Source organism: Mercenaria mercenaria, chromosome 16 (genome assembly GCF_021730395.1).
Source record: "Mercenaria mercenaria strain notata chromosome 16, MADL_Memer_1, whole genome shotgun sequence".
Classification (NCBI taxonomy): Eukaryota; Metazoa; Mollusca; class Bivalvia; order Venerida; family Veneridae; genus Mercenaria; species Mercenaria mercenaria.
Window position 1 is genome coordinate 22,509,290 of NC_069376.1, and position 269,386 is coordinate 22,778,675.

At 36.6% G+C, this 269,386-nt stretch overlaps 2 protein-coding genes and 1 long non-coding RNA gene across 15 annotated transcripts; all 3 read left to right on the top strand.

Annotated features, from left to right (window-relative positions):
• The first annotated feature begins 3,215 nt into the window (after positions 1-3,215).
• Positions 3,216-224,120, top strand: LOC123541365 (protein scribble homolog). 13 transcript variants are annotated; one of them, XM_053526353.1, is made up of 37 exons: positions 3,216-3,524; positions 3,612-3,729; positions 36,199-36,280; positions 41,253-41,342; positions 45,955-46,075; positions 48,768-48,842; positions 52,146-52,290; positions 59,771-59,843; positions 62,471-62,516; positions 62,915-62,998; positions 65,316-65,431; positions 72,917-73,089; positions 81,715-81,866; positions 82,285-82,401; positions 91,202-91,331; positions 93,686-93,975; positions 99,272-99,484; positions 100,595-100,711; positions 100,949-101,026; positions 109,689-109,850; positions 115,831-116,070; positions 116,580-116,600; positions 128,794-128,874; positions 133,517-134,470; positions 141,780-141,956; positions 143,300-143,410; positions 146,877-147,167; positions 157,452-157,508; positions 170,309-170,416; positions 172,662-172,748; positions 185,676-185,784; positions 186,119-186,175; positions 186,835-186,931; positions 197,867-198,022; positions 207,243-207,363; positions 213,876-213,952; positions 216,190-224,120. In XM_053526353.1, exons 1-37 carry the CDS (start codon positions 3,363-3,365, stop codon positions 216,191-216,193), a joined length of 5,292 nt encoding a protein of 1,763 aa, XP_053382328.1. In that variant the 5' UTR covers positions 3,216-3,362; the 3' UTR covers positions 216,194-224,120. The 13 variants fall into 13 exon arrangements, with proteins under 13 accessions (XP_053382328.1, XP_053382327.1, XP_053382337.1 ...); XM_053526352.1 differs by lacking the exon at positions 116,580-116,600 and adding an exon at positions 125,480-125,512; XM_053526362.1 differs by lacking the exons at positions 116,580-116,600; positions 197,867-198,022 and adding an exon at positions 125,480-125,512.
• Positions 224,121-228,279: 4,159 nt separating this feature from the next.
• On the top strand, positions 228,280-266,838 carry LOC123540394 (proteasome inhibitor PI31 subunit-like). The gene is made up of 7 exons (XM_045325389.2): positions 228,280-228,457; positions 244,567-244,719; positions 245,511-245,593; positions 256,864-257,046; positions 263,018-263,173; positions 264,060-264,131; positions 265,165-266,838. Exons 1-7 carry the CDS (start codon positions 228,323-228,325, stop codon positions 265,214-265,216), a joined length of 834 nt encoding a protein of 277 aa, XP_045181324.2. The 5' UTR covers positions 228,280-228,322; the 3' UTR covers positions 265,217-266,838.
• Positions 245,600-251,325, top strand: LOC128549529 (uncharacterized). Its single transcript, XR_008367779.1, has 2 exons — positions 245,600-246,454; positions 246,618-251,325. It is a non-coding gene; the product is annotated as an uncharacterized LOC128549529 (long non-coding RNA).
• Positions 266,839-269,386: the final 2,548 nt, after the last annotated feature.

Here is a 269,386-nt window from a genome sequence, read left to right on the forward strand (position 1 = left end):
CTTGCCGTCTATGTGAGCAAACATACACACATGGCAATAAGCAAGGTCATTAGTTTCATCGTAATGCAACCACGATCTATTAGTGAACCACAAAGGCTGAAAACTTCTGTTCACCGGATTTTTCCGACCAAAGGTGTGTTTCGGAAACTTAAATGTCTTAGGTTGTTTTGGAATTTCAGGTATGTCCATTTTGCAGCAATACGTTTAGCAACGAGTTAAGCATACGGTTTCAGAATTTAGAGATAGAAACGAAGTTTATATTATTTTATATAGTTGAGATGTACGTAAGCATTTTATTTGATTTAAAGCAATTATTTAAGATTATTCAAAATAATTAGAAGAAATTAGCTTTCGGTTAGTTTTGTTTTATTATACCACGAAAAACACATCTTTTCTAATTTTTTTAAACATACGACTATTTTTTTTTTTCGTCAAAACAATTATTATAGATTATAAAAAAAATGCCCTTTAGATCATACCGGATTAAAGATATATCAGATAAGCGTTTAATTATGATTAATCTAATCAAGCAGGGTCGATACTTTTGACACGAAGTGTGCCGAAGTTTTCACACCCCGCGGGCAATTATGACAGATACCGCTCGTTGCGGATAATTAGCAAGGCAATATTTCGGCACTTTCAATCTAAGCAAAAGCTGAAATTTTATGCGAAAAAACAACTGGTCATGCTCGGCCAAAAAAGTGGTCCGGCCATGGCCGGACCGGCCGGACCGCCCGCGACGGCCTTGAATATAAACATGTAGCCTATTGATTCGTTTGTTTAAACTAAACAAAAGTCACCAGAGACTTGTCAAATTGAATCAGTTCACTGTGATTTTGTAAGTGTATTTATTTTCAATAATTTTCTGATCGGACTTGTTGTATTTGTTGATTTGTTTGGTATTTATATTTTTCGGATTGTTTCATTAAATGTAATTTGTTTAACATTTTTTCATAGATGTCAGTTGATACCTTTGAAAATATGACAATGACTCAAGCGAAGCAGAACCTATTAGAATTCTAAAATTGAATGTAATACGTCGTAACATAACCCATACATTAAAATTTCACCTTGTCGGTGCTCCGTCGATGCATTTATAAATACTTATCTCCGAGATGGCTGACCAATACATGCAAAAAAAACAACAGCAACAACTTGAAGTACTTAAATTTTCGCTGTTATTGATAAAATGATACTATTTCCTTTCGTATTATGATACGTATTCTTTATCTACGTTTATTAAATATATAATACATATCGAACTTGAATTTGCATTTTAAAATAAATAAATAAATAAATAAATAAATAAATAAAGCCAGTTATGTGGTACACACCTTTCTCCACCACTTACCCACTTTTGTATTTAAAAGTACTTATCGTTGGATATTTGTACCCAGCCAACATTCTATATCGGGCTGATATCAAACCGACGTCGTTGTCTATAACGGCCCGATATCGGCTTCTATATCGGCTGCAAATATGAATGATGTCGGCCCGACGTCTGCAGACGATATCGGGCCAACATCATAATGACATCGGTTCGACATTGGCAAACGATATTTGGCCAACATCAAAATGATATCGACCCGATATTGGCAGATCATTTCGTTGTCGCTAAATAGTGTGACACGCATTGCTTCTTCAGTTTTCTTCAAATATACACTTTATAAATTCTCACAGTAATTTACTTGAGAACAGATGTGTATCGCATCATGTGTATGATGGTTATTTGATTTTATTGGTATAATATTTTTCACTATATACTACATGTTTTATACAGGTACGTAAGTTTTCTGTATATTCTTAACACTATTAAAATCGTTCGATTAGAATTTTAAACATATTTATATTTTCATTTTTTGTAAATATAAATATTTCTACGGCGGCATTATACATAAAATAAAAATGCATCTTAATTATAACCTCCCTTTATTACATATAAAATTTTGATATTTACCGTCTACAAATTTTGTTTGGAACCTAGTTTGATTGATTCTGGCATACATCATATTTGCTTAATAAATAAGCACACATAAACAATTAGATTACTTTTTCCCGTTTATCAATAATGTTTTGAAAAATATAGCTATATCAGAGAATCAAATATCGGCCCGATGTCAATCCGACTTACGAAATAGTTACACTGATTGATGTGGATCTACCAATTTCAATATTTTGCGGCAGTTCAAGGGTTCGATCCCGGCGATATATGATCATTTTGTGTCGATTCGCCGTAAAAACTAACTCCCTCACTCACGACGGCCCGACGTCGGCCCTACATCGGCACATTTTGCCGACATTCCGACATTATACCTATATCGGGCCGATATAGTCATGCTGGCTGGGTAGCAAACCGTCTGATACATCTTTCCGTGACCAGTTTCTTTTTTTTTTGTTGCGGGCCTGCTTTGCAATGCAATGCACGACTCTATGGCTGTGTCTTGGGAGTTCTGTGCTTCCAAGACATCTTCCCTAACCTTTTTATTTTCTTTTTATAAATACTTTACTGAAATCTAATTACAAAAGATGTAGTAAAAGTGGAGTAAAAACGCACCATTTCTAGTCCGATAAGATGCATGTACGGAGTTAACCGTAGTGCCAGAAGACTCAATAAAACGAACTGACCCATATAAAGCAAGTTCCATAACTCTGACTTCCATATTTCACAAAGTAATCAAGGGCGGTTACAGGATTTGGTGCTGGGGTGGGGGGGGGGGGGCGCGCCACAAGGGGGTCCGGGGGCATGCCCCCCCCCGGAAAAATTTGAAAACAATGGATCTATCTGATGCATTCTGGGGGTTCTGAGGTACTTTATTTTTGTATTGAAAAAGGACAGATTTTGTGACAAAATCAAGGGCTGTTAACATAGAAATGGTAAAGAGCGTTATAAGAGCTCATGCAAATTCTGTTGGAGTTTCATTGTGCGAGCGTAGCGAACGAGAAAAAAATACATAATTATGTTATTTTTTTTACCTAAAACAAACGACAAAATACCTATGCGAGCGTAGCGAGCGAGAAAAATGCATATCTTGCACTTTTTTCACCCGGCGATTTTAGGGGTGGGGGCGCCGGGTGCACCCCCCTCTCCCCCCTTGATCCGCCCTTGGTAATGACACCTATTGACCCTGTAACTCTAAGGGAGAAAATTAGTGAGAGCTTAATTGAAATCTGCCTGTTGATCTCCCTGTACGGAAGAATACCGCCTTCTGGGATATTTTGTGACGTCACATGCTATATACAGTATTCGAAATTTAGATATGTAGGCCCGGAAAATTGCTCCTGTTTTAGCATTTTATTCAATTTAGTGATTAAAATAGATAGTGCACATGTTGCCTGAAGTGACCTAGTGGATTTAGAGTGTCATGTTTAAGTGTATTCCAATTTTCAAGGCGTGTAATCGCCAAGTAGAGTGGATAGACCGGAGACACTGCAACCTACAATCGGTCCCCGACGATGTTATGCGGTATACCCGATCGCTGGAGGAAGTATTTCTAGATGCAAACAGCATCAGAGAGTTACCAAAGGTAGGTTGTATTTAAAACAGATATAATGTACCATGATCATTTGGTTACTCATATTTATTTTTATTATTCTGGCTTTCTTATTTTCAGAACTTCTTTCGGCTGGTTCAGCTGCGTAAAGTTACGCTGAGTGATAATGAAATCGGTAAATTACCGCATGATGTAGCTCAGCTGGTCAACATGGTCGAATTGGACATCAGCAGAAATGGTTTGTAATCTCTCTTTTAATATTTTTTGATATTCCTTACACCGATTCTTTAATGACCTAATTTCATGGAGACCGCCATCTTGGATTTCCCATTTTGTTACAAACAACATCAATTTGACCATACCATGCATACATGCGTGTGTGACACCGTGTGATATCCTGTATCAGAACTTCTAGATTTTTTCATTCTCTTACTTTCTGTTAATTTTGATATCAGTACAACGCAGATGGAAAGGTTTTTAAAAATTTAGTATAGGTAGACCCACCCACTTACTTAGGTTTACTCACCTGTTGAATCACACCATGAAATGGGCTATTTTATGTTTTAAGGTACTAATTGGAGGGCCAATGTAGAAAAGTTACTTCCATTTGATTTGAGAATGATGCTTTTTTGTTTTACATAAAATGATTCAGTTTCAGATGTTTACTCTGAGTTGGCATGTGAGTCTCGTATCACTGTAAATATTAGCCATAAATTTAAAGATTTTTCAGTCTATAAATTTACAGAGTGGGTACATGAAATCTGTGAAAATTACAGTTTAAATCAAAATCAAAACTGCAGGTTACTTATTTCATAGTCCAAATAATTGTACTCAGAGTTGAAAATCGTTATATTTTTTGACTGGTCAATATCCGCCTCTGAGACCAGAAAAGGTTAAAATTGTGGGGGAAAAGTTTTCTTCTTTGCATATGTAATGCCCAACGAAATCTGTTGGGCGGGAATCACGTTAAAATACAGCAATGGATAAAAAAAATACATACATCGAAAGCGTTTATTTTTCCTTTCCAATGATGAGTATATTATTTAGATTTCTTAAAAAAGCTTGCAAACTATGGCAGTTATGAAAATTCAGAGGTTTAACACGCATGTACTTTATATTGAAAAATAGCCGACCACAGGTCAACACATGAGCACGCATACATGCCATATCTCCCGCCGGGAGCCTTTTTCTCCCGTATTTTCAGTATATCTCCCGGTCTCCCTCCGGGACATGATAACCTCCCATAAAAAAATATAAATAAAAAAAAGCTCTGTCGAAAAATCGTATCTCAGACCCAATGTAGACCTTTAGAAAATACTTAAAATGCAATATCGAGTAGCCCGGAAATACTCTTCAAACATAATTTTGATAGTTATCTTTAATCCCTATATAAAACCGAGGGAACACGCCTGAGGCATTAATTATCTTGCCACCTATTGTCACCATCTCCAAACAGTTAACCATTTAATCTTACCCGTAGGCCATTGTAAACATGTGCATGGGAGATTTTAGACTGATTCAATACAATCAGAGTCGCTTATGTAGTTTTCAAAACAATATGTAAACCAGTCTTAAAATTACGTCATTTTACCGCCACCTGCCAAAGTGTACTTTCTTTTTCGCTGACCTCGATATTTATCGAGCCATCAGAGGCTGAGACAGGTTAGTGCTAACACCGAGTTTATGCTTCTCAATTTAAATACTTGCACAACATGCAAAAAATCAATTACAATTTAACAAAAATTGGCGAGTTAATGCCGGACTACACAGAATTTCGGACAGACATGAATTCGGATAAGTGAATTTTATGAAATAAATTGCAGTCTATACTACCCAAAGAATTGACTGCCATTCTTTTGTGATATAATTGTCGTGTTGTAATAATTAACAGGAGAAGAATTCCCAGTTTAAATACATGTAGTTTTAATCTAAACTTGGACAATCGAGCAAAAGAAGGACTTTCATTTTTTTTAACAACTTCATTTCTGAAAAGAAATGACTACCCTTAAAAGACTGTTTTGACATGATATCTCCGCAATCTTTTGAGTATTGTATGTTTAAACATGTCAAAAAGATCACTCTCCCTAGATGCAGAAGCATCAACACATAAAGCAAAAACAAAATTCCTGGTTCAATCTTTGATGGAATTCTGAATTTTCTTGGATTAAGTAAAGTGCTGTAAGTAATAATCATGCATTCTGTACACAACTGTTGGCCCCACTCATCAATTCAATATAGAATACTTGATGATTTTTTTCGTGAAAACGGCTATTTAGCGCATAAAAAAATGAGCAAATAAAAGTCTCCCTTATTTTTACCCAAATCTGCCTTAAAAAATGCCCTGTTGAGACAAATCTCCCTTATTGACCGTCTGAAAATATGGCATGTATGAGCACAGTGTAGAATCATTGCACTGTAATGGCTTTAAATCACTTAGCAGCATAACTCGTGGGAAGTGGAGGCCAGTACTAAATTTTTACACCCAGCTTTTCTGCCTTTTTTATGTGGGGTCATAAACTAGGCCAGATCAAAGGAAAATCTTGTTAACACTCAAGAGACAACAATTTAAGTTTGAAACTCATCAGAATTAGTCAGAATGTTTGTCTTGATGATCATTAGGTCAAGTTTTAATCTGTTTTATGTGGGGTCAAAAACTAGGTCACCCTGTCAGATCAAAGGAAAAGCTTGTGAACACTGTAGAGGCCACAGTTGTGACCTTATCTTTATGAAACTTGGTCAGAATGTTTGTCTTGATGATCTCTAGGTCAAGTTTGAAACTGTGTAATGTGGGATCAAAAACTAGGTCAGTAGGCCAGATCAGAGGAAAAGCTTCAATCTTTATGAAACTTGGGCAGAATGTTTGCCTTGATGATCTCTAGGACAAGTTTGAGGGTCATGTGGGGTCAAAAACTAGGTCACCTGGTCAGTCAAAGGTAAAGCTTGTGAACACTGTAGAGGCAACAGTTGTGACCCAATCTTTATGAAACTTAGAATGTTTGTCTTGTTGATCTCTAGGTCAAGTTCGAAAATGGGTTATGTGGGGTCAAAAACACGGGTCAGTAGGCAAGATCAAAGGAAATTCTTGTTAACACTCAAGAAACCACATTTTAAGTTTGAAACTCATGAGAAATGGTCAGACTCAGAATGTTTGTCTTGATGATCTCTAGGTCAACTTCGAATCTAGGTCATGTTGGGTCAGAAACTAGGTCACCTGGTCAAATCAACGGAAAAACTTTTTAATACTCTAGAAGCCACAGTTGTGACCATATCTTTTAGTTTTATATCTTTATATAACTTTGTCAGAATGTTTGTCTTGATGATCTCTAGGTCAAGTTTGAAACTGGGTCATGTGGGATCAAATAACCATAATTTCTTAGCCCGCCCGCTTAGCTCAGTAGGGAGAGCGTTGGTCTACGGATCGCGGGGTCGTGAGTTCGATCCCCGGGCGGGGCTAATGTTCTCCGTTACGATTTGATAAAAGACATTGTGTCTGCAATCATTCGTTCTCCACCTCTGATTCATGTGGGGAAGTTGGCAGTTACTTGCGGAGAACAGGTTTGTACTGGTACAGAACCCAGGAACACTGGTTAGGTTAACTGCCCGTCGTTACATGACTGAAATACTGTTGAAAAACGGCATTATTAATTAAGGGGTTCCATTTGACCCGGGACCCCGGGTCCGGACCCGGGAGATTTTCAAAAGACGCTCAAAGGACCCGGCATGATACTTGCCTGTGCGTCCTTCGGGACCCGGAGGCATTTTCCTTTGATAATCCTTTCTCTTATCATTCATTCCTTCAGTAAAACTATTTCCACGATAGACACGTGTATTCCAAAATAAACACTCGCGGTCATGCCCTCCTGCCTTTGATCGTCTGCTAAATCCCGCCCTTTCTCCTGTAGACATGCCTCGCTGATTTTTTTTTATCAGCAAATTACGTCACGGCGAGTGCACATAGGTAACAAGAATCAACGAAGTGTTGAAATTAATTGATAAAGCGTATTGATCCTGTGTACTGTCAAAAAAGGCGCCAATTATTAAATTATCGTAAGCAGCTGATTACCGAGCATGTGAAAAGTACCCTGCAAGATTTTTTCATGCAAACTTTAAATTAGACCATTGCTTGGTAATCATACCGTAATTTAGGGCTGTCATCGATAGAAACGATATCGATGTATCAACGATATTTTTTTGTCGATCGATTATCGATTCCCATTTTCAAAAATCGATATTTTACAGAGAGAAAAAACTACCCAAATAAACACTCAGACCCTAAAAAACAACTAAAGTTCACAAAATTGTAAATTTGGATAAATGCAAAAAAAGGAGTGAAGGCAAAATAAAAATGAAAGATGTTATTGATTTTTATGTATTTCTTTTATTTTATAAATACAAATACAACACAATCAAACAGAAATATGGAAAGTAGGCAATAAAACTACAAAAAAGCATTTACAGGAAGGTATATAGTATGCATATGAACAAATAGGTCCTTAATCTAACTTAATAATCAATATATCGATGTATCGTCGATATTTGTCTTCTGATATATCGGTATCGCCGATACGCCTAAGACCCAATCAATGACAGCGCTACCGTAATTTCAACAAGAAACAAATTTTGATGAATTTTGAAAGCAAAAATAAGTTTAGAATGTCCGTTCACGAGTCTAATTACATCCGATGTCATATGCATATTTCCAAAATTCCTTAAAAAAACTGACTTTCAATGCAGTTTTTAATGATAAGTAGCATCATTATTTGAGGATCTATCTCTGATTTAGCTTAGTTGGCCAAGTAAACTGAGCAAAAACTACTTTCTGATGACATTCCGAAAGTGTACCAGTATCCGGATAGTACATTTTGGATACATTTTTATGGAGTGTTATAGCACTGTTCTGTTATTAAAAATTAAATGAAACATAGAGGAGCAAAACCTAATCAAAATAACATGAATTTTGATAAATATTAGTTTACAATATATGACCTGAAACTGACATTTTTATTATGCTGTAACATGAGCTTGGGTTTACTGTTTTCTTAGTATAAAGATCTAACTAAATAAAAAATATAGTCAATTGTATGGACATGTTTGGACAGGACTCCTGTATTTCGGAAAAGGACCCTTCAAAATTTGGGCCCAAGGGTCCTGGGACTCTTGGGTTTTCAGGTCTAGTGGAACCCCTGCATTAAACCCAAAACAAACAAACATAATTAATTTTATTATACGCCCGTTTGAACCAGGTCCCTTGGTCTAAGGTCAAGGTCACACTTAGAGATCAAAGGTCAAATTCAAGAATGACTTTGTCCGGAGCATATCTTCTTCATGCATGGAGGGATTTTGATTTAACTTGGCACAATTGTTCACCATCATGACGGAGTGTCATGCGCAAGAACCAGGTCCCTAGGTCTAAGGTCACACTTAGAGGTCAAAGGATACAAGAATGAAAACTTTGTCCGGAGCATTCCTTCTTCATGCATGGAGGGATTTTGATATAACTTGGCACAAATGTTCACCACCACGAGATGGAGTGTCTTGCGAAAGAACCAGGTCCCTAGGTCTAAGGTCAAGGTCACACTTAGAGGGCAAAGGTCAGATACAAGAAAGACTGTCCGAAGCATTTCTTTTCATGCATGGAGGGATTTTGATGTAACTTGGCACAATTGTACACCATCATGAGAAGAAGTGTCATGCGCAGGTCCCTTCTTTAGAATTACTTCCCTTTGTTGTTACTATAAACAGCTTGATTTGTAACTTTTTCATTACTATTATTACTAATCGTAGGGAAAAATCGAGACCACTTTTCTGTAGTACAACATGCATGTTGCATCCAATTCTGAGGTGTATTTTGACCTATCACTACCTGGTAAGGATTTTTGTGTGGACTTACAATTTTTTGGGGGGATTTTTTTTTTTTTTTTTTTTTTTTTTTTTTTTTAAGATTAATTTCCCTTAGTTGGTACTATAAATAACTTATATTTTCATTTTTTTAGTGATATTGAGAATATCTGTTTCTATACGGGTAGACCAGCGACCACTGGTATTTTGCATGCAAGTACATAAGCTATAATTTAAAGCATTAGCTTTTGAAATTTTATGTCTTTTTCTAGGTCAATTACAACCTCACTGGTATCAGTTCTATCTAATGTATTTGAGCAAATTATCTTTGGACTGAAAATGGTTAAAGTTACATGCAAGTTACTACCAAACTAAGTAGATATGATTGAAATTACTTGTTTGCGGTATAAATAGTTGATACAGAGTCTATTGACTTCATTTGGCAAATTATGCCCTTTTGACTTGAAAATTCTGGTAAGTTGCGTGCAGTAATAAGTTTCAAGATCTATTTGGAACTATTTTTTCTTTTTTAGATCATTACACTCATAGTCAAGCCAATAATTGATGATTGCCAATTATCCTTGACTAAAATTGTTAAGTTGCGTGCATACATAGCTTTACTAAGTATGATTTAAACTTATTTTCTTTTTCTAGATCATTACTCTCACGGTCAGTCATTTAAGTATTGGCAATTGCCCTTTGACTTAGAATTTGGTTAGGTTATGCAGTTTACTATCCAAACTAATGCAGATTGATTGAATTAAGTGTCTTCGGGTTAAACTTTGACAGAATAATCCCTACTGATGTATTTGGCAATTATGCCTTTTGGACTAGAAATTTGGTTAAAGTTATGCAGTACTTCTCCAAACTAATCGTATTGATTGAATCCAGGTCTCGGTTGAACTATTGACAATCAAGTCAAATGACAGTGATTTTGGGCAAATATGCCCTTGGATGAAAATTGGTTAGTTTACATTAGTTATATCTCAAATATGCGATATGGAATTGATCTTACCATTTTCTCCGGTTATAATAGTGATAGCATCAGTCCCAAACTCGATATGCTTTGGCAAATTATGTCCTTTCGACTTTAAATCTTTGATATTAACATTTTGGGTAATTCCTGCTCTTGACATTTCGAAGCGAGCTTGGTTTTCGAGTGTTATTGACGTAGGGAAACGGGACACTTTTTTGTACAACTAGGTCTTTAATTTTGTGTTTAAGTATCTCTACTGTAATGGTTTTTTGTGGATTAGAAAAACAAAGAATTACATTTTACCCAAGATTAAATTCGTTTGCAGAATTAAGGGCGTATTGTAAGAATTTGTGTGAGGGCGTATATTTATTTGCACTCTGTTCTTATCATAACAATAGCTAATTCTTTTCTAAATCTTATGTCTTATATTGCAATGGTCATTCATCTAATAGATAATTATATCACTAAAACCATAGATGTTTCATTAACGGTATTACAAAATCGAGTTTATCATGCCCTAAAAACGGTGATTTATCTCAAAAAAGTTTATCATTCAGCTCAACCCAGAGTTGCTGTCCGAAGGGAATACATAAAAAATACGTGTCACATATATCGATCATGAAGGGTTTTATGTAACGTAACCTTGGCATTCTGGATAAACAAGTATTTAGACAATAGGTGAATTAAGAGTATCTGAATTTGGGTGAAATTTTTTCATAAAAATTTTTTAGATGGTATTGAGAGAATGCATCTAGAAAGTATCACAAACATAGTCCGTATTGAAAGGTTATTGCCTTACTACGTCATTTCTCAAAGTTTATAGCAGTCCAGTTTGTGTAAGGAAGTAAAAAATAGATAAGCACATAGAGTTTGGTGCTGATCTTAGAAAGTTTTGCTGTTAGCAGTGAATAGTTTTAAAAACTTTTGTGTTATATAGCAATGCACAGGATTCTGGATTTCTCGTAGAAAGTTAAGGTCTTTCCTTAGGTGAAAAATAATCAGTGTTAAAGTTTGTGCATATATAATATATATGGTATGAGCTTAAGAATATTTCGCTGAATTGTGCTGTTTGTTATGGATTTCAATGTGCAGTGACTGGGAAACCGATATATGCCATGCGCCATAGTCACATAAAAATAAGAAATGTCACGTAAGTTTTAAGCTCTGGTGCGCCTTGCGTGCCGTCACATGTCTAAATCGTATTGAACATGAAAGAACGAAACCGCGAATATTTTTGAGTACGGATCTGTTGTAAAGGAACATAACCATTAACCAGTGTGAGGGGTCAAAGCGCTTGGGTATTAATATTAGGAATGTGTGTTACCATCGTATTTTTCTCTCTACACTTTGATTTTCATATCAATTTTGATTTTGAGTACATGCCCCAAGAGACAGAAAACTGTGCAAAACTATGATTTTTATCTGTTTCACGAACCAAAAGGTGTGAAAAATTGAAGATCTGTGTATATAGACAACATTCGTTATTGAAAGGAGGGGAGCCAATTTGCAACAGTTCTATTTAATCTGGCAGTCAAATGGGGATAATTAGATTACTGAATAACAAATTGGATAATTATGTCTCCCCCCACTGGGGAGACATATTGTTTTTGCCCTGTCCGTTGTCACACTTTATTTCCGATCAATAACTGGAGAACCATTTGACCTAGAACTTTCAAACTTCATAGGCTGGCAGGGCTTATGGAGTTAAAGACCCCTATTGTTTTTGGGGTCACTCCATCAGAGCCTTTGAGGTCTTGGTCACAGGGGCCTGAACATGGAAAACCATTTCTGGTCAATAACTTGAGAACCACTTGACCCAGAATGTCAAACTTCATAGGATGATTGGTTATGCAGAGTAGATGACCCCTATTGAATTTAGGGTTACTCTGTTAAAGGTCAAGGTCACAGGGGCCTGAACATGGAAAGCCATTTCCGGTCAATAACTTGAGAATCACTTGACCCAGAATGTCAAACTTCATAGGATGATTGGTTATGCAGAGTAGATGACCCCTATTGATTTTTGGGTTACTCTGTTAAAGGTCAAGGTCACAGGGCCTGAACATGGAAAACCACTTCCGATCAATAACTTGAGAACCACTTGACCCAGAATGTCAAATTTCATAGGATGATTGGTTATACAGAGTAGATGACCCCTATTGATTTTGGGGTCACTCAGTTCAAGATCAAGGTCACAGGGGCCTGAACATGGGAAACCATTTCAGATCAGTAACTTGAGAACCACTTGACCCAAAATGTTGAAACTAAATAGAATGATTTGACATGCCAAGTAGATGACCCCTATTGATTTTGGGATCAAAGGTCAAGGTCACAGGGGCCTGAACATTGAAAACCATTTCCAGTTCATAAGTTGAGAACCACTAGGCCCGGAATGTTGAAACTTAGTGGGATGATTGGACATACCAAGTAGATGATCCCTATTGCAACCAAACATCAGTGTCTCTTTGACTTCCGCTCCTGACCCCTATTGACTTCCTGCCTATACAACTATGCATTGGGTGAGACTCTCTCTGGAATTTCACAGACAAGCTGTAATTCAGTTGACATTGCTTTATTTGTCTTTTCTGACAAAATAGCTTAATGACATAGGGTTTCAAGACTTGTAAAGAGATAACTGGCTCTGGAGGAAGGCTAATATTGATTTTCAAGATGTTGACATTCTACATTTAGGCCAGAATTTTTTAATTTTTCGTTTTACCAACCCGCCGACCCTAGATTTTGCCCTATGGAAAAAAAAATAAAATACAAAAATCAAAAAAAAAAAATTTTTGGCGACATACTTTTAATGTATTTAACCGTTAAGTTTATAGCCGTAGTTTATCACTAGCATGTCGGTACCGTATCCGGCGCCCGGTTTTTAGCTCACCTGAGCAATGCTCAGGTGAGTTTTTCTGATCGCTCGATGTCAGGCGTCCGTCGTCCGTCGTCTGTCGTCTGTCGTCTGTCAACATTTAGCTTGTGTATGCGATAGAGGCTGTATTTTTAGCCCACCATCATCAGATGGTGGGCTATTAAAATCACTCTGCGTCCGTGGTCCGTCCGTCCGTCCGTCCGTCCGTCCGTTAACAATTTCTCGTTATCGCATCTCCTCAGAAACTACTGGGGGGATTTTGACCAAACTTTGTCAGAATGATGTATTGGTACCCTAGTTGTGTCCCCCTGAAAATCAGACTGGTTCAGCAATTTATGAGTGAGTTATGGCCCTTTGTTTATTTCTATAATTTACATAGATTTATATAGGGAAAAACTTTGAAAACCTTCTTGTCCAAAACCACAGAGCCTAGGGCTTTGATATTTGGTATGAAGCATTATCTAGTGGTCCTCTACCAAGATGATTCAAATTATTTCTCTGGGGTCAAATATGGCCCCGCCCTGGGGGTCACATGGTTTATATAGACTTGTATAGGGAAAAACTTTGAAAAACCTCTTGTCCAAAACTACAGGGCCTAGGGCTTTGATATTTTGTATGTGACATCATCTAGTGGTCTTCAACGAAGATTGTTCAAATTATACCCCTAGGGTCAAATATGGCCCCACCCTGGGGGTCATATGGTTTACATAGACTTATATAGGGAAAAACTTTGAAAATCTTCTTGTCCAAACCACAAAGCCTAGGGCTTTGATACTTGTAATGTAGCATCATCTAGTGGTTCTCTACCAAGTTTGTTCAAATTATCCCCCTAGGGTCAAATATGGCCCCGCCCCGGGGGTCACATGGTTCATATAGACTTATATAGGGAAAAGCTTTTAAAATCTTCTTGTCAATAACTACAACATTCAAATTTGGACATGTATATTTTTGAGTGGCAAGATGAACCTTGACATGAGTTGACCTTGATTTTGACCTAGTGACCTACTTTCACATTTCTGTAGCTACAGCCTTCAAATTTGGACCACATGCATAGTTTTGTGCACTTGAAAAAACTTTGACCTTGATTTTGACCTAGTGACCTACTTTCACATTTTTGAAGGTACAGGTATCAAATTTGGACCATATGCATAGTTCCGTGTTTCATAATGAAATTTGACATTGATATAGGGAAAAACTTTGAAAACCTTCTTGTCCAAAACCACAGAGCCTAGGGCTTCGATATTTGGTATGAAGCATCATCTAGTGGTCCTCTACCAAGATGATTCAAATTATTTCTCTGGGGTCAAATATGGCCCCGCCCTGGGGGTCACATGGTTTATATAGACTTATATAGGGAAAAACTTTGAATAACCTCTTGTCCAAAACCACAGGGCCTAGGGCTTTGATATTTTGTATGTGACATCATCTAGTGGTCTTCAACTAAGACTGTTCAAATTATACCCCTAGGGTCAAATATGGCCCCACCCTGGGGGTCATATGGTTTACATAGACTTATATAGGGAAAAACTTTGAAAATCTTCTTGTCCAAACCACAAAGCCTAGGGCTTGATACTTGTAATGTAGCATCATCTAGTGGTTCTCTACCAAGTTTGTTCAAATTATCCCCCTAGGGTTAAATATGGCCCCGCCCCGGGGGTCACATGGTTCATATAGACTTATATAGGGAAAAAGCTTTTAAAATGTTCTTGTCAGTAACTACAACATTCAAACTTGGACCACATGTATATTTTTGAGTGGCAAGATGAACCTTGACATGAGTTGACCTTGATTTTGACCTAGTGACCTACTTTCACATTTCTGTAGCTACAGCCTTCAAATTTGGACCACATGCATAATGTTGTGCACTGGAAAAAACTTTGACCTTTATTTTGACCTAGTGACCTACTTTCACATTTTTGAAGGTACAGGCATCAAATTTGGACCATATGCATACTTTCGTGTTTCAAAATGAAATTTGACATTGATTTTGACCTAGTGACCTACTTTCACATTTCTCAAGCTACAGCCTTCAAATTTGGACTACATGCATAGTTTTGTGTACCGAAAAAAACTTTGACCTTGACATTGACCTATTGACCTACTTTCACATTTTTGAAGGTACAGGCTTCAAATTTGGACCACATGCATAGTTTTGTATTCTGAAATAAAATTTGACCTTGATTTTGACCTAGTGACCTACTTTTACATTTCTTAAGCTACAAGCCTACAAATTTGAACCACTTGCATAGTTTTGTGTACTGAAATGACTTTTGACCTTTACATTGACCTAGTGACATACTTCCACATTTTTAAGGTACAGGCTTCAAATTTGGACCACATGCATAGTTTTGTATTTCGAAATAAAATTTGACCTTGATTTTGACCTAGTGACCTACTTTTACATTTCTCAAGCTACAGCCTTCAAATTTGGACCACATGCATAGTTTTGTACCGAAACAAACTTTGACCTTTACATTGACCTAGTGACCTACTTTCACATTTTTGAAGGTACAGGCTTCAAATTTGGAACACATGCATAGTTTTGTATTCCGAAATAAAATTTGACCTGGATTTGGACCTAGTGACCTACTTTTACATTTCTCAAGCTAACCTTCAAATTTGGACACTTGCATAGTTTTGTGTACGAAATGAACTTTGACCTAAGAATGACTAGTGACCTACTTTCACATTTCTGTAGCTACAGGCTTCAAATTTAGGACCACATGCATAGTTTTGTCTAACGAAACAAACTTTGACCTTGACATTGACCTAGTGACCTACTTTCACATTTTTGAAGGTACAGGCTTCAAATTTGGACCACATGCATAGATTTGTGTTGTGTACGGAAATGAAATTTGACCTTGAGCTAGTCAATAAGTCTTGAAATTTGGAACACTCAAAAATGGCACATTGGTGGGCGCCAAGATCACTCTGTGATCTCTTGTTCAATTAATCTTCATGAATATTGGTCAGAATGATAACCTTGATGAAATCTAGGCCGAGTTCGAAAATGGGTCATCTCGGGTCAAAAAGTAGGTCACTAGGTCAAATCAAAGAAAACCCTTGTGTATGCAATAGAGGCTGTACTTTTCAATCAATCTTCATGAATATTGGTCAGAATGTTAACCTTGATGAAATCTAGGTCGAGTTCGAAAATGGGTCATCTCGGGTCAAAAAGTAGGTCACTAGGTCAAATCAAAGAAAAACCTTGTGTATGCGATAGAGGCTGTATTTTTAGCTCATCTGATTTTTTGAAAAAAAAATGATGAGTTATTGTCATCACTTGAGCGGTTGTCGGCGTCGGCGTCGCCTGGTTAAGTTTTATGTTTAGGTCAGCTTTTCTCCTAAACTATCAAAGCTATTGCTTTGAAACTTGGAAGACTTGTTCACCATCATAAGCTGACCCTGTATAGCAAGAAACATAACTCCATCTTGCTTTTTGCAAGATTTATGGCCCCTTTTGTACTTAGAAAATATCAGATTTCTTGGTTAAGTTTTATGTTTAGGTCAACTTTTCTCCTAAACTATCAAAGCTATTGCTTTGAAACTTGGAATACTTGTTCACCATCATAAGCAGACCCTGTACATCAAGAAACATAACTTCATCTTGCTTTTTGCAAGAATTATTGCCCCTTTTGGACTTAGAAAATCAGTTTTCTTGGTTAAGTTTTATGTTTAGGTCAGCTTTTATCCTAAACTATCAAAGCTATTGCTTTGAAACTTGCAACACTTGTTCACCATCATAAGCTGACCCTGTACAGCAAGAAACATAACTCCATCCTGCTTTTTGCAAGAGTGATGGCCCCTTTTGGACTTAGAAAATATCAGATTTCTTGGTTAAGTTTTATGTTTAGGTCAACTTTTTCTCTTAAACTATCAAAGCTATTGCTTTGAAACTTGCAACACTTGTTCACCATCATAAGCTGACCCTGTACAGCAAGCAACATAACTCCATCCTGCTTTTTGCAATAATTATTGCCCCTTTTGGACTTAGAAAATCATTTTCTTGGTTGAGTATTATGTTTAAGGCAACTTTTCTCATAAACTATCAAAGCTATTGCTTTAAAACTTGCAACAGTTTTTCACAATCATAAGTGGACACTGTACATCAAGAAACATAACTCTATCCTGCTTTTTGCAAGAATGATGGCCCTTTTTAGACTTAGAAAATCATGGGTAGTACAATATTTCTATTATACAAAAAAAAATCAGATGAGCGTCAGCACCCGCAAGGCGGTGCTCTTGTTCAATTGATCTTCATGAATATTGGTCAGAATGATTGCCTTGATGAAGTCTAGGCCGAGTTCGTAAATGGGTCATCTCGGGTCAAAAACTAGGTCACTAGGTCAAATCAAAGAAAAATCTTATGTATGTGATTGAGGCTGTATTTTTCAATTATTCTTCATGAATATTGGTCAGAATGATTACCTTGATGAAATCTAGGCCGAGTTCGAAAATGGGTCATCTCGGGTCAAAAACTAGGTCACTAGGTCAAATCAAAGAAAAACCTTGTGTATGCGATAGAGGCTGTATTTTTCAATTGATCTTCATGAATATTGGTCAGAATGATTGCCTTGATGAAATCTAGGCGGAGTTCGTAAATGGGTCATCTTGGGTCAAAAACTAGGTCACTAGGTCAAATCAAAGAAAAACCTTGTGTATGCGATAGAGGCTGTATTTTTCAATTGATCTTCATGAATTTTGGTCAGAATGATTACCTTCATGAAATCTAGGCCGAGTTCGAAAATGGGTCATCTCGGGTCAAAAACTAGGTCATTAGGTCAAATCAAGGAAAAACCTTGTGTATGCGATAGAGGCTGTATTTTTCAACTGATCTTCATGAAATTTAGCCAGAATGATTACCTTGATAAAATCTAGGCCGAGTTCGAAAATGTGTCATCTGGGGTAAAAAACTAGGTCACTAGGTCAAATCGAAGAAAAACATTGTGTATGCAATAGAGGATGTAGTTTCAATTGATCTTCATGAAATTTGGTCTGAGTGATTGCCTTGATGAAATCTAGGTCGAGTTTGAATATGGGTTATCTGAGGTCAAAAACTAGGTCACTAGGTCAAATTAAAGAAAAATCTTGTGTATGCGATAGAGACTGTATTTTTTCAATTGATTTTTATGAAATTTGGTCAGGATGATTGCCTTAATGAAATCTAGGTCGAATTTGAATATTGGTCATCTGAGTTCAAAAACTAGGTCACTTGGTCAAATCAAAGAAAAAACTTGTGTATGTGATAGAGGCTGTATTTTTCAATTGATCTTCATGAATTTTGGTCAGAATGATTGCCTTGATAAAATCTAGGTCGAGTTTGAACATGGGTCATCTAGGGTCAAAAACTATGTCATATCTAAGAAAATGCTTGTTTTATCGCAAGAGACCAATTTTTTGGTCCAGTCTTAATGAAAATTGGTCAGAATATTTGTTTCCATGAAATCACTAGGTCAAACATGTTTTACACTGTTATGGTGTGTTTCTTAGGTGAGCAACCTAGGGCCATCTTGGCCCTCTTGTTATACTATCCATCAAGCGTCTATATACCTGGAGTTAGTTTTAACTTTTCGTAAACATTTTTATATTTTCCAATTTAAATATTACTTTCAACATGGCTGCTTAGTGGAGAGGTTTGGTGTTTATCCTCTATCGGTAGGTTTGATCAAACTTGTACAAAAATTGTATTGGCATGATATCTCAGTTCCTTTCGAAAACTGGCCAGATCCCATAATGGGTTCTTGAGTTATTGCCCCTAAAAGGGCCAGAATTTGCTATTTTTGTGCGTCAACAATTTCTTGTCTGCACGATAGTGGTTTCATTTATGATTTTATTTTAACCAAACTTGCACACAACTTGTATCACCATAAGATCTTGGTTCCTTTCTTGAACTGGCCAGATTCCATTATGGGTTCCAGAGTTATGGTCCCTGAAAGGGTCAGAATTAGCTATTTTGACCTTGTCTTTGTTAAAGATTTGAATTTAATCAAACTTGCACAAAACTTGTGTCACCATAAGATCTTGGTTTCTTTGTTGAACCAACCAGATCCTATAATGGGTTCCAGAGTTATGGCCCCTGAAAGGGCCAAAATTAGCTTTTTTGACCTTGTCTGCACAATAACAGCTTCATTTATGATTTGATTTTAACCAAACTCACCACAAGATCTCGATTCCTTTTTATTAGCTCGAAGGGACATATTATGTTATCGCCTCGGTGTCCGTCTGTGTATATTGTTGGTTAGCAATTTCCCTTCCGCTCTGTAACTCTTACTTCCCTTTTATGTTACTATAAATAGCTTATTTAAGTAAGTTTTTTATTTTTGGCCGTAGGGAAAAACCAAGACCACTTTTCTGTAGTACAACATGGATGGTACAGTACCTCCAATTTTTAGCTCGACTCTTCAAAATAGGCTAGCTATTCTACTCACCCTGGCGTCGGCGTCACACCTTGGTTAAGTTTTTGCATGCAAGTACATACAGCCATCAGTTAAAGGCATATGGCTTTGAAATTTATTGTTTCTTTTTCTAGGTCAATTACCAACCTCTCTGGGTCAAGTCTCATAATTCTGACATGTATTTTGAGCAAATTATGCCCCCTTTTGGACTTAGACAATTTTGGTTAAAGTTTTACATGCAATTTACTCCAAAACTAATGCAGATATTGAATTGAAACTTCACATGTGTCTTCAGGGTTACAAAACTAGTTGATAGCAGCAAGTCCCATAACTCTGACCTTCATTTTGGCCAAATTATGCCCCCTTTTGGACTTACAAAATTCTGGTTAAAGTTTTGCGTGCAAGTACATACAGCTATTTCTAAAAGGCATAGAGATTTGAAACTTATTTTTTCTTTTTCTAGACATGTATTTTGAGAAAATTATGCCCCCTTTTGGACTTAGAAAATTCTGGTTAAAGTTTTACATGCAAGTTACTATCTCCAAAACTAATGCAGATATTGAATTGAAACTTCACATGTGCCAATTCTGGTTAAAGTTTTACATGCAAGTTACTATCTCCAAAACTAATGCAGATATTGAATTGAAACTTCACATGTGCCTTCGGGGTTATAAAACTAGTTGATAGCAGCAAGTTCCATAAATCTGACCTTCATTTTGGCCAAATTATGCCCCCTTTTGGACTAAGAAAATTCTGGTTAAGTTTTGCGTGCAAGTACATACAGCTATTACTAAATAGCATATAGATTTGAAACTTATTTTTTCTTTTTCTAGATCAATTACCAACCTCACTGGATCAAGTCCCATAACTCTGACATGTATTTTGAGAAAATTATGCCCCCTTTTGGACTTAGAAAATTTTGGTTAAAGTTTTACATGCAAGTTACTATCACTAAAACTAATGCAGATATTGAGTTGAAACTTAGCATGTGTCTTCGGGGTTATAAAACAAGTTGATAGCAGCAAGTCCCATAACTCTGACCTTCATTTTGGCCAAATTATGCCCCCTTTTGGACTTATAAAATTCTGGTTAAAGTTTTGCGTGCAAGTACATACAGCTATTACTAAAAGGCATATAGATTTGAAACTTATTTTTGAGTCGGCTAAACGCTTTCAAGCATTTGACGAGTCCTTGCTATCGCCTGATTTCTCATTCATTAAATGGCCTCACAACACAGCGAAGTGATGTAGTTCCATTAGGTTGTCTCTAATTTCAAAGAGTTCATTGATCGAATGAAGTTCAGTTATGTCAATCCTATTTGCTATGACCAATATACGATGTAATCTGTCAAATTTATGACTTGTAATTGTGCAATACTCGAATAAAGCCACATATTTTCTTCCGCGGTAACTCATTAAGCATAATCAACGCAAAGATTTGCCGGATTTGTAATACATTTAGCATGATTTGGACTAATGTGCCCTTTTTCAAAATGTAAATAGATGTTTAAAAATTCAATAAAAATGCATATTAACATTAGCCAAATTATCCATTTGTTAGGTTTTTATTTTTAAAAAAAATTGTGAAGAAAGTTTCAAAAAAATTTAACCTACTGCAAAATTTAAATTTGCCGGGAGAGTAAGAGGCATGAACCCTAGGGAACAGAGAATAAAATTCCACGTGTTAATTTTATCACAAACTGATCGTCAGAAGGCTCGTATCAAGGAATTACCCAGTAAGTGTATTGCAAACTCTCCAGAAAGTAATTTGATTTTTAACAAATAGAATCACAGTCTTTCTACGTTATATTTTTTAGCATATCATAAAATGTTTTAAAGAATAGGGAATACTAATACAGACATACATAAAATAAATTCAATAGCTTACATTTTATTAGCCTTTCACAGCACACTGCTAATTTGGTTTGTTCGATCCAGACTTAAAGTTATTATTCTACATTTATTGCTAGGTATTCAATTATGGACAGCAGCAATGATAATTTAGTTAAATGAATGTTTGATTTGAGTTTCATTGTAATTAGAAAAAGATAAATCAAAGCTAGTCTGACCAATTTTCATAGGATTGATACTGAATGGATCACAAATGATAATAATAGTTTTACCTCAAAACATGCAAACAGTTCAAATTTCTTCTTCAACTGCCCAAATGTTAACATTCCCTGTGTTTCATTAAAGTGAGCTATTTTTAGCTCACAGACAGCCTAGAGTAGCGTTGTTATTTGATAGGCTCCTCCTACAAAACTTACTGCCAGGGTAGTAAAATTTGGGGGTTTAAGAATAATCACGCAAAAACGATTCTGCCGGATTTGTTAATACATTTGCCCCATAGATTATGGTGACTAATTTTGTGCCCTTTTGTCACAAAATAGCAAATATGATGTTTACAAATTCAAATAAAAACTGCATATTAACTTATTAGCCAAATTATCCATTTGTTACCCTGTCCGTTTCAAAAGATAATCTTTAAAGTCATTGCGCAAATAACAAATTTATTGCGCTGTGCATTTTATGAATTGCACAGGCTTACCAAGCTTGCGTAACATCCAGCGAAAGACAAAATATAGTTCCAGAACATACTACTAGTATTTTATTGAGTCGGGTACCTCTGAAAGCATTGTAATGTCTCTTATCAAAGAGTTTACCACATCGATGAAATTAAATTATGACAGCTTCATTTTAAATGACCCGAATAAGATATGTGCGGTACGTTAATTCTTCCGCGAGACTTCGCGGATGAATCCTAACTACATTCTGGACACTTGCCGGCGAACTCGCGTGACCTGTTTATAACAACGCTTCTACGACTTTGCGTGGTTTGAATTTTGCAGTCAGTAAGCGGATAAATTATCGGAAGTAGAAGCTCTTACTGGTTTGTTTAATTACTACTGATATTAAAAATGATTTTATTTCTTATTTTTCGAGAAATAAACAAATCGGCGAAACATTTAATTGTATTTTCTTGTAGTTTTTGAAATCAAAAGAAGATCGTCTATGTTTGGTTGCTTTGACGAAACGAAATAACTTTTTATGAAAAGATTTAAATAAGAGGTAATTTAACCGTAAACTTCAATGTCAGATACTGCCAATTGCTGCTTAATGTCTTCGTATCATCACAATTTGTAAGACATATTGTTGAAACTGGAGATTTAGAAAAGTGTAGTCGTATCCGGATATAATATTTTGGGTAAATATCGAGCTGTGTTATGAAGTTTTAACATTTAAATAGCAGACATGATAGATATTACTAGTATTGTAACAGAAATGATTCTTGAATTTATTTTTATAACACCTAAATAGAATCTATATCAGACTCATATTCTAGTCCTGAGGCATGATCTGAACGTAAAAAGATGAAGTGACAGTCATTCTTCATACTTTGGATGTTGTAATACTAAAAAGAATCTAGGTAATATTAAGAAATTGAAACATAAAATTTTCAGTTAAAACTCTCACCAAAGGCTGTATCAAGGGTCTATATATTCAAACATTCCTTGTGGTGATACCCGAAACCCTTTTTACAGGAGGGGGTATCCTCCCACACCCTTCCCCCATATTGCCACTTTACAGTTTGATACATTTGCCCTTTTACCACCTGTCACAGTGCCTATTTCAAACTCTGACTGCAATTTAAAGCGGGAAGAAACACCCCTCCCCACACCCACCCTGCTACCGACCACGTAAAAATGGCTCAAACATTTTTCAGCCCAGTCTGGGCCTGTCTGTCTACATGAATCAAAATGGATAATTGAAAGTGCATGAACTTCGGGATTACAGACATGATTTTGAAGGGGTTAACAGGTCTGAATTAGAATAAATGATGGTTTTAACTAAAAAAGAACTGGGTTTATTAATATCGGTTACACTATATATTGACACTCGCCAACATTTACATACATGTATCTTTAAACGCATAAGTAAGTATACTTTAAATTGACACCACTTATGACATGATTGAACAAGACCTAATATATGACATCGTTATCGCCAGGCCCATTATCTGTAAAATATCTGAACAGTTCTTTCCTCCATCTGTTACAAATATTATGTGGCAATCCGTGCTGAAAAAATTTAATATATAAATTGTCATATTCAAATTTTATCATGTGCGAATATATACCAGCCGATAATTGCCTCTTTTGGCAATGCCAGAGGCAAATGTTTACTGGAAAAATATATATAGTCATGGGCAGTATCTTAGTGTCTGCTGTCAAATTGTAGTTTGTACTTTCAACATTTTTATTTCTGAGAACCACTCTTCAATTTTAGAGAAATATATTGGCTTTAAATACTTGTATAATGTCAATCAAAGTTTTACTAGGCATCGACTGAATGTTCATTTCATTTATTGTACAAAATCTCTTGTTTGTCTAAAAACAAACTGAAACTGGTAGACTATACTACCATTACATCAATCATTAGCCGACTTTCAGGCCCTTCAGGCCTTTGATTTCTTTTTCTAGATCAATTACCAACCTCACTGGATCAAGTCCCATAACTCTGGCATGTATTTTGGGCAAATTATGCCCCCTTTTGGACTTAGAAAATTTTGGTTAAAGTTTTACATGCAAGTTTCTATCTCCAAAACTAATGCAGATATTGAATTGAAACTTCACATGTGCCTTCGGGGTTATAAAACTAGTTGATAGCTGCAAATCCCATAACTGATATACATTTTGGTCAAATTATGTCCCCTTTTGAACTTAAAACTCTTTTGATATTTAACCTTTTTGGGTAATATTTTCCTGATTCTGGGCCAATATTTTGAATAGTCGAGCTTGGCTGTCTTACGGACAGCTCTTGTTAGGATTATTTTGACATATCTGTACCTTATAAGATTTTTTTTTAAATTTTGGTTAATTTTTTCCCTTTGTTGTTCCTGTCCTTTGGGCTTCATCAGTCAAAATTTTGCTCCTAACCTCCTCTGATGTAATCCTTCAGGCATGAAACTACTGGCCTGATTTGAAAATAATTTTATTTGAAGAAAATTTCAACTATATTTTCTCATAATTCTTTTGATTGATCTTGATTATGATTTTTAGCTCATCTGATTTTTTGAAAAAAAAATGATGAGTTATTGTCATCACTTGAGCGGTTGTCGGCGTCGGCGTCTGCGTTGGCGTTGCCTGGTTAAGTTTTATGTTTAGGTCAGCTTTTCTCCTAAACTATCAAAGCTATTGCTTTGAAACTTGGAATACTTGTTCACAATCATAAGCTGACCCTGTATAGCGAGAAACATAACTCCATCTTGCTTTTTGCAAGATTTATGGCCCCTTTTGTACTTAGAAAATATCAGATTTCTTGGTTAAGTTTTATGTTTAGGTCAACTTTTCTCCTAAACTATCAAAGCTTTTGCTTTGAAACTTGGAATACTTGTTCACCATCATAAGCAGACCCTGTACATCAAGAAACATAACTCCATCTTGCTTTTTGCAAGAATTATTGCCCCATTTGGACTTAGAAAATCAGTTTTCTTGGTTAAGTTTTATGTTTAGGTCAGCTTTTATCCTAAACTATCAAAGCTATTCCTTTAAAACTTGCAACACTTGTTCACCATCATTAGCTGACCCTGTACAGCAAGAAACATAACTCCATCCTGCTTTTTGCAAGAGTGATGGCCCCTTTTGGACTTAAAAAATATCAGATTTCTTGGTTAAGTTTTATGTTTAGGTCAACTTTTTCTCTTAAACTATCAAAGCTATTGCTTTAAAACTTGCAACTCTTGTTCACCATCATAAGCTGACCCTGTACAGCAAGCAACATAACTCCATCCTGCTTTTTGCAATAATTATTGCCCCTTTTGGACTTAGAAAAATCATTTTCTTGGTTGAATATTATGTTTAAGTCAACTTTTCTCATAAACTATCAAAGCTATTGCTTTAAAACTTGCAACAGTTTTTCACCATCATAAGTGGACACTGTACATAAAGAAACATAACTCTATCCTGCTCTTTGCAAGAGTGATGGCCCTTTTTAGACTTAGAAAATCAAGGGTAGGACAATATTTCTATTATACAAAAAAAATCAGATGAGCGTCAGCACCCGCAAGGCGGTGCTCTTGTTTGACCTTCTTGTCCTTAAGTGCAATGATAACAGGTGAGCGATATAGGGCCATTTTGGCCCTCTTGTTATATTAATAGTTATTCCTATCTTTGTTTAAGACTATCGGCAGTCTATTAGATTTATTTATTTTTAGTAAATCCTTGCGTGTATCAGTGCTATACACTGGGCACATTAAAGAACCAGGCTGTCTATTCACAACGAGCTAGGCTAAGTTAGCCGGACAAGCCTGTATCTGATTTCTGATCTCTCTGTCATGGGGGCTTTGTCTCACTCTGTCCCTCTGGTCAGATCGCTCTGTGTCTGTACTAGTAGAGGATGAATTATGCGCCCTGTGTGGCTGCATTTGAACTATGTAAAGCGCCTTTGAACGTGAAATTGATCATGAAAAGGGCGCTTTATAAATCTGGTATGATAATAATAACAATAATAATAATAATAATAATAAATAACTTAATAATAGTACTTCACTGAAAATTAAGTGAATCTTTTTAGCTCACAAGAGCACAAAGTGCTCAAGGTGAGCTGTTGTGACTGGTCATTGTTCGTGCGTTGTCTGTCCTGTGTCAACGTTTATCTTGATGATCTCTAGATCAAATTTGAAATAGGGTCATGTGGGGTCAAAAACAGGACAGTATGCCAGATCAAAGGAAAAATTTTTTAACACTCTTAGAATTCACAATTTAAGTTTAAAAACTCTTGAGAATTGGTCAGAATGTTTGTCTTGATGACCTCTAGGTCACGTTCGAATCTGGGTCATGTGGGTCAAAAACTAGGTCACGGTCAAATCAAAGGAAAAGCTTGATAACACTCCAGAGGCCACAGTTGTGACCCAATCTTTATGAAACTTGGTCAGAGTGTTTGTATAGGTGATCTCTAGGTCAAGGTTGAAACTGGGTCATGTGGGTTCAAAAACTAGGTCAGTAGGCCAGATGAAAGGAAAATCTTGTTAACACTTTAGAGTCCACTGTTTAAGTTTGAAACTCATGAGAATTGGTCAGAATGTTTGTCGTTTGCGTGCTGGGGGGTTCGTTTTGAGGAGGCTGCGCTTTTGGTGCGTGGCATTCCCTGTTTGATATTTCTCTTTGTTTTGATGACCTAGGTCAAGTTCGAATCTGGGTCATGTGGGGTCAAAAACTATGTCACCCGGTCAGATCAAAGGAAAAAGTTGATAACACTCTAGAGGCCACAGTTGTGACCCCAACTTTATGAGAACTAGGTGAAAATGTTTGTGTTGATGATCTCTAGGTCATGTTTGAAACTGGGTCAGTGGGGTCAATACAAAGTCAGTAGCCAGTAGGCCAGATCACATTGTACTTAAAGAATATTTTTAAGTTTACCTTATCATTCCTAAACAAAGAAAATTTTGTAATTATGAATTTTTGAAAGCAATTTTTAGCTCATCAGAACCGAAATCACATGTGAGCTATTCTGATCGATGAATGTCCATCGTCCGTCTGTCTGTCGTCCGTTCACATTTAGTTTGTTTACATTCTAGCATCCACAATTTTGAAGCAATCTTAAAGATAATTAAATTTATCACAATGTTTAGGCCTCGGAAGAGTTTGATTATGGGCTAGATTGGATCAGTTTGCCCAGAGTTATGTGCCCTTGATTGGCAAAATTTGCTATATTTCACCTTGTTTACATTCTAGGATCTTCATTTCTTCATCAATCCTAATCATATTTATATAGAATGTTGTGTATGACTTCAAGATCTTTGACTTGTTAGATTATTAGCAAAATCAGGCCGGTATGAGTTATGTGCCCTTGATTGACAAAATTTGCTATATTTCACCTTGTGTACACTAGCATCTTCATTTATTTTCCTCCCCAATCTTAATCATATTTACGTAGAATGTGTATGACCTCAAGATCTTTGATGTGTTAGAATATTAGCAAAATCAGTCTGGTAGGACCAGAGTTATGTGCCCTTGATTTACAAAAATTACTATATTTTAAATTGTTTACTCTCTAGCACCTTCATTTATTCACCAATCCAAAATCCCTATATTTTTATGCCCCCCTTCAAAAAAGGAGGGGTATATTGTTTTGCAGATGTCGGTTTGTCGGTCGGTATGTAGACCAATCCGTTTCCGGATGATAACTCAAGAACGCTTCAGCCTAGGATCATGAAAGTAGATAGAGAGATTGATCATAACCAGCAGATGACCCCTATTGATTTTGAGGTCAGTAGGTCAAAGTTCAAGGTCACAGTGACCCAGAACAGTTGAACAGTTTCCGGATGATAACTCAAGAACACTTAAGCCTAGGGCCATGAAACTTGACAAGAAAGTTGATCATGACCAGCAGATGACCCCTATTGATTTTGAGATTAATAGGTCAAAGGTCAAGGTCACAGTGACGGAACAGTAAAACAGTTTCCGGATGATAACTCAAGAATGCTTTGGCCTAGGATCATGAAAGTTGACAGGGAAGTTGTTCATGACCAGCAGATGACCCCTATTGATTTTAAGGTCAGTAGGTCAAAGGTCAATATCACAGTGACCCTGAACAGTTCAGCAGTTTCTGAATGATAACTCAAGAACGCTTGGGCCAAGGATCATCGAAATTGATAGGGAGGTTGGTCATGACCAGCAGATAACCCCTATTAATTTGAGGTCAGTAGGTCAAAGGTCAAGGTCACAGTGACCTGGAACAGTTAAGCGGTTTCCTGACAATAACTTGAGAATGCTTACGCCTAGGATAATGAAACTTGATAGTGAGGTTGATCATGATCAGCAGATGACCCCTATTGATGTTGAGGTCAGTAGGTCAAAGGTCAAGATCACAGTGACCCGGAACAGTTAAACTGTTTCTGGATGATAACTCAAGAACGCTTGGGCCTAGGATCATGAAAGTTGATATGGAGGTTGGTCATGACCAGCAGATGACCCTTACTGATTTTACAAGGTCACAGTGACCTGGGACAGTTAAACCATTTCCTGACGATAACTTGAGAACGCTTGGGCGTAGGATCACAAAACTTAACAGGGAGGTTGATCCTGACCAGCAGATGACCTCTGTTTATTTTAATGTCAATAGGTCAAAGGTCAAGGTCACATTTACCCAGAACAGTAGAACTTTTGTTTACGGTGAGCAAATAATTGCTGTTCATTATGCAATAACCAGGGCTTCCACTGGCCCTAAAAAAATTTTCCACCACAAAATATCGAAGTCAGTGACGCACTGGGGTAGGGGAGCGTCCAGGGGTGTATTCTCCAAACACTGTGCATGTTGCAACAATTTGTCATTTTATAGTTTATTTCATTATGTAATTGTTAAAAGTTTTATTTGGGGGTCAGGGGGCTCTCCCCCTGGAAATTTTTGAAATACAAGCATGAAATGATGGCCTTTGGTGCATTTTTAGGTCCAAAATTTTGAGGTAATGGAGGGGTTAGTACCCTCTTGATGATGGGAGAGGGGGGGGGGGTGTCAGGGGGCTTTCTCCCTGGAAATTTTTGAAATACAGGCATGAAATGGTGGCCTCTGGTGCATTTTTAGGTCCAAAATTTTAAGTTAATGGAGGGTTAGTACCCTCTTTATGGGGTTGGGTGTGTGTGTGTGTGTGTGGGGGGGGGGGGTTCAGGGGCTTTCCCCCTGGAAATTTGTGGAATGATGGCCCCTGGTGTGTTTCTTGGTCTAAATTTTGAGAAAATATTTATTATTATTATTCCTTTGCCAAAATAGTAGGGTACTTCTCAGCAAACTTGGGGAGGGGGTAGGGGGGTGCTCGAGCCCCTGAAGTTGGGCCTGGAATTATAAATCAAACAAACAGTCTGATGCAAGATTAGAGTCTAATAGAGATAAACATGTTGTTGTATTTGGCATCTGATTTTAAATTAAAAATACATTTGCATAGGTAGGTATTCTTTGAATGACCAAAATAAATCGGAAATTGGGGTCGCGAAAATGTGTGACAAACGAAAAAAAAGGCAATCAAGACAAGTATTATTTATAAAATGAAAATTTATAACTTATTTTCTATGACCAGAGTTAATTATGTCTCCCACCACACAGTGGTGTGGGAGACATATTGATTTACTCCAGTCTGTCTGTCTGTGTGTGTCTGTGAGTGTGTCTGTCACAAAGCTTGTCCGCACTCTGAGTCGAACATTTCTTATCCGATTTTCACCAAACTTGAACAAAATGTGTTTGACCATAAGACCTCGGCCAAGTTCGATAACTAGCCAAATCGGTCCAGGCGTCTTGGAGTTATGGCCCTTGAATTACCAAAAAAGCGGTCTTTTTACTCTTGTCCACACTCTTAATCAAACATTTCTCATCCGATCTTCACCAAACTTGAACAATATGTGTTTGACCATGAGACCTCGGCCAAGTTTGATAACTAGCCAAATCGGTCCAGGCATTTTGGAGTTACGGCCCTTGAATTATAGAAAAATCGGCCTTTTTACTCTTGTCCGCACTCTAAGTCGAACATTTCTCATCCGATCTTCACCAAACTTAAACAAAATGTGTTTTACCATGAGACCTCGGCCAGGTTCGATAACTAGCCAAATCGGTCCAGGCATTTTGGAGTTACGGCCCTTGAATTATCAAAAAATTGGCTTTTTACTCATGTCCGCACTCTTAATCAAACATTTCTCATCCGATCTTCACCAAACTTGAACAAAATGTGTTTGACCATGAGACCTCGGCCAAGTTCGATAACTAGCCAAATCGGTCCAGGCATTTTGGAGTTACGGCCCTTGAATTATGGAAAAATCGGCCTTTTTTACTCTTATCCGCACTCTAAGTTGAACATTTCTCATCCGATCTTCACCAAACTTGAACAAAATGTGTTTGACCATGAGACCTCGGCCAGGTTCGATAACTAGCCAAATCGGTCCAGGCATTTTAGAGTTACTGCCATTGAATTTCCGAAAAAATTGTCCTTTTTACTCATGTCCGCTCTCTTAAGTCGAACATTTCTCATCCGATCTTCACCAAACTTGAACAAAATGTGTTTGGCCATAAGACCTTACCCAAGTGCGATAACTAGCCAAATCCGCCCAGGCACTTTTGATTTATGGCTCTTGAATTACTGACTGGATCCACTCATCCAGACCATCAAATTGGATCCGCTCGTCTAAAACATCTAGTTTTTAGCTCACCTGTCACAAAGTGACAAGGTGAGCTTTTGTGATCACGCGGCGTCCGTCGTCCGTCCGTCCGTCCGTCCGTCCGTCCGTGCGTGCGTGCGTGTATGCGTGCGTGCGTAAACTTTTGCTTGTGACCACTCTAGAGGTCACATTTTTCATGGGATCTTTATGAAAGTTGGTCAGAATGTTCACCTTGATGATATCTAGGTCAAGTTCGAAACTGGGTCACGTGCCATCAAAAACTAGGTCAGTAGGTCTAAAAATAAAAAAACCTTGTGACCTCTCTAGAGGCCATATTTTTCATGAGATCTTCATGAAAATTGGTCAGAATGTTCACCTTGATGATATCTAGGTCAAGTTCGAAACAGGGTCACGTGGGGTCAAATATTAGGTCAGTAGGTCTAAAAATAGAAAAACCTTGTGACCTCTCTAGAGGCCATATTTTTCATGAGATCTTCATGAATATTGGTCAGAATGTTCACCTTGATGATATCTAGGTCAAGTTCGAAACTGGGTCACGTGGGGTCAAAAACTAGGTCATTAGGTGTAAAAATAGAAAAACCTTTTGACCTCTCTAGAGGCCATATTTCTCAATGGATCTTCATGAAAATTGGTCAGAATGTTCACCTTGATGATATCTAGGTCAAGTTCGAAACTGGGTCACGTGGGGGTAAAAACTAGGTCAGTAGATCTAAAAATAGAAAAACCTTGTGATCTCTCTAGAGGCCATATTTTTCACGAGATCTTCATGAATATTGGTCAGAATGTTCACCTTGATGATATCTAGGTCAAGTTCGATACTGGGTCATGTTGGATGAAAAACTAGGTCAGTAGGTCTAAAAATAGAAAAACCTTGTGACCTCTCTAGAGGCCATATTTCTCAATGGATCTTCATGAAAATTAGTCAGAATGTTCACCTTGATGATATCTAGGTCAGGTTCGAAACTGGGTCACGTGCGGTCAAAAACTAGGTCAGTAGGTCGAAAAATAGAAAAACCTTGTGACCTCTCTAGAGGTCATATTTTTCAATGGATCTTCAGGAAAATTGGTCAGAATGTTAACCTTGATGATATCTAGATCAGGTTCGAAACTGGGTCACGTGGGGTTAAAAACTAGGTCAGTAGATCTAAAAATAGAAAACCCTTGTGACCTCTCTAGAGGCCATATTTTTCATGAGATCTTCATGAATATTGGTCAGAATGTTCACCTTGATGATATCTAGGTCAGGTTCGAAAACTAGGTCAGTAGGTCTAAAAATAGAAAAACCTTGTGACCTCTCTAGAGGCCATATTTCTCAATGGATCTTCATGAAAACTGGTGAGAATGTTCAGCCTGATGATATCTAGGTCAGGTTCGTAACAGGGTCATGTGCGGTCAAAGACTAGGTCAGTAGGTCGAAAAATAGAAAAACCTTGTGACCTCTCTAGAAGCCATATTTTTCACGAGATCTTCATGAAAATTGCTGAGAATGTTCACCTTGATGAAATCTAGGTCAAGTTTAGAAGTGGGTCACGTGCCTTCAGAAACTAGGTCATTAGGTCAAATAATAGAAAAAGCTTGTGACCTCTCTAGAGGCCATATTTTTCAATGGATCTTCATGAAAATTGGTCAGAATTTTTTATCTTGATGATATCTAGGTCACATGTGCTCAAAAACTAGGTCACTATGTCAAATAATAGAAATAACGACGTCATACTCAGTTCAACACTGGGTCATTTTGGGATAGGTGAGCGATTCAGGACCATCATGGTCCTCCTTTTACCATTGATTTCTGCTTGTTTATCACAGTTTTTCATTGGAATTTGCCAAAATCAATCTACGATCATGATTTAAAAATTATTGGAAATTATCGCGGATGTCCCATCAGTCGTTCATTCCGAAGTTTTGCTACAAAATATAACTTTGAAATGGCTAATTTGATACTACTTTCGTGATTCCGCTCGTTAAAACATTGCCCTGAAATTTATAACTGATGAGTGTTTTTCATTTAACACCTGTCATTGCCTTTTACGTCGGTCCGTGACGAAACATGATTTTCATTTCTTTGACTATATCAGTAATTACTTCAATCAACGATGACATAATTATAAAGGCAGAGCTAAATAATTTTGCCGATAATATATGTCACGCGTTCTACATCCAAAGCTGTCATTGCTTTATCGCATGTTTAAATTATAGTCAAAGATTGGGAGACACGTGGCAGCGTTGTGTAATGGATGTTGAATCGGTAATCCCTCGGTCGCTGTGTATTGTGTATTATGAATGGAAACGGCCGCGGGTAATATTGATTTTTAGGCTAGATAGAGAGCACTTTAGACAAAGAAATACACATTAAAAAAAAATACATTTACGACAAAAAAATTCCGCCACTTTTAGTTTTTTCGCCATTGGCGTATTTGGAAACCCTGAATTACTGAATGCATCATGGGGAGCATTTCGTGTTCTACGAGCTCTTGTATAAATCCTGCACGATAACTTAAACGATAACATGTTTGATAATTATTATATTTCTTCATTAAAACGTTTCAATACAGAAAATATTTTTGTATAACATTACAGGTTAAAGGTCAGTAATTCAAATCCTTCTTTGTTTCGTATAAAAACGACAACTTCTGGTCGTCTTTATGTATCTTTAGAGAACATCACTTTTTCATACACCTATTTTTAGCTCACATGTCACAAAGTGACAGTGTGAGCTTTTGTGATCATGCAGCGTCCGTCGTCCGTGCGTCCGTGCGTAAACTTTTGCTTGTGACCTCTCTAGAGGTCACATTTTTCATGGGATCTTTATGAAAGTTGGTCAGAATGTTCATCTTGATGATATCTAGGTCAAGTTCGAAACTGGGTCACGTGTGGTCAAAAACTAGGTCAGTAGGTCTAAAAATAGAAAAAACCTTGTTTACCTCTCTAGAGGCCATATATTTCACAAGATCTTCATGAAAATTGGTCAGAATGTTACCCTTTATGATATCTAGGTCAAGTTCGAAATGGGTCAAGTGCCTTAAAAAACTAGGTCAGTAGGTCAAATAATAGAAAACCTTGTGCCCTCTCTAGGGGCCCTTTTTTTTAGGGTTGTATGAATTTGGGTCTGAATGTTTATTTTGAGATATCAGGTCAAGTTCGAAACGGGGGTCAGTGCCATCAAAAATAGGTCAGTAGGTAAAAATAATAAAAAAACCCTTGTGACCCCCTTAGGGCCATTTTTTTCATGGGATCTGTATGAAGTTGGTCTGAATGTTATCTTATGATATTAGGTCAAGTTCGAAACTGGGGTAAGCTGCGGTCAAAACTAGGTAATGGGTTAAAAATAGAAAAACCTTGTGCCCTCTCTAGAGGTATTTTTGAAGGGTCTTCATGAAAAATTGGTCGAATGTTCCCCTTGATGATTTTTTTAGGTCGGTTCGAAATGGGTCACGTGCCATCAAAAACTGGGGTCGTGGGTCAAATAATAAAAAAAACCTTGTGCCCTCTTAGGGGCCCAATTTTTTTTCTGGGATCTGTATAAAGGTTGGTCTGAATGTTCATTATGATTTTGGGCCCAAAGTTCGAAACGGGTAACTGTGGTTAAAAACTGGTCAGTATTTCTAAAATAAAAAAAACCTTGTGACCTTTTAGGGCCTATTTTTCAAGATCTTCATGAAATTTGGTCGAAGTTCACCTTGATGATATCAGGTAAAAGTTCGAAAGGGTATGTGCTTCAAAAATAGGTCAGTGGGTAAAATAATAAAAAAAACCTTGTGACCCCTTTGGGGCCTTATTTTCTGGGTCTGTATGAAATTTGATCTGAATGTTATCTGATGTTCTAGGTCAAGTTCGAAATGGGTCAGTGCGGTCAAAAACTGGTCATTGGCTAAAATAAAAAAAACCTTGTGCCCTTCTAGGGATATTTTTAAATGGTGTTCATGAAAATGGTCAAAATGTTCCCTTGATGATTCGATAAAGTTTAAAAATGGGGTACGTGCCGTCAAAAAACTGGTCAGTAGGTAAATAATAAAAAAAACCTGTAAACCTCTTAGGGGCCCTATTTTTCATGGGTCTGTATAAAAGTTGGTCTGAATGTTCATCTTCATGATATCTGATAGGTTAAAAAATGGGTCCATGAGTCAAAAACTAGGTCACTTGTCAAATAATAGAAAAAAAACGACGTCTACTCGTTAAAAAAGGGGTCATGTTGGGACAGGTGAGCGATTGGCCCATCTGGCCCTCTTGTTCTGAAAGTTCTATCACAAATTTAAACGAAAAAATGGAAAGAAAATAGGGGGTTTTTGTAGTTTCCTAGTGAAATCCCAGTCGTTGGGGTCTGCTACCCTAAAAATGGTGTATTTGCTCTCGTCCTGCAAAAAAACACTTTTCCCGGTTTTTTTTCTGCAAAATTCCCATGTGTGGTGTATGAACATAAAAAAGTCTCATTTATGCAGAATGTATTCAGTAGTGTAAAAAGGTGATTAAAGCCTCGTTTACAGACTTTGCGCCAAAAAAATGGGAAAATTAGGTTTTTTTATTATGGACTTCTTTGACTAAACCCCGGAGCAATTTCGACCCAATTTTTGCCTTATTCTCAGTAGCACTTTAAATTTATAATTGAAATCCTTTTTGGTTCACAAGCAGGACCCTTCAGTCAAACGATAATATTAAAAGTGTCTTTAAATTATCGTGCGGGGAGTACTTTTTGTTTGTTTGTTTGTTTGTTTGGGTTTTTAAAACGTTTTTTTTAAAAGTATTTCAGTCATATAACGGAGGCAGTTTAATAACCCGTGTTCCCGGGTTCTGTACCAGTACAAAATGTTTCCGCAAGAACTGCCAATTCCCCCACATGAAAAAGAGGTGGGACGAATGATTGCAGAACATGTCTTTTTCAAATGTCTGGGGGGAATACTGCCTCCCCCCCCCCCCCCAATCCAAAGAATTTGAGAAACAGTTTAAAAAGCTTTATGAACTTGAACCGATCTTCACCAAACTGGAGCTGTAGCACCCTTGTTTGAATATATTAAGTTTGTTTAAGTGGTTATGCATATTAAGCATGTCACAGCAATAGGTAGAAAAGTCTTTCAATATATTTTAAAGCATTGCTTAAAAGAAACTTGGTTAGAAGGAAGCTCAAGATGTCATTGTCCTCCTCAGGTGAGCAACTTAGGGATTTGGCTGCTTGTTTGAAAAAAAAATGTTTCGGGGGGCCCGGCTTTGGAGTGGAGGCAACGTCATAATATGCTGACCTATTTTTGTTGTTGGGGGTCCCGGGATCCGCCCCCCCGTTCGTACAACTATGCTTTTGTTTAACGGTTATTATTATATAAAAGTTTCTTGATATAATTTTAACACATATTTCCTTGAATGTTTTAGGTCAGAGGTCCCAGAAAAAACTAAGAAAATCAGAAATCATTTTTCTACTTCATGCTCAAGATCGGTTATCGTTGAACTTTCTATTTAATATATATGTTACTTTCTTTCAGATATAGGAGAAATCCCAGAAAATATAAAGTTTTGCAAAAATTTGCAAGTCCTTGATATCAGCAGTAATCCTCTAGTCACACCGTAAGTTTCTTTCATATCATATTAATTAGGCTGTATATTATGCACATGAAATATAGCATGTTAATTGTTGCTTGGTTGGAAGGTGCTGCAGAGTGCCGATTTAATTTTTGTACCCCAACCAATCAGTGGAGGGGGCATAGATTTGGTCTTGTCTGTCCGTCCGAAAAACGTTTGTGACATGCCTAACTTAAAAAATATTTGATATAAATTGACGAAATCTTGCATGAGTCTTTATCATGATAATTATGAACTTGCGCACCTCCTACTTTTCGTCTGGCTGTGGCCGCTATTTCTAGAGTTACGGCCCCTAAAATAGTAAAAAATGCACATTTTCACCTTAAGACGCGCTTAGCTCAAAAACACGGGTATGAAACGTTGAAATGAAACTGAAATGAAGGCATCGCGCCTCCGGCAGCGCAGGCATTGCGCAGGATGTTTACAAAAATATCGAGCAAGGTGAGTAAAATTGAATGTTTTTGGTTATTGTCTTTTTACAGTAAAAACTTTTTAGAAATCGGGGAATGCAGCGGGATGTAGTTGTGTCTTGCCGACAAATCCATGCCCAATTTGTGAACAAACATGTAATATTGTTATTTTGCGCGTGTTTTTCATCAGATACAGTAACGTGAAAATTACAAAAGCAGTGAATATTCAGAGTCATTTCACCTCCTGCTGGAAAAGAAATGATGTATTTCTGCAGTATGTCATATAAAGACATGATATCTGATCGATTGAGATAAAATACATGCCTAGGAAAAGGCATATCCCCATGTTCTGCCGACTTTTCAGTCCAGTGCCGCAGGCAACTCGATGGTGCCGCAGACATCGTGAGAGGCGCAGTCATCTTGCATATTACTCGCACTAAAGCTGTGAGTAAATCAATTATTCTCTAATCTCAATTATCAGAACAAAAAACAGATTCAGTATAGGTGTAGACTATGTATTTTGACAGCAAATATCTTTACATTTTTCGCGGAGTAAATGCAACATTTCTATAGCGTGGATTTCTCTTGTTGTACCCATCAGGCTTTGGCATGGAACGAACTAACACATACATTTAATAATCGTACAAACGTGTTATTCAAAACTAAAATACTCAGCTTTCAGAAACTATTATTTAAAATTATGATTCTAAATGTATATTATTCATGTTTTTGAATCCAAATGAATAGTGTAATTAATTATTCTAAAGTCGGATCACAATAATTCTTATTTTAAAAAACGATAAAGCTATAACTCAAATATACCCATGGTCCATTAAATAGTTTAGTTCAGCTTCAAATAAGGGAGGGTGGGTGGGTCCTGATGTGTATTGCTGTCAAAATTCTAGCTACACCTGTGTAACACTTAAATACCCCCGAATTACCACGAAAACCCCGTTCTAAATTCCCGCCAAACAAGATCTATAAATTACCGTACAGCCTGATAATTTCGAAACGAGAATAATTTCACCTATTGTACGTCAGTAGTACGTGTAATTTCGACCTTCTAACATGTATTGAAGTACAAAAATATCAATAACAATGTTGTTCCTCCAGTTATTATAGTAGTAAGACAAATCTTCTCAATCTGAACTTTGTAATATAAATAGCTATTTTAAGAAGTTTGCAGTATTTTTTCTTTCTGTGTTTGGGAATGGGGCAGGGAAAATCACGTCATTTTGTATAAAGTTGGGATTACATACGAACGAAGAATATTGAAAACGATACTGTTCCAAGTTTTGTGTTAGAAAGAACCAATGAAAAAATGTCCAAAATGGGGCTTAACTTGTTCTAATCATTTCTGAAATTCTACAAAAATATTAACGTATTTTACTCACTTTTTGTCGTTGAACTATGATTTAGGTCTGTGCACTGACTGTACACATAAAGTTTTCGTCTGATCATAAGGTGAAATGATTTTCTTTTTCCTTTTTATATACACTAAATGCATGTACATCCATCTGAAAATATAATATAAACAAGATATTTAACTATAGATAACTTCATTGCTTCTTTTCCACACAAAACTTGGGAACGGTATCGTTTTAAGGGAAGTTTCATGTTTTTACGTTTTTTGTGTCTTTTTTGCGTTCCTTTTCTTCGGAAAGCCCCAAAACAGTGATATTTCGCCATTTTTTTCGGGGGGTTTGGGGTGGGGCGAAATTCAGCTCATCGCTTATCAAAATAGTACGCCCAAACTGAAAAAAAAAAGAAACAAAACTTGATGCTGAAACAAAAACATCAAAATTGGTTGAAAACTGACAAAAGTTATGACTGTTTTTGTGCTCAAATGCTGGTTTTCATACCTTGCTTTGAACTAAGCATCAATAATTGTTACAAATGGGAATGTTTGGTAATTGAATATTGTTTTTCAGGAGAAAATAATCCTGATTCGATACAAAATGACGTGATTTTCTCAACTGGAAGGCACCTGGTCCCATCCCCCAAAAGAGCAAGAAAAATATTGCAAACTTCTTAAAATAGCTATTTATATTACAAAGTTCGGATTGAGAAGATTTGTCTTACACAATAACTGGAAGAACAACAGTGTTATTGAAATTACACGTACTACCGACTAAAATAGTATTCAAGATGACTGCGCCTCTCACGATGTCTGCGGCACCATCGAGATGCCTGCGGCACTGGACTGAAAAGTCGGCAGAACGTGGGGATATGCCTTTTCCTTGACATGTATTTTATCTCAGTCGATCAGATGTCATGTCTTTATATAGTATACTACAGAAATACATCATTCCTTTTACAGCAGGATATGAAATGACTCTGAATATTCACTGCTCTTGTAATTTTCACGTTACTGTATCCAATGAAAAACGCGCAAAATAACAATATTACATATTTGTTCACAAATTGGGCATGGATTTGTTGGCAAGACACAACTACATCCCGCTGCATTCCCCGATTTCTAAAAAGTTTTTACTGTAAAAAGACAATAACCAAAAACATTCAATTTTACTCACCTTGCTCGTTATTTTTGTAAACATCCTGCGCAATGCCTGCGCCGTCGGAGGCGCAATGCCTTCATTTCAGTGTGGCACATTTTGTGCCGCAGGCAACGTTTCATACCCGTGAAAAAGCGTTTGATATAAATTGCTGAAACCTTGAATAAGTCTTTATCATGATGTGAACTTGCACACCTCCTATTTTTCGTCTGGCTCCGCCACCTATTTCCAGAGTAATGGCCCCTGAAATAGTAAAAAATGCATACTTTCACCTTGTGACACGCTTAGCTTAACTATTTCACATAAATTGATGATTGTAAAAAGATCCTTTGGAAGCAAAGAATGCAATCAAGACTCGGTTTGATTGAGTCGTAATGAAATGTGCAACACCTCTCACGCCCCCTGGCACCGACTTAAGCGGAACTCTATTACACATATGTTGAATGGACTCCATGATCCCAAAGGACCAGAAAATACAAAAACACTGAAACCTTGCATTAGTCTTTATCATTATGTGACCTTGCACACTTGGCATTTTTCTTTGTTTGTGATGATGTAATTATTTTTGAAATTGTGTTCCTATTTGCCACATTTTAAATGGTATGCAAAAGCATGGTTCATGTTTGTTATAACACAAAATAAGTATAATCATTTAAAAATCTTGAGTACAGGTTTTTGGTAGTGTTGTTGATTTGTGTGCCCCAGTTATGCCTATTTTAAAGATATGGACCATTTTCTAGAACAACACATTAGTGATTACACATTGTACCAGAATTGTAAATTCATCACCATGAAAATATGTAGCAAGAATAGCTACAGTCAGACTCGGTCACCAGCAATCCTGGGGGCTTCTGTTGTTAATACACAAAAACTTTGTAAATAGTATTACAATTTTTTAGTCGGCTAAAGGCTGAAAGCCTTTTGACGAGTCCTTGCTGTTCAGCGATTCTCTAAATGGACCGAATAACACGTGAAGAGATGTAGTTCCATTAGATTTCTCAAACTTCAAACAGTTCACTGCATGAATGAAGTTAAGTTATGTCAATTCCCTTTGCTATGACCAATATACGATGTAATCTGTCATATTTATGACTTGTAATTATGCAATACTCGAATGTAACTCCTTAAGCATAAATGTGCATTTTAAGAATTGCGCAGGCTTACAAAGCTTGAGTAACATCCAGCGAAAGACAAAAAATAGTTCCACAGGGCTCCAGATAAGATGCGTATTAGCGTAAATTACGTATAGAAATAATGCAAATACGCATGTCTAATAATTTCTAAGCGTATAGAAACGTATATAAAATTACAGAAACGCACACAATGCTTTTTTAAAAACAAAATCTGAATCGTCTGGATGCTTTTAGGAACATAGCCGATCGCCTTAATTCTCCCACATTGAACGTAAACACGCATCGTATGATTTCTATAAACTTTGCGTGGGTTGAATTTTGCAGTCAGTAAACGGATTAAATTATCGGAAGAAGAAGCTCTTACTGGTTTGTTTAGTTACTACTGATATTAAAAATGATTTTAATTCTTATTTTTCGAGAAATAAACAAATCGGCGAAACATTAAATTGTGTTTTCTTGTAGTTTTTGAAATCGCAAGTAGATCGTCTATGTTTGGCTGCTTTCACGAAACGAAACAACTTTTTTATGAAAAGATTTAAATAAGAGGTAATTTAACCATAAACTTCAATGTCAGATACTGTCAATTGCTGCTAAATGTCTTCGTATCATCACAATTTGTAAAATATATTGTTGAAACTGGAGAAAAGTGTAATCGTATCCGGATATAATATTTTGGGTAAATATCGAGCTGTGTTATGAAATTTTAAGAAAAAAACTAAAAACAAACTGAAACTGGTAGACTATACTGTCAGTACATCAATCATTAGCCGACTCAGGCCCTTCAGGCCTTTGATTAACTTATTATATGTCCCTGCCATTTATGTTAAATAAATGTTAACATGCATTCAGTTTTAAGCATGAGAGTACTTATTTGATTTGTTTGTTTTTATGTTTTAAGGTTACCTTCTGGTATAACACAGTTACGAAACTTGACCCACCTTGGTCTGAATGACGTTTCTTTGTCATGGCTTCCAAAGGACATTGGCAGGTACAGTTTGTTTAAATACATTTTCAATATATTTCAGTGCAATTCTGCACAAGTAACTGACCTTCCCACAGGAATCCCTGGATAAAGAATATAAATGACCATATTTTTATCTTGTTAACTCTGTCAAGGTCTTTATAGATTAAACATTCAGCTAGCCCTTTTGACTTTTGGAATGACTGCCTTGTGCAGACGGACGCCGGACATCGAGCGATCAGGAAAACTCACCAGAGCATTGCTCAGGTAAGCTAAAAATAGAAAAACATTGTGACCTCTCTAGAGACCATATTTTTCATGAGATCTTCATGAAAATTGGTGAGAATGTTCACCTTGATGACCCATAGTCTCTATGGCATTCACAATGTTTTCCTTTGATTTGACCTAGTGACCTAATTTTTGATTCCAGATGACCCATATTCAAACTTGACCTAGATTTTATCAGTGCAATGATTCTGACCAAATTCCATGAAGATTAATTGAAAAATACAGCCTCTATTGCATACACAAAGTTTTTCTTTGATTTGACCTAGTGACCTAGTTTTTGACCCCAGATGACCCATTGTCGAACTCGTCCTAGATTTTATCAAGATAATCATTCTGACCAAAATTCGTGAAGATTAATTGAAAAATACAGCCTCTATTGCATCAGGTCACTAGGTCAAATCAAAGAAAAAGTTTGTGTATGCTATAGAGGCTGTATTTTTCAGCTGATCTTCATAAAAGTTTGTCAGAATGATTACCTTGATAAAATCTAGGCCAAGTTCGAAAATGGGTCATCTGGGGTCAAAAACTAGGTCACTAGGTCATGTAGGTCAATTCAAAGAAAAACCTGGTGTATGCGATAGAGGCTGTATTTTTCAATTGATCTTCATGAATTTTGGTCAGAATGATTGCCTTGATGAAATCTAGGTCAAGTTCGAATATGGGTCATCTTGGGTCAAAAACTAGAACACTAGGTCAAATCAAAGAAAAAACTTGTGTATGCAATAGGGGCTGCATTTAAACCGGATCTTCATGAAATTTGATCAGAATGTTTGTTTGGATGAAATCAAGGTTGAGTTTGAATATGGGTCATCTAAGGTCAAAAACTAGGTCACCCGGTCAAATTAAAGAAAAACCTTGTGTACGCAGTAGGGGCTGCATTTTATGCTGGATATTCATAAAATTTAGTCAGAATGATTGCCTTGATGAATTTAGGCCATTTTATGTCGATGTAAATGAGATGTGAAACCAAAATTTGTAGTCCTGTTTGGCACCATATAACCTTTACTGTGTTGGTGCGCTGTAAAACCCAAATAAATAAATAAATTTAGGCCAAGTTCAAATATGTGGGTCATCTGGGAAACATGTTTACACTGTTATGATGTGTTTCTCAGGTGAGTGACCTAGGGCTATCTTGGCCCTCTTGTTGTGTGCTAAACACAGATAATACCATTCACGATTCAATGTGGCGTACATATATACAAGGTCAAATCGTCAAGGTCAGGTGAGCGACTGTATATTTATGTCTTCCCCCACTGGGGGAGACATATTGTTTTTGCCTTGTCAGTCCATCCGTCCTACTGTCCGTCCTTTACACTTCATTTCGGATCAATAACTGTAGAACCATTTGACATAGAAACTTCAAACTTCATAGGGTGGCAGGGCTTATGGAGTAGATGACTCCTATTGTTTTTGGAGTCACTCCATCAAAGGTCAAGGTCACAGGCCTGAACATGGAAAACCATTTCCGATCAATAACTTGAGAACCACTTGACCCAGAATGTTGAAACTTCATAGGATGATTGGACATGCAGAGTAGATGACCTCTTTGGATTTTGGGGTCACTTGATGAAAGGTCAATGTCACAGGGGCCTGAACATGGAAATTGGAAAACCATTTTTGATCAGTAACTTGAGAACGACTTGAACCGGAATGTTGAAACTTCATAGGATGATTGGTCATGCAGAGGAGATGTCCCCTATTGCTTTTGGGGTCAGTCTATTAAATATCAAGGTCACAGGGGCCTGAAGATGGAAAACCATTTATCAATAACTTGCGAACCACTTGACCCAGAATGTTGAAACTTCATAGGATGATTGGACATGCAGAATAGATGACCCCTATTGATTTTGGGATAACTCTATTAAAGGTCAAGGTCGATGTGGATGGAAAATGGAAATCCATTTCTTGTTAACAACTTGAGAACCAATTGACCTAGAATCTTCAAACTTCATAGGGTGATAGGAATTACAGAGTAGATGACCCCTGTTGTTTTTTTGGGTCACTCTATCAAAGGTCAGGTTCACAGGGGGCTGAACATAGAAAACTCTTTCCAATCAATAACTTTTGACCCAGAATGTTGAAACTTGATAGGATGATTGGACATGCAGAATAGATGACCCCTAATGATTTTGGTGTCACTTGATCAAAGGTCAAGGTCACAGGGGCCTGAACATGGAAAACCGTTTCCAATTCATAACTTGAGAACCACTAGGCCCAGAATGTTGAAACTTAGTGAGATGATTGGACATGCCAAGTAGATGGTCCCTGTTGCAGCCAAACATCAGTGTCTGTTTGACTCGCTCCTGTCCCCTAATGAGTTCTTGCATATACGACTATGCATTGGGGGAGACATGTGCTTTTTAGCTCACCTGTCACAAAGTGACAAGGTGAGCTTTTGTGATCGTGCGGTGTCCGTCGTCCGTCGTCCGTCCGTGCGTCAGTGCGTCCGTGCGTGCGTCCGTAAACTTTTGCTTGTGACCACTCTAGAGGTCACATTTTTCATGGGATCTTTATGAAAGTTGGTCAGAATGTTTATCTTGATGATATCTAGGTCAAGTTCGAAACTGGGTCACGTGCCTTCAAAAACTAGGTCAGTAGGTCTAAAAATAGAAAAACCTTGTGACCTCTCTAGAGGCCATATATTACACAAGATATTCATGAAAATTGGTCAGATTGTTCACCTTGATGATATCTAGGTCAAGTTCGAAACTGGGTCACGTGCCTTCAAAAACTAGGTCAGTAGGTCTAAAAATAGAAAAACCTTGTGACCTCTCTAGAGGCCATATATTTCACAAGATCTTCATGAAAATTGGTCAGAACGTTCACCTTGATGATATCTAGGTCAAGTTCGAAACTGGGTCACGTGCCATCAAAAACTAGGTCAGTAGGTCAAATAATAGAAAAACCTTGTGACCTCTCTTAAGGCCATATTTTTCATGGGATCTGTATGAAAGTTGGTCTGAATGTTCGTCTTGATGATATCTAGGTCAAGTTCGAAACTGGGTCACGTGCGGTCAAAAACTAGGTCAGTAGGTTTAAAAATAGAAAAACCTTGTGACCTCTCTAGAGGCCATATATTTCATGAGATCTTCATGAAAATTGGTCAGAATGTTCACCTTGATGATATCTAGGTCAAGTTTGAAGTGGGTCACGTGCCCTCAAAAACTAGGTCAGTAGGTCAAATAATAGAAAAACCTTGTGACCTCTCTAGAGGCCATATTTTTTATGGGATCTGTATGAAAATTGGTCTGAATGTTCATCTTGATGAAATCTAGGTCAAGTTCGAAACTGGGTCACGTGCCTTCAAAAACTAGGTCAGTAGGTCAAATAATGGAAAAACCTTGCTAACTCTCTAAAGGCCATATTTTTCATGGGATCTGTATGAAAATTGGTCTGAATGTTCATCTTGATGATATCTAGGTCAAGTTCGAAACAGGGTCATGTGCGGTCAAAAACTAGGTCAGTAGGTCTAAAAATAGAAAAACCTTGTGACCTCTCTAGAGGCCATACTTGTGAATGGATCTCCATAAAAATTGGTCAGAATGTTCACCTTGATGATATCTAGGTCAAATTTGAAACTGGGTCACGTGCCTTAAAAAAAACTAGGTCAGTAGGTCAAATAATAAAAAAACCTTGTGACCTCTCTAGAGGCCATACTTTTCATGGGATCTGTATGAAAGTTGGTCTAAGTGTTCATCTTGATGATATCTAGGTCATGTTTGAAACTGGGTCAACTGCGGTCAAAAACTAGGTCAGTAGGTCTAAAATTATTAAAATCTTTTGACTTCTCTAGAGGCCATATTTTTCAATGGATCTTCATGAAAATTGATCTGAATTTTCACCTTGATGATATCTAGGTCAGTTTCGAAACTGGGTCACGTGCGGTCAAAATCTAGGCCAGTAGGTATAAAAATTGAAAAACCTTGTGACCTCTCTAGAGGCCATATTTTTCATGAGATCTTCATGAAAATTAGTGAGAATGTTCACCTTGATGATATCTAGGTAAAGTTCAAAACAGGGTCACATACCTTCTAAAACTAGGTCAATAGGTCAAATAATAGAAAAACCTTGTGACCTCTCTAGAGACCATATTTTTCAATGGATCTTCATGAAAATTGGTCAGAATTTTTATCTTGATAATATCTAGGTCAAGTTCAAAAGTGGGTCATATGAGCTCAAAAACTAGGTCACTATGTCAAATAATAGAAAAAACGACGTCATACTCAAAACTGGGTCATGTGGGAAGAGGTGAGCGATTCAGGACCATCATGGTCCTCTTGTTTACAAAAGCATCTTTTAGTTAAGTCTTGGCAATTTGATGTCACTAGAATTTTGTGCTTATTTATTTCAGTCTGAGCAGCTTGGTCTCACTAGAATTAAGGGAGAACATGATACGACAGTTACCAGCCTCCATGTCTTTCCTTGTAAAGTTAGAGAGCTTAGACCTGGGTAGCAATGAACTAGATGAGCTGGTAAGTATACAAGCCAATCAGGAAACCATGTACCAAGTTGCAGGCAATCAGTATTGTTGGCTTGTGGTCCGTTAGATAAACAAAGCTGCTTTTGTCGTTGCCATATCAGGCAGATGTTGAAAAAAGGGCGAGATGATAATGACTGTGACTCAGACAAACCAGAGAAACAATCAATTGAGAGATTTTTCATAGTTACAGATATCTACTTTCTGTAGATATTTGACTATATAGATGGATGTTGTAATTTTTTACCTTGTACTTCCATCATACTCTTTCCATTTGAAAATGCCTTTAATATTGACTAGATGCTTTTGTTGACAATACTACTGAAAAAAAAAAAATCAGGAGACTTTTGTTGAATAATTTTATACTTTATAACCCTCAAGTTTTTGATCAGTGACTTCAGCATTAAATCAACTCAATGTTGTTGTCAAATTTTATTGAGACTTCAGAAATTATTTTTGTGTTTAAAAATGAACACAAATAGGGGAGTTACGCCTTTAGAGCATCAACATGCAGTTTAGTAAATGTGTACTATGGATATTGAACAAGTTGTAATTTATCTTCCATTGTGTGCTGATCACATTTTTTCAATATTTCTTATCTCAGAGAAACAACACATAGTTTATAGTTTCATCAACGTTAAAGAAAAAACTTGGATGAACTTGCCTAATGAAGTTCCGGTCTAGATTACAAAATTATTCTGATTGGCTGATATGAAAATGTATGTCAGTTGTTTAACTACACGTGTGCACTAAAATGTGTGTATGCAGCATAAATGTGCAATGTGAATTGGTGCCAGTGATAATCACAAGGAAATAATCTAAATGTAAAAGATGAAAATGTAGGTTAAGATGATAGAACAGTATCTACATGCCTGGGATTTTTGAGGACTGGTCAGGGCTCCAGATAAGATGCGTATTAGCGTAAATAACGCTTTGAAATAATGCATATACGCATGTCTGATATTTTTTAAGCGTATAAAAACGTATATGAAATTACAGAAACGCAAGCAATTACTTTTTACTAGCGTAAACAAAATCTGATTCGTCTGGATGCTTAAGCACGGTAGGCATTCTCCCACATTGAACGCACACACCATTGAATGGTACTCGATAGACCTAGGTTAAACTTTATTATACACTCAATGCGTGGGTAAATCAAATATTTGGGAAATAATATTATTACATGACTGTATTCTATTGTTTCTCTGATTGGCTTAAAACGGTTCGAAAAGTAATGAGTAAATATCATATCAGCTTGGAAAACCAATATCAACCTGATATGGTCTAAAAATAGATGGCAATATTTCCAATTTCAATTGTCCAATTAAATGACAATACAATTGTAATAACATGTCTGACTAAACATCTTATAATTCATGTAAAAAAACAATTATTGACTTTTTCATAGGTTGATACCAGGATTTATCAACGCTCAAAAAGTTATATTCACCTCGCCTTCGGCTCGATGAGTACCGTATAACCCCGTATTAATGCCCCCCCTCTAATTAACGCCCCCCTACGTTTTTTGGGGAAAATAAAAAAATCTTACCTTCAAAAATTGGTCCTAGGTCCAACACAATAATATCCAGATAATAACAATTCCATAACAATACAAATGAATTTAAAAAAAATCCCACACTTTATTAGCACAAACTTTTAAACACGTCAACAGACATGGCACAAATAAATCTACTGTGTGTAAGTACTGAATATGCTACGTGCAGGTAAATCCACATAAACATCTGGGCTATAAACGCTACAGTATTGATCGAATTTAACTCGGATCACGTCACTCAGCGCGCGACTTTACACAGATTCCCAGTACGATGACGTATCGGGTTAATATGTCAGTGCGTGAATTGGGATGAATAGGGGGCGTTTATACGAGTTACTGACATTGTTTGGATCAAATTTTTCGTAAAATGCATCGCCCCCGGGGGCGTTTAAACGGGGTTATACGGTATAACTTTTTTTGGGTTGATAATTGTATATTGACGTTACGGTAGTGTATTTTAAAGCAGCGTCTATTTAAAATATCAACTTCCACTGCGAAGTAAACAACAAAAATGTCTTTTTTCTAAGAATGGAAAAGTGAACAAACACTATGAATTCTTATAACCAACAAAAATGATCCCAAAAAATATAACTAAAGGTAGATCTATATTGAATATTGAACTTTCATATTTTTTGGTGAATGAAGCCAAAGCAAGCCAAGGGAGGAAAAAAGAAGCAAAAACTTGAATACTGAATTGAAACTGAACTGCAAACAAATTCATGGGTGTTATGTACCCAATAAATATGTTATAAAACTCATTTCTGGTTGGGTTTTTTCACATTCATTATAAATTTTCAGGAGTAAAATCACTCCTAGTCAATTTCAGATTTTACTCTTTAACAAAATGTATGATGAGTAAATACTCATTGGCCAAAAAAATTATCTGGAGCCCTGACTGGTCCTGATTTCAGGCTTTTGATTGCCTGAATTTCCTTATATAATAAAAGGATATTTCTGGGCTTAGGAAAGAAGATTTTCAGGCTTCTCATTTTCAGCTGAATCCCAGGCCAGTAGTATCTAGTGTGAGGTGAAAGGTTCCACCCTGGTTATACTTTCATTACTCTTTCCATGTAACAATTGTTTCCCTTGTAAGTCCTTCATATATTGTTTATTTTGTGTATTTGTATTTCAGCCAGACACGATAGGTTCCCTACCAGCGCTACAGGAGCTGTGGTTAGACTGCAACGACCTTGCTGAACTACCTCCAGTAAGAATGACTCTGAATTACAACACCTAGTTTGCAAAAGTAACTGCTAGGCACAATAATAGCATTATACAGGTCTATAAAATTGTGTGTTTAAGTTCATAGAATAGGTAAAGCAAAAATGTTTTATCATTTTCATGCCTCCGCCTTGCACAATGGGTGGTGAATAAATAGTGCTACTTTTGTGTGTTTACATTAATGTTTGAAAATTGTGTTAGCCTTGAACCTTTTAGGCATGGTAGGATATCACAATAAGTAGGTAAAATTACCAGAGTAACAAGGGACTGTGTCACATGCAAGACATGAACCCCTAACTCAAGGTCACACTTGAGAGGTCAAATATTTTAAGTAATCTTTTTTATCATGTTTAGAACCTTCTTTTACATGATGGATATACAAGTAACTTTGCACAGATTAGAATTTAGTAACTTGTCTTGTGAATTACCTAATGATTTGGTCTATTTTGGTATTGCAGTCAAATACCAGTGACCTTGCTCATCTTGGAAGTCAAAAGATTTTATGAATATTTAGCTTGACTTTTTGAAATACAATGTATTTCATATAGTAAAACTTTTGTAATCGCCTTTTTTAACAGCGTCTGTATCACAATGTAAGTAGGTTTCTCAACAACAAACAGACCAAATCATTAGGTAATTCACAGGACAAGTTACAAATCAAGCTTTCATTTTGTCAAAAATATGCCCCTTTTTAGCCCACCATCACCAGATGGTGGGCTATTCAAATCACTCTGCGTCCGTGGTCCGTCGTCCTTCCGTCCATAAACAATTTCTCGATATCACATCTCCTCAGAAACTACCAGGGGGATTTTGACCAAACTTTGTCAGAATGATGTATTGGTACCCTAGTTGTGTCCCCCTGATATTCAGACTGGTTCAACAATTTTTTTAGTGAGTTATGGCCCTTTGTTTATTTCTATAATTTACATAGATTTATGTAGGGAAAAACTTTGAAAATCTTCTTGTCCAAAACCACAGAGCCTAGGGCTTTGATATTTGGTACGAAGCATCATCTAGCGGTCCTCTACCAAGATGATTCAGATTATTTGCCTGGGGTCTAATTATGGCCCTGCCCCGGGGGTCACATGGTTTATATAGACTTATATAGGGAAAAACTTTGAAAAACCTCTTGTTCAAAACCACAGGGCCTAGGGCTTTGATATTTTGTATGTGACATCATCTAGTGGTCTTCTACTAAGATTATTCAAATTATCCCCCTAGGGTCAAATTTGGCCCTGCCTCGGGGGTCACATGGTTTACATAGACTTATATAGGGAAAATCTTTGAAAATCTTCTTGTCCAAACCACAAATCCTAGGGCTTTGGCATTTGTAATGTAGCATCATCTAGTGGTTCTCTACCAAGTTTGTTCAAATTATTTCCCTGGGGTCAATTATGGCCCTGCCCCGGGGGTCACATGGTTTATATAGACTTATATAGGGAAAAACTTTGAAAAACCACTTGTTCAAAACCACAGGGTCTAGGGCTTTGATATTTTGTATGTGACATCATCTAGTGGTCTTCTACTAAGATTGTTCAAATTATCCCCCTAGGGTCAAATATGGCCCCGCCCCGTGGGTCACATGGTTTACATAGACATGTATAGGGGAAAACTTTGAAAATCTTCTTGTCCAAACCACAAAGCCTAGGGCTTTGGCATTTGTAATGTAGCATCATCTAGTGGTTCTCTACCAAGTTTGTTCAAATTATCCCCCTAGGGTCAAATATGGCCCCGCCCTGCGGGTCACATGGTTCATATAGACTTATATAGGGAAAAGCTTCTAAAATCTTCTTGTCAGTAACATACAACATTCAAATTTGGACCACATGTATAGTTTTGAGTGGATGAACCTTGACATGAGTTGACCTTGATTTTGACCTTGTAACCTGCTTTCACATTTCTGTAGCTACAGCCTTCAAATTTGGACCACATGCATAGTTTTGTGTACCAAAACAAACTTTGACCTTTACATTGACCTAGTGACCTACTTTCACATTTTTGAAGGTACAGGCTTCAAATTTGGACCACATGCATAGTTCTGTGTTTTGAAATAAAATTTGACCTTGATTTTGACCTAGTGACCTACTTTCACATTTCTCGAGCTACAACCTTCAAATTTGGACCACATGCATAGTTTTGTGTACCGAAATGAGCTTTGACCTTAAGATTGACCTAGTGACCTACTTTCACATTTCTGTAGCTACAGGCTTCAAATTTAGACCACATGCATAGGATTGTGTACCGAAACAAACTTTGACCTTGACATTGACCTAGTGACCTACTTTCACATTTTTGAAGGTACAGGCTTTAAATTTGGACCTCATGCATAGATTTGTGTTCTGAAGTGTAATTTGACCTTGATTTTGACTTAGTGACCTACTTTCACATTTCTCGAGCTACAGCCTTCAAATTTGGACCACTTGCATAGTTCTGTGTACCGAAATAAACTTTGACCTTAAGATTGACCTAGTTGACCTACTTCCAGATTTCTCAAACTACAGCATTCAAACTTGATGCACATGCATAGTTTTGTGTACAAAGAACTTTGTCCTTGAAATTGATCTAGTGACCTACTTTCACATTTCTCAAGCTTCAGCTTGCGAATTTGGACCACATGCACAGTGTTGTGTACGGAAATGAAATTTGACTTTGAGCTAGTCAATAAGTCTTGAAATTTGGAACACTTAAAAATGGCACATTGGTGGGCGCCAAGATCACTCTGTGATCTCTTGTTCACTTAGAATTTCAGGTTAAAGTTTTGCTTGTTAGCAGGTAATTGATGCAAATGTCATTTTGAAATTGAAATTTCAAGAGACTTAAAGCAGATGGGACAAGTTCAGATTCCAGGTCCCATAAATCCTATTTCTCTTTTGTCAAAGGAATGGAGTATGTAACTTGTTACAGTGATTTTAAAATGAAAAATGAAATTGAACAGAAAAGGTATTGAGTGGTATGTATAAAGATACAGGGAGTGTTATTTATTACAAATGAAATACATGAACTCTGAATTAGAGCTCTCTTTTTACATATTTCTCATTTGCTGGAACTTGCCAGAAAAAGAAGTTTTTTTATGTGTTTTCCCAATTATGGTTGTTAGTAGACGGATTTGTTCTTACAAAAATGTATTATTTGAAAAATACAGAATTGGTTGTATTCAAACATACTAGGCTGAAAACAAAACCATAATCGTGAAAACTAAATGACTTTTTCAGTTCTGGCTTTGAAAATGCATCAGATGAGAAGAGCATATTGCTTGATGGAAGACACATGACTTACTTGTATTTTTCAGGCGTTGGGCAACTTGAAGAAGTTAACACAGATTGATGTATCAGAAAATGTGTTAGAATTCATTCCAGAGGAGATATCGGGTCTCTCCAACCTTACTGATCTCTGTCTTTCACAAAACAATCTTGAGCGGCTTCCAGAAGGAATTGGTATGGCTTCATATTACTAATAAGTCTTTCTCAATTTTTATGCTTTCAGGGTGAGCTATTAGTATAGGTGGATGGTCTGGTAACCTGCATCAATCGTCCTGCATCAACATTCTTACTTAAATATCTTCTTTCCTGAACTTACTTGCAGAATTCACAACAAGAGTGATCTGTAGCATCCTGGCATGGTCCTCTATCAAGGTTTTAGCCCCCATCCAGTGCAACACAGGAGGGGACTATAGGAATGTCCTCTGTCCGTCCGCAAATCTGGATCCTGCAATTGCTTTAAAAGAATTGAAGCTAGGTTCATGAAAGTATGTGAATAGAGGGCAGTATGTAGACTATGCATGCACATGACTTATGCTTGTAGGTCATAGGTCAAGGTAACTACTGAAGGTCAAGTAAAAATTGCTTGTGCCCCATAACTTTTTAGCTCACCTGTCACATAGTGACAAGGTGAGCTTTTGTGATCACCCTTCGTCCGTCGTCCGTCATGTGTGCGTCCGTCAACAATTTCTTGTCTGCACGATAGTGGTTTCATTTATGATTTTATTTTAACCAAACTTACACACAACTTGTATCACCATAAGATCTCGGTTCCTTTCTTGAACTGGCCAGATCCAATTATGGGTTCCAGAGTTATGGCCCCTGAAAGGGCCAAAATCAGCTATTTTGACCTTGTCTGCACAATAGCAGTTTTATTTATGACTTGATTTTTACCAAACTGGCACACAACTTGTATCACCATAAGATCTTGGTTCCTTTCTTGAACTGGCCAGATTCCATTATGGGTTCCAGAGTTATGGCCCCTGAAAGGGCCAGAATTAGCTATTTTGCCCTCGCCTGCACAATAGCAGCTTCATTTATGATTTGAATTTAATCAAACTTGCACAAAACTTGTGTTGCCATAAGATCTCAGTTCCTATCTTGAACCGGCCAGATCCCCTAATGGGTTACAGAGTTATGGCCCCTGAAAGGGCCAGAAGTAGCTATTTTGACCTTGTCTGCACAATAGCAACTTCATTTATGATTTGATTTTAACCAAACTTGCACACAACTTGTATCACCACAAGATCTTGGTTCCTTTCTTAAACTGGACAGATTCCTTCATGGGTTCCAGAGTTATGGCCCCATAAATGTCAAAAATTGGCTATTTTGGCTTTTGCAGCCATATAGAGACTTCATTTATGGTTTTATTTGATACAAACTTCCAAAATATCTTCAACAACAATAAATCTTGAATTCCATGACAAATCAAATCCATTCGTAGTTTCCAGAGTTATTCTATATCTGATTACCTGCCCTGATTGTAGTAAAAATGGATTTATATCAGTAAGTACTTACAGGACTTATTATGTCTCCCCCAGGAGACATATTGTTTTTGCCCTGTTCGTCCGTCCGTACGTCACACTTCATTTCCGAGCAATAACTGGAGAACCATTTGACCTAGAACCTTCAAACTTCATAGGGTTGTAGGGCTGCTGGAGTAGACGACCCCTATTGTTTTTGGGGTCACTCCATCAAAGGTCAAGGTCACAGGGTCCTGAACATGAAACACCATTTCCTATCAATAACTAGAGAACCACTTGACCCGGCATGTTGAAACTTCATAGGATGATTGTACATGCAAAATAGATGACCCCTATCGATTTTGGGGTCACTCTGTCAGAGGTCAAGGTCACAGGGGCCTGAACATGGAAAACCATTTCCAATCAATAACTTGAGAACCTCTCGACCCAGAATGTTGAAACTTCATAGGATGATTGTTCATGCAGAGTAAATGACCCCTATTGTTTTTGGGGTCACTCTGTTAAAGGTCAGGGTCACAGAGGCCTGAACATTGATAACCAGTTCCGATCAATAACTTGAGAACCACTTGACCCAGAATGTTGAAACTTCATAGGATGATTGAACATGCAGAGTAGATGACCCCTATTGATTTTGGGGTCAGTCTATTAAAGGTCAAGGTCACAGTGGCCTGTTCATGTAAAATCATTTTTTGGAAATAACTTGAGAACCACTTGATCTACAATGTTGAAACTTAATAGGATGATTGGACATGCAGAGTAGATGATCCCTATTTATTTATAGGTCACTTGATCAAAGGTCAAGGTCACAGGAGCCTGAACAGTGACTTGAGAACCACTAGGCCAAGAGTGTTGAAATTTAGCGGGATGACTGGACATGCCAAGTAGATGATCCCTATTGCAGCCAACCATCAGTGTCTCTTTGACTTTCGCTCCTGACCCCTATTGACTTCTTGCCTATAGGACTTTGCATTGGGGGAGACATGCGCTTTTTTACAAAAGCATTTTCTAGTTTTAAATTTCATTATTATCATTAGTTGGACCGAGCCAATCAGGGTAGATAACTATGGACTGATTTTATGTCAAATTACCTCCGTTTATTTTTGAAATTAAAATGGGTATATCTCCGTAACTAATGAAGATACTGATCTGAAATTTCATTTATGTTAACAGATTTATTTGGCAGATCCTTCTTTTGTTAACTTACAATGATTTTCTTTTGAATTACTTCCCTTTTACGTTACTATAAATAGCCTATTTTTAGTAACTTTTTTATTATTGGTCGTAGGGAAAAACCGAGACCACTTTTCTGTGGTACAACATGGATGGTACCTCCAATTTTAGGTGTATTTTGACATATCTGTACCTTTTAAGAATTTTGTTTTTTCTTTTTGGTTAAATTTCTTTCCTTTGTTGTTCCTGTCCTTTGGACTTAGATATTTTTTCTGAGGACCTTCTTGTCCTCAAGTGCAATGATAACAGGTGAGCGATATAGGGCCATCATGGCCCTCTTGTATATGCATTGATATCATAGCGCTGCATATAAACGTTTCACGCGCTGAGACAATGTGTCAACACATGATCTATGCTTGTCAGTTAAAAGTCAAGGTCACTTTTAAGGTCAAGTTAAAATTTTGTTTCCACTCAGTAACTTCTATATGCATTGAAGGGTTTTCTTACCACTACAAGCAAATCGATGTTCCTCATGACAGGACAATATGTATGCTTGGTGGTCAATGGTCAAGGTCACTATTGAAATCAAAGCAAAAATAGTTTTTGTTCCTTAGCTTGTAAATGCCTTGAAGCATTTTTACATACACTCAAACACATGTTCCCTATAACTAGATGATGTGTTGCTTGTGTTACTTGCATGACTCATGCCTATCAATCAGAGGTCAAAGTTACATATGAAGGTCAAATATAAACTTCCTGCTCCATAACTTTTAATTGCATTGAAGAATTTTAGCTCACCATCATCAGATGGTGGGCTTTTCAAATCACTTTGTGTCCGTGGTCCGTTCGTCCGTTAACAATTTCTTGTTATCGCATCTCCTCAGAAACTACTGGGGGGGGGGGGGGGATTTTGACCAAACTTTGTCAGAATGATGTATTGGTACCCTAGTTGTCTCCCTGAAAATCAGACTGGTTCTTCAGAAGTTTTTGAGTGAGTTATGGCCCTTTGTTTATTTTTATAATGTACGTAAGATTTATATAGGCAAAAACTTTGAAAATCTTCTTGTCCAAAAGCACAGAGCCTAGGGCTTTGATATTTGGTATGAAGCATCATCTAGTGGTCCTCTACCAAGATGATTCAAATTATTTGCCTGGGGTCAAATATGGCCTCGCCCCGGGGGTCACATGGTTTATATAGACTTATATAGGGAAAAACTTTGAAAAACCTCTTGTCCAAAACCACAGGGCCTAGGGCTTTGATATTTTGTATGTGACTTCGTCTAGTGGTCTTCTACTAAGATTGTTCAAATTATCCCCCTAGGGTCAAATATTGCCCCGCCCCGGGGGTCACATGGTTTACATAGACTTATATAGGGAAAATCTTTGAAAATCTTCTTGTCCAAACCACAAAGCCTAGGGCTTTGATATTTATAATGTAGCATCATCTAGTGGTTCTCTACCAAGTTTATTCAAATTATCCCCCTAGGGTAAAATATGGCCCCGCCCCGGGGTCACATGGTTCAAATAGACTTATATAGGGAAAAGATTTTAAAAACCTTCTTGTCAATAACATACAACATTCAAATTTGGACCACATGTATAGTTTTGAGTGGCAAGATGAACCTTGACATGAGTTGACCTTGATTTTGACCTAGTGACCTACTTTCACATTTCTGTAGCTACAACCTTCAAATTTGGACCACATGCATAGTTTTGTGTACCGGAAAAAACTTTGACCTTTATATTGACCTAGTGACCTACTTTCACATTTTTGAAGGTACAGGCTTCAAATTTGGATCACATGCATAGTTTTATGTTCCGAAATGAAATTTGAGCTTGATTTTGACCCAGTGACCTACTTTCACATTTCTCAAGCTACAGCCTTCAAATTTGGACCACATGCATAGTTTTGTGTACCGAAAAAAACTTTTACCTTGACATTGACCTATTGACCTACTTACACATTTTTGAAGGTACAGGCTTCACATTTGGACCACATGCATAGTTTGGTGTTCCGAAATGAAATTTGACCTTGATTTTGACCTAGTGACCTACTTTCACATTTCTCAAGCTACAGCCTTCAAATTTGGACCACATGCATAGTTTTGTGTACCGAAAAAAACTTTGACCTTGAAATTGATCTTATGACCTACTTTCAAATTTGGACCACATGCACAGTGTTGTGTACTGAAATTAAATCTGACCTTGATTTTGACCTTGAGCTAATCTTAAAATTTGGAACAATCAAAAATGGCTCAGTGGTGGGCGCCAAGATCACTCTGTGATCTGTGATCTCTTGTTTTCATTACAACACAGAAATGTTCCCTATGATTAGACTGTGTAAAGCCCATGACCCATGGCTAGTGGTCAAAGGTCAAGGTCACTATTGAAGGTCAAGTAAAATCGTTTCCGCATCATAACTTTTATGTGCATTGATGGATTATCTTAGTACTGCACACTAATGTTCCTCATGATGAGACAATGTGTCACGTACATGATCTTACTTGTAGATCAAGGTCACCTTTGAAATTTAGATAAAAATATTTTTTGTTTCTTATCTCCTAAACAGTAATTTTTTTTTTGCTATTTTTAGCTCGTCTGATTTTTGAAAAAAATCTACTAGGTATTGTTGTCTCTTGATCGCAGATGTCGGTTAAAATTTTTGTTTAGGACCACCTTTTCTCAAAAAATATGAGGTACAGCTTTGAATTTTTTTTTTGTGATCATTAGATGGCTTAGTAGGCCAAAAACCTTAATAGCTCTGATATGCATTTAGTCAAAATTATGGCCCTTTTTGTACTTTGAAAATTTGAGTTTCTTTTCTAAAAACTATAGAAGCTACAACTTTAAAACTTGTTTATCATCATTAGGTGACTGTGTAGCCTAAGAACCATAAACCATAACTCTGGTATGGGTTTTGTCAGAATTATGGCCCTTTTTGTACTTTGAAAATTTGTGTTTCTTGGTTTAAATTTTTGTTTTGTTTAGGTCCACCTTTTCTCAAAAACTATAATAGCTACAGCTTTGAAACTTTGCACACTTGTTAATCATCATTGATGTAGGCCAAGAACCATAACTCTAACCTGCATTTTATCAGAATTATGGCTCTTCTTGTATGTATAAATTCTGAACTAAAACATTTTTCCTACATACTGAACAGCGCTTGCAGACAAGTGATTGCACACATAGGCAGCATATTTACAGCTGAATACAGGCTGTTTCCCCTAGCCAAAAGTAACCATATTTTCCCCTAAAATCATATTTATGTCTCCCACCACACAGTGGTGTGGGAGACATATTGATTTACTCCAGTCTGTCTGTCTGTGTGTGTGTCTGTCACAAATCTTGTTCGCACTCTAAGTCGAACATTTCTAATCTGATTTTCACCAAACTTGAACAAAATGTGTTTGACCATAAGACCTCGGCCAGGTTCGATAACGGTCCAAATCGGTCAAGGCGTCTTGGAGTTATGGCCCTTGAATTACCAAAAAATCGGTCTTTTTACTCTTGTCCGCACTCTAATTTGAATATTTCTCATCCAATCTTCACTAAACTTAAACAAAACTTGTTTGACCATGAGACCTCGGCCAAGTTTGATAACTAGCCAAATCGGTCCAGGCATTTTGGAGTTACGGCCCTTGAATTATCGAAAAATTGGCCTTTTTTACTCATGTCCGCACTCTTAATCGAACATTTCTCATCCGATCTTCACCAAACTTGAACAAAACGTGTTTGACCATAAGACCTCGGCCAAGTTCGATAACTAGCCAAATCGGTCTAGGCATTTTGGAGTTACGGCCCTTGAATTATCGAAAAGTCGGCCTTTTTACTCATGCCCGCACTCTAAGTCGAACATTTCTCATCCGATCTTCACCAAACTTGAACAAAATGTGTTTGACCATGAGACCTCGGCCGAGTTCAATAACTACCCGAATCGGTCCAGGCATTTTAGAGTTACTGCCCTTGAATTACCGGAAAAATCCGTCTGTTTACTCCTGTCCGCTCTCTAAGTCGAACATTTCTCATCCGATCTTCACCAAACTTTAACAAAATGTGTTTGGCCATAAGACCTTACCCAAGATCGATAACTAGCCAAATCCGCCCAGGCACTTTTCATTTATGGCCTTTGAATTACTGATTGGATCCACTCATCCAGACCATCTAATTGGATCCACTCGTCTAAAACATCTAGAGAAACTAACATTTTTCATCATCTAAGGGGCAGTTGTGGGAGACATGCGCTTTTCTCAAAAGCATCTCTAGTTTCCTTTTAAGAAGGTTGTATTTTCCCCTTCAAATTAAAGACAGTGTTCTGTAATATGCATAGTGAATGGTTTTATAAAAGTCAGTGTTATATATTTTTCAACCCCAAGTACCCCCCTGTTGCTTCAAATTCACAATTTGTCAAGCTGATATGGACTGATAATTATGTCACACTAACTGTTTACTCCTCATCTGGTGCCAAATTCATGAGGACATTGGTATCAGTTCTTTCAAATAGGTATGTTACAATGAAAATCAAATGATTTGGACTTTCCCCTTTTTGGGGTTTACTGCACCATATTTCATGAATTATGCCTGCTTTTTTACTTATTTAATGTTTTGATACACTTCTCTTTCTCTGTTATTATACGCCCAAAGGGACGTATTATGTTATGACCCCAGTGTCAGTCCGCAAATTTGTGTCCACTCTGTAACTCTTGAACCCCTTGGAGGATTTCGAAGAAACTTTACGCAAATGTCTGCCACATCAAAACTGTGTGCAGAGCGCATGTTTTGGATGGCTCACTTCAAGGTCAAGGTCACTCTTAAAGTCAAAGGTCATATGACTGTTTCTTGTTTGCTTTCAACTCTTGAACTGCTTAAGGATTTAAAAAACTTGGCACAAATGTTCACCACATCAAGACAACGTGCAAAGCGCATGAACTGTTTTGGATGGCTCGCTTCAAGATTAAGGTAAATATTAGGGCTCAATTAGATAACCTACTTTTAATTTCTTTCAGGGCAACTGAAGAAACTTGGTATAATGAAGGTAGATTCCAACCGACTCACAGAATTAACTCCGCAAATTGGATAGTAGGTATCTTTTTATGGACAGACAAATAAGTCCCTGATTATTATATGCCCGTCTCTGAAAGAGCGGGGCACATGTGAACACCCGTGGTGGCGGGCGTTCGGCATCCAAAGTATGTCCAGTCTTCAAGTCGAATAGGTTTCATCCGATTTCACCAAACTTGCTGACAATGTTTGTGGGCATAATATCTCGGCCAAGTTCGATACCCAGCTAAATCGCCCCAGGCACTCCTGGATTATGGCCCATGAAATAGGCCAAGTTCGATGACGGGCATATTTTGTGACAGTCTAGCACTCTTGTTCTGCTTAAGTAGACAAATAAGTGATCTCATCAATATGTAGTTATAGAGTAGTGTAATGGGGACTAGTTACCTTGACTTGACTTATTTCATATACTAGTATTTACACAGACACAGGGTAAGCAATGCAACATCCAATTTTGACAGAAGACAGATGTTTTATGAGGATTTGTCTTCTGTCTGATTTGGTTTTCAACAAAATGACTAGGTCAGTTGTTCTGTCAGTCAGTTGTTATTTCCTCTTGAGGCATTTAATTAGATGAAAATTGTACATGCATTTTCTTAGAACCATACCAGCATTAAAAGAAAACTTGCTAGGAAAAGGTATAATACTTCACTGGTTGTGGATGCAGATTGGAATATCCAGTTTGAAGGTAACTGTTATACTGGTAACAATGCTCTGCTGAGTTACTGCCAGGGAAATAAGTTTGAGAGTCAGATATACCTTCTACCAGTGGCAGATTATTTGTCTTGCATATTAGCAAGCCCAGACCATATTTTTCAAATTACAGCTTCGCCAAATTAAAGAGCTTGATGAGACATTTTCATTTTTCAGAGCAGTAATTGTATAATTTATCAATCTTTTTGAAAACAGTACCAAACTTGTATATAATGCCGATCATTTACAATATTTTGTAAGAGTTCAGACTGTCAGCGAAATTGGTTTTCATCCACAGCACCCAGGCAATTTATTTATTAAAATCAGCTCTAATTGATGTAAATTTATGATAAAATAAAAAAATAACATATGATTGATGCATAAGATCATGTTGAAGGAGGTTTAAGTCTATAGTCGTATATATAACTCTTGTCATTCATCAAGGGATTTTAAAAGTTCTTGGCACAAATGATCCCCATAATAAGACGACGTGTCATGCGCAAGACACAGACCACTAGCTGCCAGGTCAAGGTCACCTTTGGAGATTTTTTAAAAAATTTTTTGGGTCTGGTCTGTACCTTTTATATATGCATTGGATTATATTTAAATAATTTGGCATATATATATATATAAGCATTTCAAGACATTGTGTCATGTGCAAAGGTCAAGGTCACAGGCACCTAAGTTAACTTTCTTTTTTTATGCCCCCGAAGGGAGGCATATAGTTTTTGAACCGTCTGTCAGTCTGTCAGTCTGTCCGCAATTTTCATGTCCGGTCCATATCTTTGTCATCGATGGATGGATTTTCAAAAAACTTGGCATGAGTGTGTACCACAGTAAGACGACGTGTGGCACGCAAGACCCAGGTCCGTAGCTCAAGGGTCAAGGTCACACTTAGACATTAAAGGATAGTGCATTGATGGGCGTGTCCGGTCCATATCTTTGTCATCGATGGATGGATTTTCAAATAACTTGGCATGAATGTGTACCACAGTAAGACGACATGTCGCACGCAAGACCCAGGTCCGTAGCTCAAAGGTCAAGGTCACACTTGGACTTTAAAGGATAGTGCATTGATGGGCGTGTCCGGTCCATATCTTTGTCATCCGTGGAAGGATTTTCAAATAACTTGGTATGAATGTGTACCACAGTAAGACGACATGTCGCGCGCAAGACCCAGGTCCGTAGCTCAAAGGTCAAGGTCACACTTAGACGTTAAAGGATAGTGCATTGATGGGTGTGTCCGGTCCATATCTTTGTCATCCATGGATGGATTTTCAAATAACTTGGCATGAATGTGTACCACAGTAAAACGACGTGTTGTGCGCAAGACCCAGGTCCGTAGCTCAAAGGTCAAGGTTACACTTAGATGTTAAAGGTCATTTTTCATAATAGTGCATTGATGGGCGTGTCCGGTCCATATCTTTGTCATTCATGCATGGATTTTAAAATAACTACGCATGAATGTGTGACACAGTAAGACGACGTGTCGCGTGCAAGACCCAGCTCCGTAGGTCAAAGGTCCTAAACTCTAACATCGGCCATAACTATTCATTCAAAGTGCCATCGGGGGCATGTGTCATCCTATGGAGACAGCTCTTGTTGTACATGAAATTACCTCCCTTTTGTTAACCATGTTGAGAAAGTGTGTCGCGCTTATAACCTGGGTCTCTCAGGTCAAGGTCACAAAATGATGTGTGATTTTTTTTTCGTGTCGGTTTTAGGGGAATTTGTCACTAATAGTGACAGCTCTTGTTTAATGATTGTCTAAGTGGCAACTTGTAATATCTTCTTATCAGAAAACTCTTGCCATTTTTCAAAATAATTTCACAGATATTTTCCTTGTTTGACCATCTACCAAAACTGTTGAAGCAAGCTGTGTAGCTCTAGATGAGTAGTCTAGGGCCATCATGGTAAATACTGATACGTTGTTTTTTTTCTCCTGTTTTCAGCTGTGAAAGTTTAGAAGAATTGATTTTAACAGAAAACTTGTTATCTGTAAGTATTTGTGTACCAGTCTTGAATACAGCTCAGAAATATATCATCTCAGTCAGTCATTCAGAATGTTGTCATGTTTTACCTTTAGCTAAAATTTCCATATATAGATCTACCCCTGAAAGTAAGTTAGCTTTGTAAGCAAGAATTATCCAGAAATAAGGTTTAATTTGTAACAGAAATTTAAAATTCTCAAAAGTTGTAATTTGACATAAACATGACTTACACAGGTACATAAGAGGTGAAAATATTGCAGAAATCTTAGACAGTAAAACGTGTCATTCTTTAGGAAATATTTTATCACCATATTTCATCACTTGTTTATACATGTTTCAGATGTGATGTTGATTCCCTGTGTGGCCATATAATGTGAGAAATAATTTATCTTGATATATTTTCAGGAATTACCTAATACAATAGGAAAGTTGAAAAAGATGACAAACTTCAATGTTGATAGGAATAGACTCACTGAAATTCCAGTAGATGTAAGCAAGTTAAATTATTTTTAGCTCATCTGATTTTTTGAAAAAAAAATGATGAGTTATTGTCATCACTTGAGCGGTTGTCGGCGTCAGCGTCTGCGTCGGCGTTGCCTGGTTAAGTTTTATGTTTAGGTCAGCTTTTCTCCTAAACTATCAAAGCTATTGCTTTGAAACTTGGAATACTTGTTCACCATCATAAGCTGACCCTGTATAGCAAGAAACATAACTCCATCTTGCTTTTTGCAAGATTTATGGCCCCTTTTGTTCTTAGAAAATATCAGATTTCTTGGTTAAGTTTTATGTTTAGGTCAACTTTTCTCCTAAACTATCAAAGCTATTGCTTTTAAACTTGGAATACTTGTTCACCATCATAAGCAGACCCTGTACATCAAGAAACCTAACTCCATCATGCTTTTTGCAAGAATTATTGCCCCTTTTGGACTTAGAAAATCAGTTTTCTTGGTTAACTTTTATGTTTAGGTCAGCTTTTATCCTAAACTATCAAAGCTATTCCTTTAAAACTTGCAACACTTGTTCACCATCATAAGCTGACCCTGTACAGCAAGAAACATAACTCCATCCTGCTTTTTGCAAGATTTATAGCCCCTTTTGGACTTAGAAAATATCAGATTTCTTGGTTAAGTTTTATGTTTAGGTCAACTTTTTCTCTTAAACTATCAAAGCTATTGCTTTAAAACTTGCAGCTCTTGTTCACCATCATAAGCTGACCCTGCACAGCAAGCAACATAACTCCATCCTGCTTTTTGCAATAATTATTGCCCCTTTTGGACTTAGAAAAATCATTTTCTTGGTTGAATATTATGTTTAAGTCAACTTTTCTCATAAACTATCAAAGCTATTGCTTTAAAACTTGCAACAGTTTTTCACCATCATAAGTGGACACTGTACATCAAGAAACATAACTCTATCCTGCTTTTTGCAAGAGTGATGGCCCTTTTTAGACTTAGAAAATCATGGGTAGGACAATATTTCTATTATACAAAAAAAATCAGATGAGCGTCAGCACCCGCAAGGCGGTGCTCTTGTTTGATAATGTCTCTCATCAGCTTAGAGGGAGACATATTGTTTTTGATCTGTTTGTATTCTGTTGTCGTGTATACCTGTTAATCCATCTACCACAAAACTATGTCCGCTTCTGATGTTTCAACCACTAGAAAGGATTTTGAAATAATACTGCTGATTATTATGCAGCACCAATGTTTGCCATAATGAGATGATGTACAGAACAAAAGTCATGTCTGGTTCAAGATCATAGTTGTGAGGTGAGGTCAAAGGTGAAATAAGCAGTATTTTGTGTCTTCTCTTTCTTTTGGAAGGATTTTTAATTAATTCAGTATAAATGTTTGCTGTAACGAGAAGACTTGTAGAACATAACTTTCAGTCATGTCATTTTATGTTCTAGTTTGTATGTTTGATGTAAGCTCCATATGTTTATAACTTAAGGTTAAAGCATTTTCAAATAATTTGGCGCAAATGCTTGCCATAATGAGGTGACATACAGATTGCAATTTTTTATTATCGAGACGAGGTGAAGGTTGTTGAACAAGATCAGATGTCATCTTTGAAGCAAATTCAGGTAACTTGGCACAAATATTTGCGATAATGAGACGATGTTGAGGAGATTCTTCAGTCATGTCAGCTCATCCCATTGTGCTATGGGGAGAGATACTTCAGTCATGTCAGCTCATCCCATTGTGCTATGGGGAGAGATACTTCAGTCATGTCAGCTCATCCCATTGTGCTATGGTGAGAGATACTTCAGTCATGTCAGCTCATCCCATTGTGCTATGGGGAGAGATACTTCAGTCATGTCAGCTCATCCCATTGTGCTATGGGGAGAGATACTTCAGTCATGTCAGCTCATCCCATTGTGCTATGGGGAGACATACTTCAGTAATGTCAGCTCATCCCATTGTGCTATGGGGAGACATACTTCAGTCATGTCAGCTCATCCCATTGTGCTATGGGGAGAGATACTTCAGTCATGTCAGCTCATCCCATTGTGCTATGGGGAGACATACTTCAGTCAGGTCAGCTCATCCCATTGTGCTATGGTGAGACATACTTTACTTGTTTCAGAAGCACTGAATTTATATCAAGTTAAAAAAAGAGACTTGTTTTCTAGGTGACTTGATAAAAAATGTGAACTTTACAAGATATAAATGGACAGAAAAATGTGTACAGTCTTGAATAAATCTATAATTTGATCTGGTCTGGTTGAATTTAAAATGAAGTTTAGGAACAGACTTGGCTACTTCTTATTTGTTATATTTTAATAAATCATAATGTCTTTGTTTAGATTGGTAAATGTCAGCGACTGGATATTTTATCAATGCGAGACAATCGGTTGCTACGGTTACCACAAGAGCTTGGTAACCTCAAAGATTTGCATGTGTTGGATGTTTCTGGAAACAGGTAAATATTTTGCTTATTAAGCTATTGCTGTAGTTATATAGATACTACCATAGATTTCCAGTATTAGGCCAGTTTCCCTTTTTGCTCATCTTTTGTTTAAGAGGCAATAAAATGTGCACAGTATCTAAACATTATTTTGCAACAATGTGTCTAAGACAGTACCTGCTCGTAAAAAATGGTTTGAAAGACATCATTATTTATCTATAGAGTCTATATGTATAAATGTGTGTGAAAAGGCGTAAATTGTGAAATCAGATTGTCTTTACAAACATATATTTTATTCATTTTTATACGCCTGTGTCTGAAAGAGCGGGGCATATTATGCGAACACCCGTGGCAGGCAGCATTCGGCATCCATAGCATGTCCACTCTTTTTAAGTCGAACAGTTTTCATCCGATCTTCACCAAACTTGCTGACACCAAACTTGCTAACAATATTTGTGGGCATAATATCTCGGCCAAGTTCGATAACCAGCCAAATCCCCACAGGAACTCTTGAATTATGGCCCTTGAATTACTTGAAATCTGCGAAATTAGCCTTGTCCATTCGAACAGTTTTGATCCACTTGTCAATTTCATCTCACATGGAACCTCACAAATACCTTGATTCTTCTTAATCTTTTTATACGCCCGTTTGAAAAATGGGACATACTATGGGAACGCCCCGGGTAGGCGGGCAGGAGGCGTCCACAGACTTTGTCCGGAGCATATCTTCTTCATGCATGGAGGGATTTTGATGAAACTTGGTTCCTTTCGAAAACCGGCTAGATTCCATCATGGGTTCTAGAGTTACTGCCCCTGATTTTGGCCATTTCAGCCATATAGAGGTTTCATTTATGCTTTGATTTGATAAAACTTGCACAGAATGATTATCTTGATGATCTCTAGGCCAGGATCGAAACTGGGTCATGTCGGGTCAAAAACTAGGTCATCGGGTCAGGTCAAAGGAAAAGCTTGTTAACAACCTAGAGACCCCATTTATGACCCTATCTTCATGAAACTTTGTTAGAATTATTTTGATGATTTCTAGGCCAAGTTTGAAAGTGGGTCATACGGGGTCAGAAACAAGGTCATCAGGTCAAATCAAAGGAAAAGCTTGTTAACACTCTTTAGGCCACATTTATGACCCTTTCTTCATGAAACTTGGTCAGAATGTTTATCTTGATGATTCCTAGGCCAAGTTTGAAACTGGGTCATATGGGGTCAAAAACTAGGTAACCTAGTCAAATCAAAGGCAAAGCTTGTTAACACTCTTGTTCATTTGATGTGCATGAAACTTGGTCAGAATGTTTGTCTGCATAAAATATCGTATGAATTTTTATCTGGGTCATGTGGGGTCAAAAACTAGGTCACCAGGTCAGATCAAAGAATAAGCTTGTTTACATCTTGGCCCTCTTGTTTTATTTTTTATTTCATTTTTGTCGAGCCCGCTTACTGATGTGAAGACATAGTTGTCCAAATGGCTGTTCGGTGTATTGCGTGCGTCCGTCCGGATTTGTTTGTCTTCTCAAAAACCAGAAGCCCTAGAGCTTAGATATTTGGTGTGAAGCATTGCCTAGTGGACCTCTACCAAATTTGTTCAAATCATGACCCCGCCCCAGGGGTCACTTGATTTTACATAGGAAAATCTTAAAAAATCTTCTTCTCAGAAACCAGAAGCCCTAGAGCTTAGATATTTGGTGTGAAGCATTGCCTAGTGGACCTCTACCAAGTTTGTTCAAATCATGACCCCGGGGTCAAAATTGACCCCGCCCCAGGGGTCACTTGATTTTACATTGGAAAATCTTCAAAAAATTTCTAAAAATAAACCAGAAGGCCTAGAGCTTAGATATGTCACATGTAGCATTGCCTAGTGGACCTCTACAAAATTTGTTCAAATCATGCCGCCCGGGGTCAAACTTGACCCCGCCCCAGGGGTCACTTGATTTTACATAGGAAAATCTTAAAAAATCTTCTTCTCAAAAACCAAAAGACGTAGAGCGTAGATATTTGACATGTAGCATTGCCTAGTGGACCTCTACTAAAATTGTTCAAATCATGACCCCGGGGTCAAAATTGACCCCTCCCTAGGGGTCACTTGATTTTACTTAGGAAAATCTTCAAAAAATTTCTAAAAATAAACCAGAAGGCCTAGAGTTTAGATATTTCACTTGTGGTTTTGCCTAGTGGACCTCTACAAAATTTGTTCAAATCATATCCCCCGGGGTCAAAATTGACCCCGCCCCAGGGGTCACTTGATTTTACTAAGGAAAATCTTAAAAAAATATCTAAAAATAAACCAGAAAGCCTAGATCTTAGATATTTGACATGTAGCATTGCTTAGTAGACTTCTACAAAATTTGTTCAAATCATGACCCCCGGGGTCAAATTGACCCCACCCCATGGGGTTACTTGATTGTACATAGAAAATCTTCAAAATCAAAGAAAAACCTTGTGTATGCAAGCTGTTTTCAGGTGAGCAGCCTAGGACCATTTGGTCCTCTTGTTTAATTATCTCCCATTTTTAGCTCGACAATACAAAGTATGGAGGGCTATCCTACTCGACCCGGTGTCGGCGTCGGCATCCTTCTACGTTCGCACTTTGGTTAAAGTTTTAATGCACTTTCTCTTTATCTCTGTAATTACTTGATGGATTTGTTTCAAACTTAAAATAGTTATTCCTCATCATCACCCACATCAAATGGCACAAGGGCCATGACTCTAGGTGGTCACATTTTTAGCTCACCTGAGCATTGAGTTATTGTGATCGCTCGATGTCCGACGTCTGTCGTCTGTCTGCCTGTCAACATTAAGCTTGTGTATACGATAGAGGCTGTATTTTTCAATTGATCTTCATGAAATGTGGTCAGAGTGATTGCCTTGATGAAATCTAGTTCAAATTCGAATATGGGTCATCTGGGGTCAAAAACTAGGTCTTTAGGTCAAATCAAAGAAAAACCTTGTGTATGCAAGCTGTTTTCAGGTGAGCGACCTAGGACCATTTGGTCCTCTTGTTTAATTATCTCCCATTTTTAGCTCGACAATACAAAGTATGGAGGGCAATCCTACTCGACCCGGTGTCGGTGTCAGCGTCGGCATCCTTCCGCGTCCGCACTTAGGTAAAAGTTTTGATGCACTTTCTCTTTATCTCTGTAATTACTTGATGGATTTGTTTCAGACTTAAAATAGTTATTCCTCATCATCACCCACATCAAATGGCACAAGGGCCATAACTCTTGCACCAACATTTCATGAATTATCCCCCCTTTTGACTTAGAATTTAAGGTTAAAGTTTTGGTGCACTTTCACTCTTATCTCAGTTTTTATACGCCCGTTTGAAAAACGGGACGTATTATGGGAACGCCCCTGGCGGGCGGATGGGCGGGCCGGCGGATTTGGCGTCCACAGACCTTGTCCGGAGCATATCTCCTACATGCATGGAGTGGTTTTGATGAAACTTGGCACAGTTGTTCACCATCAGGAGATGGAGTGTCATGCGCAAGAACCAGGTCCCTAGGTCTAAGGTCAAGGTCACACTTAGAGGTCAAAGGTCAAATTCAAGTATGACTTTGTCCGGAGCATATCTTCTTCATGCATAGAGGGATTTTGATGAAAGTTGGCACAATTGTTTATCATCATGAGACGGAGTGTCATGCGCAAGAACCAGGTCCCTAGGTCTAAGGTCAAGGTCACACTTAGAGGTCAAAGGATACAAGAATGAAAACTTTGTCCGGAGCAGTGTCCGACAAATTTATAATTTTACTGGTAGCCCACTGGGCTACCAGATTTTTTTTCTGGTAGCCCAGCATTTTCTTATAGTTGCCCAGAAAATTAACCATGAAAGTACTAAATTGCTCTATCCGTACCCGACTTACTGAGATGTGAGAATAAGATGGGTCTTTAACAATATTTTGTTAATAACAGAAATCTAAAAACACAAAGATAAACATTTCATTCTCTTTAATCATAATATAGAAGTACAAGTTGAAGTTAATACAACATCTTATTAAAGAAACATTTTTACACAAGTATCTCTTAGTTTACAACTTAAAAGTCTTAAAATATTAAAATTGTAAATTTCTGTCAGCATTGAGATCAGGTTGAGTACTTATACTTTCTGTACTGGTAATCACAAATAATTTGTGTTAGATGTTCACAAAATGTATTCAAATTGCAAGTCACTGTCAATCTTCATAGGTGGCAGTATCATTGATTGGTCACCCCTTCCCCACCCTAAGACCCCTGATACCACCCTGAAAAAAATTCTGACATTCTCAGGTGTTACTTAATATCCCCACCCTACAAGACCCCTGATACAATCCTGAAAAAAATTTCAACTATCAAAACAGTAGTTTGATAGTTGAAAAAAAAATTTCAGGGTTGTATCAGGTTGTTTCGCACATGCTGACAGACATGTTACTAATGACTCATTTTACGCTGGTTCCCAGCCTTTGAACTGTCGAAGCAGTGAAAGCGTGGTACCTATAATAATCAGTCGTCGGTAATGTACGAGAGAATCCGATTGAATTTAGAGATTTTGACTGGTACATTGGTCATAATTAACTATCGTTAAATCGGTCTACTTTGATTACTCGAGCGGAGACCAGTCCACGATAGTTTGCATATTTGATATTCGTAGGCGGAGACTGCTTCTGCGGCCACCGTTGAAATTATCGATAAATGGGCGGGGTTAAACTAATAGCATGGTTTACGACCCGTTAATCAGTACACATGGAAAGTTGTTTATTGCAAGTTACAATCGAGTAAACGACCGGATGTTGATGATTTTGTTGGGGAGTTTTGTAAAATATACAATAACCGGGCTACTGATGCTTCAAATTTATGGTTGCCCGGCGGGCTTCCGCCGGTATTTTTTTGGTAGCCCGACGAAAATTTCTGGTAGCCCGCGGGCTCCGGGCAATTGATTTGTCGGACACTGCCGGAGCATATCTTCTTCATGCATAGAGGGATTTTGATGAAAGTTGGCACAATTGTTCATCATCATGAGACAGAGTGTCATGCGCAAGAACCAGGTCCCTAGGTCTAAGGTCAAGGTCACACTTATAGGTCAAAGGATACAAGAATGAAAACTTTGTCGGAGCATTTCTTCTTCATGCTTGGAGGGATTTTGATATAACTTGGAACAAATGTTCACCACCAGAAGACGCAGTGTCATGTGCAAGAACCAGGTCCCTAGGTCTAAGGTCAAGGTCACACTTAGAGGCCAAAGGTCAGATACAAGAATGACTGTCCGAAGCATTTCTTCTTCATGCATAGAGGGATTTTGATGTAACTTGGCACAATTATACACCATCATGAGACGAAGTGTCATGCGCAGTTCCCTTCTTTAGAATTACATCCCTTTGTTGTTACTATAAATAGTTTATATTGTAACTTTTTCATTACTAGACGTAGGGAAAAATCGAGACCACTTTTCTGTAGTACAACATGCATGTTACATCCAATTTTGAGGTGTATTTTGACCAATCTCTACCTGGTAAGGATTTTTGTGTGGACTTTTTTTTTTTTTTTTTTTTTTTTTTTTTTTTTTTTTAAAGATTAACTTCCCTTAGTTGTTACTATAAATAACTTATATTGAAACTTTTTTATAATTGACTGTAGGGAAAAACCAAGACCACTTTTCTGTGGTACAACATAGTTATTACTTTCTAATTTTAGGTGTATTTTAAGGTATCTCTACCTGGTAAGGAGTTTTTTTGTGGACTTAGAAAAACAAAAGAATTACAATGATTACTAAACCACCACAAAATTAAAATTACATCTGCAAATACAGGTGCTAGAGTAAAGAAATTTGCTGTGACGGGTGTATATTGTGACATTCTGGCACTCTTGTTACTAATTGGATTTGATTCAAACTTAAAATAGTTGTTTCACTTCATCACCCACATCATATGACACAAGGTCCATAACTCTGGAACCAATTTTCCATGAATTATGCCCCCTTTTTACTTAGAATTTCAGGTTAAAGTTTTGGTGCATTTTCACTCTATCTCTGTTATTATTAAATGGATTTTATTCAAACTTCAAATAGTTGTTCCACATCATCACTCACATCATATGACACAAGGGCCATAACTTTTGCACCAATATTTCATGAATTATTCCCCTTTTTACTTGGAATTTCATGTTAAAGTTTTTGTGCAGTTTCACTCTATCTCAGTTATTACTAAATGGATATGATTCAAACTTAAAATATTTGTTCCACCTTATCGCCCACATCATATGACATAAGGTCCATCACCCACATCATATGACACAAGGTCCGTAACTCTGACACCTATTTTTCATGAATAATGCCCCCTTTTACTTAGAATTTAAAGGTCCAATACTAAGGAAAGTGAACATTTTAATTTCTTTTAAAAAGCACAGAAACTATTTCATTTTATTGGAAAATGAAAGTTGGTATGTAGAAATTCGAAAAATAAATCGCAGTATATGTACAATTATTTTTCTATGAAGTATGAAGAAAGTTAAAAAGACCTGGGGTGGGGGGGGGGGGTCATTCTGTTGATTCATTGAAATTTCAACATCATACACATACATTTCTTTGAGTTCCAAAGACCTTCTGTAAATTTTGACCTGCCAATCTTCATTATTTAGTGTCTTGCAGAAGTCTATACACTGGCTATGAAAAAAATTGCCAACTCACTTTCCCTTAGTAATGGACCTTTAAGGTTAATTTTGATGCATTTTCACTATATCTCTGTTGTTACAGAGAGGATTTGATTCAAACTTAAAACAGTTGTTCAGCATCGTCATTCACATCATATAACACAACGACCATAACTCTAGCGTCAGTACTTCATGAAATATCGCCCCTTTTTACTTAGAATTTCAGGTTATTTTCACTCTATCTCAGTTATTACTAAATGGATTTGATTCAAACTAAAAGTAGTTGTTACACATCTTCTCCCACATCATATGACACAAGGTGCATCACTCTTGCACCAATATTTCATGAATTATGCCCCCTTTTTGCTTAGAATTATACTTATTTAATGTTTTGATAACTTTATCTTTATTTCTTTTATTACTTAATTCTTTTGACACAAACATAAGCTATTCTCCAATACCTTCATCCACATTGGAGTCATTAAACACTCCAGTGACTGCTTCAGCTTCCTCAGATGTGCCCATTTTCACTATCCAGCATCGAAATAGTCGAGCGTGCTGTCTCCTGTGACAGCTCATGTTTGAAAACCTTATCCGGGGCATAACTTGAATACTATGTAAGGTATTGACTTGATACTTTACATATTCATAGAGATCAGTGAGAAGGAGTGCAGTGTTAAAGAACCACATTTCTTGTTGACTATATTTCTACTTAACACAACCTCCCAGACTGAAAAGCCCCTTATGCTACAGTAATTTCGGGGAGCATCCATCAGTGTTACCAATCTTCTTGTTATTGTTATGTATTTTTATGTTGGGTTATGTCACAAAAGATCAGACATTTTGTTTTATAAATGCTGTTGTACATTACAGGTTGGAGTATTTACCAATCACAGTAACAAACTTGAACCTCCGTGCACTCTGGCTGTCAGAAAACCAAGCTCAGCCAATGCTCAAATTTCAGACGGACTTTGACGAGCGCACGGGTCAGAAGGTTCTCACATGCTTCTTACTTCCACAACAGGCATTCCACACTGAAAGTATGGGTAGGTGTTGTATATTCCTTAATGTTGTCTTGTGTATCGTATGTTTAAGATGAAGCTGTGAAAAGTTTTAATATTTCTGCAGATATAGTCAAGCATTTTATAGTTTATACAATTTTGATTGACATATAATAGTAGAAGACTTTTGAACTTTGATTCTGCACATTTATTTAGAATAAACTTTTACCATTTTGTATATAAGTTCCCTTGAATTACGGCAATTGAGTTAAAAGAAGCATTAGTCATTGAATTGATTTGTAAATAATGTTTTGAAGGTGTACTCTGCCTTCAGTCTGCAGTGTTAGTTGTCCATCTGTAAGGTGTTCTGTATCACCTTACATATATATGCAACAAATTAAGAGCTTATCAAACCAGATTAGTTTAGACACTACAAATGATATTGCCTGTCTCCACTTTTTGCAAACATCACAAGTTGTTGATCACCTTATGATATACATATGAAGTACAGAGAGTTGTCCTACTTGACCGGGCATCAGTGCCAGCGTACTTCTGCTTTTGTACCTTGATTAAAGTTTTGATGCATTTTCTCTTCTTTTCTATAATTATACCCCCACAAAAGTTTTGGGGAGTACATAGGAATGAACTTGTTGGTCAGTTGGTTTTCATGGTTTCTGGACAATAACTCAAGAAAGGCTTGACATATTTAAATAATTTTTTTGTATACCATAATTTCAACTTTTAGGTCAGTATGTCAAATGACCCGAATCAGTTAAACGGTTTCTGGATGATAACTTGAGAATGCTTGGGCCTAGGATAATATATTTTGGTACACGGATGTAACATCATAAAATACAGGTCAAGATCGACTTTGAAGTAAGTAGGTCAAGGGTCGAGTTCACAATAACCTGGAACAGTTAAATGGTTTCCAGATGGTAACTTGAGAACCCCTGGGCCTAGGGAGGTTGGTCATAACCAGCAGATGACCCCTATTGATTATGAGTCCAGTAGGTCAAAGGTCTAGGTCACAGTGACCCCGAACAGTTAAACCATTTTCGGACGATAACTTGAGAATGCTTGGGCCTAGGATATTTTAAATTGATAGGAAGGTTGGTCTTGACCAGCAGATGACACCTATTGATTTTGAGGTCAGTAGGACTAGGCCAAGGTCAAGGTCACAGTGACCCAGAACAATTTTTACCATTTAGGGACAATAACTAGAGAATGCTTGGGCCTAGGATCAAGAAACTTAATAGGGAGGTTGATCATGACCAGCAGATGACCCCTATTGATTTTGAGGTTCGACATTGACATTGGCTTACTTTTGTGACAAGGCCGTATTGTTTAATAATTCGTCACTCCTGGGACTGTAGTTACTTAATGGATTAGGTTCAAACTTCAAATATTTTTCCTTATCATCACCCACATCATATGGCTTAAAGGTCATAACTGTCATACCAATATTTCGTGAATTATCTCCCCTATTTACTTAGCATTTCAGGCACTTTCACTCTAAAGTTATAACTAAATGGATTTGTTTCAAACTTAAAATAGATCTTTCACATAATCACCAACATCATATTACACAAAGTCCATAATTCTGGCAACAGTATTATTGTTAATGAATTATGCCCCTTGTAAATTTTGATGCATTTTCACTATTACAGAAAGGATTTGATTCAAACTTAAAATAGTTGTTCCACATCACATGTACCTCGTATGACACAAAAGCCATAACTCTTTCACCAATATTTTATGAATTATCGCATCTTTTTATATGCCCATCTGAAAGACAGGATCTATTGGGAGCACCCTTGGCCTATCTGCTGTCATGTTAGATTTGATAAGATTCAAACCTAAAATAGTTAATCCACATTATTAGTCACATGAAATGACACATGGTGCGTTATTCTTGCAGAAATTTTCCATGAATGATGTCCCTTTTATACTCATCAAATGCTTTGATACACTTGATCTCTATCTCTGTTAATTCTTAATACATTTGACACAGACTTAAGCAATTGTCCAATATCTTCATCTGCATCAGAATCATTAAACACTCCAGTGACAGCTCCTGCTTCCTCAGATGTGCCCAGTTTCACTATCCAGCATGGAAATAGTGGAGCATGCTGTCTCCTGTGACAGCTCTTGTTAATGTTTGTTTAGTTCCTTGCACTGATGAGAAGCTTTATGAATTAATAGTTATCATTTAGATATTACATTTAAGGAAGTTTCCTGGCATAACTACTTTAATATTTGAACCTTTGTGAGCTTAACTCGAGTTTGAAATTTACTTTTCTTATTTGAGCATAACTTGATTATTTGAAAATTATTGTTGTTGTCAATAAAAGCAATACTTTTCAGCTAGGAATGTTGTTGTAACAAATGAATCTCCCTCTCTCAGCCTCTCTGTCTCCATCTCTCCCTCTCTCTTTCAAGTAAAAATATGGTTTTATTGTGATTTAGGGTATATCTGATGATAAATTTTGTTTTGTTTTTTTTGCAGTGTTTTTTTTTTTTTTTTGTTTGATCTGTAATCTGCAGATTCTGTGTGCATAAATATTACTGAATTGGTTTTACTTTTTGAGCTTTGTAGAAGTTTAGTGAAGCTTCTGTGTATCTGTTTGCTAGAACAGGATAAGTCATTACACCAACAGATAGCAACACGGTGTTCTTCAGCTCACTTGCCTGACAGATTTTTCTTGTCTATTTTAAAGGATTAACTGTAAAATGGAGTAACAGGGAATTACAGAACATTTTACAAGACCTAAGTAAAAGTGTGTTGAGTCAGTACTTAGGTTAAACCTTGAATTGTTATAAAGAAAATGTTTTTTGAGCTTATCCTGTTTTACATACGTTGTTGGTGCCGCTGCTCAGTTTAGTATTGTAGAAGAATAAGCACTCATTGTATCTGCTACGCCTGTACTTCTGTACAATTACTGACACCAAGATAAATACTTCCAATAGTATGAGAATAATGTCAATATTACTTCATATTGTATTTTCATGCACTGAATTCTCATTATGCCATAGCTTCTTGAATTTCATTTAAATGTCATAAAGTCTCATTATATAGATATAGCACATTTTGAAGAACATGACAGCAAATATATTTGCATGCAGACTGGGAATAAAGATATTATTTTACTGAATTTAAATGATAAAGGCAGTTGCATTGTTTAATATTTTTGGTTAACATTTTAAATGTTTACAGTATTAGCAAATTTATTTTTTGAATGCTGTCATAAATTTTATTCTGTTTTTGAATTATTCCCAGACTTTGTCTTAAGTTAGAACTAATTTAAGTCTATTTTAAAACAGTTTTAGGTCGTACCACTAACCTTGACCCATTAATGCAGATGGAATTGGCTAATCGTGCTCGCTTCCATGGTGGCGGCACCTTAATTATAAGCCAGGGTGGGGCTGGTAGGTTGTTATAGTGTGCACCCAGGAATGATAATTATGCCTACAGATTAATATGTGATACTGTAACCAAACTGCATTCTTCTTATACACCATTTACATGTTTGTCTTGAGTGTTTCTTATTGGCTGTAGTCAACATTAGATCTTAACCAGAGCTACTTTAATTTCTTTAGCCTTAAATAAGTTTTAAATATTTTACTTCCTTACTAACACCAGTGAGGTGTTAAGGTTCTGGCTGTAAGAACACTAGGAGCTAATGTTCTCATGTCTCTCAGTGGTTTATTATGGAAATGTGCAAAGTTCTTTTTGACTGGATAATGAAAGGAGATAACTGCTGGCATTATTTCTCATAAGAAAAATAAGCATATCATACTCAAACCAACAATGCTGAGAAATTGTAGGTTTTTAGCTCACTTGAGCCAAAGGCTCATGTTGAGCTTTTGTGACTGCTCAGTGTCCGTCGTGTGTTGTCCGTCTGTCAACATTTAAAAAAAAAATCTTCTTCTTGAAAACCACTGGGCAGAATTACACCAAACTTCACAGGAATGATCCTTGGGTGGCCCTCTTTCAAAATTATTCAAAGAATTTAATTCCATGCAGAACTCTGGTTGCCATGGCAGCCGAAAGGAAAAACTTTAAAATAAAATCTGTAAAAAGATAAAAATCTTCTTGTTCAAAACCACAATGCATAGAGCCTTGATATTTGGCATGTGACATCATCTTATGGTCCTCCATCAAGATTGTTCAAAATGTGCCCCAGGGGTGAAAAAAGGCCCCACCCCGGGGGTCACAAGTTTTACATAGACTTATATGATAAAAAACTTTAAAAATCTTCTTGTCTAAAACCACAAGACCTAAGCCCTTGATATTTTGTATGTAGCATTGCCTTGTGGTCCTCTACCAAAATTGTTCAAATTATGCCCCTAGGGGTGAAAAGAGGCCCTGCCCCGTGGGGTCTCAAGTTTTACATAAACTTGTATAGGAAAAAAACTTTAAAAAATCATCTTGCCTGAAAATGCAAGGCCTAGGCCTTTGAAATTAAGTATGTTGCCTTTCCTAGTGTTTCTCTACCAAATTTGTTAAAATTATGTTCCTTAGGTGAAAAGAGGCCCTGCCCTGGGGGTACCAACTTTAACATCAACTTACATAGCAAAAAAAAAAAATATCTTCTTGTCTGAAAGTTCAAGGCCAAGGGCTTTAATATTTGGTATGTAGCATCGCCTGGTGGATCTTTAACAAGTTTGTTCAAATTATGTCCCTGGGGTGAAAAAAGGCCCCACCTTGGGGGTCACTTGTTATATAGGAAAAGAATACTTCAAAAATTATCAGATCATATTTCCTAGACTGTTCAATTATAATTATCTGATGACCTCAAGCGATTAGGGATCACTTGACTGTGACCTTGACCTACTGACCTACTTTCTTGTTTTTTAAGATACAGCGTTGAAATTTGGGTGACATGTACAGTTTTGCACACCGATCTTAAAACAGACTCAGTTACCATGAATGTGACCTACTGATCTAACTTCTTAATATTTTAGCATCAGTTTGCCATTTGAAACATGTGGCTCATATTACTCAGGTGAGTGATCCAGGGTCATCATGACCCTCTTGTAGCTTGATAGTGATGAAAAGTTCAAGCTTATTCTGAACCACTCTCCAGTTCACTTCCTGGAAAAAAACCAGTACTGGTGTCATATGAGAAGGCTTTGTCGTGACCCCAGTGTGGCTTGAACCCAGGATCCCCGGGTTGAGCTTCTGGACACCTTAACCACTAGACCAGCACTTACGTGTGCATTCTGACATTGTTGAAATATTGTTTATTCTGAGGCTAGTCTGATGCGTGTTTCAAAGTTTTAGCCAATGTTAGACAGCATGCACACTTGTTGGACACATTTTGGTTGTTTTGTTATGGATCATGAAATTTTATTTTAACACTAAAAGTTTATAGATGTTGTATTTGCATGATTTGATATTAGTTTGGTTCACAGGGATAACCAACTTCAGCATTATTTATAAACCAGTTGAATTTTAGAGAAATTTTAGTTTTTCAGGCAGGTGTCTTTCCATTGATAAAAAAGTACTCCTACTCTCCCCTAGAGAAAGCTGGCATGATACAGTGTATTCTGTTTTGAAATCTTTAATCTTTATATGGGACTAATTTTGGATTTGTTGTATTAATCCAAAAAAGTCCCAACAATAATTAAAATCCCTTTTATATTACTCTTAACCCTTCCACATGCTAACTTTTTTATCTATGGAAATGATCATTCTCAATATTGGCATTTACATTTATCATTGAAGGGGTGATTAACTAAAAATTTACTGATGAGTAGCGAACAGTGCAGACCATGCATAAGACTGACAAGGGATGTGCAGGCTGATCTTGGTCTGCAGTGGTTGCAAAGGCATAATCATCTGCCGCCAGCGGGCTAAGGGTTAAAGATAGAGATTCATGTCCCAACAAACTAACTATTCTGGTCAAAACTGCATTATGAAATAAATGCAGTTGCACAATATTCTATTTTGTTTATAATATCAGTTCAAAGTTAAAGTAAAATTAACATACAAGAAATACTTTTTATTATGACACATGTACAAAAAGACTAATACTAGTCAATAAAGACTGGTTATTTAAAGATGGTTAATCAGATTTTGGTTTAAGTAATGGATTTGTTTGAAACAAAGTGAACACTTTCACTTGTATGTTCACTGAGTGCTTCCCACATGTTAAATTTTGACTATTGAAAGGTATTTTTACAATCTGATTTTTAGCTCAGCTATTCAAAGAATACATAGAGCTATTGGGCTCACCCATGCATCAGCATTGGCATCTTGATACGGTTAAGTTTTTTAATGTAAGCTGGTATCTCAGTAACCACTTGTGTGAATGGATTGAAACTTCACACACTTATTCACTGTGATAAACTGACTTAAGTGGCACAGGTTGAACCGTTACAAAACTCTATTTTGCTTTTTAGCCACCTGGCAATGCTCAGGTGAGTTTTTCTGATCGCCGATGTCAGCGGTCCGTCTGTCCGTAGTTATTTGTCTGTCGTCTTGTCTGTAACATTTAGCTTTGTATGCGATAGAGGCGATTTTTTCATAATTATTCATGAATATTGGTCAGAATGATTATCCTTGTATGAAACTTCTAGGCGAGTTGCAAAATGGGTCATCTACGGGTCAAAAAACTAGGGCAATAGTCATCTAAGAAAAACGGGTTGTGTTGCGATTGAGGGGTATTTTCAATTAATCTTCATAAAAATTGTCAGAATGATACCTGTGAAATCTAGCCGAAGTTCGAAATGGTCATTCGGGTCAAAAACTAGGTCATAGGTCAAATCATATGAATACCTTGTGTAATGCGATAGGAGGTGTAGTTTTTAATTTTATTTTCAGAATATTGTCGAATGATACCATGTTGAAATTCTTAGGCCGAGTTCGAAAATGGGTATGTCGGGGTCAAAAAACTAGGTCACTAGGTCAAATCAAAGAGAAAAAGGTGTATGCGATGAGGTGTATTTTCAATTTCTTCTCATGAATATGGTCAGAATGATAACCTGGATGAAATCTAGGGCCTTGTTCGAAAATGGGTCATCTGGGTCTAAAATACAGGTCACTAGTCAAATTTAAGGAAATCACCTTGTGTTGCGATATGAGGCTGTATTTTTCAATTGGACTTTTATGAATTTGGTCAGAATGATTGCCTTGATGAAATCTATGGCGTGTTCGGAAAATGGGTCATCTCGGTTCAAAAACTGGTCACTAGTTAAATCAAGAAAAACCTTTGTATGGATTAGAGGTGGTAATTTTCAATTGATCTTCATGAATTTTGGTCAGATTGATTACCTTGATGAAATCTAGGCCGAGTTCGAAAATGGGTCATCTGGGGTCAAAAACTAGGTACTAGGTCATATCACGTAAAAACCTTGTGTATGCGATAGAGGCTGTATTTTTCAATTGATCTTCATGAATTTTGGTCAGAATGATTGCCTTGATGAAATTTAGACCAAGTTCGAAATGGGTCATCTGGGGTCAAAAACTAGGTCACTAGGTCAAATCAAAGAAAAACCTTGTGTATGCAATAGAGGCTGTATTTTTCAACTGATCTTCATGAAATTTAGCCAGAATGATTACCTTGATAAAATCTAGGCTGATTTCGAAAATGGGTCATCTGGGGTCAAAAACTAGGTCACTAGGTCAAATCGAAAGAAAAACATTGTGTATGCAATAGAGGATGTATTTTTCAATTGATCTTCATGAAATTTGGTCATAGTGATTGCCTTGATGAAAATAGATCGGTTTTGAATATGGGTTATCTGAGGTCAAAAACTAGGTCACTAGGTCAAATTAAAGAAAAATCTTGTGTATGTGATAGAGGCTGTATTTTTCAGTTGATCTTCATGAATTTTGGTCAGAATGATTGCCTTGATAAAATCTAGGTCGAGTTTGAACATGGGTCATCTAGGGTCAAAAACTAGGTCATATCTAAGAAAATGCTTGTTTTATCGCAAGAGACCAATTTTTTGGTCCAATCTTAATGAAAATTGGTCAGAATATTTGTTTCCATGAAATCACTAGGTCAAACATGTTTTACACTGTTATGGAGTGTTTCTTAGGTGAGCGACCTAGGGCCATCTTGGCCCTCTTGTTTGAAAAATTATGCCCCTTTTTCAACGACAGCTCTTGTTTTTATTCTGGTTGCAGAATCAAAGCAGAGTTATTTCAACATAAGTATAAATTTAATAAACATACTTTGCCTAAGGAATGATATGAATATAAGAAATTTTATATAATAGTTGTCCAGATTTGTCTTTGACAGTGACATTATTCAGATGAAATTCATTAGAAATGCAAGTTTTTAAAACTGTTATTACCTCCGTTGTACACACCATTTAAAACTTTTTCTTAAGGTGCAGATAGTTGAAATATCTCAAAATTTATCAAATGTAAAGCTTGAAATTATACTGAAACTAAAAGAAGTAGTTCTCTTTTTAAATACTTTTATACTGTGGGGGGGGGGGGGGGGGGGGGGGGGGGGGGGTAATAACAAAATTTCATTAAAAAATGATAAAGCATCTCTTTTAAACAAATCTCTAACAGAATTTGCAAAAATTGAAAATGTCATAAAATGTTGCTCAAATCTGATTGACTACCTTTAAATGCAAGTAATGGAGAAATGATAAGTTTTTATGTTTTTAGTTTTCGTAGAGTAATATGCTGAATATTCTCAATGTTTACAGAGAATCTTCTTCAAGGCAGTATAGCAACAGATCGTGATAGTCGTCTCAGCTGGAAGGATGAGAAACCAGAGAAAGTACGTGAAAGTGTGATACGCTTCGCAGAGTCAGACAAAGATGAAGAAGAGGAGAGTGGAGATGAAGACTTCGAAAAGGTAAGCCTCAAGTTGATAGGTAAAGGTCGTCTAACTATGAACATTTCATAATGACAAGATTTTAAGTTGGATGAAAAATAGTGGTTTGTTGTGGCGCAGTCGTTAGCAGGTTGGACTAAATCACCAGCGGTCCGAGTACAATTCCCGGTCGCGGCTGATATCCCGACTAGTATTCAGTGCTGGGTGATTTACTTAAATTGGTACTGTTTCCAGCAGTATCCGCCTAGACTGATTGCTGGGGAGGTAAATATGACACCTGCCATGCGCTGGGCTGGAAATAAGTTGTTCCATCCATTCTAAGTAGGAACTTTTGTTGACTGCCCACGTTAAACAAGAAACTTTACCTTTACCTTTACTTTAAATGTGCAGTAAACTGCATGAAAGTGAAAAAATTGTTATGCTTTTATATTTTTGTCAGCCATTTGTACGTCATGACACACCACACCCGAGAGATTTACGGGGAAAACATCCAAAATTCAAGGCTACAAAGGGTATTGATGGACATGTTATACCACATCATGAACAGAAAAACCAGGTAAATATGCTTCTATGTAGTAAAGTTTATACGTAATATTGCTTAAAGTTGTAAGTCACCTAGACAGTAGGTTTGCCTGCTAGGTGATTTCATCACACAGTCTTATGTCCTTCCACAAAATCTGAAGCCTTCAATAAAAAAGTATGTAAGATATGTAAATATGAATCTTGGTATGTTGTTAAGTTAAGGGATCCAGAGGTTATGCACTTGTTACTGGCATTATTATACTCCTACAAACGAAGTTGGTGAGGGAGGGGTTGTAGGAGTTAGCTTGTTTGTCGGTCCGTTGGTTTTCATGGTTTCTGAACAATAACTAATGAAAGGTTTGACAGATCAGATTTACATAATTTTTGGTACACAAGTGTAACATCACAAAATACAGGTCAAGGTTCACTTTGCGGTCAGTAGGTCAAGAGAATGCTTGGCCCTAGGATCATGAAAGTTGATAGGGATGTTGGTCATGACCAGCAGATGACCCCTATTGATTTTGAGGTCAAAGGTGAAGGTCACAGTGTCCCGAAACAGTAAAACTGTTTCCGGATGATAACTCAAGAATGCTTGGGTCTAGGATCATGAAAGTTACATGGAGGTTGGTCATAAGCAGCAGATGACCTCTATTGATTTTGAGGTCAGTAGGCCAAAGGTCAAGGTCACAGTGACCCCGAACAGTGTAACCATTTCTGGACGGTTACTTGAGAACGCTTGGGCCTAGGATCACAAAACTTGATAGGGAGGTTGATCATGACCACAAGATGACTCTTAAGGTCAAGGTCACAGTGACCTGAAACACTTAAAACAGTTTCCGGACGATAACCTGAGAATCCTGGGGCCTAGGATCATGAAAATTGATATGAAGGTTGGTCATGACTAGCAGATGAGCCCTATTGATTTTGAGGTCAGTAGTCCAAGGTCATGGTCACAGCGTCTTGGAACAGTTAAATCGTTTCTGGACAATAACTTGAGAATTCTTGGGCCTAGGATCATAAAACTTCATAAGATGGTTGATCATGACCAGCAGTTGACCCTTATCGATTTTGAGGCCATTATGTCAGAGGTCAAGGTCACAGTGACACAGAACAGTAAAAAGTTTGAGAATGCTTGGGCCTAGGATCCCGAAACTTGATAGGATGGTTGATGATGATTAGCAGATGACCCTCTTGATTTTGAGGTCAGTAGGTCAAAGTCACAGTGACCCAGAACAATTAAACAGTTTCTGGACAATAACTTAAAAACACTTGGGCCTAGGATCAAGAAACTTAATAGGGAGGTTGATCATGACCAGCTGATGACCTTTATTATACCACCACCAAACATGTTTATGGGGCTATACAGGAGTCAGTTTGTCGCGTCCCGAAATATATATATATGCCTAGAAGGATTTTAATTTAACTTCACATTATTATTCCTCAAGACCAGATGACGTGTTGAACACATCACCTATGCCTGATGGTCAAAGGTCAGGGTCACAATTCAAGGTCAAAGTTTTAGATGTTTGGTTTTTGCTCCATAACTTCTTTGTGCCTGGAAGGGTTTTATTACTAAATGGATTTGATTCAGACTTAAAATAGTTGTTCAACATCATCACCCATATCATATGACACAAAGGCCATAACTCTTGCTCCAATATTTCATGAATTATGCCCCTCTTTTTACTTACAATTTCAGGTTAAAGTTTTGATACACTTTGCCACGAGTGGTAGGGGGTTATAGGAATGGTCTCTGTCCATCCTTCCGTAATATTTTGTGTCCGCTGTGTATCTCCTAAACCCCTTGAAGGATTTTCATGAAATTTGGGTCAAATGATAACCTCATCAAGACGATGTGCAGAACTCATGAATCAACCATGTCGGTTCAAGGTCAAGGTCACAACTGTGTCAAAGGTTTGAGCCTTCCATTTTATGTCTGCTCTGTATCTCCTAATCCCCTTGAAGGATTCATATGAAACCTGGGTCAAATGATCACCTATCCAAGAGGATGTGCAGAACTCATGAGGCAGCCATGCGGGCTCAAGGTCAAGGTCACAACTCGAGGTCAAAGGTTTTAGCCGTCCATTTCGTGTCCGCCCTATATCTCCTAAACCCCATGAAGGAATTTTATAAAACTTTGGTTAATTGATCACCTCATCAAGACGATGTGCAGAACTGATGAGTCAGCCATGCCAGCTCAAGGTCAAGGTCACAACATAAGGTCAAAGGTTTGAGCCTTCCATTTTGTGTCCACTCATCTCTGAAACCCCTTAAAGGATTTTCGTCAAACTTGCGTCAAATGATCACCTCATCAAGAACTCGTGAGTCAGCCATGTCAACTCGAGGTCAGGGTTACAACTCAAGGTCAAAGGTTTAAGCTTTGTATCTCCTAGTACCCTTGAAGGATTTTCATGAAACTTGGGTCAAATGATCACCTCATCAAGACGATGTGCAGAATTCATGGGTCAGCCATGTCAGTTCAAGGTCAAGGTAACAGCTGAAGGTCAAAGGTTTACCCTTTCGCTATCCATAACAGTGGTGGGGGATTTAGCTGTCTTTCAGACTGCCTTGTTATTTGATATTTTAGCTCACCGTGACAAGGTGAGCTTTTGTGATCCCCCTTCTTCTGTTGACCGTTGTCAGTCGTCTGTTCACAATTTCTTGTGAACATGTTAAGAGACCAAGGTTTGCAATCAATTTTAATCAAACTGCACACAACTTGTATTGGCATAATACCTTGGTTCCTTTCAAAAACTGGCGAGATCCCATCATGAGTTCCAGAGTTATGGCCGCTTAAAGGGCCAGAATTTACTATTTTTGGCTTGTGAACATGATGGAGACCACATTTTGCAATCAACTTTAATCAAACTTGCAAACAAATTGTATAAACATAATATCTCGGTTTCTTTCGAAAACTGGCCAGATCCCATCATGGGTTTTAGAGTTATGGCCCCTTAAAGGGCAAAAATTTGGTATTTTTGGCTTCTGAACATGATAGAGACCATATTTTTCAATCAGCTTTTATCAAACTTGCACACAATTTGTATTGGCGTAATATCTCGGTTCCTTTCGAAAACTGGTTAGATCCCGTCATAGGTTCTATAGTTAAGGCTCCTTAAAGGGTCAAAATTTACTATTTTTGGCTTGTGAACACGATAGAAACCACATTTTGCAATCAACTTCAATCCAACTTGCACACAACTTGTATAGGCATAATATCTCGGTTTCTTTTGCAAACTGGCTAGATCCCGTCATGGGTTCAAGAGTTATGGCTCCTTTAAGGGCCAAAATTTGCTATTTTTGGCTTGGGAACACCTAGAGACCACATTTTGCAATCAACTTTTATCAAACTTGCACTTAACTTGTACTGGCATGATATTTGTGTTCCTTTTGAAAACTGGCCAGGTCCCATCATGGGTTCCAGAGTTATGGCCCCTTAAAGGGCCAAGATTTGCTACTTTTGGCTTGTGAACACAATGGAGACCACATTTTGCAATCAACTTTAATCAGTGTTGCACACAACTTGTATTGGTGTAATATCTTGGTTCCTTTCAAAAACTGGCCAAATCCCATTATGGGTTCCAGAGTTATGGCCCCTTATAGGACCAAAATTTTCTATTTTGGCTTTTGCAGCCATATAGAGACTTCATTTATGGTTTGATTTGATACAAACTTTCTAAATATCTTCAACAACAATAAATCTTGGATTCCATGATGAATCAAATTATAGGTTTCTGAGTTACCCCTGATTGACCCCTGAAAGAGCCAAAATTTGTTAATTTTTACCTTTCGAAGACGATAGAAGTGACATTTTATATTTGAATTGAACCATACTTACATACAGCTTTAATCAAAATAAGATCTTGGTTTCTTTCGAAAACCGGCTAGATTCCATCATTTGTGCTAGAGTTACTGCCCTTGAATTAAAGGAAAAGCTTGTTAACAACATAGAGGCCACATTTATGACCCTATTGTCATGAAACTTAGTCAGAATGTTTATCTTCATGATTTCAAGGCCAAGGTTGAAATCGGGTCATATGGGGTCATAATCTAGGTCACCAGGTCAAATCAAAGGAAAAGCTTGCTAACATCTTGAGGCCACATTTATGACCCTAAATTCATGAAATTTGTTCAGAATGTTTATCTTGATGATTCCTTGGCCAAGTTGGAAAATGGGTCAGTTGGGTCAAAGGAAAAGCTTGTTAACCTTGTTCATTTGATGTGCATGAAACTTGGTCAGAATGTTTGTCTGCATGAAATATCGCATGAATTTTTATCTTGGTCTTGTGGGGTCAAAAACTAGGTCACCAGGTGAAATAAAAAAATAAGCTTGTATGTATATAAGTATGTATTTGTGGAAATAGGATTTTATAATAATTAAAAAAAAAAGAATAAGCTTGTTTACACCCTAAGGGTCACATTTTTTATTCTATCTTCATAAAACCTGGTCGGAATGGTTATTATGATGTCTTGGATGAGGTTAAAAAAGCAGGTCATTAGGTCAAATCACATGAAAAACTTGTATGCACTCTAGAGGCCACTTTTTTGCTCCAATGTTCCCAAAACTTTGTCAGAATGTTTGTTTTCATGAAATTTTGGATAAGTTCGAATCTGGGTCATGTGGGGTTAAAAACTACATCACTAGGTCAGATTAAAGAAAATGCTTGTTTATACATAACAGGTCACATTTTTTGGTCCAATCTTAATGAAAATTGGCCAGAATATTTGTCTCCATGAAATCACTAGGTAAAACATGTCTACACTGTTTTGGTTTGTTACTCAGGTGAACGACCTAGGACCATCTTGGCCCTCTTATTTAACACAGACTCAAGCTATAGTGCAATATTCATGCACCATTGGAGTCATTAAACTCTCCAGTGACAGTTCTTGACAGATTTAAATGTAACATCATAAAATACAGGTCAAGTTCGATTTAAATTGCACCTTGTGGCCATGTCTTTCATATGGTTGCCATTCTTAGATGACAAGACCATATTGTGGGGGTATTTGTCACTTCTGTGACAGTTCTAGTTGATTTTGAGGTCAGTAAGTCAAAGTCACATGACCCAGAAAAGTAGAACTTGTTTTGCTAAATAACTAGAGAATGCTTTGGTCTATGGTCACAGTTGATACTGAGTTTCGATTTCGGTATTTCTATAAAAGTGAAAACAAAATTCTTACAAAATCTGCTGGAAAATAAAGCAGAAATTTAAGCAAATATCGTAATAACGCGACCGACATTGTTTCTGTGAGACCGCTCGGAGTAACTTCCCTTGAATTAACATGGAGAGCTAACTGCATGTGCGAATAGTTTCGTATGCTAAATATTACCTGAAATACTTCTTTTCCCGTCGTTATAAAAAACGTAAATCAATACTTAATTTCAAAATATATTTTTCTTTTTAGTATTCTTTTAAAACCAGTGAAAAAAAATGATGTAAATATAAAGTTACGAGACTAAGCTGTAACCTACGTAAACAAATAATCGGTTTTTGCGAACCATTAGAAATATGTTATTGTTGGAATGTTGGTTGTTTCAAGTGTTTTGAAGGTTATTGTTCAATTAAAAAATGTGTTTCAAAAGTGTTGCGCTTTAAAACATTACTAGTCAACCTAGTCGAAGATTATCATGAGTGAAAATGAGTCTGACTTGTTAGAGGGGTAATTTGAAAGCTAATAAGTGTTCAGTTTACCAGTTCTAGACAGTGCTGAGCTTTAAAAGCATTACTACAGTGAGTGTATTCATAGATTTAAATTGCATATTGAGCGAGGTATAATCTACTCAGATTTTTATTTTGGAAAACTAGTCTGTAAGATATGTTTATTTTTTACTCTTTCATAATCTAATACAACATTCCATTAACAGACTTAAAATGTTTATTTATCACAGCAACTTTTTATGTATATCTACTTACATAGGTGTATATAATACTAACCAAATCATTGCTTATGTAAAGTACTATAAAGCATGGTATCGGTATCGTTAAAAATACCGTATCGTTTCGTTGGTATCGGTATCGGACCGCTTCGTCCTTAACGATATCCAACCCTACTTATGACTGGTAAAAGACCCACAATTATTGATTTGAGGACAGTACATCAATAGTCCACTGCACATTGACCAAATGATTTCTGTTCCATGTGCAATTATTGAATGCATCAAGGGGGCATTTTGTGTTAGAAGAGCTATTGTGACCGCTTAATGTCCGTCGTGTGTAGTCCGTCAACAATTTCTAAAAAAATCTTCTTGAAAACCACAGGGCAGAATTACACCAAACTTCACAGGAATGATCCTTGGGTGGCCCTCTTTCAAAATTTTTCAAAGAATTGAATTCCATGCAGAACTCTGGTTGCCATGGCAGCCGAAAGGAAAAACTTAAAAAATCCTCTTGTCCAAAACCACAGGGCCTAGGGCTTTGATATCTGATGTGTAGCATCATCTAGTGGTCCTCTACCAAAATTATTCAAATTATCCCCCTAGGGTCAAATATGGCCCCACCTTGGGGGTCACGTGGTTATATACTTATATAGGGAAAACTTTGAAAATCTTCTTGTACAAAACCACATGGCCTAGGGCTTTGATATTTGGTATGTAGCATCATCTAGTGGTCCTCTACCAAGATTGTTCAAATCTCCGCCTAGGATCAAATATGGCCCCGCCCCGGGGGTCCCAAGTTTTACATAGACTTGTTTAGGGAAAAAAGTTTAAAAATCTTCTTGTCTGAAACCACAACACTTAGACCTTTGATATTTGGTTTGTAGCATTGTCTTATGGTCCTCAACCAAAATTGTTCAAATTGTACCCCTTGGGGTGAAAAGAGGCCCTGCACTGGGGGTCACAAGTTTTATATAGACTTATATAGGAAAAAGCTTTAAAAATCTTCTTGTCTGAAACTATACGACCTAGGCTTTTGATATTTGTTATGATGCATTGTCTAGTAGTCCTCTACCAAAATTATTCAAATTATGCCCCAGGGGTTAAAAGAGGCCCCGATCTGGGGTCACTTAGTTATTATGTGAGTTATATAGGAAAAATACTTAAAAAATCATCTGATCCTATTTTCAAGACTGTTTAATTATAATTACCTTATGACCCCAAGTAGTATGATGTCACCTGACTGTGACCTTGACCTACTGACCTACTTTCTTGTTTTTTAAGATACAGCCTTGAAATTTTGGTGACATACACAGTTTTACACACAAATCATAAAACTGAATTTCATTGACCATGAATGTGACCTACTGACTTTCTTAATATTTTATCATCAGTTTGACATTTGAAACGTAGCTCATATTACTCAGGTGAGTGATCCAGGGTCATGATGACCCTCTTGTTTATATTATTATCGAGGCTTTGTTTGGGCAAAAACAAATAAAAAATGCTTTAAATAAATGAGAAGAAATTCAAATCTGTTATTTAACAAGAATTTTCCATATTTAATTAAACAAGAAATTTCTATATTTATTACTCATTTTGGCGACTGTCTTTTCTTACGAGATTTTCTAGTGCAATCTTAATAAAAAAGTCTAGAAAAAGTCTGCATTTAAGAAAAATGCCTAATCTACCAAACCCTTGCACACAATTTAATGAAACTTCACACAAGTGATCAGTACCAACCCTAGTTGTGCATGGTGCATGTTACATTCTTTTAGATAAATATTCTGCATAGTTATGGGACTTTGTTTTTTGTTACTATACTGTATACATACAGTCTATATACATACAGTCCACATAATTATGCAATCTTGTGTGCGTCAAATTGCAATGTACTGTGTCAGTGCATGCGGGGAGGGGGGGGGGGGGGGGGGTACATTCATCACCTTTAGTGATAGCTCTAGTTGTTTTTGGGAAACATGATTAATAGATAGAATGCAAAATAAAAAATGCATGGCAACACCTGGTATTTAAAATGCTTGCCATAATCTATAGGCAGATTGACTTTATATCACAATCTTCAGGAATATAGTGAAAGTATTTAATGTATCAATATTTTGCAGTATGCAGTTAGTCAAATTCTTTGACTGGACTCGAGATACTGTCAAATAATGTCTTTGTTTGCATTTTTGTCCAGCCCGCTTGCGGTGAGCTCGATATAGTCACCACTCTCTGTGTATGAACGTGTGTGCGTCCATCTCTGTTTCTGTCCAATATTGTCCAGACCATAACTTTGACATGCATGGACCAATCTTGTTTATATTTGGCATGAACGTTTAACCCGATGAGAAGACATGTCATGCAGAAACCCCATGCTGCTATATCAAAGGTCAAGGTCACAGTTGGAGGTCAGAGGTCAAATTGAAGTTTGTCTGGAGCATTTCTTCTTCACGCATGGTGGGATTTTGATGTAACTTGGCATGAATGTTCACCATTATGAGACAGAGTGTCGTGCGCAAGAACCAGGTCCCTAGATCCAAGGTCAAGGTCACACTTTACAGCTGGCGGGCTTGACATTCTGCCCGTGGGCATACTTGTTAGCATGTATGCATCAATAACAGAACAAGAAGAAATTTTTGTATTACTGCATTGTTTTTTAGTTTTTCGCTCATTTTACAAGCAAAATACATAATATTATATACGGAGACAAATTTTGTACAACAAATTAAAAAAGAGACAACTATAACTCGGCTGAAACAGTTTAATCATGATGGCAGTACCTGCTGTACTGATAAGTTGAAGTAACACTGTGATGGAGTTGGTGCAACAGCTGGAAACATCTCCATATGACCTGATACAACTTGTATAGAGTAGTCCAGATAGCATTTGAGTTTCCTTTATGATATATTTGGATGTGTTTATGAAGACAGTTGTTGAAGTCCATCATTTATTTTTTTAGGTGAGCTCATTTGTGCCAATGAGGGACAGCAGTGCAGATATTGAGATAGAAATTCCTCCACCCCCAAAACGTGAGAAGCCTCCTGTACCCGAGAGAAAGTCTTCAGTTCGGGATGAGTCAGTTTTAAGAGGTATATCATCATACAGTCATAGGAAAATTCTCACATTTATCACTGATTTCTTTCCCCCCTCTTAATTGCCCCAAAAGAGGGGTGGGGGGAGGGTAGTTTAGATACTTCTTAAAAATTTTTCACTTGAGTCATGAAATCATGTTGGAATATTATTCAGCACCGGATAGTTCTTTTTTCTGATCACTCGATGTCCGGCGTCTGTCTGTCGTCTGTCTGTCCGTCAACATTTAGCTTGTGTATGCGATAGAGGCTGTAGTTTTCAATTGATCACCATGAAATTTGGTCAGAATGATTGCCTTGATGAAATCTAGGCCGAGTTCGAAAATGGGTCATCTGGGGTCAAAAACTAGGTCAAATCAAAGAAAAACCTTGTGTATGCCATAGAGGCTGTATTTTTCAATTAATCTTCATGAATTTTGGTCAGAATGATTACCTTGATGAAATTTAGGCCGAGTTCGAAAATGGGTCATCTGGGGTCAAAAACTAGGTCACTAGGTCAAATCAAAGAAAAACCTTGTGTATGCGATAGAGGCTGTATTTTTCAATTAATCTTCATGAATTTTGGTCAGAATGATAACCTTGATGAAATCTAGGCCGAGTTCGAAAATGGGTCATCTGGGGTCAAAAACCAGGTCACTAGGTCAAATCAAAGAAAAACCTTGTGTATGCGATAGAGGCTATATTTTTCAATTGATCTTCATGAAATTCAGTCCGAATGATTGCCTTGATAAAATCTTGGTCAAGTTGAATATGGGTCATCTTGGATGAAAAATTAGGTCACTAGGTCAAATCAAAGAAAAACCTTGTGTATGCGATAGAGGCTGTATTTTTCAATTGATCTTTATGAAATTTGGTCAGAATTATTGCCTTGATAAAATCTAGGTTGAGTTTGGTTATTGGTCATCTGTGGTCAAAAACTAGATCACTAGGTCAAATCAAAGAAAAACCTTGTGTAGGCAATGGAGGCTGTATTTTTCAATTGATCTTCATGAAATTTGGTCAGAATGATTGCCTTGATGAAATCTAGGTCAAGTTTGAATATGGGTCATCTGAGGTCAAAAACTAGGTCACTAGGTCAAATCAAAGGAAAACCTTGTGTATGTGATAGAGGCTGTATTTTTCAATTGATCTTCATGAAATTTGGTCAGAATGATTGCCTTGATAAAATCTAGGTCAAGTTAGAATATGGGTCGTCTGGGGTTAAAAACTAGGTCACTAGGTCAAATAAAAAAAATACTTGTGTTTGCTCCAATTTTAATGATACTTAGTCAGAATATTTTTTCCATGCAATCACTAGGTCTATGTTTACACTGTTATGGTGTATTATGGTGTGTTTCTCAGGTGAGCGACCTAGGGCCATCTTGGCCCTCTTGTTTGTATTTCACTCTGGAAGACCAGAGTCAAAAACATATATTAAGGGCATGAAAGTTTTGTCCAATGTATCTCAGTGTGTTCTTGTCCTAGTCATAAATCATTACATAATGTTTCATTTTATTTAGAGTCATACATGTACATTGACAGGAAGTAGGGGCAGAAGTATTCTATGGAGAAACATCTAGTTAATTTTTGTGTGCCCTAAAAGAGGGGATAGATCATCATCACAGTTGGTCTGTTGCATCATTGTAATATCCACTCCAAATTTTATCATGCCCCCCTTCGAAGAAAGAGGGGTGTATTGGACGGTATGTAGACAAATCTGTTTTTGGATGATCAAGAATGCTTGAGCCTAGGATCATGAAAGTTGATGGGGAGGTTGGTCATGACCAGTATTAATTTTGAGGTCAGTAGGACAAAGGCTGAGGTCATAGTGACCGGGAACAGTTAAACCATTTCCGGAGGGTAACTTATGAAGCTTGGGCCTAGAATCATGAAAATACATAATTAGGTTGGCCATGACCAGCAGATGACCCCTGTGGATTTTGAGGTCAAGGTCACATTGACCTGGAACAGTTGAACAATTTCCAGATGATAACTCAAGAATGCTTGGGCCTAGGATCATGAAAATGGAAATGGAGGTTGATCATGACCAGCAGATGACCCATAATGATTTTGATATCAATAGGTCAGAGATCAAGGTCACAGTGATCTAGAGTAGTTTCTGGATGAAAGCTTGAGATTTTTGGGCCTAGGATCACGAAACTTAATAGGGAGGTTGATCATGGCCAGCAGTTAACCCCTATTGAATTTGAGGTCAATAGGACAAAGGTCAAGGTCACATTGACCCAGAACAGTAGAACTTTTCCTTCCATAATTATGTTCCAAAACTGTTGAAGTAAGCAATGTTTCTCAGGTGAGTGACCTAGAGCCATGATGGCCCTCTTTTCATAACAAATTACGGTCTTTATTTTTTTAAGCTCCAGAATTGGAAACAAAGCGACTGGACTCGGAACCTCGTCCATATTTTGGTGGAAAGGAGGAGGAAGAGTATGAAGAAGAACCTCCAAAGGAATCACAACCATTGCTACGTGAGGTTACAATCGTTACTACAACCACTACCATACCCCAGGTAGCTGCAGAGATGGAGCATGATGATGATGCTGATGAGGAGGAGGAGGAGGAGGAGAATGAAGAAGAAGAGGAGGGTGATGAAGGGACCGACGAGGCAGATCAGGAGGGGGAACATGAGGTTGAGGAAAGTCAAGAGGTAACAACCACTTCATTATCTCCAAACAGAGATATCTTATGAAAACTTACTCATTTTCGAGAGAAGTAGAACATGGCGTCTTAAAATTAGAGCATAGCATATTAAAGGGCTTTCTTACATTTGCTTTTTATATGATTCAGATTCTTCTAGCAGCCTCCGGAGCTAAAAATAGAAATGGATAGCCCTCCAATTTGTCCATATGATTCTGCTTTGTCACTTTTAGAGGCCACCAGAGCTAAAAGTTGATAAACCTTTAGATGTATTTTTTTCTCATGAAACTGATTGGATCTTAACCAAACATGGTCTGTATTAATGCTAGTATGGTCCTTTTGTGTTCGAATGGTTCCACTTTGTTCTTATTAGGTGCGCAAGAGCTAAAATTAAAAAAAAAAAAACAATAACAAATAACAAAACTATAAACCACTATTTTTAGCTTGACTATTCAAAGAATAGTCTAGCTATTCTACTCACCCTGGCGTCGGCGTCACACCTTGGTTAAGTTTTTGCATGCAAGTACATACAGCTATCATTTAAAGGCATATAGCTTTGAAACTTATTTTTTCTTTTTCTAGGTCAATTACCAACCTCTCTGGGTCAAGTCCCATAACTCGTGACATGTATTTTGAGCAAATTATGCCCCCTTTTGGACTGAGTAACTAGCATGTAAACCTTTAACCAAAATTTTCTAAGTCCAAAAGGGGGCATAATTTGCTAAAAATACATGTCAGAGTTATGGGAAAACTCCAAAACTAATGCAGATATTAAATTGAAACTTCACATGTGTCTTCAGGGTTATAAAACTAGTTGATAGCACCAAGTCCCATAACTCTGACATGTATTTTGGGCAAATTATGCCCCCTTTTGGACTTAGAAAATCCTGGTTAAAGTTTTGTGTTATAAAACTAGTTGATAGCACCAAGTCCCATAACTCTGACCTTCATTTTGGCCAAATTATGTCCCCTTTTGGCTTTAGAATAATTTTGGTTAAAGTTTTGCGTGCAAGTACATACAGCTATTACTAAAAGGCATATAGATTTGAAACTTATTTTTTCTTTTTCTAGATCAATTACCTACCTCACTGGGTCAAGTCCCATAACTCTGACATGTATTTTGGCCAAATTATGCCCCCTTTTGGACTTAGAAAATTCCGGTTAAAGTTTTGCGTGCAAGTACATACAGCTATTACTAAAAGGCATATAGATTTGAAACTTATTTTTTCTTTTTCTAGATCAATTACCTACCTCACTGGGTCAAGTCCCATAACTCTGACATGTATTTTGGGCAAATTATGCCCCCTTTTGGACTTAGAAAATCCTGATTAAAGTTTTACATGCAAGTAACTATCTCCAAAACTACTACAGATATTAAATTGAAACTTCACATGTATCTTTGGGGTTATAAAACTAGTTGATAGCACCAAGTCCCATAACTCTGACATGTATTTTGGGCAAATTATGCCCCCTTTTGGACTTAGAAAATCCTGGTTAAAGTTTTGCGTGCAAGTACATACAGCTATTACCAAAAGGCATATAGCTTTGAAACTTATTTATTCTTTTTCTAGGTCAATTATCAACCTCACTTGGTCAAGTTCCATAACTCTAACATGTATTTTGAGCAAATTATGCCCTCTTTTGGACTTAGAAAATTCTGGTTAAAGTTTTACATGCAAGTTACTATTCCCAAAACTAATGCAGATATTGAATTGAAACTTAACATGTTTCTTCGGGGTTATAAAACTAGTTGATAGCATCAAGTCCCATAACTTTGATATGTATTTTGGTCAAATTATGTCCCCTTTCGAACTTAAAACTCTTTTGATATTTAACATTTTGGGTAATAATTTCCTGCTTCTGTGACAATATTTCGAATAGTCGAGCTTGGCTGTCTTACGGACAGCTCTTGTTTATGAACAACTTGTAGGATCTTCACCAGACTTGATCCGTTACATCCTTCTATAGTCCTCTTAAAATTAGAATGGTTCTGCTTGGCCCCCTTGGGGTCGCTAGAGCTAACAAATAGAAAGAACTTCAGTCACCCAAGTTTCATGTACCACTTGGTGGATCTTTACCAAACTCAGTAGCATCCTTGAATGGTCTCCTCACAAGTTTGTTGACCCCAAACCCGCCCGCTTAGCTTAGTAGGGAGAGCGTTGGTCTACGGATCGCGGGGTCATGAGTTCGATCCCCGGGCGGGGCGTATGTTCTCCGTGAAAATTTGATAAAAGACATTGTGTCTGAAATCATTCGTCCTCCACCTCTGATAATTCATGTGGGGAAGTTGTCAGTTACTTGCGGAGAACAGGTTTGTACTGGTACAGAATCCAGGAACACTGGTTAGGTTAACTGCCCGCCGTTATATGACTGAAATACTGTTGAAAAACGGCGTTAAACCCAAAACAAACAAACAAATAAACCCACCTTTTTCGAAGAAAAAATAGGGGACTTAGAAATAGGCTGCATCCTTCCATCCATCCATCTGTACGTCAGTCACACTTCATGTCAAGTTCATATCTGTACCATTCATGAAGGGATTTTGGAATAACTTGGCATAAATGTTCCCCATAATAAGACAGTGTGTCATGCACAATACCCAGACCACTACATTTAAGGGAAGGCTACATGGTTGCAATACATTAGCTTGTGCAGTTCTGCTTTGACCAACAGTAGAATTAACTTTTTCTGGTGTGTAATCTAAAAACAGGGTATTTTTAAGTACCATATAAGTGTTATGCATTTCATTTGTTTGTTAATTACTGTCCTTTAATATGATAACATATTTTATTAAAATTTCATGTATATTCCATACAATTTAAAAATGAAATATAGAAAACATTCACCAATTATATATTTCCACACATTTTCAAACTTCATAACGTCTTAGGAATTATATTATATAGTTATGATTTGTGTACATTCCCCACCCCCCCACCCCCCACCCCCTCTACACCAAAAAAAAAAAATATATATATAAACATATCACTTCAATGAACTGCTTAATGATGGATGTTCACCACACTTGGTCATGAGCAGTTTCAGAAAGTTCATAGGCCTTGTCAGGTGAGCAACTTAGGCCCAAATTGGCTCTTGCTTATCTCTAGCTTGTAGGTTTGATGGTTACCATTTGTTGTTAAGATATATATGACAGGATAAGACAGTAGAGATGCAGGAAGTGGATGAAGAGCCTTAAGTGTTATGAAAACACATTGATACTGTAGTATTTAATTAATAGGATATAGCTTCTATAATAAGTGGGCATTTGTAATGTATTCAGTGCTTAATAACTAATTTAAGCTAGAGTGATAAATGGAATAGAAAGTTTTGATGACATGCTTGTTATTTTATGGATAAATGATCTAACAGGGAGTGGACACATGACAGTCAAAGTTTTTCTTGTGATCATGTCTTCATATTAGGCAACTTGGTATTCTTGGCACATAAAGATAGCTCATTGGATACATGACCTTTAGTAAACCCTGAGAATGCTGAGATATGCAAACAGTGTCATAACATGTTTCTCACCTTTGGATATGTAATTTATTAACAAAATGTTAGCCTTGGAGAATAGGAACAAGTTCTTCTGCAGTATGGAATTTTAAGCTGGACTTTTCGAAGAAAAAGTAGAGCTATTGCACTGGCCCTGGTGTCGGCGTCGCCATTGGTTAAAGTTTTTGATAAAGACAAATATCTCTGTTACTATCAAAGCTATTGACTTAAACTTAAAATAGTTATTTACGATCAAAGTCTACACCAGGAGAAACAATCCCCATAACTCTGATTTGAATTTTGACAGAATTATGCCCCTTTTTAACATAGAATTTTTGGTTAAAGTTTTTGATAAAGTCAAATATCTCTGTTACTATCAAAGCTATTGACTTGAAACTTAAAATACTTATTAACCATCTAAGTCTAACCAGGAGAAACAATCCCCATACCTCTGATTGGAATTTTGACAGAATTATGCCCCTTTTTAACTTGGATTTTTTTTTTGTTAAAATTTTTGATAAAGTCAAATATCTCTGTTACTATTAAAGTGTTTGACTTGAAACTCAAAATTGTTATTTACTATGAAAGTCTACACCAAAAGACACAATTGCCATAACTCTGATTTGAGTTTTGACAGAGTTATGTCCCTTTTTAACTTGGAAATTTTTTTACTGGCAAAGCTCTAATTTAGAGACAAGCACTGAGAAAAGTTGAGTGTGCTGTCTTACAGACAGCTCTTGTATTATGCCTCCCTTCAATGAAGCGGGGGGTATATTGCTTTGCACCTGTTTGTTGCGTTGGTCAGTAGTGTGAATGGTTTGAACTTGATAGCATGATCAGGCTTAAGGAGTAGATGACCCCTATAGGTTTTTTTGGGTCAATAGGTCAAAGGTCAATTTCACGTGCAAGAATCTTGAAAATAGTTTCGAGTGAATAACTTGAGTAGCACTTGACCCAGTACCTTCAAACTTGATAGCATGATTGGGCTAATAAAGTAGATGAACCTTATGCTTTTTAGTGTTAATAGGTGAAAAGTCAAACTCTTGGGGGCCCGAACCATGAAAACGATTTCTATCCAAAAACTTGAGAACCACTTGACCTAGGACCTTCAAACTGGGTAGCCTCCAATTTTTTTTGTGTATGTGGGGGGCAGTGTCTGTCTATCCATCTGTCTTTCCAAATTTGTGTTGTGCATATCTCAAAATGCATTTGACCCAGAGGTCATCAAACTTTACAGGATGGTGTAATTGTTGACCTAATTTTAAAACTGGGATTTCACACAGCAAGACCAGAGTTATGACCCTTCACAGTCAAAACATGCTTAAAAAAGAGGCCAAACAGTTTGTCATATGTATGTTAAAAACCTGTTTGATCTAGAATAATAGAAACATAGTTTTATTCAGTATATGAAGTTTTGCATTGAGGGTTTTGTTTGAAATTCTCATCCATACCAGGGTTATGGCCATTGACTTAGCACCAATGTTTCATGCCCCCTTTAACACTTAGGAATTTTAGTTAAGTTTTGGATGAACTTTTCTGTGGTTATATTACTGAGATTTTACTCAGATGGTTTGTTGTCCAACATCACTATCCACAAATGGGGAGTTAAACATTCCAATAGTAACTCTTGTTTCTTCAAATATGCCTCATTTCTTTATCCGGCATCAAAATAGTTAAGCTTGCTTCACCTCTGACATCTCTTGTTCTTCTGTCATTAACAAGCTTGAAAGTCACCATAATTATAATATCTTTCAATGTGACTCCAAACTTGGCAAACAAATTCAGCAATGTTAGTAACATTGTGTTCATTTTAGGAGGATGAAGACATGGAAGACGATGATTACACGTATCAGGAAAGGACTGTAGGTTTTACACAGGATTTCGATTTCGATGAAGATGAACGTAAAACACCACTTCGTAGGCGAGATACACCCCATCACAAAAAAGGCAAAAGGATTGTCATATCAGATGATGCAAAAGATAGAGTCCTGGAAATTCTGGCAAAAACATCACAAAAGGAGCAAGAGGTACTGGTACCATTTCTGTAGTTTTCAAATAAGGGAGTAATGACAGGAGACCTAATCTCTTTTGGTATATGTCTAAAATATTGAATATAAAGACTGCACCAAACATTCATGTTTTACTGTTGTGATGGACCTGTTGGGGCAGCCAGAGGTAAAACAACAATCTTATCAACAACTTCTAGTCAAGAACCACTTAATTGGTCACCCTAGAATGGATTATTCAAATTAAACACACTGTTGGGCTGACCAAGCAAAAATAAGAAAAAAATGTTTGAAGTAACATACTATGAAACTGTTTAATAAATGTTCACCAGACATGGTCAGAAGTAAGGTCAAGGTCCTTTCAGGTGAGCAACTAAGGCCCATTGTGGTAACTTGTTATAAGCCTGGCCTCCTTCCTCATGCCCCAAAGGGGGTTCCTAAATTGCCAATAAAAAGTCTTGTCTTATGTACAGTACCCTTATCAGTCTTTGAGGTAAAATAACCATTTAAGAAGAAATTTTGAAGAAAAAAACATCAGTCTAATTAATGCAGAAACATTTTCTTCATTTGAACTTACAAAAACATAAACATTTGAAGCACTGTTGGTGTCATTGTTGATGACACCATCTCCTCAAACAAAATCTGTTAACAAAGTTAGTGTACAGGAGAGATGAATTTGGTATTCTATTAAATATTAACGCTATTCTCCTGATCACAGAGTGGCAGAAAACACTATAAATAATACAGTTAAAACATTTTAACACTGTTAATAGAATCAGAAATTTTCACTTGGAGAACTGAAAAACAGGCCTGACTAAGATATAGGAAAGAGGAGTGGTAAGAAACTTGCAATCCTCACTTTTTGCTTTAGTTGCTTACTTTAAATGACTTAGCTGTTCCTGCCCCGGGAGACACTGGGATGGTAACATCCCTCAACCTGTTGTATGTATGAAGTAATGGTATGTAGTTGGTATTGAAGATTGACAAGAAAACTTTCTGCAAGATGACAGTAAAACCATTTGGATCAAGTAAAAGTGTGATAATGTTGTATTCTGGATAGTGAAAGCTTCTTACCTTCAAATATCTGTCGCAGTCTGAGAAATCTTGAAGAAGATTATAAATTATTTACAGGAGCAAGAAATTATAGAAGAGGAATACACAATAAATATCCACAGGGAGCCGGGACAGGGTCTAGGGATCAGTATAGCTGGGGGTAAGGGCTCAACCCCATACAAGGGTGAAGATGAGGTAAGTAACTACCTGCTTTTTATTTGGTCGCATATTTTAGGCACTATAGATCTAATGTTGCATTTGATATTGTGGAGAGGATATTAGGGAGATAGGTGTTTTTTCCCCTTGTACCTGAAATCAGATCTTTAATGTAACAAATACAGTAGTAAAGGTTATAGGCAAAACAATTTCAAAATACGTTTTGTGAAGTTTCCTCGGAAATGTGTCTTATTACAAAACTAACTTGTGTTTCAGAGTATATTTATTTCGAGAGTTTCGGATGATGGTCCAGCTGGTTTAGCAGGAATAAAAGTAGGAGACAAACTGATGTCTGTGAGTACCACACAAACTGAAATCTGTGTGTTTGATATCAAAAGTCCATATTTCTGACAAAATTGTTATATTTTAAAAGGCTGTGGCTTATAGTATTTGCAGCACTTATCCATTTGTTTATTCCGATCTTGTGTCAGGTCTGTAACTTTTTATACCCCCACCAAACATGTTTGGGGGGGGGCTATATAGGAGTCGGTTACGTCGCGTCGTGTCCTGTCCTGACGTGTCGCGTCCCGAAATCTATATGCCTGGAAGGATTTTAATTTAACTTCACTAATTATTCCTCAAGACCAGATGACATGTTGAACACATCACCTATGCCTGATGGTCAAAGGTCAAGGTCACAATTCAAGGTCAGAGGTTAGATATTTGCTTTTTTGCTACATAACTTCTATGTGCCTGGAAGTGTTTTATTGCTAAATGGATTTGATTCAAACTTAAATTAGTTGTTCAACATCATCACCCATATCAATATGACACAAGGGCCATAACTCTTGCACCAATATTTCATAAATTATGCCCCTCTTTTTACTTAGAATTTCAGGTTAAAGTTTTGATACACTTTCACTCTATCTCAGTTATTGCTAAACGGATTTGATTCAAACTTAAAATAGGTGTTCCACCTTATCACCCACATCATGTGACATAAGGTGCGTAACTCTGACACCAATCTTTCATGAATTATGCCCCCTTTTACTTAGAATTTAAGGTTAATTTTTATGCATTTTTACTTTATCTCAGTTATTAGGAAATGGATTTGATCCAAACTTGAAGTAGTTGTTCCACATCATCACCCACATCATATGACACAAGGTACATAACTTGCACCAATATTTCCTGAATTATGCCCCCTTTTTGGTTAGAATTATGTTTTGATACACTTTTTCTGTACCTCTCTTATTATTTGATATTATTAACACAGACTCAAGCTATTGTGCAAAATTATCCACCATTGGAGTTATTAAACACTCTAATGACAGTTCTTGACAGATTTAAATGTTTTTGGTACACAGGTGTAACATCATATAATACAGGTAAAGTTCGACTTTGGCTACAAGCCACCAATTTTTAGCTCATCTGATTTTTTGAAAAAAAATTACGAGTTATTGTCATCACTGATCGGTGTTGGTGTGACATTGCCTTGTTAAGTTTTATGTTTAGGTCAGCTTTTCTCCTAAACTATCAAAGGTATTGCTTTGAAACTTGCAACACTTGTTCACCATCAATAGCTGACTCTGTACAGCAAGAAACATAACTCCATCCTGCATTTTGCAAGAATTATGACCCCTTTTGGACTTAGAAAATACCAGATTTCTTTGTTAAGTTTTATGTTTAGGTCAGCTTTTCTCCTAAACTATCAAAGGTATTGCTTTGAAACTTGCAACACTTATTCGTCATCATAAGCTGACCCTGTACAGCAAGAAACATAACACTGTCCAGCTTTTTGCAAGAATTATGACCCCTTTTGGACTTAGAAAATATCAGATTTCTTTGTTAAGTTTTATGTTTAGGTCAGCTTTTCTCCTAAACTATCAAAGGTATTGCTTTGAAACTTGCAACACTTATTCGCCATCATAAGCTGACCCTGTACAGCAAGAAACATAACGCTGTCCAGCTTTTTGCAAGAATTATGGCCCCTTTTGGACTTAGAAAATATCAGATTTCTTGGTTAAGTTTTATGTTGTTTAGGTAAACTTTTCTCCTAAACTATCAAAGCTATTGCTTTGAAACTTGCAACAGTTGTTAACCATCATAAGCTGACTCTGTACAGCAAGAAACATAACTCCATCCTGCTTTTAGAAAGAAATATGGCCTTTTTAGGACTTAGAAAATCATGGGTAGGACAATATTTCTATTATACAGAGACAAAAAAATCAGATGAGCGTCTGCACCCGCAAGGCGGTGCTCTTGTTAGCTCACCTGTCACATAGTGACAAGGTGAGCATTTGTGATCACCCTTTGTCTGTCGTCCATCTTCAGTCTTGGTTCCTTTGTTGAACTGGCCAGATTCCATTATAGGTTCCAGAGTTATGGCCCCTGTAAGGGCCAGAATTAGCTATTTTGACCTTGTCTGCACAATAGCAGCTTCATTTATGATTTTATTTTAACCAAACTTGCACACAACTTGTATCACCATAAGATCTTGGTTTCTTTCTTCAACTGGCGAGATTGCATTATGGATTCCAGAGTTATGGCCCCTGAAAGGGCCAGAATTAGCTATTTTGACCTTGTCTGCACAATAGCAGCTTCATTTATGATTTGAATTTAATCAAACTTGCACAAAACTTGTGTCACCATAACATCTCGGTTCCTTTTTTAAACCGGCCAGATCCCTGAATGGGTTCCAGAGTTATGGCCCCTGAAAGGGCCAAAATTAGCTAATTTGACCTTGTCAGCACAATAGCAGCTTCATTTATGATTTGATTTTAACCAAACTTGCACACAACTTGTATAACCACAAGATCTTGGTTCCTTTCTTGAACTGGTCAGATTCCATCATGGGTTCCAGAGTCATGGCCCCTTAAAGGTCCAAAATTGGCTATTTTGGCTTTTGCAGCCATATAGAGACTTCATTTATGATTTTATTTGATACAAACTTCAAAAATATCTTACACAACAATAAATCTTGGATTCCATGACAAATCAGATCCAATCGTAGGTTCCAGAGTTATTCTATATCTGATTACCTCCCCTGATTGTAATCAAAATGGATTTATATAGGACTTATTTGAAATTTCATTATTGTCATTAGTTTGACTGAGCCAATCAGGGTAGATAACTATGGACTGATTTTATGTCAAATTACCTCCCTTTATTTCAAATTAAAATTATTATTATTATTATTATACCAGATTTAGGTAGCGCCCTTTTCATGATCAATTTCACGTTCAAAGGCGCTTTACATAGTTCAAATGCAGCCACACAGGGCGCATAACTCATCCTCTACTAGTACAGACACAGAGCGATCTGACCAGAGGAACAGAGTGAGACAAAGCCCCCACGACAGAGAGATCAGAAATCAGATACAGGCTTGTCCGGCTAACTTAGCCTAGCTCGTTGCGAATAGACAGCCTGGTTCTTTAACGTGCCCAGTGTATAGCACTGATACATGCAAGGATTGCCTGGGTTCCTGACCAGTACACCTCTAGTTGGGTGGGAAACACTGAAAAGCGTTTCTGAAAATTCCCGAGTAGCTGCCGGGGATCGAACCCCCGACCTCAGGATTGGAAGGCCAGTGTGCAAACCACTGAGTTATCCGTCAAATGGGTATATCTCTGTAACTAATGAAGATACTGATCTGAAATTTCATTTATGTCAACAGATTTATTTGGCAGATCCTTCTTTTGTTCACTTACAATAATTTTTTTTTTTTAATTATTTCCCTTTTACGTTACTATAAATAGCTTATTTTTAGTAACTTTTTTATTATTGGCCATATTGAAAAACCGAGACCACTTTTCTGTGGTACAACATGGATGGTACCTCCAATTTTTAGGTGTTTTTTGACATACCTGTACCTCTTAAGAATTTTTTTCTTTTTGGTTAAATTTCTTCCCTTTGTTGTTCCTGTCCTTTGGTCTTAGATATTTTTTCTGAGGACCTTCTTGTCCTTAAGTGCAATGATAAAAGGTGAGGGATATAGGGCCATAATGGCCCTCTTGTTTTATATAGTTATGGTCCCTTTCCAACTTAAAATCTGCCAAACTCATGGTTGCCGGACGATAACTCACGAAAGGCTTGACAGATTTAGATAAATTTTGGTACACAGTTGTAACATCATAAAATACAGGTCAAGTTCAATTTAAATTGCACCTTCTCGTGGCCATGTCTTTCTTATGGTTGCCATTCTTCTGTGACAAGACCGTATTGTGGGGGTATTCGTCACTCCTGTGACAGTTCTAGTTCATTCATGGATGGGTTTTATAAAATTGGCACAAGTGATCACTATGACATTACAATGTTTAATTCATAAGAACAATACTTCTACCGCTCTCTTTCTTGAATTATCTCCCCGTATTTATGTCCTGGATTTCCTCTCATGTCTGTAACTTTGTCATACATGGATTGATCTCAAAAGAGCTTTTCTATACAAGTTGCATTAATTTTACAAGTTTTGAAGGAAATTACAGTTACAAACTAAATACCTCTATGCATCACACAAAGCCCGCCCGCTTAGCTTAATAGGGAGAGTGCAGATCTATGGATTGCAGGGTCGCGAGTTTGAGCCCAGGGTGAAGTGTATGTTCTCCATGACAATTTGATAAAAGACATTGTGTCTAAAATCATTCATCCTCCACCGCTTATTCATGTGGAGAAGTTGGCAGTTACTTGCAGATAACAGGTTTTTACTGGTACAAAGTTGTAAGTTGGGGGGTGGGTATACTGGTTTCAGGTTGTCTGTCTGTCCATAGACACAGTCTTGTGCGCACCATCTCTCCTCATCCCCTTGACACAGTTTAATGAAACTTCTCACAAGTGATCAGTAACAACAGTAGTTGTGCATGGGGCATGTTAGATTCTTTCAGAAAAAAAATTTGCAGAGTTTAGGGACTTTGTTTTTTGTTACTTTACTATATACATAGACACAATCTTGTGCGCACCATCTCTCCTCATCCCCTTGACACAATTTAATGAAACTTCACACAAGTGATCAGTAACAACAGTAGTTGTGCATGGGGCATGTTAGGTTCTTTCAACAACAAAAATTGCAGAGTTATGGGACTTTGTTTCTTGTTAACATACTATGTACATACAGTCTGCATATGCAATCTTGTGCGCGCCTAATCTTCCGAAGCCTTGCACACAATTTAATGACACTTCACACAAGTGATCAGAACCATGCATGTTACGTTCTTTTAGATAAATATTCTGCATAGTTATGGGACTTTTTTTTTTGTTACTATACTGTATACATACAGTCTATATACATACAGTCCACATAATTATGCAATCTTGTGTGCATCAAATTGCAATGTACTGTGTCAGTGCAAGGGAGGGGGTACATTCATCACCTTTAGTGCTCTAGTTCATTCCAGAGATTCCTAGACATAACGTCCATTGTTAGGGTTTTTACTCGTTACCGGTGCAGGTTTTAGTCCCATGATATTTACAAAAATCAAAGTAAGCAAATAACTTGTACGGTCTCTATATGGCTGGTTCTTCTTCAGACTTGGTCTGTAGCATCGTTGTAAAGTTCTCCCCTCAAGATTGGGCACTTTGCCATTTTTAGGGACCACTGGAGCTAAAAATAGGAAAACTTCTAAGCAACTTCTTCTTCTGAACCACCTGAAGGATCTATAGCATCATTGTTATGGTTCCACTTGGCCTATAAAAGGGGTCACCAGAGCTTAAAATAGAAAAAAAATTGAATATTTTCTTTTCATGAAAACTTACTTGTCATGAAGTTTGTTCTTATGGTTACACATTTTTGGGCTTTCACAGCAAAATGAAGAAAAACTTAACTAACTTTTAATGATACTTGCTGAATATCACTCCTATTGAATTTTTGGCCACCTGGCCTTTATCAAAGCATGATAGTTTTATATATAATCTTAAGACAAAACAAGTAAAGAAACAAGTATTATAAATTGGATGTTACATAGCTGTATTAATGACTTTTCATGTTTTGATAAAGGCAGGTGGCCGAAAATTCAATAAGGCCAAAATAAAAAATATGTGTGATTCAGGGAACCCGACCGACCCTGATTTTACCCGCCGACCGTAATAATTTTTTTCCGAAATGTCGGGTACGAATTTTTTGGGTATGAATATTTTTAGTACAAAACATTTATGATACCAAAGTCATAAAAATCGACCGATGTATTCACTTCCACATCCATTCTCGCATACCCGAGGTCTACCATGGTTCCCTGGATGAACTCGAGATTTTGACGAACTTCCGATGGATGAGAATGTCCCGCATCTTGATTTGTAAATTTATACAAAGCCGTACTTTTTCTGATGAAAAGTCGCCGCCATCATGAAAATTGAAAACATATGTCGGTATGAAAATAACCAATAATTTAGCGATAAAGTTTAAAAAACATATCGAGTTTTCAATGAATCAATATAAATGCAAGACCTTAGTTATTTTGTCATAAATAATTTGTCAAAATGATTTTATAAGGCCGAAATTTAAGTTGAAAGTGCCTGGCCGCAAGCTTCACTATACGCCGAAATTTCGAGTTGAAATTTACACAAAATACGTTCGTTAAATTCAATATGATTTTGTTTATTTTGCATTTTGTAGTTATATTTGTCTAACATTGAATTGAGATAATAAAAAGGAAGAGAATGAAGTTTAAATTTCCAAAATACCGAGTTAAATTGGAAAAACAACGGACAGCGACGCTTGCGGGCACCTGTTATCTCGGAATTCGGATAACATCTTTTCGGATACGAACGTTCAAGCATACTTTCTTTTGATATGTTTAAGGTTTTTCTAGCATTTAATTTTCATTTTGTAGTTAAATGGTGAAATGTTATGCAATTATCGCCTTCTGTAGCACAGTGGAATATCCTGGTGACTTCTGTCAGCAGATAAAACTAAGATGATAAATGTATTGAGTCTGGAAGTATTACTGTACTATCCTAGTCAATGTTAAGAATGGTATTGTTGTTTAACTCTTTCGGGATGCAGCGAAAATTGCTGGGAAAAACTGTTGAAAAAGATTGACTCAACTTCTTCAAGACTTACAGTCATTGAAACATTCAACTCAAATGTTAGGAAGCACTAGGTGGATTGAGTAGCCTAGGAAACCTGACAGTCTTTTACTTTCTCTAACCCCCAATGCATGGCCATAATATATCAGTATTTAACGTTTGCCATTACTATAAATAATGATGATGATGAAGTGCAACATATTTTATTTGTATAAGATGACATTCTCTTCCAATTATTATATTCTTGCTTAATTCTCTGATTGTTAAAAAAAATTCGTTTTAGAACAATCTTATTCATCGTTTACTTTTTAGCCCACCATCATTAGATGGTGGGCTGTTCAAATCACTCCGTCGTGGTCCGTCGTCCTTCCGTTAACAATTTCTCATTATCGCATCTCCTCAGAAACTACTGGGGGGATTTTAACCAAACTTTTTCAGAATGATGTATTGGTACCCTAGTTGTGTCCCCCTGAAAATCAGACTGGTTCAACAATTTTTGAGCGAGTTATGGCCCTTTGTTTATTTTTATGATTTACATAGATTTATATAGGGAAAAACTTTGAAATCTTCTTGTCCAAAGCCATAAGGCCTAGGACTTTGATATTTGGTATGTAGCATCATCTAGTGGCCCTCTACCAAGATTGCCGAAATTATTTCCCTGTGGTCAAATATGGCCCTGCCCCGGGAGTTACATGGTTTATATAGACTTATATAGGGAAAAACTTTAAAAATCTTCTTGACATAACCTGCAAAATTCAAATGGGCCTTATGTATAGTTTTGAGTGGCTAGATGAACCTTGACATGAGTTGAACTTGATCTTGACCTAGTGACCTACTTTCACATTTCTGTAGCTACAGCCTTCAGATTTAGACCACATGCATAGGTTTGTGTCCCGAAATAAACTTTGACCTCGACATTGACCTAGTGACCTACTTTCACATTTAATTTGGACCACATGCATAGTTTTTTGTTCCGAAAAGAAATTTGACCTTGATTTTGACCTAATGACCTACTTCCACATTTCTCAAGCTACAGCCTTCAGATTTGGACCACATGCAAAGTTTTGTGTACTGAAATGAACTTTGACCTTGACATTGACCTAGTGACCTACTTTCACATTTCTGTAGCTACAGCTTTAGACCACATGCGTAGGTTTGTGTCCCGAAATAAACTTTGACCTTGACATTGACCTAGTGACCTACTTTCACATTTAATTTGGACCACATGCATAGTTTTGTGTTCCGAAATGAAATTTGACCTTGATTTTGACCTAATGACCTACTTTCACATTTCTCAAGCTACAGCATTCAAATTTAGGCAACATGCATAGTTTTGTGGACCGAAATGAACTTTGACCTGGAGATTGACCTAGTGACCTACTTTCACATTTCTCAAGCTACAGGCTTCAAATTTGGAACACATGCATAGTTTTGTGTTCTGAATTGAAACTTGACCTTAATTTTTACCTAGTAACTACTTTCACATTTCTCAGGCTACAGCCTTCAAGTTTGAAGCACATGCATAGTTCTGTGTACAGAAATGATCTTCAACCTTGAAATTGATCTAGTGACCTAGCTCTCAAGCTACAGCTTCAAATTTGGACCACATGCACAGTTTTGTGTACCGAAATGAACTTTGACCTTGATTTTTACCTTGATCTAGTCTTGAAATTTGGAACATTCAAAAATGGCTCAATGATGGGCGCGAAGATCACTCTGTGATCTCTTGTTTATTTAATTCAATAAAGCAAGCATAGAAGAAAGGAATATACATGCTACATGGTTTAAAGAGTACAGTCTTTAAGTTAAGCTGCACACATGAAAACGAGATGGTTAAAAAAAAAAAAAAAGCCTACCTACCCTCTTAACTTTTTGGGGCAATGTTCCCTGAACCACACATATTTTTTATTTTGGCCTAAAGAGTGGTATTTTAATGTTAAATAATTGATTCTAAATGATTTCAGTCAGTGTAGATTATGTTTGATTGAATGACTTACAGGTAAATGGTATAGTTCTTCATGACTCAGATCATTATGAGGCAGTCGATGTATTGAAGAGCAGTGGTAATGACATTACAATGGTTGTTGGCCGTGAAACAATTGTCATACGCAAGGCAGAAGATGAAGAGGAGGAAGATGAAGTAACAGAAGAACAAATTCAGGTTTTTCATAAATATCTACATTTCCGGTGTATTTTGATCAGACAGGAAAAAAAAACATATATTTTCATATAAACATAAAGACTTCTTACCAGGAGATGCTAGGATTGACATTGGTCACAAAATCAGGGATCACTTTTGGCAGATACTATTATGAGATTAATTCCCATTTTCCTTGAATCAATGAGATTTTTGACAAAATGAATGGGATTTTTTCTTTTTATAATGGGATTTTACATCGGCGGACAGCTTTTATTACACTGAAAAGCAAACATCTGTTTATTTGTAAGAACAATTATCTTGTAAATAAACAAAACAGTTCCTTTCAGAGACACCTTTTACAACTCTAAAATTCAGTGCCAGGAATTGCTGAATAGGTTGATGAAAGTTGTAACCAAGTCTTGGGTCCACATGTATTTTTCCCCTAATGATTTTACCCCTAATTATTTTACTTCAAAGCTGCTTTGTCAAAGTTGAAGTTCATTTATGTTTTAATCTTTCTGGACTTGATACACTTCCATTAGGGGTCAAAACAATTTTAAAGTCAAACTTATTTATAACCCTACCCTCAACCATTTCGATTGGAAATTCGGGCGTTCAGCGTGTTTTAGGAAGGGACTTCACCGGGGGTTTCTCCACCATCTTGTTATTCTCATCGCTATTCATCCGCGCGAATGGAGGCAGAAAGTTTGGCCTTCCAAATGCTTAAATTTCTGTTTCAGTGGTATTTTGAAACATCGCGAAAACAGATTATTTTTGTCTGGTAGTCATAATCATCAGACGCTCTATGGTGATAAAAGCGAAATTCAAGGGCCTAAATGAACGTCATAATAAAATTAAGTAACGGCAAGACCGCATTGCAGGGAAAAGTTGCAATTTCGGCAAAAGATCTACGGCCGCGCGGATGCGATTTTTAAGCGCATTTGAGCAAAATTTATGCGATTTTCACCAAAATAATGCGAGAATATCTCGAAATCGCGGCCAAAAGTGATCCCTGCAAAATCACACCAACAGAATGGTGTTGTTTGCAAAAGTCTTTCAAAATCTGCTGTCAAAATCTGAAAAATAACATACAGTTATATACTAATTTTTCTGATGTTAGAGATCCAAATTGAATAGGTTTGATTTATGGATTTGCCAGTCCCAATGTGGTTTATATCTATGATTTATGGATTTGCCAGTCCCAGTGTGGTTTATATCTCCAGGATTTATGGATTTGCCAGTCCCAATGTGGTTTATATCTCTAGGATTTATGGATTTGCCAGTCCAAATGTCACTGTCTTGTAAGCTGTACGGCCGTAAATGTTTAGACACTTTCAAGATGGCGGACGCTGAAAGTCAACACAGGTAGGTGTTCCAGTTTTTCATTGATAACATGTTTTCTTCAACACTTTTAACGGCCACACTTATAGCAAATGATAGGGGAATAACATGTTCCTCCTTGGCATTATCTAAAAGTTTGTTGATTTCATTGTTTCTCGAATTATATTGATGCAAAATGTGTCAATTTGATGAAATTAAAATTGAATCAAGGAACGCACATTATTTTCGGTCGTATCTTATTCAATAATCATACCTGTTTGAATATTTCTGTGGTATTTTGAAGCTTTTTACCGGTTCTTTACGATGGTAATGCTTGATTTTACGAAACATATCTGGAAATATCAAAATTTTTACGATTTTTAAATTGTCAATACAGCGGCGTAGACTATACCAACATATTCACGCTGAGCGGTGTAGACACGTTTTTTTGTGAACGGTTTATACATAGAATTAAGCGAAAAAACTGAACGGTGTAGATACAAGTTAATTTCGTCTATGCTAAAAATGCCACTTAAAAATATATAAAAATTAACTACAGTTCCGTAATCCTAGCCTCCGAGTATAGGATAAAGGAAGTTCCGACGGTATACTTAGACAACTCTATCAGAAAAGGATAGGATTACGGCAGTATTTGAGGGTCATCATACATTATATTTGTTCGGATCCGTAATCCTAGCCACTGCCATTAGTTTTTCACTTTTTTGTGAATTGTTTAGCAATTTGTTTTTTACCATCAAATTTTAAATTCAGTTTGTTTTTTTTTATTTGTAGATATAATGTTTATATTGTTAACAGTTTTACCTTAGTTTAAAGTGTTGTCGGGGACACACGTTGTACGTAAGTTAGGTATTTTTGCTGTTCTGGCCATCTTCAGACGCAGTATTTGAAAGGGAGATCATTATTTTGCGCTAATAAAAGATGCACTACGGATTTTAACCCTCTCTTGCGATGTTACTGTAATTTAATACCCTGACAAGAAAAATAAATATTTGATATTTTAGTTATATTTGAATAGCTAATAAAATGATTCAAAAGGCGAGTCTAAAATCTGCTCGAAATTTGATAATACATTTATTTTTATTATCCTGTTTGCGTCTTGAGGTATAAAAAGGGAGATAATAAAAATTAAACAGATGTGGATTTCCTATTAATTTTCAGCTTAAAAATTGCAACTTCAAATTTTTAACAAATATGATACGGTTGTTTTTACATTTATTTCAGATAACGATTTTGTAATAAAAATACTTTTGTTAACAACTTCTTATCTTGGTTGTACAACTAGGCTAAATTGCTAAACAATTCACAAAAAAGTGAAAAACTACTGGCAGTGGCTAGGATTAAGGATCCGAACAAATATAATGTATGATGTCCCTCAAATACTGCCGTAATCCTATCCTTTTCTGATAGAGTTGTCTAAGTATACCGTCGGAACTTCCTTTATCAGTTTTTATCCTATACTCGGAGGCTAGGATTACGGAGCCGTAGTTAATTTACATATATTTTTAAGTGGCATTTTTAGCATAGACGAAATTAACTTGTATCTACACCGTTCAGTTTTTTCGCTTAATTCTATGTATAAACCGTTCACAAAAAAACGTGTCTACACCGCTCAGCATGAATATGTTGGTATAGTCTACGCCGCTGTATTGACAATTTAAAAATCGTAAAAATTTTGATATTTCCAGATATGTTTCGTAAAATCAAGCATTGCCATCATAAAGAACCGGTAAAAAGCTTCAAAATACCACAGAAATATTCAAACAGGTATGATTATTGAATAAGATACGACCGAAAATAATGTGCGTTCCTTGATTCGATTTTAATTTCATCAAATTGACACATTTTGCATCAATATAATTCGAGAAACAATGAAATCAACAAACTTTTAGATAATGCCAAGGAGGAACATGTTATTCCCCTATCATTTGCTATAAGTGTGGCCGTTAAAAGTGTTGAAGAAAACATGTTATCAATGAAAAACTGGAACACCTACCTGTGTTGACTTTCAGCGTCCGCCATCTTGGAAGTGTCTAAACATTTACGGCCGTACAGCTTACAAGACAGTGAATGTGGTTTATATCTCTAGGATTTATGGATTTCAGGTTTTTTTTTATCCCCCCACCAAAGGTGAAGGGGATATTAGAAATGCTCTCCGTCCGTGCGTCCGTCTGTCCGTCCGTGCGTCCGCAACGATCTTTGTCCGGACCATAACTCCAAAAGTACTTGAGGGATTTTCTTCAAACTTCATACACTGATAGAACACATTGGGAGGAAGTGCAGTGTGCAAGAACAATAACTCTACCTTTCCTATTTTTTGAGTTATTCCCCTTTATCTTATTTTCTTAAAAAATTTTGTCCGGAGCATAACTCCAAAAGTACTGGAGGGATTTTCTTCAAACTTCATACACTGATAGAACACATTGGGAGGAAGTGCAGTGTGCAAGAACAATAACTCTACCTTGCCTATTTTTTGAGTTATTCCCCTTTATCATATTTTCTTAAAACATTTTGTCCGGAGCATAACCCCAAAAGTACTGGAGGGATTTTCTTCAAACTTCATACACTGATAGAACACATTGGGAGGAAGTGCAGTGTGCAAGAACAATAACTCTACCTTGCCTATTTTTTGAGTTATTCCCCTTTATCATATTTTCTTAAAAAAATTTGTCCGGAGCATATCTTCTTCATGCATGGAGGGATTTTGATATGTCTTGGCACAAATGTTTACCACCACGAGGCGGAGTGTCATACGCAGGAACCAGGTCCCTAGGTCTAAGGTCAAGGTCACACTTAGAGGTCAAAGGATTCAAGAATAAAAACCTTGTCCGGAGCATTTCTTCTTCATGCTTTGAGGGATTTTGATATAACTTGGCACAAATGTTCACCACCACGAGACGGAGTGTGATGCGCAAGATCCAGGTCACTAGGCCTAAGGTCAAGGTCACACTTGAGGCCAAAGATCAGATACAAGAATGACTTTGTCCGAAGCATTTCTTCTTCATGCATAGAGGGATTTTGATGTAACTTGGCACAATTATACACCATCATGAGACGAAGTGTCATGCGCAGTTCCCTTCTTTAGAATTACTTCCCTTTGTTGTTACTTTAAATAGCTTTTATTGTAACTTTTTCATTACTAGTCGTAGGGAAAAATCGAGACCACTTTTCTGTAGTACAACAAACATGCTAAATCCAATTTTGAGGTGTATTTTGACCAGTCTCTTCCTGATAAAGATTTTTGTGTGGACTTGCAATTTTTTTTTTTTTTTTTTTTTTTTTTTTTTTAAAGATTAACTTCCCTTAGTTGTTACTATAAATAACTTATATTGTAACATTTTTATAATTGACCCTAGGGAAAAAACAAGACCACTTTTCTGTGGTACAGCATAGATGTTACTCTCCAGTTTTAGGTGTATTTTATTAATTTTATTATATATAAGGTATCTCTACCTAGTAAGGAGTTTTTTTGTGGACTTTAAAAAACAAAAGACTTACAATGATTACTAAACAACCACAAAATTAACATTCCATTTGCAAATACAGCTGCCCGGTGGGGGGATTAGCCATGTCTGACATGGCTCTTGTTTTCAGTATTTTTGGAATGGTACCGGTACCCATGCAATTGGGAAAAATCCCGTCGTTCTTTGTCAAATTAGGAAATTTCTATGAAGCATATTTTATAGTAATTAATTCAGTATAACAACTGAAAAGGCTCTGAACTCTGTTTCATCATTAATACAGTCATTCAAATATCATTTGACATAGCAATCTCTCTGTTTTTAGCTGTCTTGAACTTTTCAATAACATCTCATGTGAGGATGAACATGTAGATTCACTCGTCAGAAATGGCAGTTTGCCAGACCAACCATGACAGACCTCTCTTTCCCCTTTATTGCTTGGCAATGCACCCTCTTCTTCTTGAACATTCTAGTTTTGAAAGCATTTCATCGATTTTTTTCTTCTTTTCCGGCTGCCTTTATCTTTTTTGGTAGTAATTTGCTGTTGTTCGACATTTTATCAGTAAAACGGGAATTGATGCAAGTAACAATCGTACCTCCAATAACCTACTAATATTCTGTTTACTCCCCAAACCCGCATTCTTTTACAGAGGTAGTTACGAAATGTCCGAGTGTGAACACAGATGGAGAGTATTTATATTTACGGCGCCTATAAAATTTACGGTCGTAAAAAACACAATACGGCTCATTTTGAGGCTGATTAACTTTCAATTTTAATTTTTTGAAATGGGAATTTTTTTATCGACGACTGGGAAAAATGGAGACTTTTTGGCATTGGGAACGGTACCATTTATCGGTAATGCTCATAAAAGGAAAAAAAATCCCTGGATTTGCTAGTCCCAATGTGGTTTATATTTATGGATTTGCCAGTCCCAGTGTGGTTTATATCTAGGAATTATGGATTTGCCAGTCCAAATGTGGTTTATATCTCTAGGATTTACAGATTTGCCAGTCCAAATGTCGTTTATATCTCTAGGATTTATGGATTTGCCAGTCCCAATGTGGTTTATATCTCTAGGATTTATGGATTTGCCAGTCCAATTGTGGTTTATATCTCTTGGATTTTGTAAAAGTAGAAGTAAGTTTAATAAATATTTGAAATATATGATATACCATGTTTGATTATTTTACTGATATTGTAGGCTCAGGATGATGTGACTACACATTTGGAGGCAGAGAAGGCTACTGAACCTGTCATGGCTGAACCTGTCATGGCTGAGCCTGTCATGGCTGCCAGTTTCGCAACAGTTACTTTCGAACCTGAGCCTGGAACAGATGTTTATGGTGAAAAGTTAGAAACTGTGTTGTATAGAGATGCTGGTGGCCTTGGCTTCAGTATCGCAGGTGGCAGGGGTTCTGTCCCATACAAAGGAAATGATAATGTAAGTATATCAGTTGGTAATGATGTCAAAATACTCAACACAGAAGTCTGTTTTACCCCGTTATTAAAGACTAAGTATTGTTTATGAAATAGATCAATTAAAAAACACTTGAACCAGTTTACTGGGTTTATAAAAACAATTGCAATCGAGATTAGCTGCTGTAACAGTTGGCTAATATCATGCATAGTCACTTAGTATGTGACTTATTGTCCTTTCAAAATTGCTAGGTGGTTAAGGGTAGTATACTTTATTGTACAGCAATTATTGCTCAGATTTTTTTACCTGAATCCAATTTAATGTTGTGTTGTATGTTACATGTAAAGTTGTTTATTATTGTTTGAAGAGGTATTGATTTTAGAGTGTTGGAATCAAAACTTCTATTTATTGAAGGTTGTAATCATATCGTGACAAACACAATTGCATAATGAGGAAAATTTAAGACTGGTTTTATATGTCATCAGATCATAATTGTAAATGTGAACCTTGATTTGAGATTGCATTGTTTTCAGATGTTTTATTCATTTCTAGAGGTTTGTATTAGGAATGCAGAATGATGCGTTACTTTTTTTGTTCATGAAATTATTGTAGCATTTGTAGCATTCCATTTGCATATTTTGCTCGACTATTCAAAGAATATTGGATTGGATTGAAATTTTACACAAGGTTTCCTAGTCATCAAACTCACATAAATAACCCGAGTTATGTAACTCGTGGCCTAGTGGTGGAGCGACCACTTTAAGCGGCTGTGTCATACCATAGACGTGAAAAGAGTGCTAGTAGTTCCCTCACTTGGCGCTCAGTATCAGGAGGATAGGGCTAGGACTGGTCAGTCCTGTGTCAGTATCAGGAGGATAGGGCTAGGACTGGTCAGTCCTGTGTCGGTATCAGGAGGATAGGGCTAGGACTGGTCAGTCCTGTGTCGGTATCAGGAGGATAGGGCTAGGACTGGTCAGTCCTGTGTCGGTATCAGGAGGATAGGGCTAGGACTGATCAGTCCTGTGTCGGTATCAGGAGGATAGGGCTAGGACTGGTCAGTCCTGTGTCGGTATCAGGAGGATAGGGCTAGGACTGGTCAGTCCTGTGTCGGTATCAGGAGGATAGGGCTAGGACTGGTCAGTCCTGTGTCGGTATCAGGAGGATAGGGCTAGGACTGATCAGTCCTGTGTCAGTATCAGGAGGATACGGCTAGGACTGGTCAGTCCTGTGTCAGTATCAAGAGGATAGGGCTAGGACTGATCAGTCCTGTGTCAGTATAATTTGACTGGGTGGAGTATCATGTCACATGTCTGTGGTGCGATATTCCAGTGAGGCAGCAGTATAAGGTTGGGAATTGTGCGCGCTTCTGTAAGGAGGTATAACTGAAAAACTGTTTAAAAGGATGCTAAACCCAAATACATACACCCAGAATTTAATTCAATTTAAGACCGTTTTTGCATGAAACTATCAAGCAGTGTCTCATTGACATCTACATGGATTGAAGCTTCTCACATTGCTTCCCAGTCATCAGACCTACTTAACTAAGTTAGATAACTCTTGGTTGAATTGAATTCAAATTATGGCCCTTTTTGACATAGAAAATTTGGTTGAAGTTTTGCATGGTGGTCATCATTGCTATAATAAAATTTAAATTTCTTTTAAATTGTAATAAAATAAGTTACCTTAGTCTTGCCAAGTTACGGTCCTTGTTGCCCCTCTGCCTTTTTCAAAGAAAAAAGGGGGCATAGAAATGTCATTCTGTCGGTCTGCCCATGAAGGGATTTTGAAATTATTTGGCACAAAATTAATGTATCCCATAATGAGATGTGTGGCGCACAAGATCCGGAGCCCTATTGCCAAGGTCAAGGTACACTTTGAGGTTAAAGGAAACAGGTCCTTTTTAGACCCCAATTCGGAGAAGTGGGAGCATATTGCTTTGCACATGTTGGTCAATATGTCTGTCTGTTGGTAAAGCAAATAGTTTCTGCTCAGTAACTTTAGAACCACTTGACCCAGTTAGAACCACTTGACCCAGAACATTCAAGGTCATACTTGGGTAAATGTTTTATGCTTGGATGTATATCCAGACATTCATAATTATAAAACATAGTGTCATGTGCAATACTCAGACATTTTTCTCAAAGGCCAAGGTCACAGATGCCAAAGTTGACTTTCTTGTTTTGTTGTTACATGAAAGTACTTTCCTTTAATATGATAAAGTACAATACATGTGTTTTTAGCCCGATGGAGCACAAAGTGCTTTGGGGTGAGCTTCTGTGTTCACTCACTGTCCATCCATCCACTCTTTTTAGCTCACCTGTCACATAGTGACAAGGTGAGCTTTTGTGATCACCCTTCGTCCGTCGTCAGTCCGTGCATGCATCCGTCCGTCCGTCTGTCAACAATTTCTTGTCTGCATGATAGTGGTTTCATTTATGATTTTATTTTAACCAAACTTGCACACAACTTGTATCACCACAAGATCTTGATGTCTTTCTTGAACTGGCCAGATTCCTTTATGGGTTCCAGAGTTATAGCCCCTGATAGGGCCGGAATTAGTTATTTTGACCTTGTCTGCACAATAGCAGCTTCATTTAGGCATAAAAAAAAAATATGTTTGTTTCCTGTAACATGCTGAAAAAAATGGGGGTCGGTAGGTAGGGAATTTTTTTTTTTTTTAAATTTTTTTTTTAAGTAGGTGTCAGAACATTTCAGTGTTTAGTAACCTTATTATCGCCAATCAACTGCCTAATCAGTCCTCAACCTTAACTTTCTTCAGCAGTTGCCAGCAGGTTCACCAACTGCTAAAGTGTAGTAGACCTGCTCAGACTTTAGTGGACCTCCAATTCTATCTCATAAATTGTGATGCTGTAGACGTCATAACTTCATATGACTCAAAGAAACAGGACTTATTTCTAAATAATTAAAAATGGAAGACTGTAGCAATCTGTTAACCCGAAAAATAATAATTTTGAAAAGTGTCCCAAAATATGGACACAATCAGCACCAGTGTTGAAAGTGAAAAAAAAAACATCAACAATTATCGGTAATCATTCTGATGATAAACTAAGTAATTGACCTCGTTTTCATCATCAATTAACACCCCCTCAAAGAGCTAAAAGAAGTGTGTCGGTTATTGTGGCATCTGCAGTGGAGATCAAAGCAGTATAGTTTCCACGAGATTGTCATTGCAATACGTCATGTTTTCGCGCCATGTGACACATCACTGTCTGATCGTACTTTCTCGATTCCTTTAATTGTTGAGAAGAAATCAGTAAAAAAGTTTTTTCTTTAATTTTTTAAAAGCGAATGTGCAATATCCCGAATAAACTGACATGTAAATGTGTCAGATCGTGAACGATACTGACCTATTTGCCCTCAAGAAATTTACATTATTGTTTGAGAAGAATATCTAACAAAGTGTTGTGTCAAAAAATATATGTACGAAGACTCATTTAAAACTTATTAAAAATCGCAACGACATCATACTGCCTCATTTTAAAACCACATTTCTATTTACATTCATGAGGTCACGTAACCTATTCTGCCGTGCTAACAGAAATCTGTTTGCCAAAAAATCGTTTTACTCCATGTATTTAAATTGCTGCCGCTTTTTCATTATTTAAGATTTTTTAATTATGTTTTTAGTACTTTCTGGTCAAAAGTCTGAATTTTATTACCATAGACTTAGTATGTACCGTTTATTTACTTCAAAAAGGAAATAAATAATCAAGATCGCGCTGTTTGAAATTTTACAAAACATTATATGAAAATTTGATCGTTTTAAAAGAATTTTGCCTACATTCCTGTCGATATCTTATTAAAATTGTTATAGAATTCAAACTGTATTAGTTCTCAAGCGGTGTTGAATATCTGAAGCGAATATATTAAAAAATGAATGCACTACGCGCATTTTTTGTGTCAAAAGTAACTGCGATGTAAATTAAGTATTACGTAGGGCGCACGTGCTTGTGGAATGGAAAATTACCAGCATGAGTTTTGATATTTTTACGATTCGCGGGTAAATTCCAGTCATCCAGGTAATTTTGCCTGATGTAATTACTCAATTTGGTAAAGTTACCACGTAAAAACCGCTCACCCGATCGGTGGAGTAGTCCATTCGTGCTATCCTGACTTTGGGCCATATTCATAGTCGCCACTCAAACTCACACTTGACTCAAACTTGGGTAAGTATCACTCAAGTAGGCCTCGAGTAGACCTTGCGGGAGTGTGAGTGGAAGTCGAATGTCATATTCATAAATCCCACTCAATCTTAACTTTCGGAAGGGTAACTCAAGTATTGGTTTCATTGTACACAATATATTTATAGGATTATAACGGTATATATGACAATAACATCAAAGGTATGCAAAAGTGTTAATCGTTATTTTTGCAGATCTATTTGCCAAGTCGGAAGTTGTCGTTTTATTGCCTGTCTGAATGTTTGTCAGTCCGTCTATTTGTTTTATATAACGTATTAATATTAGTATTATTAGTCATGTTAGTAGAATAAAATTTATACTTAAAATACATGAGTTTTTTTCCCGCTGTATTGAGATTTTATTACAACTGAATAATACTCGTGCCTTTAACTGTTGGTGTTTCCGAAAGCCATTCCACGTAAATTCCAATCATTACATATATATCATTTGTGAAATAAATGTTTTCGAATGAGATTTGGTGAATATTGTTTTTTTTTAATGACACATTAAGTTGGAGGGAAATATTTATATTTTTCAGTATGAATTTTCAGATATCTAGGCTAGTAAATATTTGTTACTAGGACGTGTGTTTTTTTTTTTTTGATTGACAGATGAATTTGCCACCAGCATGGATCCAGACCAGCCTGCGCATCTGCGCAGTCAGGTCATGATCCATGCGGTTCGCTAATAGTTTCTCTATTCTCAGCATAGATCCTGACCAGACAGCAAACGTACTATGTTGGTTTTCTCATGGCGTGGCTCATATCTTTTATAAAATAAATGTTTCCGTAATGATGGGTTCTTCATGACATTAAATTGTTATATTTTTTCAGTATGAATTATTGAAGAAGAAAAAATAACCGATATCTAGGGTTGTGAAATGTAAATATTAGTTACTAAGACGTGTGTTTCTGAGAGTGACTGATGAGCCCCGTCAGATTATTTTTTTTTTTTTTTTTTTTTGTTTTGGGTTTAACGCCGTTTTTCAACAGTATTTCAGTCATGTAACGGCGGGCAGTTAACCTAACCAGTATTCCTGGATTCTGTACCAGTACAAAGCTGTTCTCCGCAAGTAACTGCCAACTTCCCCACATGAACCAGAGGTGGAGGACTAATGATTTCAGACACAATGTCGTTTATCAAATAGTCACGGAGAACATACGCCCCGCCCGAGGATCGAACTCGCGACCCCGAGATCCGTAGACCAACGCTCTTACCTACTGAGCTAAGCGGGCGGGCTCCCGTCAGATTAGGTTTAGTAGATGTATATTTGATTTCCTGTATCTATCTTTAACCGTTTTTATTAATTCAACAGTCTTTTAATTTGTTGGGTAATTTTACGTTTTCGTCGTCCTCAACAACATGTATTTAAAAAAATAACTAAATATATTTTTTCCAAAATACCTTGCACAAATATGAACTTTCGCTTTTAAATGACACTGTTATCTTACCTTCAAATTAATTAAATATTGTAAATTTATCATCTAAACTTACATTATGAGACCTTGAGAAACACTCAAGGGTCCCCAGGACCTCCCTTAACAGTCACTCACTCTTGGGAGTTGACTCGACTGTCACTCACCTTTATGAATACAAATGGAATCTTTCTTGAGTGAAGACGTGACCGTTCGGCAATTTATTTGAGTATACTCAATGAGTGGTGTTGGAGTTTTGTCTATGAATATAGCCCATAAACTCGCCAATGCTTATAACTGTAGAATGCCGTACTAAGGCAAAATCAACTTTCGTTTTGTGAATTCGCCGATATGGGTACGATCCCCCACCCCCCATCACCCCTATTTTTCCACTTTTAAGGGTTTTATTTTATTTGCAGACCGTGACTGAAAATTGGTTGACAGTCGGTCTACCCAACTTTTGATAGTGGACCTGCCGATTTTGGTGGCGTCGGTCCAACGGTCCACCGCTAAGGTCGAGGCCTGTATAAATTAAATTACTAATCAAATAAAATTGTTGAAAATTTGCTCCCGCCTTTCAATAACAGATGTTGTTCATACAAGTTTTTTTTCTACAGTGATTCCTTATGTTCAGTAAACATTGTGTAACAGGCAAAGTTCATAGTTTTGCAGACAGACATAGCTTCGGGCCGTTTTTGCCAATTAGAGATTTTCGGGGCCACAATTAATCTTTTGTCGCAAATGGCTCAAGTGCAACCGACAACGTGACCCCTGAACAAGTGGTACAAACATGATAATAGACTGCTCTTCTACGAATTGTTTATCAATTAACGTTTACACCTTGATCAATAAACACCTTTCATAATGAAGTACTAAATACAAACCGCGAGATAACCACGTGTCAGTCGGCGCGTGGCGTGATTGACATCTGTCAGTAGCTAATTAGTATATGACGCTCCGCCTACTCTCATACTTCCGCTTGTGGCAGCGAACAGTATTGAAATTCACCGAGATTTTGATTGACTAGGGGCAGAACTTTTGAACTTGATATGCATCAAAGAAATCCTCGATTTTCGCGGGTGAAAACCCGGAACCTCGAGTCTACCGACAAACAGGCTTTTCGCCATGTTGTTTCATGTCGACAGAACCAGGAACGTTCGTGACTATGCGCGACGAGGTCGGGTGCAACTAAATAATCCCTATAATCAATAAAGATATGATCAGAATCTCGAATTTCAGCCCATAAAAAAATTGCGGTCGGCGGTAAAAACTTACGGTCGGTCGGGTTACAGGAAACAAACATATTTTTTTTTTAGGCCTTATGATTTGAATTTAATCAAACTTGCACAAAACTTGTGTCACCATAAGATCTTGGTACCTTTCTTGAACCGGCCAGATCTCTTAATTTGTTCCTGAGTTATGGCCCCTGAAAGGCCCAAAATTAGCTATTTTGACCTTGTCTGCACAATAGCAGCTTCATTTATAATTTGATTTTAACCAAACTTGCACACAACTTGTTTCACCATAAGATCTTGATTCCTTTTTATACGCCGGAAGGGACGTATTATGTGTCACCTCGGTGTCCGTCTGTCTGTTGTTTAGCAATTTCCCTTCCGCTCTGTATCTCTTGAACCCCTTGAAGGATTTCAAAGAAACCTGACACAAATGTTCACCTTATTGAAACGATGCAGAGCGCATGTTTCGGATGGCGCATTTCAAGGTCAATGTCACACTTAGGGGTCAAAGGTCATATGACTTTGTTTTGTGTGTATAATTGCTCTGCATTTAGGTTGCATTGCGGTGCTCTTGTTTTTATTTGGCACATCCTTCTTTTGTTCGCTTGCAATAATTTTTTTTTTAATAACTTCCCTTTTATGTTACTATAAATAGCTTATTTAGTAACATTTTTATTATTGGCTATAGGGAAAAACCAAAACCACTTTTCTGTGGTACAACATGGATGGTACCTCCAATTTTTAGGTGTATTTTGACATATCTATACCTTGTAAGAATTTTTTGTTTTTGTTTTTGGTTAAAGCAATGGTACTCAGGTGAGCGATATAGGGCCATCATGGCTCTCTTGTCTTCAGATGACATCTCTTCTGAAACCGTGTGGTGGTAGTTGATGAAACTTGGCATGACAGTTTGTTTGGTGGTTTTCTTTCAGAATTATTCAAACTGTTCCCCTTGGTTACACTTAGTGGCCAAAAATAGAAAAATCTTAAAACAACATCTCCTCCTAAAACTTTTGTCTTGTAAGACCCTCTACCAGGAATGTTCAAACTATTTTGATTCATCAATAAAACATGGCTGCAAGGGGGCATGGTCATGTTTCCCTATATGTATATAGTGGAAACTTTAAAAATCTTATATGAAACAGCTGGCTAGATTTTAAAATAATTTCACACAGGCCACCAGGGGGATGGCCTTTTTCCCCTGTATGTACATAGTGGAAAAGTCTTCTTGTTTGATATTTCTCTTAGTATCAAATTTCATCATTGCACAAACCTCTTGCCCCACCTCTATCATGATACACACATACACTAACACACGCACACATTACCTGCCCATATGCAAACCTCTTGCCCCACCTCCTCTATCATGATACACACATACATGCACACATTACCTGCCAATATACAAACCTCTTGCCCCACCTCCCCTATCATGATACACACATACACTCACACACGCACACATTACCTGCCCATATACAAACCTCTTGCCCCACCTCCCCTATCATGATACACACATACACTCACACACTACCTGCCCATATTTGCTTAGTAGAAACTTTTAAGATATTCTTATAAAAAAACACTGGCACTATTTCAAAATAATTTCACAAATATTTTCCTTGCATAACCATCTACTAAAACGGTTCAAGCAAGCAGTGTAACTCAGATGAGCGATCTAGGGCCAACACGGCCCTATTATGTATATTTGTATGCAAAAATGAAATTGCAAAATAAGTAATTATATATTGTGCATGAATAGCTGTGTTTTGCTTCCCCCCCCCCCCAAAAAAATGGGATGGGGGGGGTCTCTTAAGAGTTGAACTTGTTCATTATTGAAATGTCTTTTGAGATTAGGTAGTTTTGTGGTCTTTCTATCCCATAACCCTCGTACCAGAATGATAGAAAACTTACATTTTTGTCTAACTAGTTTTGCATTATGTGTTCAATGAATGAAAAATTTTGGCCAAAGTCAGGGTGACAGTAAGGTGTCAACATACTTGATAATCTCCAGAGAGGGGCATATTATGTTTTATAGACAGTAATAATTATTTTTGTTGATTAGTTCTGGTTGCATACAATTTCTTATTCAGTTTTTGTCTTTTCCCTCTCTATTTTCAAAAAAAAAAAGAACTTGTATCATGACACAAAATCTTTACTGAGATATGGTTGGATATTGCATATTAGGTTCAGCTTTCATTTTAAATGAAGTGGTATGGGGAGACATGTATCTGTGGTCCATAAACTGTTACAGATTTTGACAATTTTATACATTGTAAGCTGATTTGTTATGAAAACTGTATTGACAGGACGCATTTAGTGTTTTCAATGATTGTTGACAAACATTTGATACAGAATAGGAGTGTTACTTGAAATCATGTCCAAGCTCTTGTCCCAGATTTCACCGATACTGGTCTAAAATTACAGAGCTTTTCAAGTTTATTTATACATTTGTTCACATTGTTATAAATATTTCCTTAATTGTTTCGACTGTTTAAGTTGTTCCTTTCCTGTGTGAAATAACTCTTATAACTAGTATAATAGATTGTGTGCCTGATGCATGTATTTCACTAATTTTTAGTTACATCAGTCTGATGATCCTTCTAGAAACAGAGTAAGTTAACAGCTATGAGACGAATGTATGTGACTAATATATTTATTCCAGAAGACATGCTATTCAAATTTTACTGTGGGAACTCACAAAAAAAAGGCATGTTTGTAGCTCAACTGAGCACAAAATGCTTGGTTGATCTCTCACAGGCATCATCTATTTTTGCACATTATTTTGAAATAATTTCTCACACTATTACTTGGGTGAGCCCTAAACAATATTATTCAGATTAATTTGCTTTTCAAAAAAAAATGCTGTTACAGGGCATGTTTAATTTCCCCCATGTTTGTAATGGAATTTTTAACATCATGTCAGAAACAGTGTCCTGTTAAAATAATTCCAGTTTTCAAAGAAATCTTCTTATTAACATCTGATCTGATCGTGAAATGAATTTATTAGAAATGTTTCAAGAGTGAACCTCTACCAAGTTATTTCAATTTATCATAACACGTATCCACAGTATCGTCTGTTTTCCCTAAATATATACAGTTTAATCTTAAAGGTCTTCTTGTAAGAAAATGCTGGCATGATTTCAAAATAATTTCACAGAAATGTTCTTGCTGTGACCTACCAAGGTCATTCAAATTATTCCAGTTTGTCAAAAAAGAGATAGCGTTAAACCTCAAAATGGAAAAAAAAAATTAAATGTCATCTCTTAAACTACTGGTCACATTTTGAAAGAATTTCACATAAATGTTCATTTAGTGACCATCACTGAAAGTATTAAAGCAACCTTGATTTGTCAATGGGCTAGTTTTACCTAGATTTCTCTATAGAAAATTTGGAAAACCTCTGAATCTGCTGTCCAGTTTCAAAGTCATTTGGCAGAAATGTTTCTTGGATGAGTCTCCCAAAATTGATATCTTTTGAAGCTTTGAAACTGAGTCAAAACTTCTTAACCCATCATGACACTTATTTTTCTGTGGAATGTATAAAGAAAGATGACAGAAATTGTAAATTTACTTACATTTTGTCTTTTTGGTCAAGTATACTACCATATCCGTTGCTTGCATGTGAACTTTTGTGCAGTGTTTTTTATACAAAGGCTTCATGTGCATATAAATGAAGATTAAAGAACCATAAATACAATGCATGTTGCTTTGTGTGAGAGACAGACATTGAAGTAACAATAGGATAATTATATACATTGTTACCATGGTTATTGAAAGTCTTGAGAATATAGAGAGAAAAATGGATAAAATTAAGATCTAGTTTGTGTAACTCCATACATGGAAACTATGATTTTAACACAATCTACAGCAATTACTATGTAAACATATAGGAAACTCTTTGATTAAATATGCTATTACATGTAACATATGATAGGTTCTACCTCTGTTTCCATTATATGTCATCTATATACTCAGTTTTGCCAGTTTTAAGTAACACAAAAAAACATCACATTTTCTAAGATTAACTGATATTTATTTGCAAACTTGAAGCACTGATAAATTGCCACTTCGGCATCAACATCATCTGTCTGGCCGTGTATTTTACAATTTCTCTGGTGCTGTTCCGTTCATTATAAATTTTAACTACTATAACAGTAAATAACTTCCATGTTCCAATCAGCCACACTCAGATGTTCGTGTAGTTTCTATGCTGAAATGCCCCGTCATGTATTGGTGTATTTCAGTGTTGTCATAGGTCACATGTACTATTTTTAGAAACTGCATAAACTTAGAAAATATATTTTCTAATGATTCTTGTAAATCAAACCTAAGATGTTGTTGAAAACATTTTCACAGTTCAACTGCATTATACCAAAATTCTGTTTTGTAACACTTGGCAACCATGGGTAGTTAATTATAATGGCATATTGCCCGCCAAATGATGTATCGAGCCCGCCCGCTTAGCTCAGTAGGTAAGAGCATTGGTCTACGGATCTCGGGGTCGCGAGTTCGATCCTCGGGCGGAGCGTATGTTCTCCGTGACTATTTGATTAACGACATTGTGTCTGAAATCATTAGTCCTCCACCTCTGATTCATGTGGGGAAGTTGGCAGTTACTTGCGGAGGACAGGTTTGTACTGGTACAGAATCCAGGAATACTGGTTAGGTTAACTGCCTGCCGTTACATGACTGAAATACTGTTGAAAAACGGCGTTAAACCCAAAACAAACAAACAAACAAATGATGTATCGAGCTTAAACATAGTGCTGTAAAATGCATAGTCTGAATTGAAATAATAAATGCATTACTGTAACAATAATTTTATTAGTTAATAAAATATGGGCAGTTGTTGTGATGTGAAAAATGAAAGCACTTGTAATTACTCCTGCCCATATTTTATTAATTGATGAAGTATAGGAGCAGATTTATTTTTCTTAAATATGATGATAGCTGTGCTTCATTATCAAATCATGTAAGGGGCCTATCTGAGCAAATTGTTCTAATCAATAATTTCTCTCTGAGCAAGTTGTTATAATCAATCACTTCAAATTACTTGCCCCATCCACCTGGCTTACAAAAGGTTGGTGGTTCTATCCAGGTGCCCCTGCCAGAAATAATTCTCAGTGGGGCACCTAGCGTCTTTTTCCACCATTGAAAGCAGGAATGTCACCATATATCACGTACTAGTGTCAGTGAGACATAAAACCTGAAAAAAAAAGACAATTCATTTAATCATGACTTGATCACTTTGAGTAACGAAGCCAATTTCAGAGTCAGTATAAAATTTCCTTGTAAAATAGAGACCTTTTTTCTGCATCAGAATGAAGACATTCTGCAAAATCTTCGTATATTTGATATGAATGGCTATTTCCATCTGTGTACATTTTTTGAGAAAGATGGTTGACAAGTTGTAATATACTTATGTGACTGCTGAGAAAAATGAGTGGAATGTATGATATATCCTTGTTTTATCCAAGAAGAGAATGGACTGCTTTATTTACTAACAATAATTGTTTTGTCATTCTAGTTGTCTGTGAGAATCACAACAACTTGTTGTACCTTTATATTTTCAAAATACTACTGATTGTTGTTATAAATTAACTGAATTTCCTTCTTAGTATTCATAACAAAGTATAGGTGGTAATGTTAAAGTACAGTTGATGGTCAGCTTTTTTCAAAGAATTAAGAAACACAAACATACTTTATGCACTTAGTGTTTAGTTCAGATAGTACATAATCTTTTTCTCAGACTTGCTGGTTTTCTACACGAGCGCTTTGATGCTTATGTGAACAAGAAAGCAGACACCTTGATATGTTAAAATGAAAATATCTTTAATCGTGAGTAAGTAATCACTTATGGCTGCATTCACTGATGTGTGTTTATGTTTTCAGGCAATTTACATATCTCGTATAGTGGAAGGGGGACAGGCTGCCCGGGATGGCAAGTTACAAGTTGGTGATAAAATTCTCTCGGTATGTCATACATCTTGTTGCTATATCTGCTGTCTGTGGAAGCTCTAGTTCTTGTTTAAGCTTTAATTTTGTTTGTTTTGGGTTTAATGCCGTTTTTCAACAGTATTTCAGTCATGTAACGGCAGGCAGTTAACCTAACCAGTGTTCCTGGATTCCGTACCAGTACAAACCTGTTCTCCGCAAGTAACTGCCAACTTCCCCACATGAATCAGAGGTGGAGGACTAATGATTTCAGACACAATGTCGTTTATCAAATAGTCATGGAGAACATGCGCCCCGCCCGAGGATCGAACTCACGACCCCGCAATCCGTAGACCAACGCTCTACCTACTGAGCTAAGCGGGCGGGCTCTAAGCTTTAATTAGTAAAAAACATTATAACATACTCATTTAAAAACTCTGTTAGGTTTCAGTGGAACCTGAAACGTCAATATTTTTCCATATTGATGTTAAGAATTTGTATCGGGTGTGTGATGTCATTTTTGGTGCCAATTTCATGTTTAAAAGTTCTTTAATGATGATATTTTCAGTTTTACTTTGGCTTATTAACAACTTTGAATCATTTATATAATGATTTTAAGTGTAGATGCGTATGTATTAAAAAGATTATTAGATTTGCATCAAGAAATATGCACTTGTTCTTTCGCGGAGTAATATTGTGCTCCTAAAGTAGAGCAATATTTCTGCTGCAGAACTGATGCTTATCTCTCGATACAAATCTAATGACCTATAATTATAACACAATGTTATGATACAAAATTAATATGAAATACATAGAGTTTCTAGTGTCTCTAAAAATTGGGGGAACCGGGCACTTGTCTGTCCATCTGGCATTCCGTCAGAATTTGTGTTATGCATACCTAAAAAAGTATTTAACTAGAGTCGTCAGACCTCACAGGATTGTCATTCAGCATGTGAAGTTGTGCACTTGATGTTTTAATTGGGCTTTCACATATCCAGACCCGAGTTATGAGCCTTCACTAAGTCAAAATAAGCATAAAAAGAGCCTAAAAGTTTGTGTTACAGTATTTGACAGTATTTGACCTAGGATTGTGAAATATTCAGCCTGTGAAGTTGTACAACTGGGGTATTGTTTAAGATTTCACTCAGCCCAAACAGAGTAATGGCGATTAAGTTAGTCAAAAATATGCATAACAGTTTTTATGCACCCGAAGGGAGGCATATTAGTTTTCAACTGTCCGTCCGTTTGTTAGTTTGTTTGTTTGTTAGTTTGTTTGTCACAACGTTAACTTTTTGCATGAAAGCACTTTACTGGCGAAACCACTGCACCCAGGACCTTCAAACTTAACATGCTGATAGTACTTATTGAGTACACGACCCCTACTGACTTTGGGGTCACCACGTCAAAGATCAAGGTCACAGGGGCCAATGTTAACTTTTTGCATGAAGGCACTTTACTCGCGAACCACTGCACCCAGGACCTTTAAACTTCACATGCTGATAGTACTTATTGAGTACACGACCCCTACTGACTTTGGGGTCACCATGTCAAAGGTCAAAGGGGCCAATGTTAACTTTTTGCATGAAGGCACTTTACTCGCGAACCACTGCACCAGGGACCTTCAAACTTCACATGCTGATAGTACTTATTGAGTACACGACCCCTACTGACTTTGGGATCACCACGTCAAAGGTCAAGGTCAAGGTCACAGGGGCCAGTGTTAACTTTTTGCATGAAGACACTTTACTCGCGAACCACTGCACCCAGGACCTTCAAACTTCACATACTGATAGTACTTATTGAGTACACAACCCCTACTGACTTTGGGGTTACCACGTCAAAGGTCAAGGTCACAGGGGCCAATGTTAACTTCTTGCATGAAGGCACTTTACTCGCGAACCACTGCACCCAGGACCTTCAAACTTCACATGCTGATAGTACTTATTGAGTACACGACCCCTAATGACTTTGGGGTCACCAGGTCAAAGGTCAAGGCACTGCGGGGAGCATTTGTCACCATTAGTGACAGCTCTTGTTGTCATATACATCACAAAAAGAATTTGACTTAAAGAGTCATAAATCATTCAAGGATTGTTGTATAGCATGTGATGTTATGCACCTGGTGTTCTTTTTGGGATGTCATTCAGCCAGGGTAGAGCTGTGGTCCTGACTTTGTGAGAAGTTCATATAAAGTGCATAAAAGTTTGTATTGCATATATCCTAAAAAAATATTTGACTGTCTTGAAACCATAAAGGAAATTTTTCAGCATTGGATTTTGTGTACCTGAATTTTGTTTTGGATTTCCCTTTCAAAAACCAGAGTAATGGCCCTTGACTTAGTCAAAAATATGCATTTAGGGCATAAATGTTTGAGACCTCTTGCAAAACATTGTTAATTTGAGACCTCTTGTAAAACATTGTTACTTGAGACCTCTTGCAAAACACTGTTTACTTGAGGCCGCTTGCAAAGCACTGTTTACTTGAGACCTCTTACAAAACACTATTTACTTGAGGCCTCTTGCAAAGCACTGTTTACTTGAGACCTCTTACAAAACACTGTTTACTTGAGGCCGCTTGCAAAGCACTGTTTACTTGAGACCTCTTACAAAACACTGTTTACTTGAGGCCGCTTTCAAAGCACTGTTCACTTGAGACCTCTTACAAAACACTGTTTACTTGAGACCTCTTGTAAAACACAGTTATTTTGTATGTTTTGCTTCTATGAAACTAGAAAGCTGTAGAGGAGGGGCCTCCATGGCCGAGTGGTTAAGGTCGCTGACTTCCAATCACTTGCCCCTCACCAATGTGAGTTCGAGCCTCATTCGGGGCGTTGAATTCTTCATGTGAGGAAGCCATCCAGCTGGCTTACGGAAGGTCGGTGGTTCTACCCAGGTTCCCGCTCGTGATGAAATAATGCATGGAGGGGCACCTGATTAATACTGAATATGTATATCGTACGTTATGAGTTATTGTCATCACTTGATCGGCGTCGGCGTCAGCGTTGCCTGGTTAAGTTTTATGTTTAGGTCAGCTTTTCTCCTAAACTATCAAAGCTATTGCTTTGAAACTTGGAACACTTCTTCACCATCATTAGCTGACACTGTACACCAAGAAACATAACTCCATCCTGCTTTTTGCAAGAATTATGGCCCCTTTTGGACTTAGAAAATATCAGATTTCTTGGTTAAGTTCTATGTTTAGGTCAGGGTTTTTTCCTAAACTATCAAAGATATTGCTTTGAAACTTGCAACTGTTGTTTACCATCATAAGCTGACCGTGTGCAGCAAGGAACATAACTCCATTCTGCTTTTTGCAAGAATTATGGCCCCTTTTGGACTTAGAAAATCTGATTTCTTGGTTAAGTTTTATGTTTAGGTCAGCTTTTCTCCTAAACTATCCAACGTACTGTTTTGAAACATGCAACACTTGTTCACCATGAATAGCTGACCCTTTACAGCAAGAAACATAACTCCATCCTGCTTTTTGCAAGATTTATGGCCCCTTTTGGACTTAGAAAATATCAGATTTCTTGGTTAAGTTTTATGTTTAGGTCAACTTTTTCTCTTAAACTATCAAAGCTATGGCTTTGAAACTTGCAACACTTGTTCACCATCATAAGCTGACCCTGTGCAGCAAGAAAAATAACTCCATCCTGCTTTTTGGCAATAATTATTGCCCCTTTTGGACTTAGAGAATCAATTTTCTTGGTTGAGTATTATGTTTAAGTCAGCTTTTCTCATAAACTATCCAACGTATTGCTTTAAAACTTGTAACAGTTTTTCACCATCATAAGCAGACGCTGTACATCAAGAAACATAACTCTGTCCTGCTTTTTGCAAGATTTATGGTCCCTTTTGGACTTAGAAAATATCAGATTTCTTGGTTAAGTTCTATGTTTAGGTCAGGGTTTTTTCCTAAACTATCAAAGATATTGCTTTGAAACTTGCAACTGTTGTTTACCATCATAAGCTGACCCTGTGCAGCAAGGAACATAACTCCATTCTGCTTTTTGCAAGAATTATGGCCCCTTTTGGACTTAGAAAATCTGATTTCTTGGTTAAGTTTTATGTTTAGGTCAGCTTTTCTCCTAAACTATCCAACGTATTGTTTTGAAACATGCAACACTTGTTCACCATGAATAGCTGACCCTTTATAGCAAGAAATATAACTCCATCCTGCTTTTTGCAAGATTTATGGCCCCTTTTGGACTTAGAAAATATCAGATTTCTTGGTTAAGTTTTATGTTTAGGTCAACTTTTTCTCTTAAACTATCAAAGCTATGGCTTTGAAACTTGCAACACTTGTTCACCATCATAAGCTGACCCTGTGCAGCAAGAAAAATAACTCCATCCTGCTTTTTTGCAATAATTATTGCCCCTTTTGGACTTAGAGAATCAGTTTTCTTGGTTGAGTATTATGTTTAAGTCAGCTTTTCTCATAAACTATCAAAGCTATTGCTTTAAAACTTGCAACAGTTTTTTACCATCATAAGCGGACGCTGTACATCAAGAAACAACTCTATCCTGCTTTTTGCAAGAATGATGGCCCTTTTTAGACTTAGAAAATCATGGGTAGGACAATATTTCTATTATACAAAAAAATCAGATGAGCATCAGCACCCACAGGGCAGTGCTCTTGTTTTTACTAAGTGTTACTGTTGTTACTGTTTGATTATTTTCAGATAAATGGTGTGGACCTAACTGATGCAAGACATGATCAGGCAGTCAGCTTGCTAACTGGTGTTGATCGTGAAATCAAACTTGTTGTTTACCGAGAGAAAATTGTTGACAAAGAGGAAGCAGCACGTGAACCTCCAAAGGGTGATAAAGTGGTTAATTTTTCACAACCAAGGATTATTTGGAATAAAACTGTAGCTACAACTATTCCAGCAGAAACAATTACATTTAGTCCAACAGCACCAGTTCATACAGATGAAATTACAGTGGATGTTTCACACCAAAATGAGAGTGCTTCACCACCCAGTGCATCACCTAAGACCCCCGAGTCTCCTCCACCACTTCCACTTGCCCCAGCCCCAGTTATAACGCCACAAGCACACGAGTTACCATCTCCCTATGCATCGGCTATCCCTTCATCCTACAACTATCCATCCCAGAGTTCTCCCCCTGCACAAACTATGAATCAAGTTGCGTCGCCATCACTGAGCCCTCGTACTTTATCGTCAGATTGGAATTCACCCCCAGCTGCAATTCAACCTCCGAAATTCCAATATCCAGGTTTTAATCGCCCTGGATCACGAACTTCTGGTTCGGAACGTAAAGACAGTGCAACAAAAAAGGATAGTTCTAATATGAATAATGTTTCGCCATTATCAAATAGCATACCTTACTCTGTTAATAGTGTAAATATAAACAATAATACATCTAGTGATAAAGAGACAGACTCTGGTCATCGGACAGTGACCTTGGAAAAACAAACTATTCAAATGACTAAACCTCCACCTCCAGTTGAACCAGTGGCCAATCATGTAGACTCTTATGTTGATAGTAAATATCCACTTGAAGACTGTGTTATAGTTAAAGCAGGCGGACCATTAGGTTTAAGTATTGTAGGTGGTAGTGATCATTCAAGTTCTCCATTTGGTGAAGATGAACCAGGAATCTTTGTTTCAAAGGTAGGAAACTTCCTTTGCTTACATTCACATTTGCCTCATCAATGCATGTACTCATTCTCTGTTCAAGCTGAAGATTTTTCTCACGAGTCAGGTGGATATTTTCATTACTACACCAAAATCCGTGAGTACTCTCAACACATTTGTTGATGTCAGCTTTCTTGCTTTGGTAAAAGCTATGCCTACTTTAAGATTGTTTAAATGAACATGGTTTTGCAGATAGATGACTAATGTAATGCATTCTATACAATATGTCTGGGAATGTCGGTATGAAATTAATCCTGACACCATTGCTCATCTTCAGTTACTGACAATAAGGCAACGAGTTTTCACCAACTTCGAAAATTTGATTCTGAAATTTTAAAGTAGTGAAGCTTTTGTAGACGCCTTACATCTGGGGGCATGTCTGTATCACTTAGTTTTGCATTGAAGCAGGTTTCTCTAAAACTACAGGGCTTTCATAGTTCCTGTGTGTCTCGGCATCCTAACATGACCTCCCAGGACAAGTCGCATAACTCCAGCTTTTATTTTGACAGTATTATGTCCCTTTTTATTCCCCTGAAACTGAAGTATTTTGGATAACCTGCTTTAGATGAGAGAGCAGCAGCTGCTAAAGTTGTCTGCTCTCTAACTTGAGCAGTTCTTACCCAGTGTTCACCAGACTTGGTCACAATGCTTATGGGCACAATATCTCAGCCTTGAATTACTAAAAATTGTGAAAATGGGCAGTGTCTGCTCTCAAATCCAGTGTTCACCTTTCTTGGTCACAGTGTTTATAGGCATACTGTTTTAGACAGATTGATAACCAGCTGGATATTCCCAGTCTCTGCGTTATGACCCATGAATTACTTAAAATTGCAAAAAGTGACAGTGTTCACTAAATGACTTCAGCAGTATTTATTGAGTCAAATTATTTATGGGCATATTATCTTGGCCAAGGTCGGTAACCAGGTGGATAGTCTTGTGGCTGTCGAGTTATGGTCCTTGAATAAGTGGAAATTGAGAAAAAATTTAAAAGTCAGAAGTAGTTTATTGTGATTGGCTTATATTATGACACTTTGCCTCTCTTGTATAGCGATTGAACTGTCCTTTTGACCTAGACTAGCTCCTAGACTATGATATATCTTTTTACATTTTTATGATTGAATGTAGTGAACTGAGCCAGTCTATATCCTATGTCCAATATCATACATGACAATTTTAACATCACTCCTCTGTAAAAATCTCTAAAATAGACTGGCTTTTGTCTATGTGAAATGGAATTAGACAAAAAAAAGGAAAAATGTAGAAATATATTTATTATCAGTCTAGTGGCTAGTCTACCTCTGTCCATTTGTCAATCCGTATGAGCCAGATTGTTAACAGCCCACATTAATGAAATTATTTAGTTCATACTCATACTCAACAATCCTTGTGGCAAGACCTACCAACTTACCTATAAATAGATGACCTTGACCCTCATATGACCTTCACCTTCAAATTTAAAACCTTAATATTTTTGGTGATACAGGCCACATAAATGACCCAATTTAGCTCATACTTATACACAAAAAAAACCTTGTGGCAAGACCTACAAACTGTCTGATATATAAATGACCTTTACCCTCATATGATCGTTAATAAACAACATTTTTGGTCCTACAGGCCACATAAATGACCCAATTTAGCTCATACTCACACTCAACAAATCTTGTGGCAAAACCTACAAACTGACTTATATACAGATGACTTTGACCTTCATACGATCTTCACCTTTAAACTTAAAACCTCAACAAAGAACATTTTTGGTCATACAACTGGGGCATGAGTTTGCATTTTGAAAACGCAGCTCCTTGTTTTTAAAGTTCTGCATGTGAGAAGGTTTCACTGAAACTAAAAGAGCAAAAGCTTTCAAACCCCACACAAAATCTTTGACATCATGAGTGGCAAGTAGAGTCTTTTTTAGCTCACCAGAGCACAAAGTGCTCAAGGTGAGCTATTGTGACCGGTCTTTGTCCGGCGTCCGTCAACGTGCGTCGTCCGTCAACATTTGCCTTGTGAACACTCTAGAGACCTCATTTTTGACCCAATCTTTATGGAACTTGGTCAGAATGTTTGTCTTGATGACCTCTAGGTCAAGTTCGAAACTGGGTCATGTGGGGTCAAAAACTAGGTCAGTAGGTCAAATCATAGGAAAAGCTTGTGAACACTAGAGACCACATTTTTGACCCAATCTTTATGAAACATGGTCAGAATGTTTGTCTTGATGATCTCTAGGTCAAGTTCGAAACTGGGTCATGTGGGGTCAAAAACTAGGTCAGTAGGTCAAATCATAGGAAAAGCTTGTGAACACTCTAGAGACCACAGTTCTGACCCAATCTTTATGAAACTTGGTCAGAATGTTTGTCTTGATGATCTCTAGGTCAAGTTTGAAACTGGGTCATGTGGAGTCATAAACTAGGTCACTAGGTCAGATCAAAGGAAAAGCTTGTGAACACTCTAGAGACCACATTTTTAACCCAATCTTTATGAAACTTGGTCAGAATGTTTGTCTTGATGATCTCTAGGTCAAGTTCGAAACTGGGTCATGTGGGGTCAAAAACTAGGTCAGTAGGTCAGATCAATGGAAAAGCTTGTGAACACTCCAGAGACCACATTTTTGACCTAATTCTTATGAAACTTGGTCAGAAGGTTTGTCTTGATGATCTCTAGGTCAAATTCGAAATAGGGTCATGTGGGGTCAAAAACTAGGTCAGTAGGTCAGATCAATGGAAAAGCATGTGAACACTCCAGAGACCACATTTTTGACCTAATCTTTATGAAACTTGGTCAGAATGTTTGTCGTGATGATCTCTAGGCAAGTTCGAAACTGGGTCATGTGGGGTCAAAAACTAGGTCAGTAGGTCAGATCAATGGAAAAGCTTGTGAACACTCTAGAGACCACATTTTTGACCCAATCTTTATGAAACATTGTCAGAATGTTTGTCTTGATGATCTCTAGGTCAAGTTTGAAAGTGGGTCATGTGGGGTCAAAAACTAGGTCACCTGGTCAAATCATAGGAAAAGCTTGTGAACAGTTTAGAGGCCACATTTATGACTCAGTCTTTATGAAACTGGGTGAGAATGTTTGTCTTCATCATTTCTAGGTCAAGTATGAATCTGGGTCATGTGGGGTCAAAAACTAGGTCACTAGGCAAAATCAAAGGAAATTCTTTTCAACACTCTAGAGACCACAATTTAAGTTTGAAACTCATGGGAATTAGTCAGAATGTTTGTTTTGATAATCTATAAGTCAAGTTCGAATCTGGGTCATATGGGGTCAAAAACTAGGTCACCGGTCAAATCAAGGAAAAGCTTGTGAACACTAGTGGCCAGAGTTGTAACCAAATCTTTACGAAATTTAGTCAGAATGTTTGTCTTGATGATCTTTAGGTCAAGTTCAACTCTTGGTCATGCGGGGTCATGAACTAGGTCATTAGGCCAGATCAACTCTGGTGAGCGTTGTATAGGGCCATCATGGCCCTCTTGTGTTTTTTTTTTGGTCAATGATTTTTTGGGAACAACTTTGAAACTTTAAAGGGAAAGGCAATGTTGTTTTCCTCAATCATTTAAAGAAGTGAAAGGATTTTCAAGATCAACTTGAAAATGAGTAAGTTATGAGCCATTTAAATATTTGACCAAAATGGTGGCCATTTTGTTTCAATGGCAACAAAAAACAAAATTGCGGATTTCTAGACACATATTTGAATTGTATTTACTTATTTCTGTAAAATAATTTCTCTATTTTATTTCCAGCTATAATGAAAGAAATTACTATGTTGTACATCTTACACTCAAGAGACATAAAATTAATCTATTTAAAAGGTTATTTGCCAAATAAAGAATTCAGCAGTGTGTAAATGAAGGGACGTATTATGTTATACTCCTTGTGGCCATCTGTCCGTCCATCTGTCTGTCTGTTAGCAATTTCGTGTCCGCTCTGTAACTCTTGATCCCCTTGAATGATTTCAAAGAAACTTGAAACAAATGTTCACATCAGGACGACATGCAGAGCGCATGTTCTGGATGGCTCGTTTCAAGGTCAAGGTCACACTAGGGGTCAAAGGTCATATGAGTGTGTTTCGTGTCCGCTCTGTAACTCTCGAACTGCTTGAAGGATTTCAAAGAAACTTGTCACAAATGTTTACCACATTGAGACAATGTGCAGAGTGTATGTTCCGGATGGCTAGCTACAAGGTCAGGGTCACACTTAGGGGACAAAGGTCATACCTTTGGGCGTATATTGCTCCACATTGCGGTGCTCTTGTCTCCCTTTATTATACAAAATAAGGATTGTCCGGAGCATTACTTGAAAAGTATTAATGGCATTTCATTGAAACTTCACAAAATGATAGAGGCCATTGACTGGAAGTGCAGTGTCAAAGAACCATAACTTTACCTTACCTACTTTTTGAATTATCTCCCTTTATTATGCCCATCTTCGAAGAAGGAGGGGTATATTGTTCTGCAGATGTCGGTATGTTGGTCGGTCGGTATGTAGACCAATCCGTTTCCAGATGATAACTAAAGAACACTTAAGCCTAGGATCATAAAAATTGACAGGAAGGTTGGTCATGACCAGCAGATGACCCCTATTGATTTTGAGATCAATAGGTCAAAGGTCAAGGTCACTGTGACACGGAACAGTTGAACGGTTTCCAGATGATAACTCAAGAATGCTTTAGCCTAGGATCATGAAAGTTGACAGGGAGATTGGTCGTGTCCAGCAGATGACCCCTATTGATTTTAAGGTCAATAGGTCAGAGATCAAGGTCACAGTGATCCTGAACAGTTAAACAGTTTCTGAATGATAACTCAAGAACGCTTGGGCCTAGGATCATTAAAATTAATGGGGAGGTTGATCATGACCAGCAGATGACCCCTATTGATTTTGAGGTCAGAAGGTCAAGGTCACAGTGACCCAGATTAGTTATATGGTTTCGGACGATAACTTGAGAATGCTTGGGCCTAGGATAACGAAACTTGAATGGAAGGTTGATCGTGTTCAGCAGATGACCCCAATTGATGTTGAGGTCAGTAGGTCTAAGGTCAAGGTCACAGTGACCCAGAACAGTTAAACGGTTTCTGGATGATTACTCAAGAACGCTTGGGCCTAGGATCATGAAACTTAATAGGGAGGTTGATAAAGACCAGCAGATGACCTCTATTATATTAAGGTCAATAGGTCAAAGGTCAAGGTCACATTTACCCAGAACAGTAGAACTTTTGTATACAATGACCAAATAATTTCTGTTCCCTGTAATTGCAATTACTGAATGCATCAAGGGGGGGCATTTCATGTTCTACGAGCTCTTGTTCAATTTTCTTCATTATATTATCTCCATTTTTAGCTCGACTATTCAAGGAAATAGCTATTGGACTCACCCATGCATCGGCGTCGGCATCCCAATTTGGTTAAGGTTTTGTATGTAAGCTGGTATCTCAGTAACCACTTGTGTGAATGGATTGAAACTTCATACACTTATTCACTGTGATAAACTGACCTACATTGCACAGGTTCCATAACTCTATTTTGCTTTTTTACAAAATTATGCCACTTTTTCGACTTAGAAATTCTTGGTTAAGGTTTTGTATGTAAGCTGGTATCTTAGTAACCACTTGTGGGAAAGGATTGAAACTTCACACACTTATTCACTGTGATAAACTGACCTACGTTGCACAGGTTCCATAACTCTATTTTGCTTTCTTACAAAATTATACCCGTTTTTCGACTTAGAAATTCTTGGTTAAGGTTTTGTATGTAAGCTGGTATCTCGGTAACCACTTATGGGAATGGATTGAATCTTCACACACTTATTCACTGTGATAAACTGACCTACATTGCACAGGTTCCATAACTCTGTTTTTTGCTTTTTTACAAAATTATGCCCCTTTTTCGACTTAAAAATTCTTGGTTAAGGTTTTGTATGTAAGCTGGTATCTCAGTACCCACTTATGGGAATGGATTGAAACTTCACACACTTGTTCACTGTCATAATCTGACATGCACTGTGTAGGTCCCATAACTCTACTTTGCTTTTTTTTAAATTATGCCCCTTTTTTCGACTTAGCAGTTTTTGTTTAAGTTTTTGTATATAAGCTTGTATTTCAGTATCCACTTATGGGAAAGGATTGAAACTTCACGCACTTGTTCACTTTATAAGCTGATGAGCACTGTGAAGGTTCCATAACCCTTTTTTCCATTTTTACAAAATTATGCCCCTTTTTCGACTTTTGTATTCATTCAATTGACAAGGCTGTTGAATAGTCGAGCGTTGCTGTCCTCCGACAGCTCTTGTTTGTTTGTTTCTAATACGTTATTCCCCATATTGGGACAAGCACATGCATCGGGGAGCATCATTCAGTTTTACCAATTACTTATTTGTTTGGTTTTTAGGTTGTTTATTTGTTAACCTTCAAAATGCTTTAAATTGAAATAAAAATAAAATTGTAGAAATGTCTACTGTAGGTAAGGAGGAGGCCTGCTCCTGTGTTCACAAAACATTTTTCGGTCTCAGCTGAGGTTGAGTTTGAAATTTTATTATCAATTTTACTAAAACTTCAAGGTTAAATTCCGAAATTGAGACTGACCATCAGTACTGAATAGCCATTTGTACAGTTATTATCTTAAAATTTAGTTTTAACATGCTATTTAGATATACTGTAAAATCATTTAATTTCGTGGACATGAAATTTCGTTGTTTTGGTCAAAACGGCAATTTCGTTGGGATATGAATGCGTGGATTTCAACTTTGAACATAAAATGAATGGGAATTTTACTTGTTCATTGGGATTAAATTTTGTGGATTGACACAACCACGAAATCCACAAAAATTAGTCCCCCACAAATATTAATGATTTCACAGTAAATGACAAATGAAGTTTCATTATCAAACTTAGCTGAGACTGAAAATGTTTTGTGAAGACGTGTTCAGGTGTTATTGTTTAGTGAAAATCATGATTTGGTCAATGGAAAGACAAAGAATGTTATTTGTTTTTGTGAATGCAACACTGGGCTGGACTTTCAGTGAGATATTAAATCTGATATAATAGACGATAGTACATGCAAGTTTAGTCTGATGTTGTTACTTGCAGCATTTTATGAGTCCCTTTACCCACAACTGTTATTTGGGTAGAGTAATATGCAGAATTTGGCTAGATTTTGTTGCTTGTAGGATTAAGTCAGTTAGTCTTACATGCAGGAATGAGTCATATGGTGTTTAGGGGTTAGTCTGATAGTAGATGCAGAATTTAGTCAGATGTTGTTGCATACATGACTAAATTTTCTTTATAGATTGTACCTGATGGGGCAGCATCAAGAACCAACCTACATATAGGTGATAGAATCCTCGAAGTGAATGGTAAAGATATGAAGAATGCGACACATCAGGAAGCTGTCATGGCTCTTATAGCTCCAACGTATGAAATAAGGGTCAAAGTTCGACATGACCCACCACCTAAAGGCCTACAGGTATGATTTTTATCAACATTTCTTTAAACAGTTAATCATCATTCTGTTGTCATATTCCCAGATACAAAATATATAGACTGAGGATATATTGGAGTCTTGCATGTCCATTGGTTGGCTTGTCTAAGTCCAAGTTTAAGGTCATACTAGGAGGTCACTGGTTGGTCAGCTTAAATTTATGTCTGCTCCATATCTTCTAATTTTTGTAAAACTAGCATCAGGTATCCACCTCATCAAGATGATGCGAGTGCACAATCCAGGTCTTTGGGTCCAAGGTCAGGGTTACACTTGGAGGTAAAAAGGTCAGTTATCAGAACTATACGAACCACTTGATAGTTCTGCATCAAACTTGGTCTGTAGCATCATTGAAGGTCCTCTAAAGATATTCAAATGGGGACTAGAAACTAAAAATAAAATACATTTAAAGGACTTCTTCTCATGAACCACTAGATAGAGCATCATCAAACTTGGTCTGTAGCATGATTATATGGTAAGGTCCTTCACAAATTTCTTTTTAAATGAGGGTACTTGGTCTCTTTTAGGGGCAGCAGTAGCTAAAAAAGATTTTGAAGAATAACTCCTTCTTACAAACTTTTTTTTTAATGTCATCAAACTTTGTACTGTTGTTGTAAGGTCCTCTTCCAAATGATTAAAAATGGGGGTATGGGAGGGGAGGGGAGGTGGGGTGCTTGGCCCTTTAATACACATTCACTAAACAAAGTTGCTACCATGTCATACATGTATGCAAGGTCATACAGTCATGGTCAGGTGAGCAACACTGTTGTTCTTTTATGTAAGATAATTATGGTACATGTAAAACAGGGTGTAGAATCTGTACCTTATTGTATTCCTTTGTTAATCAGTCTGTCACTCAGTACCTCTCTCAGTTACAAATGATGCATTTTGCTATTAAATTGAAAGTACAAGCGATTTTGCATAAAAGCTTTGGTGGATACAAAGCAAGGCAGTAAAAATATTGGTAATGTTTTTTTTTGTCCCTTCATCCATCTATTTTTCTGTCCATCCTTCAGTCAAACAAGATAGATGCAGTGTTAACTTAAAAGTTCAAACTGTTTCCATGATTATGGATTATTGGTTATTTAGAGAATATGTAGATCCTTCAGTTAGGTTTAAATATAAAAAATGTGGTTCCTATGGCATCACATATGACTAATAATGTCCCTTGTGGTAGGGGACTTTGCTTGGAAAGTCTTGTTTCTGATGCATGTTGCCACATATTAAACAATGAGTCACTAGAAATGTTTTATTAATCAAGATGCTGCAGGTATTATATTCTAGAAATGATTTGTTCAGTATGAAGACGTTATTTTGCTAAATTGTAACAGGAGCTGACAGTGGTGAAGAGACCAGGTGAGAAATTAGGAATGTCCATCAAGGGAGGAGTGAAAAATTTCCCTGGTGACGAAAGCAATGATGAAGGAATATTTATATCCAGGGTATATGACCATTTTTTTCATACATAAATGTTTGAGGTAATCGAATTGCTGTAACCTGTTCAGAGTAAGTGTTACTTAACTATTTTTATGGTCCCAATATCCTCTTTGGTAGAGACATACAGTAATTGCAGCATCGGTCCATTTGTTTATCCAGACCTTCTGCTTAATCTGTAACTTTCACATATTGTAGATCTGCACTGATGTGTGAAATTTTCTTCATTGGTTGGAGACCTTTTGCAAACAGTTTAAATGAAATTAAACAAAGCATTTTGAATTAGTTCACAAAAATGTTCATTGAGTAACCTTCTTAGACTAACAAGGGTGTTCAGATTATTAATATTTTTTATTAGCTCACCTGTCACAAAGTGACAAGGTGAGCTTTTGTGATCGCGCAGTGTCCGTCGTCCGTCGTCCGTCCGTGCGTGCGTGCGTCCGTAAACTTTTGCTTGTGACCTCTCTAGAGGTCACATTTTTCGTGGGATCTTTATGAAAGTTGGTCAGAATGTTCATCTTGATGATATCTAAGTCAAGTTCGAAACTGGGTCATGTGCCATCAAAAACTAGGTCAGTAGGTCTAAAAATAGAAAAACCTTGTGACCTCTCTAGAGGCCATAATTTTCAATGGATCTTCATGAAAATTGGTCAGAATGTTCACCTTGATGATATCTAGGTCAAGTTCGAAACTGGGTCACGTGCTTTCAAAAACTAGGTCAGTAGGTCTAAAAATAGAAAAACCTTGTGACCTCTCTAGAGGCCATATATTTCACAAGATAATCATGACAGTTGGTCAGAACGTTCTCCTTGATGATATCTAGGTCAGATTCGAAACTGGGTCACGTGCCATTAAAAACTAGGTCAGTAGGTCAAATAATAGAAAAACCTTGTGACCTCTCTAAAGGCCATATTTTTCATGGGATCTGTATGAAAGTTGGTCAGAACGTTCTCCTTGATGATATCTAGGTCAAGTTTGAAACTGGGTCACGTGCCATTAAAAACTAGGTCAGTAGGTCAAATAATAGAAAAACCTTGTGACCTCTCTAAAGGCCATATTTTTATGGGATCTGTATGAAAGATGGTCTGAATGTTCATCTTGATGATATCTAGGTCAAGTTCGAAACTGGGTCACGTGCGGTCAAAAACTAGGTCAGTAGGTCTAAAAATAGAAAAACCTTGTGACCTTTCTTGAGGCCATATATTTCACAAGATCTTCATGAAAATTGGTCAGAACGTTCACCTTGATGATATCTAGGTCAAGTTCGAAACTGGGTCATGTGCCATCAAAAACTAGGTCAATAGGTCAAATAAAAGAAAAACCTTGTGACCTCTCTTAAGGCCAAATTTTTCATGGGATCTGTATGAATGTTGGTCTGAATGTTCATCTTGATGATATCTAGGTCAAGTTCGAAACTTGGTCAACTGCGGTCAAAAACTAGGTCAGTAGGTCTAAAAATAGAAAAACCTTGTGACCTCTCTAGAGGCCATATATTTCATGAAATCTTCATGAAAATTGGTCAGAATGTTCACCTTGATGATATCTAGGTCAAGTTCGAAAGTGGGTCACATGCCATCAAAAAGTAGGTCAGTAGGTCAAATAATAGAAAAACCTTGTGACCTCTCTAGAGGCCATATTTTCCATGGGATCTGTATGAAAGTTGGTCTGAATGTTCATCTTGATGACATCTAGGTCAAGTTTGAAAGTGGGTCACGTGCCATCAAAAACTAGGTCAGTAGGTCAAATGATAGAAAAACCTTGTGACCTCTCTAAAGGCCATATTTTTCAACGGATCTTCATGAAAGTTGGTCTGAATGTTCATCTTGATGATATCTAGGCCAAGTTCGAAACAGGGTCATGTGCGTTCAAAAACTAGGTCAGTAGGTCTAAAAATAGAAAAACCTTGTGACCTCTCTAGAGGCCATACTTGTGAATAGATCTACATAAAAATTGGTCGGAATGTTCATCTTGATGATATCTAGGTCAAGTTCGAAAGTGGGTCACGTGCCATCAAGAAGTAGGTCAGTAGGTCAAATAATGAAAAAAGTTGTGACCTCTCTAGAGGCCATTTTTTTCATGGGATCTGTATGAAAGTTGGTCTGAATGTTTATCTTGATGATATCTAGGTCAAGTTCGAAACTGGGTCAACTGTGATCAAAAACTAGGTCAGTAGGTCTTGAAATAGAAAAACCTTGTGACCTCTCTAGAGGCCATACCCTTGAATGGATCTTCATGAAAATTGGTCAGAATGTTCACCTTGATGATATCTAGGTCAAGTTCAAAACTGGGTCACATGAGCTCAAAAACTAGGTCACTATGTCAAATAATAGAAAAAACGACGTCATACTCAAAACTGGATCATGTGGGAAGAGGTGAGCAATTCAGGACCATCATGGTCCTCTTGTTTATTTAAGAATGGATGCTGGGGAAGTGGAATTTGTGGCCAGTTTTAAAAAAAAAAAAAAAAAAAAAAAAAAATATATATATATATATATATATATGTATATGGTTTACATTACCTCTAATTATGTCTCCCATCACACAGTGGTGTGGAAGACATATTGATTTACTCCTGTCTGTGTGTCTGTCTGTCTGTCACAAAGCTTGTCCGCACACTAAGTCGAAGATTTCTCATCCGATCTTCACATATGTTTGCCAATAAGTCCTCGGGCCAAGTTCGATAACAAGCCAAATCGGCCCAGGCACTTCAGAATTATGGCCCTTGAATTACCAAAAAACGCTCAGGTCTTTGACACTTTAATCACCCCAAAAGGACACCTATACTACTAATCATTAGTAGTATAGGGGTCCTTATTGGCCCCACTTTTCTGCGCTCTAAGTCCAATCTTCACCAAACTTTAGCAAACTGTGTTTGACCATAAGTCCTCGGCCAAGTTTGATATCTAGCAAAATCGGCCTAGGCACTTCAGAATTATGGCCCTTGAATTACCGAAAATCAGCCTTTTAACTTTTGTCCGCAATCTAAGTCGAAGATTTCTCATCCGATCTTCACCAAACTTGAACAAAATGTTTTTGATCATAACTCCTCGGCCAAGTTCATTAACTAGCCAAATCGCCCGAGGTACTTCAGAATTATGGCCCTTGAATTACTCTTCAAAGGTATATTTGTAGTGAGTAAACAGTATATAAAGACTGACGTACTATTTAGATGATTAGGCAGTTGTGGGAGACATGCGCTTTTCTCAAAAGCAGCTCTAGTTTTGTACTTGTTTACCTTGCCTACTTTGTTTACATTACCTCTAGTTTTTTACTTGTTTACCTTGCCTACTTTGTTTACATTACCTCTAGTTTTATACTTGTTTACCTTGCCTACTTTGTTTACATTACCTCTAGTTTTATACTTGTTTACCTTGCCTACTTTGTTTACATTACCTCTAGTTTTGTACTTGTTTACCTTGCCTACATTATTATCATTGCCTCATATTTTATACCTCAACTTGATTCATTATGTAGATCACAGATGATGGGGCTGTGTCGAGAGATGACAGACTTAAAGTAGGTCAGCGAATACTTGAAGTAAATGGGCAGAGTCTTCTGGGTTCCACTCATCAGGAGGCTGTGCGAGCGCTGCGCAGTGTTGGAGACCGCCTAGTTATTATGATCTGTGATGGTTTTGATCCGGCTTCACTGGATGAACCATCACCAGATACACCAAGCTCGCCGCTCGGATACATCCCACAGATGAGAAAAGATTCGGCAACCAACATTGACAGGGAAGATGCTGAACATCTCCTTCTTAAGAAGGTAAGTAGTTTCACCTTACTTCCTTCCACTTGTTATTAGCTCATCTGATTTTTTGAAAAAAAATGAGTTATTGTCATCACTTGACGGTTGTCGGCGTTGCCTGGTTAAGTTTTATGTTTAGGTCAGCTTTTCTCCTAAACTATCAAAGCTATTGCTTTGAAACTTGGAATACTTGTTCACCATCATAAGCTGACCCTGTATAACAAGAAACATAACTCCATCTTGCTTTTTGCAATATTTATGGCCCCTTTTGTACTTAGAAAATATCAGATTTCTTGGTTAAGTTTTATGTTTAGGTCAACTTTTCTCCTAAACTATCAAAGCTATTGCTTTGAAACTTGGAATACTTGTTCACCATCATAAGCACCCTGTACATCAAAAAAACATAACTCCATCTTGCTTTTGCAAGAATTATTGCCCCTTTTGGACTTAGAAAATCATTTTTTCTTGGTTAAGTTTTATGTTTAGGTCAGCTTTATCCTAAACTATAAAAGCTATTGCTTTAAAACTTGCAACACTTGTTCACCATCATAGGCTGACCCTGTACAGCAAGAAACATAACTCCATCCTGCTTTTGCAAGATTTATGGCCCTTTGGACTTAGAAATATCAGATTTCTTGTTAAGTTTTATGTTTAGGTAAGCTTTTTCTCTTAAACTATCAAAGCTATTGCTTTGAAACTTGCAACACTTGTTCACCATCATAAGCTGACCCTGTACAGCAAGCAACATAACTCCATCCTGCTTTTTGCAATAATTATTGCCCCTTTTGGACTTAGAAAAATCATTTTCTTGGTTGAATATTATGTTTAAGTCAACTTTTCTCATAAACTATCAAAGCTATTGCTTTAAAACTTGCAACAGTTTTTCACCATCATAAGTGGACACTGTACATCAAGAAACATAACTCTATCCTGCTTTTTGCAAGAATGATGGCCCTTTTTAGACTTAGAAAATCATGGGTAGGACAATATTTCTATTATACAAAAAAAATCAGATGAGCGTCAGCACCCGCAAGGCGGTGCTCTTGTTATAAAGTTTAGAATAATGAAATTTTAAACACATTTCTTTCAATAGCCTTTTCTAACAAACTGTATTCATTAACTGTATAATAAAAGCAGTTAGTGCTGTACAATGGATTTTTGTCAGTATAAGTCATTATCATAACACAATAAATTTAAGTTTTATTAATCAGGTTCGAAAAAACTGATAAGATTGGCGAATATATATTGGTTGATCAGGTTGGCGTGCTGGTGGTATCAGCTTTCGGTTTTTGCTGAATAACTTGGAGTTTAGGAGTGATCGATTGCAGCTTGTATCGAAACAAAACTTTAGATTGCATAGATCATTAGGATCAAGATCAAGGTCACTGTTTTTAAAAATAAAAGAAAAACGTTTTCCACTCATTATCTTGTTTTCATTGATATAATGAAATTAAACTCGGCTCATATAAAACCAAGTTTTGGATTGTGTATAGGGTCACTAGGATCAATTTCAAGGTTAGCTTAATTCATCTGCATACTTAGAAAATTCCACTATGGCACAGTGGCCTGGAGAGAAAATTCCACTATGGCACAGTGGCCTGGAGCATTGACATATTGTACATTTTGTCTTGTTGAACAAATGGGTAGTTGCAGTTCAAATTCCAGTCATTCAGTTAGTACTGACTTTCTGTCATCAAACTTTGTGTATAGCAAGCTTATATAAAGACTACCTTTGGATTGTCTTTGGGGTCAGTGTTAGAAAAATGATTTCTCCTAAATGTTTTTAGTTTGGGTAAACATATTGTCAGCACACTTTTATCAAAGACAAAGGTCAGGAATGTAATTCACTTGAATCAAGGTCAAGGTCACTATTACGAAAATAGAAAAGTGGTTGCTGCTCAATAGCTTCAGTAAGGAATGAGATAACTTATTGAATTTAATCTGCGTACTTGGAGATTTCCACTCGGGCAAAGTAGGCAAAAGTGTTGGTCTTTACTGCCTTTTGTTATGTTGAATAGATTGTTGTGGTTCAGATCCTGGTCTGAGCCTTTCTTCTTTTTTTTGTTTTCCCCGTCTTTTTTTAACTATAGCAAGAGTCACTTAGGTGCCGCATGGTCAGGGTCAAGCTCAGCGTTACTGAAAATAGAAAAACTGTTTCCACTTAGTAACTTGAGGTATAAGTAACCAGTTACAATGAAATTTTGTTTATCACATGTTTGACTCCATGGGAGTGGAATAAAGCCATTACATAAATTTGATAGTACACTAGTGTAATAAAGCTTTGATGTTGAAGTCATTTTAAGTATTGGAGACATTGTTCATATTGACTTGGTTTATAATAGGTAAAGAAAGACGAAATTTGATGTTTCAGCAGGAAAAGCTTAAATGACATTGAGATAAAAAGAAGATTACATTTGTGTCTTTCCACTTTGAATTATTAAACTTGTTGAATAAAATTGATAAAATGCTCGGCAGAGGACAGTCATGTTATATCCTCTATGTGTAGGCAGCTTATATGAAGTCAAAGTTTGTGCACTAGGAACAAGGTCACCATTGTTAAAAATAGAAAACACAGTTAATAACTAACAACTTGAGTCAGGAATGATGAATGGCAGTGAAACATCTATATTTGTTGTATCTGTAGATAAAATGCAGTTAGATAGGTATAATAGAAATATCCTTTTTTTTAGCTCACCTGAGCACAAAGTGAGCTATTGTGATCTCGCTGTGTTTGTCGTCTGTTGTGCATCCATTTGTCAAGTTCATCCATCTGTCTTCAACAATAGTGTTTAAACGACATCTCCTCCAAAACCACTGAATGGATTTTGATGAAACTTGGCATGGATGTTCCTTGGATGGTCCTCTACTTGTTTAAATGGTTCCGCTTTGTTGCACATAGGGCCGCTAGAGCTAAAAAAAAATAAAATCTTCAGATGATTTTTTTCCTAACCTGCTGGTCCAATTTTGAAATAATTTCACACAAATGGTCCTTATGCCACTCTGTACCAAGAGTGTTCAGATTATACTGATTCATCAAAAGACATAGCCGCCAGGGGGCATGGTAATTTTTCCCTATATGTATATAGTGGAAATTTAAAAAATCTCCTTTTGTGAAACTGCTGGCCCAATTTTAAAATAACTTTACACAAATGGTCCTTGTGTGACCCTCTACCAAGATTATTCAAATTATTATGATTCATCGAAAAACATGGCCACCAGAGGGCGTGGTCACTTTTCCCAAAATGTATATAGTGGAAAATTTAAAAATCTTCTTGTGTGAAACTGCTGGCCCGATTTTAAAATAATTTTATACAAATGGTCCTTGTGTGTCCCTGTACCAAGATTGTTCAAATTATTCCGATTCGTCAAAAAACATGGCTGCCAGTGGGCGTGGTCGCTTTCCCCTATATGTATATAGAAGAAACTTAGAAAATCTTCTTGTATTAAACTTTTAGACCAATTTTGAAATAATTTCACACAAATTGTTCTTGTGTGACCTTCTACAAATACTGTTCAAATTTTTCTGATTCGTCAAAAACACGGCCGCCAGAGGGCGTGGTCACTTTTCATCAACAATTTCTTAAAACAACATCTCATCCAAAACCACTGAATAGATTTTGATGAAACTTTACACAAATGATCTCTGAGTAGCCCTCTTTCAAAGGTGTTCAAATGGTTCTGGTTCATTGAACATATGGGTCTTTTTGGTTAAAAATAGGTTTTCAGCTATTGGACTTTAAAAATCTTTCTCTCTAGAGCTTTGATATTTGCCATGTGATATAAGGGTTTGACTCTCTACCATAAATGTCCAAACTATTGCCCTAAGATAAAAAATGGCCATGCCCCTGTGTGTGATGTGTACTTGCTATAGGCTTATATATAAGAAACGTTGAAAATCTTCTTCTCAGAATCAATAATAGCTAGAACCTTGATATTTTGGCATGTGATATCAGAGTTGTACTGTCTACCATAATTGTTCAGATTATTGCACTAGGTTCAAAAATGTGTGTGACATGTATATGATATAGGCTAACATAGAAGAAACCTAACTCCGTACTTGTACCATTACGTTATACAAACACACTTGAAGCCTTGTACACAGGTGAGCACTTTAGGGTCAGTGACCCTCTTGTTTAAATGGAACATTATGGTGTGATGCAAAGTTTGAAAACCTGGTTTTTGTTGATTTGAATAGAAGAAAATTCTTTGAATCAGAATTTTCACTGAATGCATACAATTTTATTAGAAAATAATAATTGATATGTTCACTGCATTTTTAGCTCATCTGAGCATGAAGTGCTCATCTTCAACTATTGTACTCACGCTGTTTCCGTTGTCCGTCATTGCATGCTAGCGTGCGTGCGTTTGTCCAGCCTCAAGAATTTTCTTTAAACAATATATCCTCCAAAACCACTGAATGTATTTTAATGAAAAATCTTCAAACGTCATATCCTCCTAAACTGCTGGTCCAATTTTGAAATAATTTCACACAAATGGTCCTTATATAACCTTCTACCAAGGTTATTCAGATTATTCCAATTGGTCAAAAAACATGGCTGCCAGGCGGCATGGTCACTTTTCCCTATGTGTATATAGTGGAAACTTTAAAAATCTTCTTATGTGAAACTGCTGAACCAATTTTAAAATATTTTCACACAAATGGTCCTTGTGTGACCCTTGTTATGTCTTTACAGGATTAAGAGAGAAGAGATTATTGTTTTATAGTTTATTACTCATTGCTTAACAAGTTACAACTGCAGAGAGTATACTACATAGTTTAAGGATGACTACCCGTAATAGGCCTCAATTTCACAAAAAGCGTTCATACAACTTGATAATGTAAGCTTTGAAAATGTCAAACGATAGAAATAAGGTGCATATTGGCAAGTTATATAGTGACAGAATTCTCAAAAATTTCCTTTAGATTACCTCCCCTGATAATTCTGGTTTTTCATGAGTTATCTCCCCTGAAAACTAGAAAATATAATTTTCCCCTTTTCCCTACAAGTAATTTTAGATTTCTTTTTGATATTTGTATCCGAATCATATAATGCAGCTTTCTACCGCAAAATGTTCTGGAAATTCAAGTTTAGATTCTTATTATCAAAGGAATTATATATTTCCCATAGGCATCAATGTTAACTTCAATACCGATTATCTCCCCCAAAAATGATAAAATTTGAAAAATCTCTCGGTGAAACGTTTTTAATTTTGAATGTCTTTAAAGTGACCAAATTTCATTGAAATATTACCATCCAGTTACAAGATATGAAATATGGCTATTACACCATGTAATCCTTAAGCATTATAAGCTAAGAACCTCCCAAAGGTGGGGTTAGTAGATGTCCATTATGATTAAACATTATACATGGCAGTATCATACACAACAACCCTCTACCAAGATTGTTCAAATTATTCTGATTCATTTAAAAGCATGGCCTCTAGAGGGCATGGTCACTGGCCCTATATGTATATAGTGTAAACTTTAAAAATCTTCTGGTCTGAAACTGCCGGCCTGATTTTAAAATAATTTCACACAGATGGTCTTAAAGGGAATTCCTATAGTTTTTTATGCGCATCGTTCTGCGCAGCCTACACTTTCTATGGAAAACTGAACTGAAGTCAACATTTGTTGAAACATGTTACAGACAATCTTAAATATGAGGAATTTTGAATGAAATAACATTTTTGATAAGTTATATCAGTAATCAAATGTTGATACTGGTTTATGTTGTATTGACAAGTATCATGCCTGAAAGGTATCTTGCTATTTTTGTGGTTGTGTTTTCACATCGCATTTTAGTACAAAGACAGTGTTGTTCATATAATGTAAGATAATTGACTTAGTACTGTTAAGACAATATCACCTTCCAGATTATTTAGTATTCAATTATAGAAAGAATTAAGAATTTTTAAAACTTTTTTTTAACTTTTAGCAGACATACATGTAATCAATTTGGCCAGATTTGGCGCCATTTCCGTCCGAACAGGTGTTGTATTCTAGCGGTCTTAACATAAAATTTAGCCTGGTGACCCATACATTTTTAGCCATTTTTATGCTCACAATACAATTATCTATACACAAGAAGAAAAAGAAAAAATTCTATGAAAGAGTTTTTTCAAAATTTAAAAATAATATTCTTCACTATGGGTATTTTTCATTGAAAAAAGTTCACAAAAGTAAATATGAAACAATATTTTTTTTCATTTGTACCCATTATTGTAAGGATAGAGTATTACAAATATGACTATGATATCAAATAAGTATATAATAAAATCTGTAAAAAGAAAAAACCGTATTGTGCTGCCTGGATGTATATTTTGGTTGGTATTTATAAAAAAAGCAGAAAATTATGAAAATGTTGAAAAATCGCTGTCAGTTTCAGCAACAGTGGGTGTGTTCAAAACAATTTTTCACAAAAACAAGCCTGGTGACCTATTGTTTTTATTTGTTCATTGTTTTCAGCACAAATTTTCCTATCATATATGTGAATTTAAAAAAATTCTATGAAAGGAAAAAAAACTGTAGGAATTCTCTTTAATGTGTGACCTTCTTCCAAGATTGTTCAAAGTATTTTGATTCGTGAAAAACATGGCTGCCAGAGGGTATGGTGACTTTTCCATATATGTATATAGTAGAAACTTAAAAAGTCTTATTGTATAAAACTGCTGGCCCAATTTTGAAATGATTTCATACAAATTCTCCTTGTGTGATCTTCTATAATGATTGTTCAAATTATTCTGATTCATAAAAAAAAACAAAACAAAAACTGGCCACCAGAGGGCATGGTCACTTTTCCCTGTATGAATGGAAACTTTGATATTTGGCATGTGATATTAGGGTTTTACATTCTCCATTAATTGTTCAAATTATTACCCTAGGTTCAAAAATGGCCAGGCCACAGTGTGTGACATGTACTTACTATAGGCTTATATATAAGAAACTTTGAAAATAATCTTCTCTGAATCAATAATAGCTAGAGTCTTGATATTTTGCATGTGATATCAGGGTTTTACTGTCTACCATAATTTTTCAAATTATTGCCATAGGTTCAAAAATGGCCATGCCCGTGTGTGTGACATGTATATAATAAAGGCTGGTATAAAAGAAACATTGAATATCTTCTTCTCTGAATCCATAATAGGTAGAGCCTTGATATTTATATAAACCTAACTCTGTACTTGTACCATTACGTTGTTCAAACACACTTGAAACCTTTTACTCAGGTGAGCGTTTTAGGGTCATTGACCCTCTTGTTTGCATTTTAGCATAAGTCTTATTTGATTACTGTAAGAGAATACTAGGTTGCATGCATGCTGTCAGTTATATGTGCTGCAGATAAAAAATACATCACTGCAGAATTTTCTTAATTCTGGGAATTTTTGGATTTTTATGCCCCCAGCATCTACTGATACGAGAGGCATATAGTGATTGTCCTGTCTGTTCGTCCGTCCGTACGAGGTTAACCAAATGGGACCGTTTCGTCTAGCATCAATACCCCTTACTAGAATGACTTGATACTAATGCAGATGTAACCTGTGACCATTCCTCATCTTCAGACATTACCTGACCTCAGTTTGACCTTGACCTCATTTAGGACTTAGGTGGCTTTATATGGCCATCTCTTGGTTAACCAAATGGGACCGTTTCGTCTAGCATCAATACCCCTTACTAGAATGACTTGATACTAATGCAGATGCAACCTGTGACCATTCCTCATCTTCAGACATCACCTGACCTCAGTTTGACCTTGAACTTGACCCGTTTTGGACTTAGGTTGCTTTGTATCGACAAGGATGCTACCGGGGGCATCAAGTGTTTATTGAACGCAGCTTCTTGTTCTTTGCTAGTAAAGATAAGATATTTAATTTCATCTTGGATGTAGATATCCACTAATGTCTGTCAAAAAATTGAATTACAGAAATAACAGCTTCTTATATTCTGTAAAATACAGACCCAAATGTATAATGGAATGATGTGTTAGTCAGTTGTGAGCATTTTGCTGATTTGCAGATTTTATGAACATTGCACACGCTAACACGAGTTGCTGTTGTTGTTGATTTAGTTATATTGCTTATTGCTGCTAATGCTACTAAAATCTCGCCCTCACAATATAAGAAAACAATATTGATAGGTGACTCATTCACAACAAGATAAACACCTCATAGCGACTTAAACAATGGCATGGGTTTTCATTAAAATCTGCAGATCTTTTTATCTTCTAAAACAGACTCATGTGACTGAAGAAATCTGAAACTTAGTTGGTTTGTGAAGGTGTAGGGGTATAGTTGTCTGTCCGAACAGCCGAAGCCATATCTATTAAATAAAACATGTTATGCAGTAGGGAAATGCAAGTTTATGTCAGATTGCCCGAGTAAGACAAGATTTATTGCCCTTTTTACATGTATGTATTATTTATATAGCGTTTTTATTCCATTTTTGTCCATCTGGAGTCACAACTCATACGTGGTTTGATGGATTTCAATAAAACATGGTCAAACTTTTAACTGCTATAGGGCAATATGGCCCTGCAAGTTTCATTTAGACAAGATTTGTGGCCCTTTTAATGGTGTATATATAGTGTTTTTATTCAATTTTTTGTCTGTCTGGAGTCATATCTCAAAATGGGTAATAATGGTTTGTAGGATTTCAATAAAACATGGTGGGAATGTTAATTGCTACAGTGAATTGAGCCTTTGCAATTTTCAATTGGATTGCTTGAGGAAGACCTCTGTAGTGTTATGTATATTACATAAATAGTGTAACATTCTTTCACTGGTTGTAGGTGCAGATGGGAATTTTCAGTCTCGAGGGTAACTGTTTAGGCGAGGCTCCTGCCGAGTTACAGCGTAAACAGTTACCCGAGAGCCGGATATTCCCATCTGCACCTACAGTCAGTGATGGAATCTTTTTCTTGCATACCATATTCAACAAATAATAGTAAAAACAAATTCAAACAAATGATTTTCTTAAAGCACATTTTTCTTATAGTAGCGTATTAACAAAGCCCAGGAACATTACGTACGTGAACAGGAAGTACGCCATGACGTTACAAAGACGAAAACAACGTAATAGTTCCGGTTTTGTTTATCATCTGCTGTGAAATGTTATGTTATTTCTGTAAATTGATGTTTTTTTTATCAAGAAATATGTTATAAGGAACAAAGAAAAACTATCAAGGTATTTGATTTTATCCTGTTTTACGTAAAACATTATTATTACTACACACATCTTCTGTACATATGTAGTTCGTTATACGTCATTTACAGCACGGGAGTAATCTTACACCCCGGGGTGTAAGATGGAGTTTTCCAGCACCGCTGAAATCACCAGAAATCCCAGTCTGGTATGCAAGAATCAATTTTCTGTCCATCCAGAATCATATCTCAGACATGGTTTAATGGATTTTAAATAATACATGGTAGAAATGTTTAATGCTTTCGGTAAATCTGGTCCTGCAATTTTCAGACAGATTGCTTGGAGAAAATGAGATTTATCTCCCTTTGGATTGCTGAAGATCTAAGACAAAAGTTTATTTGTTTTTCACAACTCTAAATCTGTCCTGCTATGTTGTGGTACTGCATAATGATCGCATTAAATAGATGCTAGATAGTTCAGAACAAAATTGTGGTATGTACTGTTTTAAACAGACTTTAAAAAAAGATGCTGTCTGTAATAATCATTTTTGCTTAAGTGAACAGCAGGACGAGTAAGAATTGTAAGACAAGATCAACGTTGTTGTTACTTAAAATAGAATCAGTAACTTCAGCAAGGAATAGGGTGTTGCAACCAAACTTGATATTTAGGAAGCTTGCATGGAGACCATGGTTTAAGGTGTACTTTGGGTTTCTTGGGTCAAGGTCAAGATGATTGTTACTAAAAATAAAAAAATGGTTTTCTCTTGATAACTTCAGTTAGAAATGAGGTAAGCAGTCCAAACCTGGTAAACTAAGGTAGCTTTCATAGTGACCAATGTTATTGTTTGCATTTTAGGTAGCTTGTGTCAAGGTCATTGTCACTAAATATAGAAAATAGTTTACAGTCATTAATTAAGGAATGAATATCTTTCAAAGAGACTGAAATTCAATTGCTTTTAAGTGCTTTTTGTTGTCAGAGAATGCTTTTTCAAGGGTGAAACCTTTATCCTGGTGTTCGGGGTTACCAATTCACTGAATTTGCTTGTATATTACTGAACTGTTCAGAGGTCACATGTGTCTGTCTTTAGAATAATGTATAGTAGTTATACCTATAATAGTAAATAAATTTTCCCAACATGTGTAACCATGTATAACTAACCATAGGAACAAGAACTTGTGAAGGAAACTTTACAGTGGGAGAAAGAGGAACTCGCACGTCTGGTACGTTAACATGTTTTCTCACTTTTTTTACTATAAAAAATCCCTGTAATTGCTAAACTCCTCAATACTGCAATTCACAAGCTTTGAAATCACAGGTAATACAACATAATATTACAAATTTTGCCCTCAGGCTGTTATCACATTGCCAGGGCCATCACTCAAAGGCACCGCTCTCTCATTTATTAAGCTATACTTATTACCTTCCAGCATTAAAGTAGTGATGGTCAGGGTGCTGTTGATTAGTTTCAAGACAGTAAAAGGCATTTTATGACTACAGTAAAGACTGCCTTAGTGACCCCTTGCCTAAATTTAATCAGCGACTTTCTGTCAACAACGACCTTTTTATTTCCTCCCAATGCATTTCACATTAAAATTGGCTTGTTTCTAGCGACTCCCTGTTTGATGCGTACAGCGACCATGATTTGTTTGCCCCGAACCATGATTTCGAACCTTTTTAACAACTTTTTGACCCACCCTCTTAAAGGAAGAAAACTTCTTCAGTACAAATCACTGAGTGTGGTTCTAGATCTTAATAACTGCGTCACCATCTTATTGATGAAAATAAAGTGAAGCAGACTGAAAGGTCATTTAAAATATTCTATGTTTTATCAGAGTGTTTAAAGGTCCTTAATAAAGTGCTAACTATAACATGAGTTATTTGACCTAAACCAAGACCTCTCCTAGTCCGATTGTGTATAGAGACTGTATATAATGACCTTTAATACCCCTTACTAGAATGACTTGATACTAATGCAGATGTAACCTGTGACCATTCCTCATCTTCAGACATCACCTGACCTCAGTTTGACCTTGACCTTGACCTCATTTTGGACTTAGGTTGCTCTATATAGGCCATCTCTTGGTTAACCAAATGGGACCGTTTCGTCTAGCATCAATACCGCTTACAAGAATGGATTGATACTTATACAGATGTAACCTGTGACCATTCCTCATCTTCAAACATCACTTTACATAAGTTTGACCTTGACCTTGACCTCGTTTTGGACTTAGGTTGCTTTATATGGGCCATCTCTTGGTTAACCAAATGGGACCGTTTCGTCTAGCATCAATACCGCTTACAAGAATGAATTGATACTAATACAGATGTAACCTGTGACCATTCCTCATCTTCAAACATCACCTGACCTCAGTTTGACCTTGACCTCGTTTTGGACTTAGGTTCACTGCGGGGAATCACATGATCAAAATAATCTCTAAACCAAAATAAATTTATGAATAATATGGGATATATTGAAGAATCTTTTGCTGAAAATCTAAAGTATAGCCTATCATATGCCAACATACATGTATCCTAAAACTACAACGATTTCAATCACAATTGCCTTCTGATTATCTGGAACACTTCAAGAAACTGATACTTATTATTTTCCTTAGTGTTTGTAATTACAGGATATCTATCATTATTGTCAACTACATGATAATTTAACAATTTTCATTAGTCACATGATAGGCTATGTTTAAATTTCAAGTCTTATCATGACAGGAAATTTATTCATGTTCTTCAAAATATAACTTTGGTTCAGAGATTATTTTGATCATGTGATTCCCCACAGTGAGGTTGCTTTGTATCGACAAGGATGCCACCGGGGGCATCAAGCGTTTATTGAACGCAGCTCCTTGTTCATCTGGCTTCACCCCATTTCCAGAGTTATGGCCCCTGAAATAGTCAAAAATGCACATTTTCACCTAATGATGTGCCTAGCTCAAAAAGTATTTCTTTATCATGATGTGACCTTGCACACTTGGCAGTCTTCTTGAAATAGCCAAAATAGTGGATTTTTTATTTGTGATTCTCATAGCTCCTAGAAAAATGAATCCTTTATATAAAATGTTTGTTGAGGCTATACCCCTTAAGACTGCAAACATTTGAATTATTGCCCCATATTTGTGACACATATCAGTGGGGGCACACCCTGTGTCATACAGACACATTTTAGTTCTGGTTTGGTCTGTAACTGTTGTTTTATTCTGATTCTCATTATTTGTCCAGACTGAATGAATTGCAAATAAATTCATTAACTAATGGTAAGCTGGGACAGAGAGAAGCTGTTGGGCATTTTTAAACAAAGAAATTCAGTTATATTGAGGCAGAATGAATTTAGCAATCTTTTTACCTCACTTGAACTTTGTTAAGGGTAAGCTATTTGTATAGGTGGATGGTCCTGCATCAATCCTGCTCTTGAACATTGTTTTTCTCTCTGAACCTACTGGTCAGAATACACCAAACTTGGTCAGTAATATTCTTGCATGGACTTCTATCAAGTTTTTTTCTCCAGCTGGCAAAAGTAAAAAAAGCCTTTATTCCACTTCTTCTCATGAACAGCTTGATGGATCTTCATCAGTCTTGATTTGTAGAGTCAAGGTAAGGCTCTCAAATCAGGGCATGTGGAAGGCATCGTAACTAAAAATACAAACTTCAAGTAGGAGCTATCTATATAAGATATATATATGTAGTTAACTGCATCAAAATACAAGGACTGAAAAAATTATTAAAATATCATTTCCCGAAAAAGAGTTATTTGAGTTGAAAAAAATGATCCCGGGTAAAAATATTTAGAAAAATGGAGACACTCCGCAAAGACTTCATGATAGACTTAGGTGGCTATTGACCTAGAACCTCATGCAAACTATGCACTTTTTACCTCTAACCATGGAAAAAGCATGCATACTTGCCACATGGATTAGCAATCTGAATACAAAACTATGTAAAGATCAAATAATTGATTGCCCTGGGGAAAGTGGGACATTTTCTGTGGTGAAATTTGTTAACAAACAGACGATTTTTAGCTTGACTATTCATAGAATAGTAGAGCTATTGGACTCGCCTGTGCGTCGGCGTCCGCATCAGGATTTGGTTAAGGTTTTATATGTAAGCTGGTATCTCTGTAACCACTTGTGGGAATGTATTGAAACTTCACACATTTATTCACTGTGATTAACTAACTTACATTGCACATGTTCCATAACTCTTTTTATGCCCCCGAAGGGAGGCATATAGTTTTTGAACCGTCTGTCGGTCTGTCCGCAATTTTTGTGTCCGGTCCATATGTTTGTCATCCATGGATGGATTTTCAAATAACTTGGCATGAATGTGTACCACAGTAAGATGACATGTCGCGTGCAGACCCAGGTCCGTAGCTCAAAGGTCAAGGTCACACTTAGACGTTAAAGGTCATTTTTCATGATAGTGCATTGATGGGCGTGTCGGGTCCATATCTTTGTCATCCATGGGTGGATTTTCAAGTAACTACGCATAAATGTGTGGGACAGTAAGATGATGTGTCGCGCGCAAGACACAGGTCTGTAGCTCAAAGGTCAAGGTCACACTTAGACGTTAAAGGTCATATTTCATGATAGTGCATTGATGGCATGTCCAGTCCATATCTTTGTCATTCATGCATGGCTTTTAAAATTATTGGGCATGAATGTGTACCACAGTAAGACGACGTGTCGCGTGCAAGACCCAGGTCCGTAGCTCAAAAGTCAAGGTCACACTTAGACGTTAAAGGAAATATTTCATGATAGTGCAATGATGGGCATGTCCGGTCCATATCTTTGTCATTCATGCATGGATTTTAAAATAACTACGCATGAATGTGTGGCACAGTAAGACGACGTGTCGCGCGCAAGACCCAGGTAAGGAGGTCAAAGGTCCTAAACTCTAACATCAGCCATAACTATTCATTCAAAGTGCCATCGGGGGCATGTGTCATCCTATGGAGACAGCTCTTGTTTGCTTTTTTACAAAATTATGCCCCTTTTTCGACTTTTTTGGTTAAGGTTTTGTATGTAAGCTGGTATCTCAATATTTTGTTACCACTTGTGGGAATTGATTGAAACTTCACACACTTATTCACTGTGATAAATTTACTTACATTGCACAGGTTTCATAACTCTATTTTTTTATGCCCCCGAAGGGAGGCATATAGTTTTTGAACCGTCTGTCCGTCTGTCGGTCTGTCAGTCTGTCCGCATTTTTCGTGTCCAGTCCATATCTTTGTCATCGATGGATTGATTTTCAAATAACTTGGCATGAATGTGTACCACAGTAAGACGACGTGTCGCACGCAAGACCCAGGTCCGTAGCTCAAAGGTCAAGGTCACACTTAGACATTAAAGGATAGTGCATTGATGGGCGTGTCCGGTCCATATCTTTGTCATCGATGGATGGATTATCAAATAACTTGGCATGAATGTGTACCACAGTAAGACGACGTGTCGCACGCAAGACCCAGGTCCGTAGCTCAAAGGTCAAGGTCACACTTAGACATTAAAGGAAAGTGCATTGATGGGCGTGTCCGGTCCATATCTTTGTCATCGATGGATGGATTTTCAAATAACTTGGCATGAATGTGTACCACAGTAAGACGACGTGTCGCGCGCAAGACCCAGGTCCGTAGCTCAAAGGTCAAGGTCACACTTAGACATTAAAGGATAGTGCATTGATGGGCGTGTCCGGTCCATATCTTTGTCAACCATGGATGGATTTTCAAATAACTTGGCATGAATTTGTACCACAGTAAGACGACGTGTCGCGCGCAAGACCCAGGTCTGTAGCTCAAAGGTCAAGGTCACACTTAGACGTTAAAGGTCATTTTTCATGATAGTGCATTGATGGGCGTGTCCGGTCCATATCTTTGTCATTCATGCATGGATTTTAAAATAACTACACATGAATGTGTGGCACAGTAAGACGACGTTTCGCACGCAAGACCCAGCTCCGTAGGTCAAAGGTCCTAAACTCTAACATCGGCCATAACTACTCATTCAAAGTGCCATCGGGGGCATATGTCATCCTATGGAGACAGCTCTTGTTTTACAAAATTATGCCCCTTTTTCGACTTAGAAATTTTTGGTTAAGGTTTTGTATGCAAGCTGGTATCTCAGTACTCACTAATGGGAATGGATTGAAACTTCACACACTTGTCCACTGTCATGAGCTGATAAGCACTATTCAGGTTCCATAACTCTGTTTTGCGTTTTTACTAAATTATGCCTCTTTTTCGACTTTAGTTATCATTCAATTGACAAGGCTGTTGAATAGTCGAGCGTTGCTGTCCTCCGACAGCTCTTGTTTTTTAAAAAGTCAAAACCCACAGAATTTCACAAGGTGAAATATGCTAAAAGGGCTACTACCCATACATATGCGTCAAAGTATGGGAAAAATATCTAGAAATATCATAGAATAGTAGAGCTATTGGACTCGCCCATGCGTCTGCGTCCGCATCCCGATTTGGTTAAGTTTTTGTATGTAAGCTGGTATCTCAGCAACCACTTGTGGGAATGGATTGAAACTTCACTCACTTATTCACTGTGATAAACTAGCTTACATTGCACATGTTCCATAACTCTATTTTGCTTTTTTACAAAATTATGCCCCTTTTTTGACTTAGAATTTTTAGCTCACCTGTCACAAAGTGACAAGGTGAGCTTTTGTGATCGCGCGGTGTCAGTCGTCTGTCGTCCGTCATCAGTCCGTGCATGCGTCCGTCCGTCCGTAAACTTTTGCTTGTGACCACTCTAGAGGTCACATTTTTCATGGGATCTTTATGAAAATTGGTCAGAATGTTCATCTTGATGATATCGAGGTCAAGTTCGAAAACTGGGTCACGTGCCAACAAAAACTAGGTCAGTAGGTCTAAAAATAGAAAAACCTTGTGACCTCTCTAGAGGCCATAATTTTCAATGGATCTTCATGAAAATTGGTCAGAATGTTCATCTTGATGATATCTAGGTCAAGTTCGAAACTGGGTCACGTGCGGTCAAAAACTAGGTCAGTAGGTCTAAGAATAGAAAAACCTTGTGACCTTTCTAGAGGCCATATATTTCATAAGATCTTCATGAAAATTGGTCAGAACATTCACCTTGATGATATCTAGGTCAAGTTCGAAACTGGGTCACGTGCCATCAAAAACTAGGTCAGTAGGTCAAATAATAGAAAAACCTTGTGACCTCTCTAAAGGCCATATTCTTCATGGGATCTGTATGAAAGTTGGTCTGAATGTTCATCTTGATGATATCTAAATCAAGTTCGAAACTGGGTCACATGCGGTCAAAAACTAGGTCAGTAGGTCTAAAAATAGAAAAACCTTGTGACCTCTCTAGAGGCCATATATTTCATGAAATCTTCATGAAAATTTGTCAGAATGTTCTCCTTGATGATATCTAGGTCGAGTTTGAAACTGGGTCACGTGCCATCAAAAACTAGGTCAGTAGGTCAAATAATAGAAAAACCTTGTGACCTCTCTAGAGGCCATATTTTCCATGGGATCTGTATGAAAGTTGGTCTGAATGTTCATCTTGATGATATCTAGGTCAAGTTTGAAAGTGGGTCACGTGCCATCAAAAACTAGGTCAGTAGGTCAAATAATAGAAAAACCTTGTGACCTCTCTAAAGGCCATATTTTTCAATGGATCTTCATTAAAGTTGGTCTGAATGTTCATCTTGATGATATCTAGGTCAAGTTCGAAACAGGGTCATGTGCAGTCAAAAACTAGGTCAGTAGGTCTAAAAATAGAAAAACCTTGTGACCTCTCTAGAGGCCATACTTGTGAATGGATCTCCATAAAAATAAGTCAGAATGTTCATCTTGATGATATCTAGGTCAAGTTCGAAAGTGGGTCACGTGCCATCAAAAAGTAGGTCAGTAGGTCAAATAATGAAAAAACGTTGTGACCTCTCTAGAGGCCATATTTTTCATGGGATCTGTATGAAAGTTGGTCTGAATGTTTATCTTGATGATATCTAGGTCAAGTTTGAAACTGGGTCAACTGTGATCAAAAACTAGGTCAGTAGGTCTTGAAATAGAAAAACCTTGTGACCTCTCTACAGGCCATACCCTTGAATGGATCTTCATGAAAATTGGTCAGAATGTTCACCTTGATGATATCTAGGTCAAGTTTGAAACTGGGTCACGTGCCTTAAAACATTAGGTCAATAGGTCAAATACTAGAAAAACCTTGTGACCTCTCTAGAGACCATATTTTTCAATGGATCTTCATGAAAATTGGTCAGAATTTTTATCTTGATAATATCTAGGTCAAGTTCAAAACTGGGTCACATGAGCTCAAAAACTATGTCACTATGTCAAATAATAGAAAAAACGACGTCATACTCAAAACTGGATCATGTGGGAAGAGGTGAGCGATTCAGGACCATCATGGTCCTCTTGTTTGGTTAAGGTTTTGTATGTAAGCTGGTATCTCAGTAACCACTTGTGGGAATGGATCGAAACTTCACACACTTATTTACTGTGATAAACTGACTTACATTGCACAGTTTCCATAACTCTATTTTGCTTTTTTACAAAGTTATGCCCCTTTTTCGACTTAGAATTTTTTGGTTAAGCTTTTGTATGTAAGCTGGTATCTCAGTACTCACTAATTGGAATGGATTGAAACTTCACACACTTGTTAACTGTCATGATCTGACATGCACAAAGCAGGTCCCATAACTTTATTTTGCTTTTTTACAGAATTATGCCCCTTTTATAACATAGAAATTTTTAGTTAAGTTTTTGTATGTAAGCTGGTATCTCAGTATCCACTAATGGGAAAGGATTGAAACTTCACACACTTGTTCACTGTCTTGATATGACATGCAGTGCAAAGGGTCAATAACTCAACTTTGCATTTTACAAAATTATGCCCCGTTTTCAACTTAGGAGTTTTGGGTTAAATTCTTATATGTAAGCTGATATCTCAGTACCCACTAATTGGAATGGATTGAAACTTCACACACTTGTCCACTGTCATGAGCTGATAAGCACTATGCAGGTTCCATAACCCTACTTTGCTTTTTTACTAAATTATGCCCCTTTTTCGACTTTCGTATTCGTTCAATTGACAAGGCTGTTGAATAGTCGAGGGTTGATGTCCTCCGACAGCTCTTGTTTTAAATGGTAGCATTTAGGTCTGAGAATAAACTTAGCTGTGTTTGCTTAAACCTTATGTACACAATATACTGTTTCTTGCTCACTAATTCACAATTTACCTGGTTTTACACCATGGCTAATGCTGTGTTTGCTCAAACCTTATGTACACAATATACTGTTTGTTGCTCACTAATTCACAGTTTACCTGGTTATACACCATGGCTAATGCTGTGTTTGCTTAGACCTTATGTACACAATATACTGTTTGTTGCTCACTAATTCACAGTTTACCTGGTTATACACCATGACTAATGCTGTGTTTTCTCTGACCTTATGTACACAATATAATGTTTGTAGCTCACTAATTCACAATTACCTGGTTATACACCATGACTAATGCTGTGTTTGCTCAGAACTTATGTACACAATATACTGTTTGTTGCTTACTACTTCACAATTTACCTGGTTATACCTCATGACTAATGCTGTGTTTGCTGAGACATTATGTACACAATATAATGTTTGTAGCTCATTAATTGACAGTTTACCTGGTTATACCTCATGACTAATGCTGTGTTTGCTCAGACCTTATGTACACAATATAATGTTTCACAATTTACCTGGTTATACACCATGACTAAATAAATGCTGTGTTTGCTCAGAACTTTCGTACACAATATAATGTTTGTAGCTTACTAATTCACAATTTACCTGGTTATACACCATGGCTAATGCTGTGTTTGCTTAGACCTTATGTACACAATATACTGTTTGTTGCTCACTAATTCACAATTTACCTGGTTATACACCATGACTAATGCTGTGTTTGCTCAGACCTTAGTACACAATATACTGTCTGTTGCTCACTAATTTGCAATTGACCAGGTTATACACCATGGCTAATGCTGTGCTTGCCTAGACCTTATGTACACAGTATACTGTCTGTTGCTCACTAATTTGCAATTTACCAGGTTATACACCATGGCTAATGCTGTTATACACCATGGTTAATGCTGTGTTTGCTCAAACCTTATGTACACAGTATACTGTCTGTTGCTCAGTAGTTTGCAATTTACCAGGTTATACACCATGGCTAATGCTGTGTTTGCTCAGACCTTATGTACACAGTATACTGTCTGTTGTTCACTAATTTGCAATTTACCAGGTTTTACACCAGGACTAATGCTGTGTTTGCTCAGACCTTATGTACACAGTATACTATCTGTTGCTTACTAATTTGCAATTTACCAGGTTTTACACCATGACTAATGCTGTGTTTGCCAAGACCTTATGTACACAGTATACTGTCTGTTGCTCACTAATTTGCAATTTACCAGGTTATACACCATGACTTATGGTGTGTTTGCTCAGACCTTATGTACACAGTATACTGTCTGTTGCTCACTAATTTGCAGTTTACCAGGTTATACACCATGACTAATGCTGTGTTTGCTCAGACCTTATGTACACAGTATACTGTCTATTGCTCACTAATTTGCAATTTACCAGGTTATACACCATGACTAATGCTGTGTTTGCTCAAACCTTATGTACACAGTATACTGTCTGTAGCTCACTTATTCACAATTTACCAGGTTATACACCATGACACATGCAGTGTTTGCTCAGACCTTATGTACACAATATACTGCTGTTGCTCATTAATTTGCAATTTACCAGGTTTTGCACCATGACTAATGCTGTGTTTGCTCAGACCTTATGTACACAGTATACTGTCTGTTGCTCACTAATTTGCAATTTACCTGGTTATACACAATGACTAATGCTGTGCTTGCCTAGACCTTATGTACACAGTATACTGTCTGTTGCTTACTAATTTGCAATTTACCAGGTTATACACCATGACTAATGCTGTGCTTGCCTAGACCTTATGTACACAGTATACTGTCTGTTGCTCACTAATTTGCAATTTACCAGGTTATACACCATGACTAATGCTGTGCTTGCCCAGACCTTATGTACACAGTATGCAGTCTGTTGCTCACTAATTTGCAATTTACCAGGTTATACACCATGACTAATGCTGTGCTTGCCCAGACCTTATGTACACAGTATACTGTCTGTTGCTCACTAATTTGCAATTTACTAGGTTATACACCATGACTAATGCTGTGTTTGCTCAGACCTTATGTACACAGTATACTGTCTGTAGCTCACTAATTTGCAACTTACCAGGTTTTACACCATGACTAATGCTGTGTTTGCTCAGACCTTATGTACACAGCATACTGTCTGTTGCTCACTAATTTGCAATTTACCAGGTTTTACACCATGACTAATGCTGTGTTTGCTCAAACCTTATGTACACAGCATACTGTCTGTTGCTCACTAATTTGCAATTTACCAGGTTATACACCATGACTAATGCTGTGTTTGCTCAGACCTTATGTACACAGTATATTGTCTGTTGCTCACTAATTTGCAATTTACCAGGTTATACACCATGACTAATGCTGTGTTTGCTCAGACCTTTTGTACAAAGTATACTGTCTGTTGCTCACTAATTTGCAATTTACCAGGTTTTACACCATGACTAATGCTGTGTTTGCTCAGACCTTATGTACACAGTATACTGTCTGTTGCTCACTAATTTGCAATTTACCAGGTTATACACCATGGCTAATGCTGTGTTTGCTCAGACCTTATGTACACAGTATGCAGTCTGTTGCTCACTTATTTGGAATTTACCAGGTTATACACCATGGCTAATGCTGTTATACACCATGGCTAATGTTGTGTCTGCCTAGACCTCATGTACACAGTATGCAGTCTGTTGCTCACTAATTCGCAATTTACCAGGTTATACACCATGGCTAATGCTGTGTTTGCCTAGACCTTATGTACACAGTATGCAGTCTGTTGCTCACTTATTTGGAATTTACCAGGTTATACACCATGGCTAATGCTGTGCTTGCCTAGACCTTATGTACACAGTATACTGTCTGTTGCTCACTAATTCACAATTTACCAGGTTATACACCATGGCTAATGCTGTGTTTGCTCAGACCTTATGTACACAGTATACTGTCTGTTGCTCACTAATTTGCAAATTACCAGGTTATACACCATGACTAATGCTGTGCTTGCCTAGACCTTATGTACACAGTATACTGTCTGTTGCTCACTAATTTGCAATTTACCAGGTTATACACCATGGCTAATGCTGTGTTTGCTCAGACCTTATGTACACAGTATACTGTCTGTTGCTCAGTAATTTGCAATTTACCAGGTTATACACCATGGCTAATGCCGTATTTGCTCAGACCTTATGTGCAAAGCATACTGTCTGTTGCTCACTAATTTGCAATTTACCAGGTTTTACACCATGACTAATGCTGTGTTTGCTCAGACCTTATGTACACAGTATACTGTCTGTTGCTCAGTAATTTGCAATTTACCAGGTTATACACCATGACTAATGCTGTGTTTGTCTAGACCTCATGTACACAATATACTGTCTGTTGCTCACTAATTTGCAATTTACCAGGTTATACACCATGACTAATGCTGTTTTCTCAGACCTTATGTACACAGTATACTGTCTGTTGCTCACTAATTTGCAATTTACCAGGTTATACACCATGACTAATGCTGTGTTTGCTCAAACCTTATGTACACAGTGTACTGTCTGTAGCTCACTTATTCACAATTTACCAGGTTATACACCATGACACATGCTGTGTTTGCTCAGACCTTATGTACACAATATACTGCTGTTGCTCACTAATTTGCAATTTACCAGGTTTTACACCATGACTAATGCTGTGTTTGCTCAGACCTTATGTACTCAGTATGCAGTCTGTTGCTCACTAATTTGCAATTTACCAGGTTATACACCATGGCTAATGTTGTGCTTGCCTAGACTGTATGTACACAGTATACTGTCTCCTGCTCACTAATTTGCAATTTACCAGGTTATACACCATGACTAATGCTGAGTTTGCTCAGACCTTATGTACACAGTATACTGTCTGTTGCTCACTAATTTGCAATTTACCAGGTTATACACCATGGCTAATGCTGTGTTTGCTCATACCTTACGTACACAGTATACTGTCTGTTGCTCACTAATTCACAATTTACCAGGTTTTACTCCATGACTAATGCTGTTTGCTCAGACCTTATATACACAATATACTGTCTGTTGCTCACTAATTTGCAATTTACCAGGTTTTACACCATGACTAATGCTGTGTTTGCTCAAACGTTATGTACACAGTATACTGTCTGTTCCTCACTAATTTGCAATTTACCAGGTTTTACAGCATGACTAATGCTGTGTTTGCTCAGACCTTATGTACACAGTATACTGTCTGTTGCTCACTAATTTGCAATTTACCAGGTTATACACCATGACTAATGCTGTGTTTGCTCAGACCTTATGTACACAGTATACTGTCTGTTGCTCACTAATTTGCAATTTACCAGGTTTTACATCATGACTAATGCTGTGTTTGCTCAAACCTTATGTACACAATATACTGTCTGTTGCTCACTAATTTGCAATTTACCAGGTTTTACACCATGACTAATGCTGTGTTTGCTCAGACCTTATGTACACAGTATACTGTCTGTTGCTCACTAATTTGCAATTTACCAGGTTATACACCATGACTAATGCTGTGTTTGCCTAGAGTTTATGTACACAGTATACTGTCTGTTGCTCACTAATTTAGAATTTACCAGGTTTTACACCATGACTAATGCTGTGTTTGCTCTTATCTTATGCATAATACACTGTCTATATCTCAATGATTACATTGTTTTGCTTTCTTATTTACAAATGCTTATTTTCAGTTACAAACAACAAATTAACATAAATATAGAGGAGAGCGAATTAAGGAAAGGCAGACAGGTGTAAATGTTTATTTATTATTTGTGCAGGAGAAGCAAAGATTAGAAAGAGAGGAGCAGGCCAAACAGGTAGAGGAGCAAGCCAAAATTCTCCAGCTAGAACATGAACAAATCAAAGGGCCTGAACTTCCTCAACAGGTAGGATTATAATTATGCATTGATTATCTCCCTTCATTGTGTTAATTTACAGACTGTGCAAAGTGCTACTTATTAAGCTGTCAAAAATGCATGTATATTGGCTTGATAATCTTTTATTAACTAGAAAAGCAAATTTTTCTACACACATGCATAAGGTCTACTTTAATGACCTACTATACATGTGCAACCCGTGGCCTCAGCAGTTTTGTTGCAGTTCAATGACCTACTATACATGTGCCACCCCTGGCCTTAGCAGCTCTGTTGCAGTTTAATGATCTACTATGCATGTACAACCCTTGGCCTCAGCAATTGGGGTGCAGTTTAAGGACCTACTAACCCCTGTCCTCAGCAGCTGAGATTTTAAACCTAGAGTCGGTTTCTTTAAAAACAAATATTTCTTTCCAAAACATAGGTTTTATAAGAAGTATTCTGTCTCTGAAGATTTTAGATTTTTAATCCCCCCGCCATGTGTGGTGGGGGGGGGGGGGGTATATGAATGGTCTCAGTCCGATCGTCCATCCATCCATCCGTAACATTTTGTGTCCGTTCTGTATTTCCTAAACAAACCCCTTGAAGGGTTTTCATGAAACTTTGTTCAAATGATCACCTCATCAAGACGATGTGCAGAACTCATGAGTCGGGCATGTTGGCTCAAGGTCAAGGTCACAACTCAAGGTCAATGGTTTGAGCTCTGTATCTCCTAAACCCCTTGAAGCATTTTCATGAAACTTGGGTCAAATGATCACTGCATCAAGACAATGTGAAGAGCCCATGAGTCAGCCATGTTGGCTCAAGGTCAAGGTCATAACTCAAGGTCAAATTTTTTAGCCTTCCATTTTGTGTCCACTATGTATCTTCTAAACCCTTTGTAGGATTTTCAAATTCATTGATGTTGTCATACATGGACTATGAAATATACTAAACAACATCAATGCTTCCACCCAGTACCATCAACCCTTTCACTATACATAACAGCGGCGGGGGAAATAGCTGTCTTTCAGACTGCATTATTCAGATTTGTTCAAATGGTTTGCTAAAATGATTTTAGGTGTCACCAGAGCTAAAATTAGAAAGAAAGAAAAACTTGAAATGAAGTTCTCCTGAACTGAATGGCTTGATGGATATCATTAAAAATTGTTTGAATGTTTCAGCTTGACTGAATTTAGGAGCCACCAAAGCTAAAAATACAACAACCTTTAAACAGCTTTTTCTCATAAACCATTTGAGGGATTCTTACCAAACTTATGTCTGTAGCATGCATGTACGTCCTCTCACATTGTGTTCAAATGGTTCAGTACAACAGATTTTAGGAGCCACCAGAGGTAAAAATAGTAAACATTGAAACAGCTTCTTCTCTTTAATCATCACCAAACTTGTTCTGTAGTATCTTTTTAATGTCCTCTCTCAGATTTGTTCAGATTGTTCCACTTGACTGATTTTATGGCCCACTGAGCTAAAAAAAGAAATACCTTTTATACTAAACATTGATTCATTGTGTCATACATATATTCACAGACAATTAGGTAGTTGCAGGTGAGTGACCTAGGGCCACTATGGCCCAAGCCCTCTTGTAATTGAGGTTCGATGCTTATACATAGTGCAACCCATACCACATAAAAGTATACACCATATTATCTGTCTTCAAACAGGATGTCGTAAGCACCAACAGGAGGCAATAAGTGTCAGAAATTTCAGGATGCTGTAACTGTATCATTGTACAGACACTAATCAATGTCACATGTATCTGTGCGATAGGTTCCTCAGCCGTAGAAAATAAATAGAGCGTTCAGGGAGTATTGTGAGAAAACATTAGCAATACTCCCTGAATTTGTGGGTGATAGTCATGATGCTACTATATGTGAGGGTCACCGTCATGTATTCCATTTGATGTAGAATCATATTTCTAATTTTATTTATTGCAGTTTTTTGTGAGGGTATTCCCAAGTGCCATGTTGAATGGCTGTAAAATTTTTGTGAATGAATCTCAATTGTTGTCTTTGTTATTTTCAATATCTTCAATTTAATTGGGCTATCCTGGTATAAAGTATAAATTGTGGTTATGAAATTTTAGTTAGATATGAATGCATGGTTGTGTTTAAAGTGCACTTGGATGCCATTCAAACATATCCAAATGAAATGTTATTTCTTAATTGAAGTTACCCTATTTTGCTATAATTAATATGTTTTGTCTTTCGTAATACTGCAGGCATTGCATGAATTTGTACTGTTATTTTGTTCTATGCAGACTGTGATTGCCCCTAAAGTGCCTCAGGAATCCCCTGCCCCATGTACAGCCCCTAGTGAACAGCTGCTGGTCAAGCCTACCCCTCCGGTACGTACATACTAGTTGATTGATGATAAGGTAATATTATGGTTCAGTTATGTCAGTCATGAATATATCAACTGAATTAACTTAACTCAATTAAAATGAAGTCAGCCAACAGTTTTGAATAACAATCAGTTATTGTTTTTGTTAGCAACCAGATTAAACATTATATTACTCTTAATTACTTTTAGCTCAACTCATCTTTTATTAAACATAATGTCTGTCTGCCTTGATAGTGGTTTATTTTTCATTAAGTGTCAGAGACAATAGGCACATATAATTGTCTGTTACTTAAGAAAAACTATTCTGGGATACATTAATATTCACATAAGAAAGGTCAGCCCGCCCGCTTAGCTCAATAGTAAGAGGTTGATTAAGGTATTTGGGTTCAGTTATCGTCGTCATGATTATCAACTGATTACTTATCAATTAAATGAAGACACAGTTTTGATAACATCATATTGTTTTTTCAACCGATTAAACATTAATTACAATTACTTTTAGCGAATCATTTTTTTAACATATGTCTGTTGCCTGACATGGTTATTTTCTTAAGTGTCCGGACAATAGGACATATGAATTGTCTGTTACTTAAGAAAAACTATTCTGAGATACATTAATATTCACATAAGAAAGGTCATGTTGACCTTCTAGAATTAAAACAGCATTGAGTATTTTCTATGAGGAAAACAATGTATAGTGGTTGCATTACTTTTGTTATCATGTACTGTACTCACTAACAAGATTCTGTTTCTTCTAAAATGGTATTGAGGCATACTTATATTGGAATGCAGTTTTGAAACATTGAACTTTCTTTTGGTTCCACTAGCATGGACTTTCATTTTAGTTCTGTTTTCTTATTTTTATGTAGAATGCAAAATTAATGCTACATTGTAGTTTGATGTATTCATATTTATTTTTCTATCTTACACTCAGTTTTTATCATTCCAAAAATTACTTTATTGTTGCAAATACCAGTTGCTAAATGATGTATTTAGAACACAGTGGAAAAAGATTTACAAAGTAATCTGAAAGTTAAACTTCGAAGTGAGTTTTAACTATTTGTAAATGGCAACAGTACATGAAAACAGACGTATAGGTAGATTAAGAATGTTGTGTCGTCAGCATGATTTGCCTCACAACTGAAGTTTATACTGTTGTAGCCTGTCAACCTTAAGCTGTTATGAACAACACGACTGACACCGCAGTGCCCCAAACTACTGTCATTCCACAGCAAGAGTTCACCAAAGCTGACACAAGGGGCAAACCAAACTTGCATAAACAGTTGTTACCACAAGACAGGGTATAGATACATACTGAAACAGTCACGGTTCTTCACAAACTTCCAGAGGGACGCAGTTAAACAAACGCCAGGAAGCTGTAAATAAATCTGAACAATCCATTTAAATTGCAGTCTTGGTAAGTTGATAGTAAATTAAGAGTTTGTGTCACGAAGTCTCATTATAATGTAAGTTTGATATACCGTATCTTTTTAGCTTTAATATCAAAGACATCTTAAGTTGTTACAGAAGATGGGGCAGATCAGTTAACATTTGTAAGTTGTTACGGAAGGTGGGGCAGAACAGAAGGTGGGGCAGATCAGTTAACACTTGTAAGTTGTTACAGAAGGTGGGGCAGATCAGTTAACACTTGTAAGTTGTTACAGAAGGTGGGGCAGATCAGTTAACACTTGTAAGTTGTTACAGAAGGTGGGGCAGATCAGTTAACACTTGTAAGTTGTTACAGAAGGTGGGGCAGATCAGTTGACACAGAAGGTGTGGCAGATCATTTAACATTTGTACATTGTTACAGAAGGTGGGGCAGATCAGTTAACATTTGTAAGTTGTTACAGAAGGTGGGGCAGATCAGTTAACAAAAAAGGTTGGGCAGATCAGTTAACACTTGTAAGTTGTTACAGAAGGTTGGGTAGATCAGTTAACACAGAAGGTGGGGCAGATCACTTAACATTTGTAAGTTGTTACAGAAGGTGGGGCAGATCAGTTAACACTTGTAAGTTGTTACAGAAGGTGGGGCAGATCAGTTAACATTTGTAAGTTGTTACAGAAGGTGGGGCAGATCAGTTAACATTTGTAAGTTGTTACAGAAGGTGGGGCAGATCAGTTAACATTTGTAAGTTGTTACAGAAGGTGGGGCAGATCAGTTAACACAGAAGGTGGGGCAGATCAGTTAACATTTGTAAGTTGTTACAGAAGGTGGGGCAGATCAGTTAACACAGAAGGTGGGGCAGATCAGTTAACATTTGTAAGTTGTTACAGAAGGTGGGGCAGATCAGTTAACATTTGAAGGTGGGGCAGATCAGTTAACATTTGTAAGTTGTTACAGAAGGTGGGGCAGATCAGTTAACAAAAAAGGTTGGGCAGATCAGTTAACACTTGTAAGTTGTTATGGAAGGTTGGGCAGATCAGTTAACACAGAAGGTGGGGCAGATCAGTTAACATTTGTAAGTTGTTACAGAAGGTGGAGCAGATCAGTTATCACTTGTAAGTTGTTATGGAAGGTTGGGCAGATCAGTTAACACTTGTAAGTTGTTACGGAAGGTGGGACATAATTGTACTTTGTACAACTAGTTAATTTTAACATGGTAAGGCTTTAGGAAATGCATGTAGTTTCACAAAACAGCAGCAACTCAAATAATTTCAATCCTATAAACAGTTAAAAGGTAAGTTTTTGTTCTCTTAGAACAATATAGTCAAAACTACTCTGATTGAGTGTTCAAATAGAAAGGTTGGTATATTTCAGTGTTTCGTACTAGTTTAGATAGGGTGTTATGAAATGATCTGGAAGGCATGTTATGTCTTGTGTTGTTGTATTGAAATGGAAATAGCTGAGTAGGTGTTATAGCAAGTACTCTTTCGTTTTGAAAAAGTATAGCATGAATTTTGTAAAAATAAGCTTTTTACCCGATTTTAAACTAGGTGTTTAGTTTAACTAAGGTTATTATGTTTAATCATTCTGTTGCATACATGTTCTAAAGGCATGGGTTTTCCTTTTCTTTTAGCATGATTTATTGCAACTGAAATTGTATCCAAAATATGCTCTCGAGAAATGATATGAGATGTGAATATCTGTATGAAATGTTACCATTTACAACAATAAATAATGTGACTGCACAATAACTCTGAACTGTATGTTCATTTCATATGTAGAAACTTGTGTCTTATTGCCTGCCAGTTGTTTTCTTTCCTTCCAGGCTCTACAGTAAACAATGTAATAAAATACTATCAGGTCACTTAACATTAATTTCAACAATATGATGATACCTATTTGAAAAAAAAAAACATATTAGATAAACCGGTAGATAAATCCAATATGTATTTTGAATTGTTACACATCTTAAGTACATCCCATATTGACATGATAGTGTTAAATAATCCTCTTACGCTGAAGGGGATATGTAGTGTTGCTGCTGTCCATCCATCTGTCTGTACGCACATCCCAAAATCTTCTGTGTCCTTGTCCTCCCTCAGGGCTTTTCATCAGGGAAGAGGCCCTGGCCTTTCAAATTGGAAAATTTATGCGCGATAATTGTCCATTTTGGGAAAAATAATCAACCGGAAGTAAACACTGAAAGACAAATTAAATTTATCTCCCCTGAAACACTGACTAAAATCCAGGCCATGGAACATAACGGATTAGACTTGTAATGTGTCACACGTTGTTCTGTGCACTGTTTGGCTATACTGCAACAAATAATCAATACCAGACAAATGCTTCCTCTGGAAACAAAATCTTAACCATCTGTTGGCATGATTTTGGGAAATCTCACTTTGCATTTTGGGAAATATCTCTGCCACAGTTGGGAAAAAATAGCATATTTTTGGATTGGGATGTGGCCTTATAAAAGCCTCTGTTATATAAGGATGAAAAGCTTTGTCCCTTCCCTGTTAGCCTGATTTGCTTCAAACGTGCACAGATAACAAGCTTGATATGCAGATGACTATAAAGGAAGGATCTTTTGCTATGGCTGTTGATAGTTTTGCTACATTATAAGAATATAGAGAAATGTCTAGTGTGTCCAATACTATTGAAAGGATGTACTTGAAAGTGTCACAGAACCTTGATGTGAAGATGACCATAAATAATGGACTTTTTTCTGTGGTATTTAGCTCACCAGAGCACGAAGTGCTCAAGGTGAGCTATTGTGACCGGTCATTGTCCGGCATCGTGCTGTATGTGTTAAATCATCATGCATTGTCCTTCAACATTTGCCTTGTTAACACTCTAGAAACCAAATTTTTTATCAATCTTTATGAAACTTGGTCAGAATGTTTGTCTTGATAATCTCTAGGTCAAGACCAAAACTGGGTCATGTGGGATCAAAGACTAGGTCACCTGGTCAAATCAAAGGAAAAGCTTGTTAACACTCTAGAGGCCACATTTATGATCCTATCTTCATGACACTTGGTCAGAATGTTTGTCTTGATGATCTCTAGGTCATGTTCGAAACTGGACCATATCAAAGGAAAATCTTGTTAACTCTGTAAAAACCACATTTTAAGTTTGAACTCATGAGAATTAGTCAGAATGTTTGCCTTGATGATCCTCGCTTGAAGTGTAGGATTCTTCATGTGAGGAAGCCATCCAACTGGCTACCGAAAGGTCAGAGGTTCTACCTAGGTGCCCGCCAGTGAAGTAATGCTTGGAAGGGCACCTGGGGTCTTAATTCACCATGAAAAGCTGGAGAGTCACTATATGACCTATAACTATGTGTGCATGATGTTAAACCCAGCAAGAACAAACTAATGCTTTGACCTCTAATTATCCAACATTATTTCAGTCATATTTTGGACTGCACAGCAATGTTGTTGTTTTAGTTGCAATTTTCCTTAGCTGGAAGAGCTCAGGTAGAGCAGTTGTGATCACTCACTGTCTGTCATCTGTCCACACTTCCCTCAGATGACATATCTTCTGAAACCATTTGGTAAAAGTTGATGAAACTTGTTCTGACTGTTCCTTTGAATGTGTTTGTCACGGAAAGGATGCAACTTTAATCTGATATAGTATTATTGTATAAGAGTGACATTATTGTATAACAGTGACATACTTGTATAACAGTGACATCCTTGTATGACAGTGTCATCCTTGTATAACAGTGACATCCTTGTATGACAGTGACATCCTTGTATAACAGTGACATCCTTGTATAACAGTGACATTGTATTATGTATAACAGTGACATTCTTGTATAACAGTGACATCCTTGTATAACAGTGACATTATTGTATTATGTATAACAGTGACATTCTTGTATAACTGTGACATTATTGTATAACTGACATTAGTGTATAACAGTGACATCATTGTATAACAGTGACATCATTGTATAACAGTGACATTATTGTATTATGTATAACAGTGACATTCTTGTATAACCGTGACATTAGTGTATAACTGACATTAGTGTATAACAGTGACATTAGTGTATAACAGTGACATTAATTCTTGTATAACAGTGACATTAATTGTTGTATAACAGTGGCATTAGTGTACAACAGTGACATTAATTGTTTTATAACAGTGACATTAGTGTATAACAGTGACAAACTTGTATAACAGTGACATTAATTGTTGTATAACAGTGGCATTAGTGTACAACAGTGACATTAACTGTAGTAAAACAGTGGCATTAGTGTATAACATTGACAAACTTGTATAACAGTGACATTAATTGTTGTATAACAGTGGCATTAGTGTATAACAGTGACATTAATTGTAGTATAACAGTGACATGATTGTATAACAGTGTCATTAATTGTTGTATAACAGTGGCATTAGTGTATAACAGTGACATTAATTATTGTATAACAGTGACATTAATTACTGTATAACAGTGGCTTTAGTGTATAACAGTGACATTAATTATTGTATAACAGTGACATTAGTGTATAACAGTGACAAACTTGTATAACAGTGACATTAATTGTTGTATAACAGTGGCATTAGTGTATAACAGTGACATTAGTGTATAACTTTGACATTATTGTATAACAGTGACATCCTTGACAGTTTTAGAATGGTGTATTTTAATATTTTTTTTGTTTCTTGAAAAATGAAGAAGTTAGCAGTATAGTGTACGGCTCCAATTGGTCTGTTACTTTCTTCAATAAATGTTCAGTATTGCACAGTTATTTGGAGACATTTATTTCAGTTGTTTTAAGTCAGTGCTGCCTAATTTAGGCAAAAATCAATAAAAGCTGGAGTGTTTACTTGAAACTCTTCACAAATCTTCCTGGAAGAAACACTCGACTGTCTTATCAGAAAACTGGGACTGGTCTATTGATTATTGGTGTATGCTGAACTATTTGTTTTCCACCAATTCACTTACTTCTGGAGAAGAATTTAGTCCTGATAAGGATCCTGTAATACTCCCTAGCTTGTTCCAGCTTAGTACAGTGATTTAAATGTTATCTTGCTTATGATATGTTTGTCACTTGTAATATGACCTTGTAAAAAACATATTATTGTACCCCCCGACAACAAAGTTGTAAGGGTGGGTATACTGGTTTCAGGTTTTCACAGTCTTGTGCGCACCATCTCTCCTCATCCCCTTGACACAATTTAATGAAACTTCACACAAGTGATCAGTAACAACAGTAGTTGTGCATGGGACATGTTAGGTTCTTTCAGAAAAAAAAATTGCAGAGTTACAGGATTTTGTTTTTTGTAACTATAGTCAAACTTGTGCTAGCGACCACCCGTGAGTAGCGACCACCTGTCGACAACAACCGGTCTCTGGTCTGCCAGTAGAAAAATGCTCATAAAAAGGCCTTGAATAGCGACCACCTGGTGTCCGCGACCAGCGACCGGCCTAATTCATTCCCAAGGGTCATATTTGCCCCCCAATAACGACCAAGCTGGACCATTCCGGCATGAAAAAATTTGAATTCCGCCAAATTTTCACAACTTTCGCCTTATAGCAAACATAATAATTACTGCTTGATTGAAAATTTGCAAGTTTGCACCGGCCAAATTAATACATAGAACATAAAGAAAGCAAGAAGCTGTAAAAAATACTTTTTATCAGCATGATAATGGCTAACTGAGAAGTGACCCTTCCCCCCGAATAAAGACCACCTGTGAACAAAGACCACTTTTGCTTGTTCCGAAGAGTGGTCTTTGTTCACAGGTTTGACTGTATACTATATACATAGACACAATCTTGTGCGCACCATCTCTCCTCATCCCCTTGACACAATTTAATGAAACTTTACACAAGTGATCAGTAACAACAGTAGTTGTGCATGGGGCATGTTAGGTTCTTTCAGAAAAAAAAAATGCAGAGTTACAGGACTTTGTTTTTTGTTACTATACTATATACATAGACACAATCTTGTGGGCACCATCTCTCCTCATCCCCTTGACACAATTTAATGAAACTTCACACAAGTGATAAGTAACAACAGTAGTTATGCATGGGGCCTGTTAGGTTCTTTCAACAACAAAAGTTGCAGAGTTATGGGACTTTGTTTCTTGTTAACATACTATGTACATACAGTCTGCATATGCAATCTTGTGCCCGCCTAATCTTCCGAACCCTTGCACACAATTTAATGAAACTTCACACAAGTGATCAGTACCAACCCTAGTTGTGCATGGTGCATGTTACGTTCTTTTAGATAAATATTCTGCATAATTATGGGACTTTGTTTTTTTTTACTATACTGTATACATACAGTCTATATACATACAGTCCACATAATTATGCAATCTTGTGTGCGTCAAATTGCAATGTACTGTGTCAGTGCATGTGGGGGGTACATTCATCACCTTTAGTGATAGCTCTAGATATTTTTTGAAGTCTTTCTCTTCTAGCATTAGTAAGGAGTTTATTTAGCAAAAAAATGACCAAACTTAATTACATAACAACTTGTACTTGTTCTAATTTAAACTGTGTTTTACTTATTTTTCTTACAGCTGCATTAAATCTGTTTTCCCAGTTAAAGACTGTTCATCATTATCATCTTGTTAAGTGAGTTGTTGATTTGTAATAAAGTTACTGGCAGGCTATTTGGCCACAGCTTTATTTGCTATTGATCTGGTATTGCTGTGTTTAGTGCAGCCTGGTGCTGTGTGTGGAAAATGTATTGGAATGAAAGGCAAACTAGTGTCCTCATATGATATGACAGTTGTGTTATAGTTAACAGGATTACATTTAAACAATGGCAGACTTTAAGGCCGAGGTATTGTCTCATTTTCAACTTGGATTATTCTTACTTATGCAATGATTCAATGCAGTCTGAATTTTGTTGGAAATAGAATGTCAGATAGTAATTTGTACGGAATTTCTTAAATCATTGTATGTATGTGCATTTTTTTAAGCTCGCCTAAGCACAAAGTGCTTGAGGTGAGCTATTGTGATCGTTCACCATCCGGTGCCATCTGTCGTTCGTCCACACTTTCCTTTAAACCACATCTCCTCTGAAACCAGTTGGTGGAAGTGAATGAAACTTGGCCTGGATTTTCCTTGGGTGCTCCTCTTCCAAAGTTGTTCAAATGGTCTACGAAGTTTGTTCAAATTATTTTGGTTCGTCAAAAAATATTGCGGCTGGGGGGCGTGGTCACTTTTCCCTATTTGTATATAGCAGAATCTTAAAAAAAAAATTCTTGTATGAAACTGCTGGTACGCTTTTGAAATAATTTCACACAAATTGTCCTTGTGTAACCCTCTGCCAAGATTGTACAAATTAGTACAATATATAAGGGTTTTCCCTCAAAAATTTTGATAGTGGGTCATTATGACCCCTTCATATTTTGCTTCGGTGTCATTTTCAATTTTAGGGGGTCATTTATTTTTAATTATCATAATATCGAATTAGAAAGAAGGAAAGAAAAATTAATAAACGATGTAAATAAATGGACGCTGAGTGGCCAGACACATCAGAGTTTATACGCTAACACAGCCGGGACTTAATTTTACGGTTAATGTTTCCAATAAAAAACCAGCCATGTTTGTTCAAGCACTACGTACTTCAAGCATCAATCCTCATGCATACAAAAAACCCATTCTCATTCATAAGATGTTCGACATGGTACCCGAGACAAACCTCTGGTATGTGAGATTGCGAAAGAGCACACAGCGCTTTCTTCATGCAAACAGCAGACGACAGAAACATGATTTTGAACGATTTTGTTGAAGTCATCTTGAGGTGTATCAGATTAATAAACTTTGGAAGCAGTCTACCTTTTATGTAGTATAGACCAGTGTGTATTGATTGTGAAGTGTACCCGATAATTAATCTTTGGCCGCAGTCCACGTAACTGATTTGTACTGATGCACGAACCAGTGCTTACTTATCTAGATTGGGTACAAAAATTCGCACCGCCGAAAATTTGGTCTCGAGTGCATTTGCCCCATCAGTTACGCATTAAAATTTTTTTTAGGGGTCATTTTGGAATATGGTGTGCTAAAACGCTCAAAAATGTGCATCAAGGAAAACCTTGATATATCAAAAAACATGGCCGCCTGGGGGTGTGGTCTCTTTTTCCCTATATGTATGTAGTAGAAACTTTAAAAAATCTTCATGTATGAAACTGCTGGTCTAATTGTGCCCCCCCCAACCCCCACACACGAGTGGTGGGGGCACATAGATTTGGTCTTGTCCGTCCGTCCATCGGAAGTTCGTGACTCGCCTAGCTATAGAAGTATTTGATATAAATTGATGAAACCTCGCATGAGTCTTTATCATGATATCAACTTGCGCACCTCCTATTTTTCCGTCTGTCTCCGTCCCTTATTTCAAGAGTTATGGCCCCTGAAATAGTCAAAAATGCACATTTTCACCTTGTGACGCGCCTAGCCCAAAAAGTATTTCATATAAATTGATTAAACCTTCCATGAGTCTTTTATCATGATGTGAACTTGCCCACCTCCTATTTTTTGTCTGGCTCCGCCCCCTATTTCCAGAGTTATGGCCCCTGAAATAGTCAAAAATGTACATTTTCACCTTGTGACGCGCCTAGCTCAAACAGTGTTTGATATAAGTTGATGAAAACTTGCATGAGTCTTTATCATGGTATAAACTTGCACACTTCTTTTTTATGCCCCCGGCATCTACTGATGCGGAGGCATATAGTGATCGTCCTGTCCGTCCCCATTCGTCCGTCCGTCAGTACAAGGTTAACCAAATGGGACCATTTCGTCTAGCATCAATACCCCTTACTAGAATGACTTGATACTAATGCAGATGTAACCTGTGACCATTCCTCATCTTCAGACATCACCTGACCTCAGTTTGACCTTGACCTTGACCTCATTTTGGACTTAGGTTGCTATATATGGGCCAACTCTTGGTTAACCAAATGGGCCCGTTTCGTCTAGCATCAATACCGCTTACAAGAATGGATTGATACTAATACAGATGTAACCTGTAACCATTCCTCATCTTCAAACATCACTTGACCTCAGTTCGACCTTGACCTCGTTTTGGACTTAGGTTGCTTTGTATCGACAAGGATGCCACCAGGGGCATCAAGTGTTTATTGAACGCAGCTCCTTGTTTTTTTCTGGCTCCACCCTTACTTTTCAAGTTATGGCCCCTGAAATAGTCAAAAATGCACATTTTCACCTAATGACGCGCCTAGCTCAAAAAGAATTTAATGTAAATTCATGAAACCTTGCATGAGTCTTTATCATGTTGCACAGTTGGCATTCTTCTAGAGAATCTTAGCGCTTATTACAGAGTTATGGCCCTTGAAATAGCCAAAATAATGGATTTTTTTTTTGTGATGCTCATACCTCAAAAAGTATTATGGCCTAGAATAATGAATCCTTTATATAAAATGTTTGTTGAGGCTATACCCCCTTAAGACTGCAAACATTTGAATTATTGCCCCACATTTGTGACAAATATACCAGTGGGGGCACACCCTGTGTCCTACAGACACATTCTAGTTTTGAAATAATTTCACACAATGATCCTTGTCTGATCATCTACCAAGATTGTTCAAATTATTCTGATTCCTCAAAAAAACATGGCTGCCAGAGGGCATTGTTACTTTTCCCTTTATGTATATAATGGAAACTTGTAAAATCTTCTTGTATGAAACTGCTAGCTCGATTTTGAAATAATTTCACACAAATTGTCCTTGTGTGACCCTTTACAAAGAACATTCAAATTAGTTTGATTTGTCAAAAAACATAGCCGCCAGGGGGAGTGGTCACTTTCCCCTATATGTATATGATGGAAACTTTAAAAATCTTCTTGCATGAAACTTCTGGCCGGATTTGAAAATGATTTCACATAAAATGTTCTTGTGTGACCCTTTACCTATAGTGAAAAACATGGCCACCATGAGGTGTGGCCATTTTTCCCTATTTGTATATATTGGAAACTTATAAAATAATCTTGTCAGAAACAGCAGGTCCAATTTTAAAATAATTTTACACAGATGTTTCTCAGGTGAACCTTTACGAAGAATGTACAAATTATTCTGTTTCATCAGAAAGCATTGCCACTAGGAGGTGTGGTCACTTTACCCCTTATTTATGTAGTGGAAATAAAAAGATCTTCATGTTTAATATTGTCATATCACATCATTCCCCCAGTGTCTTACCCCATCTTTTGAAGGTATGGGGTATAAGCCTATTGTTACAGTAAGATTATAGCTTGCAGGTATATGGGGTATAGCCTGTTGTTACAGTAAGATTAAAGCTTGCAGGTATATGGGGTATAGCCTGTTGTTACAGTAAGATTAAAGCTTGCAGGTATATGGGGTATAGCCTGTTGTTACAGTAAGATTATAGCTTGCAGGTATATGGGGTATAGCCTGTTGTTACAGTAAGATTATAGCTTGCAGGTATATGGGGTATAGCCTGTTGTTACAGTAAGATTATAGCTTGCAGGTATATGGGGTATGGCCTGTTGTTACAGTAAGATTATAGCTTGCGGATGTATGGGGTATAACCTATAGTTACAGTAAGATTATAGCTTGCGGATGTATGGGGTATAACCTATAGTTACAGTAAGATTATAGCTTGCAGGTATATGGGGTATAGCCTGTTGTTACAGTAAGATTTAGCTTGCAGGTATATGAGGGTAAGCCTGTTGTTACAGTAAGATTTAGCTTGCAGTATATGGGTATAGCCTGTTGTTACAGTAAGATTATAGCTTGCAGTATATAGGGGTAAGCCTGTTGTTACAGTAAGATTTAGCTTGCAGTATATGGGGTCAAACCTATTGTTACAGTTAGATTAAAGCTTGCAGGTATATGGGGTATAGCCTGTTGTTACAGTTAGATTAAAGCTTGCAGGTATATGAGGTATAGCCTGTTGTTACAGTAAGATTATAGCTTATAGGTACATGGGGTATAACCTATTGTTACAGTAAGATTATAGCTTGCAGGTATATGGGGTAAAGCCTGTTGTTACAGTAAGATTATAGCTTGCAGATATATGGGGTATAGCCTGTTGTTACAGTAAGATTATAGCTTATAGGTACATGGGGTATAACCTATTGTTACAGTAAGATTATAGCTTGCAGGTATATGGGGGTCCAAGCTTATTGTTACAGTAAGATTGTAGCTTGCATGTATATGGGGGTCCAAGCCTATTGTTACAGTAAGATTGTAGCTTGCATGTATATGGGGGTCCAAGCCTATTGTTACAGTAAGATTATAGCTTGCATGTATATGGGGGTCCAAGCCTATTGTTACAGTAAGATTATAGCTTGCGTGTATATGGGGGTCCAAGCCTATTGTTACAGTAAGATTGTAGCTTGCATGTATATGGGGGTCCAAGCCTATTGTTACAGTAAGATTGTAGCTTGCATGTATATGGGGGTCCAAGCCTATTGTTACAGTAAGATTATAGCTTGCATGTATATGGGGGTCCAAGCCTATTGTTACAGTAAGATTATAGCTTGCATGTATATGATGGAATGGAGCCTATTAATACTATAAGATTATAATTTACAGGTATATGGCGGGTCGAAGCCTATTGCGAGAGAGGGTGGTTCATTTAATACAAAGAAGAGGTTCTTTGAAATGGAAATGCATGAACAAAATAAAGTGGACAAAACTCAGGGTAAATATCTAAATGTATCTCTATTAATTCTCTATTAAGAATCACTTACAGGAGTGCAATGTTCACTTTCTTAATATTGTCTCGCTTGCTGAGATTGAATAAAACTACACATTAATCTGTTTTTGGAAACTGCCTCTGTTCATGTGAATTGTGTCATATTAAGCCTTAATGTTGTATTTATTAGAAATTCTTGCTATTCACAAAGTTTGGTGTTTTGGCAGCTTGAAATGTTTGTATTTTCACTGAACTGAAATTTCTCAAAACAGGAATTCTAGTCTGATCTGTGTAAAAAACTTGTTTTAAAGGCTACAGTTACTCAAATTAATTTTTCCAGCCAAACCATTCAGATATTTTTCGGAGCATGAACTTGCTAAAATGAGAAAAGAAGAAGGTATCAAAATGTTGTCATTCTCCATTTTTACTTCTTTCATACTGTGATTTTGTGCATTTTGTTTTTAAGTTTTCTTCTTTGAAAGCAATTTTATTCTTATTTTTGCGCCATGCTTGGGGGAACTTTATCATTATTAGATTTGAATACATATTTGCAGTATATTTTTTTTCAAGATGAAAATTTGGCGAGCGTTTGTATACTTTTCTTACAAATGTTTTTTCTTTTGTTGTAGTCTTGCATGTATATTGGTTGCTTAGTGTTTATTTATACTTATTACTTTATAAGTGAAACAAAAAAGAAATGTTGTAGATTCAAAAGTTGAAATTGCTTGCTGTAAAAAACAAATATGTGACTGCTTGGACTGAGATAAGGTCATTGCCAGTACAGTGCTGGTAGATTTGCTGTCATCCTTCCCTACTGTAAATGATACACTGCTGTACACACAATGGGAGTCGTGTTATACTATGGCATATTGGAGAACAATTGGCTATGTTTACTATAACCTTTTAAACTTCATGCAACAAATACTTCTATGAGCAGTTGAATTATTAATTATAATTACTAATGAAACAAACTAGCAACTAACAAATAGAATGTATTGTCCTTTGCAAGACTTGTAACTTTTTACATTAATAAAGATGGCGATTTCTTTGATGCAGCTGACAAAGCATTGAGAATGTCGAAGGAGGAGCTATTAACGAAGGTGTCCGAGTCTGTGGGCAGTGGTGATGAGGAATACAACAAAGTTCTCTCTAGGTCAGTATACACCTCTCAAAACATGTATGTAACTAACTGGAAATAGAGTTGATAACCCTTTGTTGTTATGTAATTAGTAAATAGCTGTTAACTGTCAGATTTATTAAAATTTAAGTTGTAATGTACAAAGTAAGATCATTCGAAACCTTTTTAAGCCAGAAAGGGTATTTCTGTTAAATTTTTATTACAGACTGTGCCTATACTTGATTTGTTCCACTTAGGCAGATTTATTCTGTTACAAAATGTTGTGTTAATGACTTTTAGTGGAGAAAAATGTATAGGTATTTTATGCCTAATGTGTAGAAACCCCTGGTTGTTGGTCCATCAGATTTTCTTATGTTCTCAACTCTTACAGTGTCCAACCTTTTTAAATGAAATTAAGTATATATTATCTGTATTAAGTGGACATGAACAAGTGAAGCTCAAAAGAGTTCAGGTGAGCAACAAGGTTGGGATTGTATATTGGGTCAGTGGGGTCAAAGGCTTAAGCATAAGTCTATTGTATATTCAGTACATCAGTTATGGATTGGTTACTGAGCATTACTGTAATAAAAAGAGTCACTTTGATGTCATATGATCAAGATCAAGGTCACAGTTTCTTAAAATAGGTTTTCCCCCCTCTTTGATCATCAAAAAGGTGGTTTTCAGTTTGTAGTTAGGATTGACTCTGAGGAATAGGAAGCTGATATATAGAACTGGCTTTGGAATGTATTTGGGGTCACTGTTACTAAAAATAGAAAAATGGTTTCTGCCTAGTATCTTAAGTCCTGATACACCTTTTGTCAACAAACTTGATGTGTAGCATAGATTGACGTTACTGGTATGGGAAGTGTGTTAGTATACTTTCTAGAGAGCTGGCTACATTTATGTGTACCATAATTTACAGCCTCAGTATATTCCATTTCATGATGGAACTTAACTATCTATGCTAAGTGTGTTTGTACTTCTGAATAGCAGATTGGATTCTGTCAGATACTTATAACAGAACATGATGGTATGATGCAAAGTCAGAAAACCAGGTTTTCCTGGATTTTGTTTGTTTCTTTCCATTGTAGAAGGGAATGACTTAAAAACACATTTTTTGTGTTCTCAATGGTGTGGTTTCTATAAAAAAAAATGCCTGAAAGGTTTAGTTGGAATATGGAAACAGAAAATAGGTAAAACATACTTTTTGGAGAGAGGAAGTGGGTTGAATTTCAGCCCCCACAACAGCCCAGAATACCACCTGCAAATGAAACTGTATACATCATGAATATCAAGCGGATCTGTGCATATTATCTAAGTTCATGTTCGATTATAGATTTTTCATTGTTTCCCCTTTTTAGGTCACCTGAGCACAAAGTGCTAGGGGTGAGCTATTATGATCCGGTCTCTGTTGGTCCATCCATCCACACTTTTCTTCAGTGTTGTGCTCTGAAAACATTTTGTGTAAGTTGACAAAACTTGGCCTGGATGTTCCTTGGGAGGTTCTCTTCCAAAATTATTCAAATGGTTCTGCTTGGTTGCACATAGTGCCACCCAGAGCTAAAAATAGCAAAAACTTCAAAGACAGCTGGTCCGATTTTGAAATATTTTAATCAAATGGTCCATATGTAACCATCTACCAAGATTGTTCAAATTATTCTGATTCATCAAAAAACATGACCACCAGGAGGTTTGGTCACTTTTCCCTTTATGTATATAGTGGAAACTTAAAAAAAATTCTTATATGAAACTACTGGCCTGATTTTAAAATGATTTTCACAGATTGTTCAAATCATTTTGATTCGTCAAAAAGCATGGTCATGGTCACTTCCCCATATGTATATATGGGAAACTTTAAAATATTTTTGGATGACCCTTTATGAAGATTGTACATACTTTTCTGTTTTGTCAAAAATCATTGCAGCCAGGGGTTATGATCACTTTTCATACGCCCGTTTGAAAGATGGGACGTATTATGGGAACGCCCCTGGTGGGCGGGCGGCGTCCACAGACTTTGTCCGGAGCATATCTTCTACATTCATGAAGGGATTTTGATGAAACTTGGCACAATTGTTCATCATCATGAGAAGGAGTGTCATGCGCAAGAACCAGGTCCCTAGGTCTAAGGTCAATGTCACACTTAGAGGTCAAAGGATACAAGAATGAAAACTTTGTCCGGAGCATTTCTTCTTCATGCATAGAGGGATTTTGATATAACTTGGCACAAATGTTTACCACCATGAGGCGGAGTGTCATGTGCAAGAACCAGGTCTCAAGGTCTAAGGTCAAGGTCACAGAGGTCAAAGGATACAAGAATGAAAACCTTGTCCGGAGCATTTCTCTTCATGCATAGAGTGATTTTGATATAACTTGGCACAAATGTTCACCACCACGAGATGTATTGTCTTGCGCAAGAACCAGGTCCCTAGGTCTAAGGTCAAGGTCACACTTAGAGGCGAAAGGTCAAATACAAGAATGACTTTGTCCGAAGCATTTCTTCTTCATGCATGGAGGGATTTTGATGTAACTTGACACAATTATACACCATCATGAGACGAAATGTCATGCGCAGTTCCCTTCTTTAGAATTACTTCCCTTTGTTGTTACTATAAATAGCTTTTATTGTAACTTAGAAAAACAAAACACTTACAGTTATTACTAAACAACCACAAAATTAAAATTCCATTGTAAATACAGGTGCTAGAGTAAAGAAATTTGCTGTGACGGGCGTATATTGTGACATTCTTGCACTCTTGTTCTCTATATGTATACTGTAAAATCGTGTAATTTCGTGGGCATGAAAGTTCGTGGTTTTGGTGAAAAAGTCAATTTCATGGGGATATGAATTCGAGGATATCAATTTTTAAACATAAAATTAATGAGAATTTTACTTCTTCGTTGGGATTAAATTTCGTGGATTGGCACAACCATGAAATCCTCGAAAAATAGTCCCCCACGAATATTAATGATTTCACAGTATATGTAGCGGAAACTTCAAAACGTCTTGTGCAGTATTGTCACATCACATTATTACCCCCACCACTTGAGGTCCTGGATTCAGATCTTGATCCAGGCACTGAAAATTTCTGATATGCTCTTGAGTGTCTCCGCCTAACATAGAGGCCAGTACCGGTTCTTCCAAGGAAAGACAGCTTTGCTTGTATCGATGCCATTCACCAGACACGTTAAAAAACCAGACTGTCTATTCACAAAGAGCTAGGGTTAATTAGCTGGACAGACCTGTATCTAAAGGATTTCTCTCGCTCTGTCTCTGTTCTGGGGGCTTTCTCGAGGATGAATTTGGCGTTCTAAGTGGCTGACTTTGCGCTATATAAAGTGACTTTGAATGTGCTTAGTATGAAAAAGGCGGTGTATAAATCGGGTAAATATAAATCTGGTATAAAGCTACTATTTCGCCAAAGTCGCCCACTAGCAAGAGCCTTGCAGGCTGAATTATTCTATGAAGTATATAATCAGTTCAGAGTGTTCAAATAATAATGATGTTTAAATATGGTTCTGCTATATTATTTTGATTCTGATATAACTTTCTCGTAAAAAATGTGAAAGGAATAGGTAAGCACACATGACAAAAAGTATGGTAAGTGATGTCAATGCAACCAAGTTTAAATAATCAGGGGTAATAAATTCTGGATATGGAGACCTTTCCTCCATACATTTTTAAACGTGCCACTATTTCATATCAAAATGAAATGACATGTTGTGTAAATATTGTGTATCCATATTGTTGGTTGTGTTGTAAAATAAGCAGGTATTACTAACACAACCTTTACACTGTTGCTATGAAACACAGTCTGGGAATTAGGTAACATGATTTATCTCCTACTTATCTAACAGTTTAGCTGTTGTCTAATTGTTTTTGCATGCTTCTTATTCCTGTTCCTGCTGAAGCATTGATCATTCTCGGTGATATTTTAGTAAGAGGCCACTGAATGTGGTCAGTCTGCAACAGGAATGCTTTTTATGCTGAAATAAGCTGATGTTTATATGGACCAAATGTTAGTGCTTTTTCTCTGTAGTTTTCTAGTCACATAATAAATATTTAAGCAAAGAGATCCCATCAGTTGAGCATCAAATAAGTACATTTATGTGACTGTCATTTTCTTCAATGTAGCTTTGTTTACTATCTGAAGATGGGACATGTAGAAAAGTTTGATTAATGGACCCAGGAAAACTACTACTTTAAATTACATCTCTGTAACCAGCTGGCCAATTCTGTTTATACTTGGCAGGAATGTACCATATGTAATATTTTACCAATAAATAATATTAAGCAAATATTTGTACAATTTTGGTTACCAGAAAGGAAACCAGCAAAAATTTTCACTTTCACATAAAAAAGATCTCTGGGTAACACTTCCAAAACAGGCACATATCTACACAATTGTTCTATTATATGGCAGCTAGGGGAACAGAGGCTGTTTCCGTATAATATCATTGAAACCTATATGAAATCTTTACACAGTGAAAAACTGAAAACTGAACATGTCAAGGAGATTGGAAAACTGCTTAAGTTATTCAAGATTCCGAGCAATCCAAATACAGAAATGATAAGGAAAACAACTGAGGATTGTACTAAATGATTAAGTGAGCCCAATTACTTGAGTCATTGATGCTTGAGCAAACGTGTTTCACTGTTCAGGAACAGATCAGCCTATATCAGCATCGTTTTTGCTTTATGCCTGTATTTTCATTTATTTCAATTTGAGGTTTTCAGACTTTTTCAGATTTGGATTTATTTGTCAGTTTTATCAGCTCACTAGAGCAGAAAGTGCTTGGCGTGAGCTATTGTGATCACTCACTATCCGTCCTCGGTAACCTAGTAGTAAAGCGTTCCCTTCGAGTGCAGGAGGTCATGGGTTCGATCCCCGGCTGCGTCATACCAAAGACGTGAAAAATGGTACTAGAAGCTTCCTCGCTTGGCGCTCAGCATTAAGAGGATAGTGCTAGGACTGGTGAGCCCGGTGTCAGTATAATGTGACTGGGTGGGGTATCGTGCCACATTTCTGCGGCATGATATTCCAGTGAGGCAGCACTATAAAGTTGGGCTTTATGCTCACTGCTACAAGTAGACACTGTCTTTTATATGACTGAAAAATTGTTGAAAAAAGACATTAAACCCTAACACACACACACACACACTATCTGTCCATCACATTTCTTCAGACATCTCTTGAAACTGTTGCTGGAAGTTGATGAAACGTGGCCTGGATGTTGCTTGGGTGGTCTTCTTCCAAGTTGTTCAAACATTTCAGCTTGGTTGCACACAGGCCGCCTGAGCTAAAAGTAGAAAAATCTCCAATGATATCTCGTCTTAAACTGCTTGTCCAATTTTGAAATAATTTTACATAAATGGTCCATATATAACCCTCTCCAAAGATTGTTCAGATTAATCCTATTTGTCATTTTTCTGAATATTGGAAACAGCAGGCCCAACTTTAAGATAATTTTACACAAATGTTTCTTTGGTGACCCATACGAAGATTGTTCAGGTTAGTGTTTCATCAAAGGTGTGGTCACTTTTCCCATTTCTTATGTAGTGAAAACTTTAAAAATCTTGTTTGATATTGTCTTTCAGTATCCTGTGTCATCGTTCCCCACCTCACATGCAACATCCCAACACCCACATACACACATTACCTGCCTGAATTCAGTATGCCCCCTTCAAACAAGTTAGGCTATATTGCTTTGCACCTGTTGGTCATGATGGTCGGCCAGTAGAACTAACTGTTTCTGCCCAATAAGTTGAGCCAGAACCTTCAGACTTGGTAGCATGATTGGGCTTATAAAGAAGATGATCCGGTAAGTAGGTTGAAGGTCAAGGTCATGGGCCTGAAACTTGAAACAGTTTTCGCCCCAATAGCTCCAAGTTTCACTTGACCCAGACTTCAGGGGCTAGAACCTTGAAAACTGTTTCCACCCAACAACTTTAGAGTCACCTGACCCAGAACCTTCAAACTTGACCGCATGATTTGGCTTATAATGTAGATGACCCCAATTGTGTTTTGGTCAGTAGTTCAGAGTTAAAGGTCATAAGGGCCTGAACGTTTAAAACAGTTTCCACTCAATAACTTGCGAACCACTTAACCTAGAAACTTCACACTTGAAAGCATGATTAGCTTATCAATTAGATGAACCCTATTGTTTTCGGGGTCAGTAGGTCAAGGTCACAGGGACCTGAACATTGAACATGGTAGCTTGAGAATCACCTGACCAAGAACCTTCAAAGTTGATAGCGTGATTGGGCTTAAAGAAATAGAAGACCCCTAGGGTCAGTAAGTCAAAGGTCAAGGTCAAAGGAACCTGAACCTTGGAAACAGTTTCTGTTAAATAACTGTAGAACCACTTGACCCAGTATCTTCAAACTTGATAGCATTATTGGGCTTAGAAAGTTAATGACCACTATTGTGTTTTAGGGCTAGTAGGTCAAAAGTGGAAGTCAAAGTGATTGCAGGACTGAAAATAATAGAAGCCATCATGGATGACTTATGTATTTTACAAACAGCACTTGTTTAGTTGAAACTTCTAAAATATTCTCCTTGGAAAACACAGGCATATTCTTGTTGGGAAACACTGGCACTATTTCAAAATAAATTCAGACATTTTCTTGCATAACCATCTACCAAAACCATTCAAGCAAGCAGTGTTACCCAGGTGAGCTGGCTATGGCCATCATGGCCCTCTTGTATTTGTTTGCAAGTCCATAACTATGTATGGTGATGGTAATTTTAAGAGAAAATAAACACAAACAAAATGACCAAATCAGCTGGATTGTTTTTTCACTGCCTTTAAAGATTTCCTGTGAGGTTTGTACATCAAATATTTCCTTGACCATAATCAGCTTGACATAGAGACCTTTTGTAACTTTTTTTCCATTTGAAAATACAGATGCTACAACCTAGCAGTTGAGTTATTGTGAATGTAGGATTTATTTGCTTGTTTTTTCACTGCCTTTAAAGATTTCCTGTGAGGTTTGTACATCAAATATTTCCTTGACCATAATCAGCTTGACATAGAGACCTTTTGTAACTTTTTTTCCTTTTGAAAATACAGATGCTACAACCTAGCAGTTGAGTTATTGTGAAATGTAGGATTTATTTGGGCTAAAAAAGTTGTCAAAAGCACATATTAAAAGATATTTTGAATTTAAGTCTGATTTCAGTACTTACCGGTATATAGCTTTTATGCTCACACATTCATCCATGTCATTGTCCATGGGTAAAGTTTTTGTATGTAAGCTAGTATCTCAGTAACAGTTGAAATTGTACACAGTGATGATCTGGGTTCCATAACTCTTATTTTGTATTTACAAAACTATACCCCTGCTTACCTTGATTGTTCGAAGAATAGGGAGACCTATTGTACTCAGCCATTACAGCTTCTGCATCAGCATAGATGTCCAGATTTGATTGCTTTTTAACCTAGCCATTTTAAGCTTGACTATATGAAGTATATGGAGAGCTATCATATTCGCCGTGGCATTAGCATCATTTTGATGCACTTTCTATTTTTATGCCCCCCACTATTAGGGGAGGGGGAGGGGGGGGGCATATAGATTTGCCCTTGTCTGTCCGAGAATGTTGTGTCGCGCGTAGCTCCAAAAGTATTTGACGTAGGGTCACAAAACGTTACAGGAATGTTGGTCAGCATGTGTAGTTGTGCACCTGGGTTTTCGTGTCCAGATTCATTCAGTCGTGTATGAGTTATGGCCCCTGACTTTGCAACAATTGGTCATTTTAGTGTTGTCGCGCGTAGCTCCAAAAGTATTTGACGTAGAGTCACAAAAGTTTACATGAATGTTGGTCAGCATGTGTAGTTTGCACCTGGGGTTTCGCGTCCAGATTCATTCAGTCGTGTATGAGTTATGGCCCCTGACTTTGTAAAAATTGGTCATTTTAGTGTTGTGTCGTGCCTAGCTCCAAAAGTATTTGACCTGGAGTCACAAAACTTTACAGGAATGTTGGTCAGCATGTGTAGTTGTGCACCTGGGGTTATGCGTCCAGATTCATTCAGTCGTGTATGAGTTATGGCCCCTGACTTTGTAAAAATTGGTCATTTTAGTGTTGTGTCACGCCTAGCTCCAAAAGTATTTGACCTAGAGTCACAAAACATTACAGGAATGTTGGTCAGCATGTGCAGTTGTGCACCTGGGGTTTCGCGTCAGGATCCATTCAGTCATGTCGGAGTTATGGCCCCTGACTTTGTAAAAATTGGTCATTTTAGTGTTGTGTCGCGCCTAGCTCCAAAAGTATTTGACGTAGAGTCACAAAACTTTACAGGAATGTTGGTCAGCATGTGTAGTTGTGCACCTGGGGTTTCCCATCCGGATTCATTCGGTATTGTAGGAGTTATGGCCCCTGACTTAGTAAAAATTGGTCATTTTGATGTTGTGTCACGCGTAGCTCCAAAAGTATTTGACCTAGAGTCACCAAAGTTTACAGGAATGTTGGTCAGCATGTGCAGTTGTGCACCTGGGGTTTCGCATCCGGATTCATTCAGTATTGTAGGAGTTATGGCACCTGACTTAGTTAAAAATTGGTCATTTTAATGTTGTGTCGCACATAGCTCCAAAAGTATTTGACCTAGAGTCACCAAAGTTTACAGGAATGTTGGTCAGCATGTGTAGTTGTGCACCTGGGGTTTCGCGTCCAGGTTCATTCAGTATTGTAGGAGTTATGGCCCATGTCCTTTGTCATGTAGTGGGGGCATCTGTGTCCCATGGACACATTTCTAGTTTCTCTTTATTCCTCATCATCACGCTCCTCATGGCTTAAGGGCCATAAATCTTGCACCGATATTTCATGATTTATCCCCCCTTTTACTTAGAATTTCAGGTTAAAGTTTTGGTGCACTTTCAATCTATCTCGGTAATTATCTAAATACACACTGTTGGGAATAGATTGAACCTTGGCACACTTGTTCACTATGACGAACTGACATGCCTTGCACAAGATTCCATAACTCATTTTGTATTTTTACAAACTTATGCCCCATTTTTACATAATTGATTAAGTTTTTGTTTGCAAGTTGATATCTCAGTACACACTTGTGAGAATGGATTGAAACTTCATATACATGTTCATTATGCTGTTCTGAAGTGCTGCACGGTGTTGATAACTGTTTTGCATTTCCGTAAAATTATGCCCCTTTTTTGGGCTTAACAGTCTTTGGTTGAGTTTTTTAGCTCGCCTGAGCAGGAAGTACTGAAAATAATATTATATATATATATATATATATATATATATATATATATATATATATATATATACATTTACATGTAACTGAGGTATGCAAATCTGCACTGATGTGCTTTTTAGGTTTCTTTTTGGATCTAAGATTTTTCACAAATGAAATTAAACCAGTATTTAATAAATTTTTGTATAAATAAAGTTGGCCAGATTTACACATCAGTTAACAATTCCATTCAAGGAAAGCAGTACAGGGCATGCTTTTTCAAAAGCAGTCTTTTGTTCACAACGTTATGCCCATTTTTAAACCTAGTAAAGTTTGGTGCTTAGGTTATGTAACCTGTGGTTTTTCACACAGTTATGCCACTTTATTGACCTTTGTATTAATTCAGTTGCTTTTTAAAATGACAAGCTTTTGAATAGTCGAGAGTTGTTGATCGACAACAGGTCTGGTTCTTTGGAAAGATTCTTTGAATTGTAAAAGATAATGTGAATATATATATAAATGGTATGCCCTATAGACATGTAAATATTATGGAGGTAATATAAGTTGACTGTGTACTATAAAGATAGGGAAAACTTAAAATTATTCTTGTTTTTAAGTCTTAATAGTATTATACAATTTTAAAGATAGTTGCTTAATTTTCCTCTCTTAAAAGCCAAATGTTTGCTCCATATTGTTAATTGTTACCTTATCAGGATGATGTGCAGAGCACACAACCCAGGTCATAAGGTCTAAGGTGAGGGTCACACACAGATGCCACAGTTTAACTTCATGTCTGCAGCATTATTTTCTAAACTCATGGGAAGATTTACATAAAACTAACGTCAATTACTTACCTCATGAAAACAATGTGCAAAGTGCACAATGCAGTTACTAGGTCCAAGGTCAAGGTCAAAAGTCATGATCGAACTGTACTTACCCTGTATCAAAGCATCATCCTAGGGTATTAATCACCTGAAGTGATAGCTCTAGTTTGTTAAAACCTGACTGTAGTTTTGTTCTATTTGATGGGGTCTTTTGAACCGCATCTTACTTAAGGTTGCAATTAAAATAAAATGAGTGCACACTAAAGAGCAATTTTTCTCATTACAGATTCATTATGTAATGCTTTTTCTGCCGCTGTCATATAAAATCCAATTAGCTAGTATTGATTGCAACAGAAAGAAGCCTTAGAATGCCATAATGCATGAGAATGTAGTTAGCGCACATATAACATACCTGATCATCTCTCACATGTACACAAACTTCATCTAAATTGTATTTTTTTGGTAGTCTGTTGAACAACAACAGCATGCTGTAGTCATTTCTATATAAGCTAAATAAAAGTTTACTCAAAGTCAATGCAATACTATATGTTGTTTTTCCCAAACCCAGCATCACACTGCACACATTATGTAATGCAGCTAGATGTTTGCAGCTGCGTTTGTACAGTAATACAAGCAATGCTAGAAATCACTTGATTTATGTTATAAGAAAAATTGATTTTTGTTGATTTATCTTCTGTTGATACTAACAGGTTTTTGTTGACTTGAGCTAATACAGAAAAAAAAGATTATAGAATTTGAATGTTTTCACTTACATAGAAGTTTTTCACTTACATAGAAGTTTAGAACTTGTAACTGTATTTTCCTTTTACCTGTCAGTGCTCTCAGTAGTTATGCATTTTCTAAAATACATTTCTTTCCTTTTTTACAAAAAAGTAGCTTCTTATTGTATTCAGTTCAGTGCATGATTTTTTTCATCTTGTTCTTTTGTTAATAGTCCCCCAAATGTGATGCGAACACTGGACCCCTCGAAGGCCCATACCCCTCCAAATAATGTCCAGTCAACACCTGGGTCGCTGCAAGGTCATAAGTTATCACCAGCAGAAGAACGGGCCTTGCAGGCTGAACAAAGGGCCGCCTCACGGCAGGCTAGGTGCGTGTCTTCTACTTTCTTCATTTTTCAAAATATGCAAAAAGTGAGAGAAAAAATTTCTACAGAGTTTACTAAAATGTATTCATGTTTTCACTGTTAAAACACAGGCATTGGTGCGAAGAACACAGAAGCTGTTGTTTTGCTGTTGTGGATACATTTTATTGATAATTCTAGAAGAAAACTTAATAAAAAATATGCATGCACACATCTTTTGTTTTGCAAGTTTCTTTTTATCATAATGATACGTTCTTTCTTTGGCATTGAGGAATGTTTGTGTTACACCTTTCAAAGACAGTAGTTGTATTTGGCCTGTCTGCTTAGCTCAGTAAGAAGAGGGCAAATTATGGATTGTAAGTCTGAAATCAGAGTGGAGTAACATGTTCTCCATGACAGTTTTATAGAAGACATTGTGTCTGAAATCATTCTTTCTCCACTTGTGATTCATGTTCAGAAGTTTGCAGTTAGGTATATTGAGAATATGTTATCACTAGTACTAAATACGGTTAGGTTAACTGTCCGCAATTACATTACTAAAATCTTGTTGAAAAATGGCACTTAATTTAAAAGAAAACAAAACAAAATCCTAGTAGAATATTTATCTTAAAATCTTACAAGATGCATGAGTGTTAAATTTTTAGCCCTCTGTCTTGTGTGTAATTGCATGTTAAACTTGTGTATTTTTATGTTATTGTATGTGTTGTCAGTCATAATTTGATGTTGTAATGTGTTTATAGTCATAAAACAATAAAGAACCCTTCATTTTATTTGTTTATTGCTGTATCATACAAAGTTCCACTTGGAATACCAGTAGTCAAAATTTTTCTTCATTCCAGCAGTCAGTGTAACAGTTAGTAAGTTAACCCAAATTTCTCCATTCAGAGTACTACTTTTTTGGACAACATGGAGGGCAGTGAAAAAGTAGGCTATCCAGCTGTAATACTGGGAGACCAGCTTGAATTAAAATAGTGTAGTTTCTGTGACATACATATATAAACTTAGAATATCTGTGACATACAAACTGACAATTTCTCTGACATACAGATATAACATGTAGATATGAACTGAGAATTTCTCTGACATGTAAACTGATAATTTCTCTGACATACAGATATAACATGCAGATATGGACTGAGAATTTCCCTGACATACAGATATAACATGTAGATATGAACTGAGAATTTCTCTGACATGTAAACTGACAATTTCTCTAACATACAGATATAACATGTAGATATGGACTGAGAATTTCCCTGACATACAGATATAACATGTAGATATGAACTGAGAATTTCTCTGACATGTAAACTGACAATTTCCCTGACAATACAGATAACATGTAGATATGAACTGAGAATTTCTCTGACATGTAAACTGACAATTTCCCTGACATGTAGATATAGACTGAGAATTTCCGTGAAATGTAAACTGACAATTTCTCTTGACATACAGATATAACATGTAGATATGGACTGAGAATTTCTCTGACATGTAAACTGACAATTTCCTTGACATACAGATATAACATGTAGATATGAACTGAGAATTTCTCTGACATGTAAACTGAAAATTTCTCTAACATACAGATATAACATGTAGATATGGACTGAGAATTTCCCTGACATACAGATATAACATGTAGATATGAACTGAGAATTTCTCTGACATGTAAACTGACAATTTCCCTGACAATACAGATAACATGTAGATATGAACTGAGAATTTCTCTGACATGTAAACTGACAATTTCCCTGACATGTAGATATAGACTGAGAATTTCCGTGAAATGTAAACTGACAATTTCTCTTGACATACAGATATAACATGAAGATATGGACTGAGAATTTCTCTGACATGTAAACTGACAATTTCCCTGACATACAGATATAACATGTAGATATGAACTGAGAATTTCCCTGACATGTAAACTGACAATTTCCCTGACATATAGATATAACATGTAGATATAGACTGAGAATTTCTCTGACATGTAAACTGACAATTTCCTTGACATACAGAATATAACAGGTAGTTATGAACTGAGAATTTCTCTGACATACAAACTGACAATTTCTTTGACATACAGATGTAAACCTAGAATTTCTCTGACATACAAGATATAAACAGGTTTTCTGTGACATACGGATGTAGGTATCTGTGTCATATAGATACAAACTGAAATTTTTTATCTGACATGTAGATATAACATATAAACAGAAAATTGACAAATGGCAAGTCTCAGTTTTTGTTGATAACAGAGAGCTATTGTACTCAACAAGGCATCAGTGTCACACAGAGAGCTATTGTACTCAACAAGGCATCAGTGTCACACAGAGAGCTATTGTACTCAACAAGGCATCAGTGTCACATATTGGTTGAAGTTTTGCATACAAGGTCATATCTCAGTAACCATTGCATGTATTGCTTCGTAACTTCAATGTTTTTTAATAATTAAAGCTTCTAAAGTAACCATAGTTCTTGGTTGGATTAAATACAGATTATTGCACTTTTTTACGATAAGAAAATTTGGTTAATTTTTTGCATGGTACTAAATATCAAGCTGTATTGTCTGTACGTCCATCCACATTTGTGTCATTCATATCTAAAAAAAAGTATTTGACCTAGAGTCATCAAACCTCTGTCATTTAATATATAAAGTTGTAAACCTGGTTGTGCTCCCCCAAAAGCTTTTGAGAAGGTACCTGGAGTTGCCTTGTCTGTCTGTCCATCGGTCTGTTTGAATTTGTATCGAGTTATGGCCTTTGATTTAGGGAAAAAAAAAAAAAAAATGCATAAAAAGGGCCTAAAAGTTTGTGTCGCATATATTTCAAATAGTATTTGACCTAGGATTATGAAACATTACAGGAATGTTAAGTCAGCATACGATGCTGTGCACCTGGAGTTTTGTTTAAGATTTCATTCAGACAGACCAGAGTTATGGCCATTGAAATATGCAGAAAAAGGGCCTAAAAGTTTTGTCGAACATATCTTAAAACATATTTGACCTAGGGTTATGAAACATAATAGGAATATTATTCAGCATGTGAAATTGTGCACCAGGGGTTTTGTTTGGGATTCTTTTGGTCAGACCAAAGTTTTGTCCCTTGATTAGGTCAAAAATATACATATAAGGCATACTAGTTTGTGTTGCAGGTATCTCAAAAAGTAGTTGATTGAGAGCCATAAAATATTAGGAAAGTGTTTGTGCCTTTTTTGGGATTTCACTCAGCCAGACCAGAGTTATGGTCCTTGACTTAGAGAAAAATACACAAAAAGGACTTAAAAGTTTATTTTACTTATATCTTAAAGTATTTCAGATAGATTCATGTAGGAATATTATTCAGCATGTGAATTTGTGCACAATGGTTCTTTTAATGAATTTCACCAAGACCAGAGTTATGGAACTTGACTTAGTCATTTAGGGCATAACAGTTTGTGTCCATTATATCTCAGTGTGTACTTGACCTAGAGTCATAATGTTATATAGCATAACATGTGAAGCTGTGCACCTGGTGTTCTGTTTGGGATATCACTCAGCCAGACCAGAGTTCTGGTCCTTGACTTAGTGAATGATACACATATGCCTATATTTTTAGCCCACCATCATCAGATGGTGGGCTATTAAAATCACTCTGCGTCCGTGGTCCGTCCGTCCGTCCGTTAACAATTTCTCGTTATCGCATCTCCTCAGAAACTACTAGGGGAATTTTGACCAAACTTTGTCAGAATGATGTATTGGTGCCCTAGTTGTGTCCCCCTGAAAATCAGACTGGTTCAACAATTTATGAGTGAGTTATGGCCCTTTGTTTATTTGTATAATTTACATAGATTTATATAGGGAAAAACTTTGAAAACCTTCTTGTCCAAAACCACAGAGCCTAGGGCTTTGATATTTGGTATGAAGCATTATCTAGTGGTCCTCTACTAAGATGATTCAAATTATTTCTCTGGGGTCAAATATGGCCCCGCCCTGGGGGTCACATGGTTTATATAGACTTATATAGGGAAAAACTTTGAAAAACCTCTTGTCCAAAACCACAGGGCCTAGGGCTTTGATATTTTGTATGCGACATCATCTAGTGGTCTTCAACTAAGATCTTTCAAATTATACCTCTAGGGTCAAATATGGCCCCACCCTGGGGGTCATATGGTTTACATAGACTTATATAGGGAAAAACTTTGAAAATCTTCTTGTCCAAACCACAAAGCCTAGGGCTTTGATACTTGTAATGTAGCATCATCTGGTGGTTCTCTACCAAGTTTGTTCAAATTATCCCCCTAGGGTCAAATATGGCCCCGCCCCGTGGGTCACATGGTTCATATAGACTTATATAGGGAAAAGCTTTTAAAATCTTCTTGTCAATAACTACAACATTCAAATTTGGACCACATGTATATTTTTGAGTGGCAAGATGAACCTTGACATGAGTTGACCTTGATTTTGACCTAGTGACCTACTTTCACATTTCTGTAGCTACAGCCTTCAAATTTGGACCACATGCATAGTTTTGTGCACTTGAAAAAACTTTGACCTTGATTTTGACCTAGTGACCTACTTCACATTTTTGAAGGTACAGGTATCAAATTTGGACCATATGCATAGTTACGTGTTTCAAAATGAAATTTGACATTGATTTTGACCTAGTGACCTACTTTCACATTTTTGAAGGTACAGTCTTCAGATTTGGACCACATGCATAGTTTTGTGTTCCGAAATTAAATTTGACCTTGATTTTGACCCAGTGACCTACTTTCTCATTTCTCAAGCTACAGCCTTCAAATTTGGACCACATGCCTGGTTTTATGTACCGAAACAAACTTTGACCTTTACATTGACCTAGTGACCTACTTTCACATTTTTGAAGGTACAAGCTTTAAATTTGGACCACATGCATAGTTCTGTACTCTGAAATAAAACTTGACCTTGATTTTGACCTAGTGACCTACTTTCACATTTCTCAAGCTACAGCCTTCAAATTTGGACCACATGCATAGTTTTTAGTACCGAAATGAACTTTGACCTTAAGATTGACCTAGTGACCTACTTTCACATTTCTGTAGCTACAGGCCGCAAATTTAGACCACTTGCATAGGATAATTGTGTACCGAAACAAACTGATCTTGACATTGACCTAGTGACCTACTTTCACATTTTTGAAGGTACAGGCTTCAGATTTGGACCACATGCATAGATTTGTGTTCTGAAGTGAAATTTGACCCTTGATTTTGACCTAGTGACCTACTTACACATTTCTCAAGCTAAGCCTTCAAATTCGGACCACTTGCATAGTTTTGTGTACCGAATTAAACTTTGACCTTAAGATTGATCTAGTGACCTACTTTCACATTTCTCGAGCTACAGCTTTCGAATTTGGACCACATGCACAGTGTTGTGTACGGAAATGAAATTTGACCTTGCGCTAGTCAGTAAGTCTTGAAATTTGGAACACTCAAAAATGGCCCTTGGTGGGCGCCAAGATCACTTTGTGATCTCTTGTAAAAATATTTCACCTAGAATTATGAAGCCTTTTACAGTGACAGGAAGTGGATGCACCTTGTCCTGCACCAATAGGATATGGACACACATCAAGTTTCTTTGTTTTTCTTCTAATCTTTTCATTTTCCTCTACCCCAACCAACCCAAACTCCCACCCCACCAAAAGAAAAAAAAATTAATTCATGTCTCAGAGTATCACATCACCCCTTCACCCACTTTATCCCCCTCCTCCCTTCCCCAACCCTAACCCAACCCCACTACTTCAGCAGTAAAAACTTTAAAGCCTTGTGTTTCAGGATATTACATACTGCTTCATAGTATCCTGTTACCACCACCCCAAAGAATAAAAAAAAATACAATTGAAGAAATTCTTGTACTCGCTCAGTATGTTCTCCCCAGCCCTAACCTACACATGCACATGCGTGCACACACACTGATGTTAATTACATGTATGGAGGTAAAAGCTTGTTCAAGTTTTGTATGTACTACATGTATCTAGAAAGCTGTATCTCAGTAACAACTATATGTGTTGCATTGACATTTCACACAACACATCCTTCTCATCAAACATAATAAACTAGTTAGAGAACCCTAGGTTGGAAGTTAATTCCGACTGAAGCCCTTATATGATTTAGTTAAGTTGTAAGTCATAATGAAGTTGTCAGTTACACAAGCCTTGCCAAGATGTATCCCTTGTTTGACTCCGAATTTGTTGAATAGTCGTGCACACTGTCCTATGGAGAGCTGTTGTTTAACCTTGAAGTCTGGTTTTATTTCCAGAGTTATATTCCTTCCTATACACAGGAGTAGATATTCCTTCCTATACACAGGAGTAGATTGGTTTATTTCCAGAGTTATATTCCTTCCTATATACAGTAGTAGACTGGTTTGTTTCCAGAGTTATATTCCTTCCTATATACAGTAGTAGACTGGTTTGTTTCCAGAGTTATATTCCTTCCTACATACAGGAGTAGATTGGTTCATTTCCAGAGTTATATACCTTCCCTTACACAGGAGTAGATTGGTTCATTTCCAGAGATATATTCCTTCCTATACACAGGAGTAGATTGGTTTATTTCCCGAGTTATATTCCTTCCTATACACAGGAGAGTAGATTGGTTCATTTCCAGAGTAATATACCTTCCTGTACACAGGAGTAGATTGGTTTATTTCCAGAGTTATATTCCTTCCTATACACAGGAGTAGATTGGTTTGTTTCCAGAGTTATATTCCTTCCTATATACAAGAGTAGATTGGTTTGTTTCCAGAGATATATTCCTTCCATGTACAGGAGTAGATTGGTTTATTTCCAGAGTTATATTCCTTCCTATACACAGGAGTAGATTAGTTTGTTTCCAGAGTTATATTCCTTTCTATATACAGGAGTAGATTGGTTCATTTCCAGAGTTATATTCCTTCCTATATACAGGAGTAGACTGGTTTATTTCCAGAGTTATATTCCTTCCTATATACAGGAGTAGACTGGTTCATTTACAGAATTATATTCCTTCCTATACACAGGAGTGGACTGGTGTATTTCCAGAGTTATATTCCTTCCTACACATAGGAGTAGACTGGTTTATTTCCAGAGTTATATTCCTTTCTATATACAGAAGTAGACTGGCTCATTCCCAGAGTTATATTCCTTCCTATATACATGAGTAGACTGGTTCATTTCTACAGTTATATTCCTTCCTATACACAGGAGTACAGTCTAACCTGTACTAACGGTCACCTCCGATCAGCGGTCACCTACGTTCAGCGGCCATTTTATGACGCCCCCGATGGATTTTCCTCTATTTTATCACTTTATTCAGGGGCCACCTGCCGTCCGCCGCCAGCTGCCACCGAAATTGCCTCCCGACCACCGTATTTGACCCCTTTCAGCGGCCATTTTCCTTCCAAAACCAATTATTTTTAGGCAGTAATCGCTGAAGATACCCGATTTTTGAGAAGCACGTGATTGCTAAGTTTCGCATGACTTCACCACAAAACGGCAAAATGACATGAGCTTCTCAATTAAAACTGATAACCAAAGGTGTAATCCCCTTTTTGTTCTGATCAAATGGCCAGTAATTATCGGAAATTAGCATGTCACCTCGTGTCAATTTTGTTGTTCACAGTTTGACCTCGGGTTAAAGATAATACTCGATAACTAATTAGTAGCATAACATTTGTGATTTTTTTTATACTTCTGTCATCAAAATACTATTAAATTTACATGAAATTAACTTGTTTGAAAAAAAATATATAAACTACTCTCTTTTAGTGAACGTAACGGCAATCTTAGATTTTAGACAATAAGCGCGGAGAGTAGCTTCCCTTACCGAAATGGCGAAAATTGTAAACAAACTTGTTTTGAAGTTGGAAAATTGTCTGTAACAATTTTTGTAGTAAAAAAAAAACGACGCCTGTGTTTGAGATTGCTAAGAAGACCTTTCGTATTGCGAAGGCAAATGCACGTCATGGTATCCTGGTAAAATAATAAAGGAAAACCCAAAAAGAAATGGGCCTAAAGGCTAAACTGGTCAAAAGTCTGAAAAATACATATATTGGCTGCACCTCCGATCAGCGGTCACCTGGCTTAAGGGGTCAAATTGTCTGCTTCCCTTGGCTGGCTGCTTAAGACAGGTTAGACTGTAGATTGGTTTATTTCCAGTGTTATATTCCTTCAGAGTTATATTTCTTCCTATCTACTTGAGTAGACTAGTTCATTTCCACAGTTATATACAGGAGTAGATTGGTTTATCTCCACAGTTATATTCCTTCCTATATACAGGAGTAGAGTGGTTGATTTCCAGAGTTATATTCCTTCCTATACACAGGAGTAGACTGGTTTATTTACAGAGTTATATTTCTTCCTATATACAGGAGTAGATTGGTTTATTTACAGAGTTATATTCCTTCCTATATACATGAGTAGACTGGTTTATTTCCAGAGTAAATTCCTTCCTATATACAGGAGTAGATTGGTTTATTTACAGAGTTATATTCCTTCCTATAAACAAGAGTAGACTGGTTTATTTACTGAGTTATATTCCTTTCCTATATACAAGAGTAGACTGGTTTATTTACTGAGTTATATTTCTTCCTATATACAGGAATAGACTGGTTCATTTACAGAGCTATATTCCTTCCTATAAACAAGAGTAGACTGGTTTATTACTGAGTTATATTCCTTTCCTATATACAAGAGTAGACTGGTTTATTTACTGAGTTATATTCCTTCCTATATACAGGAGTAGACTGGTTTATTTCCAGAGTAAATTCCTTCCTATATACAGGAGTAGATTGGTTTATTTACAGAGTTATATTCCTTCCTATAAACAAGAGTAGACTGGTTTATTTACTGAGTTATATTCCTTTCCTATATACAAGAGTAGACTGGTTTATTTACTGAGTTATATTCCTTTCCTATATACAAGAGTAGACTGGTTTATTTACTGAGTTATATTCCTTCCTATATACAGAAGTAGATTGGTTTATTTACAGAGTTATATTCCTTCCTTTATACAGGAGTAGATTAGTTTATTTTTAGAGTTATATTCCTTCCTATATACAGGAGTAGATTGATTTATTTACAGAGTTATATTTTTTCCTTCCTTTATACAGGAGTAGACTGGTTTATTTCCAGAGTTCTATTCCTTCCTATATACAGGAGTAGATTGGTTTATTTACAGGGTTATATTCCTTCGTATATACAGGAGTAGACTGGTTTATTTGCAGGATGAAGGATTTAGAGGATGATGCAATACGAGCTCAAGCTGTCATTGCTAAAGCTCAAGAACTTCAGAATGATGATGGTAAATCTACCAAGGCAGCCAGTAATCAGAATGGTGAATCTGAGGTGAGATATTGGTTACAGGGTTACTTGTAGCATAACTTTAGTAGTTACATTCATTCAGGCTTTAATTAGAAAGTGGCATAATGACCAGACATACTAAACTAGTACTGCCAAAACTTGATGGCATGTGAAAGGCTTTAATAATCTTTGATTACTTGTTAGGTCATTTAAAGATTTTGTTAGGCCTTTATTTTAGATCATTTTATTCCAACCAAATTTGGTTTGGGATTCTATATAGGAATCAGTTTGTCATGTTCCATCTAGTGAACCAATACAGATATCATGTTGAAACTTACCATGTATCTGTAGGATTAGAAGACAAGCTCACATACCAAGTCCAATAAATCCGACTGGTTTGACAAATTATCTGAAATTTCCCATAATTTACATTTCTTTCAGTATTTATGAAATCTATTCATGCATATCACACAAACAGTTGAAATCATAATGTAAGTTTACACATAAAGCCTTTGGCGGAGGGATATAGTTTTGGCATACATGTGATAAGTTCAGAATCCCAAAGCTGGAGGTTTGCCATTTTTCAGCTGGAGTTGGGGTCTCAAAACTGGAGGTTTTTTATCGACATAAATTAAGCGCGCGGACACATAACTTAGAGATAAAATCCAGTATTTTTGGCCACACAATAATATATACACCAGAAGAAACAATCCTCATAACTCTTGATTTGAATTTTGACAGTGTTATGCCACTTTTTAAATTACATTTTTTGTTAAAGTTTTATAATGTCTAATATCTCTGTTACAGTCAAATCTATTGACTATTATGCCCCTTTTACTGGCAAAGCTTTAATTGCCCCTTTTACTGGCAAAGCTTTAATTGCCTTAGGGAGCTTTAATCAGAGTCAATCACGAGAAAAGTCGAGCATGCTATCTTACAGAAGCTCCCTCTTGTTCTAACTTTAAACTTTCTTAACAGATTAAATTTGCAGAAACAAAGTCTCAATTTAGGTCTGAAATGGTGGTGAACATGCATTAACATTATTCTACTCAGGACTGAAAAAAAAATGAAGCTTTAAATTGGTCTGAACACAACTCATAAATTATGTAAATTCGATCTTACCCCACCCACTTTCGTATAAAAATATGATGATTTTGGCATGAAAAATAGAGAACAGAAATGCATCAAGGTGTATTTACCTTTACCAAAATAATGTAGCTGATGTTATCAAATAAATGAGTGTGTATTTTCATCCAATTTTCAATGAAATAAGTCCGACTTTAGTAAGAAATTAATTTGGTAAACATTGGAAGAAAATGGCGTAACTGCATAAGGGGAAATAACACTCCTGTTCTAAAAATAGTAATGGGTTAGGTTTATGAGATTTTATCACCGAACAAAACTTTTCTTTGAATTAAAATTCATTTCAGTTGGGAATTATTTCTTATGACTGAGAGTTTTTTGCTTCAAATTGGTAAAAAATGGAGCCTAATTGGCATTGAGAATAGGCTGATATTCGGCCCCGTGAGGCAGGTGGAAAAGGCCCTGCTTGCCTAATCCCTTATCAAAACAAACAATTAATAGGCCTAATTCACCTTTGACAAACAACTCTTTCCTCCAGCTACATGCGTGTCAAACATGTTTAATACACAACAGTCGGTGATACTTTGATTTACTGTGTAAACATGTTTGGCACTCCTCGGTAATTATCAACCCATTCAAAATACTGACTTTTTTTTTTTGAAAAGCGGGAGAAATATGGTTTTGGTCGGGAGACGGGAGGCAAGGTGAAAAAATCGGGATTTTAACTCTCCCGCGCGGGAGATCACATGTATGGTTTTGGCGTTGTTTGTCCATCCATCCGTCCGTCCAGAGCCATATCTAGGAAGTGGTTGGAAATATTTAAATAAAACTTCATATACATGTTCACCACTATTGGGAAATGTGGCCCATCAAGTTTAATTCAGATTGCACAAGTAACACCAGAGTTAAGCCCCTTAGAATTTTCGAGTGTTAACTATATAGGGTATTATAAATATGGCAATTTCTGTTTCATAACTTGTGACATATTTAACCTAGAACTAAGAAAAATTAAATTTAGATCACCATAATCTGGCAGAGTGCACACATAATTTCGTCGGGATCTTTTTAGTAACCGTTTAAGAATCCACATATTTGTACATAACAAACTAACAAATTATATTTTGCATCAATATTTATTATGAACATGCGAAGTGTTGTACCATCACCAGGATGTTTGATCCTAATCCTTTTCTTAGAATGAACAGTATGGTATTACAGAATCCCCTATATGTTACAAGGGCTACCATAATCCCCTCTGTGGAATTTACAGGGCCATCACAATCCTATAATATCTCCTTAATGAAATTTTCAAAAAGTTTAGTCATTAGAAAGTAATTAAGAGAATAGATTTATGATAAATGAAATGTTGTTGGTAACAAGTCAAGACTACACACTGAATGTGATTTTTTACATGCTGCATTACAAGGCTCAGGTAATACAGTTGTCAGGTATGTCACCGGTCAAACTAGTAATCTCACAGCGACCAGGAGACACTTCTGTTAAGGAAAAATCGCAGGTGATAGATGAGAAGGTTTCCCATAAAACTGTTGAGGTTATAGATGAAAAAACTGGCAAACCGACAATTCAGACACTACAGCTTGTGCAGAAAGTTGTTGAAACTGAGGTAGTGTTTTGCATTTTTGGAGCACAGATTCCCCAACGCTTTTATCTATTGCTTATTGGTAAAGACTTCCCTGTGTGCCACTATCTCATTTAAAAGGAAACATTCCCTCCACTTTAGTAGAGTAACCTCAGAAAACTTTGTAACTACAGTTTTATTGGTTGTTGGTGTGGTACAAACTCAAAGTGCACATTTATTCATGCCATTAAATAAGGGAAAAACATGATAACATTTGGCAAAGTTGAGTATATCCGTATTTGGTTGCTATGTTGTTTCGAAATCCTACTTTATTTTGCCCATTTTTGTTTGTTGGTGTAAAACTTCCCTCAGTTTGCTTATTTATTTGTACAGGTTATGTTTGTTTTTTAAGAAGTTGTCTTGTGTTGTGTTGAGGGCATCTTATGTTATGTAGAGAGCTTTGCAGGGCAGATTTTATTGGGGTTTTTAGCTCGACCATACGAAGTATATGGAGAGTTATCCTACTCACCCAAGCATCATTGTCTTTCCGCGTCCCCACCTTGGTTAAAGTTTTTTTTACACTTTCTCTTTTTTATACGCCCATTTGAAAAACGGGACGTATAATGGGAATGCCCGTGGCGGGAGGGCAGCGTCCACAGACTTTGTCCGGAGCATATCTTCTTCATGCATGCAGGGATTTTAATGAAACTTGGCACAATTGTTCACAATCATGAGGCAGAGTGTCATGCGCAAGAACCAGGTCCCTAGGTCTAAGATCAAGGTCACACTTAAAGGTCAAAGTTCAAATTCAAGAATGACTGTCCGGAGCATATCTTCTTCATGCATGGAGGGATTTCGATGTAACTTAGCATAATTGTTCACCATCATGAGACGGAGTGTCTTGCACAAGAACCAGGTCCCTAGGTCTAAGGTCAAGGTCACACTTAGAGGTCAAAGGGTACAAGAATGAAAACTTTGTCCGGAGCATTTCTTCTTCATTCATGGAGGGATTTTGATATAACGTTTTTGATATAATGTTTTTGTTTTCCCAAAGTTGATCTGTGTCTTTTGTCATGTAGTGGGGGCATCTGTGTCCCATGGACACATTCCTAGTTTTTTTTTTAAGATTAACTCTTTTAGTTGTTACTAAAAATTACTTATATTGTAACTTTTTAGCTCACCTGAGCACAAAGTGCTGAAGGTGAGCTTTTGTGATCGCCCTGTGTCCATCGTCCGTCGGAGTCGGCGGCATCAACATTTTGACTGTTAACACTCTAGAGGTCAAAATTTTGGCCCAATCTTAATGAAACTTGGTCAGAATGTTACCCTCAATAAAGTCTTGGACAAGTTCGATATTGGGTCATCTGGGGTCAAAAACTAGGTCACCAGGTCAGATCAAAGGAAAAACTTGTTAACACTATAGAGGCCACATTTATGACTGTAGCTTCATGAATCTTGGTCAGAATGTTAATCTTGATGATCTTTAGGTCAAGTTCGAATCTTGGTCATGTTGGGTCAAAAACTAGGTCACAGGGTCAAATCAAAGGAAAAGCTAGTTTACACTGTAGAGGCCACATTTTTGACTGTATCTTAATGAAACTTGGTCAGAACATTAAGCTTGATTATCTATAGGTCAAGTTCAGATCTGGGTCAGGTGGGATCAAAAACTAGGTCACTAGGTCATTCAAAGGAAAAGCTTGTTAACACTATGGAGGCCACATTAAGACTGTATCTTCATGAAACTTAGTCAGAATGTTAATCTTGGTGATCTTTAGATCAAGTTCGAATCTTGGTCATGTTGGGTCAAAACTAGGTCACAGGGTCAAATCAAAGGAATAGCTATTTAACACTTTTGAGGTCACATTTATGACCATATCTTAATGAAACTTGGTCAGAATGTTAATCTTGATGATCTTTAGGTCAATAGGTCAGGTGAGCGATACAGGGCCTTCATGGCCCTCTTGTTTATAATTAACTGTAGGGAAAAACTAAGACCACTTTTCTGCAGTACAACATACATGTTATTTTCAAATTTTAGGTGTATTTTAAGGTATCTCTACCTGGTAAGGAGGTTCTTTTGTGGATTTAGAAAAACAAAAGAATTACAATAATTACTACACAACCATAGAATTAAAATTCCATTTGCAAATACAGGTGCTAGTGTAAAGAAATTTGCTATGACAGGTGTATACTTAGACATTCTGGCACTCTTGTTCTTATCTCTGTAATTACTTGATGGATTTGCTTTAAACATAAAATAGTTATTCCTCATCATCACCCACATCATCTGGCATAAGTGCCATAACTTTCACACCAATATCTCATGAATTATCCCCCCTTTGTACTTAGAATTTCAGGTTAAAGTTTTGGTGCAATTCCACTCTGTCTCAGTTATTACTATATGGATTTGATTCAAACTTAAAACAGTTGTTCCACCTTATCACCCACATCATATGACACAAGGTGCATAACTCTGGCACCAATTTTTCATGAATTATGCCCCCTTTTACTTAGAATTTAAGGTTAGTTTTGATGCATTTTCTCTATATCTCAGTTGATTCAAATTTAAAATGGTTGTTCCATGTCATCACCTACATCATATGACACAAGGTTCATAATTCTGGCACCAATTTTTGTGCCCCCCCCCCCCCCCCCCCCTTGAAACCTTTCATGAATCTTTATCATGATATGAACTTGAGCACCTCCTATTTTTCATCTGGGTCCGCCCCCTATTTCCAGATTTATGATCCCTGAAATAGTAAAAAAATGCACATTTTCACCTAATTGTGTGCCTCACTCAAAAAGTATTTAATGTAAATTCATGAAACCTAGCTTGAGTCTTTATCATAATGTGACCTTGCACACTAAGTCTTGGCATTCTTCTTGAGAAATTTAGCGTTTATTACAAAAAGTATATGGTATAGAATAATGAATCCATTTCATCAATTTTTTCTTTTTGAGGCTATACCCCATTAAGACTGCAAACATTTGAATGATTTCCCCTTATTTGTGACAAATGTACCGGGGGTGGGGGGGGGGGGGGTGCACACCCTGTGTCCTACAGACACATTCTAGTTCATAAATTATGCCCCTTTATACTTGAAATTTCAGGTTAAAGTTTTGGTGCACTTTCACTCTATCTCAGTTATTACTAAATGGATTTGATACAAACTTAAAAAAGTTGTTCCACCTTATCACCCACACCATATGACATAAGGTGCATAACTCTGGCACCAATTTTTCATGAATTATGCCCCCTTTTACTTAGAATTTAAGGTTAGTTTTGATGCATTTTCACTATATCTCAGTTATTACTAAATGGATTTGTTTCAGACTTGAAGTATTGTTCCACATCATCACCCATATCATATGACACAAGGTGCATAACTCTTGCACCAAAATTTTATGAAATATGCCCCCTTTTTGCTTAGAATTATACTTATTTAGTGTTTTGATACACTTTATCTTTAACTCTCTTATTACTTAATATTTTTGACACAGATTCAAGCTATTGTGAAATATCTTCATCCACCATTGGAGTCATTAAACATTCCAGTGACAGATCCAGCTTCCTCAGATGTGCCTAGTTTCACTATCCAGCATCGAAATAGTTGAGCTCGCTGTCTCCTGTGACAGCTCTTGTTGTTACTTGTTGCCACAAATTCTGTGACACATTATAGAACAATATTTATAAGAAATCTTTAATTAATAAAACAGTAGATATGTGTGCTGTATTTATGCAGTACATGTACATACTGTAGAGATGCTAAACTGGATTCTCAGTAATATCAATAATGATGCATCAACATCTTATTAACAATTCTCATGTTAAATGTAATTTTTCAGTGAAGATATAGATATATGTTGTACTTTATTATTGTTTTTTATGTTACAGGTGGAGGTTACCAAAAGACAAATAATAGAGCTCAACTTAGATGATAGTTCTCCAATGAATAGTTCAAATGAAAGTCGGTAAGGTTCTAGTTGTGACCTTTATCTTATTAGTTTCTGAAAACTACTTAAATTAGTTAAAGAGTCCTTGAATTGAGCAAAGTTTTTGTAATTTTTAGCTCACCTAAACATTGTTCAGGATGACCTATTAGTACAGGTGGATGGTCTTAGGTCCTTCATGCTGTGCCCTGCATCAACATTTTTACTTAAAACATCTCCTCTGAAACTACTAGTCAAAATTACATCAAACTTGGCCAGTAGCATCCTGGCATGGACCATTATCAAGTTTGTTCAAATGGTTTACCTTGACCCCTTTTAGGGGTTGCCAGAGCTAATAATAGAAGAAAAAAAAACCTTTAACAACTTCTTCTCATGAATGCATGATGGATCCTCATAAAACTTGGTCTGTAGCATAAGGTCCTTTCCCAATTTTGTTCAAATGAGGGCACTTGACCCCTTTTAAGGCCTTCTATAGCTAAAAATAGAAATGCTTTTAAATGACTTTTTCTCATGAACCACTTGATGGATCTTAATCAAACTTGGTTTGTAGCATCACTGTAAGATGCTCTCCCAAATTTATTCAGTGGGTGGTGAACGGCTTGATGGATCTTCAGCATCATTGTAATGGTTTCTCTTTGTCCTTTTTAGGGAACACCAGAGCTAAAATTATAAAAAATATTTAAACAGTTTTGAGACGCAAGGTCACTTGGTCAAGGTCCTCTTCAGGTTAGCGACTTACGTGCATTTATGCCTCTTGTATTTACGCAAGGAAGAAATATTGGGGAAAAAACGTGGTAAATCTGGTAACTGCATGTGTATAGCTACAAAATATGTTAAATTTGTATCAGTAAATTATAGTAAAACCTTGTTAATACTTTTGAGGCAAAATTTTCTGCTTGATGTTCATAAAACTTTGTCAAATGTACTGGATTGTCTTTTTCAAAAACTAGGTCACTATATCAAATCATAAAAGACCACATTTTCTGTCTGATCTTCATGAGAGTTGGTCAGAATGTTTGTCTGTATAAAGTCAGGGATAAATTTGTAACTAGATCACTTTGGAAAAACTAGGTGATGATGTAAAATCATAGAAAAATCTTTGTTTATGCTTAAGAGGCCACTTTTTCAACTTTATCATCATAAATCTTGTCAGAATGTATGAAATCTATGGGGGCCTCTATGGCTGAGTGGTTAAGGTCACTGACTGAACCACTTGCCCCTCACAGATATGGGTTCGAGCCTCACTTGAGACGTTGAGTTCTTCATGTGAGGAAGCCATCCAGCTGGCTTACGGAAAGTCGGTAGTTTTACCCAGGTGCCCACCCATGATGAAATAATGCACAAAGGGGCACCTGGAAAGTCGCCATCTGACCTATAATTGTTTCGGTGCAGTGTAAACCCTAACAGAAAACTAAATCCAGGTAAAGTTTAAAAGTAGAAAAAAACTTGGATAATGATTTACCTGATTTATCTGTAACATAGTCGAAAAATTAAATCTAGACTAAACTTGATACTAGATTATCTGAGGTAAGAACAAGGTCACGTGAGCAGTAAAATGAAATCTAGGCCAAATTTGATACTAGATTATCTGAGGTAAGAACAAGGTCACGTGAGCAGTAGAGGGCCTTAGGGCCCTCTTGTTGATAAAGTTTTTGTATGTAGGCTTGTATCTCAGCACGATATGGGAATAAATTGAAATTTCACATGCTTGTTCACTGCGGTAACCTGACTTGCAGTATGCAAGACCATAAGTCTACTTTTTATTTCTACAAAGTAATGCCCCATTTTGACTTTGCTATTTTTGGGTAATAGGAGAAGATTTAAATTTCAGTTCAGTTTACTTTTTATTTGTTATGGCCCTTTGAATTCATTACATACAGTATATTGTTGTTCCAATCGTTTTTCTTTGTCTGGAGCATAACTCCATAAGTACTGAAGGGATTTCATTAAAACTTGTTGTTAGTATAAGCCATAGTTAAAGGAAGTGCAAGCCATAGTTAAAGGAAGTGCACAGTACAAAAGAACCTTATTTTTGCAGAATTAAATCCAAATTAACAACCTACATCACACATCTATATGAAGTACCACTGGGGAGCATTCACTGGTTTCACCGATCCCCTTGTTTTTGTCACCTATATCTGAATTACAAACATTAACATTAAAAATGTAAACATTCAACTGTCAGACTGCTATATTGAACTGTGAATATTTTGTGAAATGAGAGAATGTGCTACAACAGAGTGTGTTTCTTACTTCAGGTAGTGGTGTATTACCCAATTACCCTGGTGTTCATCAGCTATAGAAGGTTCCTTACAGGCTACCACAATAAAGTTTTATCCAGGATGGTATGCAGCACTGTTGAATACAACACTGAGTACTTGATTAAGGAATTGAATCAAAATTGCAGTAGTCTGTCTAAATAGAGATTTCCTTTTGGATACAAGAATAAAATGCTATACCTAGTGCCATTTTCCATGCATCGAAAAATGGCTGAGAAGTGTGGAAGGATAATACAGAAGTTGGTGTGAATGTTGCCTAGTGAAGCTGAGGGATCAATCAGGGTTATATCATGTCATCTTATAGATAACACACACTACTGCTTAGGAGATGCCTTACTCATACAGTCTCTAACACCCCCTGTATAGTTCAACAATAACCATTTCTCGTGTTTTTATACAATACAAGGCACACTTTTATAGACTTTAAGTACCACATAAATTGTGTTTAAATAAATTACTGTTTGTTACACTGAATTACCAGTAAAAAAAGTGATAGATGAATTTTTGTTACAGAGGTTGTCCTAGGATTTTATGTTCTTGTATTTTAATTTATTTTACTGAAATGCATTGTTTATGATAAAGTGTTGCAGTGGGGGACATTTTGATATTGGTCATTTGTCTGTCTGTCCTGGCTGTACCTTTCTACCCCTGTGAAGGATTCTCAAACTAGGACATATCATTTTTTAAGTTTTATGTTTCCATTACATATTTGCAGAATGTAAATTTCACTCATTATCGGGTCAAATTCAAGGTGGTACAGTGGGGAGGTCATGTAGGAAGTATTTCATGTGTTTTAAACCCCTTGAAGGATAATATACTTAATGAGTAGTACTCGGTGATGGTTGAATAATTACATACTGACAAAGTTGGGTTTGTGTCTTTTCTGTAACACTTTAATTACTGGAACATCTATTCAAACATGCATTGCAACATTGTAGCCAAATTGCATGTCCGAAATTACAAACACATGGCAGATATGTTCATAAATTGTTCTTGTTTAGTACTATTGTAATACAGTCGGATTTAGTTCACTTTTTGGATCAAAATCTTATTGACATTAAAAACGTTTGCAAAAGGTCACCATCAGAATCTATCATGTGCATGAAAGAACATTATGGCCCCTTGTCTGAAATAATTTACATGCGGAAATATTGATAAAACAAAAATACCAGAATTAGGTTTACTTCCAAATTATATCTTTTTAAATTAGAAAAAAAATTTGAAAAGGATTTAGATTTCAAAACACTAACAACAGCAAATAATAGTAACTTCATCTTAGTAATGTAAATTGTAACGGCCCAATTATACGCACTTTAAGACTGCAAATTATTCCATTTATTTACAAATATGTGAAAGTTAACTTTAGTATTTGCTCCCATTCTTAATTTTAATGAAAGTGCAGTGGAAGAAGGCAAGCCCATGGTATTGGGGTGAATAATGTTCAATGGAAAAAGTCTTTTAGTTAAGTTTTTTAAGTTTCTTTAAACATGAGGTGAACTAAAAAAAATTATCTTTAGGTGTTGCATTATTTTTCATGGATTTTTTTGCCAGTGTTTGTCTGGTGTTACCACTTGACCTCAACCTGAATGTGGTAAATAAGGAATTATACAGCAGCTTTTTCAAATGTGAATCTTTTTGAAGGATGTTTTGTTTTGTTTTATTTTATGCTACAAAAATCACTTACTTTGAAACTTCACGTGTATTATTTGAATGTTAAGACTTGCATTGTCTGGCCATGGGTTTATTATGGAAATGTGATAAGTAGAAACGTGTACCGGTATATCTGTATGTTAACTGCTGTGTGAATGTGCTTTGTTTTTCACAATATATTTCAATTTGACTACATATATATTTTATCCATATTGTATCCGTGATAAAACTTTGTTATACAGGAATGAATTAAAAAGCTAAACAAATTTACTAAATATAATTTGTGGTAGCTCATACTCTCTTTTCATATGTAAGCAGTTGTGTTCAAATGAAATATACTCCTATCTGGGGTGTTTTTAATGTATTAAATCCAGTTTGTGAGAAGATAAGGTAAATTTGCTGTAGTCCTGTTATGCTGTATGTATTATATTAATGCACCTGGTTAAGTAAAAATTTTGTTGTATACATTTCATGTTTGGTTTACATAAAATTTTAATTAAACAGAAAAAAGAGCCTTGTATAAAAAAAAGTAAATATATTCAAATTTGAAATGCATTTTGTTTATTTAAATTGAGTTGACGTGTAAATCAGAGATTTAGGATGACAGTCGGGCAGTTAGTAATTCAAAAACAACCTATAATATTATTGGAATCCTTCATATTTCCAGTTATTACAGTATTATACACAGTCAAATAAATACATTGTTTTATTTAGATTATAACATATCAAATATAAAGCTTAAAACATATCTGATTAATTTTGACCTGATTATTTGTTTGTGAAAACTGAATGACCAGCTTCTGCATGAGTTACCAGGTGGTTGTGGGTAATATACAGACAAAATTTAGGTGAATATCCAAAGTGTTTAAATGTATCTAAACATGATGCAGAACATAATAATAACCTTTTCTTAAACACTTTCCATGAGGAATGACTCATTGTTGAAATTCTAATTTGGGGATTTTTTTAAAAAGAAAACTAAAAAAAAGAGGACTGTTGTAAAATGTATGTTAGTGACAAACAGTGATATAGTGAGGAGCATGTGGTATATAATAGAATAACAGCAGCAGTAATCCTAATGTGTGAGTATAATGTTGTATGTTTTCTGTTGTACATATAGGAGATGAGAAATACGCTTTAATAGATTAAATAACAGTGCAATAGCCTCAAGTTATTTCTACAGTAAAATGTATCTTGAAACAAATTGATTGAAAATATCAGCATTTAATGTTATTAGGTTATCTCTAGCTAATATATGTTATAAGTATTAAATACAGTTTAGCGTAACATTACTGCAAGAATGTTTGTGAAAGATTTGTTTTAGGATATTGAATTTAACATTATCATTCTACAAGAATATGTATACTTTAAGGCATTACTGTATGTCACATTGTTTTTAGCTCATCTGATTTTTTGAAAAAAAATGATGAGTTATTGTCATCACTTGAGCGGTTGTCGGCGTCGGCGTTGGCGTCTGCGTCGGTGTTGCCTGGTTAAGTTTTATGTTTAGGTCAGCTTTTCTCCTAAACTATCAAAGCTATTGCTTTGAAACTTGGAATACTTGTTCACCATCATAAGTTGACCCTGTACATCAAGAAACATAACTCCATCTTGCTTTTTGCAAGAATTATTGCCCCTTTTGGACTTAGAAAATCAGTTTTCTTGGTTAAGTTTTATGTTTAGGTCAGCTTTTATCCTAAACTATCAAAGCTATTGCTTTAAAACTTGCAACACTTGATCACCATCATAAGCTGACCCTGTACAGCAAGAAACATAACTCCATCCTGCTTTTTTCAAGATTTATGGCCCCTTTTGGACTTAGAAAATATCAGATTTTTTGGTTAAGTTTTATGTTTAGGTCAACTTTTTCTCTTAAACTATCAAAGCTATTGCTTTAAAACTTGCAGCTCTTGTTTACCATCATAAGCTGACCCTGTACAGCAAGCAACATAACTCCATCCTGCTTTTTGCAATAATTATTGCCCCTTTTGGACTTAGAAAAATCATTTTCTTGGTTGAATATTATGTTTAAGTCAAGTTTTCTCATAAACTATCAAAGCTATTGCTTTAAAACTTGCAACAGTTTTTCACCATCATAAGTGGACACTGTACATCAAGAAACATAACTCTATCCTGCTTTTTGCAAGAGTGATGGCCCTTTTTAGACTTAGAAAATCATGGGTAGGACAATATTTCTATTATACAAAAAAAATCAGATGAGCGTCAGCACCCGCAAGGCGGTGCTCTTGTTTAACATGTAACAGCTGACTGGCAGGTTACAATTTTTTATATTTACAACTTAAAGTGATCTAAAACGTCTGTACTTTAATAATAGCAATTCTTCACCCGTCACTGTACATATAGAAAGTTTCTAACATACACTTATGTATGTTTTTATACACAAGTTTGGATATATGTGCAAGTATTTTTATGTCAAATGTTATGAAAAAAAACCAGACTTGTATTTTTGAACATCCGTCCATAGTAAAATATGAGAGAAAATGACCACACATTGTTCCCTTACATTAATCAGCAAACCCTTTAGAGATTTTTAACTGCTGCATTTTTATTAATTATTAAAAAGTTGTGGTGAGAGGGAAGTCAGTGTTAACACCCAAGATTCCAAAATATTCATCTGTTTTTTCATGATCCAAAATTATATGTACATAATTATGTAGCAAAATAGAGGAGTGTTGTAAAATGTATATAAGAGACAAACACATTGGGAAATAAAACCAGCTTTCTTAGCTGTTGTTTTCAAAATTGGCCTAAATCTAGCCGAGTGGAAGTGAGTGTAGCTGTAAGCATTATACAAACCAGATACCCTAGTCCTTCCGCTTTACTTTCATTTGGCCTATCTTATGTTGTAGAGTAAAAACAGCATTTTGAATTGTAAAATAGCAGTAAAGTTTGATACTAAGTGTAAAAAAAGTACCCAGAATGCAAATAAGATTTTTGTCAAAGTAGCATGAAAACATGCTGGTTGTTATAATATGATGGATTAAGAAAAGTAACTTTGCCTAGCATTATCATTCATTGAAAATAAATTTTTCTTTGTATATGCTTTGCTTATTCAGATGTACCATGTTGTTATTCCTTGCTATAGTTCCTTTGCCCTTCATTTCCTTGTGAGTCCATAGTTTGCTCTGGACGACAACACTTAGGAATTGTGTAGAGAACCTCTTTTGTTAAATTTTGAATTTGTATTTTTAAATTTTGATATTTTAAGAACACTGATTTTATAGTTGAAATATCAGTGTTATGCAAAGTTTTAGTTTTAATCAAGATTTTAGACTATTTTATTTTAGAGTACCTGTTCTTATTTCTTTCACACATTTTTACTTGACTCTATCATGATTAAAATAACATCAGTCTGTCAAGCAGTCAATTTATTGTGAATTTCTAGGTCCTGTACAGACCAGAGAGCTAGTTTAGTAAGGCAAGTTTTAAAGTGTTATTTTTAATTTGCTTTAACATACTGTTGGGCTCCAGTTTTTGCTTGTATCATGAGAGTTAATATTTAATGTAGCACAAAATACTTGGTCTGTTATGTAGAAAAGCTTCTTTTGTAAATGCTTATTGTAATTTTTAAATGATACTTCTTTCCTGTATATGTAATGACCTATTAGTGTGTTTACCTGGAGCAGATCCATACCTATGAAATATGTCAAAAGGAAAAAAAAAAAGGTAATTACTGGTGTACTTGTGTCATACTTTATTATTTCAAAGAGAAAGTTTCTGTAAAGCATGTTAGCTGTTACTTTAGTTTAACAGTTTACTGTATATCTTCATCTGTAGGTAACTTCATACTCATACTGTAAACAAAATACTTGTTTTACATTGATTTTTAGGAAAACATTGTTGGTAATTTTATCCAGATTCCAGCACAAGCTTGAAATTATGAGGTACACGATGGGTCTCATCTCACAGTTTAACGTGGAAACACTCTGTATGACCATAGGTGTTTTTATGAGTTTAAAACCATTGCAAAAAAAAACTTTTAAAGGCTGTTTCTCGGATTTTTGTCAGCTAATAGATATGTTTGAAACTTACTCAACTCATCATTTGCACTTCTTTGTCTTCACTCTGTTCTCAATATGTGTTAGATTTTCACTGGAGGTTTTTTTTTAGAATTTTATTTTCCTTTCAGGTTACCCAACCAAGATACTGTTATTTAAACATAAGTAGAACTTTGATAAACCTTCATGCCTAAGGAATGATAGGAATATAAGAACTATATATCATATCTGTCAAAGATTTGCATTGACAAGTATATACTATTCCGAAATTCATTAGAAATGCAAGTTTATAAAATTATTATTACGTCCCTTTGCTTATCAAGATAGCTTGAAGATAGATGAATTTGAAAGCTGCATGCTGTTTTCAAGAACATCCCGATATCTTTCAGATGTATATGTCTAACTATATATTATATTGAAATCAAAAGAAAGAAAGTATGGTCTAGTAGGGATCCAAGTGTATGTAAAGAGCCTTTTTGTTCCTTAAGTAAATCTCTTAACTAACAGAGTATAGGAAAACATAAAAAAGTCAAAATGTTGCTTAAATCAGATTGACCAGCTTTGATTGCCAGTACAAATGGCTTAATGTTGGCATTCTTTAGTTTTGTTAGTTGAAGAAAGTGTATAATGATCACATACATTGTTCTGCAAAACATTTCAAACACTGTTCAGCATGTATTTTTGTGTTGTTTGTGTTTTTGTTAACCTTGGCATCATAATCATTGTAAATGAAGTATTTGTGTATTTTCTTTTCAGCTCAAATGTTTTTCCTTTTCCTTGTATTGTTTATGCAGAAATATTAGATATCTCATTTTCAGTTCATTCTTCTTTGGTAATACCATGTGATAGTAAGCATGTGTCTCACTACCACAAGTAAGTTCAGCTTCAACAAAAATCATTGTTAGTTCAGGTAAAATAAAAGCCCTGTACAGAGCTAAAAATATACTAACAGCAGCAGTGCGTAAAATATTTTTTAACAACTACATGTATATGGATTTTTTATTTTAAGTAAAATAAATCAGTTGTTAGAGTAGCAGATGAGAATTGATCAATTTTACATGATGTTGAATTGGCCATTTGTTATATATAAACGTAGGTTGTAGGCAAGGAGAAGTTGCTCCTAACTGAACTACTTATTCCTGCATTAGATTGTTCAGTTTAAGCACAGTATTTTCTCAAATTCAAGATGAAATTTGTACAGAAATTGTGAGATTGGAGGAGTGGGTGCTTGTTTCAAAAAGAACAAATGGTTTATAAATACTTGTTATTAAATTGTGTATAAATATTAGAATTCTTATTTAATGATAATGCTTATTTAATGGTAATGACTATTATGTAAATACTAACTTGCAACAAAACAGGCTATATACAATCAATAGTTCAATACTGAAATATTCCACAGATTAGCATGAGAATATAGTAAACAAAATCTGAAAACTTTACACTACAATAGAATACATTTGCTGAATGGCTTCTTGGTCAGTAGTCAGATTGTTTTAATTTTTGACAGGCAAGCCATTCAGTAAGAGTTTTATTACATGAGGTCAGAAAGAAATTTCAGTTAGTTATTTATTCAAGTTTTGACTTCAGCCCAACAAAATATGATGTGAAACTTTCAGCTAGTCATATAGCATTAACTATTGACTGGCAGTTTATATAAGGAGTCATGTAATAATTGTCTTTACTGAATTATGAAAAAGTCTATATAATTAACTGAATTGATAAATATTTTAAGAACTGATATGTGTAATCCATAGAAACTGGTTTTTATAATGTTTGATTCTTTCAATTTACCTATAATGATTGCATTGAATAGCATTTACATAAAGCCAGGCACATAAAGAAACTGATTTAATGTGCCATGCAAGTTGGTATTGATTTGAAAGTTCACAGTAGCAGTAAGCACATGAAAAAATCTTTCACTGCCTGTTTTAAAGGTAGGTAGAAACCCAACCTGTTTTATCTGTAAACTTTAACTTGTGCAAGAAGTAATTTAAATGGGCAATAGCAGACACTTTTTGTGTAGATACTAAAACTGGTAATTTTGTTTTAAAAACAGAGAGAAAACCTGCATGATTATTACCTTAAAGTTGCCCAGTGTTGAATGTATTGAAAGGTTGCATGTCTTTACTGCTACTGGGTATACTGTTATTAAATTTGGGTTTGGAAAAAATATCGTTCATTTGTAACTAATTTGCTTTATAGATCTGTACATTATAAATAATAAAATATATGACCCAAGTTTCTTACTTTATCTCGGACAGAATTTCTGTGGTGAGGTTTCTTACCTCAAACTAGTGAGGAGTGATTTCACACTTGTCCCTCATTGATGTCCTCGCATCTAGTGTAAAATTCTTCATATGAAGAAGTCATCCAGCTGGCTTGTGAAAGGTTGGTGTTTCTACCTGGGTGCCCATGCCTGAACCAATGATCAGAGGTGGTAGTAAATGTTAGTACAGTGTGAATTTCCTAAGATCTGGACAGACCGAACAAAAGTACTAAATATTGCACAGTGGTAGCTTTGCTGTGAAGGCAAAGGTTACAGCTCCTTGGAGTTCTGTTTTAAAAAGCTCATTTTTGAAAAGGTAAAAGATACTGAAATGTATTACATCATTCACTTGTTGCCTTTTAGCTTGACTGAAAGATGAGGATTGCCTTGGCGCTGCTGTCACTGTGGCATTTAGGCTAAAGTTTTATGGAAAGCTTCTCTAAACCGCTAGTCAGATTTTGAAATAATTTCACACAAATGGTCGTTATGTACGGTAACCCTTTACCAAGATTGTGCCAGCTGGCCTTAACAAGCTGGTATTACGTTAGGAATTTAGTGAAAAAACCACATGAACACACCTATAACTCTGAATGTTCTGAAAATTAGGACCAACCTGGATTCCAGCTTGATCTTATCAATAAAACAAAACAAGAACTGAGACCAAATATTACATTTTGCAAAGTAACCAGTAGAAATTGGGCTTACAAAGCATAAATTTACCCCCATGTTTGGCAGCTAAGTATAGTAATGCAAATATGTCTTTGAAACAAAAAGAGACATCATCTACGGGGATACTCACAACAATCAATTTCTGATCATAACTGGGAGGTCGGGGCAGTTGTTAAAAACATGTTGCTATGTTACATGATACATGATATGTATGTGTTAAGAGAGTAAGAGCAGTAATATATACAGCTTTGTTAAAAATAAAAACAATGATGACATCATAAGAGCAAAGCACAGAAGATACTGATAGGGAGCCACGAACTTGAACTCTGTTGAGTCACACGTGCAACAGAAAACTTTCTAATTTAGGACACGAGTGATTTACTTTGCTAGATGAACGGCAGAAGTAACATTACTAATGTGTGATCATGAGCCAGTATGCAGTGGAGAACTGAGTTAACTCGGGGCTCTTTTCCTTTCGTTTACGTCTGTTGGTTTTTAGCTCAACTATACAGAGTATGGAGAACTGTCATACTGGTCCCGGTGTCAGTGTCTGCATCTTTCTGCGTCCCCACCTTGGTTAAAGTTTTGATGCACTTTCTCTACATCTCTAAAATTACTTGATGTATGTATTTGTTGCAAAAAAGTAGTTATTCATCACCCACATCATTTGGCACAACCCAGAGAACGCAAGACAAATTGCTGAAACAACCATTAGTCAGATATTCATATCAATGCTTATTGGGTTTAACGTTGCACCTACACGATTATAGGTCATATGACGATTTTCCAGCTTTGATGGTAGAGGAAGACCCCAGGTGCCCCTTCGTGCATTATTTCATCACGAGTGGGTACCTGGTTAGAACCACCGACGTTCCGTAAGCCAGCTGAATAGCTTCCTCACATGAAGATTCTCTTTATAAAGTGTACACATACATATTCAGGTACCTATTTCTGCACAACAGTTTTGTGCTTATGCTGTGAACATGTCCACATCTTAGCTGATAACAAGAATGAACCAAGCCACTTTCTAGCTTTTTTAAAAGCTAACCTTGTTCAGTTATTCCAATTTGTCCAAAAATATGGCCTCCAGGGGGCGTGGTCTCTTTTCCCTATATATATAGTGGAAACTAAAAATCATGTATGAATCTGCTGGCCTGATTTTAAAATAATTTCACACAAATGGTCCTTGTGTAACCCTCTACCAAGATTGTTCAGATTATTCCGATTCAAGAAAAAACATAGCCACCAGTGGGCATTGGAAATTTTTTTAAAAAATCTTGTATGAAACTGCTGGTCCGATTTTAAAATGATTTCACAAAAAAAATGGTCCTTCTTTGACCCTCTACTAAGATGGTTCAAATTGCATAAATTCATGGCTGCCAGAGGGCATGGTCACTTTTCCCTATATATGTATAGTGGAAACTTTAAAAATCTTATATGAAACTACTGGCCTGATTTAAAAATAATTCACACAAATGATCCTTGTGTGACCTGCTTCCAAGATTATTCAAATTCTTTTGATTCGTCAGAAAACATGACTGCCAGGGGGCATGGTCACTTTTCCTAACTTAAAAATCTTGTCAGAAAATGCAAACCCAATTAAAAAAAAAAATTGACACAAATGTTTCTTTGGTGACCCTGTATAAAGATTGTTCAAATTATTCAGATTTGTCAAAAAACATGGCAGTCAAGGGGAAAGGTCTGATTCTACTACTTTTGTCTGTATATTTAACACTTAACTGTTTTCAGTCTCAATCTCACTTTGACATCTCACTGTCAATACTTTCGTAAAAATCTTTCTCTTGCATGGACTGCACTTTGTTGAAAATACCCGAAAGGGGAGTTAAATGGTATTTGCAGATAGATAGAACTTGCAACACACATTCCATATAAGCTTTACCTGAACAATGTGCTCAAAATTCGCCATGACTACTCGAGGAGTGGCAGTCAAGGTATGACGAAACAATGCAAGTTCAGTCATTTTGCTTAACTATGCAGTGTGTGATTGCTTGAACTTACTGGATGAACTTTCATATTTATGATTACACTCAAACCAGTAGGTGGGAAATGTTTTCCTATCAATTACCAGAACGAGTAGGGCAAACAGACAGAATGCAGAAAATTTAACTATTAAAAGCAATAAGTGATCAATGCTTTAAAATGATTTTCCAATTAGACAAAGTTACAAAATTGTCTAGGTTGTAGGATATAATGTGCATTATGATGTTAGATTAAGTAGATACAGAGTGCCTAATGGTGAGTTATGATATAAATCAGTCTCTATGGCTAGTCTCTTTTTAACAGTACTTGATCAATCTGGAGACTGTCCTAATACAATCATGGCTTGCATACAACTAGACTTTTAGGCTAGTTGTATCTAACCACTGTACCACCGACTCATTAAGGTTTAGCAGTATATCACAATACAACAGAAATTATCAGTAAACGAACAACATCTTGACAAGCAACTTACCTGTTTTACTGTTCTGTCCCATAGAATTGGATACTTAAAATATTCTAAAGGAGTTGTCCCCCTTTAAAAAAGAATGCCATTTTTAAAGAAATAAATGTAAACAATTATCAAAAACAACATTTTACCTACTTATCGTTTAAATGGGTCAACAATATTGTACTTCTAAAATAGACAGATTCAGTTTATAGGTTGGTCAGGGCTACGGATATGCGATATGTTTTGTATTTTAATTTGTCATTATACTTTAGCATGGATCCCCTTCAGTTTTGAACCATCCATGTTTACAAACGCGTTTGTTTTATGAGGAGTATTTATGTTAAGTTTAAACACTGGTACATTGTTGCAAATGCATCAAAACGAAGACATGTAACAGCTTTTTAAAAATGGTGAGTTTTTAAAGGCGCTGAACTCCCTTCATGCAGTCCCTTTCCAGAATTCAATAATATATGAGTAAATTGATAATGGTTTTGTAGAGTAATATACATGTTTTGGAGCACTTTTAGAATCTGTCCGTAGGTAAAATCTGCATAATTTGCAATATCCAGTACCTGTATGGTTTAAATAAAGGTAAGGCTTTTTTAGTTTGTATATTTCATAATTGGGGGGCTGCTGCCCCCCACACCCCCCGCATTTTCTAAACCTGGCGAGGAAAATATATCCATGCTACCATATCGATAAATAAAAGAATGCCCAAATAACGAGAATTGCTACGGACAGATTCTAAAGTCTAGCCCATGTTTTATATGCTGTTTAATTTTCATGTAAAACAATTCTTCCTTTCTATGATTTGGTGATGTTCAAACTTTTTTCTCAAAAACATGGACCTAACTCTTAACACTCGCTTCCAGATTGCCCCTGTCCCTCAGACTATGATAACACTTTCTTACTCAGGCAGGTTTGTAAGATCTTTTATATTAATATATTCGTTTACACTGGGCTCGATAGTTTTATGGGCGAAAATAATGTCCGAAAAGTATTAGGTACGAATACGTATTCACCAAGGGGGAGCACTCTGGTACCATAGCTGTCAAAATGGCTTTACCCGGACTAGAATTGATGTTTAATTCCGTCAAAACACAGATTAAAGCGCCACAGGATAGTGTGATATGTGTACTTCATTGGCAGATAGTTTCATCAGGTTTCAAGTGTATCGGAGTCGGGGAAAAGGCAAGCTGACAGCTCAAAGTTTGCTTAAAAATTACTATGATAATGATTACGAAGCAGTTTCAGTTTTCATGGACCTGGTTTTATTCCATACACAGATATAAAAAAAATTTGTATGCTGCTTTCTCCTTGATTCGAGCCTATTATATTTTTTATGAGCTGTGCATATTTTTGTAAACCTGTTCAAGTAAATAATTTGTGTTTGCTGTTGCACAAATATTTGCGTTTAACAGGTCCCAGAAAAGTCACAAATTAGCTATGCAGCTAAATCTAGCTATATATAGCTAGAAATAGCTATAAAACCAATAACAGTTGTTCAGTATATGTCAGTATCAAATATAAAACAGTTATTATCCCATCCAAATGGTTTATGAGACAAAAGACAACCACACAGAACAGAAATCGGTGTCCAGACGTTTCCCCCCACAAGACAGTTCCTCCCAAGACATTTCCTCCCAAGACTATCCCCCCCCCCCACCAACCCCCATTTTTGAGGGGGAATAGTCTCAGCTTTTAGGACCTTTCACCCCCAAATTCATGTAAGGTATTAAAAGATAACATATAACATACAGGCTAATAGATATGTAATAAAATGAAAGATAAGTATGGAAATAAAATATAATGCAGCAATTGTTTTAAAAAAAAGAAAAATACCAAAATTTGATAAGGAGACAGGTTATGTTTATCAGCAAAACATAAAGGAAAATATTAATAAAGATCAATATATAAAAACTGCCACTGATGTTTAAAAGTTAAAAGAAAAGAAATAAAAAAAGACTTTGTTTAACAAAATTATACTATATAATTATACTATCAAAATTATACTTATATATATATATAAGTTTTAATATTAATAATTAGTATGAATTGGGAAAAAATACCAATTACTCATTATTTAGCCCATGATGGTTGTGAGTTACCTTAAACAGATATATATATGTTTGCACTCTATTAAAATGTTTTGTTTTTGAAGTTTGCTGAAATGAAATATGGATTACGTAAATTGATTTCTTTTATGTTTATTTGATGTATACCTCCTGAAAATGGTAGGATTTTTGGGTACTCTGGTCTTAGTCAAATATCTGTTACATGATATTCCATTAACATCATTAAATTTAAGAGTTGCATCACTTACACTTTAAAACTAACAAATAATAAGGGAGAGGGAGGAACAACACAGCAACAATGGGGTAAAATGGACTAAAATTTATTAATGTCACTTACACTTTAAATAGATGTTATGATCTGCTTTTCAATGGGAAAAATATAAAGAAGAAATTCATCACTTAATGTTCCCAGTTAAATTCTATGAACTATAATTATATTTGAAGATGATTTTATTTACAAGAAGTACTTGATAATAAAATTTACTTTTCTGTCAGAAATTTATAAAAAAAATCTAAAGATTAAATGAAGACTTCAATCTAAATATAAATGTTTGATTGGATTATCTCACATATATAAGTGTGGCATTTATCACCAGAAGGAAGTACAAATATTGTATTGTATTGGTAATTACCATTTAACACCTTACTAAGTGAATGCTGTGGATCCTTTTCTGTAACATTTATCAATGAGAATTGTCAGTATGATTTGTTTACACTCAAATATTACTTTGAAAAATATCAATTAAATTGAAAGTTACATATTTCCCTGTTCATATGTTTCTGCTTATTCGTTCATTTTTAAAATGTCGGAAAAAATATGCGTGCGATTCTAATTGCAAAATATTCAGTATTTAGAAATACATTATTCCTTTCTGAAAAGAATTAACATATTCAAAAAGAAGTTTTCCCCTGTGCGAAAAGGAGTTTTCTGTATAATGGCATCAAATGTAACCAGGATATTTTCCTGTCATATTAGGATTATTATTTTTGTTTCTAAGATAATTTTGCTGACATTAGAATTTTATTGTAGTTTTCAGAATATTATCAAAAAGCGTCAGTCAGTAATATAAAAAAATATAACTCCTTTTCATGAAAATTTTAAAAAAATTTGTGATCTAACCATTTTAGTAATATTGTGTTGAAAAAAGCATTACTCATTTATTATATAATTATGTTCTAAGTTAACAGGTCAGAATAAAAAAAAACAAAAAAACTTTTGTTCCACTCATTTCATGAATGTACAAATCTTTGGGGATATTAATTAACAATATATTTGAGGCTCATAAGAAAATTAATGATATGATTCAATTCTCATGAATTAACGAATCAAATTCACAAAATGTCAGGCTGATCAAGATCTACTCTGGTCACAAAGGCAGAATCAATCATGCCCAGCATGATAAGGGTCCAGCCATTGCTATTTTTCAATATTTGTTAGTCCCTTATGTTATTAAAACCACATTAATTTAAAACAGATTGGACAGCACACAGCCATGGACATATTTCTTGAAAGATTCTTGGTTATAATTTCTGCTAATAGCATACACGCACATATTGATACATATAACTGAGGAAAGTTTGATTGGCAAAATCTGATTTTAATCTTTGCTAAATCTTGACCAGACACATACATTTTTTTCTACAAAAACTTAATACCAAATACAGAGATTGATTTTCAATGATTTCTGCTTACAAGTGTCTTTATTATGCATGTTATGTAAATTGACTATTTTGCATTATTAATTTGAATAAAAACACAGTTTTACAATGAGATGTTTGATTCATTAAAGAAATATATTCCATTAGAGAAGTAAAAACATCTGTAAAAAAGTCATACCCAAAATGTTAAATAAGTCAAATAGAATAATAAAACAAGATTCTCACAAGTGACACATTCTTCTGTAACGTGTTCTGAGCGGTCTGTAATTTAAAAGGTTGCTTTATACAGCTTTACATATAAATGTATATATGAATTTTTCTTATGGCTTCCTGCCTATTGATTCTGTACAAATGATTCGCAAATGATTCGCAAATGATTAGGTGTTTCAAAAACAATCGGCTTAAATTATCAGTTATATCATATAAAATAAACACAAAACTATATCAACAGTAGCTTGACTTTTCTTATAACTTAAGCTTTCAGCTTATTGTACCCCCCGACAACAAAGTTGTAATGGGGGGTATACTGGTTTCAGGTTGTCTGTCCGTCTGTCTGTCTGTCCGTCCGTAGACACAATCTTGTGCGCACCATCTCTCCTCATCCCCTTGACACAATTTAATGAAACTTCACACAAGTGATCAGTAACAACAGTAGTTGTGCATGGGGCATGTTAGGTTCTTTCAGAAAAAAAAATTTGCAGAGTTATGGGACTTTGTTTTTTGTTACTATACTATATACATAGACACAATCTTGTGCGCACCATCTCTCCTCATCCCCTTGACACAATTTAATGAAACTTCACACAAGTGATCAGTAACAACAGTAGTTGTGCATGGGGCATCTTAGGTTCTTTCAGAAAAAAAATTTGCAGAGTTATGGGACTTTGTTTTTTGTTACTATACTATATACATAGACACAATCTTGTGCGCACCATCTCTCCTCATCCCCTTGACACAATTTAATGAAACTTCACACAAGTGATCAGTAACAACAGTAGTTGTGCATGGGGCATCTTAGGTTCTTTCAGCGACAAAAATTGCAGAGTTATGGGACTTTGTTTCTTGTTAACATACTATGTACATACAGTCTGCATATGCAATCTTGTGCGTGCCTAATCTACCGAACCCTTGCACACAATTTAATGAAACTTCACACAAGTGATCAGTACCAACCCTAGTTGTGCATGGTGCATGTTACGTTCTTTTAGATAAATATTCTGCATAGTTATAAAACTTTGTTTTTTGTTACTATACTGTATACATACAGTCTATATACATACAGTCCACATAATTATGCAATATTGTGTGCGTCAAATTGCAATGTACTGTGTCAGTGCATGTGGGGGGTACATTCATCACCTTTAGTGATAGCTCATTTTAACACTATGATCATATAGAAATATCTGATGTATCTACCTTTAACTGCAACCCGATACTTTCCTATAGTCCAATAACTATCCCAATAGCTATGACGCGAGGCGTCAGTTAGACTAATGAGATATGTTACTGGTAGGGATACATAACAAAGTTCCAGCTATTTGTAGGTACAATGTCTTCAGCTTTATAATACTTATACTGTAAGTGTACTTATATTAGCGCGGTTAAATTTTAGCGCAAACACCTTAAATTGAATAATTTCGACTTATTAGCGTGTACTTATATTAGCACAATATCAGCAGCGCTAAAATAGCCAATTGGCGGTATCTGAAACACCAATTTCCGATGGAATACGGAATGGCCCCAACATGACCTTTGTATCAAGCAGTTCTGCTTGGAACTATATATACACGTTTCGTCTTTAAAAATATATTACTTAATAACGTTTGCATATGCATTAAGTCATTTTTTAGCCCACCATCATCAGATGGTGGGCTATTAAAATCACTGCGTCCGTGGTCCGTCCGTCCGTCATTCCATCCGTCCGTCCATTAACAATTTCTCGTTATCGCATCTCCTCAGAAACTACTGGGGGGATTTTGACCAAACTTTGTCAGAATGATGTATTGGTACCCTAGTTGTGTCCCCCTGAAAATCAGACTGGTTCAACAATTTATGAGTGAGTTATGGCCCTTTGTTTATTTCTATATTTTACATAGATTTATATAGGGAAAAACTTTGAAAACCTTCTTATCCAAAACCACAGAGCCTAGGGCTTTGATATTTGGTTTGAAGCATCATCTAGTGGTCCTCTACCAAGATGATACAAATTATTTCTCTGGGGTCAAATATGGCCCCGCCCTGGGGGTCACATAGTTTATAATGACTTATATAGGGAAAAACTTTGAAGAACCCCTTGTCCAAAACCACAGGGCCTAGGGCTTTGATATTTTGTATGTGACATCATCTAGTGGTCTTCAACTAAGATTATTCATATTATACCCCTAGGGTCAAATATGGCCCCGCCCTGGGGGTCATATGATTTACATAGACTTATATAAGGAAAAACTTTGAAAATCTTCTTGTCCAAACCACAAAGCCTAAGGCTTTGATACTTGTAATGTAGCATCATCTAGTGGTTCTCTACCAAGTTTGTTCAAATTATCGCCCTAGGGTCAAAAATGGCCCCGCCCCAGGGGTCACATGGTTCATATAGACTTATATAGGGAAAAGCTTTTAAAATGTTCTTGTCAATAACTACAACATTCAAATTTGGACCACATGTATATTTTTGAGTGGCAAGATGACCCTTGACATGAGTTGACCTTGATTTTGACCTAGTGACCTACTTTCACATTTCTGTAGCTACAGCCTTCAAATGCGGACCACATGTATATTTTTGAGTGGCAAGATGAACCTTGACATGAGTTGACCTTGATTTTGACCTAGTGACCTACTTTCACATTTCTCAAGCTACAGCCTTCAAATTTGGACCACATGCATAGTTTTGAAAGACGTCGCAGTTGACTTAAAACTTTCAAGAATTACCCCTATTCACGCAAACTGGCTTATTACTGCCCATCAGAGTGTGAAAAACTCTACCATATTAAATGGCTGGCGGCTGGCTGGTATTTGTAATGAAATCGACCAGGCACACAAATAAACATGACATAAAATCTACATTCGTTTAAATCAATGTTAATCTATATAGTGTAAATTTGTACATATATACAGTGCAGAATGGTGATAATTGTTTGTTTTCAAATTCAAATTCACACTTGGTTTTCAAAGCAGTAAAATGTTATGGTGACACTTGTAATTAGCGCGACCAGCCAAACTGGCGATCTACTCCGAAGGTGTTACATACGATGTTTACGGACAATGGCGAAGATACAAAAATGCAACGTAATTAAAAAAATATATGACATTTGCACTAATGTTCAAACAGGTTTAATTATTCCAGGGTTTTTTTTTTCCGGCTGTTTTTATAGCCGTTATTGGGCTATATTCCCAATGCCAAAAAGTATGTTTTTTCCCCAAAATGAGTGCAAAAATTCCCAATCTACATTCTAAAAAAAATCATCAAAATTGCACAAACATTGTCCAAATTATGGACAATTTTGTAATGGCAGTATGTTAAAGAGGTTATACAATGTGAAACAAGTGTATGAGAAAGTGCTTAAACACATCCTTACTATATCCTATGGGACTAAATATTTCCCAATCTGGAACATTTACGCGTCAAAATTCCCAATTTTGGGGGTATAGGCTATGTTCCCAAAACAGCAAGAAAAAACCCTGTATTCTATTAAAACTTTTCTGCAGAACATTAGTTAGTAATGCAGTTATTGTCATATTTACACAATAAATATGTATTTCTCTTTGTTGTGTTGCATTGTAATGACGGTACTTTAGATGCGATAAATGTTACTTTATTAGGAAAGCCCTTCATTTGAGTCAAATATTAGCGCCAGACATGAATTAGCGCATGTACAATCCCGCTAATAGCGCGGAAATTAGTACTCCACTAATATTAATACACTTACAGTATCTATTTCAACTCAACTGCGACCTGGTTTTTTAACACTAATATGTTAATAAAAGCTAGTTTTCTAGAGATGATGGAGGTTTATTAATGCCAGGTCAACTTCAAAGTCCCAGTATTTTCCAATGGTCTGACTCTATCGAAATTCTGCAACGATCTGATAAAAATATGTCGATTCTCTGTATTTATAGCAGCTGAGGGGACCACTCATGCATGACTTTAATTTCATTGGCTGATCAATTCTGATTCTATTGAACACTCCCTATCTAAAATATCAATCAAGCGCTCAGTAACCAAACGTACGTGAAATGTATTTCATAGTCATACTTTCCTCAAATGATTTACATGGATCAAAATTACATCTCTAAGGTGCAAATTTAATCACATTTTGATTGATTTAGATAAATGGCATACTTACTTTAGGTGTAAGAAGATGACTATTGATAAAACTAGATAATACTTGTCAACTGCAATTGTTATGCAAATGGCATTTATGAAACAAAGGGGAATAACTTACACTATCTGGGGTTTACTGTTACACTTCAATGATTTATTGCAATATATTGCTGCATTTATTGTAAGTATGACCGCAAAGATCTTGGTTTTCTGATATTGTCTTTCATCTTATAAACCATTGGAATGCGATTATGACCATTTTGCATTTGATTTTGACATATTTTGCATTATTGGTATTGGTTTTATAGCTACTTCTAGCTATATATAGCTAAATTTAGCTATATAGCTAATTTGTGACTTTTCTGGGACCTGTTTAACAATGGACATCAAGGCATCGCCACAGTCACAACTCAATATCAGTTCATATTTTCAGGCCGAATATTTATTCTCTTGAAAATTGCAATAAAGCCTAAATCATCAATATAGAAGCTCATGATGATTTATAGTACATACGCCGCTTGTAAAATGTTTGAGTCTCTTTTAGACCAGAAGTTTACCCCAAAATATTGAAATATTACAAGCAGTCAAACTCCATAACACATTACAAAGACAAAATTTAGTTCTTTTTGAAGAACAATATGTATAACTACAAACTCTTAATGGATTTTTTGTCAAAATTGTTCTGGTTATTGCATAAGTAGACACAAAAAGACAACCCCATGTATATTTGATTTAAAATGTTGTTTGTACATGCATTACTGACCACAGTTATTTAGGTAAACCAGTACACAATGTCCTATAATATCACTTGTTTATATACATGTACATTATGTGTGAACAGATAAAACAAATTGGATAAATTGCTGGTGTTTGGATTTTTTGTGTATAATTCAATAACCAGGTAAAATTTCAAAATAATTCCCTATAAGACTTTGTTCTTCACAGCCTGCTTTACAATTGGCTGTACTTATTTTTTTACATGTATTGAATATATATTGAGTTTGACTGCACATAAAATTGCAAAATTTTGTCATTTTGGCCAGAGTAAAATATCAAATGAAGGCTAATAAAGATAGTGAAATGCACATCCTTTTTATACCCCCAAAGGAAGTATTATGTTATGATCCCGGTGTCCGTCTGTTAGCAATTTCGTGTCTGCTCTGTAACTCTTGAACACCTTGAAGGATTTCAGAGAAACTTGACACAAATGTTCACCACAACAAGACGACGTGCAGAGCGCATGTTTTGGATGTCTCATTTCAAGGTCAAGGTCACACTTAGGAGTGAAAGGTCATATATGACTGCTGTGTCTGCTCTGTAACTCTTGAACTGCTGAAGGATTTCAAAGAAGCTTGGCACAAATGTTCACCACACAGAGGCGACGTGCAGAGCGCATGTTTTGGATGACTCGCTTCAAGGTCAATTTCACACTTAGGGGTCAAAGGTCATATATGACTTTGCTTTATATTGCTCTGCATTGCAGTGCTCTTGTTTTTATTTGGCAAAATACATTTTTGTTCTCTTACAATAATTTTTTTTTTTAATTACTTTTTTTGTTACTATAAATAGCCTATAGATAGCCTGTGATCTAGCCTATAGCTTATTTTGAAACTTTTTAGCTCACCTGTCACATAGTGACAAGGTGAGCTTTTGTGATCACGCAGCGTCCGTCCGTCCGTCCATCCATCTGTGCGTGCGTTCGTTCGTGCGTAAACTTTTGCTTGTGACCACTCTAGAGGTCACATTTTTCATGGGATCTTTATGAAAGTTGGTCAGAATGTTCACCTTGATGATATCTAGGCCAAGTTCGAAACTGGGTCACATGCAGTCAAAAACTAGGTCAGTAGGTCTAAAAATAGAAAAACATTGTGACCTCTCTAGAGGCCATATTTTTCAATAGATCTTCATGAAAATTGGTGAGAATGTTCACCTTGATGATATCTAGGTCAAGTTCGAAACTGGGCCACGTGCGGTTAAAAACTAGGTCTAAAAATAGAAAAACCTTGTGACCTCTCTAGAAGCCATATTTTTCATGAGATCTTCATGAAAATTGGTCAGAATGTTCACCTTGATGATATCTAGTTGAATTACGGAACTGGGTCACATGGGATTAAAAACTAGGTCAGTAGGTCTAAAAATGGAAAAACCTTGTGACCTCTCTAGAGGTCATATTTTTCAATGGATCCTCATGAAAATTTGTCAGAATGTTCACCTTGATGATATCTAGGTCAAGTTCGAAACTGGGTCACGTGCGCGCAAAAACTAGGTCAGTAGGTCTATAAATAGAAAAACCTTGTGACCTCTCTAGAGGCCATATTTTTCATGGGATCTTTATGAAAATAAGTCAGATTGTTCACCTTGATGAACTCTAGGTCAAGTTTAAAACTGGGTCACGTGCGGTTAATAACTAGGTCAGTAGGTCTAAAAATAGAAAAACCTTGTGACCTCTCTAGCGGCCATATTTTTCATGAGATCTTCATGAAAATTGGTGAGAATGTTCACCTTGATGATATTTAGGTCAAGTTCAAAAGTGGGTCACGTGCCTTCAAAAACTAGGTCATTAGGTCAAATAATAGAAAAACCTTGTGACCTCTCTAGAAGTCATATTTTTCAATGGGTCTTCATGAAAATTGGTCGGAATTTTTTATATTGATGATATCTAGGTCACATGTGCTCAAAAACTAGGTCACTATGTCAAATAATAGAAATAACAACGTCATACTCAGTTCAAAACTGGGTCATGTGGGGATAGGTGAGCAATTCAGGACCATCATTGTCCTCTTGTTAATTATTCGCAGTAGGGAAAAACTGTGGTACAACATGGATGGTACATCCAATTTTTAGATGTATTTTGACATAACTTTACCTAGTAAGAATTTTTTCTTGGACTTGGATATTTTAATTTTTTTTTAATTTCTTCTTTTTGTTGTTCCTGTCCTTTGGGCTTCAACAGTCAAGTTCTTTAAATTTTGCTCCCATCCTCTGATGTAACCCTTCGGGTGTATATTGCCCTGCTTAGCAGCGCTCTTGTTCTTGCATATGTTCACATAGGTATTTAGAACATAATTATGACAAAATGATTGACTTTATTGTTACTATTTAGTCATCTTTTATTTTTATGAAAAATTGCATGGAAAATTTTGAGTAAATGGCTGCCTTAAGAATTACAATGTTGTCATCTTTTATATGTACTTTTTTTGCACGAGACTGAAGGAGGTCAAACTCCACATCATTTTAAAATTTCGAGCCCTTTGTTTGGTAGGTCAATATGTGTTAATGTTTGCACAGTCTATTTCCGTAAAGCAAATTTCTATCAAGATTCTTGTTCACTCGTTACAACAGTCGAAATATGCTCAGGATGCTTTTAATTTGAAATTTGGGCTCACAATATTACCCATTGTGTAATTTCCTTTTGAAATATGCCATTTTTGATGCAAAATATTAAAACAGGTATTTACTCAATTTTCAGTGGTTTCATGACTAATATTTTCCAAGGCATTTTAGAATGTAAATGACACATTCAAGTTTCTGATGGAAGAACATGCTACATGAGCATGAGTTTTACTAAAACACAAGGGCTCAAATCGATGAGAAAGCTTGAGTCAACGAGAAAAAAGATATTGTTTCTTGTATCAAAACTGAGACTGTTTTCGTTAATTTCTTTTTATGCCCCAAGGGAGGCATATTAGTTTTCAACTGTCCGTCCGTTCGTTCGTCACAACATTAACTTTTTGCATGAAGGCACTTTACTCGCGAACCACTGCACCCAGGGCCTTCAGACTTCACATGCTGATAGTACTTATTGAGTACAAGACCCCTACTGACTTTGTGGTCACTAGGTCAAAGGTCAAGGTCACCAGGTCAAAGGTCAAGGCGCTGCTGGGGTCATTTGTCACCATTAGTGACAATTCTTGTTTAATATGTAATGAGTTTTGCACTTACAAAACATTTTACAAAGGCTAAATATTATGATATTAGTCCAAATAATAGGACATTTTGGGACAGTGTGATAACTTTTGACTGTTGCTGTCTCCATCACGAGGGATGACAACTATCAGATCATGAAATAAGTCATCCTGATAAGTCAAATGAGTAAGGCTATAATGAGATATGAAGTTTTCAATTCATAACAATGAAAAGGTGAATAAGGCAAGTAGAAATGTAGGTCTCATATTCAGGACTTCATCATAATATTTATTATATGGATATAAATAGAATCTGGAAAGTAGATCCCTCAGAAGCACCAAGAACAAGGCACACAGTGAAAATTGCAGACTTGGTTTGAATGAGTCTGTTCATGAGCAGTAATAGAAAATGCAACACTGCCCACGACCCCTAGCACTGGCTTAAGCAGTATTCAATCTTCAAATCTAAATGTGTTAAAATCAATGATCCCGAAGGACCAAACAACACTGAGATGAAGTTAGGGCGACTTTTTACGGCCGCCACAAAGCTCTTAACACCCGCTGTTGTGAAGTAAATAAAATCTGGAAAGTAGATCCCTCAGAAGCACCGAGAACAAGGCGAACAGTGAAAATTGCAGACTCGGTTTGATTGAGTCTTTTCATGAGCAGTAATAGAAAATGCAACACTGCCCACGACCCCTAGCACCGGCTTAAGCAGTATTCAATGTTGAAATCTAAATGAGTTGAAATCAATGATCCTGAAGGACCGGAAAATAATACAATACTGAGTTTGGCCATGTATAAAGCACTGATCAGGCCACATTTGAAATATGCGTCTGTTGTATGGAATCCAAGATTGAAAAAAGAGCAGATTGCAGTAGAAAATGTCCAGAGAAGGGCAACTAGGCTTTTAGCAGATTTAGGCAATATGGAATACTGTGAAAGATTGAGGTTGCTAGGCTTACCTACCCTGGAATATAGGAGGCTTGGGGGAGACATGATACAAGATTTCAAGATCTTCCATGGGTACAACAAAGTTAATAGTGAGTTTTTATGCCCCCCTTCGAAGAAGGAGGGGTATATTGTTTTGCAGATGTCGGCCGGTAGGTCGGTCAGTCTGTCGGTCAGTCGGTAGGTCGGTCGGTCGGAATGTAGACCAATCCGTTTCTGGATGATAACTCAAGAACGCTTGGGCCTAGGATCATGAAAGTTGATAGGGAGGTTGGTCATCACCAGCAGATGACCCCAGTTAATTTTGAGGTCCGTATGTTAAAGGTCAAGGTCATAGTGACCCTGAATAGTTAAACGGTTTCCAGATGATAACTCAATAACACTTGGGCTTAGGATCATGAAAGTTGATAGGGAGGTTGGTCATGACCAGCAGATGACCCCTATTGATTTTGAGGTCAGTATGTTAAAGGTCAAGGTCACAGTGACCCTGAACAGTTAAACAGTTTCCGGATGATAACTAGAGAACGCTTGGGCCTAGGGTCATGAAAGTTTATAGGGAGGTTGGTCATGACCAGCAGATGACCCCTATTGATTTTGAGGTCAGTATGTCAGAGGTCAAGGACACAGTGACCAGGAACAGGAAAATGGTTTCCTGGCAATAACTCAAGAATGCTTGGGCCTAGTGTCAGGAAAATTGATAGTGAGGTTGGTCATGACCAGCAGATGACCCCTATTGATTTTGAGGTCATTAGGTCAAAGGTCAAGGTCACATTGGCCAGGAACAGTTAAACGGTTTCTGATCTTTTTATCCAAAACCACAGGTTCTAGGGCTTTGATATTTGGTATGTATAGCAAAATCTAGTGGTCCTCTACCAAGATTATTCAGATTATTTCCCTGGGGTCAAATATGGCCCCACCCCGGGGGTCACATGGTTTATATAGAATTATATAGAAAAAAACTTTGAAAAGCCTCTTGTCCAAAACCACAGGGCCTAGGGCTTTGATATTTTGTATATGACATCATCTAGTGGTCCTCTACTAAGATTGTTAAAATTATTCCCCTAGGGTCAAATATGGCCCCACCCTGGAGGTCACATGGTTTATATAGACATATCGGGAAAAACTTTGAAAATCTTCTTGACCAAACCACAAAGACTAGGCTTTTGATATTTGTAATGTAGCATCATCTAGTGGTTTTCTACCAAGTTTGTTAAAATTATCCCTCTAGGGTCAAATATGGCCCAGCCCCGGCGGTCACATGGTTCATAAAGACTTGTATAGGCAAAAAACTTAGAATCTTCATGTCCATAACCTACATCATTCAAATTTGGACCACAGGTATAGTTTTGAGTGGCAAGATGAAGCTTAACATGAGTTGACCTTGATCTTGACCTAGTGACCTACTTTCACATTTCTGTAGCTACAGCCTTCAAATTTGGACCACATGCATAGGTTTGTGTACTGAAACAAACTTTGACCTTGTTATTGACCTAGTGACCTTCTTTCACATTTTTGAAGCTACATACTTCAGATTTAGACCACTTGCTTAGTTTTGTGTACCGAAATGAACTTTGATCTTGAGATTGACCTAGTGACCTTTCACATTTCTGAAGGTACAGCCTTCAGATTCGAACCACATGCATAGTTTTGTGTACTGAAATGAACTTTGATCTTGAGATTGACCTAGTGACCTACTTTCACATTTCTAAAGGTACAGGCTTCAGATTTGGACCACTTGCATTGTTTTGTGTACCGAAATAAAATTTGACTTTGATTTTGACTGTTTTGTACCAATATGAAATTTGACCTTGATTTTGACCTTGACCTAGTCTTGAAATTTGGAACATTCAAAAATGGCTCAGTGGTGGGCGCCAAGATCACTCTGTGATATCTTGTTAGGTTAATAGATTAAAGGTCAAGGTCAGATTGAACCAGAACGGTAGAACTTTTGTTTACAGTGAGCATATAATTTTTGTTCCTTGTGCAGTTTACTGAATGCATCAAGGGGGGCATTTCGTGTTCGACGAGCTCTTGTTCTCCTTGGTAGGATGAGGTGTGCGCATGCCAAGAAAAATGTCAGAAAAAATTCCTTGTTTATTATTAAAATACAGCATTTCTCATTGCATATTTTGGGTTAAAAGTGCATGAAAGTGTTTAAACGGGGTTTGTTTGTATAAGTATGTATGAATAGTGTTCCCCTCTGCTGAGTACCTGTCTGGAAACCACCTTGTACATTCTGGCCATACCCCACCAATCAAGCCATGCTACAAAGGAAACTACAGCCTTTACCATGACACTTTGAGTCCTATTCTGTACACTACTCATTATCAGCAACCTCCAGACAAGAATTTCTCCACCTCGCAACCATCTACCAAGCTTCCTCACTGGAATCTTCACTAATCCCTGAAGCATAGTTTCTGGCTATTTGGTGAGCCCCAACACCCAGGTAAAGGAACAGCCCTACTAGTTAGAATCCTCTTACTCTGTGGCGACATCAAATCCAACCCCGAACCAGCAGGAAATGCACAGGTATACCCATGCAGTCCTTTCGAGCAGCCAGTCCCATGGGAGCACAAGGATGGACTCCGGTGTGATGGCTGTGATATATGACACCATCGATCTTGCCTTGAATTACAGTATGCTCTACAGATTATGACCTGCTTGTGAAGCACTCCCATTTACACATTTAGAAGTTTTGAATTGAGTACTACAAGCATTTTCCGTCCGTTATCCTATATTGATTCTACCATAGAGCTCAGTGTTCAGCTCCCTGCACGTCAGTCGCCCAGCTGAAAGACACAGATCATGCCAACAAAGGTTCTCCACATCGACCCAGTCCTCGACCAACACCTCTTCATTGTTTTGCGTTTCCGAAAAACAGAATCTTCGGATTATGAATGTCAACTGCCGCAGCATTGGTGGTGGGAGAAATGCAAAACTCCAAGCAGCCCTCCACTACATACAGCCTGACATAGGTTGCGGCACTGAATCATGGCTAAAGAGCATCAAGCCAGGTAAACCACCAGCTCCCCGACGCCATTCAGTCATGCTATGTTGGCTCAAGGACAAGGTCACAACTCAAGGTCAAAGGTTTGAGCCTTCCATTTTGTGTCCGTTCTGTATCACCTAAACCCCTTGAAGGATTTTCATGAAAATTGGGTGAAATGATCTCTTCATCAAGATGATGTGCAGAACTCATGAGTTAGCCATGTCGGCTCAAGGTCATTGTCATAACTAAAGGTCAAGGGCTTGAGCTCTGTATCTCCTAACCCACTGGAAGGATTTTCATGAAACTTCGGTTAAATGATCACCTCATCAAGACGATGTGCAGAACTCATGAGTCAACGAATGTCAAGGTCAAGGTCACAACTCAAGGTCAAAGGTTTGAGCCTTCCATTTTGTGTCTGCTCTGTACCTCCTAAACCCCTTGAAGGATTTTCAAATTCATTGATGTCATCATACATGGACTAGGTCTTATAAAATATACTTAACAACATCAATGCTTCCACCCAATACCATCAACCCTTTCACTATCCATAACAGTGGAGGGAGATATTTAGTCTTTCGGACTGCCTTGTGTAAAATAGGAAAGCAAAAATCAACAGATATTTAAAAGTAAAATTTTTAAAGATAATAAACATATGACATAAAAATTTTGATATATAATTTGAAAAATCAAATTTTATCAAATTGCACTGGTGTGCTGATAAGGAATTATCGGTAGAAATGGTGTAAATACTACTACCATTTAAGAGTAAAATTCCTAGAACTGGACGTTGAAGTAGCATTTTCATGTGACCATCTTTTTGGTATGAAATTGACAAGCGAATTTGTATCGCAATACTTATAAAATACAGATGAGTACCAGGAATAACACTTAATTAATACTGAAGTATTTTAGCAAAATCGGTACTCACAATTGCCAAGCAGCATAATTATGGTCTATTACAGAGTGTTTGTGTAGAGACTGGAGAATGTCTTGTCAGAGTCAACTTAGTTTTAAAAAAACCACTCTGTATTCAGACTGTAGTCCTTTATAAAGTTTGTTTTCAATCAAATGCCATTGTAGACATGATGATCTACCTTTTCCAAGATTTTTAAAATGAAAAGGATATTTGACACAGGCCTGAAATTTTTCAGTATATTTGATTCAAGACTCGGTTTCTTATGGAGAGGTGTAAATCCTAGCACTCTTAAAACTCTTTTAGCACATACCCTAACTCCAGTTATATATTTATAATGTAATCAATGGCAAGAATGCATAAAAATATTTCTTCAAAATTTTCATATTTATTCCTTTTAATTGTTTATTCATTCAGTTGTTTGGGGGTAAATTTATATGCATAACCTGTTTTGAAAACGTACTAATTTACTGTTGAATTAATTTAACAGAGTGGTAGAAATGAGGAGGAAACAGAAATGTTACCTGATGGATGGAATACATCACCTGACCTTTATGTGCTACGATACAAATCTGATGCTACTGGTGCTGTATATGTTTTCAAAGTAATTGCTGTAGATGGAACGTTATTGGTACATTTCTGGGTGAGTGTCAAAGTAATAGCTGTTAATGGAAAGTTACTGGTACTTTTCTGGGTGAGTGTCAAAGTAATAGTACTTGGTACATGTCTGGGTGAGTGTCAAAGTCATAGTACTTGGTACATTTCATTGTGTGTGTCAAAGTAATAGTACTTGGTACATTTCATGGTGAGTGTCAAAGTAATAGAACTTGGTACATTTCATGGTGAGTGTCAAAGTAATAGTACTTGGTACATTTCATGGTTGGTGTCAAAGTAATAGTACTTGGTACATTTCATGGTGAGTGTCAAAGTAATATTACTTGGTACATTTCATGGTTGGTGTCAAAGTAATATTACTTGGTACATTTCATGGTGAGTGTCAAAGTAATATTACTTGGTACATTTCATGGTTGGTGTCAAAGTAATAGTACTTGGTACATTTCATGGTGAGTGGTGAGTGTCAGAGTAATAGTACTTGGTACATTTCATGGTGAGTGTCAAAGTAATAGTACTTGGTACATTTCATGGTGAGTGTCAAAGTTATAGTACTTGGTACATTTCATGATGTGTGTCAAAGTTATAGTAATAGTGAATGAAACTTTTCTGCTTGTACATAATGGGATTTGTATTGCAGAATCAGTTGTGTAAACATTAGTTCATTGGTCTTAATTCTTAGATAGACTTGTCATGAAAATATGAGCCTAAGTTGACAGTGTGAAATCGGATACATTCTCACAGGAAACATGTTCTTTACCTTTAATTGTTATTTAAGGGGAACAAATGAAATAGTACTTTGATTGACTTGATATATTTCAGAAAGACGGGGAGGACAGTAAAGTTGCCACCATGAATGTCTGTACTGAAGATTATGCTACACAAGACTTCTCCTCATACAAAAAGTCATTTGGGTTTTAGTTATTTCTTTTATGAAATTAATGTTTCGAAATATGATAATCTTTTTTGAATATGTACTATTTATACAAACTATGAAACTTTGTTGCTTTGATAATAATAGTTAATTGTCTTGAAGCATAAAAAAAGACAATATAGTAAAACCTGTTTTATCTAACACCCTTGGAACCTGTTTAATTTGTTGGTCAAAGCAGGCTGCCAGTTAAGGTGTGTTTCATTTAAATCTTCTTTTTATAAGCTTACCTGAACTTTGTTCAAAGTGAACTATTAGTATCAGTTGATGGTCCAGCGTCCATTGTCTGACGTCCTTCAACATTTTCTTAAATTTCAAACTGCCATATCTTTAACAATAGTTGTCTGATAAAAAAATTCTTTAAGCATTATGAAAGGCTTGTGGATGCCTTTCATATAAAATTCCCTTATTGTCAGGCATTTCTTGTCCTGTAAAGTGGAATTATATGCATTTTTATGCCCCCGAAGGGAGGCATATAGTTTTTGAACCGTCTGTCGGTCTGTCAGTCTGTCTGTCAGTCTGTCCGCAATTTTCGTGTCCGGTCCATATCTTTGTCATCGATGGATGGATTTTCAAATAACTTGGCATGAATGTGTACCACAGTAAGACGACGTGTCGCGTGCAAGACCCAGGTCCGTAGCTCAAAGGTCAAGGTCACACTTAGACATTAAAGGTCATTTTTCATGATAGTGCATTCGTGTCCGGTCCATATCTTTGTCATCCATGGATGGATTTTCAAATAACTTGGCATGAATGTGTACCACAGTAAGATGACGTGTCGCGTGCAAGACCCAGGTCCGTAGCTCAAAGGTCAAGTCACACTTAGACATTAAAGGTCATTTTTCATGATAGTGCATTCGTGTCCGGTCCATATCTTTGTCATCCATGGATGGATTTTCAAATAACTTGGCATGAATGTGTACCACAGTAAGACGACGTGTCGCGCGCAAGACCCAGGTCCGTAGCTCAAAGGTCAAGGTCACAATTAGATGATCAAGGTCATATTTCATGATAGTGCATTGATGGGCGTGTCCGGTCCATATCTTTGTCATTCATGCATGGATTTTAAAATTATTGGGCATGAATGTGTACCACAGTAAGACGACGTGTTGCGCGCAAGACCCAGGTCCGTAGGTCAAAAGTCCTAAACTCTAACATCGGCCATAACTATTCATTCAAAGTGCCATCGGGGGCATGTGTCATCCTATGGTAAGAAATAATAAGTTTCCAAATATGACTTTTCTTATTTTGAGTGGGACAGTCCCTTTAAGAAAAGTCAAACTGCACCCAGGAGTTGCTTCCATTCAACTTCAGAAATCCCTAAATATAGGTAAGGGAGATCACTGTGTAGGTGATTGAAGAAAATAATTGTTATTTTATTAATCCGATTTCTTTATTTCTAAAGTATGAACTTCAAATACTCATGCGGCATTGTAGTTAAGTAAAAATATGTAAATGCACAGCAATCAAAAATTGCTTTAATAAAACATTCACCAGAAACAGAACATGTGTAGTAAGATGCGCATTATGCCACTTTAAGGCACTGCTAGAGCTAAAAATAGAAAACCTTTTAAAAGACTTATTCATCATACTTTGTCTGGAACATTATTTTAAGATCCTCTTCTAAAATTGTTCAAATTGGGACACATTGCCTCTTTTAGGGGCTATTATAGCTAAAAATGGAAATGCCTTTAAGTAATCTTTTCTCATAAATTGCTTGATGGATCTTATCAAACTTATTAGTCCCCTACTGGTTGAAAACCAGTTTCGGGGACTATAGGAATGCACTTTTCCGTCATTCCGTCCGTCCATCCGTCTGTCCGTCCGTCTGTCCGTCCGTCTGTCCGTCCATCCGTCCGTCCGCAATTTCGTGTCCGGTCCATAACTCTGTCATCCATGAAGGGATTTTAATATTACTTGGCACAAATGTTCCCCATGATGAGACGACGTGTCGTGCACAAAACCTGGACCCCTAGCTTAAAGGTCAAGGTCACAATTGGAGGTCAAAGGTCAACAGGGCTTTTTTCCTGTCCGGTCCACAACTCTCCCATCCTTGAAGGGATTTTAGTTTTACTTGGCACAAATGTTCCCCATGATGAGATGATGTGTCATGCGCAAATCCCGGACCCCTAGCTCAAAGGTCAAGGTCACAATTGGAGGTCAAAGGTCAACAGGGCTTTTTTCCTGTCCGGTCCATAACTCTCCCATCCATGAAGAGATTTTAATAGTACTTGGCACAAATGTTCCCCATCAGGAGACGACGTGTCATGCGCAAAACCTGGACCCCTAGTTTAAAGGTCAAGGTCACAATTGGAGGTCAAAGGTCAACAAGGCTTCATTCCTGTCCGGTCCATAACTCTCCCATCTATGAAGGGATTTTAATATTACTTGGCACAAATGTACCTCATAATAAGAGGATGTGTCATGCACAACTTTCAGACCCCTAGCTCAAAGGTCAAGGTCACACTTAGCAGTCAAATGTTAACATAGCATAAACAGGGTCTGTTTCGTGTCCGGTCCATAACTCTGACATTCATTAAGGGATTTTAATATCACTTAGCACAAGTGTTCCCCATGATGAGACGATGTGTCATGCGCAAATCCCGGACCCCTAGCTCAAAGGTCAAGGTCACAATTGGGGGTCAAAGGTCAACAGAGTTTTTTTCCTGTCCCATCCATAACTCTGCCATCCATGAAGGGATTTTAATATTACTTGGCACAAATGTTCCCCATGATGAGACAACATGTTGTGCGCAAAGCCCAGACCCTTAGCTCAAAGGTCAAGGTCACAATTGGAGGTCAAATGTCAATAAGGTTTTTTTCCCTGTTCGATCCAGAACTCTGTCATCCATCACGGGATTACAATATTACTTGGCATAAATGTTTCCCATGATGAGACGACGTGTCATGCGCAACACCCAGTACCCTAGCTTAAAGGTCAAGGTCACACTTTGAGATCAAAGGTCAAGAGGATTTTTTTCCTGTCCGGTCTGTAACTTTGTCATGCAAAGCAGGATTTAGATATCAGTTGGCACAAATATTCCCCTGGATGAGACAACATGTCATGTGCAAGAACCAGGTCCCTAGGTCTAAGGTCAAGGTCATATTTAGAGGTCAAAGGTCAAATTCATGAATGACTTTGTATGGAACATTTCTTCTTCATGCATGGAGGGATTTGATGTAACTTGGACCAAATGTTCACCACCATGAGGCACCCTTGTTTTTAGAATTACGTCCCTTTGTTGTTACTATAAATAGATTTTATTGTAACTTTTTTATTACTGGCGATAGAAAAAAATCGAGACCACTTTTCTGTGGTATAGCATGCATGTTACATCCAATTTTTAGGTGTATTTTGACCTATCTCTACCCGGTAAAGAGTTTCTTGTGGACTTATATTATATAGATTTTTTTTTTTTTTTTTTTTTTTTTTTTTTTAAAGATTAATTTCCCTTTGTTGTTACTATAAATAACTTACATGATAACGTTTTTATAATCTGCCAAAAAAATTCAATATTAAAAGAACTGTGGGTTTTTATATATGCACATTTTAATCCAAGTGTGTTGTTATAACATATTGTATATGTAGTACAATATTGTTTATACATCATTGACAGATATCAGTTCATTATGTTATACTGCAGTAGAGAAAATTAGGTGCCTTCCAGTAGGGGACTTTGTATTGCATGGCAGTACTTCATTCACTTGTTTTGTATGGTCTTTTTAATGGATCTTTATCATACTTGGTGAGGAGCATCATTACAAGGTCCTCTACCAGATTTGTTCAAAAGGGTGCACTTAGCCTGTTTTAGGGGCCGCTAGTGCTAAAAATTGTAATACCTTTAAATGACTTCTTCTCATGAACAACTTGTTGGAGCTTCATTAAACTTGATTTGTAGCATCCCTTCCAACGTGGTTCAGGTGGGGGATGTTTGGCTCTTTTAGTGGTTCATTAGAGGTAAAAATAGAATAAAACCTTAAAATGACATCTCATGAGACACTGGCTGGATGTTCATCAAACTTGGTCCTTATCATTGTAAGGTCATCTCCCAAACTTATTCAAATGGGGGCTCCTTGCACCTTTTAGGGGCCACATGAGCTAAAAATAAAAAAACTTCTGGTGAACTGCTTGATGAATCTTCATCAAACTTACTTTAGCTTCATTGTAAGGTCCTCCCTACAGCTAAAAATAGAAGAAAAAAAAAATTAATCTTGAGGTTTGTTTTAATGGTAATGTATTTTTGGGCTGTCACAGCAAAATATACATGTGTAGAAAGAAAACCTTTAATTAACTTTTATTTTCATGAACTTCTTAAAGAATGCTCATCAAACTTGGTCAAAAGCAAGATAAGAAAGGTCCTCTTCTGGTGAGTGACTTTAAAATGTCTAAATGAAAAACAACGTAGCTGAATATAAGGCTTATGAAGATAGAAAGATACAGTTCACTGAAGGGATTAAAATTTCTTTTATACCCATCATCAATTTCTGTATCAGGGACCTGACTTAAGTTCTGGTAATTTTTTTTCTTTTCTGGACTCCAAGTCGCAAAGTACATTAGCTACAGTTTTCAAACTTTATGTGATTACTAGGCATCATTTGAGGAGGATCTCTACTATTTCTGGGACAGAATGGTTTCTTGATTGTTAGTCTCGAACTAAGTACCACTTGACAAAGACCCTTATCAGTTTTGGGGTCAGTGGTTGAAAGGTCATGGTCACAGATAGCTGAATTAATGTTTGTGGTTTTTAGCTCACCTGTCACAAAGTGACAAGGTGAGCTTTTGTGATCGCCCGTCGTCCGTCCGTGCGTTCGTCCGTCTGTGCGTGCGTGCGTAAACTTTTGCTTGTGACCACTCTAGAGGTCACATTTTTCATGGGATCTTTATGAAAATTGGTCAGAATGTTCACCTTGATGATATCTAGGTCAAGTTCGAAACTGGGTCACGTGCAGTAAAAAACTAGGTCAGCAGGTCTAAAAATAGAAAAACATTGTGACCTCTCTAGAGGCCATATATTTCACAAGATCTTCATGAAAATTGGTCAGAATGTTCACCTTGATGATATCTAGGTCAAGTTCGAAACTGGGTCACGTGCCATCAAAAACTAGGTCAGTAGGTCAAATAATAGAAAAACCTTGTGACCTCTCTAAAGGCCATATTTTTCATGGGATCTGTATGAAAGTTGGTCTGAATGTTCATCTTGATGATATCTAGGTCAGTTTGAAACTGGGTCACGTGCGGTCAAAAACTAGGTCAGTAGGTCTAAAAATAGAAAAACCTTGTGACCTCTCTAGAGGCCATACTTGTGAATGGATCTTCATAAAAATTGGTCAGAATGTTCACCTTGATGATATCTAGGTCAGGTTTGAAAATGGGTCACATGTCTTCAAAAAGTAGGTCAGTAGGTCAAATAATGAAAAAAACCTTGTGACCTCTCTAGAGGCCATATTTTTCATGAGATCTGTATGAAAGTTGGTCTGTATATCCATCTTGATGATATCTAGGTCAAGTTCGAAACTGGGTCACGTGCGGTCCAAAACTAGGTCAGTAGGTCTAAAAATAGAAAAACCTTGTGACCTCTCTAGAGGCCATACTTTTGAATGAATCTACATGAAAATTAGTTAGAATGTTCACCTTGATGATATCTAGGTCAAGTTCGAAACTGGGTCACGTGCCATCAAAAACTAGGTCAGTAGGTCAAATAATAAAGGAAACCTTGTGACCTCTCTAGAGGCCATATTTTTCATGATATCTGTATGAAAGTTGGTCTGAATGTTCATCTTGATGATATCTAGGTCAGATTCAAAACTGGGTCAATCGCGGTCAAAAACTAGGTCAGTAGATCTAAAAATTGAAAAACATTTTGACCTCTAGAGGCCACATTTTTTAATGGATCTTCATTAAAATTGGTCTGAATGTTCACCTTGATGATATCTAGGTCAAGTTCAAAATTGGGTCATGTGCAGTCAAAAACTAGGTCATTAGGTTAAATAATAGAAAAACCTTGTGACCTCTCTAGAGGCCATATTTTTCATTAGATCTTCATGAAAATTGGTGAGAATGTTCACCTTGATGATATCTAGGTCAAGTTCAAATCTGGGTCATGTGTGTTCAAAAACTAGGTCATTAGGTCAAATAATAGAAAAACCTTGCGACCTCTCTAGAGGCCATATTTTTCAATGGATTTTCATGAAAATTGGTCAGAATTTTTATCTTGATGATATCTATGTCAAATTCAAAATTGGGTCCCATGAGCTCAAAAACTAGGTCATTGTGTCAAATAATAGAAAAAAACGACATCATATTCAGTTCAAAACTTGGTCACGTGGGGACAGGTGAGCGATTCAGGACCATCATGGTCCTCTTGTTTTTGTTCTCCAGCTCCTTAATTACAACAGCTACGACTTCCAAACTTTACACAATGTCTAAAAACCAATTGAGGAAGATCCATATAATTATGTTTTTGGTAATTATTCACTTTCTGTTAAATTTTTAGGTACTGTATCTTAGTATGCCTCATCCACCGTGCACTCCCTCCCCAACGCTGACCCTACCCTGCCAAACTCCAAAGTAGTTGTTGTTTTTAAAATCAATTTTTATGCTTCCCAAAGGCATTAAGTCTCTGCTTTGTCCCTCCATCTACAATTCTTGTTCAGAGTATATCTCCACCACTGGCTGAAATTTATCAAAACTTCATAGAAAGCTTCACTCCCAAGAGGAGATGCACATAATTATCTTCACGTTTCAGTCAAATGATTTTTATGCTCCCCTAAGGGTGAGCATATAGTTGCCACTTTGTCCGTTAGTCACACTTTTGTCCGTAGTATAACTTGAAAAGTATTTATGGCATTCGATTGAAACTTCACATAATCATAGAGGCCATTGAGACAAAGTGCAGTGTCAAAGAATCATAACTCTACATTACCTAGTTTTTGAATTACTTGTATCTCCCTTTATTATACAAAATAAGGCTGGTCTAGAGCATTACTTGAAAATTTCATTGAAACTGCACAAAATGATAGAGGCCATTGATGGGAAGTGCAGTGTCAATGAACCATAACTCTACTTTACCTAGTTTTTGAATTATCTCCCTTTATTATACAAAATAAGGTTTGGCCAAAGCATTACTTGAAAAGCATTAATGGCATTTCATTGAAACTTCACAAAATGATAGAGGCAAAAATTACCCCTTGCTTTAATTGGTTTTCTTGTTATTATCTCCATTTGTTTTTTATTTGGTTTTTAATACGTTATTCCCCATATTTGGACAAGCACATGCATCGGGGAGCATCATTCGGGTAACCTATTCCTTTTTCACTGAGTTATTGCCTTTTGATCGTTTAACTTTAATATACCATAGCAGCACTTTTTGTCTGGAGTATTCCTCAGCAACCGCTGGCTAGAATTTAGCTAAATTTTTTAGGAAGCTTCATGTTCCGGTCAGATTTGATTATTCAACAGTATGCTGTAGTACCATTTCTTGTCTAGAGTATTCCTCAGCCACCCTTGTCTGGAATTCAGTAAAACTTCAATTCAGTAAAACTTCAACATGTGGATATTATGTTAATGTTTTGGTTGGATGATTTTTCTCTGAGTTGTTACCTGTTAATTATTCAACATTAGTATACTATACCACCCTTTTTTGTCCAGAGTACTATAAAATCATTCATATTTTTGGGGGACTAATTTTTGTGGTTTTTGTGGTTGAGTCAGTCCACGAAACTTAATCCCAACAAACAAGTAACATGTCCATTCATTTTATGTTCAAAAGGTGAAATCCACGAATTCATATCCCCACAAAATTGCCATTTTGACCAAAACCATGAAATTTCATGCCCACGAAATTAAATGATTTTACAGTATTCCTCAGCAACCATTGGCTTGAGTTCAGTGAAATTTCATAGGATGTTTCACTCTCAAAAGGAGATACACTATTTTCTTTATGTTTCGGTTGCCCTTTGATTGTTCAACATAGTATTCTATAGTACCATTTCTTATATGGCAGTAAGTTTGTGTCTATGTTTGATTTATATATTATGTTCAGTAATCGGACACATATGCATTAAATAAGTCTTCAATTATTGGACACACATTTAGAAGCTTGTACCAAATATGTCTTCAATTATTGAATGCATATATAGTAATGTATCAAATATGTCTTCGATTATTGGACATATAAACAGTTAAAAACAAAGTCTGTGCGATAATCAAATACATTTTGTTTTTATCATGGAACAAAATTTATGTAACATGAAAATGATTCGAACAGAAACATAATCAACTAGATGCATATGTGTCCGATTATTGAACATAATATAAAAATCGAATATAGACACAAATCTACTGTCATAATTTCTTGTCAGGAGTATTCCTCACTATATATATATATATAGCTGGAATTCATTGAAAAGTCATAGTAAGCTTCACTGCTAAGAGGAGATACACATATAATCTTCATGTTCTGGTGGGCCGACTTGTCACTGAGTTATTGTCTTTTGATTATTCAACATTGGTAAACTGTAAAGTCATCCATGTCTGGAGTATTTTTCAGCAGCCACTAGCTAGAATTCAGCAGTATTAGTAATTCAAAGCATGTCACTGTCAAGACGAGACAAGCATATTGTCTTCATGTTCCGGTCAGATGATTTTCAATGAGTAGTTTGATTATTCAACATTAGTAAACTAGTGCTATCCTTGTAACAGAGTATTCATTAGCAACCTTTGGCTGATATACAGCAACCATTGGCTGATATACAGCTAAACTTCATTGGAAGCTCCATTCCACAGAGGAGATGCACATATCTTGTACAAGCTTTTTCTAAAGAACTACTTGCTGTAATTCTAAAAAACTTCTTTGGAAGCTTCACTACTAAGATGAAAGATGTATGGTTAAGCAGGTATGACCCTCTGTTACTACACCTATAAGGGCATCAAATTGATTCACAGACAGCCGTCCAAATTCTATGATAAGATTCTCCCAGTCAGGGAATAATGTACAAAATACAGTGCAAAGTTGCCTAGTGACCTACACTCTAAACCCAACATGACCTCAACAAAGAAATACAGTAAAACTTCTTGGTATATAGGGGTAACCTCTAGCTTCAAGCTTTGTTGAAACATGAAGATAAGAAAAAGTATGTTATTCCATTCAGTGGCCTACTATCTTTTTATAGTCATAAGCCCTATGACCAGTTCTCTTTTATCTGTTTGAGATTTGAAAGACATTTCCAGACATGTTTATACTTTGTTAATATAATTAAACAGACAGACTTTGAAGATGTTAAGAGCCTGGTACCAGATATGTCATGTTTCCTTAGTATATTTATATTTGCAATTACATAGATCACAAACATTAGCACATATTATACAGTATAACAAAATAAAATATTATTAACAACTAAAATAGATTAGATAGGCATTTAAATAAAATAACATCATTTCTATTGCACGGATTAAATTTGATAATTGCAAGTTCAGCATTCTTAAAAACAAGAGTAAAAAATAAAAGAATAACTACTAAGAGCAGTAAATAGGTTAAGAGCATATTTTCGTATTGTGTTTGATAAACTTGGGTTATACAAATATGATCTATGGTTGCATGGATAACCCATTAAGCTCAAAAGCTTATTTCCAATGGGGTCCAGTTTACCAAAAAAGAATAAGATGGAATCTGAGAAGTAAAAAAATCTAATTTAGTAAATCATAAATCATATACCTACGACAGTTAAGGTAGTTCTGCACGTTTGATAAACCGGAAGTAATGGCGTAACGTCATTTATCCGGAAAACGTAGAATAAAGCTTGGATTCGGCGTACGGAAATAAAAATCATTTTATGAATTAATGACAACCTGTGAGTACATTTATTAAAATGGCACTGTTACTATATTTCTAATGTCAAAATATGATATTAAAACATATGTCACGTTAAATAATTCAAAATAATGTTTTGAAATTAGCTTGAAATATTCGGTTCACTTTAATCATGTTCAAATATGTCAAAATTAAGCACACTGACCTATACATTTTATATCATCACATTATAGGCCATATGTTTATTTACAACCGTGAGAAGTTTCATCAAAATCTGCATTGTAGAAAAATTTCTATTCGCGAAAATGTTTTGAAAGTTATGATTTTCCATAGACTCCCATTATGAAAAAATGCGTGAGGTCAAAATCTTTCAAGTCAGCCTAGCAAAAAATCAAGCACACGACCCCATCCTTTTTATTTGCTGAATTTTCTAGGTATATCCTGAGGTTTTGAAAATTCAGAGTTTAATCAAATTCTACATTGTAGAAAAAATTTCGATCCAAACTGCAGAACTACCTTAAAGTCATAAGAAAAATATATATACAAAAATATATATATATATATACTCTCTAAGTATGAGATGTTTAGGACTACAGACTAGAAACACTATCACAAAATGTTTATATTATATCATAATTAAGTTAATAAGCTAGTGTCAAACAGCCATAAAATTAGAAATATAAAAAGCAATCTTCAATTTGAGCTTTCCATTTAGTTGCAAGGTGGCTTTTGACAGAAGATTTAAACAAGGACGGGTTTCTGATACCCTTTACACTATCTGGCAGATTATTCCAGTCTTTTGTGCCATTAACAAAGAAAGTACCATTACATGAACTATTGTAGTGTGTGAAGGAAAAATTAAACTTATTTGATCTAGTGCCATAATTATGAACATCAGATAGACAAACAAAATTATGTTTCATATACATAGGACACTAGTTGTAAAAACTTTTATGCATGTGATTTAGTCTTAATTGTTTAACTCTGTTTTCCATGTTTAGCATATTAACATCTAAAAATTCTGAAGGAATCTAAAACCCGTGAGCTGCAGGATACGTCAGAATTCCTTAAATTTTAACAAGGTGTTAGATAAGTCAAGATTCCTTAAGAACCAGGTACCAGATAAGTAAGGTTTCCTTGCTGGATAAGTCAGGTTACTAAGTTCTGTTTGATTGCATGAACACACCAGATTGACTTCAAGGTCTTATAAGGGAATGTTATATAAATCTGTCATGTCATTTTTTGTCATAAATCAGTGTTATTAACAAATTGACAAATGTCATTTAACTATCAGAACAACTACACAAAAAGTATGATTGAAGATGGACTCAATTAAACATGACTTACCAAAAGCCCAGAAAGTCCTTGTGGAATTTGATACTGGTACTTAGAGAAAGTAATTTCTGTTCCCATTTGACACTATTTCTGTTTTCAGTGCATTGAGGCATGTCAGTGAGTTGTGTAAACATTTCAAGAAGGAAATTCTTGATGAGCTGAAGCCTTCCAGTCCAAAGGCAGGAACATCAAGGAGGGGCAATAACTCTAGACAGAGAGATGATCATGATCCCCTGCGGGTACCAGGCACAGGAAGTAGAAGGCCCAGGCCAACTCCTGAATGGTTTGTTAACTTCAGTTAATTGGCAAAAAATGGACTTTATGAACAATATTGATTTTTATCTGCCTGTTTTGGAAACACTGGATGTATTATATGATGGCACAAGCCACATGCCACATGTCTGTCTCTTGGTCATATTTCATGTCTGGAGCAAAGCTTAAAAACTATTCTAGGGATTGTCTTCAGAGTATAAATTAGGGAATATAGGTAGGGGGTGATGAGATGATGTACAGAGTGCAACAACCAACGTTACTCCCCCTAACTGTTTTACCACACTTTTAGTTTCTTGTGTCTTAGTATCTTGTTATCTTCTCTGCACTAAATCTCCTTGCTTCCATGGCCCCAAGCCTTGCCCACTGCCAAATGACCCCCTCCTTCAGACCACCCCACATTCCTCCTATGTCCTATATCTTTGATATATTTGACATAATACCTTACTTTATGGAGCACTTGTTCATAGCTCAACTACTCAAAGAATAGGTAGAGCTTTTGGACTCACCCATGTATCGGCGTCCCAATTTGGTTTAGTTTTTAACAAGGTTGAGTTATTAGATTGGGGTATGTCGTTGGTCGGGCGGGCGGGTGGGCGGGCGGATGGCGGCGTCAAACTGGTGTTCCCGGTCAATAACTTTTGTTTTGGTAAAGATATTTGAATAAAACTTGGTATGTATGTAGCTTATATCAAGGCAAAGGCTGGGATTGATTTTGGGGTTTCTGGGGTCAAGGTCAAAGTCACTTACTTAAAATAGAAAAAAGGTTTCCTGTCAATAACTTAACTTAGGAATGAGCTATCATGATGAAACTTGGTATGTATGTTGCTTATATCAAGACAAAGGCTGGGATTGATTTTGGGGTTTCTGGGGTCAAGGTCAAGGTCACTGTTACTTAAAATAGATAAAGGGTTTCCGGTCAATAACTTAACTTAGGAATGAGCTATCATGATGAAACTTGGTGTATAGAAAACTTATATAAAGTTGTAGCTTGGGATTGATTTTGGGGTTTCTGGGATCAAGGTTAAGGTCATTGTTACTAAAAATAGGGTTAGGTTAGGGTTAGGGTTAGGGTTTTGCTTTAAAGTGGTGCGCTGGGATTCAGTATACTTTTTTATTCTTATGAAAAGTGTTGAAAACCTGGTTTCGTGGCATTGCCGCGTTTCTTGTTGTATGTAAGCTGGTATCACAGTAACCACTTGTTGGAATAGATTGAAACGTATTCACCCTGATAAACTGACTTAAAATGCACATGTTCCATAAGTGTATTTTGTTCGGGTTTTTTTTTTTTACAAAATTATGCCCCTTTTTATACGCCTGTTTGAAAAATGGAACGTATTATGTAGAGATGGTACCTACCCAAGAAAATCTAAGGGGAACAACTCTGAATTGACCAATAAACTGAAGCCAACATAAAACATTGGTCAAAAGTGAAAGAAAAATCAAATAGGTCCTTTTAACAACAAGTGATCAGGCAGACAAAATATGACCTACGTTTGTTTAAATCTCATTGAATTCAATATACAATATGCACGCTTTTCTCATGGCTTACACTGACAGTTATTTTATAAGTTGTAGTAAGGCCCTGATAGAAAGTTTGGTAGTGCATGAAAATAAAGTAAAATAATGCATAAATTCCATTTATAAAGAAATTTTACGGCATTAAGCAACGTTATTAAGATTTGATCTTTAGGCCAAAGTTATTTGTTGTTCCCAATGATGATACATTGGCTTACTCAAAATTTAGATACTAAATTTAAAAAAACATAAAATGTATATCTCCAACAATGAAAAATTTCAAAAAAGTTAAATTGATATCACGTTTGTGTAACAACGTAGCCAGACTGGTTATATTTGTCATTTCAATCGATCGTTTTCGAATTGCTTCTTATGTTTTAGTCATTTTGAAGAATTTTCTCATACTTATCAGGTGTACTTTGCTGCAAATAATGTAACACAAAAAGTCATCAAATGAAATCACAACATTTTAAGGTAGTGGTTGTAAGTACAACATTTTTAGGTAACTGATAGGTAATGACTCTGCAATGTATTTTTAGCAATTCAACAGTTTCTGGGTGGAAATCTCACGATCATTGTTTTCCATGAAAATCGAATAAATGCTGAAAAAGCATAATATTATGGAGATTACTTTGATTTTCGTTACTGTTCAGCTACCCTTAAAACTACAAGGTATTAAATTTATTCTTGTAAACAAGGAAAGGGGGGTAACTTCAGTATCAACTTAATTTACAATTAAACTGCTTACAAACCTAAAAAAAAAGATTTCGTCAGGGCCTCTTATTTAAAATGTTCAACAATTATCCCCTGAATTGAGTGCTTTCTTTGAATGATAAAATTTGATGGCAAAATGGTGTAGGGGTTTGTTTACATTATAAAATCTTTAATAATTACTTCTTTCAGGTACATTTTTGGTATGGTTTTGGTAAGCTAATAATAAAGGCAGTCCTTCTTTTTCCCCACTCGATTTTTTTCTTTTGTTTTGATCTTGGCTAGTCTTGGATTTTGACTTTATTAAAAGACAAAGAAAGTTCAGTATAGGCTCTTTCCAAGTGTGAAAGTAGACCAAAATTTAAACCTATATTCTATTGAATTATGTAGATGTGGAGAATTTTAATACAGACTATATTGGGAGGTTTTAAAACCATTGAAAACGTCAATCAAGAGTTTTGCTAAGATTTTGAGAAAGCCATTTTTTAAATATGAAAAATTTCTATTTTTACATAGAGAGGAGGAAAACCTTAAAATGTTTGGTAATTTGGTGCACTTAGCTATCATTTCACTCTTAAAAAATATGTAAGATAAATTTTTAAAATTTTTAGGTCCCATCTCTATATTAGGGGAAAACGCCCTGGCGGGCGGGCGGCGTCACAGACTTTGTGGAGCATAATTTCTTCGTCATGCATGGAGGGATTTTGATGAACTTGGCACAAATGTTCACCACCACGAGACGGAAGTGTCATGTGCAAGAAACAGGTCCCTTGGTCTAAGGTCAAGGTCACACTTAGAGGCCAAAGGTCAGATACAAGATGACTTGTCGGAGCATTTCTTTTTCATGCATGGAGGGATTTTGATGTAACTTGGCACGATTGTACACCATCATGAGATGGAGTGTCATGTGCAGGTCCCTTCTTTAGGATTACTTCCCTTTACTGTTGCTATAAATAACTTATATTGTAACTTTTTCATTACTAGTCGTAGGGAAAAATCGAGACCACTTTTCTGTAGTACAACATGCATGTTACATCCAGTTTTAAGGTATATTTTGACCTATCTTTACCTGGTTAGGATTTTTTTGGGGAGGGGCGGATTTTTTTTTTTTTTGTTTAATTTACTTCCCTTAGTTGTTACTATAAATAACTTACATTGTAACTTTTTAATAATTGACCATAGGGAAAAACCAAGACCACTTTTCTGTGGTACAACATAGATGCTTCTTTCAAATTTTAGGTGTATTTTAAGTTATCTCTACTTGTTAAGGAGTATTTTTGTGGACTAAGAAAAACAAAAGAATTTACAATAGTTACTAAAAAAAACATTGTAAACAACCACAAAATGGGCTGAGCGCGAAACTATTGTAACTGTATATAAATAAAGAACAAGATACAATAGTTTTGCGCTCAGCCCTCGAAATTATTTTGCAAATACAGGTGCTAGTGTAAAGAAATTTGCTGTGACGGGCGTATATTGTGACATTCTGGCACCCTTGTTCGACTTAGAAATGTTTTGTTAAGTTTTTGTATGTAGGCTGATATCTCAGTACCCACTATTGAGAATGGATTGAAACTTCACAAACTTGTTCACTGTCATGATCTGACATGCAGTGCACAGGTTCCATAACTCTACTTTTACAGAATTATTCCCCTTTTTCAATTTTTATATTCATTCATTTGACAAGGCTGTTGAATAGTCTAACCTTGTGTGTCCAACTCTTCCCTGATTTGCTTCAAACTTTCACTGCTGAACAAGGTTGATGTGCAGATGACCATAAAGGAAGGAGCTTTTGCTGTTACTATTTTTACGAAAGTTATGGCCCTTTGATAGTTTGGCTATATGGAAAATAGAGAAAAATCTTGTGTGTCCAACTCCTCTCACTATTGAAAGGATATACTTGAAAGTTTCACAGATGAAGAACCTTGATGTGAAGATGACCATAAATAATGGACTTTTTTCTGTGCCTAATTCTTCTAGAATCGTGGCCCTTCCTTAATTTAAGAAAATAGGCCATAGTGAAGAAATTTGGTGTGTTCAACTCTTCATAAACTTTTTGAAGGAATGGATTCAAAGTTGCTCAGATGCATGACAGTGAACATTGTCTGAATACAATTTGCTTCAAACTTTTAGTCGTACATCCTTTATGTGAAGAGGGTCTGTACTAAATATTTTGCTATTTAGGAGATGGCACAGTATGTAGGGCATTCGTGCCCTATGGACACAATTCTAATTTAATGTAAGTTTTCCATTCCAAAGCTAAAACTAGATATTTATGCCCCCGGCATCTACTGATGCGGGAGGCATAGAGTGATTGTCCTGTTTGTCCGTCCGTACGAGGTTAACCAAATGGGACCGTTCCGTCTAGCATCAATACCCCTTACTAGAATGACTTCATACTAATGCAGATGTAACCTGTGACCATTCCTCATCTTCAGACATCACCTGACCTCAGTTTGACCTTGACTTCATTTTGGACTAAGGTTGCTTTTATGGGCCATCTCTTGGTTAACCAATGGGACCGTTTCGTCTAGCATCATCCGCTGACAGAATGAATTGATACTAATACAGATGTAACCTGTGACTGTTCCTCATCTTAAAACATCCCCTGACCTCAGTTTGCCCTTGACTGTTTTGGACTTAGGTTGCTTTGTATCGACAAGGATGCCACCGGGGGCATCAAGCGTTTATTGAACGCAGCTCCTTGTTTTATTTTATTTTATATCACATTAATTTTGTTGACTTCATTTATACCTATAATTCCCAAAATCGAAACATTTAAAATGTGTCTTATCTCACATTACTTGTCTCACAGCAGTCACAGACAACTTATTTAGGTAAAGCTGTTACTTGCCATGTGGTGGAAACATGAAAATAACAGTAAAAATAAATCTAGTACCCAAGTAAGTTGTTGATCAGGAATTGTCACCCTCAGTTTGAGATATCAAAATGAATAGCTCTGTTAACATTGCCTTATTCACACTAACAAGATTGCTTTATTTCTCATTTGTATTTTATTTGGTATACTTGTCTCTGGTGAGAAAGAGACAAAGCTAGATATGTTTTTTTCATCTAAATAGTAAGAACCAATTCAAAAAGCTTATATGTCATGCTTTCTACAGTAAAAGAGATATTTTGCTTTGACAAATAATGCAATAAGTAGCTTTCAGAACATCACAACAGCATGCCTTAAAAAAGGCATCAAAGTTCATTAAAGATTTTATTCTTTTTTCCTGAACAGTGTGTCATGACAGCATTTTTAGCTCACCTGAACCATGTGTTTAGTCTATATATGTTAGTATAGATATATGGTTCATTGTCAATCATTCTTTTTATGTTGTTATGCTTCAACATTTACTTCTTCCCTGAAACTTATTACAACAATAACTATAACATCCTGGCATAAAATGTTCAAAGGGTTCTGCTTGACTGCACTAAGTGCAATCAGAGCTAAAAAACAAACAATAAGGATGTCCATTTAACTTTATCTGGCATCTTTTTTATGGACCATTTTCAAATTTGGACAAATTGTTCACCTTGACTTCCTATTTATTGTCTGGACTATATCTATCAAATTTGGGAACAAAAGTAACATGTCCAGGATACAACCTTTCTTGATAAAAGTGTGCCATGATATATATTCAGAGTATTGAGGTCAAGGTCATGTGAGCAATTATGATCTTTCAAGGCCCTTTATGTTCATATTCTTATATCGTTCTTTGTGATTAATTTTATTTCTTTAATGTATAATGTAGGAATGATCCTGACGACCCCTTCTCAGTAGGTCGTGGTGACCTGGACCCCTTGCATGGTGGGATTGGTGGGGGTATGTTGTTTGATCCTATGAGAGGAGGGAGAGGACCAAGATTTGGCATGGATCCAAGTGCTGGATTACCTTCTAGATTACCTCCGTAAGTCTTTAGCTCACCAGAAAACAAGGTGAGCTATTGTGATCACTAATTGTTTGTCAGTTGTCAACATTTTTAGCTCATCAGAACATAACGCGCTCATGGTGAGTAATTGTGATCACTCACTGACCACCATCTGTCTGTCTTCCACCTGTTACATATCAGGTCTCATAACTCTGATTTTTTTACAGAATTATCTGCCTGTTTCACTTGAAAAAATTTCCAAAAATCGACAATATTCAGTATTTCTGAAACCTATTTATGTAGTTTGATTGAAAATTCAGACAAACATTTGACCAAGTTCTGTAACACTGCCTGTTATTTTGACAAAATTATTTCCCTTTTTGACTTAGAAAATATGGCAAAATTGATGTTTTCTTTGATTATCTCTAAAACAAGTGAAAGTATTCCATTGGAACATCAAAATAGGTTAAAAGGATCATAAGTCAAGTGCACATTTCAGGTCCCATAACTCCATTAGAAAAGTGGTAAACACTTTTGCAATAACAGCACATGTACAGAATTATGGAATCCTTCCAGTGATATAACAGCATTCACTCATTTATCCCTTTATACATATTTATAACAGCTTAATTGTATAGAATGCTTAAGTTTGAATAAGTTACTCTTGTATGAAGAAGCACGAGATGTTTGGCTGGCTGACAGCTTACCTCCTTTGCTGTAGAGAAATATGTTTTGCTCAGGTACAAGTATTAAAATTGCTTTTTTCAGTGAGCATGAATTCAATGAAATATGATAATGGAAACTATGGATGGTTAGCCACTGGAACTTAAACATCTCTTGTTTTTGTTCAAGTGTAGATAGTTTGTTTTGATTTGATAACAGAAGTGTATTAAGCACTTCTTTATGAAAATATTGATATTTACAGAGGTGCTGTTCCACCAGGGGCTAGATTTGACCCATTTGGGCCCCCAGGCACACATCCAGGCCAGAGACCAGGGTAAGTGACTCATACATACTTTACATTCTTTCTAGTACTAATGTAATAAATTGTTGACCAGGCATTATATTATTAAGCTGTTGTGCTTAACATTAGATCAGCACCTATTAAATGTTCTGGTCTGTGTTACTTATAATGGATTGATGAAAGCAGTATTGTAAGAATGCCAAGGGAGGCTTGGACCTAGCACTATTCATTTATGTCTTTACATCAGTAAGTTCTTATGGTCTTAAGTCTTCTGGTCAGTCTACTTTCATTGAATTCATCTTTCTGCTTATACTGTTCAGATACAATAAAATTCATCAAATCTGATAAAAGGAAATGAAACATGGTTTTACATTTTTTCCAGTGAGTTTACTATGAAAGAGTACTGTGAAATATTTTTATTTTTAGGGAAGAGATATAGTTCTATTTCTTCTCCAGTCGTATCTTAGTAACAATAAGTCTTATTGAGCTGATGTTTTGTATCGGTGTTTGTATTAAACCATTAGTGCTACCCTATAAAAGCTTTGAAACTCAAGTTATAATTGTTTCCAGCAACTACATTCTAAATCACGTGAAGCCTCCATATTATAATGATATATTTATGTGTTTCAGACAAGACAAGGGTCAGATAGAGTCACCAAATAATGACGATATATTTATGTGTTTCAGACAAGACAAGGGTCAGATAGAGTCACCAAATAATGACGATATATTTATGTGTTTCAGACAAGACAAGGGTCAGATAGAGTCACCAAATAATGACGATATATTTATGTATTTCAGACTTAATCTAATCACATAAAGGCACTAAATATGAATATGTATTTAATACTCACATAAAACCGCCAAATTATGATGACACATTTCTGTATTTCAGACCAGACCCTGATCACATGAAGCCTGCATATTATGATGACACGTCTTTGTATTTCAGACCAGACCCTGATCACATGAAGCCTGCATATTATGATGACACGTCTTTGTATTTCAGACCAGACCCTGATCACATTAAGCCACCAGATTATGACGACACATTTTTGTATTTCAGACCAGACCCTGATCACATGAAGCCACCAGATTATGATGACATGTTTATGTAGATGTCAGCTAAAGTTGTCTCGGTATTGCTTCTACACAGATAAAGGTATAATTGGACCAGTTAGGAAATCTGGAGAAGGAAGACCAAATTTATTAGCAAAACTTCAGCATTGGAGAAATACTTGTTAGAAAAATCAACAGGTCCTTCTTTTTAACCAGTGATGATCATCACCAAACTGTGTCTATAGCATCCTTATAGGGACCTTATTCAAGTTTGTTCAAATGGTATTGCTTTCCCCATTATACAGACTGCCAGAGCTAAATATATGACAGACAATTTACACTACAGTTGAATATCGTTACCTCGATATCGGTTAGCTCAATACTCCGGTTAGCACGATGTATTTGAGTCGGTCCCGATATTTCCCTATTTATCTTAATGTAATTATTTTTCATTACCTCGATATGATTAGCTCGATATTTTGCTTAGCTCGATGAGATTTTTCAGTCCCGTCAACTTACCTATACTGTTTTCACACCTGGTTTTATCGATTTCACAGAATGTCAAAAAATATCCATGTTATTTGTACGGTGTGAAAATCAACCTATTTTTATCCAGTGATGTATTAATCATATTCAAGTTAGTTTGTGTTTGTTTTGTTTGTTATTTAATCTCTAATCCAATTTTAATGTCAGGAAGTTATTTAACTCCCAATAATTAGTCTTATAAAACAAAGAAGTATAAAATAAAATTTATTTTTATAACGCTTTGTATAAAAGCAGGAAAGCTGTTTTCCAATAGAACGACTAATTTGGATGAAATATTTTCTGTTTGACGGAGTAAAACTCTGTTATTTAGGATTGAGTAACGGTATGCATACTTAACAGGCAAATTTTCATTATCGAAGCACTGTCAAAATGACTACTCAACTAGGAACATTATCGCTGCATTTGGACTTTTTTAGGGAAGGAATAAAAATGTTAATATTTAAATGTATATTTGAAAAATTAAAAAGTTGTATGTATGTATCTAAATAAATTAAGATGCTTTATTTGTCAATAAGATTAAAATCGTATTTACGTTTTATATTATTTCTTTCCCCCTTTAAACCCTCTGGAAAAAGCATTGGATATAATGACAATATAGACGTCCGACAAAAGTACAAAGTAGTCCCAGATATCGTCGATATCGTTACGTCGAACTTCGGATACGTCGATGCAATTTTTACAGTCCCTTGAATATCGAGGTAACGGTATTCGACTGTACTTCTTCTCATGAACCACTCTGTGGATTTTCACCAGACTTGGTCTGTAGCATTCTTGCATGAGCTTCTCTCAAGGTTGTTCAGATGATTTAAGCTTGGACCTTTATAGGGGCTGCCTGAGCTAAAGATAGAAATAAAAACCTTTAAAAATTTCTCATGAAGCGTTTGAAGGATCTCTACCAAACTTGGTGTGTAGCATCCTTGAATAAATCTTTCTTAAATCGTTCATCTTTTATAAGTGTGTGTCACCCTTATTTAAAGGCAGCCAGTTATGGGATGCAGTTTTATGTTAAAAACTTACTTTTGACATTTATTTTGTTGTTAAAAATAAATTTTGTTACTTGTTTGAATGATTTGCAGTTGGTAAGAAGCCTGTTTTATTAAAAACGAGCCTTCATGGAATAAATTGCTTAAATACCGTTGAGCTTAAAAAGATTTTAAATATACATCAGGTCATCCATTTTAAATGTTTTGATCTGTCACTGTTGCCTCTGTGGACCTGAAAGTGTACGTTTTATACAGTGTACTTCCAAAGAACAATGAATAACAAGGAAAGATATGTTCCTTCCCATGAGATAGAATTCTTAGTAAATTTACTTCACAAGAGCAACAATCTTTCCTTCTTATTAGATAGATGACAATCTCCCTACCCAGAAAACTTATTTTCTTTCCATTAGATAGAAGTCTCTCTAAAGGGACAGATATTTTTTCTTCCAATTAGATAAAATTCTTAGTAAATAGACTTCACAAGCACAACAGTTTCTCTAGTGTGACAGATTAGATATAATTCTTAATAAAAAGACCTCACAAACTCTACCAGTGGTCTCTCTACAGAAACAGATACTTTCCTTCCAATGAGATATAAGTTGTTATTAAAAAGATCTCGTAAGCGCAACCAGTGGTCTCTCTACAGAAACAGATACTCTCCTTCCAATTAGATATAAGTTGTTAGTAAATAGATCTCGTAAGCACAACCAGTGGTCTCTCTACAGAAACAGATACTTTCCTTCCAGTGAGATATAAGTTGTTAGTAAATGGATCTCGTAAGCACAACCAGTGGTCTCTCTACAGAAACAGATACTCTCCTTCCAATGAGATATAAGTTGCTATTAAATAGGTCTCGTAAGCACAACCAGTGGTCTCTCTACAGAAACAGATACTCTCCTTCCAATGAGATATAAGTTGCTATTAAATAGGTCTCGTAAGCACAACCAGTGGTCTCTCTACAGAAACAGATACTCTCCTTCCAATGAGATATAAGTTGTTATTAAATAGGTCTCGTAAGCACAACCAGTGGTCTCTCTACAGAAACAGATACTCTCCTTCCAATGAGATATAAGTTGTTATTAAATAGATCTCGTAAGCACAACCAGTGGTCTCTCTACAGAAACGGATCCTTCCAATGAGATATAAGTTGTTATTAAATAGATCTCGTAAGCACAACCAGTGGTCTCTCTACAGAAACAGGTACTCTCCTTCCAATTAGATATAAGTTGTTATTAAATAGATCTCGTAAGCACAACCAGTGGTCTCTCTACAGAAACAGATACTTTCCTTCCAATTAGATATAAGTTGTTATTAAATAGATCTCGTAAGCACAACTAGTGGTCTCTCTACAGAAACAGATACTCTCCTTCGAAGAGCTCGTAAGCACAACCAGTGGTTTCTCTACAGGAACAGATACTTTCCTTCCAATGAGATATAAGTTGTTAGTAAATAGAGCTCGTAAGCACAATCAGTGGTCTCTATACAGAAACAGATACTCTCCTTCCGAGAGCTCGTTAGCACAACCAGTGGTCTCTCTACAGAAATAGATACTTTCCTTCCAATGAGATATAAGTTGTTATTAAATAGAGCTCGTAAGCACAACCAGTGGTCTCTGTACAGAAACAGATACTTTCCTTCCAATTAGATATAAGTTGTTATTAAATAGATCTCGTAAGCACAACCAGTGGTCTCTATACAGAAACAGATACTCTCCTTCCAAGAGCTCGTAAGCGCAACCAGTGGTCTCTCTACAGAAATAGATACTTTCCTTCCAATGAGATATAAGTTCTTATTAAATAGAGCTCGTAAGCACAACCAGTGGTCTCTCTACAGAAATAGATACTCTCCTTTCAATTAGATATAAGTTGTTAGTAAATAGATCTCGTAAGCACAACCAGTGGTCTCTATACAGAAACAGATACTCTCCTTCGAAGAGCTCGTAAGCACAACCAGTGGTCTCTCTACAGAAACAGATACTCTCCTTCCAATGAGATATAAGTTGTTATTAAATAGAGCTCGTAAGCACAACCAGTGGTCTCTCTACAGAAATGGATTTTCTCCTTCCAATGAGATATAAGTTGTTATTAAATAGAGCTCGTAAGCACAACCAGTCGTCTCTCTACAGAAATAGATACTCTCCTTCCAATGAGATATAAGTTGTTAGTAAATAGAGCTCGTAAGCACAACCAGTGATCTCTCTACAGAAATAGATACTCTCCTTCCAAGAGCTCGTAAGCACAACCAGTGGTCTCTCTACAGAAACAGATACTCTCCTTCCAATGAGATATAAGTTGTTATTCAATAGAGCTCGTAAGCACAACCAGTGGTCTCTCTCTAGATGAAGGAATGTTTTTTTTTTACCAATTAGATATAATTCCTACTACTAGTAAATTGATCTAACAAGAACTAGTCTCGCTACATGAACAGATGGTTTTTTCCAATAAGATAGAATTCCTAGTCCTAGTCAATTGATCTCACAAGAACTAGTCTCGCTACATCACACTGGCCATAGCTTTATCAGATCAAGTGGTTCATACGTTGTTTGAGCGGTGAATTTTACAACGATCAGATGGAGAAATATGGCCGATACTACAAATTTCTGGAATTGTAAGTATGATTTAAAGGAATTTCTACCCGTTAAATAACGAATCAAATGAAAACGATTGGTGCACCTGGAGCGCAAATGTGTCTATATTTTAG

What these genes read in the sequence shown, in the direction of transcription:
- LOC123541365 (XM_053526352.1), top strand. Translation starts at nt 3,363, where the DNA reads ATGTTTAAGTGTATTCCAATTTTCAAGGCGTGTAATCGCCAAGTAGAG. An exon ending in AGGTTGAGGAAAGTCAAGAG is followed by an intron (nt 93,976 to 99,271) that starts GTAACAACCACT and finishes TGTTCATTTTAG; the next exon opens with GAGGATGAAGACATGGAAGA. An exon ending in TAAAGTGGACAAAACTCAGG is followed by an intron (nt 185,785 to 186,118) that starts GTAAATATCTAA and finishes TAATTTTTCCAG; the next exon opens with CCAAACCATTCAGATATTTT.
- LOC123540394 (XM_045325389.2), top strand. Translation starts at nt 228,323, where the DNA reads ATGGCTTTACCCGGACTAGAATTGATGTTTAATTCCGTCAAAACACAG. An exon ending in CGTTATTGGTACATTTCTGG is followed by an intron (nt 244,720 to 245,510) that starts GTGAGTGTCAAA and finishes GATATATTTCAG; the next exon opens with AAAGACGGGGAGGACAGTAA. An exon ending in TTACCTTCTAGATTACCTCC is followed by an intron (nt 263,174 to 264,059) that starts GTAAGTCTTTAG and finishes TGATATTTACAG; the next exon opens with AGGTGCTGTTCCACCAGGGG.